The sequence below is a fragment of the Lutjanus erythropterus genome, chromosome 21, assembly GCF_056507025.1.
Source record: "Lutjanus erythropterus isolate fLutEry1 chromosome 21, fLutEry1.hap2, whole genome shotgun sequence".
NCBI classification, from domain to species: Eukaryota; Metazoa; Chordata; class Actinopteri; order Lutjaniformes; family Lutjanidae; genus Lutjanus; species Lutjanus erythropterus.
This window is the reverse complement of record NC_139337.1, coordinates 30,181,655-30,437,666: the sequence shown is the minus strand read 5'-3', so window position 1 is coordinate 30,437,666 and position 256,012 is coordinate 30,181,655. Positions and strand designations below refer to the sequence as shown.

Below are 256,012 nucleotides of genomic sequence, written 5' to 3'. Positions count from 1 at the left end.
GTCAGTTCACGTACAAAAAACCTTCTAAATACTTAATAAACACAAAAACTAATAAAAGATCGAGCAATTGCCCTGCTGAGGGAGAATAAACAGTAGTCAGGGAGTCAGTTTTCATCAAGAATTACACATCTAAGGCCCATATTGACCGGCAAGGCTTTATGGGTTTTTTTCACCAACGCTCCAGGGAACTCTCCCTCTGATTGGCTAATAGGCTACTTATACCCTCCATCGGTTAGGTTTATTATAGAGGCTAGTTTGCATTGATATGAGCACAGGTGCACTTTGAGATTCTGGCTTGCCCTTCGGTGTGTCTGGTCTAAACAGCAGAAGAAAAATACTGTGCATCAAAAAAAGTAACTTCCAGACTTAAAGGTCAGATTTTTGCTGCCGAGTTGAAATGATGCTGCTCCTGTGTGTGTTACAATTGCGCCATGTTACAGTTGCCCAGTCTCCCCTACTTCCTCCATCACTGGAAAACACTGCATTGAACTGTGCTGCTGGATTAATATGATTTATGATGTTTGACAGCTTATTTCAGTAAACTCTTCCTCCTGAGTGATTTAAATCCCTGCAGGTGGAGTTTAATGAGGAGATAAGTGAGCTGAATATTGTACTGATGAGCACCCTATGCCTCTCTTACATCTCTTTAATTTCCTGCCTTTTATCATGTTATTATCCTGCTCGCAAGTAACTCTCATCAACTGTTCCACTTATGTTCAGTGTCATGTGATTCACTGGTAGCTTTTGCCATTTTCCAGAGTTTTTATCACTTTGTTGCATAAAAATAAAACCATTAAAACCTTCATAATGTGAGTTGAGGATCTTTACTCTTTTTAAACGAGTCTTGTTAATCTGCAGCAGGAGCATCAATTTAATGCCACACAGGGAACCATTTTATCTCCTGCAGTCGGTCAGTAAAGCGTCTCTGCTCTCGCTGTGATACTGAGGAGAGCAGCTCAGCATCCTGCAGCTGCATTTATCACTGACAGGGGATGAAACTTTTATGTGCAGAATGGGATCAGGCACTGAGGCTCACACAAGTAATCAATACCTGATCAAATCACCTCTCCGTCCTGCACAGTTTTAACCACATGATTTGGGATTAAGTATCATTATCTCCTAAAGCATTGTAAGTCTGTCAAAATGCCTATTTTTTCATTTTGGAAAGAATAATGAAAATATCTGCAATAGAAGTTGATATTCTTTTGTCATATTATACAAATAACACTGAGCTTACAGGCCTAAACTTATAATAAATGGTTTAACAAACATTATAATGTTTGTTTAAGCAGATAGAAGTATTTATTAAATACCACAGTCATGACATACATTAAATAGAGGAAGTCACTCAGTAGAGTGCAGATCCCTGCCAGGTAGCAGATGGTGAAGCACCTGCTGCAATGCCACCACAACTGCCAGATGCAGCCAGCGGAGATTTGGAAAGTTCTGCAAACATTAACATGACCTCTACATACTTTGTCCTGAGCTGAAATGAGATGATGATGAAGCAGCTGTTGATCACCTGCGGCCCCTAGTGGCCGATTGAGAGGAGTGAGAAGTCAGCTGTCAGTGCTCCTATAAAACAGAGCAGTCAGTAACTAACTCGCACCAGTCAAGTTACAGGAAATATATATCAGTAGGCTTTTATAAAAATATCCTTCAGTCAAATGCAGTAATCCTGGTGTTTCAATTACTTTTTTTTATGTCTTTTTACGCAGCACATTGATCTGGCTTTTTTAAACAATAATGAATAACCTCAGATAGAAGAAATATTTGTTTCCATTTCATTATTTGTGTTTTCCTAAATAATGTACTCAGATTCAGGTCCATCCTTATAATTAAGTTTAGTAGAATAGAAAGTACAGCATTTCTCTCTAAAATGGGGTATAGCAGAAAGATAAAGTAGCAGAAAATTGAAATGATGGAGTAAAAAGTACCACCACACCATAACTTAATGCTCTACTTGTTGGTGATGATGTTTACAATAGATTATGTTCTCCATCTTGTTATTAGAATGAAAAAAACAAAAACAAAACATCAGTGTAATCATTTACAAACCAGCAGAAAAATGTAGGTTGACTACATTACTTGCAGAGTACTCAAATGACTAAAACTTATGAATATACATTTCCGTTATTACCATGACATGTGAAAAAGTAACACTTAAATTAGAAATGTATATGAACCTCCCAGCAGAACAAATGAGTCACACTCTCATACAGTTCATATGTGGAAAGCAAAATGTATTTTCTGAGCATGGTAACATTTAAGAATGAGTTTGCAGAGTTTGTATAAAAAATGTTCCTCACAGTTTCAGTAGGCTTCTCTTTGAAAGAGTGAATGTATATCTCTGTCTCAGGTGCAGAAAAGCTACTATACTGCAACTGTAGAAATACTATGTTGTACAAATCTTTCACTACAGTACATTGGAGTTGTACTTGAGTACAAGTATTTTCTGCAACATGTACTTGAATGTAACTAGTAACTATGGCTGTCAGATAAAAAAAAAAAATGCAATACAAAGTACAACATTTCCCTCTGAGATGTAGTGGAAAATTTAAAAAAGCTGCAAAGTTGCATAAAATTGAAAGTGAAGTATAAGAACGACAAATAGTGCTTAAATGACACGCAAGTCCCGCCCCTTTTCGTTCCGTGTCCCAGTAACAATTGAGCAAACTCAGTCAACTTTCTTCTTTTCTGTTTCCTGTTGAAAATAAAACCACAGTTTGAAGATGGCTAAAAGATGTTGCTGCAAAAATAACATATAGTCACATCACAAGATATGTTGCCTTCAAATTGAACTCAGGAACTCGTGTACTCGACGCCTGAACTTGTAACTTTAAGAAAACTTCCACTTACAAGGTTGTGAATATCTAGATAACTAATCTACATAAACGGTTAGCTAGTTACATCTGATAGCTCCTGGTAGAAAAGACACAACAAAGTGTAGAGTAGCATCTAAACATCACAATAGTTTCTAAAACGCATGTTTTTTTTTAATCAGTATGCTTCCTCTGATAAGATATTTTACACGAGTAATTTAGAAATGTTTTCTTGAGTCGTATTTGTGACTGTACATCTACAGAGTGGGACTTTACGGCATGTCCCTGAACGCAGCAGGTCCTGCAGCCAACCCAAGCAGATGCAACAGACCCTGTTATCTGAAATTATGCATTTGTTCTCTAGGTTAGCTCAACTGTCATTGGAGCACTGAGTGAAAAGGGGCGGGTGCAGGAAGGGACAGATGTACTTGATTGCAGTCACTACTAGAAAAGACAACATATCAGTGGTATAACCGCATTTGCATAAATTTGTGATAAGCATGTTATCAGTCCCTGTGGCTGAGATGTTTCCACATTGAGCAGCTGAAAATGCAAATGAGGTCAGACATTTCAGCAGCCGGTCCAATAATCAGTTTATTAACACACCACAGGCTCGTTATGATGAGTATTCTTCGTGAGCTGAGCAGGAAGAATTATGCTTACTGCTCCTTTAATGTTGCGTAATTCACTTTGACACCTGTGTTGCTGCTCTAGGCTCCAGCTGTGTGTGTGTGGGAGTGTATGAGCGTGTGTTTAATGCGCGTCAGTGTTTGTGCAGTGTGTTCAAACAGATGCCTTCAGGGGTCAGATGGTCTGTGTGTGTGGCTTCATGTGTGTGTTATTGGCTATTAAGACAGAAAGTGTGTTTGAATATGAGGTAACAGAGAGGTGTTACTACCTCTGTGTGACAGCTGCATGTCAGCTGATGTGCCTGTCTGTCTGTCCACCTGTCTGTCTGTCTGTCTGTCTGTCTGCAGGGCAGTAACCAGCACTTCACACACGCTGAGTTCTGCATGCAGCTTTTATGGGAATGAATTTATGAGTATGTGGCTTTTATCTGGTTTGGTCATAATGAAGCTACAGTTACACTATTTGATTAGTAACAGACACATTTTTAGAAGAAAGTCAAATATTAAAATGCTCATGCCGACCGGTTCTGGGCTTATAATACAGTTTTTTACGATTGCTTACACACTAAAATTTAAAATAACACACAGTTAGTGAAACCTGACACTCAAGGAACAGAACCTCAGCCCAGATCTGCACAACTATCAGCACATTTTCAGCCTCACTCTGTTTTGCAAATCACTAAACACACTTTTCTACATTAGACACAGAAATCGAACATGATGTCATTTTTTGGCCTTTCAAAATACCACACCCATAACCAACTGATCAAACACAGCCATCGGGTGTGCAGACACTCAGGTGCTTAACAGTAAACTCACCGATCAGTAAGCACGACAAAAAGTTTGGACATTTTGACAAACGCACAAGTGACGAACAACTTTTCTCTAAAATCTATGCAATGTAGCGTCTACTACTGGTTTTATAGCCTATGAAACTATTTTGAGAATATGTTCTGTTCTGATTTTCAGTACAAAATGCAACTTTGGAAACACACGGATCATAAAAAACTGTATTTGCAGTGGTGGAAGAAATACTCACATCTACACTCAGCATAAGTAAAGGTGCAAATGTGTTACCATCAAGCTTTACTTAAAGTAACAAAAGTAAAAGTACTCGTTATGATTAATGTATATTATATTACTAAACTATCATTACTGATGCATTCATGTGTTCATCACGTCCATGTTGCAGCTGGTAAAGGTGGAGCTGATTTTACAGTTCTTTTGTTTTTTTATAATTGCTTGCACACTAAAATAAAAAATAATACAAAGTTAGTGAAACCTCACACTCGAGAGCAACACTTCAGCCCACATCTGCACAACCATCAGCACATTTTCAGCCTCGTGCTTTTTGCAAAACACTGAACAGTGTATTTCAAAACACTTAGCATATTTCTCTACACTGCCTTTCAAAATACCACAGAATTCAGAGTGAAACAAAGTTGAATGAATGTGATTTATGTAGGAAAATAAACAAATAAAAGTTTGTCCTGATTCTACCCTTCTAAACTTTTTTTTTTTTTAAATTTTCTTAAGCAGTTCAATTCCCAATTATTGCTAATGATGGATGGAAATTATGAGGTCGGGTTGAGGGGTGCAAACTTTTTTCAGCTTCTGAAAAGGAGACATGCCAAATAAAAAGTTTGAGAACCACTGCCCTAAAAATATCTCTAATAAAACAGACTTTTCATTTAAAAAAGTAGAAATGTTTGAGACGTCACTACGGCTGATATCTCCAAACCTCTGCAGCTCGCAACAAAACTATCCAGATGGATAAACAGCTCTACAGGCCAGAGGAAGAGTACGGATTTTTGATTTTAGGGTGAACTGCTGCTTTAATTTCCCTGAATAAGGATCCCTGTTTCCATTCACACATGAGCTCATGCAGGAAATGTTCCTGAACATTACAGGGATGGACTGCGTGTGTGAAAGGGGTTGATTATCACCCTGAATAGTTACTGATTCCCAAAAAGTGCACATTACACAGTAAGAGGCTGTTAAAACTCCCACATTGTTCAGGATATTACATAAGTGAGGATAGACAGAGGATACAGGGGTAACTCTGAAACCTCCTCCCTCCTCCTCCTCCTCCTCCTCCTCCTCCTCCTCTCCCACATAAACACACAGCTCCTGACACATTGATTATGTGGTTCAGCTGATTGCAGCTCTGCAGAGAAAGGAAGATTTGTGTGTTTAACTCTCTCTCTCTCTGTGTGTGTGTGTGTGTGTGTGTGTGTGTGTGTGTGTGTGTGTGTGTGTGTGTGTGTGTGCATATCTGCATGTGTGTGCAAAAACCACAGACTGTTGAGACTCATATATCAAACTGTAGCCATAAATCATTGTATTAATAAAACCTTAAAGTTTTTTAGTGAGTTCACAGTGTTTCTTTCTACATATTTTATAATAAGTGAACTACATGTTTCTGTAGAGGTTTCAGGCCTGGTTTGAAGGAGGAAGGAGCTGATTCTGATCAGCTGGGTCAAGTTAGAGAAAGAAAAACAAGCATATCCGGAAGTAAGGTGATCTGCCCTTCAAAATAAACTTAATTACAATTGTAATTCTTCATTTCTGACCTTTCCAGTCATGATAATGTTTTTGTTTGATTGTATTATTATTGCTAACATGCACTAAAACAAACACGCAGCATCACAAACATAAAATAGTGTTTTAAAAACAGGTTCAAAGAGATACACCTCCTGTCATTGTTGTTCAGGTCTATTTAGTACAGCGGTTTGAATAATGGTTGTTATCGGCTACATTATATGTATATATACAGATTAAAGCCAGAGGACTGTGTAGGAAGGTTCAACAGTTTCCAGGTGATCTGACAGGGCGTCACTCAAACTAATTGATACTTAGTGGCTGGATTAACCTGTTCAGTGGCCCTGGAGCAACACCCACCCACCACTTGCTTTTGTGCCATTTTATTTCATTTTATTTTATTTCTCATATAGATCTCCATATATGCTTCACTGAAGAAAGTGTGTTGGAATGAAAAAAAGAGAAAAATAAATAAATGGATAAAAGATAAATCAGATGTGGACGAGCGGTTATGAATAGGGCTGAACAATTAAATAATTATATCTAAATCGCAATATGGCCAAGTGAAGTATTCAAATCTTTTTTTTCTTTAGAAATGTGTGACAAAACAGAATTCTAATAAAGTATTTTAGTGCTGCAGAGATGCCCTGACCTATAAATGTAATCATCACATCATGATTTTGGTTTTATATATTTTCATGCAAAAATGAAATGCAAAAATTACTATTCTCGCCAAAAATCACAACTGCATTACAACAGCAATATCTATCAAAATAATTATAGTATGATTTTTTTCACATAGTTCAGCCCAAGTCATGATGCAAATTGGATTTCACTTAAAGCTGCTACAAAGAACTCTCATCATTGATGATTTAAGAGCCCCATGTTTACAGAAGTGGTAGTGTTTCCACCTTAATAACCACATAAAGTGCCTCCATATGGCTCGTCTGGTGTAATCCAAGTCTGCTAAAGCCCCAGCACACCAAATTGACTTTAAAAATATTGTTTACACCATGTTTTTAGCCTGAGTCTTCACTGTACATCCTCAGGTTGGAGCCACGTTCACGTGCACGCTGTCCGAACTGGTTGTGACGGTGTGCAAACGGCATGTCGGGACTTTAGACTAAGACCTGGATTATGCCAGACATTTGGGGGTTTTTTTTACATTTGGACACTGCTCACCATTCACTTCCATTGTTTGGGAGATTCTACAACACTGTTTTCCTGTGAAACTCCAGCAGTGTTTTGCAGACTAACAAAATCAATTTGACCTTTTTTAGATAATGATGAATTTTCATTTCTGGGTGAACTATCCCTTTAAAGTTGCTTCAAACTTTGGTTCAGGACAAGATGGCTTCCTATGTGGCACCATGCATCCTGGCCACTCAAAGCTCCATAGCAACAGCATCAACTTAAACAAATAAACAACCACTGAGATTTTATGAGAGTGTGTGAACTCCAATGCAAAGCCAGCGTCTTTCATTTTATTTATACATTCCAAAGTCAGTTCCTGTTACTTTTCACAAAATATTATATGTAAAATGTCAGGTGTAAAATGTGGATGGAGGTGGACGAGATGAACTGAAAATCTGACCTTGACGCTAAAAAGACATTTTATTTTGAAAGTAGTTTTACAGGAAGTCCTGATGTGACTTATTGTTGGTGTGATCATTGTGCGTTGGGTTTGATCTCAGCTCACTGCGCCTCCTCCACTCACTCAAACCAGCAGCTGCTGTCGCTTCAGTTCACATCAGGAGGTAAGAATCACACTTTATTTCACTGTCCACCAGCGCTCCATCCCATAATACTCATTATGTATCAGGGTGTGTGTGTGTGTTTGTGTGAGTGTGTGTGTATTTAACCGGCTCTGTGTTTGGTAAAGTTTGTTGCGGCAGCGCAGGTGCGTAAATGCGTAATTAGTGGTGATTTGCGCGTAAAGTTAGCGCGTCATTACCGATGCAGCGGCGGGGGGCAGCGCGGTGGTGTCGGTGTGGGTGTCTTTTGGCATGTGAAGGCATCCGTCCTCTGCAGTGGTCGGGCTCAGCACAGCAGCCGTGCGCTGGTTGAGCCATGTGTTCGTGCGGAGGTTGGCGAAATTAAAGGGGCTGATCCAACGGAGCCAAACCCTGGCCTGGAGGCAGCCGCGCGGATCGGAACGGGTCAGACCTGCGCGGCGTGTCACCCCCTCCGCCGGCCTGTCACAGCTCGCCTCCTCCTTCCTCACTTCTGCAGAGATCACAGCTAAACTAAACCACTTCCTCCACATCAGCCCGTCCATCACACAGCATCACCACCAGCTCGTCAAACCCATCGTGAGAACTGACAAGAGGACTGACACCACTGTGTCATGACTGTTTTACTGGCTGATATTGTACATTCTTGTCTGAAAACAGCCTCTCTGGCTGGCTGGCTTGTTGCTGTCACACCTGAGTTGTGTCTTACAGGTATAAGAAAATACTGATACACTTCAGTACGGTGATATGATACACTGAAGAAGAGTTCAGGAGTCCCAGGTGACTCACGCAGGAGTATTTAATGAAGCTCGATCCAGGAGAATTCAGATTAGCAAAACACAGGAGGTGTTGTGACTGCCAACCCAGTTCTGAAGGTGAAGGTATTTAACTATCTCCTGACATTCCCTGGAATTCAGCTGCTTTGTATGGACCTGATGTGTCTATTTATATGTGTACAGAATTTCTATTGGGCATAAGTGAAAAACAGGAAGCTGTCCACCTCTTTGCTCTAAGTCACTGGATCTGTCAGTCCTGCTCATGCATTGTGTTCTGCTGTAGCGGGTGGAGACAGTCTGTCTGCCTTGGGACCTCAGGAGAGAGGATCTGGGGGAGGCACTCCTCTGTGGACTGTGGTCGTGTAGAGTGATTAACTGCTGGCGTGCCTGTTCGGGTCAGATGACCTGTGACTGGACCCTTCAGGACTGCGTTGTCACCCATGTAAAGAGAGACTCGGGGAGCCGTCTAAGAGCAAGTGAGGCAAATTCCACAACAAAACCCCCCTTTTATCAACAGATAAGCTCGCATTTGCCTTACTTGTCAATAAGCGTAGTACCCGAGGGAACACGTTCAGAGCTGAGATGAACAAACGTGAACTGATACAATATGTAAGTAACACAATAAGCATCATTTAAAACAAAATCTCAATCATGAAATAATCACTTATTCATCCATATATGTCATATAATAAACCTCGTTCTTCAGTCATATCATCCCGTCCTTGATGCGTTGGTGAATCTTCGACCCCCTTGGTGGCGTGGAATCATTCCTTGTGGACGTTATACCTTTTTATTCTCAGCAGTTGATTATCCCTGTGTTTCAACATCACGTTCTCTCATAAGATAGAAACATAAGAGAAACATTTGGATTCTGTAATACACGTTTTGATCACACACATAGAATTATTATTACATTAGTGTCAAGAATAACTAAGACACACACATACATGCAATAATTCATGGCAGTGGTTCCTGTTTGTGTTGTGTTTAAACCCCTGAAAGCTACAAAGCAGCGTTCGTGCATTTCCTAGCTGCAACTATTATTATTTTGATAATCTTCTCAATTGATCGATGAGTTGTTTGGTCCATGAAATGTCAAAAAAAATGTCGAAAATGTTGATGAGTTTGTCCTCAACTCAAAGATATTCAGTTTACTGTCAGAGATGAGTTAATAAACCAGAAAATATTCACATTTAAGAAGCTGAAAACAGTTTTCTTTTTTCAGTGCTCAAAGCGATTAGTTGACAATTAATTTAATAAACAATTCATAATCAGTTAATCGTGGCAGCTCTGCTCTCAGCTCTCCTTTGTCTTGTCACACTCAACAAACCCGTGTTGCTGCTGAACTTTGGACAGGCTTCACTGTGAGTTTTTTAAAGAATGAAACACTGTTATCACAGTAATTTAGATTTAAAACAAACTTTTCTTGTGGTTTATTTGCTTTGGTTTCATCCCTAATCATCACTGTTCTGATTGAATTACAAAGTAAACCTTTCAGATTGTGTGCATATGGTGGTGTGTTCTTAATGTAGGTGGATAAAACAGCACTACAGGCCAGAGGAAAATATGTATTTTAGTTACACTGTGTGGAAATAAATTCACTGAACGTCCACTTTCCTGCTGGTTGTTCAGACACATTCAGAGTCATTACCTCTACTGTTGTTAGTAATTAACAGACGGCTCAGTTGGTGCCACAAAAATATTTTTTTTTAACCTAATGAATTAATATCATAATGGCTTCAAACTGACGCCTACTGGTCGACAAATACAATTTTCAGTGTGGAGGTTTTTTTTCTTTGGACGTGCCTCAAGTAGGTGGAGGTGGAAAGAAAAGTCTGCCTTTTGATTCTCAAAGGCGAAAACTTATTTTGATCAATCGCATATTCTTCTTTATTATTCCTACACATCTTTTGTTTTGATGATTCAACCAGGAGTTTCATCTGTCGTCGTCTGTGAGAAGATGAAGCAGACTTTCACTTCTCTGACTTCCCTGGAGGTTCTCAATAATTCCTCCTGTTTGTACAGTAACTCTATCATGGTCATGTGTGTCTGCAGAAAGAGCCTTTCTCTGTGTTGTGCTGCAACGCTGTCGCTGTCGACCTGCTGCAAGACACGTGGGGCAACAAGCTGGCTGGTTCTGGGGCATGAAGAGGTTGTTGTAATCATGGTTTAATGTATGCGACGGACAGGAAGTCTGTGGGAAGACGGGGGAAGATTTTTTCAGATTTTCTTTTGTGTGTGAGTGGATGGGCGTGTTTGTCTGCGTGTTGGATGGTGTGTTTTGGTCCGACCTGCTCTTCCAGTGTTTGTGTGCGTAATTTTTTTTTGTCGTCATGAATTGAAAGGGCCAAAGTTGACTCACTCGCTCACTCCCATAGAGACTGACTAATGGTCCGGGTTCAGGTACAAGACTCTGTGTGTTTGATTATATATTCATGTAATGGCTTTTCCAGCAAACAGTCCACAGCATGGGAGTGCTTAATTGACTTTGTGGGTGTGTGCGTGTGTGTGCTCCTTTGCCCAACGCACACGTACACACACAAACACACACTGTTAGGAGAAGCAGAGTTCAAGGGGCAGCGGGCGCGGTGGGAGACGTCCAGCCTGTAATCACTTCTGTCAGCAGTGAAATGTCATCAAACACAGAAACGAACACTGACAAGAAGACACAACAACAACAACAACAACAACAACAACAACACACTGTTATATAATCTGGTGTTGTCCTCGTCTTGCACTCCTGCTGTCTTCCTGCAGCCTTCACGAGGAGAGAGCAGAGGGGAAACAACTCGCCTCGACCATATGATCGTATATTAAACAGGATTTCAACCTTTTTAATTTACAGTCTATGGCTCCAACGCAGGACTCATTTTTGCACATGCACTTGCTGCTTTATATCAACTTGTAGTTCATGCATGATGTGGGGATTTCAGAATGAGTGAAAGTCTGTCTAACCTGCAAATGGCTTGTCATCAACGTAAACTGAAGCGTGTTGTTCTGCTGCTGTATGAGCCGCCTGTCTGCACACTCTGTCTGCCCTTTGCGTATGAAAGCTACGTTATTATTGAAATGTTTATGCAAACAGAAACTGCACAGTGCCGCAGATCTCATTGGTGGCTTTCACAATAAATGTAAATGAAATGATTTGTGCTTTTTGAACATTAATCAGCACATTTTAATTATGATATTACTGATAACCATGATCATGTCAGGGTTCAACATTAATGTTTTTTTCACTTGCCTGGTTGAGCAAGTGGGTCAGAAATCTGCTTGCCCAAAGACAAAGTTTGCTTGCCACTGTGCTAATTGTTTTATTTATTAGAGGTAATCAAACAATAACAAAGACTTAAGTTAATTGTCATGGTTAACCTACGGCTGCAATTTAGTGAAATAATGAAAAATGTTGTTTTGTCAGTCTGAAACCCATCAAGATTCAGTTTGATTATAATAATAAACAAAGAAAAGCTTGAAATTTTCATATTTGAGAGGCTGAAAACAGCATTTTCTACAACTTTGCATGAAAAACAGACACTTGCCTGGTTGGGCAAAAGTGAGTTGCCAGATTTCCTGACATGGTGTTTTAGTTGTCCGGGGTAAGTGGACAGTCTTTATTGTTGAGTCCTGTTGGCACACATCGTCATGTTGAAACAGGAAACACACACTGTTGACACAAAGCTAGAGGAACACGTCTAAAATATTTATCTTCACTGCAACTAAGAAGCCTGAAACAAACCAGGATAAACACACAGGTGGACAGATGTGTCCACATACTTTTGGCCATATAGTTAAAATATGGTGGTGAGTCTGAACGTAGCCTGAAACGTAGATTCTCAGTCCTTGAATTTCATTAAAAACACCTTGAATGTCATTGAAAAATCCTCGGAAGCACAAAATCACAAAATGAAAGAAAAACTTCACAGTTGACGGGTAGAAAGTGGAAAAGTTTGGGACACTGATAATTATTCACTCACCAAAATGCAGTCAGATATTAACTTCATTTTGCAGAACTTCCCCCAGACGGACTACAACTCTGCTGAAATGGAAAATCACAGAGGATGAAAAAGAAGCTTATTTCTCACAGCGGTTCAGCAGCACAAAGTGACTGAGGGTTTAAAGAGATTATTGTGTAACCAAAAGGTCACAGGTTTGATTTTTTTTTTTTTTTCACTGCAGCAGCGTGTCGAGTTGAATTAGCTCTCAGAAACGGGCTGAAGAACCTTCCCGCTGGATAAAAGCTTCACTTCCTCACACTTATCTTCATCACGTCTGGGTGATGAAGTGTCTGCGGTTACATGATGAGCCGCGTTTATTCTCTCGTTTCAGATGCAATCAATTACAGCGTCTGAGTTAAATAAAAGGACGACGTGGTGTCCGTTTACATTAATCACATCCAGTAATCAGAAGGAAGTTTGGACAGTTTATTGAATCCTGAACTCCACCATGAGCAAACAATATTTAAATTAATCAGAAACCTGCGTCCAGCTCTCAAACACACAGTCATTAGTCTGCTGCTGCGTTTTCGACTAAAGCAACAGGTTTACTGCAGCAGATCACCTGCAGCACTTAAAATGATCCACTATCTCCTGGAAATGAGGAAAAGAAACTGAGCTCAACATAAAGAGCAGAAAGAGTGAAAGATGATGAGCCGAAAACTTTTCCATTTGTCACAAAATTACAGATACAAGGAGCGTGTTTTTAAAAAACAGTACAGTAAAACACCATTAAGCTGAACTTTAAAAAGTCAGTCAAGATAATTTTTCAAATTTCCGGTCGACTATTAGCTCTGACTTAACATTCGGACCCATGAAATCTGAGTTCTGACGTTTTAAAATCCTCAGTTCTGTGATTCTGGTCTTGATTATTTTATCACAGGAACTACAGGACTGTACATTAATGCTGCCATCAGTCTGTCGCTGGAAAAAGGAACTATGTATGATGTATGTTCAGAACTGTAGCTTCATATTGTTCATGTGGCATCAAGTGAACTCAATTCAACTTCCTTTCATTAAACACACACACACACACACACACACACACACACACACACACACACACAAACCAGTCCTGGTCCGATTATGTCGTTCAACAAAATCGTGGCACTTTGTAATTCTTCCATATGTTCTGTGTTTCTTTATTTCTTTGGAGCTCACAGGTTTTCTCACAGTTTTGTTTGGTCAAAGGCAACTTGTTCCAGGGAGATTAAAACCACGCTCTGTTCTGAGTGGTCGAAGTAACGTCACCAAAAACGCTCAGGATTACAAAAAATTATAACAAACTATGCTTTATTTGTAAATGAGGGTGTGCGGGGGGCACTCCACCAGGAAGCAAGATCTGAACTTAAAAGGACAGTTCATCCCAAAATCAACAATTCATATTTATTAAATAAATATTTTTCCTCTGGTCTGTAGTGCTTCTTATCCATCTAGATTTTTTTGGTGTGAGCTGCAGAGTTTTGGAGATATCAGCTGTAGAGATGTCTGACTTCTCTACACTATGACACTCAGCTTGTGGTGCTCAAAACGAAAAAAAACCCAACATTTTTCCACATTCTTTCTAGCAGAAAGAAAGTAGTTCAGGTAGATTCTCCTGCAGAAAGAAAGTAGTTCCTACATGAAACTGCTCACAACGAGGTCTGTGTATGATCTGTGTCAAGATATTTAGAAAGAGACACTGGTGTTGAATTTTTCAAATGATTTCTAGATGGACAAACGGCACTACAGGCCAGGGGAAAAATATGCATGTTTCATTTTGGGGTGGACTGTCCCTTTAAACTCACAGCGCACTGATGAATGTAAATGACAAACCTAGAGTTCTCTCCAGTACCTGTGATGTTTGTCTGCTGTGATTGGTGCAGCTTCGTCCAAGTTGCAGAAAAGTTGTGGTGATTCGACAGAATGTGGTGCAGAATTCATGGGGATTGGTTGAATTTGCTGTTGAGATCTGGAAGGACTGCATATTAAACTGATATTTAGAAGACAAATATATACAGTTTTTTTTTGGCATATCTCATCAAATTGTCCAACCTTATATTAGAGAATTTCAGGTGTCTTCCAAAACCATTTTTTTTTTGTGATTGAGATGAGGCGTTTCTGTCCTGACTGGATCATGAATCTGTCAGTGGAACAGAATGTCTAGTGTGAATTGAGCTGCTGTTTGTGTGATGACAAAGGAGCTTCCTCCTGGGGCTTATAGCGGTGATTAGGGATGTTGTGGGAGTGTCAGCTGAATGCCTAAAATGTCTCAGTAAATTGAGCACACACATGCGGCCTGTTGTGCCACTGGTTTGGCCGGTGAAGGCATTTAAAATTGAGTCATGTTGTCGTGGATCAGGTGGAAACGATAATCTGATAAAAAAAAAAAAGAACCTTCCTGCTGCAACTCAACAAGACGAGTATTCACCTCCATGAAGAAAGAGTCGGTGAACCGTCACCAAGAGGGACGGATACGAATCAGACATCTGGGTTACCTGACCAGCCCTGACACACACACACACACACAGACAGAATATTACACACATTTACAGAGTAAGAAAGAGGAAGTGTGTTGCAAACTGACAGTCACATGGTGCTGGGTGTCAGTCTGCATTCATCAAACTGTCCGATGTTGCTAAAAATGACAAGACACAGTCACCAAGCTCTGTCACAGGGACGGATAATGAGACGACAGACCCGCTGGGTAAAGACAGGACTCAACAAAAGGACCGCCCACTTGATTGGGAAAGTGTTGTTGTTGCTCATTGAGATTTCCTGCTTTTCTCCACTTTATATCATATTAAACTTAGTGATGCACAATACTGATAAAAAATAACTTTGATAATTTTACAGTTTTGTATTTTAAAAAGAATCTATAGTTGATGCACACCTGAGGGTTAAAGAGGCTCAGTCACAGATGGATAATTTAATATTTCACAGCTCTGACTGAACCAAATCCAACTCTGTCTTCAAATGTTCTCTAATTTTTTTCAAATTAAGTGCATCAAAAAATGTCACAAACACTTTTGCATTTGGAGAGCATTTTGGCTGATATTATTGGCTGATATGCTGATACTGATGCGGACGGATGTAGCTTGATCGGCTAATTTTGGTTGATTATTTATTGAGCCGTTCTAATATAACTGAACATCTCTGGACAGGCATTGGGGAGGATTTTGGTGCGCTCAGAGACTGTGAGAATAATGTCCTCAGCAACTTTGCCGCTTGTAAAAATTTCAGAAATGTTTAGCTTTTTTTATAGCGGCATGCTAGGCTCGTTGTCACTATGGAAACACATCGACAGCTGCAGGACTGCAGGCGCCAATACGTTGATGTAAGATGCTGAAGGAGCAGTAAGAAGCTTTGTTCCTGCACTGATTGTGATTAATCAGACATTAACTTGAGCAGCAGTTCTGAAGGACAATTTAAACTTTTAGCTGTGTTTTTCTATTTTTGGAGACTTTCTCTTTTTCTTCACTTAGATATCAGAAAATATTGTATTGGAGTTACTGATATGATCTTTAACACCAAATGAAAAAGTTTCTTCTTCAGTATTTCCTCTGCCGTCCTTCTCTCTTCCTTCCCTCGCTCCCCAAAACTGGAAATACAAGGTTTTAGACGAGCAGTGAAAGTACGCTCTACTCTGAATACCTGAGATGTCTGTCTGTCTTTGCTGAGCAAAGGTCGTCTACATTTTTCACTTTATTTCAATTAAAGGATCAGTTCTACAAAACATTATAGAACGTTAGAATTAAATAAGTAATTAACATGATCATTTTCCAAATAAGTCTCTCTTCATGCAGATTTTTGGGGTTTTATTTGTCCAGGTTTTCAGCTCTCTGACTGTGAGATTTCTGCATCCATTTTTTCCTCTTACCTGTAGTAGAATTTATCCATCAAGATAGTTTTGTAATTTATTCTAAACTACAAGGCTGTAAACCAGGAGATGATTATCTCTGAGTGTATCTGATAACACAGTAAATAGTTCGTGCAGTTGAAGAGCTGACCACCAGGTGGCAGTGACACACAGTATCTTTACTGTGGCTGTGTTCAGGTAAGTGTCATCACTCACCTGCCGTCAGAATCAGTTTCTTCTTCGTGTGTTTTTCTCTGAGTCTTGTCGGCGCTGGATTCCTGCCCTCCTGCAGCACGAACACAGTAACAGTCATGAACTGGGATGAAAACCTGTTTGTTCTGGAGGTGAATGACCTCACCAGTTCATTGTTTTACACTGGGAAGTATGGAGACAGGTCAGTCTTAATATTAATGAAAAGGATTCACAAATGTATGTCAGCATTTAGCCTTTATATAAATGATTATTTCTACATTTGGGCTGCAACTAATTATTATTTTCACTATTGACTAATCTGTTGATTATTTAGTTGATTAACTGACAAGTTCTTTGATCCTTAAAATGTCAGAAAATGGTTGAAAGTGTTGAAGGAAGCTCAAGATGACGTCCTCAAGTGTCAGCAAAAAGTTCAAACAAAACAGATCTCACCAAATCCATCTTGGTTCATATTTCCACCGTTTCAACAATCATCAACTCCGGTTTAGTTAAAGTAAACCCTTAATTCAGCTTAGATGTGAGACTATTCTGTGTGTTTGTTCCCGTCACATCTCTCCAGGTCGAACTTGTGGGATCCAGGTTGAAAAATACTGAACTTGGCCTTTGACTCACTTTGTAAAATGTACGTACACGTTTCATTCTACCAGGTGTTCTTTCTGATGTAATCTTATGTACTTTGTAATGTTTGCGTTCATTAACAGTCACCTCACTGGCTTGTTTCTTGCCTTTGGGGTTTTTCTTGTCATGCACTTGAAGTTCTGTATGAAATATTTGTTTTTTGGGGCCTTGCTGCTGATCCATACACAACCAAAACTACTCTGCTGACGACAAAGCTTCTATATTTCAAGAGGCCTCTTTCCCCAGATGGTAAAATATTTCACAGCGCCGTGTGAATTTTCTTTTTTCTCCAGTCTGCAGCTCGTGATGCAGCTCCAGGATAAAGTTCTTTTTAAGATATTACACCAGGATACAGATCTAAAAATGAGCATTTTGTAAACATAAGTCACTTATTTTTGGTGCTAAAACACAGAATATGGCAAACAAAAAACGAAGAGAGAGAAAGAAGCAAGTGAGATGAGGTGTTTGCAATCTGCAGACTCACCACTCACTGGTTCTTAAACTTTATATCGAGTTTCATCATCAGATCTGCATTTGAAATTTTCCAATACTTTGGTTCATGATGAAGAATATCTGCAGACGTAATGACCTTCTCATCAGCCTCAGCTGTACTTTGGGCTTAGTGCTAATTAGCTAAACCGCTAACATGCTAATATTATAACCTAAAATGAACAAAGTTAGCATGATAGCCTACCTTCTAAAAATCAGTCTTTATTAGCGTGTTAGCATGCTGATGTTAGCGTTTAGCTGGAGCCCAGGAGGGTTCATAGTAATAAAATCTTAAATAGATCCTCCCAGGGCTTCAACTAACGATTAATTTCAAAACAAAAAATGTCAGAAAATGATGAAGAATGTCAGTCAGTTTTTCCAAAAGTCCAAGATGACGTCCTCAACTGTCTTGTTTTGTCCACAACACAACTCATAAACAATTATCTGGAGATTCTTCCCTCAAAATAGTCTAGCAGTTTGTGCCTTCAGGTTACATTTTGGTAATTAAGTAAACTGTGCATTAGATTAATTAATCGGGATTATGGCTGCATGATTTGGTTAAAAAAAAAATCATATTCCAATTATTTGACTGAAAATGTGATTGAAAAATGCGATACAATTAGTGGGAATGATCATTTTAGCCTTACAATTTTCATTTTTACTAAAAAAAATTAATGAAATCAGGATGATGTGATATTTATTGACAAGAAACATGTTTTCTTTCATCTGGAGAACAAGATTTATAAGCCAGAGCATCTCTGCAGGACCTCATTTTAATGCTGTTTTCTCACTTTTTTTTTTTCAAAATATTGGTTCTGTGATTGGATATTGCACTTGGCCACATTGTGATTTCGTTTTGATCGCAATTTAATTATGCAGCACTAATTAGCTTCAGTTCATTTGACTTTAAAGTTGTCAGCTTCAATTCACCAGCAGGTTCCTCGACACTCATATGTGAACAAATAATTTCTCCCTAAAGCTTTAATGATGCGTCTGTTACACTTTCAAGAACGGAGATGTGGCCGATCCTTGGTGTAGCACATTAAATCTTTATTTCTGTAGAAACGGCAGAAATAAATCAACATCAGTACTCAGCGTCTGTGCTGTTTCTATATTACTCATTCGGCCTGACGTCTCACTCTACTAGTGGCGGCCTTACTCCAAACACATTACAATTTAAACAAACAGAATGAAATCACAGTCGTTATAAACATGAACCCATCTGTGATGAACTTCCCCTTTTTAACTCTCCATTTGCTTTCAAATGAACTGTTTTTAAACTGTCAGTATTTATTATTGTTTTGTTTACCCCATGTTCACCAAAACATCCATGAATTTACCTACTGACATCATGTTTCCTATATAAACTTGTTTTGAACTAAAATAGTAAAACCTATGTTAATTTCACCATTAAGCTCTTACTTTGAAAACCCACCGGAAACTGCCTACTGCCTCTCCGGTCCGCCACTGACCAGAGCCGTCATGTACGCCACTGACCAGAGCTGACATGTGCGCGGGCTTCGCTACGGCTAGCACCGGTGTCATTAGCCTTAACTTATTCACACACAAATGAACGGTTTTAAATCTTCCCACACTGTCCATTAGCCCACGCTGACTTCCAACTATCACCTCTGTTTGTGATTTTGTTTACCGTTGCGCAGTTTGCACTTTAGAAGACAGTTTCACAGTTCATTTTTAGCATCCTGCGCATTACCCGCCACATTGGACTGCTATTCATTACCATGGGCTCACTCGTTTCCATTCAAAGTTACCTTCACACTCATTACATGTCGCTGTCACAGTCTAAGGCTTTTACACATTGTATTGTTTCCCTAATTCATTCTGGTTATGATTTCTGGGCATCTTACCTGTAGAAACGGCAGACATAAATCAACATCAGTACTCAGCGTCTGTGCTGTTTCTATATTACTCATTCGGCCTAACGTCTCACTCTACTAGTGGCTGCCGTCGCCCCTAGAGACCTCAGGCGCACAGCGCCCTCTGCTGACCCGATATTTCAACCAAGTAAGACATAACCAGACGTGCTAGAAAATGAATGAAATCACACAGAAATATCAATACAATCATTTTTAACGTGTTTTAAAGTCCTTAGCTGTTTCTATTGAGTTTCAATTTTAAATGGGGGGGGCAAGATATTTTAATCCAGTGTTAATGTCTCTGAAACCCCTTTTGATGTTTATAAAACACACAGTGCCACACGTCCATCCTTTGAAAACTTTAAAGTTTTGCTCACAGTTTTGGTTGAAAGCACAGAAAAAACAGACGAGGAGAAATTCAGCAGCGTGAAAATGCAGTTCAGTAACTTGAGGATCTTGATTATTAATTATAGAGAATAAAATACAGAAGTGAAGAGAGGAAATAAGAACACTCAGAGCATGAATGAGTCATTTTAGGAGCAAGTTGTAGTTTGAAGGTAGGAACTACTTTTCTACCAAACTCCATTGAGAAATATTACAATTTAAGTTGAGGTTTAAGTTCAATCATTGTCGCCCATCTTTCCTCTGTCTATGTGTGTGTGTGTGTGTGTGTGTGTGTGTGTGTGTGTGTGTGTGTGTGTATGGCTCAGTGCTCACATGTGGGTGGGAGTCTGAATGCTTCAGTCCTTCTCTGGAATGTCAACAATGAGTCATGTCGGCGCTCTCGTCTCGGGGCGGGGAGCCACTCTGTCTTCCAGTCTCTCTCTCTCTCTCTCTCTCTCACACACACACAGACACACACACACACACACACACAGAAACACACACACACACACACACACACACACACACACTTCTATAAAATTCACACTGGTTGAACTGGTTTACTAAAGCAACATTGACACCCAGAAATATTCAACCTATGTGTCATGAACTTGATTTCATTGTCTGAAAACCGTTTTTTTTTGTGCGTTTCTTCTCGTACTTGCAGCCTTTATAACCTCACACATGCTCACAGGAGAATAAATTTATCCACCACCTTGACTGGTGACCATGTAAACTGCAAAAAAATTAAAAATAAAAAGCTCCTGGTCAGATTCATTTGGTTTTAAATTGAGCTGATATTTTGAAAATCAGTGTTTGTTTCAAGCTAAAATTAGAGTTGGGACTGATCTGATCCACTGAGGCAGTCACTCATCGAACATCAACATGGATCCAGATTCTACAGTCTGGCGTTTTTATAAGTTAAAAATATGTAATATTGCAAAAACTGAGCTAGAACAGTTTTACAAAGACTTCCAGTAGCCCCTCTCTTTATTTTGTCTCCCAGAAACTCCTCAGTGTTGGAGAAAATGTTAATATTTCCTACATTTCTGACAGTTTGGGACTGTTCTAACTCGTGACATTTATAAAAGCAGGTTAACATCTGGAAACAAAAATAAATCAAATACATACTGATCAAGATTAATCAGTATGGTGTCATATATTTGGGTTTTGGACTGTTGGGTGGAGAAAAACGGGCAATTTTAAGATGTTTCTGAAAATGATCTGGAAAATAATCAGCAAAGTATTTGATTGTCACTTTATTATTTTTGCAAACATTCTTTTTTGCTTTCTTGCAGAGAATTGGGTGAGATGATCAATACCACTCTGATGTCTGCAGCCAGTCAGCTTAGCATAGCATAAAGACTGGAAAGGAGTCAGAAACGCATACTTTGTTTTAATTGGTGAGTTTTAATGAGCAGAACTTGTTTCTTCAGACAGAGCCCGGCTGAATGTTCCCTCCTGTTTTAAATGTCTGCTGTCTGTAGCTTCCGATTTATGGTACAGACATGAGAGAGGTGTCAGTCTTCTGAAAGTGCATAAATTTATGTCCCAAAATGATAAATTCTTTTCTAATGATCAAAATATTCTTGTTTTGTTTGAGCAACAGTTGGAAACCCAAATATACTCAGGTTTACTGTCACATGAGGGAAAGAAAAGCTGAAAATCCTTAAATTTTAGAAGCTATAATGAGAGAATGTTTGGTGTTTTTACTTGAAAAATGATTCATCGATTATTAAACCAATTGTAGATCAGTAAGTCAAGAACTGAGACTGAATTGAAAAGTTTGTTGAAGTTTTTTGAAATGGCACAAAGCGCCTTTAACACAGACAGGTGCCTCAAACAGGAAGTCCCCCTCCCTCTCCTCTCATTGGCCGTCTCTGGGCTCCTGAATGCCCCTGAGGCCAATCGCGTCCCCTCCCTCCCCACTGCGTCCCGCCCGCCTGAATCTTCCCCTCCTCTGTCTGCAGCGCTGCTGCACTCCGCTGTCCACCTCCCAGCCTGTCTGTCCGGGCTCCGTGCATGTGTGTGTGTGTGTGTGTGTGTGTGTGTCTGTGTGTGTGAGTGTGTGTGTGTCTTGTAGAGAGTGTGTGAGGGGGTTTAAAGAGCGACGAGAGAAAACGCTGCAGAAGAGGAGAGTCGTTTTGTTGTTTGAGTGAGTTTGTTTCCTGATGGAGAGACAGTTTAGAGAAGTGAGGACATGATGATGATGATGATGATGAAGGGCTTCCCTCAGCCTCCGCGGGCTCAGGTCAGTGGATGTCATCACTGTACACCTGCTGTCTGAAGTGTGTGTGTTTTTGAGTGTGTGTGTGTGTATGAGAGAAAAGGAAAAGGAAATTCATGCTCCTTCTGCTTTTGTATAATACAGAGTTCTCAGCCTGTTGGTGGTTTCCAGTTTCCTTCTGTGTGTGTGTGTGTGTGTGTGTGTGTGTGTGTGTGTGTGTGTGTGTGTGTGTGTGTGTGTGTGTGTGTGTGTGTTTAGTGCCAAATTTTGGTGCCAGAAACTTTTATTTCAATTATCCATCAAATTTATCAATCAGTCTATTAGACTGTAAAAATTGTCGTGCCATTGATCCAAAACCCCAAATATGTCCATTTGTCTGACAGCCTTTTATATCCCGAAAACAAAACGGCCATTGCTCCGAAAATACACACTGTCCCAGCAGTAACACACTAACAGCAGCAGGGAGTGTGTACTATTGGACCAGTGGACCTTCAGAGCGATAGGTGTTGTTTTTTTTCAGTATAACAGTCTCAGGATGGGCGATGTGGCTGAAATCTTCTATCATACTGCGTGTTATTTTATATTTCTGTACCACTACATGTCATGATACCATAATCTTTATGTAAATTCAACTGAGAAACGGTTTTCAGTGTCATCATGGTTTTGTTAAAATGTGCTGAAGTCATTTTTATTGTCAGTGATGGATAGAAGCTCCTGGAACATCCTTCCACGATATTTGCTGCATAATGCAGCATTTGGGCTGCAACCTGTCGCAAAAGTCACAGCTCGGATCACGGTCACAGTTTTGCGTCACGGATCGGAAAATTTTTTGGATCAATAAAAAAAAAAAAAGAAGTGAAAATAAATCCTATATTAATTGCAGACTCTTTTGATAATTGATTAATCAGTTTGAGCTTTTTTTTTTTTTTTTCTAGAAAAAAATAATTTTTTCTGATTTTCTGTTTTGGAGAATTACTGCTCTATAACCTGATGGTTACGTTTAGTCCAAAAAGTTTACGCCTCAACTTTTTCATCTTCAGTGTCTTCAAATGTCTTGTTTTGTCCACAACACAAAGATATTCAGTTTACTGTCAGAGACGAATGAAGAAACCAGAAAATATTCACATTTAAGAAACTGAAATCAGAGAATTTTTACATTTTTTTTCTCAAAAAATTCCTCAAAGTGATTCTCAAAGTAGTTGGCAATCATTAAGTTAATCAAGTAATAATCAATGAGTCAGTTAATCGCTGCAGCTCTTGATGAGATGCACGAGGATAAGTGATATCTGGGTCATATCCATCTTCATCATCGTGCAGGTCTGACTCATGTTTTTGTTATTTGTCACTGTGCAGGTGATCACACTAGTTTTCCCTCTGGGGATTAATAAAGTTATCTGATCTAATTTAGGTAGGAACCACAAACATTCCCACATGTTCTCATCCCAGTTCATCAGGTACCGCCGCCCTCAGCATCTCGTACTGATGCACCGGGTTCCCTTTATGAGACGCTGCCAGAAAGACTTTTAACATGTGGTTCATGTTGTTTAAACAGCTGCAGTCTGGTTAGTTTTAGGAAAAGATTGTGTTTTAGGTTAAAATAAGTACTAAGTTACTTTAAATGAGTCATGTGACATAAGTCAGATGATAAATGTCATGTTATATAACTTGAAACTTAAATAATGTGACTTTATGTTTGACAAACAATACAACATGTATTATTAAAGTCCTGTCATGCTGCAGAGATGCCCTGACCTACAAATCTTGTTCTCCAGATGTAAAAAACATATTTGTTTGATACAGACCCAGACAAATGTCACAACATCAAGATTTTAATATTTTTTGAAATGAAAATGAAAATTGATGCAAAGTGATCATTCCAACTAATTGTGGAACATATTGCAACCATAATATCTGTCAAAACAATTGCAAAAAAAAAAGAAATGTAACCATATCGTGCAGCCTTAGTTTATGTGGAAGTTACTGAAAAGTGCGTTGCTTCTCAGACAAACATGAAAGATGCCTTGTGCATCTGTGTGACACGCAGAGGGGGAGGGTCTACTGGCTCTTTTTACCTGTTCAGTAACTTTAAAGTAATCAATCTCAGGGGATGCTTGTCATTTAGGGCTGAAAAATGTTGAAAAAACAACATGTGATTATGAACTGTGATTATTTTGACTATTATTCTGATTTTCATTGAAAAACATGTTAAAATGATTGTGGTTTTTGCAGGGATCTTTACAATGTGATGTGTTGTCCAGGACGTCTCTGCAGCGCCACAATATTTCATTTAAAATTGTACTTTTACACACATTTTGCCTTTAACAAATATTGCAGTGAGGCATGGTGCGATTTTTTTAAAATAAAATTTCGATTAATCGTTCAGCTGTATTGATAACTGATGACCTGCAGAAGCAGAAGTGGAAAAATTATTAAAATACTTCAATGTGTGGGAGAGAAAATGAGAAGTTACATAAGTTGAAGAAAGGAGGAAGAAACGGGTTTGTGCGTGTGTGTGCCTTATTGCATAGGGTTTTCTTTGAGTGTGAGTGTGAGTGTGAGTGTGCGTGTGTGTGTGTGTGTGTGTGTGTGTGTGTGTGTGTGTGTGTGTGTGTGTGCGCGCGTGCGTGCGTGTGAGGGCTCAACAGCCTGCCACCAGGCTGGCGAGTGATGCAGTTGGCGGGGGGGTAATGTTCCTCACTGTACCCAATTAATGTGAGTGCTCTCTGGGCTGGGAATAATACACACACACACACACACACACACACGCACACACACAAAGCCACCGCCTGCATTAATCATCCTAAAATATATTTTTGTTATTTTCAAGGTTGATAATGAACCTTGAAGCTCAATTTCCTGCTTGTGATTTGAGTCACGTAGATTTAACTCAAATCACGTCGGAAAATGTCCATAAATAGAAGTGATTTATCTCGAATGTGCATTTTAATATCAACAGTGAAACAAATGACCTTCACTAACAGCTATTTGGTCTGTTTTAGGGGACTGTTTTGCTTGTGTGGCACATTTCCTGTGTGATTCAGTTTCAGTGTTTCCATCAAGTAAGCTGTAAAAACCGAGTGTGCCGGAAACGCACAGAGTGAGAGACCAGCCGGTGAACGTAGTGAAGCATTTAGCAGCTAAAGAGGCTGATATTTAACTCAGGAGCTGGTGGAGACCAAAACCAGAGCTAAAGGAGAGTGAATACTGGCCTTCACCGAGAAACAAATCAATGCACCAGTGAAGGAGAAGAAGAAAAAGACTGATGAATGGAAACAATGCAGGTTTCAAACTTAAAAAAAAAAGGAAACTCGTTCAACATTCAGGGATACACACGTTATTGTGTGCATCTATTAGAGGTGCCCTAATAATGGACACAATGAAGAGTGAAATCGATGCACTTAGCCTCTGTTTAGATTTAAAGAACATCTCTGTTGAATAAATTGTAATATAATCATTGCCACACTTTAAAATTAGTCTGCAAAACCTGTTTGAAAACACAGACCTGCTTGTGCAGCCGCCTGTTCACATTTAGATTTATTTACATAATGTTTATTTACCGTGTTGATACTTTCCGTACTTCATTTGTTTGATATTAACAGGGGACGCTCGCTTTGTCCATGAATGCACCGTGAGCCCGCAGGTGTATCTTAGTGTTGTCATCACTGTTATTTCTAGCGTTGTTGTGTTAGGCGTGAGATTTATCTGCCACGTCTGGTTTTAAAGCACTTTGTAACATTAAGTGAAGTGATATATAAATAAAGTTTATTGTGGTTATGTTACCATATGTCTAATGAGATCAACCACAAACATTATCGCTGCGTGATTTAACCTGTAACCGATCATTAACTCACCGTCTGAAGAATATTTCTCCGCCTCTTTCTCTCCATCATCTTCTCCTCTGCTTAAGAAACTTTTAAGCCTGTTAAAGTCCTCGTCCCTCCTCCTCACACTTCTCATCTCAGGAGGTCTTTTAAGGGATAAGATGCTTTGTGGATAACTTTTATCTTTGCCAGGATTTAGTCTTATCTTTAAGAGAAAAATCCTAGAAAACGTTTTCAATTTGCACGAGGAGGCTTTGTCAGTACAAACAGATGTTTACACAGAACACGTGAGTTTTAAGTCCTGTAATTTGCACCTTGAAAGTTATTAAAAAGCTCTTTAACAGGAAGTGGAAAACGGCAGCAGGTTTCAGCCCTTTGACTCTTTTTGTTTTTGACTGTAGTTCAGATGTGGAGAAGAGCATCAGACTGTATTTCTGTGTCTGATTTTTAGTGCTGATAACATTTATTCCCTCACAGACATAAGAGTGTATGAGTTTAACTGAAGCCGTGCTTCTTTCTGCAGAAAGCTGCTGTATGATCTCACTTTTCTCTCCCTGCTTCACTTTTCCTGCTGTTGTTCTTTTATTTTAATTCCCTGCATCACCGGTTCCTCCAGGAGTTAATGTTAAGACGTCTGCGGACACACCTCAGACGCACTTTCGCACACATTTCTCCCTCACACAGTTTCAATACATCATCAGAGGCGCAGAAAGTCAGACAGACACACAGGATCTTAATGTTGACGGTTTGCATACAACAGGTCAGGTACAGTTGGTTTGTGTTTGGATTGTGTAACCAAATATGTTTGGCGTCGTCATGTCAGTGCAGTAAAATACAATAAATTTGCATCTAGTTTGTTTTGATTTGCACTGAGAAGCATTTTGTGGGCGTGAGGTGTTTATTCAGTGGACTGATGGGTCAGGTGTTAGTCAGCTGATGTCATCTGAGATGATGAGGCTACAGCAGATCAGAGAAACACAACCTGCGTGGGTCAGGACCCCCACAAACTCATAAGATCTCTTTTCTACACACTTTGTTTCTTTTCTGTAGAATAATGTAGTTTTAACCCTTTAGCACTTTCAGTTGCAAGGAGGCGTTACTTCATATGGACCTAAAGTTTCCACGACACAACGCCCATGATTAGTGAAAACAGTCTGAAACGTGGACTCGTCAGACCACAGCACACTTTTCCACTTTGCTTCAGTCCATCTCAGATGAGCTCGGGTCCAGAGAAGTCTGCAGTGTTTCTGGATGTTGTTGATATATGTCTTTCTCTTTGCATGGTAGAGTCTTAACTTGCATTTGTAGATGCAGAGACAAACTGTGTTTACTGACAACGGTTTTCCAAAGTGTTGAACCTCACCCCATCCATGTTTGTGGGTATTAAAGGGTGATTTTTGAGCATCCAACAACTTTCAGACTTTTGTTCCTCCTGTGTTGCAGGCATCGAATTCAGAATGAGTCTATATTTACAATAAAACAATAAAGTTTGTCGGTTTTAACTTTAAATATCTTGAAGAAAAGTATTTGCAAATGCAACATCCCATGACAGTCTCTGTGTCATTTCAAAAAAGGGCCATTTTTCCAGAGCTACTGACTATGTAGAGAGTTAAACAATTTGCAATAATTCCTATAATTAAGCCCCTGCTTGCTTCTTACAAAGTTTTGTTGTTAAATTGTGGTTTACTTAATTAGCTTAGTTGTGGTTTTGTAGCTTGGACCACTCTGACAGAGGAATGATGTTAATTTGTGTTTCTAGTACAGAGATGGATGTGTTCAGTTTTGTTTAGCACAGGAAACAGCTGTTATAATGTGAACTAGCTGCCCTTTTAAGTACAATTTCTTCCTTGAATCAAAACTCCTCCCTGCAGTTTTGTGTTCTTGGTTTTAAAAGTGCAGGTTGGGCTTCAGTGTCCTGCTCAAAGGCTCTTCCATGGCTGCTGAAGGTCGTTTCCTCAGAAGTCCACATTAGAAAGTTTTAAAAAACGGTTGTGAGGTGGGAATCATGCATCAGAGGTCGACGTCCTCAGGATAAACTTCTGCTCATCTGACAGCTCGTCTCTGCTCAAACTCAACAACAATGAAGTGAAACTTGAATTATAGAAGGTTCATGTATTAAACATTATTTTACACAGTGAACAGATGTTCAGAGACAGTTGCTCTGCTTCATTTAAAGTGTGATCTCAGATTTGTTTTGTGAGTATTTTTAAATTAAGGCAACTGTTCTGATGTAGCTTCAACACTGGTAAGATATTTTATTTATTTTATTCTAGTTTAGATGTGACTGCAAGTTCAGCAGCAGACAGAAATACAGTCAGACTGAAAAATTGAATGTCACGGATTATTTTCAATATCGATTAATCTGCAGATTAATCAATAATCGTCAGTTGCAGCCCCAGTATTGGTCAACTGTCTAATGCTGAAACATATCATTGTTGTTTTATTATGATTACTTGCCCTACTTTGAATATAACTTTATTTTAAATGAAGTGAAAAGTGCTTCCGTGTATGAAACTTTCAGTCCACCTGTAGCTGCTTGTTTCTGATTGGATGATAGTGCATCATTAACGACAGATGACATGTTTGGCTGCAAACGTCCAGTTGTCTTCATTGTCTCTTTGTGTCTCACCCATACATACGCAGGATTTGTCATCACAGTCATGTTTCTGGGTCAGTTTATGTGAAAATCCCTGCAGTCGATCCTTTTCATTCACGAGCGCAAACGCCAACACCGTTTGACCTGTTTTTTTTTTTTGTTTTTTTTTCCTCTCCACACTCACTTCCATTGAGGAATGTGGTAAAAAGGCCTCTGCTTCCTGTGCTCCTCCTCTGCTAATCCTGCTGTTTGGATTAGTGTCTCGTCTGATGTGATCTGAGGCTGCCAGGAGAGATACAGGGGGAGAAAGAGACGAATAAAAGAGCTGCAGTTTGTCACGATCAAACAGCTGAGGAGGCAGCTGTAATGTTGAGAGTGAAGAGAGAAAGATGAAGAGCTAAAGGACGTCAGGAGAAGAGATTTAAAGGAGCAAAGAAATCCATGAAAACATAAGGAGAGAGCTCAGTGACAGATAGGATACAGTTTTTCGTAATAGTGATGGTTCCAGTGGAGAAGCTCCTGTTTATTCAGTTATTGAGATAACAGCAGTAGTGAACAGAAAATAACTGAGAACTTTAGTCATAAGAAAACCTGTGGAGTTCACAGGCGTTTTTTCATGTTTGGACATATTTTTCAGTTGAAAATATCGTGACAGGATTCATTTTTCACCATTTTCTGACATCTGAAAACAAACAACTATGAATTGATGACTCGGGAAAATGATCAGTGAAAACAATCATCAGTTGCAGCTCAACATGTCACAGTCTACATGATCAGTAATCATCGATATCGGCTGATGTAAATCTCCGCAACTTGCCTCATTAATACTTAAATATTTTCCACATCACTGCTGTGTTATGGCACATTATGCTAAAACAGTCATATTGTGATTATTTTGTCTGAAATTACGATGTGCAAGTGGAAATGATCATTTTTGTATTACAATTTTCGTTTTTACTGAAAAAAAAACTTGAAACCATGATGATATTTGTTGGATTCTGTGATTTGGATATTGCATTTGGCCATATTGCAATTAATTGTGCAGCCCTAAATAATAAAAAATAATAATAATAGACCTTATTTGTCAGTTGCCTGCTCAGAAAAGTACTGGACCTCAAATTCAAAAGAGTTTCTGTGACACATAGATGAATTTTCGTTATTATTATTAATATTTTTGTTGAGCTTTTGTGCTTTGTGTTTTGTTGTGAAATAGCTGAACATTTTCCTTCATTTTTCTCATTCTTTCTTTTTAATTGTAAACCTGGAGTGAGTCTGCTCTACTTCACACCTCAGCTTTCTGGGTAAAAAGCCGCTGGCCTGGAAAGCCGGAGGATTTTCCAGGACCTTCTTTGTTTGTCCTGTGGCACCACTTGGGCCTGGATAAACACAGGGAAATAGGACTGCAGTTTGACTCTTATTTTCAGTTTTAACACTGTCTTCCCTTCCTTACCTGCCCCTCCAGGTGAGCCCCGGGCTCCAGACTGAGTGCTAACCATGCTGCGGCAGTCCGAGCCGACCTCCAGCACCCTGCAGCTGGTCGCCAGCGATATGACCGGCATCATGGAGAAGCTGGACACCCGCGAGCTGGACCTGGAAGATGGAGAGTACGACACGGCCGACTCCAACGCCCCAGGTGTGTGCACGTCGTCTGCGTGGTGTTCGTCCACCATCAGCATGTGTCTGTTATCTGATGTGTTCGTTTTTCTGCAGCGGAGCGTTTGTCCTTCACGGCGGTCTACCACACTGTGGGCTTCAAGGAACCCACGGCCAAAGTCTTCCTGTCCTTGCCGATCACCGCCAAGATCCTGGAGGTGGAGCGCTTCACCTCCGCTCAGGACCGCTTCAACCACACCACGCAGAGGAGCGTCAACAAGGTGCGCGCAGACACACACACCTGTCTGACATTTCACTCTGTACAGTTTGCCTCAGACGAAATGTTGACCTTTTCTTAGTGCCGTCTGGTGGCTCAGAAATCAGTGACGTGTTTAAATCCTCACTAATGTCAAACTGGTTTTAAAATACTGGGCTGGAATCCATTAAAACTCTGGACTGGTTTCTCATTTCATATTATAAGTAATATAATATATATTGACCAGCAAGATGTTGTGCTGTGTAATGGGATTGAAATGGCAAGAAACCAGATTTCTACTTCGCTTGTTTGGACAGGGTGAAGTTTGTCCAAACTTCAATTGTTTGTATATTTTATTGCCTGAAACTGGGTCCGGTTCCAGGAATCACAATCACAGCTGCCAAAAGCTGCTAAAACTCACAAGAGGCTAAAGTTGCCAAGTCAGTAGCAACAAGCACAAAAAGCCATTATGAATCTTACTTTGTTAGTTTTATAATGAAAATAATTTAACAACGAAATGTTTATTATTAATGAGGAAACTTTTGAAAATGTAAAGCATTGAATGTCAGTTTGTAACCTCGTCTCTCTCTCTCTTCAGTCGATGCCGGCGGTGTTTAAGATCGAGTTGAAACACGGTGAGTTTACCTGGCTGGTGAAGAGGAAGGAGAAACACTTCATGGATCTCCACAGAGAGCTGAGGACCTACAAGGCCTTCATGAGGCTGCCGCTGCCGTCACGCAGGTAAACACGTTTCTCACTCTGGGTTTGGGTTTAGTTTGAGCCTCAGAAACTTTGATGTAGGTGATGTGAAGAGGTGGAGACCAAAACTGTTTCAGGTGGTTGGACCAACTAAAGTTCTCAGCTTTTGGTCTTTTCCACCAACATGGAACTGGCCCCGTTCGGGTTCTCACATCTATTTTTGAACCAGATAGCACATTTCCACCCCTCAAACAATTGGTTCTGAACCTCGACAGGTTTTCCTTGGGAACCATTCTGCAACACCCTCTATTGAAGACGTCCTCATTAGCAATGGTTCCACTTTGCACATGTGGAAACACGGGCTGGTCTGCTATATAGCACCAACGTTCCAACAATCTTGAACAGAACCTGTTTAAGAACCAGAGCTAATTTGGTGGAAAAGGGCTTTTTGTCTGAAGCATCTTAAACATGCCTAAACCTTCCAGAAGGTTACTTAAACTACATTAGAAACAAATATTTTGTTCTAGTGTCGCAGTTAATTTTCCTCGCTGGTCCTGGGATTTGAACTGATGATTTCTAAGCTGTTCTTGTCATTTCTCTGCGCAGTCACACAGTGAAGAGGCAGACGGCGGCGAGGAGCGAGGAGAGGCAGATGCCGAACCTCCCCAGAAGCGGAGGAGACGAGCTGGGCAGAGAGGAGCAAGTTTCCAGTCGCAGGGTTCGTCTTTCACCAGAGGAGCCGTCGTTCACCTCCATCTCTCCTCATTTTATTTTTAAATTAAGTGTTCCCGACTGGCTGATATTCTTCTGATGTGTGTTTGTTTCAGAAACAACTGGAAGATTACTTGAACAAGCTGCTCAAGATGCCGATGTACAGGAACTACCATGCAACGGTAAGGAGTCGGGAGGGTTTTCACACATTTTGGAAAACCTTTAAAACCTGGAGATGACAGAATAGATCTGGAAGATTTGAATTTGTAGCAACATGTGGTTTAAAGATTTTGTTTTACATAGAAACACTTGTTTCTCTCTTTCAGATGGAGTTCATTGATGTTAGCCAGCTGTCCTTCATCCACGATCTGGGACCAAAAGGCTTGTAAGAACAACTCACCTGCAAAAATATCACTGAGCTGTGATATTTTAAAGGGATAGTTCAGGTGTTTTGAAGTGGGGTTGTATGTGGTACTTGGTCAGTGTGTTACCTACAGTAAGTGGTGGTCGACATGCCCCCAGTTTGGAGAAGCAGGAGGAGTACCAGTGCAGGAAGCTAAGCGCTACTGCTGCTGCTGTGGACAGGGTCAGCGGCAGTTGGACAGCCTTCTCTGACAGGAAGCTGCTGTTTTCTAAGCCACAATTCACTCCAAAGCCACCGAACTCCACTGACAAAATCAGTAATTTTACCTCACAGAACACAGGAGATGATGGACTACTGCTGCCTCAATTGGTTTGTTAGTTTGTGTTGTTTGTGACTTCACTGATGTCAAACTAACCCTTTAAAACACCAAAGTCACAAAATAACACAAACAAGCTAACAGATCGAGGCAGCGGTGAAATGAGGTAACGAGGTAAAATCACTGATTTTGTCAGTGGAGTCTGGTGGCTTGAGAGAGAATCATATCTGACTTATTTAACTTTGGGTTCCCTTTGGAAAAGGAGGTCTAACAGCAAGGTTCAGCAGTGAAAATATAAATAAATAAAATCTGAACTATCCCTTTAACATTGATTCTTTTACAAAATTATTTACATGAAGAAAGCATTTCTTTCACTTCCTTGATATCCAATAATGTGGAATTCTTGCAACCAATACTACGTAAACAAATCTGAATCAAATTTTAGTTCACCAAACCAGAAAAAAAAAAAGTGCTCTAATATCCGGTGTCTTCATCATGATAGGCGCAGATGAGCAGTATGTTTTGGTAGGAACAGCATCTTTCTTGTCTTTCAGAGAAGGGATGGTGTCGAAGCGATCCGGCGGCCATCGAATCCCCGGAATTAACTGCTGTGGTCGCAGCAAAATGTGCTACCGCTGGTCCAAACGGTCAGTGAACACCGACGGACAGACACACACTGACATTCAAATTATGGCCATGATTCCCACTGGTTGTGTTAACTTTTAGCTAAAAGAGAAGATTCTGCACTTTTCATGTGGATGTCCAGTCAGTTAAAGCAATACGTTTCTCAGTGTTGCAATATTGACCAAGAAGAATTTAGCACATTTTGTACTCAAACTGGATGTAGTTTTTCATTTGATGTTGCACAGAAACTTCCAGGTTCAACTGTGGATTTAAACTCGTCCTTTTCCTAATAACTGGTTTAGATCATCATGCAGTAGTTTTGGTTACAGCCCGTGCTGTGCTCTTTAATGTTCAAACATTACATTTTCTGTCGTTGTTGTGTTTGTGCGCAGCTGGCTGGTGGTGAAGGACTCGTTCCTGCTCTACATGAAGCCGGACTCGGGGGCCATCTCGTTCGTGATGCTGGTCGACAAGGAGTTCAGCATCAAGATGGACTCCAAAGACACGGAGACCAGACACGGCGTCCGCATCGACAGTCTGTCCAGGTGTGTGACACATGCATACTTCATATGAGTAAAGGACCAGTGTGTAGGCTTTAGGCTTTCCCTTCTAACCCCCACTGTTGGTTTATTTGTGTTATTGTGACTTCAGAGTTAGTTTGGATTTACCAAAGTCATGTTAGCTTTGCACTGTTGCAACAATAAGAGTTAAAAGGTGTGTGTGTGTGTGTGTGTGTGTGTGTGTGTGTGTGTGTGCAGGTCATTGGTGCTGAAGTGCAGCAGCTACAGACACGCCCGCTGGTGGGGTCAGGCCATCGAAGGCTTCGTCAAGAAGCATGGCTCGGCCTTCCTCACCGACCACCGCTTCGGATCCTTCGCCAGACAGGAGGAGAACATCCCCACCAAATGGTAACCATGGCAACCAACCGGCACTATCCACCGATGTTTTATCCGCCTTCAAAGTTTTGGCTGATATCAGTTTTCTGAACTTTTGTGGGGTGAAGTGACCCGTTGATAATGTGTGTGCCAAGGAGGGAAACAACAGCCATCAAATTGGTGCAAATTAGGGCCGAGCGCCGGGGCCAGATGTCGGTAAAACAGTCTAGACGAGGCCTCGTCCAGCTTGCAGAGAGTGTGTTTGCTGGTTAGTGTGTGTATCTGTGTGCGAGTGTGTGTGTGTCTCGCTGGAGTAACCCGACACAAAGACAGGGAAAGTGAGCCTCACCTGCTCATCACCTGTCTCCCTGCTGGGCAACACTATACTGTCTGTGAGACAGACTGCGTGAGTGTATATGTGTGTGTGTGTGTGTGTGTGTGTGTGTGTGTGTGTGTGTGTACAGAGCTGAGTGGTCCATTATAAAAAGCATAATGAAAGAACAGAAGATAGACAGATTGAAAAGTGAGAGGGGAAACTGTTTGTCTGGGTAGTTCTTGCTGTCTAAAGGTGTGTGTTCGTGTGTGTGTGTGTGTGTTTAACAGGTATGTGAATGGGAAAACATACATGGAGGACGTGGCTGATGCTCTTGAAGAAGCCAAGGAGGAAATATTCATCACAGACTGGTGGTAAGCATGTGTTTATGTATGTGTGTGTTTTTAAAATATACACTGAACGGAGTAATACTGAAGTGGCTGGAGAGGGTGGAGATTTTCTGTGTGTGTGTGTGTGTGTGTGTGTGTGTGTGTGTGTGTGTGTGTGTGTGTGTGTATCAGAGTGCAGTGAGTGCACTTGGCGGTCACCTCTTGGGGAGGTTTTCTGGTCAAACAGATCAGTTGCAGTCTGCGGCTCAGAATACTGTTACACTAATACACACAGGCACTCACTTCAATACTACATGCAAAGTGTGTGTGTCTGTGTGTGTGTGTGATTTACAGTATCTGCAATACTGGAGGAACTACTGTACTCTTGCAGGGCCCAACAATAAGGATTTCCCGCTTGCACGGGGCAAAATGCCATGTTGGGCAAGTAAATCTGGCAACTCACTTGCTCGACCAGGCAAGGTGTAAAAAATAATTAAACTATTAAACTATCTTTATAACTGATTAATTGTTAAAGTAATTTTTCATGCAAAATTGCAGAAAATGTAGATTTCCTGCTGGCGTTTGTTTATTACTATTATAAACTGAATATGTCTTTGTTTTAGAATGACAAAACAAGAAAGTTAAAGACATCACTGCCACTTTTTTATGACATTTTATAGACGTTTCAGCCCTGGATTAAACTTAAATTTAGTTTTTGTTGTTATTTAATAACAGGTAATACAACAATTTGTACAGGGGCAACTAAATATTGACTTTGGGCAAGTAGATTTCTGACCCGCTTGCATGCCTGGGCAAGTGAAAAACAATAACAATCGTCCCTACGGTGTTTAAGGGCGGGTCAACAGCGCAGTATGCAGTATTAGCACCTTCTTTTTTTTTGGAAATTATGTCCTTTATGGCTAATTTAGTGCAGTAACATTAAGTGTAATGTTATCTGTGGATCTCACCTCACTGACTGGCGGCTGCTGGATGCTAATCAAAGTAAAACAACATTGCAAAGGAATTTCTGCAGTTTGACCATTTCTTTTCCACATGTAGCTGTACAGTTACCTTCAGGGCAGGACTGTCAAATACATTTATATACAGAAGCAACACACACACACACACACACACACACACACGCACACACCACTGTGGAGCAGAAAAAAATTTTAGTTAAAGAGTTGTAAAGTTAAAAGTCCCACAATCAGAGTTGTACTCAGGAATTGGCATCAAACTCTCCTTCTCTCCTCTCCTCTTCAAAAAAGAAAAGGAGAGTTTTAGTTTTAGTGTTGGATGAAAGTTTGGTCTCTAACTTTGGGGACTTTTATGCCTTCAGATAAGTTTATGAAGAAAGGATGTAAATTAGAAAGATAAACAGAGCTGAAAACAACAGGGAGAAGTAGGAAAGGAAAAAGAGGAAAAAACAGTGTCTTTAAGTGATGTGTTACGGTGTGTGTTTCTCCTCAGGTTGAGTCCAGAGATCTTTCTGAAGAGGCCGGTTGTCGAGGGGAACCGATGGCGTCTGGACTGCATACTGAAACGCAAAGCGGTGAGCAGCAAACTGTTTCTTCAGCAGTATGTTTTTTTTTTTTGGCTGAAATTACAAATAGTAATAGACAAAGGGAGGAAAAATGTTATGTGTTACGAAGCTAGCAGGCAGTCCTCCCAAACAGCCATCTGTAAGCTAATAAGCACCTGCAAAGCGCTAGCTAGCTCAGTGGCGCTAACATCGCAGCTCAGCCTCAGAGGACGTCATTAAAGTTAACATCCCCCGCTGTCACAAGCCCGAGCCTCTCATCCATGTGTAGATGCACGCTGCCGTCAGCGTGGTGATACTGTTGGTGTTTGGTGTTTAAAAAGAAAGAAGTCCCTAAATAAAACTGCTCACAAGGTCTGTGGATTATCATGAGCAACCTGGTCGTGATTTTTGCAAAGAAACATTGCTGTTGACTTTTCGAAATCCTTTTTTGGCGTTTTGAGCACCGCAAGCCGAGTGCCATCTTGTTCCATTATACTGGAGAGAAGACAGACAATCTTTATGGCTGATGGAGGGAACACTGACAGATGGTGTGAAATAAGACGATTCTTCCCAAAGTTAAAACTACCTGGAGTTATTTAGCATTGTGTTTGTGTCATTGTTTCCGTAGCAACAAGGAGTGCGGATCTTTGTGATGCTGTATAAAGAGGTGGAGTTAGCTCTGGGCATCAACTCAGGATACAGCAAGAGAACGCTGCTGCACCTCCACCCCAACATCAAGGTGAGTCTGTGATTTAGATTTCCACCTGTTTATCAGACTGGACCTGCGTGTTTTCTTGTCTTAAGTTTGGAATTTGTCTCCAAAGGTGATGCGTCACCCCGACCACGTCTCCTCCGCCGTCTACCTGTGGGCGCATCACGAGAAAATCATCGTCATCGACCAATCGGTGGCCTTCGTCGGTGGGATAGACCTGGCGTATGGTCGCTGGGACGACAGGGAACACCGGCTCACGGACGTTGGGAGTGTTACACTCTCACATTTGGAGCAGGTCTCTTTCTCTCTCTCTCTCTCTCACACACACACACACACACACACACACAGACACACACACACACACACACACAGAGCCGAAGTGACGTTGTTTGTGTCACTTGATCGTTGTCCAACATGTGGTGAGGACACGACACCTGCACCGTCCACCTGCCCTCTGCTTCTCCGTTTCTCTCTAAGTTCTCTGTTTAATTCTTTAATTTCACTTCAGTCAAGAAAATGTTTAAGGTTTAAAACATTTGTAACGTCTCAAAAATCAAATCCAACCAGATTTCTTTACATTTTGAGGAAACAACAGTAAAAAAAAAAATGTTTTCCTAAATATGTTTGGACATGGAAACGATTTTCTTGAGAAACTCAAGTAATTGTTTGTGTTTGAATGTTTGAACTCATCCTTAGGCTGAAGCTGCCTCCTCCAGCATGGCTGCCTCCGCCAACGGGAGCGGCGCCGTTTCCCAGAGCAACGGGAAGGGAATCTTTACCGTGACGGACTCGATGGACCAGCCCAAGCTGAAAGGTCAGGGGAGGATGAAGAGGCACAGGTTCAGCATCAAGAAACACCTGCAGAAACACGGGTTGGCCCAGGCTGACAGCGACAGCGACCTGGAAGACGAAGAGAGTGAGCGCTTCATTTATTTATTAAAACGTTGTATTAAATGTTTGTTGATCATGTGATGGCCCAAAGTAAGTAAAGTAAAATAAGACCTTTTGCTTTTTTTCCCCTTGCACTTAAATGTTTATCATTACTATTTTTTGCACATTGCATCACTAACAGGTAATAATTTGCAGTAGGTGGTTTATTGATGACGATGGTCGCCCTCTGGCAGCCATGTTGGAGCTCTGACTCTATAGGGTTTGGTTAAGACAGCGTTTAGGTGGCAAATTCAATTCATATGAATTTGAACTGTAGTGATCACAGGAGTTGGGGAGCTCCCTAGCTTGCATGTAGCTAATGGAAGCAAATTTTTGCTGTTGTGCATGCAGTATCACCAAAACTCTGAAGTTTAAGTGTAACTTTGGTATTTTTCAACCTGGACTGTCATTTTTCCCCCCATGTTTTTGTGTCTGTGGCCCTGTGTCCACTATTTTCCCAGCTGGAAACGCCAGGATATCTGCTGAAAACAGAGGAGCTGGGAGTGCATGTTGCTCATAGGGATTACACTGCAGCCTGTTTTGCAGTTGACAGCTGCAGATGTCGGTCACTTAGACACAAACACATTGGAAAATAGGGTCCAGGCTGAAGAATACAAGAACAAAACCTTGAGGATGATTTGTCGTTGGAGTTTGTCTGTAGCTTCTGCAGCAGCAGCGATAACCTCAATCTGTGCTGCTGGCTCAGTGTTTGTGGACGCTCTGTTTAGGATGGTCCAACAGCGTCACCAGCCAACACAGTCTGATCCCCAGCAGGCTGGTGGAGCTGAGGACAACCGCTCCTATTGGCCAGTGTCAGGCTGGTGAGTTGGTGGTGGCGGCGGCGAGGCCGGGTCCCGACCCGACCGCTCGCCTCCCGCCTCCCAGTGTGCTTTGCTGTGGTTTTGATCTTGACTGGACAGCCTTTGGTTTGCTGTGTGTGAATCTGAAGCTTTATTCCTCTGATTTCTCAAAGGTCAGTTTAGGAAATATGTCATTTTTGGCATGAACAGGAACTTTGTTGCTTTTGCATTAAAAAAACATGAGCCTGATAATCAGACTGACCTGCTATTGTGGCTTCAACTCAGTATTTGGACTGAAGGACTCATTGTTACACATGTAAGCTGTGTTAGACTTTGAATCACTGATGCATCATATGGAGAAGACATATTGTAAGACAATCAGTGGACTGTATATCCAGTTAAACTATGTGGGCACTAGCTAACTTTACTTGCTTGACCTGAGCAATGACTCGACTTGACTTCCATCAAGGACTTGTCCTGAGTTGCTTGAGTCCCACCAAAGTAACTTGGGACTTGTGTGAGACTTCAATTGCTTCCACCTCTCCTGAAAACTATAGAAGTGATTAAATAAAAAAAGTACACAGATAAAAACAGAGAGGAGACATGAAAATTCTGATCTGTCAGCGTGATGAAAAATATGAACAACAGAAATAGGAAGCAGAGTTCAAATAACTTGAACTGGAGCTGTAGAATCCCACTGAATGCACCACTTGAAAAGTTCAGTTGATCACAGAGAAACCAGTAAAAGAAACTGCCACATGTGGTCCGTCCTTTTATTTTCTCCCTGTTTTAGAAAGTCCTGCACACACATCAGACAGGGCTGATACTGCAGCCTGTAATCACTTTCCTTTTTCATTTATTTTAAACAGACTTTCTGTTATTTCTGTCCTGCAGGCACACGTGTCGTGTCTGCAGTTGAACAGATGCAGAAGGTTTTTATTAGCCAGTTGAGAGCTGCTGTTTGTTTACCAGGCTCGTCTCTGTTTATCCCGCGTGTGTGATAGATGGGAAGTGTCAGACATGAACATGAGTCCACCACTGTAAACAAAAAAACACCACATTACTTCTGTTCTTTTCTTACTTTTCACTCTACAGTCAGTTTATTTCAGTGTATTTCAGGTAAGTAAAAACGATGTGTTTGGTTGGTGTGCATGTCTCTGTATCCTCTCTGCTCTTTATAGAAGGTGTTTTATAAATCTGGACTGTAGTGCCGTCCTCCCTCCAGCTGCTGTTTCATTTCTCTAAAAGTGCTGTCAAAGCATTTTCCAAACACCAGTGCATCACTGTCAAAAACGCTGTGGTACTCTGCTGTACTGTAAACAGATTAGAAGCACAGTGGAGATGCTTCACAGCCTCCATCTTAAACCTGTGGTGTTCACTTTCACATCACAATGCTGGTACGTTAAATATAAATCCAAAGACCATAAGAGCAAAACTACACTGTGTTTTCCTCAAACAAACAAGAGGAATTTGTTGGTGCATTTGTTTGGGACTATTTCCAGCTGCGGATGAATCCAACTGTGGTGTTCCAGTGAGTATTTGTTGCAGCAGGACAGTGTGTGTGTATGTATGTGTGTGTGTGTGTGTGGGATTGATTGATTGACAACAATGGAGCTCTGTGACACTGAGGAATAAGTAGGTTCATTGTTGTGTTTGGTCTTTTTGTGTGATTGGTTGAAAAAGAAAAATAAAGAATCACCAGACTTATTCACTCACTTTATTTACGAGCGTCAGATAACAAGAGAGAAGATGCATTGTAAGGAAGAATTAAACATCTGGCGATCAGGGTGCTGAAGGCCAGGACATGGCATAACTCAACAGACTTTAAGACCAAGCTTAGGTTTGACTTACTATTGACGAAAATACACATATTTACACACAGCAGCTGTAACTTTACTGATTGTTTAAATCCAACGGGGTCAGGTAGGATCTGATATTGATTAAAGTTCACAGTTGCAGTTCACGCACTTAAACTGTTTGGAGTAAAACAGCATCATAAATCCTGACTTCCATGTGATCATTCCTGGGCCACCAGAAAGTCACGCCTCTGCTGCAAAAACTAAAACCAGGACTAAACTCCTCTGGTTAAAAATGGAAAAACTCTTTGGAAGGTTTGTAGTGAATATCTGAATATTTGTGTGTGTTTTAGGAAGCGGCTCAGTGCGTAGTCTACATACAGGAGTTGGAGAGTTGTTTGGAAACACACGGTTCTGGCACGGAAAAGACTACTGCAACTTCGTGCACAAGGACTGGATTCAGCTGGACAAACCCTTCGATGGTGAGAACGCAGTCAAGCTGACAGTTTGCCAGAGAAGTTGCACTAATCGGGAACAATTTATTTAATCTCCTTGTCCTTATCACATTCTTGTTTCTGCTGTTTTTAGATTTCATAGACAGACACACAACTCCCAGGATGCCGTGGCACGACATCGCCTCCGTGGTTCATGGGAAAGCGGCGCGAGATGTGGCGAGACACTTCATCCAGCGGTGGAACTTCACCAAGGTCAGAGGTCGTGCTGCAGAGCGAGGGATTAACGAGAGCCACTGAACAAGATGCTGAAACTGTTCAAAAAAAGATGGATGGTTAATCTGTTTTCTTCTTCTCTCTGTTTCTCTGCCAGCTTGTGAAGCCAAAGTACCGTTCTCTGTCGTTCCCGTGTCTGCTGCCCAAGTCTCACACCACCGCCGGAGAGCAGCGATACCAAGTCCCCAACTGCATCCCCGCCAAAGTACAGGTCAGTACGAGTATGATGTCTTGTACTTTCTTATCATTTACTTTTCTCGTAGACCCCCACAGTCTGACTTAGTGAATGGGTTTATAATGCAATCTGTTCACACTGCTTAGACGACAAAGTTTAGTCAAACATGTCATTTTACATAATAAATCTCTTCGACTGAGTCTGTTTGCTCAAAATGCAATGCTCAAAGAAAGTGGAGCTTCTTTTGATTGATTTTGAAATGGTGTGTCTCGCTGCTAGACGAAGTAAAAATTTGCTGAGAAAACCAAAAATTAAAGTTCTGAATCGTGCCAAGTTTAATACTTCCTTTATAGTTTTCCAAAGATGCAGTTTGATCGATGCCTGCTTGTGTACATCTTGTTTCCTTTTGGTACAAAACCACAAAATGCAGACAAAAGTGTGTGGAAATGATGTGTGACGTACCGTCACACTACAAAACACACATTTGTTTAAAAAAATGTTTAGTGTGAAAGTATTTCTCCTCAGTCATATTTCACTGGTAGGTGATATTTGGTCTTCACCAGTACACAATTTCAACGCATTTAATGTTTCATATAAATGTCATAAATCCCTGGTTTCTCTGCATGTCACCTCCCTTTCTCTCCCTGCTTTTCTGTCAGTCTTCTGCTATGCTGTGAAATACAGCACAAAAAGCAAAGAAACATATTTTAAATCATTAACAAATAAAATGTCATAAATTCAGAACTATATGGGCTGCCAACAAGAAGCCTCCAGGACATCATAACTGTACAAATTCTGTGCATTAATTAAAATTAAGAAGTTGTGCTTATGTGCATCGTGTGTCTCAGGATACTTGTAATGATGATAACCATGATTTATAAAAAAATCAAATATTGATATCATGTTAATAATATCCTTAAATCCAGATGAAATATGGTCTAAATGTGAAAGTTTGATCATCATAGTTGTTTTTTAAACATCTTTTCAGCAGAAAAATGTTCACTGGGATTATTTTCCCAAACTCTGACCCCTGTCTGTCTTCTCTCAGATCCTTCGTTCAGCCTCTGATTGGTCCGCTGGCATCAAATACCACGAGGAGTCCATCCACAACGCCTACGTCCACGCCATCGAGAACAGCCAACACTTCATCTACATAGAGGTACGTGTCTGTGCACCTCACATCAGAGGCTGAAAGCTCCGTCTAACAGCAGAGCAGGTCAACTCGGTCCATCCTGTTCCTCCACACTAATGGAAAATATGCCCTTTCCTCTGTCTGAAAGGTGGCTGCTACAATCGTACGCCAGGAAAAACCTCAAACAGTTCTGCTCCAACAGTTTAACCTCCGCTAAATCAAGTGCAAAAGGTTTGCTAACCTGCAGGTAACCATAGCAACAAGTCGGATGGTGAACCAAACTGTAACCGTGGATTAACAGACCAACGAACATTCAGAAAGTCTGTCTATTTAATGTTGTGACAATCTTCACTCAAGCTTTTGAGGAAAGAGCTTTTAGCAGTGTGAAGACTCAGAGCTGGTGGGTAGTTCAGGGAGACTGGGACTGTGCAGTTTCCTAGTTTCCAGTTTCCTAGCGGCCAGTTCTGCCTGTTTAGGAAGCTTATGATCTTAGAAGCCATTGTGGTAACAGAGGCAGACGTTCATCTGAAGTGCTGTCTAACCCCTGCAGATATATTTTTTTGTCATTTTGTCACTCTTTTGAAATGCAAGCCAACTTTTTGAGTTCTTTCTGCAAAGTGACAGTCATTTACACGCAGGAAACTTACTGTTGGCTTTGTGCAGTTAGAGGAGTAGAGGATTAAAGCATCCCGACTGCTTGAGTTTTTGGCCACATGTATATGTAGAAAACTGTGTTTCTAATGGACTAATGCACTTTTTGCACAGTGCATGTGCTTGACAAAGACTTTGTTAATTAGTGAGTTTGTAGAGGCGCTGGCTGTTTCCAGTCTGTATGCTCAGCCACGCTAATCATCTGCTGATTATCATTTCTAATTGAAACACACATCAATCAATCTTCTCATCTAAAGGGGAACTCCAGTTGATGGCCTCTCCTCAACTACAGCAGCAAATGGCGAGCGATTTCAGAGCGATTTGATGAATGATAGAAACACTGACGGCCTGAGACATGCTGCCGAACAGTCTTTGGCGCTGATGGGGTCTCTGAGGTTCGTTTGGTCCTCGCTGATGTCCTCGGTGACGACCACCAGGATATCACCAAACTGCGCTTTTTATCCATGTAGGTAGTTTTGTTGTGAGTTCCAGAGTTTTTCTAGTAGAAATAAAGTAGCTTCTACATGAAACTGCTCACAACAAAGTCTGTGGATCATCTCGAGTAACTAGGTCATGATTTCTGGAAAGGCACGTTGCTGCTGAGTTTTTAAAATGTATGTTTTTGGCACTTTGAGCAACACAAGCCGAGTGACATTTAGTCTCATTATATTGTAGAGAAGGCAGATGTCTTTATGTCTGATATCTGCAAAACTCTGCAGCTCACACCAAAACTATCTAGATGGATAAACAGAGATGCATTTTTGATTTTGGGCTGAACTGTCCCTTTAATGGAGGTGAAGTAACTGCAAATTAAATTTGTGCATAAACGTCACAACAACAGAAACTACTGAAATTAATAATACACACGAACAGCAGGGCGATAAGTGATTGTGAGATGTTGTTCAGGTCAAACCAGGAGGAAAGAAGAGCGTTTAATGAAAGCTGTTGTTTATTAAAGACGTCTGTTTGTTTGTTTTTTATTTCAGAATCAGTTCTTCATCAGCTGTGCAGACAACAGACACGTGTTCAACAAGATTGGAGACGCGATTGCAGAGCGGATCATCAGAGCATATAGGTAACACACACACACACACACACACACACACACACACAGTATACCAAATATTAAAGTAACACACTGTGTAAACTTTTAGCTGCTGTGTGTATTTACATTTATACCTTGAAATGATTTACAAGAAAAACATACATCATAATCAAACACACACGCACATCATCTTTGTGTGTGTGTGTGTGTGTGTGTGTGTGTGCACTCAGTCTTATCTTGTTCCCAGAAACACACACACAGACAGAGAGTGTGTGTTGACGGATGTGATCCTGTTGCTGTGTGTACATGTACCTCCAGATGACTAATAGACCGACTTGATATCAAAGTCGTGTTTGTGAGGATTTATTTGAATATTTTCCTGGTGAAGGTTCAGACTCTTTGTGTTGTTTTGTTGTCATGGATATAAGAGCTTATCACAGGACACACACATCCTGCACAGAACTCAAGGAAACACAAACACACAAAGCTGACCTGAGTTCTCCTAAAAGCCTCGGTGTATAAACAGTGCAGAGCTGCTGTTTAAATGTTTAAATTTCTCTTGTTTCTCAAGTTGTAATCTGATATCAAACATTTAGTGCTGAAACAAACTTCACTGTGGGGAGTGTTTGTAGACCAAACAGCCCTGCAGAGGGAAAAGGCACTAACTTCATTTTTGTCAGAAATTACCCATTTTCTCTCATTTTTTTTTATTTTGGATTTTGAATTATTTCCATATGTGTGTTATTAACATGATGTCAATATTTATTTATTTTTAAATATCACAGTTCTTGTCAATTAGAGCAGCTGTGATTGATCGATCAGTCGCCAAGTATTGAATCAACACCCAACTATTTTGACAACTGATTAATCTGTTGAAATGTCAAAATTCAGATTCCAGCCTCTTAAAGGACAACAGTCTGTAATGAAAACACCATTTTCTGACATTTTATTGACCAAACAACTCGACTGATCAACAAATTTATCAACGATGAAAATAATCCTTGGTTGCGCCCTGATCATAAATAAATATTGGTAAATCAGGACAGTCATACTGCAGACGTCAGAGAAATGTTTACTTACGTCATCATATTAATAATAACGTCGTCTCTCTGTGTGATTTAAAATATTTCAGGGAGGGTAAAAAGTACAGAGTGTACATAGTGACGCCTCTGCTGCCGGGATTCGAAGGAGACATCAACACCGGAGGAGGCAGCGCCATCCAGGCCGTCATGCACTTCAACTACAGGTGTGTGTGCGTGCGTGCGTGCGTGCGTGCGTGTGTGTCCATGTAATGAGAAATCTGCCACAAACCCATCTGCTGTTTGAGTTTATTTGATGAGGATTGAATCCCGGAAGGAGTCAATGAGAGATTACTGCCACACCTTAACTCTTTAACAACAGGGCTGTAAACCTACACACAGACTGTACGTGTGTGTACGTGTGTGTACGTGTGTGTACGTGTGTGTACGTGTGTGTATGTGTGTGTGTGTGTGTGCATGCCATTCCTTTTGAGGCTGACAGTCATTGTGTCTCCTGCATTCCTGAGTAAACATTCAGCCCTCCTCGTGCAAACACAGTGACACACAAAGACCCGTACTGTGAGGAATGAGGACCTGCTGCTCATTCACCTCTGTCCCTCTGTCCTCTGTCCCCCTGTCCTCTGTCCCTCTGTCCTCTGTCCCTCTGTCCTCTGTCCCCCCGTCCCTCTGTCCCTCCTGCAGGACCATGAACAGAGGAGACCACTCCATCATCTCTCAGCTCAGGAGAGAGAGTAAGTCGACAGCTTTAACCTCGTGTCCACCCTGTTGGACTGTGAGTTTCTGTGGGCGGGACAACAGGGACAGTAGCACTGGTTATGTGAACAGTAGAGCATTAACATAGCTGAAGTTCTTGTAAGTTAAACAATTATACCTTAAATAGTCTTTTATTTATCTCAGCTGATCAGAGCACCGGGTCTTTATTTAAGACTGCAGACTGCAGACACACTCACTAAAGTAAAACTATCATAAGACAAGTATTTAAGTTTAGTATTAACTTACAGTTATCTGTTTAGAAGCAACTGAAAACCATGTTTTTGGTTTACCTTCTCATCCTGCTCCAGTGATGTAAAAATATACTCTATAGTTTGTTACTACAGCGCCACTACGACTGCTCTATATCTGATCCTCCAACCACTGCTGTGTTCGGTTACTGTCATCGTAGAAAATGTTTTTAGAGCAAATTGATTAAAATCTGGACTGAGATCTGCACGACAAGTAAAGTAGCAAAGTAAAGTGAAGTAATAGCAGACCCTAAAGACACACGCACACGATTATTTTTCAATTTATTATTTAGCAAGTGCAGAAGTTAAATAAAAAATCTGACTTATCTGATCAAAAATTGACCACTTTTCTACTTATTCTGATTGGTGGAGTCAGAAAGTGCACCTGAACATTAACACAGGGACTCATTTAAAGTGTTTGTGGTCAGTAAAGGCACCCTGCTGGATAAATAAAGGCTCCATATGTACAACTGGAGAGCAGGCTGGTTGGTATATGAACCGTATGTCGAATCTCTAATATTGAAATCGTTTAAGAAACATTTAATTTAGTCTGTAGTTAAAGTTCAGCAGAATCAAACCAAACCCTGATTCTGCCCCAACCGCAAAAACACAAAACCGCACACACACACACACACACACACACACACACACACACACACACACACACACACACACACACACATAATAGAACAAAACACTGCACATCTGCATTCTGGTTTAGTGTATTTTTAGAGGAGTCGTGTCTTTAATCTTGCTGCTGGTTTTTCATTTGTCACGTCACATTGAGTTTATATCAGTGCCGAGTTAAAACGTCGATGATTTGAATTTCTACCTTCAGGTTCTTTTTTTAGTACGCTGTGAATAAGAGCATGCAGAGACTCCAGAGTCTGATTTCTTATTAAAAATTAAAAAAATGACTGAAACCTATAATTCCAGTCCTCATTGACAGCTGACCCTGATACCAGAAAACTGGTCTCTCTAAGTTTGTAAATGTGTTCGAGGGTCAGACTGCTCCATCTACACAGCATCCGAGGGAAAACCTGAAAAACTACAAATAAAATACAAAAAAATGTTTTAATGATGATAATGAGCTCTAACTGTCATTTGTTATGTCCTGAATATGATTTAATGAACTGAAAACTTTGGAAAACACCTTCTAACAGAAAGCTGTGCCTCTGACTGGTTGCTTCTTGTTCCCAGTGGGAGACCAGTGGATGAACTACATCTCCATCGCTGGTCTGAGGACTCACGCCGAGCTCGAGGGGAAGCTGGTCACGGAGCTCATCTACGTCCACAGCAAGATGCTCATCGCCGACGACAACACCGTCATAATCGGTGAAACACGCTTTTCGCGCCCCCTTCACTGACTCCCCAGCGTGTCAGACACTCTGATCACACCAGACGTTTAGCTGATTGTTAATGCGGCAGCTTGAATTTCTCCATTACAGGATTAAAAAGATGACAGATGTAATGAAATATTCCCCTGACACGAGACTGAACATGTATAATAGAGGAGAGAGAAACAGGAGCTGCACAGAGAGATGGAGGCGTGCTTTATGTTAGAGGGGGTACAGGAGACGAGAAATATTTAAAAAACCTGAAAATGTTATAAACTAAACTCAGCGTGGGTCTGTGGTGAGGTTTGGAATCAGTTTCTTCTGCAGCTGCACGTCCTAAAAATATACAGTGTGTTTTAACAGGATGGTGAAGTCCTGCAGATAAAAGCAGCCACCAGATGTCAGATGGTTCACTGCTGGTTAAAGGGACAGTTCAGAGTTTTTTAAGTGAGTTTGTATGAGGTACTTACCCACAGTCAGTGTATTACCTGACAGACACAATGAAAAGTGCAGTCTAAAAAAGAAAGACCCCAAATTATGTCTTCTAACTGTAATCAACACTTCTAAACGTTTTTTTACCTTAAAAATCAGAGGTTTTACAATAACATTAAACTGCATTTTGAATGTGTTTCAGTTTTTTGTCCGGGACCCAGGATTTTAAATATTTAACAGATCTCTTAAAATGGTTTTTTTTGTCAGTGTTTTTTTCCCTCAGTACTCCTCTGCAAATCTGTGTGTTCAGTCAACCTTCAGACTGTAATCAGGTGTTGTGGCGCCCTCTGCTGGTCGACTCTGTGCTCTGACTCGTCTCGTTCCTTTGTGTCTCTGCAGGTTCTGCCAACATCAACGACCGGAGCATGCTGGGAAAGAGGGACAGCGAGGTGGCGGTGATCGTTGAGGACTCGGAGTTGGTGACGTCGGTGATGGACGGGCAGGAGTACCAGGCTGGAAAATACGCCCTGCAGCTCCGCCTCGAGTGCTTCAAGTACTGAAACATCCTCAATCCTGCTTTATTTTCTATCTAGTGCATCTTTTTTAACTAATTTGTTATAAACAGCATTTCACGAAGTTTCTTCTGACTCAACAACTCACAAAACTAAAATGCAATATTTCTGCATTAAAATGTCTAAAACACTAGATGCAAGGTATGTATTTTTGTTGAGTTGTGTACTTATGTTATACCAAATATTTCCAACAATGTTAAAACCCAAAGAAATCTGTCATTTATTTAAGGCAACCGTGTGTTTCTTGCTAACTGCTAATTGCTATGACTTACGGGAAAATGAGGGAAATATTGGTTACATCAGAGAGTGAGGAAGGAAGTCGGCCAATGTGACTGAACGTAATGTTAATAAAACTTTAATATTACTTCTTCCATGACTGTGATTTCTGCCTGAGTCATGTCAGATAGATTCTCATCAGCTGTGGTGATTGTTCAGCAATGAAAACAACAAATCCCATGATCCCGCAGCACTTCAAGACATCATCAAAATATGTCTTTTGTTATTGTTTCAATGTGAAAGAGATTCCAGCGGCAGATGTTTACTGTATATAAAGGTCGATCCAGTGGGTCACAAGATAAACTTCTTTATTCTTTCAGTAAATTTCATCATGCTGTCTTGTTGCCAAACATTGCAGCTTGGGATTTCCTGCAGCTTTTAGCATAACTTCCCTTTTTTCTGGTGCCTTTAGTGTTTCTTCATGCCTCTCATCCTCCTCCTGCTCGGTGTTTTCTCTCTCAGGACCATTCTGGGCGCTCACACAGATCCCTCCATCGACGTGTTAGATCCCATCAGTGACCAGTTCTACAAGGAGGTCTGGATGGCCACCTCCGCTCGCAACGCCACCATCTACCAGAAGGTGAGTCTGACAGTACATCTCGCACACTCCTAAACTGTTGCAGGGCTGCATTTCAGGATTTATTCCTGTGTTACATCAGACTTTTATCAGCTTTATCACTATAAAAACAATAGGAAACATGGGTAAACTTAGGTTTAACTGGGCAATAATCTTAATTCAGTGATTGATTAAGGTAGATGCAACTTTAAATATGCAGAGGTAATGAGGCATCTCATTTTGTTTGTGCTTCCCCATGCATTCCTAATGTATAAAATCAATAATGAAAGTAGTTGATGCTGACCTGGCCTGTAGTGAAAGTATACAGTACTTGAATTGAGGACTGCTAATGTTTTAAATTATCTGTTAGTCACTGAGAAATATATAGATATAGACTGAGGGTATGTTCATGGATAAAAGTGTCATAAATGGAAACTAAGCCGGTACAGAAATTAAACTCGCCTGTTTTCTCTTCTTCAGGTTTTCCGTTGTCTGCCGTCCAGCGACGTCCGCAACATCCTGGAGCTGGAGGGCTACCTGGCCAAGCCGGGCCTGGACAAGGAGGACCTGGCCCGGGCTCAGGAGGAGCTGAAGAAGATCCGTGGCTTCCTGGTCCAGTTTCCTCTGCAGTTCCTGTGCGAGCAGAACCTGCTGCCTCCCATCGGCTCCAGGGAGGCCATGGTGCCCATGGAGGTGTGGACCTGAGACAGAGGGGACTCTGCGGTGCATTCATGTGTTCACACACAGCATATGGAAGGTTTACAGGTTGATAGAGGCCACGCTGGGGCCATTTTGGAAGGAAACAGCTGCTTAGTGTCTTTAATATCAAGGCTTGAAAAATCTGCTGCAGTTTTAGTCTTTATCAAAGTATTTTTATAGCTACAAAAACACAGCAACAATATCCAATCATCTGTCTTGTGGGTTCAGTCACATATCATGGTGTCTTCTTTGCTCTGAATAGAGCCTCCCATGCAAACTGTTTTCTCACCTACAGTGGTTCCCAATCCCTGGTCTGCTGACTCTTACTGGCCTATTGAACATGTGCTGCAGGGCTGTTTGGTAGCTGTTAGCAGTTAGCTCATTACTTTAACAACATGTAAAACTATCTTTCCATTAGGAAACTCCATAAACACCCTTAGTACTCTCGATCTCAGTCTGACCATGTTCACTGGGAGAAGCCTGGTTCCTTAAATTACTATTGCTAGTACTTTTTATAGCGTAGCAGCTAACATTAGCTTTACCATAGCAGGCTCCAGAGCACTAAAAGGAGCGTTTTGCTTTAAGGCAAACTATGCAGGATTTTCTCAAGAACACAATGCATAGACTCACACAGAAACATATATAAGAGGTGCATTTCCAACCTGTCTGATCATCTGACTGCTTTGTTTGCTTGTTTTTTACATGTGGATCTATTTTTAGCGATGTCGCCACATACCAAGATTGCACCCCAATAGGACCACTAGTTTGAGAATCAAAAACAAACCCCACCATAGTTTCCTTTAAGACTGAAACCAGGCCTTAAAATGTCATATTCACTGCCTGAAGTAGCAGCATTAGCAGCCAAAAGGACTTCCAAAATGGCGTCAGCTGTGGTTGTGAACAAAGTCTCTGTACCAGCAGTGCTAGTGAATGCACATGAATGACGTTCCACTTGCTTAAATAACACACAAACACATGCAGACACAGTATGATTGGAAGAGACTTCCAGAACTGATGTGCACACATACTGTTGTACACTGTTGATTTAAACACATGCAAACACACACACACACACACACACACATGCATACAAACATGGAGATCAGTCGACCAGCAGACAGAGCGTTGAACTCTTACAGTGCCTGACAACCCGGGCCTCATGTTTACACGACAAAGAAAAGAAAAGAAAATGGAAGTGATCAACTGTGAGGCCTGTCGCGCCCCCTCACCACTGAGCTATTACTCTATAATCTCCGCTCCTTCATTCTCTGACAACACTATGCAACGTCCAGGGCCGGCAAACGCAGCTCCGACTGCTCTGTGTGGAGAAAGAAGACACTAACAGACACTTTGATGAAGAAGACAGCGGCGTGGAGGACGAAATGAAGAGCCAGGCGGAGCTGTGAGACGTCTCCAGCTGTTTTTCTAAAACTTGTGTCTCATGTCTCTGAAGTCCTGCTTTTAATATTTATGTCAAAACGGGAAATCACAAGTGCCAAAGGTGACAGACTGTAGCCTGGTGTTAATACAGAACATACAGTACATTCATTTACATTCCTCATACTGTGGATTCTACATTAAGCCTTAAGTGACCTGGTCTTTGTAGTTCCTTTGGGAGCGCTTTTTAATCATTTCTTTGAAGTTTTCTGGAAACAAACTTTATTGACCCTTCATAAGTCCCGCCCCTTTTTGCTCCGTGCTCCAATAACAGTTGAGCAAGCTTGATACCTCATCAACTTTCTCCTTTAATGTTTCCTGTACATCGATATCCTGTGTGCTAGAGTCTGTTTTGAAAAGAAAACAAAGATATTCAACGTGGTTCAAATGCTCACAAAAACATAGCTAATCTACATCACTCGTTAGCTAGCTTGTTACATGGTCCTGTCTAGAAGGGAACCCTTGATGTGGGAAATGCCTGGAAGATTTGTTTTTTTGTATTTATGTTTTTTAATGTGACAACGCTATGGTTAAAATCTGGGTGGGTTTAGGAATAGAAAACACTTGGTTAGTGTCGGGGAAAGTTCATGGTTTGGGCTAAAATGATCACTCTCACAAGAACTGTAGCAAGTCTGGTGTTCCCCTCTAAATACAGCCACATCTGATAGCTAATATTAGCCAAACTATAGCTAACTAGCTAGCTTATCTGCACCAACTGTTAGCTAACTAGTTACATCTGATGGTCATGTCTAGTGGGGAACCACTGGTTGAAATGGTTTGGGTTGTCTTTCGTGGGTCTGGTGTTCCTGTCTAGATACGACCACATCTGCTAACTAATGGTAGCAAAACCATAGCTATGCACCTAGCTAATCTACATCAGATTCATAGCTTTATTGTACAATTTGTACAAAGTAATGATGTTTTGTAATGCATCAAAGCTGTGGTTAAGATCTGTGTAGGCTTAGGGACAAAAACACTTGATTAGCGTTAGGAAAATATCATGGTCTGTAAGCTAATGTTAGCAAAACTCAGGTACAGTAAACAAGAAAGAACAAATCTGGCTGAGGTTCCACCAGGTACTAAGCTTGCTCAACTGTTATTGGAGCAAAGAGCAAAAATGGGCGAGACTTAGGAGGGGTGAAAATTAAGTGTGAACAAGTAATTATCCTTTCCAGGAAACTGCAAGGAAGTTATGAACTTAAATAAAGCGCTATTGTGTTTTTTTGTGAACTACATAACCCACAGATTCATGCATGATGAGCTCATTATAATGCTGTGTTTCATTTAATGTCAGAATGTGGAAATTCTTAAGCAACATTAGCATCTTTAGCATCACAACTCAAGTGAACCCTGGTGGATATCAAATCTGATGGTCTCAAACAATCATCGCTTCCAGTGTTTTGGAATGGTGTTCTAGCTCCATTTTTGGTCTCCACCATCTCCTTAGGGAAATATCTGACTCTTTAGCTAATAAACGCTCCATTTTCTTCAAAAGCCAGTCACTATCTGTGCCTGTTTGGCATTTGGAGCTGAGCAGGTTGTGCACAGTGGGCTTTTATTCTGAAAAGACTGACTGAAACAGTAAAAGTGCTGTAAAAAAGAGCTAAAGGATGGCTAAAAAAAAAAGCTCCGTAGTGCATAAGATAACTGCAGAGCTGGTGATAACGCTCTGTAGGTTCATCATTTCAAGCAACATCTTTCATAATATGCATGGTCATTTAGTTTATTGTTTTAAAAAAAGAGATTATCTAACAGATTGGCTGGAAACACAACTCCTAATTTGCTTCGTAACCGCTGGGTGTGGAAATAAGCAGCTGTTTGTTAACAAATTCACAGCATCAACATGAAAGATCATAATATGTCAGTTTTGTATTTACAGTTTGTTTCTGCTGTAAACAGCTGTAAGGAAAGATCTAATTCAAGTTTAATGTTTATTTAAAAAGTTAGAAACAGTACTGTGTGGCCTTCACATCACAGTTGTCTTGGAATTTCCAATTTCCTGATATTTCTGGAACGCAGCATCATTACTCCTCAGTGTCTTCCTCGTTGGTGTGTAAGTGATCTGCATGATGCTGTTCTGTGCTGTAAAGTTTTACTAATTTAAAGAGAAAAAAAACATGAGATGAAACTCCAGCATGACAGCAGCTCGTTGCCATTAAACATTACAGGTAAAAGCATGAACCCTGCAAGCTGAATGGTTAAAGCCTTTAAAGCCACGGACATTATTACTGATGCTAAACAGTGTGCCTGTCTACAAGCTGTGTGTCTGCCAGATACACCTGAAACTTCTCTAATGTTGTTATTGATGGAAAATGGGACCTTAAATGTGCTCTTCTTTTTAATCTTCCTCTCTACCTCCCCATGTTTCTACCTCCTGCTCCAGTGCATGTTTTTTTTTTTTTTATCTTTGTGATGGATTCAGATTCATGCAGCCGCCCCCAAAATAAAGCCATGTGACGGCAACGAAACATTTAAAAACCTTTCTTCCCACAGAGATATAACATCATCAGCAGTGATATTAATTTGAATGAAAATGCTTTGAAAATATTGTCAGTGCATCCAAAATAACTGGATTTAAGTTAAAAAATAATTGTTTCTAGTGGGAACACAGATATACTGTGCACATGGATTCATTCCAGGCCTTGAAACCTTCAACAGTGGCCTCCTCTTCCTCATACCTGGGCTGCAGAGGTTGAGAAACAATGCCCTGTGCTTTTTCTCTTTCTGGCTTTAATCACTGTGTCTCTATGAAAATGCACTATTTGCACAGACTGTTGTTTTTTTGTGGCAACCCCTTAAAGTGATCTGCAGTACCACGTCATGTGTCGCTTAATTGTGAAATGATGGAATAAATAAACTATGTATTAATAAGTCATTAAAAAGGATCTGGTCTTCATGACTTCATGACTTAACCATCGTTTTTTTCTCACAAAATGTGTTTGTCAGTCTTGTGTCATCTGGAAGTGTTTTAATCAGGACTTTGCTGCAGGTATATTCGCTACATTGATCTATCAGCATCTGAGCGACTGATGGGAAAAATAATTTCACATTAAGTTCGGCAAACATTTTATACCTAATATTCACTGGCATTTTAAATTAATTTGGCTCAGTTTTTCTGACTTTGTGAGATACTTTTTCATGTAAAAACAAAAATCTCCTCTGGGCCTGAAAGAGGCATCTCATTAATGTCACAAAATGATCTCATAAATACAGAAAAACTGATGTTTTTATGCATGAAAAATTATGTCAATTTGAAAAAACCAGGAGGATTCTTGGTGTGAGGCTTCACCTCTGACCACCTTACAGCAAATAAAACCGGACGCTTGTGTGCTTTGCTGAAGCGAGCATATGATTAAAAATAAAATAAACTTTTATATTCAGCATCTTTGCACAAAACTGCTTTTTCAAATGTCTCAGATCCACCACAAGATAAAAGTCACCACAGGAATATTTCAGACACAGTTCATCTGCATCTTCATCACACCTCTGACTGCCATCATCATCGCTCCTTCTTCTTCTATGATCAGTGAATATTTTCTCTGTAGTCTCCGTCGCTCTTTGCACACATTCTATCACACTGCTGTCACGGAAATGAAAAACACATCCCTGACGAAGAACAAAACAACTCTGTCCTCAGAAAACCTCAAATCCCTCACTCCTGCACTTCTCCTTTGTGCCACTGGATGGCGCCACAGAAACATAAACTGGATCTCACACTGCCAAAAGTCTATGGACACCCCAGACTACTGATATCCTTTATAGTGCTTATGGTCTGCGTCTTTGTCAGTGCTGCTGCAGACTGATATTCTAGAGAAGAGTTCTTTCAGCTTCGTGCCAACAGTTTGTGTTTGTCTCTTTCCTGTTTCAACATGACACAGCTCCAGTGCATGAAGCCAGCTCCATGATTTATTTGCTTACTCGGTTTGGTGTGGAAGATCTTGACTGGTTTGCACAGAGCTCTGAGCTCCACTCTGTCAAAAAACAGAAGAGTGGAGGCTGTTAGGGAAGCTGACTAAACCTCATTTTACTAACATCCAAGGACAAAATAGTGAGCCTGCATTTACGGGACTGTTAAGCCTCAGATCTCTTTGCTCACATAACTTTCTTTGTCTTCCCCATCAGCTTCATCTGATATTTGAATATGTTACTGGGAGATCTGTGAAAGCAACATATAATCTTATTTTACGATAGATGAGATAGTTAGATATTAGATAGATAGCTTGTGTTTTGCTAACATCAGATATCAGATGTTGTCTAGGAGTCTAGGACACAGGGTATCTAAGTACAGGAAACAGGAAAGGAGGAAGCTTTCCTGGGTGCCAAGCTTTCTCAACTGTTATTGGAGCACTTACTTTGCGTTTACTTTGGTCCGCCATGTTTCTGTGTATATGACATCAGTGACTCACAAAATTGTGTACCAACATTTTCAACATCTTTAAGAGCTGTAGGTCCAACTTAAAATTTACCAAAACCACATGAATTCAGAATTAATAAATCACAAGTCTGACTCAGTTTCTTGCAATTTTGACTGATTATCTCTTAATTTTGTTTCAGCGAGACTATTTCTGACTTGTGATGTGTTAAAATTTCAGGTTTTCTTTTTCCCAGCAGGAGTGAGCTTTTACTTTTATATTTTTGTAAGCAGCCATGGCAGCAAAGCAATAACACTGTACAATCATAAGTGTCCTGATTATTAACATAATTAGGATTACGGTTGCGAATTAATGCTTGGTAATTATGCAGGATTCACTTAAGCCCTTCTTAAGTACAGTTTGCTCTAACAGATTTCAGTCTATGAAAACAGACATGAACCTCAGGGCAGATTATGGGTGTGTCCTGCAGGTGAGTCAAAAGTTGCTGGCAGATGTCCTCTAATAATCTCAGGTGTTGAAAACCTGTCAGCAGCTGCAGGGAGCAGTGACAGCAGGGTGTGTGAGATCATAACTGCATGTGCTTTCAAGCCTGTGTTTACAAATCTGCCCCTGCACGCTCTGAAACCTCGACATGTCGACCGATTCACTGATTCGTAAAACCTACCTTTGGCCTGGAAAACTGGCTCTGCTGACAGGGAGTTTTCCCGCTAAAACAGGAGCCTCTGATGAACATTTTGAATCCCATCTTAAGATAGGACGTATATTACAGAAGCATCTTAGCTTCCCAAAAATCTTAAATGAACTTTTCTGAATTGAGGACAACTGTATAATTGTTTAACCTTTCCACCTGTAGTCTGTCCACCAGTTGTGTTCGCTTACAGCACCATAGGTTCGTAAGAACACCGTAAATGGTATTAACTTCTGTGTACACGTTCGTATCGGCATCCAACTTCACATGTTCATTAAAGGCCTGAACATATGACATGACTTTTGTCCACGCCCTTTAAACTTGAAAAATTGGTACACACACGTATCACACCCAGACGCACAACCATAGGCTAAACTCATCAGAAATGCTGCTATCTCAGCCCCGTTTATCTCCTGAATTAGCATTATTCTGAATTTAGTGTTTATTGTTATTTCTGTACCTGTTACCTTCCTATATTTTATATTTTCATACAAAATAAGACATTAATATTGTGTCTTACTGTGTCTCATTTCAGGCTGCCTCGATTAAAAAATACAGCACCAACTTGAGAAACTGTTGAAAGATATTTATTATCTGCAGCAGATGGAATATTTTTTCATCCAGATGGTTAAAAGTCTTTTGGGGGTTCAGGAAACACCTTCAGAACAGCTGGAAGCTTTGCTAAACAACCTTCTGTGTGCTTCAAAGATATTAGCCATTTAAGAGATATTTTTAGGACTCTGACTGGAACACAGGCTGGAACGGAGGACATGAATGTTACCTTAAAGGGACAGTTCAGATTATTTGAAGTGAGGTTTTATGATGTCCACGGTCAGTGTTTTACCTGCAGTAGATGGATGTTGGCGCGCCACCAGTTTGGGGAAGGAGTAGTTGAAGTGTAAACTATATTTAGAATATTTTCACCTCCTTACCTTGCTGTCAGACAGCTTTCTGACAGGAAACTGCTGTTATATAAGGCAAATATAAATCTTTCTTCAACCATGCAAACACTATTGTGCATGTTCAGTGGGCCATATAACCAGGAAGTAAACGTGGAAGCTAGAAAATGTTTTTGGCTCATGCACCAGGTGCGCAACTCTTACTGGACTGAATGGACGCCATCTTTGCATTCATTCTCTAGTTCCTTGTAATATATCAATGGTAGATATTTCAGAATTAATTTACACTTTCCCAATTGTATCATGTAACAATTTCAAACGGAAAAATTAGTTAGGAAGTAGTTGAATGCTAACATTAGCTACAGTAGCTTATGGGTTAGCTGGAGGTGTGGGCTGATGTCAGAAAATCATGATGTCACTTACGCAACTTCTTGGTGTGTAGCCTTTTTAATTACATCACATATCTTTGCAGTATTGTACTTTAACAGTTTTACGACAAAAGGTGACTTAATCGACTTGTAAAATAATCTTTTAATTGAACAAACATTGCATAATTTGTTGCACAATTCAAACGGGATCAAAAATTTATTTTTCTCTCACTACTGACTGCAGTTCATATTTTTTTAAAGTTAGGTCTCATAGTGGTCTGACTTTGCCTCTGAATATAGATAATAGTTTATCTTTTATTAACTTAATTAACTTAATTACATTAATCTACATCTATTTTGATAATTGGTAAATCGAGTCATTTTTTGAAATAAAAAATATCTTTTTTTTCCTGATTTCAGTTTCTAAATAGAGAATATTGGTTGGTTTCTTCACTCATCTCTGACAGTAAACTGAATATCTTTCAGTTGTAAACAAAACAATAAATTTGTCATCTTGGACTTTGATCAACATTTTTCACCATTTTATGACATTTTATGGATCAAACAACTAATCAGTTAGTGGAAAAATTAGTGCCAGATTTGATCAGTAGTTGAAAAATTGTTCCAATAATAGTTTTTCAATTGACAAAATTGTGAAAGGATCAATTTTCACCGTTTTCTGATATTTCATGATCGATTAATTAAGAAAATAACCTAAAAACAAAATATCAAACAATTTTATATGCATTTTATATTGAGGTAATCCCAAAAGTAATGGAAAGGAATCAAGTTACATTACTTTAATATTGTGATACTTGCATGTTTAAAGTAACCCTCCCAGCCCTGAATATGACTAATAATCTAAATCCTGCAGAATATGAATGGGATTTTCACTTCCGTTTCAGTTTTACACACTGTGATAAGTGGCCTACCTCACACAACCCCACATCAAAAAACCCGAACTATGCCTTTAAGTGGACTGGTGTGACATGAAGTCATAAATGAAAAATGTCCCATGTGGATGTTTTACGGGACATTTTGGCAAAAAACACTGAGGTCCACGGACTGTGACCTGCAGCTCTGAGTCTTGATTGATCACCACTTAGTTTTGTCCTTAATGAGCTGCCATACAGGAGTAGACAGCTGTGTGAATTTGCCTACCACACTGAAGGTGTGTGTGTGTGTGTGTGTATGACATTGTGGGCGTCTCTGTCTGTAGCGCAGCCTCCTCACAGGCCACTCCCGGGAAGCGCGCTGCTGTTCCGCCTCACAGACGGACTGACTGACGGACGGACGCACGGACGGACGGAGTGTGTCCTCTCTTCGGCTGCTGTCTGTCCTCTCCGTCTCTCGGTGTGTGTGTCTCTGCTCGTCCGGTCCAGGCTCGGGGTGGAGGTGGAGGAGGCATGTAGCAGCGGATCCACGGTGGAGCGGAGCAGCATGTAGCAGCAGCACCTGGAGCGCCGCGCCGCGCACATCGCCTCCTCCTCCGTCTCTGCTCTCCTCTCCTGTCCTCTCCTCTCCTGGAGCGGTCACTTCTCCTCACGGGGAGGAAAGCGTCGCCTCCCTCGCACGGATTTTCGGGGATTTGTTTCGGGGTGGGTGGGGGGATTTATTTGTTTTATTTTTTTTTTTAGAGGAGTGTTTTGTGTGTGTGTTCCTCCCCGCCGCTCTGCACCTCTCGGTCGATGGTCGTTGAGGAAGCTTCCATCTTGAGTCCCGTTCACATCGAGAGCACCATGGCGAGCGACTCCCCTGCGCGGAGTCTGGACGAGATAGACCTGTCTGCACTACGGGTAAATAACGTCCCCCTTACGGCTCTGTGCACGCGCATGAGCTGCCTGTGTGTGTGTGTGTGCGTGCGTGCGTGCGCGAGTGTGTGAGCACCTGTCCACCCCCCCTTCTCCTCTCCTCTCCTCTCCTCTCCTCTCCTCTCCGCGTCTCCCTGCGCCTTCATCTGGCTCTGGTGGTGTGCGTGCGCGTGCATGTGTGTGCATGTGTGTGCATGTGTGTGTGGGCTGTAGTGATTGAGGACATCAGGTCGGTTAACACTCCTGTTGTTTGTTGTCTTGTTGATGTTTTTTTCTTAATAATTGGGACGTGATGTGATGAGGCCCTGAGCTGCTGCTGCTGCTGCTGCTGTGCGCGTGCGTGCGCCATCACCGCGCGCGTGCGTCAGACACTGGCATAATAGAGGCCGCTGTCTGTCTGTACTATGTGGGGCAGATGTTAAGCTGCCTGCTCACTGACAGATTCACAGCACACACACACACTGACAGACACACACACACACACACACACACACAGGCTACAGATGCACGCACGCACGCACACACACACACACACACACACACACACCGTGAATAAAGCGATGATAACCGCAACAGGAGCGAGTTCCGCCATTTCGTGATGTTGTGGCGACAGCAGCATTGCATCGCACTGTGGCTGTTTGTGGGGATGCGCGCGCGCACGTGCGCGAGGGTAGGAGCTGTGCAGAGGGAGACAGTGCAGGAATGTGTGTGTGTGTGTTAACGTGTGTGTTAGTGTGTGTGAAGGAACACAGTGATAATACATTCAGAGAAATATCAACTCAGAGTGTCTTTTGGATCAAAGGTGCTCGAGATGAACTGCAGAACTACACGTGTGTGACGTGTGTGTGTGTGTGTGTGTGTGTGTATGTGTGTGTGTGTGTGTGTGAGGCCTTGGGTTGAGACAGTTACTTTAAACGTATTACAGTTACTAATTAATTACCTGCTAACAGTCAGCTGTCAGTAATTAAAACCAGTCATAATAAAACAAAAATAATGTAACTTTCTGTTACTTTTGGGCAGTGGTGGAAAGAGTACTGAAAATCTGTACTCAAGTACAAGTTCTGTTACATTGCTTTAGTATTACTCAACAAGTAAAACTACTGGTGTTAGAAATATACTTAAGTAAAATTACAAAGTATTTGTCTCCAAAACTACTCAGAGGTTTAGTTTTTAACAGGTGATGTTTAATGCCCCCTTTGTTCTGCTCAGTGCTCACAGACACCTTCCCAAACAAGGGCTGCAAATGTTGTGCTTTTTCCTTAAATATTCATGAATATACTTTTGATTGGTTAATTGATCGGTTAATGATCAATCATCATCATCCTTACTCCAAAGGTGTGCTGCTGCAGGGTTTAGTTTTGTCTTTCCTTTGCATGTCGCTGTTTCATTGATCCATTTGTGATCAGATCGCCTGATTGGCTACTAAAATGCAGATTAAAGTAAAGTATTTAACCCAATTGATTAATAAATTACAACATTTTTTTACTACTCTGAGTGTTTTCTTACTTTTAGACTTGTATAAATTAAAATTTCACTTTAAACCACAGGGAACATCTCTAGTAGTAGTAGTTGTAGCAGTATTGACAGGTTAGCTTAGCTTGCTAACTTGATATCTGTATAGCTAACATTAACCGTTTTTCTGTGAAGCTTAAGTCAGTGGTTGTTATATGTAGCGGCCATTATCGGTTGTTCTGCGTTTGCGGTTGGTCTTACGTGTAAATTTGTCTTTAATTTAGATGTTGAGTTGTTGGATGATGACAGCATTTTCACAGCTGATGGAGTAACTGTCACTGTACTGTGATGCTGTTCCTCTTTTCTGATTTAAAGACAAAACAGTGATGCAATTTCCACCCAGTGAATCATTTTTCAGTAGATAGTGAATTGGGAACTGTAGCTTAGCTGGTTTTAATGTGTGAACTGTGCACGGTGGTATTGTTCTTTACGTTAAAATTTATTTTACAATTGTAATCCTACTAATAATCCACAATTTTTTTGTACACAATTGTCCTGGAATACAGTTACTATCTGTATCCTAATTACATAATCCCATAACATGTAATCTGTTACTCTCTGAGGCCTCTGTGATATTCTGCACAGCTCCTGTCTCTGCTCTCCACCTTTCTCCTGCTGCTTATGCAACACATTTGTACCTGCAGAGCAACTATCAAGTCTGGACATGATCGACCGCGTGGGACTGCATGTCTGTGTGTGTGTGTGTGTGTGTGTGTGTGTGTGTGTGTGTTACATGGAGACACACACTGACAGAGAGACAGACAGACAGACAGAAGGATCAGAATAGATTCTTGTAAAAAAAAATGAGAATCCTCGCTCTCTCCCTTAGTGGCATGACGACTAGAAAATTAGGTCACCCAGGACGGAGCAGAGAGAGCTGGGGGGAAACATTTCAACGTGACGTAAAGCCTGTCGCAGGCACGCACACACACGCACACACACACACACACACACACACACACACACACACACACACACACACACACACACACACACACTTCCTGTTTCTGCAGCACATCAGCTCCCAGATGATCTCCTTTGATGGGCTCCTCATGCAGTTTGACCCATCTTCACCTTCCTTATTTACCTCCTCCTCTTCTTGCCGTATCTCCCATCATCCTCCACACTGACACAGAGTCTGCTCTGCTGTACAACATGCCAGAGACAAGGTCATGTTCCTCTGATAGCTCTGGTCAGGGACAGTTTCAGCAGCTGTTAGAGAGTCTTGACAGAGCTACACGGAGGTCATGTCCTTCATATTCTTTGTTAACATTATTCAGACAAAATGCAATTCATTCAAGAAGGAAAACCCGTTTATTTCAAACCTTTGTTTCTAGTTTCGTCCACGAGTTTTGGTCCCAGCTTTCCTGCTCAGATGTTGGTATGTGGCGACATCTCCAGAACAGTCCAGGTCGGGTCAGGAACACGAGCCGTGAAACGATCAGACAGCTTGTAAACAAAATAACCGTCACATTATTCAAACCGCTGATGTGGAAATGTCGGATGACATGTCGAAAGAACAAGCTGTTTTCTGGCATAACCCTGCCCTCAACACCCAAAATGTCTGTTAGAATCATCTGCTGCATACAAAAACTACTGCAGCAGCAGAAAAGATGAATCACAAACTCAGAAATTATTTTTTTCTCTTCCAAATAAGTACAAAAAAAAAACTTGTTGCTGTCACCAGAAAATGACACCATCAAGGATTTGCGTAAGAGCCTAAAAACCTCTGATTCTTATGACTGTTGCAGATAATAAAACATTGACTCAGTTCATTGAGACATACATGCATGACTTTTGCGCGGGGGACTGTTATGATTCATGGAAGCAACGATGATCGATCAGATTTGCGGAAAAGTTGCGGTGATCGGACAAAATTGCAAGGTCGTGCAGAACTGACAGGGATTGGTTGAATTTGTGTTACGTGTTGCAAATGTGACATCACAACTTCCTGGAGGGACTGCTGCACTCACACAGTCTCATTGTCATGTTTTTGAGTCCAGACTTGTGTATTTGTGTGTCTGCTAGCAAGTCACAGGTGGCCTTTTGTTACATTTGCATCAGATCCTGCCATCCCCTTTTCTTCTTTGTTGGTGTTTTTCTCCTGTGTGTGGTCCTACAGTTTGTGAGGGATGTATCGGGCACGTGCAGGTGTGTGTGTTTGTAGTTGTGTGTCTGTGTTTGTGTGTGTGCACATGAGGCGCGGTCTTCCAGGATCAGATGCGCTTCTGTTTGACCTTGAGTGAAAAAGAACACTGCTTTTTAAGCTAATCCCCTTCAGGAGGCTCCACTGTAATAGTCCATAACGCTTTCCTGGGGCCTACTGTACACACACACACACACACACACACACACACACACACACACACACACACACACACACGAATACCAAACACACACAGGTATGCTTAAAGATCTAGATCTGTGTTTTGGGAGGTTTATTGAATTTTAATCAGCTGGCAGATAAGATTATCTGCTGTGTGTTTGTGTGTGGCTGCGTGTGTGTGTTTTACCTGTATGTGTGTGTGTGAATTCACCTGCTAGCCTTCACCCGTCCACTGTTATCTTGTGTCTGGGTTTCTGCGGTCATTGTCAGTGGTCACACTCTGAATTATACTCCGTTTACAGATGTTAATGTCAGATTTTGAGACTCAAACTCAACACACTTTAACTTTGTGCAGGTACAGACAAAAGACATATCCTGTTTTGTGTGCCTCTGACTTTGTGTTTTTCTTTTCGCTGCGGTATCATAAGAGATATGGAGTAAAGGTGTTCTGTTCAGGATGGGGGACGATTATTTCTCTGCTTACCGAGCAGCCTTGATGACACACTGGTGATGGACACACAATCGGTGTTGAATTCAGACATGTGGTGCGTTGTGTGTTTTTATATTTAATTAGGTAATAAGAGGTGGGAAAATGTCCTCACCATGTGGAAGGACAGAACATGATAAACATTCATGTAACCGCTGAAAACAAGTCTAATGTTATCATTATTATTTTAATTGTGGTGGAAAGACGCGATAATTTGGTAGCAGATGTTGAAAAATGGTACATTTTAGTGTTTTACAGATATTAACACCGGGAAAATCTCGTCACCATAGATACTGATTATTGACATTATTTGTTTTTAGTGATATTAATGTTTATATGACGAGAAATAGTTTGAAGTTTTGAGAAATATTTGCCTTCATACTGAGGTTCAGTATCTGCTTTCTAACTATGAAACTACAGCCAGCAGCTGGGTAGCTTAGCTTAGCTTGCAGACAGGAAACAGGAAACCGCTTGCCTGGCTGTGCAAGGGTAAAAAATGTCAACTTTCCAGCACATCTAAAGCCAAAACAAAACTGTTAATACGCTTAATGTTTCCCTTTTAGCAGCCTTTAACAGAAAAGTCCAGACACTGAAAAAAGTTCAAGTTGAATTTTAGTGAAATAAAGGTCAGGGTGACAGCACCAGCATTTTTATTTTCCCTGCACAAATCATATTAACTTAACTTTGTTTCAGTCTAACCTGTCGATTCCAATATATTATTATATTAAGATCTCGTAAGATCTCATAGGAAATGTGATTTCATGTGGAAGCAGACTGGAGACTGGCGCGGTCCAACAGTTTGCTGAAGTAAAACTTTGCAGTGAGAAAAACAGAAGTAGAAGTTTAACGAGTCCGGATGAGGAAATGTTTGAGGAGACGCATCAACACAGGTTGTTTATTCTTCAGTGAGAACAGGAGGTGAGATTTTAACTGTCAGTCTGTGAACAGCAGTCTGCTGCTGGCTAACATTAGCATGAAGAGCTGAAAGTTCACCGTTGTTCAGTAACACCATCAGCTGCTCCGTCTCCTTGTAGACTGACTGTCTTCTGTTTATCTTGTTCTTGGATTCTGTTGCTGACACCGACTTCATGTGTCTGAGTGTGTTTGGCTGTGGTGAATGCTGTTGTGGCCGTGATGTCACTGTCTGTGTCGCTGCACACTTGACGTGACCATCGTGCGCAGCCTGTGTGTGAATATGACCGGTACAAAATTGGATATGTGACACTGACTGGCTGTTCACCGGTCAGCGCCGGTCACACTGGTCCCGGTCTCTCACCTGCCAATCAGTGCATCCCTGGTCAATATGACTCAGACTACAAATGCCAACCAGAACGCCTCTGATACAGGGTTGAACGATTTTGAAAAAACATTTTATTCCGATTATTTTGACTGATATTGCAATTGCAACATTAAAAGGGATGCTAAATTTTACATCATTATTCTCATTTTCGTTTTAAACATATTATGGTGTGATTTCTGCAAGGAACTGTACCAAACAGAGATGTTTTCTTAAGTCTGTAAAACATGATGTGCAGGACATTTCTGCAGCACGATGATGTTTCATTTAAAATGGTAGTTTGACACACGATTGCGACTTTGATCAGATTTCAAGAGTCTGAATTTGTGTGCAGAAATCTGTTTATAGAGATAAAGGTAATGTAAGCTAACCAGCTGCTGGCTTCATATTTACAGAACAGACATGAGTGGTGTGAATTTTCTCATCTAACTCTCAGCTCGATGGCAAAGAAACCTCTTTCCCAAAATGTCAAGCTTTAACTTTAATGACACCATTTCTCCTGAAGCAGTTTTAGCTTAGTAAGAGAACTGCACTTGTTTAGGCCTGCAGAGACTAACTTTGGATGTAATGTTGAATTTGAGGAGTCATCTCTACATGAAATGATCTTCTCTTTCATGGTGCCGCCCTGTTGTCGGAGTGTACAGTCTGTGTCATGCATACAGTCACATAAAGCCGATTATAAACCGGTCTGGATGGTTTCTGTCAGAATCTGGAGGCTGTAAACTCGCAGGTTACCCACTGAAGGAATAAATACAGTGTGGTGACACAGAGAGGCTTTTCACAGGATAAAACCACAGGTATGCAGAGCTCAGTCAACCTTTCAGTGTGTCTGTGTGTGAAGGTCAAATTCCACAAAGAAATTCCAACATTCGTCTTGCGTCCAGTTTAGTCCAGTTCACGTTCTCCTGACTAACTTTGTCTTTTTGTTCTCCTCCTTCTCCTCATTCATCTCTGTCTCTCTGTCTGTCTCTCTGTTTCTCAGGACCCAGCTGGTATCTTTGAGCTGGTTGAACTGGTTGGAAATGGCACCTATGGGCAGGTCTATAAGGTAAGACTTCATAATCCACGAGTGTGACGCTGCCACGTGTTTGTGTGAAGCTTCCCTCTGTGAACACTGTGCAAAAACAAACGACATTCACATCACATACTGTGTTAGAGCTGCAACAGTTGATCACGATTAAACCCTTGAGATGTGAAAGGATTCTCAGTAGAACCCTCGGGATGGGTTCCAGACAAAACCCTTGGAATATAAATGGGTTCTTGGTAGAACCGCCAGGATATGCTCTAGATAAAACCCTCGGAATATTAGAGGGTTCTTGTTAGAACGCCTTGGGTAGGTTCTTGTTAGCATCCCCAGAGAGGGCTCTGAGTGGAACCATTACACCATAGAAGGGTTCTCTGCAGAACCTCTCATAGGAGGTTCTGGGTGTATTAATTGATAATTAATTGATTGTCTAGAATTGGCAGTAATTGCACCTCGTTTGACATTGTTTTGTCTGGTAGAGCTGTTCATTGGATAAGGAAACGTATAAAAACATAATTTTTGCTGATAATAGTGGAGTAACATCTGATTTAATGCAATAAAGAGGAGAAATAATTATTTTGTATATAAATATGTTATTTATCAAAAGTGAAAAAGCTTGAAAAAGCATCTTGAACCTGCTTTAAAAGAGCTTGAATTTGACTTTGACTTTGGTAAAGGTGGACGGATGACACGATGGACATTTCAGGGATCAGATGCTGTGTTTTGGCTTGTAGTTTGTGATCACAGTGTCCGCTGCTCATAGCATGTTTGATAAAAGGTGATCTGGGAATTTGTGGCTCAGTAGGAAGTGTCTTCATCCTCTCCTCCTCTTCCTCATCCTCCTCCTCCTCCTCTGACTCCAACATGAGCTCAAAGAAACAACACAATTTCATTTTGAGCAAATCTGAAGTTACTCCTGACTTTGTCCTTTGTTAGGCAGCAGCGGAAGACGCCCACACACTCTGTAACAACACAGCAGAGAGGCTGTGTGTGTGTGTGTGTGTGTGTGTGTGTGTGTGTGTGTGCTCTCTCACAGTAATTAACACACTCTCACATGTCTGCTGATACACACACAGAGACACACAGAGCCTCGACACGTTCGCTGTGGCTGCTGGATGTTCTGTTTTATTGATCTGCTGTTTCAACAAGGTGACGCCTCCCTCGGTAAAATGATTGATAGAACAAGATGAGCCCAAACTGTGATCGATCACAAAGCATGGTGGGTAAATTAAGACCTCGCATTATAAAATAATAACACACACTGAAAGAAGCATCACCTCATAAAAAATACACTCCCATCCAGAATCTAAGTGGGCAGATTAATACCTGAAGCATCAGTTTTATTTCATCAAACAGAAGGAAACCTGGTTGCTCTGATCTTCAGACATTAGATTTTTGCTTTTCTGCTGCTGTTGTGTGTTTGCAAGCAGCATCACCTTATCAATTAAGAAAACACACACACACACACACACAAACACACACACGCAGTTTCCACGGTAAGAAAATTTTCCCACAGGTTAATAATGTCATGACAACACCGGTGTTATAGATTACACCGAACAATTTCTAAGAAAAAACATTAATCAGTGATGCTCAGTGTCTGTAAAGTTAGTGCGTGATCTTTACATCTTCCCCTTAAGCTCTTAGAAATAAGGGTTCCAAAGGGGCTCTTTCTGAAGGGCTGAAGTTTTACCCAGAACCACTTGCTTCTGAAGAATCTTTTTTCAAGCACAGGGTTCCTTAAGGGTTCTTTGGAAGACTAAGTTTCCATTAAGAACCCTTTTTGGATGAAAGAGTTCTACAAGGATTGTTGAAATCCTGAAATTGGCAGAGCTCCCTGGGTGGATTCTAGATAAAACCCTTGGAATATGAAAGGGTTCTTGGTATCATAGAATATAAAAAGGTTCTTTGTGTAACTCCTGAGGTGTGTTCTAGCTAAAACCCTTGGAATATAAAAGGGTTCTTGGTCGAACTCCCTGTGTGGGTTCCAGATGAAATCCCTGAAATTTAAATGGGTTCTCAGTAGAACTCCTTGGGTGGGTTCCAGTTAAAATCCTTGGAATATAAAAAGGTTCTTGGTATAACTCCCCGGGTGGGTTCTAGATAAAACCCTTGGAATATGAGAGAGTTCTTGTTCAAACTCCCTGGGTGGGTTCTTGTTAGAACCCTTACAAGGTGGAAAGGTTCTGGATAGGATCCTGGGAGAGGGCTCTGGGTGGAACCATTACACCATACAAGGGTTCTCTGTAGAACCTCTCACAGATGGTTTGGGGTATAACTCTTCATGTTTGTTTCTACGTAGAACTCTCTGAAAGGGGTTGAAGTGGAACCTCTGTTGGAACCCCAAAAAGGGGACAAGCTGAAGAACCCTTTATGGTTCTAATTACCATCTTTATTTCAGAGTTGAAGACGTTGATGTCTGAAGGTGAACTGGTTCATTTTTCTGTCAGTGAAGTGAACTTTGAATGAGCTCTTGTAAAGTGTGAACTTGTACGACACTGATGGAACCCTGAGAACTTAATACCGGCTTAAGAGAGAAAGTACTCACTGCTTTGCTTTGCAGACGTTTACAGGCACCCGAGTTAATCTTCTACTTTCAAAACACGGCTGCACCACGAGGAGGAGAACCGTGCACCGTAACACACAGTACAAGTAATATGAAACAGACGCCGGTGCAAAAGAGAGCTACTCTAGGAGGATTTTGGACTCTCAAATAAAAATAAATTGTAATAATTATTAATATATATAATCAGGATATCGTATAAAGACTCCACAACCCTGGGATGAGACCTGCAGCTTAGGAAATACAATTCTAGACAGCAAAAAGACTCAAAAGACAGAAATCTGTAAAATGATTATAGATTTTCCAGATATTTGCATGTCTGCAGACATGCTGTGCACTCAATCAAAGACTCTCCAGGCTCAGATAGAAATTAACTGGAATTAATTAATTGTAAGTGTCTCCATTTTGCCTATAATTAGTGCCAAATTACATCATTTTTTTCTAGGAAACTTCATCAGAAATTTGCAATTACATGTCAGCTGCTTCCTAGGAAAATTTTATGAAGCTGTGGGAGTCGTAAAAGAAAGAATTAGCCGATATCCTCCTCTGAAATAAAGGCGAGGGAAAGTAAAATATGGATCATCCAAAATGGAAATAGTCACGTTAAGTATTTAATATGCTAAGTTACTTTCCAGCTCTGACTGTGGCTCTTTTTTTTTTTCATTCATCCTCCCTGCCAACATGGTTTTTCTCCCCTCGGGCCGCTGACTCCGCCCCTCCTGGCTCCCACTTTGAGGAATCTTCACAGATACAGACAGTCAGCAGCAGGAGACAAGAAATATCTGAATGATGGTGAAGACTGTCAGCATTAAAGCGTGAAAAATATACTTAAAGTTTACCTTTTACTGCAGCTGTTGATCATTTCAGGGGGTTATATTAAATTAATCAAACCTGTGATGTTTTTCCCACACTTGTTTTATCTTACCTCATAGTTCAGGTGTGTGAAAAATCAGATACAAGCTTTGACCAATGAGGATGCAGCGTTAACTGGCTGGGACTTTTTACTGGACTTGATTAATCAGCGTTTACAAAGTGGAGTTTATTGAATTTGAAGCATTGATTGAAACACAGAGAGGCTCCTGCAACCTGCGGGTTTTGTCTCTGAACATCTGTCTCATTGTGTCCCACTGCGGTGGTGTCACTGTTAATCAGAACTAGTTTATAACTGACACTTTGCTAAGCCCCACCTCCGAACAGCAACTGTCCAATCATAGCTTCGCAACCATGAATAGGGCTGTCAAGCTTTCCATTTCTGTGCAGGTTGAAGGTGTGGAGGAGGCTCAGAGTCGGTGGATGTGGGCTGATGCAGAATCAAAGTGGGCCGACAGTGATGTGTCTCTCTCTGGCTCGCTGTCTCAGGTCTAAACCGGGTTAGCTTAGCTCTTATCCCGGCTGTCTCATCCAGCTGGGTGACCCGTCTCAAGGTCTGCACCAGTCGAGTCCCTGCGCTTCCTTTTTTCACATTAATGAGTGTATTTCTGTCATCTATCGTGTAGATATACCTGCATATTTCATCATCCGACCAGTGCTTGCTGAGATGTAAGCTAGCTTTAGCCTCAATCTTTTAGCATTAATGTTCTATCGTACACAGCTGTTAGCTAACTTTTGACATTTGAAACATTTGAAACAATTCCTGACTCTGACTGCTTGAAACTAGGACTGATGCTTGAAGGAATTTCCCCTGCAGTGACTTAAATGACAGTGTTATCTGTGGATCTCACCTCACTTTATGATCTAAGCAAGCTAGCTGCTGGGTGCTAGTAGTTGCTAGTAGTAGACCCATTTTCTGTTGATGATGTTTTTTAATGGATTTGTACACAGAACAGCCGCTAACATTAGCGGGTCTCTAAATGAGAATTCATGCAAAGGAAGGATTAACAAACCTAACAACAGACATAAAACATTTTATTAGGCTAAACAAGTTAACTATATTTGGTACTGAAGTAATATTATTTTAATATTGTGATACTTGGATTAGGTTACTGACATTTTCTAACAGGTAAAAATAGTAAAAATAGTACTGAAATACATTTTTAAAGTAATCCTCCCTACTGCTTCTGTTTCCATCCACTTGAATCATGACAGCGGCGGGTCAGGAGCTGGTATGTTGCCTCTCTCAGTCTGTTTCTGTCTCCGTCTCGATGTGTTGGGGCTTGTGTTCAGGTGAAGTATGCGAGGCTTGTCTGAACGCGGGACCTGAGGTGTGTTTTTACGCCTCAGGCTGCCTCCAAAGGATATTCTGCCCTCTTTCTATCTCCAGTCCTCCTCCTCCTCCTCACCTGCCACCTCCCTCTGTTCTCGCTCTGTCGCTATCTTTATCTCTCTCTGCCTGCCTGCATGTGTGGACTCAGGTGGGGTTTTAACACAGCTTCCTCATGCCATAATCTCTCTCTCTCTCTCTCTCTCACACACACACACACACACACTCTTACACACACACCCTGGGAGCTCTGTGTCACCTTTGGGAGATTGTTTGGCCGGCCGTCAGTGTCGGAGGAAGACAGATAGTAAAACAAAGCGCCTCTCTGAAGCGGTATCTCTTCCTCTCATCTCTGCTGTTTTATCTGCGTCGACTGTTATTGCTTCATCGTGGCGGATCGCTGCCGTTTGTCCTGCAGAGACGGCAACAGTTCACACACTTAACCTGAGGACCAAGGAGCAGATTTACTGAGTTATCTCGCTCTGAATAACTTTACTGAGTAAATCCCAAAATCAACAGAACATGTGGAAAGCCTTGGTCCTGGTGATCGAGATCACTTTTGTTTATTTCCTTGGGACCCAGTTTTTTGAAAAGTGTTTTTAATTCAGTTTTTAATGCAGTGCTGCCTGAGGGGTCAAAGGTCACAGACAGTCAGTGTCGGTTTTCTCTGGATTCTCTGATTTTTCTAATGATATTATGGATTGTAGATGATGAAATGTCTCTCCAAACTTTTTTGGAACTGGGGTTGTGCAAGGATCATGCTGAATTGAACACAGAATTTTAAACTTGATGTATGGATGTTTTTCGATGAAATGCATCTTGGGATATATTCTAATGCACTTCTTTATCTTTTGTACCGATGATTTAACCAGGAGAGATTCATGTTGATCTGAACTGTAGACGTGCTCCAGCTGAGTCACGTAATATTTTTTATGAAGCAATCCTGTTCGTCCACCTTATGGAGAGTTTGAGCTGTTTGGAGATTCAGACTACCAAAGATCTGACAGGCTGAATAATTCTTTTATCTCGCAAATGAAAAAACTGTTAAATGCTCATGATGACTCAGCTGATGATTATAGTGTCCCATTTGGCAGCTGATGATGTTTAGTCATGGTTAAGCATAGGCAAGGTTTCTTGTTGTCGCTTGATGTATTGATGTTTTATGTATTTCATTGTGTACCTTTGTGTTCCTGCGTCGCTGTGTGTTCTATGTTTGGTCTGGCCATTTGATTAAACAAGATGGGCAGGAAAACTACGTATAATGTTTTTTATTTCTGTGCATTTCCATGACTAAACGGCAGCAGATTTGTCAGAGAAATATAAATAAAATATGGAATAGAAAAACACTTTATTGTTTACTATTTGCATGCAAATGACAGAAATTTGTATTTGCTCACATGTGCAGAAAAAAAGGCAGGTACATTAAAAACACAACATATCACATCCAAACAAAAAACGTTAAAATACATTTGCATATAGGCACAATAGAAGCTGCATTGAAAAGAGCAGCAGGTGGTTGATGGTGAGGACTGAGCTGAGGTTACAAACAGTAAATCGATTTAAAGTGCTGTGTGCCGAGGCAGTAGGCTGGCTTCAAAAAGTGCCTGTCCTGATTAAGATATTTTATGGCAACAGGAATAAATGATTTTCTGTAGGTAGAGTTTGGAGGTTGACCTTTTTTTCTTTCTGTATATATTTTACTGATGCAAAAGTATAAATACAGAGTGAGGTGACTGAGAGTAAGTCAACTAGTCCAACAGGAAGAAGACACCTGGAAAGCAGGTAAAATTGAGACACAGTTTATTAATTGGTAATGTTAAACCTCAATGGAAACAATACTGTGCGTATCAAGAGCCATTTGAGGCTGTAAATCAAAGTCTACAATCTCTAAATCGTATTTTAAATGCTGGTGAAATGTGTGGAACTTTGAGGCGTGTAATACGAACAGTGTGCATGAACCTATAAAACATGACAGCAAGTCACTAAATGCTTCACCTCAGGAACCACTGTGTCTGCAGGTCAGTCACTTTAGGCTTGTTCAAAATGATCTGCAGGAAAAAACTGCAGTCAGGTCAGACAATTTCCAGCTGACTTAAGAGAATATACAGGAAATGACACTAGCATCCTGTTAGATCACCTGTAGGTTGCCTGTAGTTTGCAGACTGTGTTATTGATCCTGATTGAAGCTACAATAGATGAGATCCTGCTGCTGTCACATTATCCTCTGTTCTGCTGTCTGCCTTGTAAAGCACTTTGTAACTGTTTGTTTGATAAGTCATATAAATAAACTTTATTATTATCATCAGACACAAAATATATGCTTCTTGACAGATTAAAAAGTTCGCAACATAAGACTAATACATCTAAAGTTAAATATTACAAATCAGGTTTTTGTACTAGATGTGGTGTTTGCTGTGAAAATTAAGAGCCAATCAGAGTCAGTGGCCACCTTGGTCATGTGAGATTATCGTTGCATGATGTGAGAGCAAGTCGGGATCAAGTCAGACACAAATCTAACCAGCATGCACTGCACGCATCCCTGCTCTGCTTGCAGGTTAATGTCTTTGTCTGTGGTTAATGTGGTCACATGTTGCTCCAGTTGAGTGGTTACACATCAGTTTATTCTGTCACAGCCTACATTCAACTTTATTTTCATTTTCTATGTCAAAAAACTGTCAAACCGCGCTGGTTTTTACGAGCTGTCATCTGTCTGACTTTGCTGAGGCAGAAGTTAACTGGCAGTGCGCATGAATAAAATATTAACTGACTAGTCCCTCTGGTGCGGACTAGAGAGGATGGTGACGTTTAATCGTGCAGTCAACTCATCGCTCACATCTCTAGTCGAGAGACATCTGATGAGTGTTGACCAATCATAAATCAAGCTTTAGATCGTCTTTGATCCTCACACTCCTCAACTTATCTCCTACCTGCTCTTCATAGAGCTGCTGCTGCTGCATCATGACTGACTGAGAGACACTGACAGACTGACAGACAAAGAGAGGGAGTGAGTGATGAAAAAAAAAAGATGAGAGACGGTCAGAAAGATGCAAAGAAGAGAACAAGAGACTTTCCGTACTCTGAGGTGGTTTCAGCCTGTCAGATACATTCAGTGTCTGATGCAACACTGAGTAACCAACACGCTCTGTGTGTGTGTGTGTGTGTGTGTGTGTGTGTGTGTGTGTGTGTGTGCGTGTGTGTGTGTGTGTGTGAATCTGAGCAACTCACATGTGCAAGTGACCCACAGTGTGAAATATCATGGCCTCCTAACACACACACTCATGCACAAACATGCACGCAAACACACACAAACACACACACAGCCATCACTTTGCCTCTTCCAACCCCCCGTTCTTTGCCCTCACTAAACAACCTGCCAGCCCTGTTGCTAGGTTACCATGAGGAGATGGTGTGTGTGTGTGTGTGTGTGTGTGTGTGTGTGTGATGGGGTGGTGGGATGATGGTGAGGTGGATGAATTTCCACTTTCTCGCTTTAACAGCTGTGATGCAGGGAGCAGTTTAGAGGAGGAGAAGTTCGACTCTGTTGGATTTCAAACACTTCAACAGGTACGGCTTCATCCTCCAGTGCGGTGGTTCCCAACCTCAGGGTCGGGGTCCCTCCAAGGGGTCACGAAGATAAATACAAGGGGCTGCAAGTTAGGAAAGAGGAAGTCTTTGCTTTTTGCTTTTTTGGTAAAAAAAACAACAATTAAACGCATCATTTTTTTTCCAGCCATCTCACGTCTGTCTCTTCTGTGTTGAGAGTACAGATCAGGCACAGCGGGTAAAAATAAAGTTTATGAGCTGAAGCACAAGTGAGCATTTCAATGGTCCTGGAAGCAGGAGTTTAGTTTGTGTGGCGTTGGAGGATGTGCGGGAAACTTCAGCTATGTGATGTGCAGTTTGATGTGTATTTGAGAGCAGCGTGGATAAAGGTTTGTCAAAAACGTGATGTGCTTAAAATTACAGAACAAGTTAATTACAAGAAAAGAGTTTCAGAGTTATAAGATACTTTTCTTTATGAGACAAAAAGTCGTATGATATGGAAGTTGTAACATTATTGACCTATAATCTTCATTTTATCTTTTATCTTTCTGAAAGTCAGTCACTGTAAGGGGGGGTATAATAATTCTTCTTTACTTTTTTCTGTTTTCTTTTTACTATGAGGAAAGTTTCAGGGAATAAAAGAAATGATGCAGGTTTTGAGCAGCCAGTGCAGTGATGAATATCCTCGTCTCTGATGTTTTTACCAGCACACGTCACCACAGCGAGCGGCTCATGGAAAAAAAGCAGGACTGTGAACCGAACAAGAATTCCAGAGATCTTAATTTGGAGCGTTTTAGTTCAAGCGTGGCCAAATAATTTCCTGTCGCTGCAGAAATACTTTTTCCAAGAGCTTTGAGACCGAGAAACCAAAAAGGAGCTGTGTGTCAGAGTGATTCTTGAACACAGAATCTGTGATTTGGCTGCAGATCAACACAGATGGGAAACAGTTATCTAATAATTATCTCATTAACTGGAACTATGGAACCGTCAGCAACAAACGTGTCCAGCTGTAATTTGGTTTTTAGCCCGTTTAATGAATGTTTGCATGTCGAGCCAGCTGCCATCATCAGGATACAGCAATTTACGAAGAAGATCAATCAGATATGATCAGTGGGTTGGTTTGATGCATAAACAGGGGAACAGAATAAACATTCACACTTACCTGTACTTGACTTTTGATATTTTACATATGAGGGTTGCACATTGTCAGTTCTCTCCTCAATTAATCAATTGTAAAGAAATAAATTGCACAGTCAATCATTGTCTTCCAGGATTTCTGGAGGAAAATCTGAATTAAAGGAGTGCAGGATTTTCCAAAGTCACCAGAATCTGTCCGATTCATCACTGAGATCATAAATCAGTTTCTCCAGAGGCAGACGAGCAGATTTCTGTGAGAACCACATGTCAGCCACCTGTGGAGCCGACCGCTGCAGCGAGACACGCTTATTAGTCAAAAATAAAAGAATTATTAACAGAGATTTGGTGTCTTTATCAAAGAAACTGTCTGAATGATGGTTCAGCAGATAAAGTGACGAACAGTTTACAGTTAATCTCCTGGGTTACAGAACAAATCTCTTTTAAAATACCTGGATGTGATAACATGAACAGAACAGATGGAAAAAAGTACCTTTGTGTATTTTACATTTAAAACAGAGATTTGAGCTGTTGGGGAACATTTTCTGGAGGCTTGCATGATTGATTTAATGTGGATCGGTACTCAGTTACACTGATGTCATTTGAGAACTTAACTCGCACCTTTATTATGATTTTATTTTCACACTCTTCTCCTACTTTGTGCTGCAACTGAACAACAATGTTCATCACATAAATGCACACACCTGATTCTCTGGAGATGTAAACACACACACACACACACACACACACACACACACACACACACACACACACAGACACCTTAAGTGATGGAATTGAATTAATTGTTGACTGAACTAAAATTTTCTCTTTGTGTCTTTCAGGGTCGCCATGTCAAAACAGGCCAGCTTGCTGCTATTAAGGTCATGGACGTCACAGGAGTAAGTGACACACACACACACACACACACACACACACACACACGCACACACACTCTCACAGTTTGGGACGGAGCGCACAGCGTCTGTCTTGAGGGCGTCTGAGCAGCAGTTTGTCCTCACTGGACTTCATCTGATTTCCTCCAGGAGTCTCTTTCTATTTTTACATTTCAGTGAACACAGAATGTTTGTTTTATCATCGTGTTGACTCTGTGTGTGTGTGTGTGTGTGTGTGTTGTGTGTTTTAGGATGAGGAGGAGGAGATTAAAGCAGAGATCAACATGTTAAAGAAGTACAGCCACCACAGGAACATCGCTACCTATTATGGAGCCTTCATCAAGAAGAACCCTCCAGGAATGGACGACCAGCTCTGGGTACGTTCGCTCGTGTCTGCAGTTTTATTTTAGCTTGAACACACCCCCTTCATATATTCAACAAATGACCATACACTCCCAGTTTTTCACTATTCTCACATATTTTCATATATTTCCGACACTGTCAGACCTGTATAAGCCCTACTGTTTCTGCACAGACAACAACGCAGCTGCGCTAAATGTGTTTTCATGAGTGAAAGAAAGCTGCTGGCACCTGCTGTATGGCTGTTTTCTCTCCTCAGTGAGTGAAAGTCGTGTCTAGAAGAGAACCATTGATTTGCAAAACTCTCACGAGATTTTGTTAAGGTCAGGGAAAGATCACAGAGAAACACTAAGAGAAAGAAAGAAAATTTCAGAGGTCATGGACAGAAGAATTAGCATTTCGCACGTAAAGTTTTCATGGAAAGAAGCATGTTGGTAAAATATTAATTTTTTGTGTAATCAAATTTGAAATTGGACCAGATGAGGCTAAATGGTGTGGTGCCATTCCAGCTAGGACGTGTCAGTTACAGGTCAGTGTTTTAGGGCAGAACAGTTAATCAGAATGTATTCAAACTGCAGGAGGCACAAAATGTGTGTCAAATTATTTAAGACTTCAGAAAACATCTATTCTTGCAAAAACACCATAATTTTATGTTTAAAATGAAAATGAGGACAATGATGTATAAATTAGCTTTCCTTCTAATATCACAAATCATATTGCAGGTGCAATATCAGTCAAAATAATCACTATTAGATATTTTTTCCAGATCGTTCAGTCCTACTCTGTTTGCCCAAAAATGTGTACTCATTATTTTGTTATCTAAAAGTCACCAGAATGCAGGAAACAAATTCTATGACGCTCAATTTTTTGAGGTCTCGAGGTTGGTGAGTCTGTGAATGACTCATGTTTCATTCACGCACGACTTGGACCAAACTAATGTCCATTTCTGTCTCGATCACTACTGTGGCTCTGTGAATTTTGTAACAGCTGAATTTCTGCAAACAGCAGAGAGTTGATTTCTGTTTATTTTTTCAGTAATACAGTTCATTAGTTTGAGGACTAATCGACTAACAAAACAACTATTTTCCCTCAGTTCGACGCAGCGCTGCAGTGTTTCTAATGACGCTCCTCGCTTTCATATGAGCTAAGAACTGGAGGAAAACCTGTGTTTTGATGTGTTCAGTACAGAGTTTTCTTTTTTTCTACCAAACTACTCCTGATCCATTTGTTTTGTTTAGTGTTAGCAGCAGCCGTCAGTGCAACAGCATGTGATCTGTCTGTGGGAAAAACCTGAAGGGCTAAAGTGGACGTATAAACCTGTGATAATCCGTACAGAAACATTGTTTGTTTGTGTGTTTGTGTGCAGCTGGTGATGGAGTTCTGCGGGGCCGGATCGGTGACAGATCTGATCAAAAACACCAAAGGGAACTCTCTGAAGGAGGAGTGGATCGCCTACATCTGCAGAGAGATCCTCAGGGTGAGACGCCAGACTTCACCTCTGGTTATGTGTCTGCATGAAAACATCTGTCTTAAAAAAAATACAAGTTTGGTGGAACACTTTTACCGGGAAACAATTACAATATGAGGGAACCCCATAAGGTTCCCTGAGGAACTCCATATTTTGATATTCTGTATTATTTCAGATATTTTTTGTTTTTTTCTGCTGCAGGTTGCTCTCAATATAATTTATCTCCCATAGTTTTACAGCAAATACAAGGAACTGTCATATTTTGTTGATGTTGGAGCCCCCTGTGGACAAAAGCAGTAGTGTTTCCTCCATAATAACCACAAAATATAATAAATTATCTCAATAATAATCTCCTCCTTCATTATTTTGAACTGGCTAAAGGTCTACTCAATTTAACTAAAATATAAACAGACTTTTTCCTTCTCAGTGGCTGCCATTAAGAATAATTAAATAGAAATAAAACTTAATTAATGTACATCAATAATAAAGTGAGACTGTTTATAACAAGTTTAAAACTCCTTGTAGTAGCGTTAATAAAAAACTCATGATACAGATATACATATTTGTTATTTAAAGGAGCTATTGTAAAGATTTATTATTATTGATTCTAAATTTTACTGTTACATGTTCATCATATTAAACACATAACATCTTAGTTAATGAATAAGCAGTAATATCTAGTTAACAATTTATTCTGATATTATAAAACAAAGAAAAATGACAACTTGAAAAATTCCAGTATTAAATAATATTTTTTGTTTAAATTTTGTTCTTCCTGTTAACGTAAAGTGCTTCTGCTTTTTTTCTTTAATAAAGTAAAATAAAAGTCATGCAGCCATGACCAGCATGTGCAAAAAAGTGGCATGAAGGAATGAATACATGACAGGAAGCTCCCAGTCCAGTCTGCCTGCAGACGTACAGAGAACGTTCTCCTGAAGAAAGGAGGACAGCAGCAAACCTTTTTTTTTTTTTCCTTTTTTCTCTCAGAGTTTGACCTTCATGTGTTTGTGTGTCTCCAGGGTCTGACCCACCTCCACCAGCACAAGGTCATCCACAGAGATATCAAGGGCCAGAACGTGCTGCTGACGGAGAACGCAGAGGTTAAACTAGGTGAGAGGAGAAACACACACACACACACACACACACACACACACACACACAAACTGTCATCTTGTGTAATGTCTGCTGGTGCTGAACAAACCGGTCGCAGCTAAAAATACTGTTTGATGATCGTAAATAAGATATTTTCACAAAGAAAAGGAGTGGAGTCAGTGGATCAGTGTCTGTGTAGAGTAGAGATGATAATAATTGATCAATAAGTGATCAAGAATCAAGAATTTAAAGATCTGAAATATAACAGATTATTTTTATGAGCATGTTATCTGATATAGGAGTATATGTATTTAATATGTTTCATAATGCTGTCAGAGAAAATGCAATATGTTACTGTGGAAATTGTTTTTTTTTTAATAACAATGAAACAGTTAATTGGTTGTTAATTTTTCTAATGATCGATTAATGAAAGTGCTTACATTCTGCAACCTGAGTGTAGAGTAAAGCCTCACACTGCTTTTGTGATACTCTCACCAGAATAACTGCAGGAAGAGCGTAAGGTTTCAGAATAATATCCCCTCAAATGTCCCTATATTACAGCAGTTATGATAAAATGATGTTTCAGTCCTTCCTGTCCACCCGGCGTCTGCAGCTCTGTGCACGCTCACGTCTCAGCTGTGTCTCACGGGCATAATTCTGGTCTATTTTTTGCCCAATGCTCAGTTAAAAAGCCGCTGAATAAATATAGTTGTCCAGAGGCATCAAAGCAGTGGAGCAAACGGAGCAAATCCATCTCCATTGTTCAGTTAAGGGGGAGCAAAGTTGTGGTTTTGCTTCCTGAAAATAATACAAAATAATGCATTATGCACCCTTGTTGAGCCGGAACACGTCATTGAAAAACTGCATGTGCATTTCAGCAACAGAAGTAGAGTTCTCCTCCAGTCATCCAGACGAGTTATCAAACTGCAAAGGTTGAATTAAACATTTTATCAGCTCCAAAATCACCAAAATCTCTGTTTGTTGAGTGAATGATACTTCAGAATCGATATTCCAGTGGTCGATATAAGTTGTTCAAAATTCTGACAGGATCATGACGGTTTCAGAGTAACCGGCGGCGTCTGCTGCTGCAAGCTCTTAAATGTGTTGACTGGACTGAGGACGCGATCAGAACTGCTCGTGTTTGCAGCGGCCCACTGACAAGCTGTTGTGGTCCGTCGTACTTCTGTTGCCAAAATGCACACGCAGCTTTCTCATTGTTAACAAACTGTAAAAGGGTCCATACAGCCACTTTGTTTATGATTAATTGTTTTCTAGAGCACAAAATTATTTGCAGGATCACCAAGTTCAAAAATTTTGCTCTTGAAAGTTCAGCAGATCGATGCGTTTTACTTTAAAATGTACAAATCAAAAGTAGGTCCTGCATGAAGCTGCTCACAACAAGGTCTGTGGATTATCTTAAGTAAAGTAATGAATACTTTGTACTTCTACACCAGTACTTTTACTTGTACTTGAGTATAGATTTTCAGCACTCTTTCCACCACTGTATATAACTCTGTGCGTGTGTGTGTGTGTGTGTGTGTGTGTGTGTGTGTGTGTGTGTGTGTGTGTGTGTGTGTGTGTGTGTGTGTTTGCAGTGGACTTTGGTGTCAGCGCTCAGCTGGATCGTACAGTGGGGCGGAGGAACACGTTTATTGGGACGCCGTACTGGATGGCCCCGGAGGTTATCGCCTGTGATGAGAACCCCGACGCCACGTATGACTTCAAGGTACGCCTGATGTGTGTGTGTGTGTGTGTGTGTGTGTGTGTGTGTGAATCTACATGCTGCTCGACTGCCTTCAGTGCCGGTATCATACAGTACAGTATGTACACACACTGTTTCCTTCATCTCACTGCCAGTTGATGCTGGAACGCTCGACTCATCTGAGGATGTTTTCTGGGAATGAAAACGGTACATCATGAACTGTTCTGTGATTCTTCTTCTTCTTTTCTCGACAATACAACCTCAGACGTGCTGTTTGAGGGCTGCCTGTGTGCAGCCACGCCATCAAAACAATGAACCAAAACAGGCTAGACGCTGCGAACATCAGACCAGCACATATCAGAGAGAGAAAACTAATTCAATCAATGATTAAATTAATTGACAACTAGACAACAAGTCAAAACTCAGATTTCACCTTCTTAAATGTTAATATTTTCTGTTTTATGTGAAAGTAAACTGAATATATTAGGATTGTGAGTAAGACAAGACATTTGAGGACGTCGTTTTAGGTTTTTGGAAACATTTTTCACCATTTTCTGACATTTTAAAGAAACAACTATTAATTGATTAATTTAGAAAATAATCAACCGATTAATCGGCTATGGAAATAATGGTTAGTTGCAGCTCTAATTCAAGCTCTGACTGGACAAACCACTGACCTCAGGCCTGTGTGAAGTCTTCTCAGCAGTGTGACTCCTGCACTCTCTGCTGTGTGTGTGTGTGTGTGTGTGTGTGTGTAGTAATGGGGACAGGATGGATCCCTGTGGCGAGCCTGTGGAGGACGAGCATGGCGCCGTTAAGACACCATTAACTCTCACCCTCTGGGGCTTTTTACGTGTCAAGAAACCCTCAGTTCATCTCACAAGATCAACATCAACCTCAAATAGCAGTTTGTTAGCAGATAAATGGTGTTAGAATCAGAAAATATTGATAAAAAAGTTACAAAGATCTACAATAGCAGCAGTGGCAGATGGGTAATTTATCTGTCTGTATTTTTATCACTTAACAAGTACAGAAAAACATGATGTGTGAAGTCGGTAACACGTTTTTAGGATGTGAAAGTTTTCAGTTTTCTCCCTGTGTGTGTCTCTGCAGAGTGATCTGTGGTCGCTCGGTATCACAGCCATAGAGATGGCAGAGGGAGCACCACGTAAGTGTGAAACATCCGACTCACTAAACCAGCACGAGTGGACACGAAGGACACTTTGTCTCCCAGTTTAACATCCAAATACATCTCTGTTTTCTCCTTTTCCTTGTCTCATTCTTGCCTCATGTTTCATTTCCTTTCCTTTGCTCCTTTCCTCTTCTCTTGTCTCATCTCTTCATGTGTCCTTTCCCTTTCTCATCATTTCCTTTCCTCTCCCTGTCTGATTATGTCTCCTTTTGTTTAATTTCTTTACCCTTGTTTCCTCTCCTTTCTTCTTGTCTACTCTCCTTTTCTGTATTTCGTTCCCTTATCTTGTCTCCTGTCCCCTGGTTCTCTTTCTTATCCTCCGTTTCCTCTCCTCTCCTCTCCTCTCCTCTCCTCTCCTCTCCTCTCCTCTCCTCTCCTCTCCTCTCCTCTCCTCTCCTCTCCTCTCCTCTTTCTTCTCCGTCTCCTCCTCAGCTCTGTGTGACATGCACCCAATGAGAGCGCTCTTCCTCATCCCCAGAAATCCTGCCCCCAGACTCAAGTCAAAGAAGTGGTGAGTCACTAAAACACACACACACACACACACACACACACACACACACACACACACACACACACACACACACACAGATATTTCCTCTGCACCTGCTCTGTGGTTATTATGCAGTGTCAGCGTCACATCAGGCTTCCTCTCGTCCTCATTATGGTCCACATGCAGCAGTAATCTGATTTCAAACGCAACCCCACACATGTTCTTTGTAAAGGTGCAGTTTAAAGTGGTGTTAAATGAAGTACTAATCCATACAGCTTACCCAACTCATTTAGAAACTTTTCAGACCCTCTTGGCGACTTTATTTCCAAGTTTAGAGACTTATTTTGCAAACAGCGCAGCGGCCTCTTCCTCTCCCTCTCTTGTGCCGTGGTGGCAGGCAGGATGACAGCCGTGCGTAGAAGGGAACCCCAGACCTGTGAAAGATCACGCGAGAGCGAACATTTAACCTGAAATATGATCTCATGAGAGTTTTGCAAGTGAAGGCTTCCCTTCTACACACGACCCAGGAGGACACAGCTCGCTGCAGGAGGGGGAGTTCTGAAATTTACTCTGGACTGAAACTTTTCAAAGTGCGAGTTACCTCTTATATGGGTTAAAGTGTTCTCTTCTCCAACACAAGCTTTATGCAAATAACTGATGATGTCATTAATAAGCAAATTATGTCATCACATGGGTGTTTGACGTCAGATATCATTTGCTTACTTTTAAAGAATAACCCTATTTTAACATGGCATGTGTACCTTTAAAAGTTTTAAAGTTTCTAAAAAGTTTGAATATGATTTTGGTTACAGGTGGAGCACACTTTAAACTTTAAGTCTTTTAGTCTGGTATTAAATTATTCTTTAAAATCATCAAATCAGCCACATGTCTCACTTGCCTGTGTGTGTGTGTGTGTGTGCGTGCAGGTCGAAGAAGTTCCAGTCCTTCATAGAGAGCTGTCTGGTGAAGAGTCACAGTCAGAGACCGAGCACGGAGCAGCTCCTCAAACACCCGTTCATCAGGGACCTCCCCAACGAGCGGCAGGTCCGCATCCAGCTGAAGGACCACATCGACCGCACCAAGAAGAGGAGGGGGGAGAGGGGTGAGGAAGCCCTGCACCCACACTCACTGACTCACCTCACAGCTGCAAACAGCTGCATGAAGGCTCAGCTCTTTTAAAAATGTATGAATGCTAACATGAAGTGTGTGTTTCCATCAGATGAGACAGAATATGAGTACAGTGGGAGTGAAGAGGAGGATGAAGAGAGGGACATCGGAGAACCCAGGTACTATTACTATTTAATGGAAATGAAGATTACAGAGTGTTATTACATATATACATATATATACATATATATATAACATATAACGATATATATAAAATTAGATAACCTTGATTACATTGTTAATAAATAAAGAGTCCTAATCCTCCTCTAGTTCCATCATCAACATTCCCGGGGAGTCCACTCTGAGGCGGGACTTCCTGCGTCTCCAACTGGCCAATAAGGAGCGGTCGGAGCTGATCCGGCGTCAGCAGCTGGAGCAGCAGCAGAACGAGGAACACAAGCGCCAACTACTGGCTGAGAGACAGAAACGCATCGAGGAGCAGAAAGAGCAGAGGAGGCGGCTGGAGGAGGTAGTTTACTGTTTTATTCGTCCACCAGCACTGTTTTTATTGAGCCAATGAGGTAAAATATGTTCAAGCATAAGGTTGTGAGCATCAGATGGAAGGAAATCTGAAAATAGATGAGTAAACATGTAAAGTTGCTCAGCAGTTGCATACATGATATAAGGTTCATGCTAACAGACTGAGGCTAAAGCTAGCTTACGTTCCAGCAAACATTGTTTGGATGCAGTGGTAATGTAAGTGTGGCTGGGGCTAACATTACTGCAGCTAGAGAGCTAGCATTAGTTAGCCAGACATGCTAATGTTTGTAGCCTACATTGGAGTAATTAAAGACAAAGTTTAATTCATGTGTGCTCTTGTATTTTTCTTTTTGAAACTGTCCAGACTCATGACACACCGAGTATCGCTGGTCTCAGAGAGATCAGTGAGAAATGCGAAGCTTGACAGGCCTGCGTCACCATAGTTACAGCTGATAATCTTTGACTGGACAGGTGCTGTTTGCAGGAGGGGCTGAGCGAAGGGTCAGTTGCATCTTGTGGACATGTAGTGTTAAGCTCAAACAGTTACCTCAAATAAAGTATATCAGCGCTGTAAAGTTTGCAGCATAATCGGTGCATAGAAATGAGTCTTAAATGATTTATAAAGATAAAAGACAGCTGAAAAGAGCAGATGACTCCTGATGGAGACAGAGAGACGACACCTTCTGCATCACACGTGATAATTGAGAATGACTGTGTGCCTGTTTTAGCCCGTGGCTGTTTTCACCTTTTACAAAACATCTCAGCTTTGATTATAAAATGACTTGTCTTCATGCAAAACCCACCACACCTGTGATGTTAGCACTTATCCAAATGCCAGGGAAACACACCTGATGTGCACACAAACACACACACACACTGAGTGGAAAGCGTTGTTGTGTTAAAAAAAAAAAAAAAAATCTCCTCCACCCACAGCAACAGCGTCGGGAGCGAGAGATTAGGAAGCAGCAGGAGCGAGAGCAGAGGAGGAGGTACGAAGAGATGGAGCAGCTCCGCCGGGAGGAGGAGAGGAGGCACGCAGAGAGAGAACAGGTAGGAGAACACCTGACCCACAGACGTTACATCACAGGTGTCATCCAGAGGGGCGTGGCTTCCTAACTCCTGAAAACTCACCGCTCAGCTTTCTGATGTAACCTCTGCAGTTCACTCACATTCATATAAGTTACTCCTTCTTCTCCCTTTGTATGAGAGGTGATACGATATATAGATATACTCACTATCAAATATATATACTTTAGACAATATTTAAAAATTTTAAAATTACTGGCTAATTTAATCCTCTCAGACAAACAATTTGAGGCAGAAAAAAACCTCCTCATATGTGCAACCAGTGATGAAGGACAGAAAATAGACAAGGGCTCACATGCTTTTATTTTGGGCTTGTGACCCCTTAAAATGAAGGAACAACTACAATCCATCCTGTTCAATCTTGTCTACAAGTGACCAGAGAATTTTGCTTCTCATTTTATTTGGTTTGAGTCTTTTAAAGTTTGGAGAAATTAAACTATCCAAAGATCAGAAAGAAAACCCACATAATTCTGTGGACCCCAGTCTTACAGTATGACTTACAGGTGTTATGTGTCACTAATTAAATAATTAACATTTAAATATTCTTAAACTACTTTTCTTCTGCACACCCTGTCAAATAAAGTGTTACCACAAACATTAACTACAGTAAAACTAAAGCTCCTGAATGTTGCCATTATTTCAAATGTCAAAAGAAAGGACAAATATGTGCTGAGTTTTTAGTGAAAGTGAAAGTTAAAAACTTTTAAAGTAATTGGTGCCGCGTGGATCGTGATTCTTAAACACAGTTAAAGTTTCTGGTGCAGTCTGATTCAGTGTTCTTACAGTTATAAAGAGAGAAATGGAGAAGTATGTGTCGAATCTCCCACAGATGCAGTATTAGAGTGTAACAGAGGAGACGGGAGGATTTGCGAGTGACTGCATGACTAATAGTGAACTTTTCCTGCAGAGCCGCGATCCCTGAACGCTCTACTTTTCAGACATAAATCTCCACCTTCTTCCTCAGCTGATGTCACACTGATCTTCAGCGTCCTCCCTCCAATAATAAGCACGTCTTCCTCTTCTACTAATTACAGCCTCCTGCTGCTTCTCTCTTTTTATCTCTCCTCGTCTATTTCTGACTAAATCCCTGCTTTCACACCTCTTCAATAAATCTACTTTTCTCTCTGTCCTCCTCTTTCATTTCCTCCTATTTCCTGCTCTGCCGATGTCACTGGTTGCCTGGGCTCCGATTTGCTTCTCGCCTGCCTCGGTGCTCTCTGATTGGTTGCGTCTCTCGCTTGGCTCCCGGGTGCTGATTGGTTAGGAGTATATCCGTAGACAGCTGGAGGAGGAGCAGAGGCAGCTGGAGATCCTGCAGCAGCAGCTCCTGCAGGAGCAGGCCTTACTGCTGGTAACATCACACACACATGAACACACACACACACACACAGAAAAAGTTCTTGTTCTTAAGACGACAATGACAAAAGTTTCCATGACGACAGCTCAGAGGTTGGTAGCCATGGAAACAGCTCGGGTACCAGGACTTGGACGACGGGGCGAAGGCTGGTTCCACGTCAGTTTGTCATTTACACGCAGAAAATTGTGACGTGGCGAAAACGGTCGATACTCGATCAACACTGAGAGAAGACAGAATCGCACGTCAGCTCCAGAGAAAAGTTAAAAAACATCAAATCAATAAATACACACAGAGGGATTTTCAGAATAAAGTAAAAGATGCTGAATATTTCAGTCCAGAGACTTTCTATCTTGGGACAAAGTACAAAAATACGGGTTGAGATGGCGCCGTGAGATGACTCTTCCACAGAGATGTCTGCCTTCTCTCCGATATAATGGGACTAGACGGTGCTCAAATCACCAAAAAAATACATTTAAAAAGCTCAAAACCACCGTCTCTCTCCAGAAATCATGATCTGGTTACTTAAGATAATCTACAGACTTTGCTGTGAGCAGTTTCCTGAAAGAACTATTGTAGTTTTACTGAACTACACCCGACAATCGCATCACTATGCAGAAGGAAGAGTGCATCTACTCATGGATGAAAGGCTGCAGGACGGCATTAATGTTTGTAGTGCACGCTGTCACAAGCACGAGCCTTCTCACAGCAAGGTCTGTGGATCGTCTTCAGTAACCAGGTCACGATTTCTACAAAGACACATTACTGTTGAGTCTCTCAGATGTATTTTTTGCTGCTTTGAGCGCCACAATAAGTCGTTTTTTAACAAGGAGTCCAGCTCTATCCAGCTGGGTTTCACCAGCAGCCTGTTTCTGAAAGGACACACACACACACACACACGCACACACACACACACACACGTCGGGCACTGCAGACTTTCACACACGGCTCAGAAAAATGTCCTCTGACCTGATGACACGGTGTGAGAAACATGCACAGACAGTTTCAAACTGAGCTTCCAGGCGGATCGGTTGATGGCATTTGTCAAGTTTTACACCAAAATGTAAAACTTGTCATAATATTTAATATAAACAAAACATCTCCCTCCAAAGTAATACATCAAACATTAGATTGATATATGGAGTTTAACACCAGTTATAAGTTTTTATCTACTATTAGATGACCTGTCATTTTTGCCTGCTATCAATATGATAAATCCTCCTGTCAAACCGCCGCCTGGACAAGGTGCTTTCCTCAGTAATTGATTTTTCCTGTCATGACTTCATCAATTAATTATGATTTAAATGCAGGTTCTGCACCACTGATTCAGAGCAGAGTGAATCCTGCATTAAAGAGCTGCAGAAACAACAAGCCTTTCATCAGTCTGGTTACATTTTAGTGTCTAATAACAGTTTAAATCACATTTTAATGTTATATTACTGAGGTAACCAGTGAATGCTAATTATTTATGGTTGAATATTGCCCAAAATTCTGTTTTGGCTTCCTTAAAAGGAGTCAGTCTGGATCAATACATAGATTCAATGTTCAACGATCCAATATTATTGATGTAAAGCGAGATTATCAATCTATGTTGTCATATTTAAGATGTGCCTTTATTTTGAAATTTCCATGCCATGTCTGTGTCACAAATGTCTGAGAGTTCAGTCAAAAAAATGCTGAATCATAATTTAGTTGCATTTTGTGAGTTGACATACATGTAACTGATCGAGTTAAATGGACATAAGATATTGTATATTGATCGCAGACCCCTGAATTGAATTCAGTTTTTCTCCTGCTGACCTGCTGTTTCTCCTCTGTTGTGTTTGACGTGCAGGAGTACAAGAGGAAGCAGATCGAGGAGCAGCGGCAGGCCGAGCGGCTGCAGAGGCAGCTGCAGCAGGAGCGAGCGTACCTGGTGTCGCTGCAGCAGCAGCAGCAGGAGCCGCCGCGGCCACCGCAGGACAAGAAGCAGCTGTACCACTACAAAGACCAGGCGCCCGGCAGCAACGACAAGCCCGCCTGGGCCAAAGAGGTAACCTGCACGACCTGAGGCACACACACACACTCACTTTTTTACTTCATTACACACAAAAACTTATTTTCCTAAAACAAGTACACTATTTCAAAACTTAGCAATTTGTTTCAGGTGATTTCTGCCATATAGAGTTATTTTTTTCTTGATTCCAGCATAGTAATGTCTCGTTTCAGGAAAATTATGCATCTAGGATATTCTTTAGATGGACTGAAACTGATGTGTGTTATACATGTTTAAACAAGTTAAAATAAATTCATTTTACATGTCAGCCACCTCAGTTTAAGTGCACACTATTATACTTTTCGTACAGGAAACTGCCGTTATATAAGCCAGATATCGCTGTCTCCACACCAACCAAACTCCACTGGCAAAACTGGTCATTTTTACCTCACAGAACACAGGAGTTGTTGGACTACTGCTGCGTCCACTGGTCAGTTAGTGTGTGTTATTGTGTGACTTCAGTGTTTCAAAGGGTTAGTTCAGACTCACAGAAGTCACACAATAATGCAAACAAACTAACAGATCAAGGCAGCAACTGACCTGAAGCTCCCGTGATCTGAGTGGTAAAATGGGTGACTTTGTCTGTGGAGTTTGGTGGTTTTGGAGAAAGTGATATTTGGCTCATATAACAGCAGTTTCCAGTTAAAAAAGTCTGTCTGACAGCAAAGTGATGAAAATATTCTAAGTATAGCATACACTTAGATTGATATAGATTTTTTTACTGTAGTAACACACTGACTATGAATAAGTACCTCGTACAACCACACTTCAAATAATCTGAACTGTCCCTTTAAGAGTCTTAAATGAAGATAAAACTTAAAAATACAAATGTAAATGTGTTTTTTTTAAAAAATCACTTTAAATCACAATTCATGTACAGAAACACAAAATACACCAGTTCAATACAACATTTTCCTCTTTTTTTTCTTTTTAAAGAGATTTTATTGTTTACAGACTGGTTAAGAAATGAGCGGTGTGTAGTGTGAGTACGTTGGGGTTTTTTTTCTACCAAGGACACACACACACACACACACACACACACACACACACACACACACACACACAAACACACACACTGTGGTCCAGAGGCAGCTCTGCTAACATGTAAATGTGTGTGTGTGTGTGCACAGACACTCAGGTGAAGCTCTGCAGACGGAGACAGTCGGCAGGTCTGCATGTGAGAACAGGCCTCCGCCCACAGAGCAGCTCACACTTAACAACACACTCGAGCACAAACAGCTGTTCAGCCACAATGACAGAGCTGAGTCGGCTGTAAAGAGGCAGTTTTCATTCATTAGAACACCAACACGCCCTGATTATCTGGTCGAATCTCCCTGCAGGTTAACAATGTGTTTGTTTATGTTGTCTTTGTGGAGTTTTCTGTCCTCCAGGTATCATCTGAACTGTACCTGCAGGAGACTCTGTCTCACCTGTGATGATGCTTCAGAATGACTGTTTTCTGATTCTTTTAGGTGCAACAACAGGACAACAGTGCTGTGAAAGTTTAACGTTTGTCAAATGTAGAGTTTCAAAATTTAATTTTTCATTTTTTAAGAGTAATGCAGAAAGATTTCAGTGACCCTTGTGTGATCATAAATGATCTGATGGCCTCTGCTCATCAATAATAATAATAATAATTTTGTTTGTTTAAATAATAAATTCAGAATTTAAATGTCAGCATTAAATTAAACTTAAAAGTAGCTTTTATTAATTCAAATTATGGATCTTGGCAGTGCATTTTGGAATGAAACTCTTGTAGGTCTTATTTGCTGTTCAGTGTTGTGTTGGACAGATTGTCTTGTAGGAGAAACTCTGGGGCAGGATTGTCCCTTCTGGGCTACTGTAGAAACATGGTGCTGCAACATGGTGGCCTCTCTGAATATTATATTCCATTTCTGCCAATAAATCTCCCTAATTCTTAGACACAGGACCTTTAATCATAAAATGTGGCTCATTTCTGTGGCCTGAATTTAATAGTGAATGCAAAAACATAACTGTAAAAAACTGATTAAATTAGTCTAAATTAGGCTTAGGTGGATCAGTGAGCCTCCAATATGGCTGCCAGGGTGTGACATCACCTGTAAGTCCTCAGAAACACCTGTCCACCTGTCCTCTGTCACGCTGTCTTCATGTTCACGTGTCTGCACTCACCTTGCTCTCCAGGTGATGCGTCGAGCTCAGAGCAACTCACCTCGCATCCCGCCCAAGAAATATCATTCGTTCAGGGAGACGCGAGACATCAACCTGGACAACCTGCTCTTGCTCCCCGGGTACAAACCCCGCCGCCCCCCCTCCTACCCCGCCCACGTCAGCCCCTCCAGGGAGCACCTCCACGTGCCTCGAATCCGTGTCACCTGTGTCCCTGAACGCGCCCCCAACTCCTCTCGGCCAGTGATGCGCCGGAGCCCCGGCAGGAGCCCCGGCAGGAGCCCCGGCAGGAGCTCAGGCAGGAGCCCCGACTCGAGGGGCCGGAGCCCCGGGCGCCGGGTCAGTCGGAGGATGAACAGAGTCTTTACTCCTCATCCTCGCCCTCTTCTTCCTGATCCTCCTGCAGTCTGTGCAGGCTGACTCACTAACCCCGACCTCCTCTTAAATCAGTTTTATTTCTCTAACCAGGCCGACTGTCACGCTGTAACTCTGGGCTGGCTGCACAGACGATAACGTGGACTCCTCTGTTTTTTTTATTTCTCACCCCTTCAGCTCACGATTTCTCACGGGGATGTTTTGATTAATTTCCTCTTTGATTGTTGCTGTCACTGCTTCCAGAACCGACACTAACTCCCACTTCTTCTTGTGTAATAACACTGAATCATTTTCTCTTATTCTAAGTAGAACAAGAGGCTCTATGAGGCTTTATGTTAGCATTCACTGTGCTAAATGCTAACGTCAGCATGCTTGAGAACATTTGATAATTACCAAAAACTATGTGGAAAGTATGGAAGCCCATTTCCACCAATGTGATGAAAAATAAAACCCTGTAAGTCATTAGAATGAGAAACTTTCTCAAAGCAATGATTTGGTATTTCAGAAACTTTTGACAACCCAAGTCTGTCCGGCTGGACTTTCCTCCGACGTTGGTGCAAAATAACAACAGAGACAAATCACTTCAGCAGTCAGCAGAGTGCTGCTGGAAATAAACATCCCGTCTCTTCTTCTTCTCTTTTAATCTTCGTCATGTTTCCTCCTCCACACTTTAATCCTCTCTGAAGTCTCTTGATGTTTGACCTTCACTTTCCATTTTGCAGGTTACTGACACGCTCTGGCTGTTGCAGGTTGATCTGGATCCTCCTTCACCTTTTTACTGCAGTGGCTCTCAATCTGCTGCTCTTATTACCATCATTATAAAACAAAACATATGTAAAAACAATCCTTTCCTGTAAAGTTAAGAATATTTACTGGGAACAGTTCACCCTAAAATTAAAAATACACATCCTTCTTCACCTGTAATGCTGTTTATCCATCTAAAGATGTCTGTCTTCATTCTAATAAAATAGAATGAGATGGCATCTGGTGCCAAAAAATACATTTTAAATTCAACAATAATATACTGAAGATAATTCACAGACTTTAATGTGACCACTTTCATGTAGGAACTACTTTCTTTCAACCAAACTACACCTGCCAGTCGTATCACCGTGCTAGCGAGCTCTGTGGTGCTGATGTTAGTCGGCTTGCATTTTTACATCCCGAGCTGTCACAAGTTCGTGCCTCTCATCTGTGAGTAGATGCACGCTTCCCTCTGTGCCGTGATGCGGCTCACAGGCGTAGTTCAAAGATATTTTTCTTTTGATGCTTTGAGCACCGCAAGCTGAGCGCCATCCACTTCCATTCAAGGTTATTGTAGTTAATTAAAACTAAAACTAGGTTATCTGAAATAAAAATAAACACTAGACTGTAGAACAAAATGAAAACTAACTGAAAGACATTTGTATTTAAAAATTAAGTCAAATGAAAAATTATTGGATACATGAAGAAAGGCTGCAGACCTGAGGGCTCTATCTATCAAAGATGGATGATTTAATTTTCCAAAAACTGAACCAAATCTGACATCACCATGACAACAAAAACATCTCTTCATTTATTTGTTCTAGTAAAGTTCATCAAAAACTTCACAGACATACTTTCTTCTTTTTTATTATCTAAAGTAGAAAAACAGCCCATGTTCTGTCTTTGTAGTTTATAGTTTTTTTTATAGTAAAATTCTGGAAATCTGTATCACTTTGCAAAGTTATTAATCAAAAATAAATGCTTCTGTGATTCAGGGACTCCAAATACAGGTGAGGAAAATGAGATAATATCTTTAAAAAAAAAAAAAACTAATATATTTTTGTCTTTGGGGTGAACTGTCCCTTTAATCCTGGTTTGTTTGAACCAGCAGGATGTCAGTGAACATCAGTTTGTTCCAAACAGGCTGAGAGCTGCTGGGTTTTTGCACGTTGTGGTGTGACGGGATCAAACATGATAACAAGCTCTGATTTTAACAACTCAGACTAACATCTTCATTTACTGACCAGGATTCTCTAAAAATCCCAGACTGTTATTTATTTGTCCTCACTGTGATGTTGAATGTGTGTTGTTTTTAAACTCTGAACCGTTCGTGGAGGTTTAAACTCTCATGTCGTCTTAAATGTGAAGTCACACCGGTGTGTGTTTTGTCTAAAGTAGACGTGAGCGTAGAAAATGCAGGTCAGTCCTCCATATCTGAACTCTGCTCTGCTCTTCTTATCACCATAAATTAAGGTCGTACGCAGCACACACACACATGTGAACACACACACACACACACACACACACACACACACACACACACACACACACACACACACACACACACACACATACACATTTAGGGCAGCTCTCCAGGCCTGCCCTCTGGTGGCAGCTGGTGGACTGATGTAGGGCAGCTGTAGCTATATCAGTCTGTCTCCCCTGTGGACACACACACACACACACACACACACACACACACACACACACACACACTTGGTGCAGATAGGTCTACCCTCACCTCAGCCTCCCAGGATTTCCCTCCAAGCTTCAGAGGAAGAAATATTTCCATCTCACACAGACACAATGTTCCTCTCTAAAAACAGATGACCAGAAAAAAACCTGACCCCTCCGTCAGAAACCGACCGTAGGCGTCACATCAGGTGACGTCTGCAGATAACTGAAGCTCAGCGCCGAAATGTGCCGCTGCTTTTATAAATTATTGACTGCAGCTGTGAAGCTCTCACTCAATGGCTCCAACACGTGTAACCATGGAGACCTTTACTACAAAAGACCAACTATTGAGACCACCTTTTCAACTGTCAGCAGCACTTTAATTAAAATTTCCTTTGACTCCGTCGTCTTAGTTTAAAATCCTTTTGATTGAAAAACATTCATCCATTTTCATTTTATTAATAAACACAGCTGTAAATATGCCAGAAGTAGCAGAATTTTATATTTCATCATTAGTTCCTGGACAGACGTCACAGAATATTCCTAAAAAATGTAATGTAAGAAAATAAAAACATAGTTTAGAGTTTTTCTGCTGCCTGATGTTATCACACGTTTGATCTGCAGGTCAAAAGGATGAAGACATCTTGATTAAAACTGACATATAATTTTTCTCTGCAGTGTTTTCAGGTGCAGGTGGGCTGCCCTGCTTTGGCCTGAAACAAACATTACTTCTGCTAAAATTATGAAAATGAACACACTTGATCAAATGAGAATAAAGATTAAAGAGCAGAGGTTTTATTTCACACAGAAAATACCACATATTTAATCAGTGAGGCTGAATTCAGTCAGGATTCCATTATTTCATGTACATTATAATCTAATATACGTGGTTATCTTAGACAGTAAAGAATTAAATCTGTCTTAGACATTTTAATTTTAATCCAACATCTGGATAAACTGACGTCACCGATGCCACGCCCACAGCCGAGCAGTTTGTACTAAATAAAAACTAAATCACACACTTCACTGCATGCTGTGAGTGACTGCGGTCTGATGTGTGTGTGTGTGTGTGTGTGTGTGTGTGTGTGTGTGTCAGGTGGAGGAGCATTATAAGATGAACAGACAGACTTCTCCTGCGTTGCAGCATAAAGTCTCAAACCGGATCTCGGACCCATCGCTGCCGCCACGCTCTGAGTCCTTCAGCAGCGGAGGCATCCAGCAGGCCCGGACCCCGCCCATGCACCGCTCCGTCGAACCACAGGTGTGTATCCTACATTTTTTACATATGTGTGTGTGTGAGAGAGAGTGTGTGTGTGTGACACAAACTTAAATCCCTCAGGGTGCGATCACAACGTGGAGTTTGGTTTCTGTGGTGGAAGTTGTATTTATTAGCAGGACTGATTTTTTTTTTTTTTTGGCATCCAGATTATGTAATCCCATTAAATGTAATCTGATACTCCCCAAGCCTGTTTATTGGTTATCAAATAACAACAAAGACTTAAGTCAGTCGTTATGTTTCATCTCAGGATGCAGCGTCCATAAAATATGAAAATAGTGAAAAATGTCCATCCTAGTTTCTACAGGATGTCTTTAAATGTCACGTTTTGTCTCGTTTCATTTTATTTTAATATTATAATTAAATAATGAGTCTGAAAATAGCATTTTTTGCATGAAAAATTAATTAAGTGATTAATCAAAATATTTAAGTAGTTTAATTCTTCCGTTCTGTTAAAAACACACACAGTCGCTCTTGACGTGTATTTTCAGTGTTTTTAGAGGAAATTCTGCTGTTGTCACCTGGAAAAAGAACCGAACCTCAGGAGCAAAACTCCAGTTTTTGAACATGACTTGCGTGAACGTACCCTGAGGGACACATCTCTCTCCCTCTCCTTCTTCCTCACCTCCTCTCTCTCTCTTTCTCCTCCTCATCACTTCTCCTGCATCATTTCCTTCTCTGCTCTTCCTCCTGACCTGCATCACTCATCCTGATTGCGTTGTGTGAGCCCAAATCCTGATCCTGCTCTTCCTCCTCAAATCCTGCCTGTTTCCTGCTTGTGTGTGTGTGTGTGTGTGTGTGTGTGTGTGTGTGTGTGTGTGTGTGTGTGCGCGCGCAGATGGCCCACCTGGTGCAGGTGAAGAGTCACGGTCTGTCAGGCTCACAGTCTCTGTACGACCCTCACGGCGTGTCCTCTTCCTCCTCGGCGTCGCCCTCCCCCTCCCGGCCTCCCATGCCCCGGCAGAACTCCGACCCCACCTCCGACACCCCTCCTCCCCCGCCCCTCTCCCGCCTGGCACCCCCCCTCGACAAGTTGGACCGCAGCTCCTGGCTGCGGCAGGACGACGACATGCCCCCCAAGGTCTCTGCATGCCACGACCCATGTGTTTTTGTCCCCGTGTGTGTGTGTGTGTGTGTGCATGAGTGTTAACTCTTGTGGCTGGAAGCTTTTCTTTGCCTAAATTCTGTTTTCTTGTCTGTGTGACGTTTAGTGTCTGTGTCTGTCGGGAGTTTCTCCTCATAGCTGATGTTTTTTGTGTCATCTTTTACCGGTGATGTGCTGTTACCTGATCTAAAGGGCCGTGTCCTTAAAAGTGAAAACCCACAGCTGGGAGCACATGAGAGCGCTTTGGTTGCTATGATAAAGAATATCTGCAAAAGTATCTGTTGCAAGTACTTTATTTTGCAGATATTTTGTGTTATCAACAAATACTGAATGTAAAAATGTCAGCAGCAGGTAGAGGAAGAAAGGAAGCCTGAAGAACGTAAGGAGAGAGGACGGACCTGTCGCACAAAAAGTTCCTCGAAACGTTATTTGTCATGTTGATGTTGTGATATTCTGGGGATCTCATCTGCTGCAGACATCAGTGCTCACAGACAGCAGTATTCATTTATCCTCCATTGTTGCTGTTGTTCAGCACTGGTACATGTAGGATGTCAGGGATGTAACTTTACCAAACACTCAACATATGATAATACTACAATAAAAACGTCACATTACAATATTCATCACAAATAAACAAAGAACAATGATGACTTGAAAAAAGCCCTTTATTAAATAATGACTGATTTGTACAGCAATTTTTTTAACAATATGCTTTTTATTGAGCAATTAAATTCCACATACATTCAATTTGTGCATGCAAGGCACATTTTGATGACCATTACAGTTGTGCTTGTCATTAGGAAATTAAATAACTACTACTACTAACTAAAAAGTGATCAGATTGTTTGTGTCGGTGAAACTGCACTAATTTTATCATGTTTCTGTCTCCTGTCTGTGATATGAAACCATTTTAAACTGTCAGTGAGCTTCACTGTCAAACAGGGAGTACCTACTGATAAAGTCTGTGTCTGACGTAAGAACATGTTGGAGGTTCTCCTGATCCAGACGGTTCTGTTGTTTTGTGTCTCAGGTTCCTCAGAGGACGACCTCCATCTCTCCTGCTCTGGTGAGGAAACACTCTCCTGGAAACGGACCTGGCCTCGGACCTCGCGCTGGAGCTCACCTCATACGGGCCAGGTACACACACACACACGCGCGCGCACACACACACACACACACACACACACACACACACACACGGCTCTGATGTGGAGTTGTGGAAACGTAGGTGTGACGTGTTTTATTTTTTTTAAGTTCAGAGCAGGAATTCCAACAGTTTCCTGCATGAATGAGACAGTGCTGTGTTTGTGTTGCCGTAGCAACCCCGACCTGCGGAGGACCGATGTTTCCATGGAGACGCCCCTGAAGAGGACGAGCAGCGGCAGCTCCTCCAGCTCCAGCACCCCGAGCTCGCAGGGAGGCTCCAACGAACGAGGTGCGCACGCCGTCCCTAACCGTTACTTTACATTTATTTAGCAAATAAAAACCTCTGTAGGAACAAACTAGATGTCATCAAACGTTTCCAATTCTGTCCTTAATTTTCCCCCAAATATCTTCACTTTCCAAAAAACTTTTACTTTCCCAAAATGTCTCCTTTCCTGAAAGATTGATATCCTCAACTTTCAAAAATAACTGATTTATCTGCACAATAAAACTGCTGCAGAAACACAGAAACAAAAGAAACAAGAAAATTGTGCAGGTGATACTAAAAAAAAAAATATCCAGGAGACTTATTGAAGGAATGCAAAAGTCATGTGATCCACGAAAGTAAGCAAACAAGCAACTGCAGAATAAGAAACAAATATAAAGTAAGCAACATAAAACAAGAAAAACCATAAAATAAATTAATTGGAAAATGGGGAAAATAATTTCAGAAATTGGAATATACTTTTCAACAATTGTCCCATTTTCCAAAAATGTTTTCAGTTACCTGGAAAATGTCGTCTCTCCTCATCATGTGTGTGTGTTGTTGTGTGTTTAGGTAATTCAGCCATTAAGACTGAGGGCTCGACAGTTTCTTCCCACGAGACCAAAGATGACGGCAGAGAGGTGACACGACCCAGCAGGCCTGCAGTGAGTACACACACACACACACACACACACACACACACACACACACGCACGATGGATCATTAAAGATCACAGACAACCAACTGTGACTCACACACACAAATATGTGTGTATTCAAACACCATGTACAATCAAATATACAGTAGAGCAGTGATGGAACATTCACTCATGTACTGTACTTTTAAGGTACTTGTACAACTGTACTTGATTTCTTTCCATATAATGATAGTTTACTTACTTGAGCTAAACTGGTTCTCCTCTCTGTACGTTCGAGAAGTAACTTTAAAACACATCACTCCTTTCAGCCAGCAGCCAACACGGTCGCGTGTCACTGCTGGATATAGATTGAGAAGCAGGAGTGAGGATAGATCTATTTTTTAACCCCAAAAGTTTGAAACATAATCTCTGAGCTCTCTTCCTGCCAGTAAAGGAGTCGGCATCAGAGCCTCCAGGGTTCCCAGGCTCTCAGCCACTTGGCCCTGTGCCTCAGCTCCGCCCCAGTCATCTCCGCAATACTCAATACTCAGCAAAAATCCCGCGATATACTCAAATTTTTCAAGCTGAGTACTTTTAGTTCCCATGAACCTGCAAATGATGCAAGTTTTGAATGTTTGCATCTTTATGTTAACTTTGTAATCTACTCACATCTACTCACTGTTATAAAACATTTCTGCACAGTTGTATTGGTGCTTCCATCACTGCAGACACACACACACACACACACACACACACACACACACACACACGAGTCTGACAGAGCGACTCTTCTGTCTGAACTAACCACGCTGCTGTTCATTTTCACTCTCTCCTCTCATCCTCTCTTCCATCCCTCCTCTCATCGTCCTTCAGAGCTATAAGAGAGCTGTAGACGAGGTCAGTGACATTTCTCCTCCTTCACCTTTCTCTCCCTGTCTCACCCCATCTCTCACACTTCTCGGTGAAATCTCTCTCTCCTTCCCTGCACCCACCTGTCCACTGTTCACTGAGTCTGCGATTGATCTTTTTCACATCTTGAAAAGTTTGGTTTCTTTAAGTCGATAGCTGTTGCCGTTTCATTATTTTTTTATTTCAGGGAGATCACTATGTTAACACAGTGGGTCATTCGTGCTTGTACTGTAGGGAGACGCCACCGCAGCAATGGCGGCTTGTTTACCCTCGGCAGAGCTAACCAGTCTTCTCACAGATCGGCTCGGTTCAAAACTCCTTGTGGTAGCTGTAAATTTTGTTTTGACGCTATTATTGTGACAAATCTGACCAAATTTACAGGACAGAACAAAACAATTGACACCAACCAGGAAACATGAAATCTCTGCCCCGACGTCGAAAATTTGCTGCTAGATTATTTTTCAAGATTCATAAATGGGCACTGGAAATAACTGCAACATTACCGTCATTCGCAAATCAGTGATTACACCTATTAAAGGGATAGTTCGCCCAAAAATGAAAATTCAGTCAGGTCGGGTTTAGTCTTTTAGTCCACAAAACACGGCCGGAGTTTCACAGGAAGTCAGCAGTGAATGGTGACACAAAACAAAAAAGTGCCACAGACTTCCACCTGCACCCTCACCCATGTCTCCCCTCTGCTCTCTCTGATTGGATGATGGTCTTCAGGGATGAAGCTGTTATCGATGAGTTATCAGTGACTGTAGGAGACATGTCTTCCTCTTCATCTCTCTGTTGTTGATCCACTTTAGATGTCTCTGCTCTCATGTTTCATCTCCACGCTCTCTCTCTCTCTCTCTCTCATTCGATCTCTTCTCTTCTCATCAGGAGGAGTTGGTAAGATAACCCCGCCCCCCTCCTCCCCTTCCCCGCTCCCCCCACTTCCTGTCTCTTATCCTCTCACATGCTCAGCCCCTTTTTTCCTGCACACAGTGAGATGCCACAGAAGCTGAGTTTAAAGGCACGAATCCCAAGAACTTTAACCTTTGGCCCTCCTGCACGGAGAAATGATGGATCTGTATTCTGACCTTCCTCTTCCTCCTCCTCTTCCTCCTGCACTGTCCTGCTGCTCGCTGCCCTCCCCACAGAGAAAACTCAGTAATATGGCTGGAACAGAAATGAACCTTACTAACAGCTTGCAGTTGCATTGTGCCACAAATAGTAAGTCAGGAACCCCCACATAATAAAGGCCTTATTCAATATATCACTTATATACACATTTAAGATTTTTAGGTCAACTCTTAGATTATTCCAGACACACCTCCATCCTTCTAAAGTTGATTCTATTTCAAATTTTCCTTTCATTGCACAAATTTTGGAGCTTTAATTAGCTCCATAAGTGCAGTCAGGCGTGGAGTGGCCGGTTGGACGGATTGCTTCTTCCATTTAGATTTTAATCAAAAACATGCTTCCAGACAGGACAAAAGCAGCCTGAGAGCTCTGGATCTGACCTGCTGAAACCTGAATGGCTCTTTTATGGTTCTGTCTCTGCAGAGCGCACCGTGGCGAGACAATAAACTGTCTGACAGCATCAGCTGCAATTGTACTATAATGTAAATTGCTTTCAAAAGTAAATTACTTTTTCCTAATCAACACTTTACTCAGCTAATTAAACACTTTGTGTGCTGTGAGATATTGATCAAAATTTTAATGAAATGTCAGTCTTATATCCCACCAGAGAGTTGGGATCTCAGAGTAACACATCCTTCAACCAGCTCTTTTTTACAGCAGAGACAAAATTAGATATTTATACTGTAAATAGCTTCCAAACGTAGATACATCTATGTAATGAATACATTTCCCTGATGTTAAAGGGACAATTCAGACTCAATTCAGACTGCAGTTTGGCAGGAAAGTATATTTTAGACACCTGAAAAAAAATCAGTATAACCGTACACTCTATTTAGAATATTTTCACCACTTTACCTTGCTGTCACATAGTCTTTAACAACCTTAAACTGCTGTTTTAAAAGCCAAATATCACTCTGTCCAAAGCAACCAGACTCCATTGACAAAATCAGTAATTTTACCTCACAGGATGTAGGAGTTGCTGGTCTGCTGCTGCCTCGATGTGTTGGATTGTTTGTGTTTTTGTGTGGCTTCTGTTTTAAAAAGTTAGTTTGGGTTCACTAAAGTCACACAATAACACAAACAAACTTACCAATCAAGGCAGCAGTAGACCAGCAACCCCCTGTGTTTTCTGACGTAAAGCAAGTGATTTTCTCTATGGAGTTTGGTTTGTTTGGAGAAAGTGATATTTGGCTTTTATAAAGACTTTTTCCTAAAATACATTTGCTGCTGACCCTGCAGATTTCTGCAGAAGAAACCAATGCAAAACTTTACAGGTCTTTATAAATAAAACCTGTAATGACACCTGTATTGTAGAAAAAACAGTCACGTATATTTACTGCATGAATGCAAGTAACACAAACATTTAAAATCATGTCACCTGTGGTCATTAGAGATCACTCCTCCCAACTGACTCAGAGTGAAAATCCTCTCCACCACTTTGAACTTTTCCTCACACAGTAAAACCAAAAACCATCAGCCTCGGTTTGTGACACCGGTGGTTTGTCTTTTTTGTCCTCCAGGACCTGACGGCTCTGGCCAAAGAGCTGAGAGAGCTGCGACAGGGGGAGGAGACCAGCCGCCCGCCTGTCAAAGTGACCGACTACTCGTCGTCCAGTGAGGACTCTCACAGCAGCGAGGATGAGGAGGGAGAGGGCGGAGCTAATGACGGGACAGTGGCTGTCAGTGATATACCGCGCATCATGTGAGTATATTCTTCTCACCCTGTTTAAAAGGACAAGGACATGATCCCTCACTGGCTTCCCACACTCATACACATACACTCAGGGCCACTTTATTAGGAACACCTGTACAGCGTAATGTGATCTTCCGCTTAAACCATCTTTCAGCTCTGCTATAACATTTTTATGACGTCACATTAGTAACTGAAACTTAGAATGAATGTCACACACAGTTTTCTTATTCTTCCTACTGATGCCTCAAATCTTATTGTCTGTATCCACTTTTGTTTTCTTAAATGTTCAGTTTCAGTTCAACCGCTTATAAACACTTCTGGTTCTGATTCTTCACCGTTTTGGTCGTGTATCTCACCATTCTTTAGTTTAGAAAACCTTTCTTCAAACATTTTGCGTCATGTAAGAAGCCTCTTGGATAATAATGTAAGGACCAAGAGAAAGATATTTAAACAATTATTGCATAAAAACTGAATAAAGTTCAAATTTTGGCTCCTCTCTTTCAGGCCAGCTGCAAGTCAAGGCACCAACGAGTCCTTTGGCATGATGGGAGGTCACAACGACGCCCACGATGACTCGTATGGGAACAGCTCCCAGGACAGCACCCTGATGATGCGTGAGGTGAGTTCTGACCTCTGACCTCTGGAGACTGAAGCCTCGCTGACTCCACACAAACTGACGCTCATTCACCAGCTCTGCATGCCTGCCTGTTTCCTGGTTTTGTTCTGGGTTTGTGTGTGAGAGTGAATAACACACAGTGAGCGTGGAGGGTCGGTGTGTGTTTAGAGTTATACTTTTTAAAATACACTCAAAGTAAGCCTAAAATCTGAGTATATCTCTTTCAATTTCCACTTTTATCTTGATAAAACTTCAGTCTGACTGGGTAAAGTTTCTGGACTTCAGGCTGATGTTGGTTGGATGTTAGGAGTTGTTGTAGCATTTCTCCAAAACTCTGCAACTCACACCAACACACAACAGGCTAGAGGAAAAATACGTATTTTTGATTTTGGGGTGAAAAATTGATAAGCTTTTCCACCCAAACATGAAACATATGTACACACTGAATACACATTTAAGGAGTTTTGTTAGAATTAAAATGTTTTAACAGCTCAAAATACCAAAAAATAAACAGAATATACTGACTTTAGGCCGCTTTAATGCAGAACAGAACAGCCTCACTGCTGGCTTGCAAAAAGATACTGGTGTCAGTAGACTGTTAGTGTGTGTGTGCTCTATGTTGTGTGTGTGTGTGTGTATGAAATACAGATGTGATAACGTGTGAAGAAGTATTTTCTCCAGTTGAAAGCCTCCCACCCGCCCCTGTCGTCACACCGGCACACAGCAGCGTTCAGCTTCCTCCCCTCCGTCACCTGACCTGTCAGTCACAGCCTCGCTGCACAGTAGCCCGCCCCTCTTTCTCTTTTTCCAGAAACATAGGGAACGGAGGCGGAGCTCTGCTGCCAGCAACGGTTTCCCCGGCAACGCTAATCTGTTCCCTGGCAACGCCAATCTCCCCGATTTGGTGCAACAAAGCACCTCCCCCCTGGTCTCCCCTGGTGACGCCTCTGGGGCCCAAGTAGGTGGAGCAGCACCCGACTGTTGGCCCCTGAAACCCCCCATCCCCCCACACCTGATCCTGACAGAGCAGCACCCTGTGACCCGTTCACCCTGATCACCCCGTCACACCCCGTCACACCCCACCTGCACACGAACCTGCCACCAACCAGCTGTTTGCTCCTTTATCAGGGTGGGAAATTACCAGCAGCCACCAAACAAACACCAGCTAACTGAAACTAACATCTTTCTATCCTGACAACTAAAACATATTATGATATATAAAATATATATTTAGTGAGTTTTGGGGTCAAAATAGGGGCAGTAATTGCGCTTAAAAAAAAAGTTACATAGCGCTTTACTAAAACACAAGAGAAATTATAGATAAAAATTCATATGGAAGTGCAGTTTTAATGACAAGCAAAGAATTTGTCATTAAAAACATTAAAAACAAACAACAGAGGAATAATCGCTTCTGAAAAAGAGAGATTTCAAAGAAGAAACAGAGCTAGTCTGTCTGATCTCCTCCTGTACTATATGTAATATATTAAAGGGACAGTTCAGCATTTTTTGAAGTGTGGTTCTATGAGGTTAGGGTTTGGCAAGTATAAGCGTACGCTATATTAAGAATATTTTCGCAACTTTACCTTGTTGTCAGACAGACTTTTCTGACAGGAATTATGCTGTTTCACTACTCATTAATCACTAAAACAATTAATAAAGTATGGTAATGTTATCATTACCATTTATCATCCAGTTGAAGAGTCATTTTGCTGCTCGGCAGAGCTGCGTCTGGTTTTTACCTCAGCGCATCACAAAGGAACAGGGTTTGTAGGAAATGAGATTCTCAGCATGAAAATCAGAGATGACAACATGTGGCACCTTTAATTTCCTGCCCTGTTCTACTTAGATCTGTCCTGCTTTGGCTCCAGTGTTTTCCCCGCAGATGGAACAAACTGGATTTCTTCCCTCCCTGCTCCACTCGTTTGAGCCCCGCTCTTTCTCCCTCCCCCTCGCTCCGTTTTCCAGCCTCTGATCCAGAAAGTGTCCTCCGCCCTCAGCGCATGATGCGGAGAACTGACAGAATAAAGGAAACACTGAGAGCTGAGTGAAAGTGTCGGTCCCGATGGATGTGGAATAATGTGAGATGAAGCCAAAGAGAGTTTCTCAAGACATGAGAAGTCAATAAAGAAACAGAGAGCTGTTGGATGTCATGCAGAACAAAGAGCGTTCAGATGTTTTCATGACTCACCGTGACCACAAAGCCTTCACTGAACACACTGTGTTTCCTTTATTTTAACAGTCATCTGTTTCATTCCCAAATCTAACAAACCATCAGACGAACATGTGACTGACTGTTTCCTGTGTGTCTGTGATCTGCAGTACGGGGGAAGTGGCGGAGGCTCCAAGGCTTCCTTCACGCCGTTCGTTGATCCGAGGGTGTACGGGACGTCCCCGACCGACGACGATGACAACATCTCTGCCTCAGGTGCGTTTCCTCTCTGAGCGTGACATCACTGGGTTGTACCTGGTGGCTGGGACCCTTAAAAGGGGTCACAAGACAAAAGTCCGTTGCTCCAAAGACCCATTGCTCTGAAGAGACACCCTCTCCCTGCAGTTGTCAGTTCAGTGATCGGTCCTTTCCATGGTGCCTCTTACTAGTCTCTCTCCAGCCTCACACACCTTAAAACTATATTCCAAGTGATTTTTATGTTTTCCAGTTAAAATAAGAATAACAATGTAAGAATTATCATTACTGTAATATGGCAAATCATATCAAAATTGCAATATCAGGCAAAATAAAAATAAAAAATCTGAATTATTCAGCCATACCACAGATAAAAATGAGGTCATCTATATTAAAGAAGTTAAAGCACTCATAACACTTTGGGTACAGTGAGTAAAATCATCAGATAATGTGTTTTTTTTTCTGCTGTGCTGCAGCGATGTTTGCTGACGAGCTGCTGAAACAGGAGCAGGAGCAGGCGAGGCTCAACGAGGCCAGGAAGATCTCCGTGGTCAACGTCAACCCGACCAATATCAGACCACACAGCGACACGCCTGAGATCCGCAAGTACAAGAAACGCTTCAACTCTGAGATCCTCTGTGCAGCTCTATGGGGTGAGACAGTCAACGAAACTCCTTCACAACAATAACATGAATCGTGTGCGACTACACGGGCAGTAAAACCAGACATTTGTGTGTCTGTGCAGGCGTGAATCTGCTGGTGGGGACGGAGAACGGCCTGATGCTGCTGGATCGAAGCGGTCAAGGCAAAGTTTACAATCTGATCAATCGACGGCGCTTCCAACAGATGGACGTCCTGGAGGGACTCAACGTCCTGGTCACCATATCAGGTGGGTATGACTCTCAAAACCCTGCGCCCCGATTACAGGGACAGCAAACACAGAGGGCTGGTGATGGCTGGTGATAATACCAGCATCATCTGTCAGCATCTAAAATCTTCTTTTACCTCAAGACTGTGGTCTTAAGACCTGCAAGGGGTCAGTACTTTGGATAGAAATGCAGCTTTTGAGTGTGGCACGTCCTAACATCGATAAAACCCAATTTTAGCATAAACCAGCCATATCGCTCCCTGGAGAAGACTGCAAGAGGCAGCTGAATTCTCCAAACCTCGGTTTTCCTCAGCTGTCTTTGTTGATCTCTCATTCCAGTCTTTCTTATTGTTTGGTCACCAGTGTTTCCTGTTTCCCTTGGTTACAATTGTCTCTTTAATTTTCAAGTCCCTGCTGTTTGAGAGTACAAATAGAAAACAAAACAAGACGTTGAACATGACGGAGGTGCCTCTATTTTTGTCAGATCTTTGTGTTGCTGCCTTCACAATAAAAGCCTTCACTGATAACATTTGAATGTCTGAGATTCAGGTGATGACAACAAAGAAACGCAGCTCACATCAGACGAGTGTCGCCGATGCCTGAAATGTAAAACCTGCACATAAAAACATCCCTGCACATGGATATTATTTTTCTGACTTATTTTTCTTCTTATTTTCTTTCGTAACCAGGGAAGAAGAACAAGCTGCGTGTTTACTACCTGTCCTGGCTGAGGAACAGGATATTACACAACGACCCTGAAGTGGAGAAGAAACAGGGTTGGATCACCGTTGGGGAGCTGGAGGGCTGCGTGCACTACAAAGTCGGTACGAAAACTCAGCTTCCTGTGCTGTGAGGACACGAACCTGTTAACACACCACGTTATGGGGACGCACTTGCAATATGGAGACCTGGGGGGGGTTGAGGTTCGGATCGGGCATTAAGCTTTGATTTCCTCTTAAAATAAACTATTATTGAATTGAAAGTTTACAAAGCAACAAGGGCACGCATTAGGAGTGAGGAAAAATCAATTCTGTTAAGTATTGTGATCAATTTTTAAAAGCCTGAGTTGTGTGTGCTAAATTAACCACTGCTTGGTCTGTTAGCTTGATGCTAATGCATAAAGGGAAATACCATTAACCTGCTAACGGAAATTAGCATCACACTCGTGGGAATATTATTAAACGGTTAATTTTGCTTCCTAATGGGTTTTTAAAAAATGCAATTTTCTATTACATTTATTATTGTTATACCATTTTTATTCCTTCTGTTGATTATGTTTTATTTACCAGGGGTTTTGAAAGGACACTTTTAATTTCATATGTGTATTTTCTTATGGCACTGGCTTGCAGGAACAGATTGGAGTTTACTTCAAAAAGTATTTATTTGCCACTTTTATGTGCAGTTGATGCATCAAGAACTGACATGTGATGTGCATTGTTTTTGGAACTATAAATCATCAAAAACAAACAACTTGCAATAAATTGAAATTTTGAATTGCAATGCACATTGAATCTGCACCCCAGTGTTGTGATAGTATCGAATTAGGAGATGTGCTTATCATCCCAGCCCAGTATATGTGCTTTTTAACCGCAGTTTAAGCAGAGTTTGATATATATCACTATATTATTGCTACATATCTGACTGTTTTCACGCTGCTCTGCTCTGCTCCTGCAGTGAAGTATGAGAGGATTAAGTTTTTGGTGATTGCTCTGAAGAACTCGGTGGAGATCTACGCCTGGGCGCCTAAACCTTACCACAAGTTCATGGCCTTCAAGGTAAGATGTGTCAGAATGTGCTTCAGGTGTTTTTGAGAATATCAGAGTTAAAAAAGACAGAAGCAGATCAGCAGTATTATGTTGACTTATTTTTATTAATTCATTCTTTATATATAGAGGAGACAGACTTAGGGAGATACAGGATTTCTTTTCATGAAAGGGGCCTGGCAAAGAAAAAACAATGTCAGACAAGAAAATGTATACTTGATTCTGCAAAATTCTTAAAAGAAGTGAATTGGGTTTGGAAACACGTTGACAGAACCTCTCCATGCTGTAGATTTTTTGAGACTTTCAGGACTAAATAATGGACAAACAACACTTCATAAGATGGGGATTTTTGCAGAGAAACTAAGACATTGCCTCCATTATGAGCACTTTTCCTTTTGATACTTGAGTGTATGACTTTTACCTGTAAAAAAAGTGTTTTTAAATTGTCTTATTATAACTTTTACTTTTTTGAAATTTGAATACTTTGCCTGTCCACCTTTTGGTCTGTAGAAAATACTAATTTGTTGGCAGTAATTTACCTTGTATTAAGTGGTTGTGTAATTATTTGCAGACTGAAATAAATTTTAATTCTCTGTAGATTTGACTGATGTTTGAATCATAAATGGCCCACTGGTGATTCATTTACTTTTATTTTTTGTGGTTTCTGTGGATGTACAGTATGTTGGTTTAAGTTGCATTTAGCCAGTTTTAACTAGTTTTTCTTTGTTGATCGTGACTCAGGTATTTAATCAGTCCCTCTCTCTTCTTCTGTGTCTGTCAGTCGTTCACTGACCTGCAGCATCGCCCCCAGCTGGTGGACCTGACTGTGGAGGAGGGACAGAGGTTAAAGGTCATCTACGGCTCCAGTGTTGGCTTCCATGTCATCGACGTGGACTCTGGAAACCCCTACGACATCTACATCCCCTCACATGTTAGTCTGTGTGTGTGTGTGTTTCTGTGTGTGTGTAACATTAATTGCATTTTCATGTTTACAAACTGTGTATTTTAATGAATGACAGAGTGAGAGAATGAGAGACTGAGTGAATGAGCGTGTTAGTGTGTGAAAACATGAACTAATGAACGTGTGACTGATCGCAAAAGAGAGCAAATGATAGAGTCAACTTATCAATCTGTAATAGTGCATGTGAATGAATGAATGAATGAAGGTTAATGAGTAAATCAGTGAACAAGAATTCACAGATTTATTCATCCAAGTAACAAGTGAGTTTTTAAATACACGAATGAGTGAGTGAACAGGGGAACAGCTTAGTAAATGAGAGAGTGAATAATGAGTTAGTGAGTAAGTGGGCCAATTAAGTAATTGAATGAAGAGTTTAGTTTGCAAGTGAGTGAATACATAAATGAGTGACTAAATGAAGGAATACTTGTGTTAATAAATGAATGAATGAGTTACTGAGTGAGTGAATGAATAATTAATGAGTCAGTAAGTCGATTAACGAGTGAATGAATGAATGAGTGAGTGGTGGAGTGGGTGAATCAGCGTCCTCCTCTAACCCTGGTCTGGTTACAGTAAGAGATGGACGGGGGAAGGAGACGGTAACCACGGCAACCGCCTCACATTGCTTTTGGCAGTCATGAATCACGCTGTGCTCATGTCTGTTTCCATGGCGATTGCGTGGCTGAGGAGCGGGAGACTCCATTGTTGCAGCAGTTTCTTCTCTCTCAGGGTGGGGAAGGGGAGTTTGGAGGGGGCAGTGGGGGGCAGTGGTCCAGACCTCACCCCCCACCCTCTCCTGTAGGCTCACGGCAGCTCCTAATCCCCTGCCCCCACCCCCTCCAACCCCCCCTCCCTCCCGTGTGTCGCCCCGGCAGATTCAGGGTCAGGTGACCCCGCACGCCATTGTGGTGCTGCCCAAGACGGACGGCATGGAGATGCTGCTGTGCTACGAGGACGAGGGCGTCTACGTCAACACCTACGGACGCATCACCAAAGACGTGGTGCTGCAGTGGGGCGAGATGCCCACCTCCGTCGGTACGTCAACCAATCAGCTCGCTTCTCCCTGACCCCTGACCTCTGACCTCTATAAGCGGTGTCAGCAGATCATCTTTCACCCTCACTACTATCTACCACTCCTCTTCCGTTCAAAGCAACACTCCTCTATCTCCTCCTGCCTTTTGCTTTCAGTCACACCTTTAAATAAGAAGCCCAGACTGGAGTCTCACCTGTTTCATTCACTCATTAAAGGGATACTACGCAATTTTTTTGGGTTGAAATCTGTCAGGTTAAGTGATGAAAACATACAGCGCACAGCACAGAACCAAAATCATCCTTGTCAAACTGACAGCTCCATTTCCTTATGCTAAGATTTGACTGTTTGTTCCTTTTTTATTCAGTGTCACACTGCACCCCTACGTATGAGCATCGTGATTTATCTGTGCTCCATGCTGCGTTGGGAATTTATACCTGAACTACATGCAGGAGGCACACTTCTAACTTCTTCTAACCGTGTGGAAATCTCATTATGCTGACTGTACAAGAAGGCCCAAATAATGAAGAATTTGTTGTAGACAGTGTTTCACAAAGTTTATGAAGTTTCTCCTCATTCAGCAACTCTCAAAATAGCATCTGCTGAGAGCCCAAGCACGTAATTTGTGTTACAGTGAGCCAAATGATGTGCTGTGTTCAGGGTGTCGGTCGAGTAAGCGGTCCTTCAGCGTGGCCCAGGACACATTGCGTTCACACTGCTTAGAGAACACGGTCAGATGCTGTCCAGACCACCTCCGAATGTGGTCTGAGAAATCGGGTCTCGGTGTGTCTTGCGGGCGTTCACACCTTTACCTTAGAGCTGCCCGCTTGTGATTGGATCAGCCACAACACATGTGAATACCAGATATAAACAGGACCTACGTTGAATGATATTACTTGATAACAACCAGGCAGGGATCAGCTCACAGTTTATGGAATACTTGAAAGTCTAAAGTTGGGTCTCAATTTGCTGTCTCACATCGAGGATGGCCATCGTGTCCTTACCGGAAATGCTAATCGCTGCTTCTTCTTCTTGGTGGGACGAACTGAAGCCAGGTGGTATTTGCCCTCTATTTCTCGGGAGGTTAAAAACATGCCATAATCTCAGGCCCTCCCGCCTCCTGCTGGCTGAAAACACACCACTATGTTTATTTATATTTGATTCGCTGGATCAAATCTTTCCAAACTTAACTACATAAACATATCAGTGACTTCAAGTGATAGTTACTGATAAAAATACTTGCATCACTAATATCTTTATAAGTCGGTGTCCTCTGTGGCCCCTGCAGCCACTGTGGCTGCTTCCCGGGCCGCCATGTTCACAGGTTTGGTAGCTCCGCCTCTTCTGCCGCATAGACAAGATGGCGACCGTGTTGACAGCGTTCCACAGTCAACTTTTTGTCCATACAGCATCCAGGTGCTCGTAGTGCACTTTGTTTTGCTGTAATTGTCGACGTGAACACACTCAAAACAGGAAGTGTAAGTAAAGAAGGCGGCGAGTTGAGACACAGCTCAAATAATGAAATGTCAGCCAGTATTAATTCTTTAATATGGTTGTTCCAATACTAATATAATATATTTTTGATTTTTGGCTATTTAATAATTGCGACTAAGATATGTCTACAGCCAAACTCACTGCTGTAATTCTCATTATAAGGAAAACCAAACTGTTAGAATCAACTGGACAAAGAGAAGGGATGGTTTTGGTGTCAGTGTTCTCATCATTTAACAGGCGAGTTGACCGAAGAATAACAACCCAAAAACTGAATGTATCTCTTTAATGTCAAGTGTTGAACATCCATGTACTGCATGAGTTGACAACAACACGTCTCACAGAGCATTACCTCTCCCCTCTACCCCACCACGATCTCCATATAGACACACACTCCTTTTTTTATATACAGTATAACTTTGCGTTTTTGTTTCCTATGCACTGGGGGGAAATGCTTGTGCGTTGTTTGTCTTCTGTGTTGAGTTCTGTCCTCTTGTTCTGTGTGACTGTTAACTGTTGAAATATTTCAAAAAGGAGTTTCTCATCCATTCTTACTTTCATCCTTGATTGCGTGAACTCTAAAACAGCTGAAACCAAAGTCAGATCAAAGATTTGCCTGAGATCATAGCAGAGTGTAGTGCATCTAAATCAGTCTATTATTTATTAGTACACTCAGTCAGACCACATGAAGAAGAAACTCGAGCATATCAAGGATGGATCTTGGATCTTATGATCCGAGTCGATCAGAGTCTCTGTGTTTTTCCATGCGGCCTTCACTCTCTGATTCTCAGATGTCGGTGTACAGTATCCTGATTGATTAAACATGTATGTTTCGACTGACTGCGTCTGTGTCCTGCAGCACTGCTGATCGTATGTGTTCTCTGTGTGGACATCATCTCCTGTTAACATGTTTTGTGTGTATTTTACTGTCAGACCAGAGTTTCTCACAGCCAAGCCCGGCCTCAGCCCCCGCCCAGACAAAACATTAAACCTGCATCATCGCCGTCGTCGTCGTGTTTTATTCCGCACCGTGAAGCACCTGGTCAGTCCTCTTTCTCACCAAAAAAACTGGACTTTATTTCTGTGTTTGCAGAGGGCAGACGTCCGATGACCATTTGCCACAGTTAAGTCGTTGCTTGGCAAGGTATTGTTATTTGCATTTCTGTGCTTACCAGCCATATAGCGCCAAAACAAGATGGCCTCCACCACTGGTTTTCATCGAGCTGAACTGACCCTTCCTAAGTCCCGCCCCTTTTTGCTCTGTGCTCTGCTAACAGTTGAGCCATATTTTACCGAGCAGAACCTCACCTTTCTCCTTTTCTCTGGTTAGATATATGCTAATTTTCCAACTGGCCATCGTCAGCCCAGCAACTAGTGATTGGCGATATTGCTGTGGGACCTGTAGAAGAAACATATATCCTAGTCACATGTTAAGTAAGCTAATGTTAGCAGAATGCAAGCTAACTAGCTTGCAAACTATTAGATTTACTAGCTAACTAGTGTGGAGGTTTCACTGCCTTGTGATTGTCTGTGGATTTCTAAATGCAGAATAGCTTTTTGAACAGTGGGATGAACTGCCGCTAACAAACCTGCGACCATTACATTTTTTTCAAGGACACGCCTTACCGGACACGACGCTGTCCACCTGCTCCCTCATCCTGGTAGACACGACTCCTACATGTCACCGCCCCATAAGACGAGCTGCCCTAAAGACTTTGGATTGGTTCTGCAGTGCACTTGTTTGTTTTTTTTTTAACTCTGCAGTTGTTTCACCAAGTTTTAACAATGAAAGCTGAAAGATTGACTGAATGAAGCGTTTAGAAACTGACCTGTGAGTTGATCCTAACATTAGCTATCAGATGCATTTAGCTAGCCAATGATTGATGTGGATTACCTGGCTCGTTAGCTAGCATTTTTTGACAGCTAAGTAGCTAGCTAATGAATGATGCAGATTAACCAGCTTGATGGAATGTGCGCAAAAGGGGCGGGACTTAAGATGGGTCAGTTGGTCATTAATTGCTCATGATAACCAATCATTTTTTACTTTGAACCAGTGAACCACTGGAAGGATTTTATTGAGAAATAACAACAGAAAAGTCAGCTGTACTCATCAGTGACGCTGTTCGATAAACTGTTACGGGCGCGCGACTTTATCTAATGCAAAGTTCAGAACAAACAGCATCAGTCAATGTTACTTAAAAAAAAACAATCCACTTAAATCAAATACTGACATCAAACCAGTCAACATCAGTGGAAACCCAGCCAGGAGCCTGTTGCGCTGTCCTGCTCTGTCTGCTGTTTTGACAGCGTCTTCCACAACGTCAAGCTTCTTCACATGAAGAGCTCGGAGGTCCCGATTGTTCTGATCAGAAACTGCTGCAATAATCTCCTCCCGGAGGTGAGGCAGAGGAGGCCTCCATGTGTGACTGGCTTGGGTGTGAGACTGGTGCTGAGTCTTCTCCTGTCCAATCCCCCTCTGTGTGTGTGTTTCTTTGCATGTGTGTGCGCGCGTGTGTGTGTATACCCTCTCCTCTCTCCGCAGCCTACATCCACTCCAACCAGATCATGGGCTGGGGAGAGAAGGCCATTGAGATCCGCTCCGTGGAGACGGGACACCTCGACGGAGTTTTCATGCACAAGCGAGCTCAGCGACTGAAGTTCCTGTCAGAGAGGAACGACAAGGTGAGTCTGAGAACATCTGGGCATCTGTATGTCTCAGTGTTTCTCTTTGTCTCTCAAGACATTTCAGAACTAGCATATGCTCCAAGATTTAATGGGTTCCACCTAGTTTCATGAAAGTTGGGCCTGTAGTTTTTCTACAATCCTGCAGACAAGAAGACAAACAAACGACGCAGAAAATATGAGGTCCGTGATGGAGGCAGTGAGCCATAAACTTCAGGGATTTCCCTACCACTGAAAACAGCCATGTTGATGTTTTTAATTTTGCTGTTCTTCCATCATACTTCCCTTTTTTAACTAAGTAACGCAATTTAGAAATTGCAGAAAAAATTGGGATTTTAAATAAAAGTCCTGTAATAGTCTTAAACTGAAGTCTGTGCTGAAATAAGCAGGTGTGTGATAAACAGATGTGAGACAGGTGTTGAGTCTGACGCTGTCGTCCGGTTCCTGCAGGTCTTCTTCGCCTCGGTGCGTTCTGGAGGCAGCAGTCAAGTCTTCTTCATGACCCTCAACAGAAGCTCCATGATGAACTGGTAACACCGTTCCTTCGACCCACAACCCTCCTCTTCTTCACTCTGAACATCGCCCGACGTCAGGAGAGAGGGACGGAGGGACGACAGGAGGACAGCGTGTGCGTGTGTGTGCGTGTGTGTACAATGTGTGTGTGTTAGTGGAGGAAAACAACGAGCTGCTGAAGGGGACGATTGAGCAACTGGAGTTAAAACCACAGGAGTGTGTCCCCCACATAGACACCCTCCAGCTACAGGGGGCGCTGCAGGTGGTGTCGCTGCCCGCTGGGCAGAGATGACTCCTCACACTGAGAGTGGACGATGTCTTAGCCTCCCTGTGGACTGCTCGACTGGGCTGATGGTTGTTCCTGAGAGTTTTGATCCGGACTTTAAAGGACACTGACATCATGCCGAGTAGCCTTTGACCTCCCCGTGTGATTGGATGGGGAGCTGTAGAGAAGTTCTCTGTGTAGCACATTAATGATTCCTGACAGGGTGTTCACACTGCGAGTACCATGCGTCCCTCTGCTCTGCCTGTTGGTAGTAATGCAGCGAATCAGACATCATAACTGCTGACTGTTGATGTAGCATCAATAGAAGAACACAACTTGAGCTTGACATTGACCCAAACAGATGATGCAATGGTTTTTGACAGGCCACTCAGTACATCCACACTAATCCGGCTAAAGTTTTTCCCAACAACACGGCCTCAATGTCCACACTAAGCCTCTTGAAAACAAAGTGGATAATTCATTAAATGCTAACCAAAATGTTTTAACGAGGACGAGCGAGAATGAGCATTTTGAAAACACCAGAAACTGCCATGGACAGTTTGGCAGTAAAGCTGAAGCCAGTATTATATTTTTCATGTGTGCGAGAGTTAGCTAGAATCTGCGTGACGTAAAGGTCGTCATCAGAGGGTGTACACGTAGGCTTTGCGTGGACATCCACGTAACCCCAGTTAGTGGCACTGTGTCCACTACGCCGATCTTGTTGACGCCAATCTACTGCAATAACAAGGAAGTAGAATAAAACAGAACTAATGTCCGTCTGTGATGTTTGCAGCTGTCCGTCTACCCGTCCGTTTGAAAGTCTTATCCAGTCCTAAGAGACATCTGCTGATCGTGTGTTTGCTGTGATCGTTGTCGAGAAGTCGAGTAAAGTCCTCTTTGCGACGTGTGATGTCAGATTTCCCAAGATGAAAGTTGACAATCGTGAGACAGATGTGGTGAAATCTTTGTTGATCTTTGTCCAAGATCTCACAGTTTCCACCAACACCAAACGTCGCCTAATATGCAGTGAATTTCAAACATGGTTGTTGTTGCACAGTGTGTAGGCAGGGATCTTTACAAAAACAACCTAATGTGACAGACATTCTCACTCCCATTGTGTCAAGTCAAGTCGGTCAGTGCCCCTGTGCTTCAGACTATGAGGCTGTAGGTGAATCTCTAGCTTCATTTTTGGAGGCGCCTCTCTGGCATTATATTTTGATGTTCCACCAAAGTCAGGTGACGTAGTATAAAGAGTGAGACAGTCCACGTATGTTACATTATGTGGCGTAAACCTAGCCAAGAGGTTTTTATGCCTTTATTTTGAAAGCCTGACCTGACGCTGCAGATTTATTATTGCTAACTTGACCATTCAGACACACACGTTAGTTTTAAGCACAGGGCCACTGACCAAACTGTCTTATTTGATGAGTTGGAGATGAGAACGTGTTGAATGTGGACACGTCATTTCTTGACTTCTCTAAATCAACCGGCTAAGTGTGGACAATCAGCCTTCAGCCACTCTGAGCCTCTGGCCAGATGTTAAATTCAGATTATATACAGTATGATGGTTGTTAGCGTTATCATCACCTCTGGTAGCGATGCGACTTGTCATCTGTTTACTAGACAAACATCTTGTAGCAAACACGTGTTGTTTCCCTGATCGTTCCTCTGTATGACGTGTTGCTCACAGTGTGAACACTCGCTCTGAGTGCTGCTGCTGCTCAAACACCTTCTACTGTGTCTCTGTTCCCTGTCAGGAGAGAAAAATACTACAAAAACAAGCAGTGAGCGTCACAGGGGAATGAGGGATTTGTCATTGAGGATGCTGCACAGTTTGTCTCAGCTACTGTGGCTACTTTGTCCTGGTACATCTCTGGCAGGGGAAGGAAGGTTGTAGATATTGTAATATTGCTGCAACAGCAACACAGTAACAGAATCTTCACATCGTTTCTCACATGAAGAACTTGGCGTAGCGTAGTTGCCAACTTCTGGAAGTTTCTACTTATGCTGCCCTTTGTTCTCTCCACCTTTTTTCTGTCCCTGCTGTTCTGTGTACACCGCACCTGTGTAAATACTCACTTTGATGTTACGGACAGACTCAGCAGAACAGGTGAGAAGCCGAAGAAAAAAAAATAACAACCGTCTCGCTTTTTTTTTGTCTGTCCGTTCTGTAGTTTCTCTCAGATGGGGGGTTTTTATCTGACCAATGAGCCGAGCGAAGACTTACACACAAGTTTGGTTTGGGTTAACACTCCGAGTTTACTCTTTTTCTCCATCAGTGTTTATTTAGTTGTGCGTTTTGCATGGTGGCATACATGTTTTACCTGTCGTCACTTGTTCTGAGTCGCAAGTTTAAGGCAATACACTGACTGGACGGTGAGACTCAAACTCTCAACAGGAGCCCTGAAGCATTTTCCTCACAACTCTGAGCTGTAAAGCAAAATCTGGGCTTTTATCTCATGAGAAGGGTCGGATAAGTCAAGATTGTACACTGGATAATTAAACATTTACCATTACGTTTATATTTTAGGCATTTTTGTTGGTGCTCACACCCAGAGCAGAGCTTATAAAGAGCGAGCAGGATCACTTTTTTTGCAGGGTTGGCTGTGATGTTTGTGGGATTGTGCGACAGAGGAAAGTGGTTCATCTTTTACTTGATATTTCTTTTATTGTTCATTGAGCTTAAGGGATGTGATAGATGGGTGTAAGCGATGCCGCTAAAAGGCCAGCTGAAGCCTTTTACATGAGCAGGATGTTAGCGTTAATCAACACCCTGTGAATAAAGGTCAGGAGGCAGGGTCAGTTGGAGAAATCATAGATAAAAAAAAGATATATATACTGTAAGAATTTTCGTTATGATGATATCTTACTGATCATTTTAGAGAAAGACAAAAAAATAATGTTCACTTATTAAAGCTTAGTAGTCTTTCTACAGAATAGAGAACATAGCTATAAGAATTTCTAAAAAAAATACAATGTTTTTATTGTGGTATTATTTGTATTTGTATTTCAATTTTTGTACGTATCAAGACTGTGAACGTATGTACGGCTGTCAGCCTGTGAGTGTGTGTGTGCGTGTGTGTGTGTGTTTGAGCGTGTAGGTGAGCAGGTGTGTGCACAGGTGTGTGACATGCATGTGAGTGTATGTTTTCACCTTGTCTGAATCACTGGAATCAGTCGAAAGACGACCTCAATCTGGTAACACACATCTGTGATGTTGGAAATTCTACAATAAATGTCCTCTCCTTGTACAGCAACGCCGTCTGCTCTGCTCTCGTTCTTCTTACACCTGGTGTGTGTCACAAAGTACAGTCTCGTTGATGGAAATTCTCAGCTGTGAAGAAAACAAATCCTGGACACTGTTGATGCCTTGTACTCATGAATAAAATGAAAATGCTGTGGACAAGATCAATAACAAAGCATAGTTTTGACAATCAATATCAGTGTATGAGGTATTTGGAATATTGTGAGCCACATTACCTTGCTGACAGACAGCCTTTTCTGATGGGAAACTAACATTATATGAGCCAAATATCACTTTCACAACACCAACCAAACTCCATAGGCAAAATCAGTAATTTTACCTCTAAGAACACAGGAGTTGCAGGTCTACAGCTGCTGTAGAAAAGTGTTTTTATTATTTTATTTCTTGTTATTGGAATGAGGGGTTCAGGTTTTTAGCCTTTTTTGCAACTCATCCCAGTGACTGAGAGCAGCAAACTGAAACGAGAAGGGAGGTGCAGACCAGGATATAAAGGCTCCATATGAAATTTTTTCTTTGGTCTTGGGTGGATTAGTATGAGGTCAATATTATGGAAGCCCATTTCCACCAATTTGATGAAAAAAAGGAAAGATCCTATAAGTAATTACAATTGGAAACTTTTGTAAAAGTAATGAGTTAGAATCTCAAAATAACAGGAGTAAAGTATAAAGGATGTGTAGGATGTCACAAAGGATGTATAAAGGAAAAACACGAGTAAACACAGTATGTCACTACATCTACAAATGCAAGTTAAGACCATGAGGTCCAAAGACCTTCTTGAATTTAAATCTATGTAACATTTGTATGTATCAGAATTTACATATTCTGCATTTAAGATGTATAAGAATAATAATAAAAAAAATACAATAGGCCCACAAGTCAGCATTTCATTCATTTATATAAAACTAAATGAAGTTATTTTTACATTTTAAATTATCAAGTGAACTTTAAAACGGCAATTATAAAACTTTTTAAACAGCAGCAACAAAATCTTACACAAACCACTGGGAACAACTGGTTAATACTCCTGACTGTATAAAAGGTATCTTTGTATATTTATATTTTATACAGCACTTCATAAATTGTAATGGTGGTGGTGGGAGGTGCACCAACTCTTCTTGGGACCCAAAAAAGATATCTCTTGCTTCCCCCCATACCTCACCATGTTTAACCTTTAAAAAAATATTTACTACATCATGTTTAAGCCATACAATCATCTTTACAGTATAGGTAGGACTGTACAATTTGACAAAAACAAAAACAACACAAAAACAGAAAAGGACAAAATGTACACTATATACACTGGATACCATTTAACAAACAATAAAGATATTGAACAATGTTTCAATATAGTGTTTAATTTCTATTTTGAATTTCAGACTATTCTATATGAGTTCCTTTTGATAACTAATGTAAACCTATGTGGCGCCTCCTACTATGAAAACATCTGTTGTAGTCTATTTGCATTTTTGAATGTAGTATTTCCAAATAAAATTCAAATTCAAAGAAGCTTTTTTGGCATGACCATTACAAAATACAGTATTGCTAAAGCACATTCAAAATACACAAATAAAATATAAGCAATAAGCAATAAAACATAAGGTTACAAATAACATTTAAGTGCAACACTAACAGGAAACTGAAAATATTGAATAACTTTATAAAGACGTTCAAATAAACTTTTTTAACAATAAATTCTTACCATAAAAATGTAATGTATTTTCTTCTAACTGAACAACTAAAGCAGCCCTAAAGAAGTATTCTACATCTAACCAAGCTAATTTTTCTGATGTGACGGGTTGCCATGTTTGACTGTGTCAGACCTGGCATCCCTTTCTGCCGGGCACCAACCGGAACACATAAACGCCCCCCCTCCCTTCTTCCTCTACGGATGCTGCAGTGAAGTTGGCCGCGCCTGCGCACTCTCGGTCCTCTTTTTCTTGGAAGGTAAGTGTGGCATGGCGCGTGTTTCTGCCTTGGGGGGATAAACGGAGGACTTAACGGGTTTTTAAGTGCACTAATATCGGATTCACAGGTACTAAAGTAGCTGTGTGTTGTTTTGAGAGGCTGGGGAAGTAGTTGTTGAATTTCTGTGTGAATGTGGACGGTGGCAGGGCAGGGTGTGGGTGTCCATGTTTCAGCTAACATTAACGATACCAGGTTGAATCAAAGGGACATGCGGCCTTCGGCGGCGCGGTCGGTGGAAGTCGCTTGTCATTCTCTGCGCTAAAATCTGCTTTAACGGTACGCGTTCAGAATCCGCCGTCTACCTGTCATCTGCCGTTTTTATCTTAACAATAAATATATATCGGCCCGCACAGCAGCTGCTGTCGACCGAGCGTCAATCCCTGCTTTTATTTGGACGGAGCTGAATGGAGGCTAGCGTGACTAGCCGCTTTTAGCATCGCGTTAGCTAACAGTCGGATAACGGTACTCGCTCTCTGTGTAGCAACAGCGAATGTTGACCAGTTAATAAACTGCTTGGCACCAAATGCTCACCATCAGAGTGCCATTAAATTTAATACAGGTTGTGTAAACCAAAAATATGAGACAACGTGAGCTAATGTTGGCGCATGTAGCGGTATTGTTAGTTGGCTTTGTACCGTTAGATGGTAAACTCCAGGCCAGCTAATGCTAACTTACAGCTGCACTCGCTAATGTTTCTGTTAGGTTATTAAAATTAACTAAGGATTTGACGTTTTATGTTAAAATCAGGGTTAGATGTTAATTAGCCTATACTAGTTTCGAGGTGGTGTGTAGTTCAGGTAAAGTTACTGTTTGCTGACACTAAAACTTGGTAGAACGTTGTAGAACTGGGAACCCTTCATTTGCGAAGCTCTCGCGAGAACACTAAAAAATTGTTTCTCAACTGCGCATGTTGTATTAACTAATCGTATTTTCTAGTGTGACATCGCTGTTGGTAAGATCGGCTTTGAGTTAGAGACAAAGGAAAAAAGCACCCAATTAGTGAAAGATCATGCTTTGGAATAAAATGATCACTCTCGCGAGATTTTTCGCGGTCCTGGGGTTCCCTTCTATAGTGGCGCAGTCGTCCGCCCTCGTGTTGAGCCGAGCTAGTTGTCCGTGCTTCCACATTTCGGTGTCGCTGTATGTTCTGAGGTTGACGTTAATTACCCAGCGCAGATCATGAGGATGCCACTTTTTCTGAAATCTCGCGATATCGAGAGCTCGAACCGCATTGTGGGGCCCTGAAAAGGCTGCAGTGCTCACGAGTAAACCAGGGACATTAAAATGTTGTTTAATCCGCTGGGAATTGGAAACGGCGTTATTGTCAAGTTGGCTTTAACATACAGGGAATTTACCTTGGTGTTGTGGTGCATATTAGACTAACTAAAAAAGAAAACTAGTATTACAAAAGTCAAGTGATAGATGTAAAATAGAAATTAGTCCACAAAGAAAGTAGAGTAACAATTACTTGCCAGCTGTTTTTTAGATTGATGCTGATTTCAGCTCCTTTTGAAGCAAAAATGTTAAAAATTTGTTGGTTCTGTTTGTAAATATCAGGATTTGTCATTTATGAAAATTGAGTCTTGGGGTTTTGGATTGTTTGAGTGTTTTTCACTTTTGATGAATCTTAACTAATCGGCAGGCTAATCAATCATGAAAATCAGTGTTAATTGTAGCCAATTTTATTTATGCCATTAAGTGATGGCCTTTAAACTCATCAAACCAAAACACAAAATTCACTATGTTTTAATGGCAGAAGATGAGAAGGTGATGTTTTAAGTGGAATTATTTGATTCTGTCACTGGTTTGACTATAAATAGATTAAATTACTTCTGTGGTAGCTGTCATGTAAAGGGCTCAAAATTGCTGATCCTTAAAGTAAAATTAAAAGATAAAGACTTAAAATTCTGATTTTCTTAATTGTTAACTATAATGAAAAGGACAAAATTAACAGTGTTCTCAGTGCTTTCCCACTGCGTCTGTGGTGTTTACCTCCAAGACTACCAGTTTCTATTGTAGCTGAAATCTTAAAACAGCTCAGATAGTTTTAACTGGTTCAGTAAACTACTAAAACCGTGAACTGTATGTTTGTAGCAAAGCAAGAATAACTCAGACAGTATATGGTGTTTTGTTGGAATAATTTCAGTTATGGATTTAGTAATATTGAAAAGCATTATGTTTAAATATCAAGATGAGGCATTAGGGTTAAATCGCGTCATGGCTGTATTTTGGATGTATCAGTTAATTGATCATTAATCAGAGTGCAGCTAATTAAATATTTTCTGTGTTTGATAATGAGGTAAATAATGTGTAAATGTGTTTTGCAGCGCCCCTGACCCATCGCACCATGGCAGATCCCGATCTTGACTTCCAGACTGGCGAGTCTGGTGCCTCCGCCACCTACCCCATGCAGTGCTCTGCTCTGCGTAAGAACGGCTATGTGGTGCTGAAGGGACGTCCCTGCAAAATTGTGGAGATGTCCACTTCCAAGACCGGCAAGCACGGACACGCCAAGGTAAAATTATCCTGAAATGTGCACTTCAGTATAGGAGAAAGATGGTAGAGTCTTGCTCCCAGGTAGTCAGATACTGATATTTTTGGTCATGACAATCAATTATCTAACTGATCTGTGATTGGCCAGTCTTCTGTCATAGGATGGCTTTTCCAAAGTCTGAAAACAGAACCAAGAGGAGGAGAAGTCTAGTTTTTTCTCAGATCTCTCGAATGACATTATGCTTTAAGGTTATTATGAAACTTTTGCCTAATGACAACAAAATTAAACTGCCTACCTCAGCTTTAAAACCATGTCTATGTAGCATTTCAGCCTGACAGCAGCATTAAGATGACAGTGCAACATTTTAAATGAAGTTTTGAAAGAAAAAAAAAAACTCAAACCAGGATGTGACCAGAGACTCAGCTTGGGGTTGAGGATCTCAGATTTCAGACTAGTCTGATCCAAGCTGCCTGAGGTGTTTAGTAATGCATCGTCTCCTTATCTTTTTCTTCAAACACCAGGGTGCTGCCACATGTACTTTGACCTTGTGAGACTTGGCCACAATACATGTAAACATGAACATTCTGGGTGTGCATTTTAAAAGTCAATTAGTGGTTTTAAAAAATAAGAATTTATTTGTAATATGAACAGCTGTTAAATGAGTGGAGTGATACTTTGAACGTTGTGGATGTAAAGAAATATGCAATACAAGACACAGTAGTGTAGCCACCAGTGCAGAAAGTTTCAATCAAATTATGGATTTGGAGAAGGGTAATAGTTTAGATGTGACGATAACGACAGAGTCTGGAAATGTCTGGTTCAGGTTCTTTTAAAAGTGCTACTGTTACTTTTAAAAAGCTGTATGAACCCTGATACTGGCATCCTAGATTGGGGTGCAAAACATTTTCATGTGTTTTGTCATGAATCAGTCTGTCCAGGGACTCCAGCTGAAAAATGGCTTGTTTGCCAACTTGAGCACATTTATAGGATTGTGTATTAAGGTGCACTCTCCCTGTTTTTAACTTTGGAATCAACATGTTTTCAATGTAACTCCTAGACAAATTATGGCCCCAACTTTTTTTAAGGGGATATTTTGATGGGGGTTTACAGTTTTGCCCTTTATCTCCACAGATTTGCTCCGAAACGCTTAAAACCACTGTTTGATAAACGACATTGTCTTCTGCAGGTTAACCTGGTTGGTATCGACATCTTCACCAACAAGAAGCATGAAGATATGTGCCCCTCCACCCACAACATGGATGTTCCCTCCATCAAGAGGATAGACTACCAGGTACGAAGCTCCAAACGCAGTTTATCACACAAGTGTCACTGCAGCAGTTAAACCAAAGAATGCAATTAGAAAGGACATGTGGCTGCTGTCTTCTGTCTGCTTTTATTAACTGAGTGTCAGCCGTTAGGTTGGATCTAACATCATTTACATCATGGAGAAATGTGCCACTTAATCTGTTCATGGGTACATTTTAGAATCAGTGTTTGAGATCAAACATCCATAATAAACTGGAACATTTTCTAATATCAGCTTAGAGTACAATGATTGTTGTGATCAGGTTTTCCCTTCTCCAACTTAGGGCTTCAGTATTGATTAATCTGTTGCTCATTTTCTTGATTAATCACTAAGTTGTTATTAAAATGTCAGTGGTAAAATGTTGCTCATTGTTTCCCAAAGCTGAATGTGAGGAGCTGTAAATAGATCTAGACACTTTTCTTCTTTAAAAATGACTTGACAATTAATCAACTGTCAAAGTCATATGCAATTAATTTAATTAAACTATCGATTAATCAACTTATTGTTGCGGCTCAGAACATCATCTTCCAATGTGAAAATAAAACCACAGTACTTATGACTAGTTAGCAATTTAAGCATAAGCAAATTAACATGGAATATGCCAGTTTTAGTCATTTTACTGTTATCCGAGTTTGACCAAACCAGGCTATGTTGCTCGTGCACTTACCTGAGTTTTAAGGACAGAACTGGTTTGAGGTTGAAGGCTGGAGAACTGGACCTACAATCATTGGCCTGAGTTATGAATGTGGTCAACAGGGTTTTGTTGCAGTGAATATAGCCACTGACTATTTCCTGATGTGTTCTCTTGTTCCCAGTTGGTCAACATCAATGAAAACTACATGTCCTTGATGAGTGACAACGGTGACATCAGGGAGGACCTGCGTGTCCCTGACAGCGAAGTCGGCAAGGAGATCGAGGCAAAGTTTGAAGCCGGTGATGAATTCATGGTAAGTGTAAAATCTCTGGAAACTTTAATTGAATGCAAAGTCACTGCACAAATATGACGACATTATTGAGGCTGTTTAGGAAGGTCTTAAATGTTTACTGGATGCTGTAATCATGGTCTAAAATTTACCAGCTCCACCTAAATTTGGATCAAGCATCAGCTATAAAGTTAAGGAGGCATCAGTCTAACCTACATGAGGAAATTGACGACTATCTGTCGGCTAAATGAAAAAAATCCATGTATAAACAATAAAACAGAACTACAACAATAAAACAGCCATCTAAATGAATTTAAGAATAGGAATTGTGAATTCTTCCTTGATAGTGGCTCATTTCATACTGGCTAATGATCAATATCATTAAGGACAGATTTTTCATACTTAAATGTACTTGGACCAACTCAACTGGTTGTCAGTTTTCCTTACTGAAAAATTTGAACAGACTGTCAGTATTCTTACATGCATTTGATCAGTTTTGTTGTACTTTTTCTCCTTAAATGGTGGCAGTAAGTCTTGGATTTGATATGCTGATACATATAGACACTCTGTTAATGGATCTGTCTAATTCCTGGGCGGTAAGCATTTTGAATCATGTTTTATGTGTTTGGAGACGCCCGACACCAGAAAGTGAAACATGTAAATGACGACAAGGCAAATTTTTGACCCCGTTGGCTGCAGTGAGAACACGAAACCATCTTTTAGATGAAGCACAAATGTGTCTTACATGTGTTTATAATTTTTGTTTTCACACAGGTCAGGATTCAGATTTGGATCAGAGCAGAAAGATGTCATGAGGGGGGGGGGGTAAAAATGTGAGGAGTGTGACCTGCATGTGTAAAGTTTCAGATGATTGACTCGAACATGTTGTCTGCTCTCGCAGGTCACCGTGATTTCTGCCATGGGGGAGGAATGTGCTGTCGCTACCAAGGTCTTGGCCAACAAATAGGGAGACGGACTTTGCTGCCCAGGCAACAAGCACCACCCACAACCAGTCTCTTGCATTCTCATTGGTTCTGTCACCAAAGCGTCGGCCTTCACAGACAACCTCAATCATTCTGTTGTGATTTCTCTCATCATTGATCTTTAGTTTTTTTCTCCCCTTTTCGTTTCTCTTTTCCATTGCTGTTGGGAAGTTCCACCGCAGCTCGCTGCGTGGTCCTCTGCCTGATCGCTGAGGTTTTGTTTGGTAACAATCTACTTTATATAAAACAAGTTCAAAAATAATGATCAGTTGCTCATTCCTGCTTATTTTTGCCTTCAAAGTGTTGGTTTTGCCACTCACATTCCTGAATGTTTAAATAACAACGGGATTCAGCTTTTGTATGATTATTTTTTTATATTCTTGAATATAGCAGGTCTAAAGCCTTTTAGAGGGAGGGGAAGGGGACAGTTTAAGTTGTTAAAGCAGTGGGAGGGAGGGAGGGTAGCCCCTGTAGATACTAAATTGTGGTTTAGGTTGTCCTTCTAGCAGCCATACAGCTTTCCAGCATGGCCTTTGCTCTGGTTCCTGAGTGGATTGGGCGCGACAAGGTCCGTTTTTCTCCTAAACCGCTGGGAATGGTGGTGGCTAGCACTTATGAGCACTTGAGGTCCACCCCAGCATGTCAAAGCTCTAAAACCAAGAAAAGAGAAGTGTTTTTTTTTCTTTCCCCCCAAGAACAACAGAAACAAACTTCAGTGATTTACCCTCGTGATGCCAGTCTCTTGTCTGTGTAGAAGTTTGAGGGGCGTGAGGGTCCTATGCGCTCACACCTCTTATCCACCGGGGCAGTCGAGGGTTCACCCCGCTGCCCCGGTCATCCCCCAATACAAAAGGAGTGTTCTATCTTGTTTTGAGAGGCATGAGTGTGTAGCGGTGTGGGCCTCCGAAATGTGGGAGGCGGTTTGCAGTGAGGCGTGTGTTTCTTTTGAGGGACTCGATCGAGTTGGGGAGGGTGGTAGAGTTGCAAACTTTTTGTTCACTCGAGGCCTTTGTCACCTGACTGGAGATGGCAAAAATAAAACGATGAAACAAATGGACAAAAACTGCAAACTTTTGTCTGGTTTTCTGTCTCTGTGCCCCTGAATCTGATAAGTCAGGATATTAAAAGTGATGGAGTTCATTCAGTTGTCACTGAAGCACAGTGGTGGACATGAAGGTGCTCAAAATGTATTCATTTTATAGCTGACATGCTCAAACTGTTTGGGAGGATGTGAGGTTGAAGCTGCAACACTTGGTCAGTCAGAAGGAAAATAGTTCCCCACTAACTTAATCATTTCAGTAATTTTTCAAGTGAAAATGTCAACATTTTCTGGTTCCAGCTTCCTACATGTGAGGATTTGTGGCTTTTCATTTTATGACGGTAAATGAGGCAATTTGAAGATTTCACTTTGAGTTCTGTGGAATTTTGTGCCAATTTTCTACCAGAAACTGTAGAAGATCAGTTTTCTAACCTTTATGGGGTTTTTGCAGGTCCATGATCCAGTAATCAAAATTTTAGGCCTTTAAAAGCCTCATGATTTTGACAAGTCTTAAAAAGCTCAAAATCTGCAACTTAAATCTCTTAAAATTTGTTTGTGGGAAATGTGTCTCGCTCATGTTCCAGTAACAACAAAACAAACATCGACTCGGTAACCACAAATGGGAACTTGCTTGACTTTGCCAGTATGGACCTGAAATAAATCTTAAATTTAAAACTTTTGATCATCAAAACAACTTAACTCGTTGAGCCCCTGCTTTGAACCTCTTACTACTTAAAAGTCAAATTCTCTGATTTTAGATGTTTACATTATGTAAGGTGTTCAGAATATTGTACAAAGTGCTGACTTGTTGAAGAAAATCTGAGGTATTTGAGGGTAGTAATTCAAATTATTGTCAGTGTTCAAGGCCTCTTACAACAGCAGATCTACACAACACATCTCTACAAACAGCACACATCTGAAAATGTGGAAAACGCCAAAGGAAGTGTAAGCAACCAACCACACAATTAATGCTTTAAGTGACCCAGGTGATGACAACAAGGGGAGTCCATGAAAACAACTGGAGTGATTCGGCTTGAAGTTGAGACGAACAGCTGGTAAAATTTTTGATATTTGATTAGTGTGAGAATAAAGGAATTTGCAGTTGCATTTACAGTAACAATGTAAGATGTGATGATAAAGGCTTTGAGTCTGATTTTTAGTTTATGTGCCTTGAAAATGCTTGAATTTTACTTTAAAGCTGTATAAACTAACATTTAATATATAAAAAGTTTTGATCAGAAGAAAAATTAAAACAAATTGACTCAATATCAAACTCAAGGTACAATAAAATGATAAAAAGTTCACAATGCAATATCAAAAACAAAAGTGACAAAGAAAACTTAATACATTCGATGTGCGTAGCATTTTTTCCTGTATACAAATAAGTTTTTCCTTTTGACTTTTAAGTGCTTCTGCTTTCTCTCTTTAGTAAAATACAAGTAACAAACCATGATCAAGCATGTGCAAAAACACCACTTTTTTAATGCACAACATTATATGTAACATGTAATATCACAGTAAGTGTTAGTCTGCTACAGATTGAGACATTGAATTGAGATATTTAACTTATTACATCCTTAATGTATTCTGACAGCCTGGAAACAATCAGACTGATTGCACAAACAACAAAAAATCATGAATCACTTACGTCTGAAAATGCATGACAGCTATTTAGAAGAAGGCAAGATAAAGCTAAAGGCAACAGAAATCTGTTTGAAACCAGTCAGCGACAGTAGAAATACAAACTTGACCACTGAAAAGAAAAAAATCAAGCCTGTACATCCACTATTCCAGGACAGTATATCTTGGTGTTTTTTTTTCCTGAGCTGCAGAATATTTTGTGGTGTATCTGTATTTGAAGTCATTTGAAGCAGCAGATAAAGACAGTTCAGTTAGAGACACACCCTGTCTGAGTGTCTCTGATGCTGAAGTGATGATGAGCAATCACCCCTGCGTGTCTGCACCCTGAAGCCACACATGGAAAGAAGGATGCATGCTTTTCTTCCCCTTTCTGTCTCCCCATATGACCAGTCATGGCTTCTCTGACTCATCAGGATGGATTTTTATTTTCTCTCTGTAAACTCACATGAATGCAGCTGAGCTGAATGGACCGGGCAGGTCTGAGGCCCGGGGCAGAGCAGGGATGATGTATGTGTGTGTGAGGAGGTTGTCAATGATTGACCAGGCTCAGCAGGTTTATTATCAGGGTGTGTATGGGCTGCATTTGACCTTTGGACTTCAAACATCGGACAGACAGCTGCTGAAACAACTGCCAAACTTCAAATGTTAAGTTTTTCACATGAAACTTGATGAATTTACATGTAACTGTCGGCACTGCCGGTCAGGCAAATAAAATAAATCCAACATAAAAATTAACAGTCAGGTAGGAGTTCAAAGCCTCCATACTTAGCGTTAATCGAGCCATTTCCCTGTGGTTTCATTATGTGGAAATGTTTACTTCGGTCGTGTCTCGAAGGTAACCCCAGGCCCGCGAAATATCTCGCGAGATTGAGCATTTTAATCCAAAACCATGACCTTTCCTGAACCCTAAATGGGATTTTTCTGTCCCTAAACTTACCCAGATTTTAATTAAAGTCTCGATACATTAAAAATCTTGGTTATTTTATGCAAAATGACAATTAAAAAAAATCTTATACCAATCTCGCGAGATCTTTTCTAAACGTCCATTTTTTTTCTGCTGCCATAGCTCTGGGTTCACCATATTTGGTAAGGGCGCTCCACGCGGCACGAAGCACGTCACCTCTGCGTCACCTCCGGTTCTCTCTTTCCTGTCCGATCTCTCAACATGGCGCCGGTGAGTCCCAGCAGCTCCTCTCGAAGTTACTCCTTTCATTGTTAATTTAATGTCCTTTTCACTTATTCGAGTTTTTATCTACTAAACCAAAGTAAAGCTTTAATAGTACACACCTGCGTGAAACCATGAGTGGTTTTATAAGGAAGAAAACCAGGAAGCTAGCAGAATTAGCATCAGCTAACGTCAAACTTAACGTTAGAGAACACGTGTCCCATTCATTAGTCCATGAGAGGGAGCCGAACTCCATAGAATAAATCGTGTTTTATCGTATATCAACAGTTTTCCTTAACTTAACTGGTAAACTTGGTGTGTTCTGTCAGTCTACGTGTAGTCTAAGGTCCACTAGTCAGTTCGGCGTAACTTTTAAAATTAGTTTTCTCAATAGCCATCATAAATTAGAAGGCAAACTGCCAGTGTCAGCACCTACTCTCAATTTAAGAAAAAACGCTAAAGTTAACACTGTTAGAGCTACAAATGCTTATTTCATTATGAAAAACATCTCTTTATATTAGCCACTTCTCTATTACTATAGTGTTTTATTTTAACTTATAGGCTGAATCTAATCTGTATATGTGTTGTGTGCAGCATATTTTCTGGGTGTTATTGTTTAATACATGTTATTATAGTTTTCATTCTGTTCTATTCTGGTTTTAATTATCTGTTTATATGTGAGTAGCATGAAGGTACTAAAATTAATTTTGGTGTGCAACAGTGTGTTGTATAATAAGTGATACTTTGATATTAGAACTGACAAATCACTCCTACTCTGTTTTAGTACTAGTATGTTATTACAGGTAAATGAAAAAGTGAGAAATGTATTCTAAAATTTATTTTCTACGTTTCTTTTAAGACCTTTTTATGGCTCAGGGACTTGAATAATGAACCTACTGCCTAATTGTCTTCAGTAGTGACAGTATGTTAATAGAGTAGTTGTTTAACAAAATATTTGTAATTTCTCATTGTACTTTGAGAGTACATGGCACACAAGGTTTTTTTTTTTTTTTTTACAAGCTTTTATGAAGAGAAACTAGTCATCAAAAAGCAGTAGAACATTAAATGAGACAAGAGATAATGGTGAGAATGAAGAAGAAGCCATGAGGAAAAGTTGTTTGATTGCAGATTTCTTAAGGACACGGGTGTGAAAGATTTATTTTGTAATGAAGAATATATTGCATTAACATACAATGTTTTGGTGGAGAAAAGATGTCTGATTCTCACAATGTCCATATATTTGTCGCCTGTAAAAAATAAACGTATGTCTGGCAATAGTAAAGTGAGAACTTTAACTCTTGTGAACAGTAACAACAAAGCTTAACAGTGACTTTAAGCATGAACAGAAGAATCAGATCTGTTCTGGTGTTAACACATGACGTTTTCTGATCCTGGCACCTTTTTTTTTGAACCTCACAGATCAAACAGAAGAGGCCAGCTGTTGGCAAGAAGGCCAAAAAGGGAGCTTCATGGAAGTTCACCTTGGACCTGACCCACCCTGTGGAGGATGGGATCCTGGACTCGGCAAACTTTGTAAGTCCTGCTGCAAACATTACTCTTCTTGTTAAACTTTTAAAATATTAGAAACTTTGGTTAGGGAACTGGGTAAAAATCAAGTTAAACTTGGAAACACCATAACCTTAAAATCAAATAATGAAGGGGTTAATTTAGCGATCTTTGCAAGCAGCTAACCCTGTGTTTGGACTAGGGCTCCCTTCCCTAGCTCCTAATCTACTAGGGTTATCTTCCCTAGTGCGTCACTGTGCTCTGTCCAACAGGAAACCTTCCTCAAAGAGAGGATAAAGGTCAACGGAAAGACGGGGAATCTGGGTAACATCGTCCAGGTCGGCCGCATGAAGAACAAGATCAACGTCACGTCTGAGAAGCAGTTCTCTAAAAGGTGAGATGAGATGTCCTGCAGCACCTGAGATTCAGGGGAACATTTACAGAACTGACCATCTTATATAGAAGCAAAAAATACACTTGTGTCGCCTATGTCGGAAATGTACAGATTATTACAAAGAATAAAACATTTTATTGCTCTTAAAGTCTTAACATCCCCCACCTCCTCCTCTAGGTATCTGAAGTACCTAACGAAGAAGTACCTGAAGAAGAACAACCTCCGTGACTGGCTGAGAGTTGTGGCGTCTGACAAGGAGACGTACGAGCTGCGGTACTTCCAGATCAGCCAGGACGACGAGGAGTCGGAGGCGGACGAGTAAACAGCTGTTTGTGTGTCAGCAGCTGGAGCAGAGCAGGAGAATAAATGTGGAAAAGGAACTTTTCTGTCTTGTGTTTTTATTGTGTTGTGGTCAAAAATTAAGACAGCTGTGCTAAAAGGAAGCGCAATTCAAACTGTTTTTAATGCTGGTATGTGGTTTATAGGACTGCATCTAATGATGATTCTTATCAGTTAATCTATTGATCATTTTCACAGTTAATCAGTTGTTAACAGATTAGTGGTTTGGTCCGTAAAATGTCAGAAAATCGTGAAAAATGCTGACCACTTTTTTCCAAAGTCAAACTAAAGAAACCAGAGATCAATGCCGTAATCGTGTGGATGATTTTATTGGACCTTAAAGGTATAATCCACCTGGTACGATCATAATACTGTCTCACAGGCTGCGGAGGTTCATATCGAACGGTTGCTGATTCTGTTCCATGTGCCTGAACACGGCTGTGAAGCAGTGCAGTAGATTCACACTGGGTGGTGCTGCAGACGGTGTTAACAGACTGGTATGTTGAGTTTCAGTCAGACCAAACTGATGCAGCTCAATATGAGAACTGTGAAAAGTTCAACTCCAGTCACATTCAGTAGTAACAAAACAAAAAGTAACAAAAATACTCATACCATGATGTGTAAGTGTAGCAATTATAAGGAAAAGTCATTTATTTAAAATCTTAGGTATAAGTACATAATTATTAGCATTAAAATGTACTAAAAGTATCATAAATGTAAGTATTTATGAGTAAGAACTTGTCACAGGGTTTGTACAGGTGCTGGAAATCCTTATAAACCCTTGAATCTGGAGGAGAAATGTGTTTTCAAGGTTTGAAAAGTGCTTGGATTTTAGAGAAAATGCTTGAAACTGCAACTGCATGACTTTGGTAAAAACTCGCTCTGTAACCGAATGTTTTGCAGTTTAGATGAAGAAAAAAAAAAGTAGTCAGATTTTGTTCCAGTCAGGCTGTAGGATGTAAAGTCTACATAGAGTCAGGTGACGTGTACTGAAACGAGAAACTTTGTTTTCCTTTGATTTGTCAGACTCTTTTAGCATGAAACATAATTTTGTTTGTTTATTGCACAATAATATGTGATTACCTGTAATGAAGAGGTGAAATAATCAGTTTTGGTTTATGTGAAGATGGATGACCGGTTGTGTGCTGGAAAAGCTTGAAAAGTGCTTAAATTTGACTTTGGAAAAGGTGTAGAAACCCTGTTATTACTTACAACAAGACTTCAACTTAAACCATAATAAAGACATAAATCTTGTGACATAAATATGTTAAACAAGCTCACAGAAATGGAGTTTGGATCTAAAAACATCCAGTCTCTTTGTTGTGACCTGCTGAGGGACTACAGATGTGAATTAGCTTTAAGCTTTATTCCCATTTTTGGGGAGTTTTTTGAGAAGTCTTCAGAAAAGATTTCCCACAGATCCCATGAGTCTGAGCCATCACAGTGCCTCGTGGGAGTTCTAGGTGTTGACAAGATAATAAGCGTTATATGTCATGAGGTTCCCAATACATTAACAAAACACTGAAGAACAACACCCAAAGACTTTTTGCCACTTCTTAACATCGTCCACAGTTCAGACAGGCGTGATGAGACACTCCTGTCCTGCGTGAATCGCTTGAGGCTGCAAACGAAAACCTTTATTCCCTTAAACAGAAAAGGATGTTTTGCTTTGTGTGTGTGTGTGTGTGTCTGGATTCACTCCCATCTGCTCATCTGTAACGTATAAAACACGTAGCCTCAGGAATGCGTCCACCTTCAGCTGCTCTGCAGTCAACAGCGGCTGCTGGCGTCTCAAATCTTTATCCACATTTATTGGATTTTATAACATACAGACACGCTTACTGTTGAGTTTACAGTTTACATTCATATTCCAAATGTAAAAAGTATACGCAACAAATCATTAAATGTAGGAAAAGATAAAGAAATACAGTAAAAAGTGGAAGTGCAGAGCATGAAAATGATGTTTTAGAGTTCTTCCACAAATGAACCTTACAGTCTTTAGATTTAATTTGCACAGCTGCATCCTGTTGCTGTCAGATGAAAATCTCTAATTTGGGAGTATTACCTCTTTTGTATCTGGTTTTGTGTTGCCCTTCAAAACTCCACTTGGCAAACTGTAGAGGAAAAAAAATGAGTATCATGAAAGTGAAAAGTTTCTATGAATCTGAGAGGTTTTCATGTGTCTCCAGCAGAGTTTCAACATCCAACTGCTGATTTGTTTTTTTCAGGTATTTTCCAGATCACAACATCTGTATGTTTGGCTTTAACTCTTCAAAACCACCGAAACATTCATTTCCAGAGGGTGGCTCTTCAAAATTTTCATTTTTGGGTGAATTATCACAAGAAACAAGAAACTTTCTGATCCATTGGTTGGCTGATAAACAACCAATCAGAAAATCCAAGACTGTTCCCAGCAGCCTACTGTAAATACAGCATGACAGCTTCCCAGAGAGGAGATCAATAATGCAGCAGAAAACACTGGTCCAAGTTCTGAGGGCCGGTCCTGACACAGGTGCTGGATCTGATTATCAGACCAAGGATCAGAGCCTCAGCATCATACCTGGCAGTCCTACAGACCAGCTCACGTTTAGTTTCAGAGTGAACCGACACTCTGCTCAGGCCGACCAGTAAGGATTCACTGTTTCACCCAAAACTGTCCTGCTATAAACCAACCAACAGCTGGTGTGGACAGTATGAGAGTGTCCTGTTTCTCCTGATATAGACCATCATGTTACCACGTCTGCAGGTAACGCTGTAATCGGACTCTGTGTATCAGATTACCAGCTGATAACAACAATACATACATACAGCCATCTACCATACAGGGTGTACACCCAGCTTTAGTTTGTGTTTCAGTGTGCAGAAGATTGATCCACCAGCTTTAATGTGTTTGACTGCAGCAGAAATATTGAAATCTGAGCATGTTGGATGGATAAAATAACATCAGAAGACACACGCACACACACACACACACACACACACACACACACACACACACACACAAACAAATTTGATTAGTCTGTTTCTTTGTGCACCTTCAGCCTGTGAAAACAGTTGTGTAACGTCTTCTGCGGTTCTGGAGGACCTTCGTCAAGTCAGAGAAAATAACCCAGATGATGTCATGGTGATGTCATCGGGGTTATCTCGACTTGGAGAGGGAAGTAACAGAAGGTCTGCGCTACAAACGGGAGGCGTGAAGTTTGAGAAACATGGCTGTTTGTGAGTCGGGGAGGGTCTGATGAAAAGTGCTTGAATTGCGTTCTGGGAACTGTAGTATTCAGTGTTGTTGGATTGTGATCCATGCTAGGGACAAACGTCAGGATATACTGGATTCTGCTTCTTTGATTTCAATCATTGTTGAACTCCATCCTCGGATGAAGACATGGTTGAAAGCTCCAGTAAAAGAGCCTGTAAATGGACCTTGAGTTGGGACTCATATGAACTTATTTTAGCTGCATATTAAGATTCATATTAACTTTATATTAACTATTAACTATGGCGCAAAAACTTCTCCTGCAGGATGAAAGTTGGAAAACTGAGACAACTTTCCATTACATACCTGGTTCCCAACACACACACACACACACACACACACACACACACACACACACACACACATACACACACACACATCTGGTCAGTTCCCAGCTCTGCTTACAAAGAGTAAAGAAACGTCACCATTGGCAACTGCAGCACAAAGTTAAGTCTCTCTCTTTCTCTCTCTCTCTCTCTCTCTCTCTCACACACACACACACACACACACACACACACACTGCTCAGTCTCAGGTGTTCAATAATGTATCAGCCTGATCACATGGTGTCAGGTCTGAATGATTAACGCTGCCGTCTCCTCTCGTCACTATTTCCTGCAGGTGTGCAGAAGACGTGGACTCCAACCGAACGTCTCCTCAGGAAAACACACAACCAGTGAGTGTCTTACCTGTCTGCTCTGCTCAGGTGTGCGTCTGTGAACTGCATGTTGGGTATTTTTTATTGACGTGTCGATGACAGGAAACTGTCTGTGTTCTTTACTCTCTTAAACATGGACAGTTTAAGATACAATGGACACAGACATGTAAAAGGCCCCTCACCTCTCCTTTATGAAAGAGCACCCAGACTGAGACACAGTGTCTCTTTGTAGTTGTTTTGTGCTACTTTGTAGGTGTTTTGCATCTCTTTGTGGTAGATCTGTGTCTTTTTGTAGTCATTTTGCGTCTCTTTGTGGTAGTTTTGAGTCTCTTTATAGTTGTTTTGTGTCTCTTTGCTGTAGTTTTGTTGCTCCTCATAGTTTTTTTGTCTTTGTGGTAGTTTTGTGTCTCTTTGTAGTCATATGATTGACTTTGGTGAAGAAATGTTAATTGTTGATCCGAGTTGTTTCAGTTAAGGTGGTTTTGTTTAAAGTATGAAGCAGTATTTTCAGATCTGTAGTTGAAGTTGTCTCAGGTCTGGATGCGGTTCAGTTTTAGCTTCAACAGTTGAACCTTTCCGTTGTGAAAGTAGATCCTTGGTCTTCATTAATGTTTCAGAGAGGGAGTCTCGCTCTAGTGAGTGAAGAGAACAGCTGATCGTATCCCATCATCACCTGCAGGCTCACATCATCAGTGTTTGATATCCTCAAACAAGTACAACAGTAAAAATCCTGCTTTTACATTAATGCATGTCCATCTTTGTTTTTCACAGAGTCCCTGCCCTCCATTTGGATCTGTGATTCTTGAAGAACTAACTGAAGAAAGAGGACAGCTGACCATGAGAGTGAAAGAATGATAGAGGGACTGACAGAGAAAAGGTAGAAGGAGTCACAATCACGCTCACATTAACAGGTAATAAACAGGTGCAGTGATGGCGGCGTGGTTTAGCCGGTTGTCGTTGGGCGATGCCTGGTACAACATGTACTCTCGCCTCCTGCGGACCAAACCTGTGGGCTCCATGGCTCACGGCTCCGACGACCTCACCGAGCTCGCGGAGGGGTCGGCGGTCGGGCTCGCCAAGGTCCTGACCACCGTGGACCTGGTGTCACTCGGGGTGGGAAGCTGCGTCGGCACGGGGATGTACGTGGTCGCCGGGCTGGTTGCCAAGGCGATGGCTGGACCTGGAGTCATCCTGTCCTTTATCATTGCCGCGGTGGCATCCATACTGTCAGGTGAGACAACATGAGTCCACACATTCCTTACTCAACTAGAAGTACTGATACTTGAGTAAAAAATGACTCTGGTAAAAGTAGAAGTACTGATTTAACTTCGTGACTCAGGTAAAAGTGAAAAAGTTCAGGCTCTGAAAAGTAAAAAGTCGTCCTCTGGAGGACATGTCTACCAGCTGTTTCACGTCCCTCTGCATCCCATACTGATGCACTTTAGTTTCTGTAGGAGACATTTCTGTCAGCCATTTTAACACGTGGCTAACCTGTTGTATCATTGAACCGTGTATGTGTGTATTTTTGTCTTCAGGTGTGTGCTACGCAGAGTTTGGTGTACGGGTCCCCAAGACCACCGGCTCGGCCTACACCTACAGCTACGTGACGGTCGGGGAGTTTGTGGCGTTCTTCATTGGCTGGAACCTGATCCTGGAGTATCTGATTGGCACAGCGGCAGGGGCGTCGGCGCTCAGCAGCATGTTCGACTCGCTGGCCAATCACAGCATCAGTAACTACATGATAACACACCTGGGCACGCTCAGAGGACTCGGTCAGTACGATCAGTACGTGTGTCCTTTTTTTTTAGCACATTAAAGAGTACTTTTTAGGGGAAGAATCCCCTGTTTTGTCAATAAAGTTGTAATATTTTGAGAAAATAGTCAAAAATGACAACAATAAAGCCAGAATTTAATGAAAAAGGTTAATAATTTTTGGAGTATATGAAAGTTAGAGCTTGATGTTCGTCTAGAATAAAATTTGAGTTTGCTAAAATACTTGGAATGACAATGCTAACATTTAGCATGCATAATGTTTACGGTGTTCTTAGTATAGCATGTTAGTATGTTAACATTTGCTAACTAGCACTAAACACAAAGTAGAGCTGAGGCTGACAGGCTTGTCATTAGTTTTAATTATGATTTTAGTCATAAATCAAAGTAATAGACAAATTAAAAAGTTGACCAGATGATGGCGCTAGAGGGGAAATTAAGGTCCAGTTGAAGTCTCATTTCGAGAGCACTGGGCATGTCAGGAAGAGCGCCAGGCTTTGAAGCCAATTTGATATAGTGGTCAAACCGTATAATGACAACTTCTCGTCATGCTCTGCAGCCCACAAAAGCTTTTTCCCATAAGCTTACATTGATGGGAAGCCTTTCCTGTCATAATGATCCTTTCTCACACAAACACGTGCTTGTTCTTGTCCTCATATTGATGAAATATTTTTTATCTAAATGCTTCTGTGTCTCTGTTTGTCTCAGGTAAGGGTGAAGACACGTACCCTGACCTGCTGGCCCTGTTCATCGCCCTGCTGGTCACAGTAGTCATTGCTCTCGGCGTGCGAAACTCGGTGGGCTTCAACAACGTCCTCAACGTGGTCAACCTGGTGGTCTGGGTTTTCATGATCATCGCCGGACTCTTCTTCATCTCCGCCAGCAACTGGGGGAGCGGGAAGTTCCTGCCCTACGGCTGGTCAGGGGTGAGATGTTGAACCACTGTGGCTGCACATGTTTAAATCAAATCCCCAAACTGACAGGCAAAGAAATAACTGTGATCTGTTGTTGCCGATCAGGTGATGCAAGGTGCAGCGACCTGCTTCTACGCCTTCATCGGCTTCGACATCATCGCAACGACAGGAGAGGAAGCGAAAAACCCAAACACCTCCATCCCGTACGCCATCACAGCCTCGCTGGTCACTTGCCTCACTGCCTATGTGTCGGTCAGTACACAGTGATGTTAATGTGTGTGTTTGTAACTTCAAGGAAGTCAGTAACAAAATCCAAATATACCTGGGCTGAACTCAAGAGACGAGACCACCACAGCTTAGAGTAGGTGAATGGATTAAACCAGGAGCCTTAACGTTGGACAGTGATATCCCCCCACCTGTCCTCTCTCCAGGTGAGTGTGATCCTGACTCTCATGGTTCCCTACAACCTGATCGACGGCTCGGCTCCTCTCATGGAGATGTTTGCTGTGCACGGCTTCCTGTGGGGGAAATACACGGTGGCTGTGGGCTCCATCGCCGGACTCACCGTCTCTCTGTTAGGCTCTTTGTTCCCCATGCCCCGAGTCATCTACGCCATGGCCCGGGATGGGCTGCTGTTCAGGTGAGGAGACACACAAACACACACAGGTACAGGGTGAGGGCTCTGAATAATGACGAATGTCTCTGCAGGTTCTTGTCACACGTGTCTGCGCTCACACACACTCCCACGGTGGCGTGCGTGGTGTCGGGGAGCTTCGCCGCCATCCTCGCCCTGCTGGTGAGCCTCAGAGACCTGATCGAGATGATGTCCATCGGCACCCTGCTGGCCTACACTCTGGTCAGTGTGTGTGTGCTCTTACTGCGCTACCAGCCCGACGAGCAGACTGACACACATCAGTTTGACTCCGGGGAGGATGTGGACGTCCTGAAGCACCAGGACGACGGTGCTATCCCAACCAAAGATGACCAGATGCTGATTGGAGGTTCAGACGGCGATGGATCATCGTCCTACCACGCTGGTGGGACTGAAGGAGAGGGTGACGACTCTGATTTCCACACGGGCCATGCCTCCCTGCTGAAAAGGCTTCTGGGAGGTCATTACTACACCCTGCGGGTGCGACTGGGGATGCCTGATGCTTTGGCCCGTCCCACCCCTGCCACTGGCCGCATAGTGACCCGCTGCACCCTCCTCTTCTTCCTCACGTCCTTCTTCCTTTGGTCCACTGTTATATTTGGTGTTGAGCAGGGGACAGGTGCTGGGGCGGTGTTTTCAGGCCTCATGGCCACACTGATGGCGGGCTCCTTGGTCAAGCTTTTAATTTTGATCATACAGCAGCCGGAGAGTGGGAGGAGACTGCCCTACATGGCGCCCTGTGTGCCCTTCATCCCTGCGGCGGCCATTTTGGTCAACAGCTACCTCATGCTTAAACTGTCTCCACTCACCTGGGCCAGGTTCACTGTGTGGTGCCTCATAGGTGAGAAGAAATATTCTTCAGTTGGGGCATAGGACCTTGGGAACATAGGACCCTAGGAACATAGGACCTTAGGAACATAGGACTCTGGGGACATAGGACCTTGGGAACATAGGACTCTAGGAACATAGGAGTGACTCTGATTTATTTACTGACTGGTGCTAATGTGGCTAAAAAGGTATAAATGAGATGTTAACACATGGTTTGTATTAAGCAATGATAACAAGAAAATGTAAACTAGATAAAGAAAGTAGAAAAATGGATGTAGTTCTAGATGACAGATCTTCCTCTTTCAGTTTGTTGAGTTACAGCAGAGAGAAAAACATACTGTACATCCAGACTTTGATCTCTGTTAGATCTGCAGTCGGCTGGCAGATAATGAAGTCAGGGAAGAGTTTATAACCCTCTCCAGCTGGACAGTTTCTCAGCCTGACACCTCTACCTGCGGTTCTCCTCACTGACGTTTTTTATTTAACCGTTACCATCTGTCCATCCTCAGGTCTGTTGATCTACAGTTGTTACGGAGTGTGGCACAGCACGCTGGAGCTGAACGCCCGGGAGGAGCAGGCACACGCCAGCTCCTACCAGCGCTATGACGACCACCTCGATGACACCTTCTCCCCCGACGACAACTTTTACCCCCAAGAACAGGACGACAGACCCTACCAGGGCTGGTCGGCCCCAGAGGAGAGGGGATACAACTACCAGCAGAACAACCAGTACCAGCAGGAGAACCAGTATGACGACCAGGATGTAGAGCAGCATCAAAGCCAGTATGAGGATAGTGGTGACCAGTATGGATACCAGTCTGGACCAGGAAGCCAGTATACAAGCAGGTCCAGAGGAAGAACCAATCATGGCTTTGATGGGGGTGAAGAAGACGACTGATTAAAGGACGTTTCCCGTTCCTCCAAACTGAAAAGATCTGAAATTATGACAGAATGAGGAAAATTTTGACAGTGCCTTCCACATGAGACACTAAATCAAATCATCTCCAACACGGTCAAAGTCATATCACACTTTAATATTTACCAGTGAACCCCTCCCTCTGTCTGCTCAGAGTGAAAACCTGGATATCACTGGAGGAGGTAGGGGAGTGGACGCACTGCACACCTCCCACTACAGATGTTTTACTGAATGAGGGCTGCAGCAGCTGCAGAAGCCTCCGTAAATTCTGGTGTCTGTACCCACCTTTTTTTTTCACATACCAACAGCCTGACAGTAACAGCGAATCTCCACCAACATCTGTGCTGCATCCTGGTTCTCACCTTCATCCTGAATTTTCATGTTTGTACGAGACACAGTGGTGCAAGACCAAACTTCCCTCTGGAAAATGGGAGATTTTGTGTTTCCCTCCCCCCAAACTTTGAAACACCACTCTTTGAATTAAAGGCTGGGACAGTTATGGGCTGTGTCTAGCAAAGTGTTTTTTTTTTTTCCAAGCTGAAAACACCAAGCACTTTTCTGAAAATACCCACCTGGGAGCGTATGAGAATGCTTTGGAGACGTAGTGTTTTCACGCTTTGGTTGATGCGGACTATCGGTAGAAGTAACTGTTAATTTACGTGTTGCAGGTACCTAGTTTTGCAGATAGTTTTGTATTTATCACCAAACACTGAATGTAAAAATGTCAGCAAAGGTAGGCTACCTGCTCTGGATGAAGGGAATGCTGAACTGAAGCACGTCAGGACAGAAGACGGCACGCCGGTCTGTGTGGGTTCATGAGACTTTGTGGTCGACGAAGCATCTCGGTGAGTACCATCACTTGGTTCAAGAGCTGAGGGTGGACAGAGATGGTATTTGTCCTGTCCCACCTCCACTGTGATTGGACAGCTGGGTAAAAAGTGACAGTGACAAGCGCAGTGCTTTACCCAAAGTTGAGCATTTTTCAACTCTTGGCGACCAGAAAAAAAAACAAAAAGGCCAAACGTGCAGAGCAGAACAGATGCTCAGTGCCTCGTCACACTACTGTTGTTTGTAGAAAGTACACTGGCCTCAGGAAAAACACTTTAGTGGACACAGCCCTTTGGACTGCGTTCAGACCGACATTAACCCCTTCTGTTTACCTCACAGTCCTCGACCCAGGAAATAAAATTCAGAGTTATAAAATCCTGTATATTATTATAACCCTGTTTGTAGTGTTCTGGCATCCGATAAGTCTTTGACTTCACAGATCTGTTACTGGACATCCTGGATCTTATTTTGTTGTCCTATTGATAACTGAAATAACACGCCCAGTGCATCCATTTATGAATGGATTAAAAGTAAATGACGCCCTGGGTGCAGGTGCTTTGTACGAGACTGACAGCAGTTCTGTTATGCAGGACAGGCTATACAAAAATCTGGAGATAGAAACTTTGTCTTTGGTTGACTTGAAACCTCAGTGGGTGGAACCGGAGACTCGTTAGCAGGTTGCAAACTTTAGCTAAAACTCAAATTTCTCAATCGACCATCAGTCTGAAGAACAAACCCGTCTGTTGGTTTTTACTGACATCACTGGCTCCTGTGGCTGTTCATAATATTTCTGAATGTCTTTATGAAGTGACTCTGAAGCCCTGAAAGTTACTTTTGTGTTAGTTTTTCTTGTTTGAGTGAAAGGTTTTACAGTGACAGAGTGTTTGTTCTATTTATGGTCTGCAGCTACAATCTGTTAATGTGTTGCAGGAATTAATTTATTCAGACTCTTAATTATTTAAAAACTTTTATTATTTGTAGCACCGGACAAAAATACAATACAGATACACAGCTGATACATATCGATTATACTGTGAATATGAAGTCTAAAATTGCAAAAAAAAAAAAAGAAAAGAAAAAGTTATTGGTACATAAAACAACATATTTGCGTGGGATTAAATGAGAGCAGGTAATCTCAGTCTTTGTTCAACAACAATGACAAGGAATTCTTATTAACTCAGGTAATATTTTGGAAATGTGTTCATGCTATTTAAAGTATAAAAGAACATTAAAGTCAAAAGGTAATAAAATGACAGATGCTTATCAATACACAAAGGCAACAGTTTGCTATTTTCAGGCCAAGTAAAGACAAACTGAGTAGCTTCATTAATATAGAGCTCGTTCACTAACTAAAAAAGCACATTTAAGAATGTACACCATTTATTCTATTCTGCATGACTCGGGCTGAGTATCATTTAAAAACCTATGGTACCAGTATCAGTAAACTTAAAGTGATTCCTGCAATAATTGGACGCCACAGGTAGAATTTCAACACGTTGAACTGCAAACTCCATCGAATACACCACACTGTCATGGTTTGAGGTTTTAGTTTTTTTACGGTTTTACTGTGAAGCTACTGTCTTCCCTCTTGTTTCTGTTGAGTTACTTCATGTTTGGGTTTTTGTTTCAATTACAGATTAGTTTCACCTGTCCCTGATTTCTCTCCCTGTGTTTTTAGTCTGCACGTTTCCCTCCATTCTTTTCCAGTTCATATTTGTCTCCATGTCAAGCATCCTAGCCATCTTTTAGTGTGTTTTGGATATCTGTTTAATTTCTGGACTTTTTGCTAATTTATTGGACCTTTAATTTCCTACCTGCCCCCTTTGGATCTTGTTTTGCTTTTGGATTGTTTATTTATTTGTCTGCTTGACTACCTGCAACCCTTCTGTTGGATTTGTTGCAATAAATACACAGGAAGACTAATCAGGGACAGATGAAACTAATCAGAAATCAAAAAAGGTGGGGGGAAAAAAGACAAAGACAGGAAGTAAAGCAACAGAGACAAAAGGGAAAACAAGAACTTCAAAATAAAATTTGAAAAAAAATGTAAGCAAACACACAAACAAAGACACACGCTTGGCTTTCACAACACCACAGATTGCTATTGCTGTTTTATGACTGCAAACACCGTGAATTTGCAGCAAAGGTTGGTAAAGTTTGTTTAACATGAGGCAAACATCTGTCACAGATGTGTTTTGCTTTGATTCTATTTATTTAAATAGAATTAAGAAGCCTGGGAACCAGACAAATCTGCAAGCTCATGTTTTATTTCCTGTGGCAGATGCATCTCATTGACCTTCCGTTCAAACAGATCCCATCCATCCTGGATCTCGTCGTTTGTTCCTGACTGTTTATTGAAGTTGCTCTGATTGGTTGTAGATGTTTCCAATCCATCTGCCTCCAGAGGTATTTTGGTCTTTGCCCATTGATAATGACCCTGGGAAATAAAACATGACCTGAGAGATTCCAGATTAATTCACATTTATGAATTGGTCTGGCAGCAATACAACATCTGATCAACTACAGTTTTGACATGCTTGAGTCAACCAATGACATTATTTCTGAAGCTGTTGTCACTGTTTGGGGTTTTTAGTCGTTACCTGTTTTATTTTGTAGTTCTTCGCTTCAGTCTTGTTTCTGTGACTTTACTTCCTGTACTTGACCTTTTCTCGCCCTTTTTGATCACCATTTGTTTCACCTGTGTCTGATTAGTTCCTTGTCTATTTAGTCCTTGTGTTTCTCTGCTCCTCTGTCACTTCTTTGTCCCCCTTTTGTGGCATTTTGTGTTTCAGCTCTGTTTCTTTGGTTTGATTTTGTATTTGTACCTCATCCTTGTTGGATTTGTTTTGTTTCTGGATTTGACCTGCAACTCTAAACTTTAAGACTGTTGAACATTCCTTTTCTTTAATAAATTTTGTTGAACTAGTAAAGCTCTATCCAGTCTGCATTTTTGGCTCCACAGTGGTCAGTTCCTACTGTTGCATGTGTCAAACTAAAAGAGATGATGAACCCAAAATCCACCAAGGGCAAATGAACAGAAAATGCATAAAAACAAATCTGAAGTCGAACAAAAGGGCGACGACGAGCAAACACACAGAGAAACACAAGGACTAAACAGACAAGAAACTAATCAGACACAGGTGAGACAAATGGTGATCAAAGAGGGCAGGAAAAGGACAAAGACAGGAAGTAAAGTCACAGAAATAAGAACTACAAAATAAAGCAGGAAAATTGCTGCCTTTGTGCAAGACCCCAGAACCCTACATGGTCACATATTCTAAATCATCCTCAAAGTTGTGTCAGCTAAATGTAAAAAGAAAAGCACAGAGATTGACTATGATGATCTACAGTCTCTGAAATGAGGGACAGAGAACCACATCTTCACACTCGTGCGCTCTTGGCGTGGTTGGCGGGCGGGTCCAGAGGCATGGCGGTGCCCCCCTGTCTGGAGTAGTAGAAGCTGTTCTCCCTTCTCGGGGTCCCGGGGTCGGTGCTATGGCAACACAAGATTATAACGCCGCCCAGGAGACAGAGACCGGAGCCGACCCAACCGGCGTACAGGGAGAAACCAAACGACATCAGACCCTCGTCTTGGTGAGCGCCGATGGGGAACCAGACGGTCGATATGGCGCCGCACACAGCTGGAACAGAGTTAAGACAGAGGAGACGGCCATTTTTAAAGGCAAAGATGAAAAAATAAGGGAAAATTTGAATATCTGCATACAGATTCAGCATCTAAAGTGCTGGTTGCATGAGTATGAGTTTGGATCTGTCTGGCTGTCTGTCCCTGAGGCTGTTGACAGGAACTACCTGTCTCTTCCCACAGGAAGACAGTCAGTCTGACAGATGAACCCGGTCAGGATGAGGCCCAGACTGACAGACCGTGACCCTCCTTCCAGCCCTCCTCCCCTCTGAAACAGCTGGGAAAGGCCCGAGGACTTTCCAAAACTCCTGTCCTACCTGAAAAATCATCCAATGTCTTAATTTCACGTGTTATCACAACATGCTTTTGTGCTTTTTATGTGTCATTCCATTTAGTCTGCACTGACTGTCAAATGTAAAGACGGTGGGTCATTTTATGCACAAATATCATGAAGAAGAAAATGTTAAGTGATGCAGAATGAAGAGCAGAAAGTCCAACAAACAGGACTTTCACACAGGAAACCACAGTTTGTGTCCCTTGTAAAACCAAAAGTCAGCGTTGACTAATTTTAGCTTTATACTTTACGTAACGTGCTTAACTTACCTCACATATATACATAACTTATCTAAGCAAGAAACTTAAAACTTTAAAGCAACCTGTGATTATTTTACGTCATCCGTGACAAAGATTCCCATGATGGTAAAGGTCACCTGAATATTGTTACCATGTCTCAAACTCACAAAATCCATCAAGACTAAACAGTGTCAAAGCACATGTGACAGGCCTAAAATGTGTAAACACAGCACGCGATCCAGTCCAAGTGAGACTTGCTGCAGGTTGGTTTCAGCCCCTGAATCTCAGTGTCCCACAGAGTTTAATATACCCAGACAGCGCCAATTTCTGTCTGTGGCCAACGATGGTATTGCATCACAAAACATCCCCTGCAGACCCAAAGGGATTTTATGATGATGAGACACCCCGAACTGCAAATAAAGCCAACTGTTTTTCTTTCTGATTTTATACATTTCAAGGGTGTCTTTCTGATTCTACCACCAGGGGGTGCCACAGACAGAAATGTTCAATTTCTACTCACTGTGGGTTTATGGCTTTTATTCATGGATAATTAAGCCTTGACCTCTGCTCTGTAAAATGCACTGTAACCTAATAACGGTCTCATGAAATTATTGATTAAAAACTGTAAATCTTCAATTGATATTATTAAAATATTTGCTAATAAACACAAACTACCTGGACCATTTATACTTTAGGTTGCTTCATTGGTAAAAAAAAAAAAATCTTCTGTTGTTGTAGTCTCCAGAACTTGTCCATAATTTTGCAAGTTTGCATCTATCAACAGGTATGAGTGTGTTTATGTGTGTGTTTGTTGGGAGGTCTCCTCACCCATGAGGATGAAGAGGACCCCTCCCACGCGGGCGCGGCGCTGCTTGATGGCGGCGGTGTCGTTCTGCAGCCTGACGCAGGGCATCGACATGAGCACCAGCAGCATCCCAGGGAGGCCGAGCAGACAGGCGCAGATCATCAGAGCGCGAGACGTCTGGACGTAGGCTGAGAGACAGACAGACAGAGAGACGTTTCATAACTGAAGCATGTGTTTGCTACTATGATAGACATTTATAGCCAGGAATGTGCGCACACACACACACACACACACACACACACACACACACACACACACACACATAGTGGAGGAAGCATTCAGATCCTTTTCTTTAGTAAAATACTCGCTCCACATTGTTGCACAATGAAAAACTAATTTCCTACAGTAAATTCAAGTTTGGGGGGGTTGGGGTCAGACATGCATGATTCCAGTTTATCCCTCCCTCGCCCTCCTCCTCTCTCTCTCCCACCTGGCAGACTGAGGATCTGGTTCAGGGCCACGCAGTGGTACAGCGCCGGGGAGATGACGCACTCGGCCCACAGTCCCCGGGAGCCCAGCTCGTCCATGCGGACGCACGTGGCCACCGTGTAGTCGCAGGTCCGGACCCAGTCGTTGGTGGCCGTGGCGACGATGATACCGACCCAGCCCGCACAGCTCGCTGCGCTGCCGGTGAGCTGCCTGCACATGTGCGCCATGGAGCCGCCGTGCGTTTTTACGCGCTCAAAAAAAAATCAAATTGTCTCAAAAATTATGGTTTACGAAACTGATTACAATATTAAAATATCTCCCTGTTTTCCTTCTGTAGTTGTAAGAAGCAAAAAGTCGTCTTTATTGTTCCAGAAACTGAAAAATTACTATTTTTTTAGCAGGTGTCTGGGAAAGGATTCAAAACGCAGTTAACGGTTTTATCCTTCTCTTCTCAGTTGATAAAAGATGAAAAGTTGAACTGTGTCACCCCAAAAGATCTCTTCAGTCCTCACCTTTTTCCCAAAATGTAATTAAAATCAGTATTTTACATCCAAATCTTATTTAAAAAATGTAGAAATTAAAAAATCATCCTGCTGTGTCCCGTTAGTGTGCCGCGAGCTGATCCTGCAGAAAAATGCCTAGAATAAGATTTATCCTCGGGTGTGGTGAAAAACAGACCCTTCAGTCCAAACTTTGAGCCAATCAGAGCGCATGTGAGACCCTAACCTAAACCAGATATGAAGAGACAGACAGAAAACCTGACTCCATGAGGGAAGCAGCAGATACAGACTGACCTGGAGTATTTGGCTCTAATCTGAGGATCTGGATTTCGGAAGGAATTTTGTGACATGAATTCAAATCAGTTTGTGGTTTATAAAACACAGATTTGTCTTCATGTTATCACTCACCTGTCTCACTGTGGCCCTCTGCTGGTGACTCCTCCATCTTCATGTTCAGTAAAAGGCTGTTTCTGCAACTGCGGCCAGTTTTTAAATTTTGGATTTCTGTTAGAATTTGTACAAGTAAAGCACAGATACCTGAAGACTTTACTTAAGTACAGTAATGACGTATTTTACTTGTCACCTCTGATTTTTCATCTAAATGTCCCACACATCTATGTCCTCACTGCAACGCTGAGCAAGTGATGCAAACCATGAGAAAATAAACATGTTCTAGATTAAAAATTAAGTTAATAAAGGTTGATTTTTTTTAATTTTGGAAAGTCAAAGATGTCTGCAGTTGCAGAAACACCCCCCCCCCCCAAAAAAAAAGCCTTCAGACCTCTTCATCTCATCCGAAACAGTCAGATAAACCAATCACTTTGATTAATTATTCATTTATTAAATAATTTCGAGCAGGATACCATAAAAATGTGACGATTAAAGACACCAGTCTCTACCCTGATAGTGACTTCTTTTTTTAATCCACAGACATGTTTTTTTGTCCAGAATATAGTGATATAAAACATTAAACTTTCATTAATCACTTACAAAGTCTACGTATCATCATCATTATTATGTTTTTTTTCTTTTACACACACCGGTTATGTTAGCTACGGGATAGATTTGTCATTGACGTCACGTTCTAAAAAAACTAAATAGACAAATTTTATATATTAAATGTTCAAAATCCTTCATGAAATAGCTTCAAATTTACACTCTCCAGCGGCATGTAAAATGTACACAAAGTTACAAAAATCCCCCCTGGTCTCCTGCTACAGTCAGAGGGCCCAAAACGGATGAAATTTCTTCTGGACTCTGGTGTCTCCATCTGTTCCCGTCTCCTAAGGCCACACCTCGATTTATAATCTCATAAATTACCACGAATCTCTTTTTGTGACTTTGTTCTGTCATCCTTGGTGTCAGCTTTTTGTTTTTTCTTTCTCTTCTCTTCCATTTCTCGGTTTTTCCCACGTCTTTATTGCCTGTTTTCCTTCAACGTCGCGTCCTTACTTTCTCTTTTTTTTTCTTTTGTAATTTGTCAGTTTGTTTTTCTCTCACTGGTTTTTCAGCGAGTTGATGTGAGCGCAGATCTTGAGAGCCGGCCCCAGTTTGATGTTCATGCTGGTCATCAGGTGGTCCTCGGTGAGCAGCAGCAGGGCCTGGCCGTCGATCTCCTGCAGCCGGAACGCCTCCGCCACGTCGCTGCAGCCTGAAACACGACAGGCAGGGTTAAAGATGAGTTCTGGACTAAAACAGGTTTTGAAAACAGCTGCCCATCTTCTAAACTGATTATTCTGGTCAGGGTCACATGACGGGTTTGAGGAGGAACCTTTCCCACTTCAACATCATGATAATAACTGATAACAAGATCCAAAACACCTCTGTGCGAGTCATGCATTTTCCTCTGAGCACCAGAGGGTGTAAAATATAGGCTGAGGCTGGCCGATAATCACAGGTGCTGCCGCTTGACCCTTCACAAACCATTTCAGACTGGTTTAAAGACATGCAAACAAGGCAGGGTGTGTTTTCTCCTATAGCAGAATGTGTATGCATGGAACCGGATCTTTCTTCGGCGCTGAGTGCTGTGGAGAGAGAGATGGTTAATGCCATAATGGAGAGAAGGCAGACATCTCCAGAACTCTGTGACTCACACCACGAAAAAATCTAGTAGGGAAATATGTATTTTTGATTCTGTAAAGAACGGTCACTTTAAGGAAACCTGAGATCATAGCACCATTTTGCTCCTTAACAAAACAATAGGCGTTTGCTTTTGGCCCGTGGCCCACCATTCAGTCACAGTTTAGGCCCTCCACGGTAAAAAGTGTGGGCTCCCCTGATCTGAGAGAAAGAACTTTGTTTATTTTATTTTACTTTCCTTCATGGGTTGGAAAAAAAAACACCTGAATGCTGATTACACAACTGACTGGCACACAATGGAAAAAGAAAGCTGCACTTCTCGGCTTGGAGCAAGAACCACATTCCAAGATGGCACCTGATTCATTCCTATGAACCATGGGCGTTGGCGGTTTCTGGCCCTTGGAGCGCGCTCACTTGAGTCCTTCTATGGCTACGCCGGTTGAGATCACGAGGACTGAGGTTTGAGAGAGCTTTGAAGTGGAACATAGAGATGTAGTACCTGGTCAGATCGCCATGGTACGAGGCTGATTTAAGAAAATGATGTTAGTTGTGAATAAATAACTAAAAATCTGCAGAGGGAGACGTAAGATCTCCTGCTGTGATGTTGCTCAAATTAAATCAGGATATTTTTTCAGCCTCCATCCACTCGAGTTTGCTTCTCCAGCTGTTGACTGCCATCTACTGTAGGTAATACACTGACTGTGGATAAGTACCTCATACAACCACACTTTAAATAATCCAAACTATCCCTTTAAACCTCCTGCAGTTTTAACAATAAAAGCATCTGAACTTGCAGATATTTACAGATTTCAGTTTGGGAATAAACACCCACTGTGTTTTCTTTTCCTTCCAGATGTTTCACAGTGATGTCACTCGCTCTGTCATTTGGTGGTTAAAAGTATGCACGTTACTTCACCCAGCGGTTCATTTTTGCGAAACACTTAATTGGATGAAGCCCCCCCGTCATCTGCTGACGATTAAGACACTTGGGTGTTTTTATAAATCAAACTGACAGTTCTGACAGATGCTGCCAGTTCCAAGGAAGCTGACTGGCGTCCAAGAAGACGCTCCACATGTGGGACATCAGTCTACTCCTGTGTGGAACAGTGAAGGTTTACCTGGCAGCGTGTGTATGAAGGCAGTCACTTCCTCCACACTCCACTGCGAGGGGGCCGGTTTGAACGTGGTCGTGGGTGTAGAGGTGGTCAGGGCGGGCGCGGACGCCCTCCTCGCTCTCCGTGCTGCCCGACGCTCCATCCTGGCTGCCATGGCAACGGCAGGATCCTCCTCCCCGCCGTCATCATCCTCCTCCTCTCCTCCTCCCTCCATGTCCTCCTCCTCCTCCTCCTCTTCTGCCGCCGCCACCTTCTCCTTCCCCTCCTTCTCTCTCCGCCCGGCGCTCCAGAGGTCGCGAGGCTGCAGGGAGAAAATCATGGAGAGATGTCAGTTAATAAGACAAGTGAGTGCGTCCTTTATTACTTTAATACTCCAGGATCAGGCTTCATAAAGTGGTCGCTTTTTTAAAAAATGTAATACATTTATTATCAATAAAACAATGTCAGTAAAAGTATCTAATAAATAAAATGATCAATGCTGATCGGTCGACACAGTGATTCATTATTAAATTAATCTGCATCACTGCTGCTTGAATGTGAATTTCAGGTCCAGTATTGACACAGAGTCTATTAAATAGGGTGGAAATTAGACTAAATATGCCACTATTATCATTATTCTAGTGTACCTTATGATTGAATAAAATATTGAAATATTAAAGAGATGATTAATGATATTTATTTTAGGTCAATTGATTGTTATATAACTGAATAATATAATAATTGCTAGATTATTTGTTTAAAAACTAATTGTTAGATGCTGCTCTAGTCAAAGATTCAGTACTCTGTGACCCCCCCCCCCAAAAAAAAATGAGAATAAAAGAAAATGTTTGACCCGTTGACAAGGTTAACCACCTGTTACAAAGCCTTTCTGACAGGCAGCTTTCTTGCAGAAAGCCCTGAAGGCTAACTTCTCCCATGTGAAAAGTTTAACATATTGCCCAACTCTACTTAAGGATTAATTGACACTGAAAATAATTTACTCCGCTCCGGTCATTAGTGTAGTTTTGATCTGGTGGTGAGTTCACTGCCCCTACCAGTCGCAGTAACAGAGGTTTCCCAGGAACTGACTCCGCCCTGTTCAGAGCTGGGCGGGGCCTCTCTGACCGACTGCCTGCACTCAGAGCCCGCAGACGCTTTGTCAGACGAACGTTAAACCTGCCAGAGAAAGAGAGGACGGACAGAGTGAGACAGAGTGAGGGAGAAACGGTGTGTTTTACTTGCTCTGCTGCTCTGATTCACACTCGTATCTGTTTTTAACACCTGTGTGTGAGTCTCTACATCAGCCACACACCACATCCTGTCAGCAGTGCTGCTGTCACAGCAACACCCGCCTCCCCCCGAAACGCTGCTGCACTTCAGAAACAAAGTCTCCAGGTCGCACAGTAACAGAGCTGCTTTTGTTTTTTTTTGAGCCAATGAAATCAGGTCTCACCCGCGTGCACAGGAAGTGGAGCAGAAGCGTTTGGACCGCATGAAGTTGTGTGCGTGGCCTCTCTTCCCACAGAACTGGCAGTGCAGCACCGTCCTGTCCCTGTGGGCCGACCCTGTGTGTGTGTGCGAGACAAACACACTCATGGTCAACTGAATTTTATTTGGTCTAAAAATACACAAACTGGAGCTGCAACACAGAGAAACATGTTCATGACTCTTTGTCAAACAGATCGACCAGTGAGACCATTTCAAGTCCATTCTTGATAACATACAAAAGTGTCATGTTGTTCCTTATTAAGAAGACTGGAGCTGCGACTAATGATTATTTTCATCAGTTATTTTCTTAATGAATGGTCTGATCAACCATTAGGGGTCACTGAAGCCTCACTTAGGGTCATGAGGCCTTCTTGAGTTAAACTGATAAAAGTAAGAAAACTTTTAAAATAAATCTACAGTAGTCCTATATTTCAGCAAATTATTAATTTCTCTGAAGAAAGCAAATGAAATTGTTATCTTTAAAGTTTACAGGTAAGGACGTGAACATCAGCTATTTTCAGAGAGCGCCACAATCTGAGAGAAGGCAGACATCTCGATGGCCGATAAGAGGGAAACATATATGATTTTAGGGTGAACTGTCCCTTTTTTAATGCTTTTTGGCTTGAAAATGTCCATTAATGGTCACACTGGCCCTCAATGATCATAGGAACATTTTTGAGATTTCTTGCTCATTATTTAAAATGACAAATAACGCTCTGAGTTAAAGGGACAGTTCAAATCAAAAATACATATTTTTATCCTGCTCATAGAGCTGTTTATCTGTCTAGATTTTTTGAAATGTGAGTTGTAGACTTTTGGAGATATTTGCAGTAGAGATGTAAATGGAACCAGTCCTGTGGTGCTCAAAGCAGCAAAAAAGTATTTTATCCAGAAACCATGACCTGGCTGCTCAAGACCACAGACTTTCTTATGATCAGTTTCTGCAGTAGAACCTACATTAAAACTGTTCACAACGAAGTCACACTGGTTTTTAATTTTTCAGATGTATTTTTTTGGTACTTTCAGCACCACAAGCTGAGTGCAATTTAGTCCCATTATATTAGAGAGAAGGCAAACATCTCTACAGCTGATATTTCCAAAACTCTGCAACTTCAGGCCAGAGGATACATGTGTAGTTTTGATTTTGGGGGTGAACTGTTCCTTTAAGTGAGAGTAAGTTAGTTTAGGGTTTATGTGTGTGAGCGATCGTCTCTTTCTAAACATATGTGCTGGTCGTGCAGATCATAAACATGTAGCTGTCTCACTGTTCCCGGGGTCGTCTGTGTCTCCCGCCTCGTCCTGCTCTGAGTCAGTGGAGTGCTCAGCTTGTGTTATCGTAGGCAACGTATCAGGCAACGCTGCTTTCCCATTGGTCCCGTTCACTTCCTGTGTTTTGGTCACCTGCTCTGGAACCAGCAGGGACGATCGGTTCACCTGCAAGATGAAAAGGTACGTTAAGAAACCATCTGTGGCCGTCATGCTAAAACCTGACATAGTCTGTAAGCCTCACCATCTGTGTGTGTGTGTGTGTGTGTGTGTGTGTGTGTGTGTGTGAGGGCTGCATCATGAATATTAAAATTCAAATCACGCCCAGGGTTTCTGCACAACATCTACACAAAAATTTTATTTTTCTTTATTGGATCAGAGAAAATTGTTTGATTGCTGCAAACGTAATTTGATTTTCTTGTTTTATATTGTTTTTCATTCTTATTTTTGTATGTTTTGGTGGTGCAGGAGCCTAAAACCTAAAAAAAGAGAACCCAGTTTCTGTGATTTTTTCTGGTCTCCAGTCATCTGTGTCATGTAAAATAAATACTCTGTGTGTGTGTGTGTGTGTGTGTGTCCGTACAGGAAACGGTTGGAGCCCCTCCTGGATGACGAATCCCTCCACCAGGTGCGTCAGAACCTGCCGTCCCTCAGGCCATGCCCTCGGCTCCCAGGGGCTGCTCAGCGATTGGCCAAAGCTCTCGGTCTCGTCTTCCGATTGGCCGAGGGGCTCCGTCTCGGTTTCGGCCTCGGCCGGGTGCTGCGACTCCCCCGCGGCCGTTTTGTCGACCTTTTCTGCGTCGTGCTGCGGCAGGCTGAGGTCGGTCGGGTGAGCGGTCTGAGCGGGGAGGAGGGGAGGAGGGTTTTCTGCCGAGGGGGTGATGAAGGGCGAGGACGGGGGAGACTGAGAGGAGAGGCTGGACAGCGCTGGGAGGAACAAAGACAGGGATCAGAGTTAGAGGAGTTAGATCAGTAAGTCGGGACAGATATACACTCGTCCACATACTTTTGGCCTGGTGTTGTTCTTTTTTTTCTAATGAAGGTATGTCATCTGTATTGGCTGATAAACAGAAATGGGAAGTAACTGAGTACAAATACTTAGTTACTATACTTAACTAGACTTTCCAGGTATCTGTGCTTTACTTGAGTGTTTATTTTTACTTTTAGAAGACTGTCCTGTCCTGTGAAAATGACTGGTTTGTGTTGTGTGTAAAACGAGCCCTCGGACTCGGTCTACAGGTGTGTGGTTGAAGGTACCTGATTGGTTGTCAGATTGCGTTGACATGTTCTCACAGAAGTCCTCCTGACTGACCGGCTGAGTCTCTGGTAGCCTCTGACTTTGGACAGACACCTCCGGGACTGGAGCTGGAGCTGGAGCTGGAGCTGGGACTGTTACTGGGACTGAAGCTGGGGGGGTTTGGACCAGGACTGGGGCTGTGATGAGACCCAGGATGGGCTTTGGTTCCACGCTGGAGTCTTTAACGGTGTCCGGCACGGGGATTGGATCTGTGTTCTGGTACTGATGGAGAACCTGACTGCTCAGGTTCTCAGACTGGTCCATGGCGGTCTCTCCCTGCTCTTCCTCCTCCATCTTTTTCTCCTCTCCTGTCTCTGCCCTCTCTCTGTCGCTCTGTCCCTCCTCCGTCACCTCCATTTGTTCTTCTTCTCTGACTGTCTCGACCTCCTGCTCCTTCTGACTGATGAGGACTTCCTCCTTCTCAGCAGGAAGTCTCTGTCTCTCCTCCTTCACTTTGTCTCTTTGGTCGTCTTTCTCCACCTTCATGTCTTTGCCGACACTCCCCTCCTCTCTGACTCCCTGTCTCACCCCTCGTCCTCTGTCCCGCTGCTCCTCGCCCTCCTTCGCGTCTCCTTTCTGTGTCACAGTTTGCGTTTGAGGACCAGCCTGACTCGGAGGGGACGCTGGACTCAGGAGAGACGGAGGCGAGGGCATCGGAGAGGTGGTTTTTGGCAATGTGGGGTTCAGAGGAAGAGGAAGCACGTCTTCGCTGCTCGACGTCCTCTTTGATTGGCTGGACAGTTCAGGCGACTCCACAACTGGTGGCGCCGGCTGCGCGGCGTGGGCGTACGTGCCAGATTGTGGCTGGCGTCCCGAAGAGAGGGCGATGATCTGCAGCTGCCTCGCCGCAGAGGGCGATCGCTCAAAATGGGAGGGGACAGACATGGGGTTGGTCACAGATAAGGAGCTGTGCTGGGATTGGCTGGGCCCGAGCATAGTTTGAGTTAACGGACAGCTCTTCAGCCCGGCCAGCGGCCTGCTGACGGCGGAGGCGTGGCTGGCGGGAGCAGCAGCGATTGGTTGGAGGGTTGAGGTTTGTCTTGGCGACGCCGCTCTGTGACCGTTTGGAGAGTGAAGTCTGGGTCTCAGAGGGACGGCTCGAACTGGAGAGTAAAGAGCTGCAAGAAGACGAGGAAAGGGAGAGGAAGAGGATGAAAGACATGTTAAAGGAACAGTTCGCCCAAAAATTAAAAATGCACATTTTATCTCTGGTCCATAGTGTTATTTATCCATCTAGAGTGTTCTCAAAGCTCCAAAAATCTGAAGAACTCGACTGCAATGTCTCTTTACAGAAAATTAATTTTGATTTTGAGTCGAAGTCTCCCTTTAAAAAGTGACGAAACACAGAATTCAAGCAGCAGATGGTCTCCAGGTGACCAGAAAAAAGTTGCTGGTTTAAAATCCTGGAAGTTTCAGTCATATTGATCATTGAGAGATTAAAAATCAGATCCGATAACTGCCAACCTGTTGTGAGGTGATTTTTATACACTATAAAAACTAAAAAGCTGAGGAAATTCAAAAGTTCAAGACAACAGACTGCAATAGATTTTGAAGTTTTGAGCCCAGATAGAGATGATAACAACTAATCGATAATTGATTAATCAGGCATTAAGAATGTGATTGATCCTGTAAAATTAAATCGACCTATTATCAAATAAACAAATTAAACTTTGATTCAAGGGTTGTTTGGTATATACAACATTTTAAAGATTTTTTTAAGTATGACTAATCGATTAATTGATTGTTTTTTTGTTTGTTTGTTTTTTACCAATGATTGATTAAGGAAAGAACAACCCTCAGTCCAACTCAAACTCTTAAGTTTTGAAAAGGTTTTACCAACTACTGATCTTTTGTTGAGATAATTTACTTTTCTTCTTTAGATAAACTTAAAGCTTTGAATGTCAGAAACTCAAAACATTACATTTTAAAAATATCGCATGAATTAACTGAAGTGAAAGTAAATGTTACCAATTGACCAATTTTTATTTTTTTTTATTTGTTTCTAAAACTCACATTCAAATTTATCTAAAGAAGAAAAGTAAATTATCTCAACTAAAGATTATAAGCAAAACTTTTTAAAGTTTATTTCCCCTGTTTCTGTGGCTCAATAAGATTATGGCTAATTGCTGCACAAGCTGACAAACCAATTATCACTCAGAACGCTGCACAACACAAATACCCCGGTGAATATATGTATTTATAGAGGGCGAGGGGATCAGGTTACCTGAGGAAGACCTCACTGGAGAAACCTGTATCTGTTCATGTGTAGCTTCATTAGTATTTTCTGCTTTGATAAAACTGCAACTCAAGAATTATCTACCTTAATAACTGGTGGCTCGTCCCTACAAGAGTCTAATTTCCACTGTAGGAAAGAAAAGGCGTCTCCATCACTACAGAGAATCCTGTTTTTGTTTTGTTTTACAGTTTTAGTTTGATTGAACTGAAATCTTTCTATAAACACTCTTCTAACTGTTGAGCATCTTTAAGATGAGAGAAGAGAGAGGTTGATTAAAAATAATAATAATAATAATAATAATACTCTCATATACAGCAGGTTTTAGTAGACTTTTGTTGCCTCAGGTTGCAGCCTGAATTGTATATTTCTGGGGTGGAATAATAAGAATTATTCTTAACTTTAATATATTAAAATAGTTTCTCATCAGAGAAGACTGTCTGGATGCAAGATAAAGTGGTAAAATTATTCTGAGTTTGAATAAAGGTGGATATAAAACCTAAATAAATCCCACAGTGAAGAGCACAGTCTCACACCATCATCACACACTGTTTCCGTCTGGGACCTACTTGGAGGAGGGACGGAGAGGTGGCGGCTGGGTGTGGTCGGGCTTTCTGTTGCCGTGGTGCTGGGCTGCGGTCGCGGCCTGAGGGGGGGGAAGAGGGGGGCGTGAGGGCGGGAGAGGGGAGGCGGGGCTGAGGAGGGGGGCTTGAGGCGGAGGGACGGGGGGATGGTGAGGGCCCCGGGGGGAGGGGGCCTCAGGGTGAGACTCTGGAGCTGGAGGGGAGAGGGGAGACAGACAGAAAGATGTTTGGTTAGATCTCATTCGAACACGTCCTTTTAACTCCAGGCTTTTCTGCTTTGATTCAAGAAGTTTAAGAATTGACCGCTGGCTAAGCCCCTCCCTCAAACAGTGACTGTCCAATGATAGCATAGCAACCGTAACTTGTCAAGCTTTGGATTTCTCTGCATGTTGAAGTGTTTTGCATGAAGAAAGATCCAGTTATAAAGAGTCTGCAGGGTTTCGTCTTGTTTTCTTAGTGTCCCCAACGCCAAAACCAAAGAGAAGACGTGCAGGGACCTGAGTGTTGATCTGCTCCAGTGTGAGCTGAAATCATTAGCATGTCCGCCAAAGTTCCAGAAGAGTTTAACGTTAACAGCTCTGTCCTAGTTTTGGATTTGGGAAGGTTTACACAAACACAAAAAACAGGTAATGGACAGGAGAAACAGTTTGCTGTCAGTGGCAGTGCATTAGCTTAATTAGGCGGCTATAGCTGATAAGTCTGCTAGCTAAAAGTTGTCAGCTAGCAAAATCTACAGTCTCTGCGTAGAAATGAGAAGCTGTTTGTCTGAAATCAACAGCCCAGTGTTTCTAAAACATTTAAAAACTTAAATGGCAAATGTTGGCAAGTGCTAACATCATAAACTGTTTCCCCTGTTTCCAGTCTTTGTGCTAAGCTATGCTAAATGGCTGAAAGCTATAGCTTCATATTTAACAGACATCTGAGATTGGTGTCAATCTTCTTATCCAGCCCATTTCTCCACTAGAATACGAATAAGTGTATCCTTCTGGCTGACTTTTTACAGCAAAGGTTCAATGTTTTAGGACATTACGTTAGCTTAATTAGCTCGTTAATTACAGCTGATAAAGTCTGCTCGTGACACAGCTAGCAAAATTCACTTGACTAAAATTGAGAAGCTGTTTCTGCTTGAAATGGAGCGCCACTTGTTTCTAAAATAAGAATTTCTCTGGTAAATGTTTGAATGTTTTCATTGTAAACTGCTGTGCGAGAATTGAAAGCTTGACAGTCATGCACCGGCAGCTAAGAAGGCGGAGCTTAGTTAACGGTCAATTGAAAATCATGCAGGCACACAGGAAAAGTCAGATTTGCTCGGCTGCTCACCTGAGCGGAGGCGGGGTTAGAGGAAGGGGGAGAAGAGGAGGAGGAGGAGGAGGAGGGGGAGGAAGAGGAGGACAAGGCAGGTCGCATAGCAGACGTAAGAATCAGCTGCAAGAAGAAAAGGAAAAGGAGAATAAACAGAGGAGGAAATGAAAAGAGGAGAGCAAGGATTAAAGCACAGAATCTAATACTGAAGCGCTGAAAATGAATATGTTTTTATGTAGGTTTGTGTCATGTGTAAACAGAGTAATGTTCCTTTTCTTAAATTGCTCAGACTTCTTTTCCTGGTGTTTATTTTTTTATAGTTAACTTGATCATTGGAGGGTTAAACTTTTTTTTTAACTACAAAGATGGGCCATTTTTTAAAAAAACCGGGGGCAGAAATTAAGAGTATACTTCTTACACTTCTCCAGACACCACCACATCACTGAATACACAATATTTACCATGAAATGATAAAACATTTGCAGGATATCATGGTGACTGTTGCATCAACATTCCTGGGTGTACTAGTTCTTTTTTTTTTTTTTTTTTTTGGGCAAAGCTGCAAATTAGTAACAAGAAGTTTTAAATTTTTCCATCAATGTTTCACTAGTTTGTCAGATATTAAAATCACTGGATTAGACAAAAAAGAGACGTTCCTCTCTGGCTGTTTTAGTCACTCTTATTTCTACGCTTCAGTTACCAGATATTTTATTTATTGTTGATTTTTTTAGCTTAGCTTTGTGAGATACGAAACTGTATTTTCTAACACTTATTTTTCACATCATTACACCAGTGTTTTAGATCATTTTCAAAGTGGTGCATCTCAAAATGTCTATCCTGATGCATAGTACATTTAAAGTTCCTACATAATAAGAACTTATTATATTATTATACAGTGATATACGACTGCCAGTGTCTGTTCAGGAGTTTCTGATCTGTTGCTCAAACGCTGAGTAGTAGAGGCATCCAGAGTCTGTATTTCCTACATAACCTGAATGCATCATCAGTCTGACCTTCACACTCTCTGCTGCTATCTCATTTTAATACTGGTCATCTTCTCTGCTGCTCCACTCCCTGTGCTATACGTTAACACATGTAGTTATCTATGTAAATGTGTGTGTGTGTGTGTGTGTGTGTGTGTGTGTGTGTGTGTGTGTGTGTGTCTATGTTTACCATCTGAGCTCTAAGCAGCACCTGGTCTTGGCCAGACCCTTTGAGACCTTTCCCCAGGAGCAGTGTCTGCTGGGATACCCTCTGCCTGACAGGGGAGAGGCTCTGATTGGCTCGCACAAGACCAGGTGTGCCCACAGGATGAGCCTGTGATACCTGGAGAGGAGGGGAGGGGAGGAGGGGAGGAGGGGAGGAGGGGAGGAGGGGAGGAGGGGAGAGGAGAGGAGAGGAGAGGAGGCAAATCAGGAAGAGCTTTAGAGCAAAAACATCCTCTTGTCATATTAATACATTTCCTAGAAAAACAAGACAGTAGTGTTTGTTGTATTTAAAGGGTGAAAACCAAAAGAGTTAACATTTTAAAAAGTTTTTAAAAGTAAAATGGAACAAAATCATATTAATGGTATTGTGAAGTGCAACCCCAACCCCGGTGTACTGTAAACATAAATAAAAACAGAATGCAATGATTTGCAAAAACTTTTCAACCTATAATCAGTTGAATGCAGCACAAAGACAAGATATTTCATGTTCAAAGTGACAAACCTTTTATTTTTTTGTAACTATACACTCGTTCTGAACTTGAAAAGTTTATGCAAATCATTGCCTTCTGTTTTTATTTTACACATCTGAACTATTTTGGAATTATTTAATATTTACATTTTTTCAACAAAAGTTCTCTGTGTCATCAAAGCTCATTTGATTTTCAGCGCCTGCAGCCTGTTTGGAGATCATTTTCATAACAGCAAAAATTCATGGTCCTCCACCGTGATTGGCTGGCAGTGTTTCTGACCCCGCCTTCCACATATCTGAGATAGCATCTAGGCAAAGTGGGGTAATTCCACATTTACATGTCCCATTTGATTACAAGCAGTATGTAAATGCAAGCAGGTACAAACTGGTTCAAAAACTTTAAAAACTTTGTTACTGACTCATTTTTTTTATTCACCAAATATAATCAGCTCTCTTTATCTCATCAGGGTGGTGACTGAAGCATTTTCCAGCTTCCTTATATACAGTCCACATAAACAGTCATGTGATGTATAAATCACCATAAATACAAAACAGATTAAGGGTGATGGGTGGAGGAAACAAGAATTAACTGATGAAAATGCATTTGAATGGAAAAATATAGGAGTAAATATTAAATATTAAGTGATTTGATTCATTTAATTGATTAAAACAGTCATGATACGACAAAAAATTAGGCAATTTTTCATCATTTTCCCATCTTACATTCGTTATTCACAAGACAAAATATTGGAAACTGGAAAACAATCAAATGTATATGAATTAAAAAGAAAAGATAAACTGTCAATCGATGTCATGACCTTCGTTGACAGTTTAATTGTAGTTGTGTTGTTCATTTACCTTTTACTGCAAGCAATTTTTGTGACTTCCTGTCCAAAATATCTATCAAGAACCTCGCCCAGTGACTAACTGATCCCAGAGATTTGGGCTCTCAACTTGCAGGCGTCTCGTGAGCTTTTATCTTGACACGGCGGCGGTGTCAAATCAAGAGAGGGAAGTGATGCGAATCCATATTTACCTCTCTATTTTTCAATTCTCACGCAAAAATATAAATTACCATAAAAACAAAACATACAATATTCTAACCTACTTTCCAAAATGCTCTTTACCTAATATAATCTTTCAACATTTTCATCAGTTGATAAAAAGGTTGAATCTCCATATTTCAACACAAAGCAGCTCTTTTTCAACCAAACCGTACACTCAAATCTCTTCAAGAGCTGCAACGATTAGTCGATTAATCAGTCAGTCAATTGAAAGAAAATTAATTGCCAATATTTTGATAATGCATTAATCTTAAACCTTTGCTGGTTCCCGCATCTTAAATATGAGTTTTTGCTGCTTTTCTTCAGATTTTTTTTGACATTTTATAGACTAAATGATTAATCAGTTAATCAATTCATGAAAATAATTGTTAGTTGCAGCCCTGATCTACCATCCAAAGTTCTCTATAGGTGACTTCCTCTAACTAAAGCTCCTATTGTTCCCACTGAAACCAAAACAGTGAATGGACCAGCACTGATGCTCACGCTGGTCTGCACCTCGGTGTGTGTGTGCAGCTCTGAAAGTCAGAAACCCCCCTGTAGGTTTGAAAGATGTCTCTGAAAATCAACTTTATCTGGAGCATCAGATACTCACTTTGGTTCAATATTTGGTGCTCAAAACATAGATTTTCACTGGAGTATTTCTGAAGCGATAAAAAGTACCTGTTTCTATCTTACTTAGAACTTAAACAACGTCTCTGGCAGTAAAAATGATCAAACCAGAGACGAGACAATTTCCATAACGGCCCTCTCTTTAAACAGATAAAACACCTGTACATCTCTGTGTGTGTGTGTGTGTGTGTGTGTGTGTATCTACTCTATGTGGCTGGAGTGTTTTCACAGCTCAGGTGTACTGTACGCTTACTCACAAAGCAAACAAAGACAGACATGTGCTACTTCAAGCTAAGGATGTGAAATGTCCTCAGATGAAAGCAAACAGAGGAAACTGTAACCCCGAACAGTCAGACGCACACAAACACTGACCCAGACAACACAACTCACATGACATACAATATTTCATTATAATATGCAGATCACTTAAATTTATGTAACTGTAATTTTAATATTATCACTGTAGGCTTAATTCAAAATGGACAAAAACAAAATGAAGCTTTCCAAACACAAGTTGGTTTGTCTCTCCATTATTCCAACAATCACCAGCTCTGGTTTGGTTGTAATAAACCTTTAATTCACCACATTAGATGCAAAAATATCAGGAGAGGAGCGAGAAGGTGGTCGGATATCAGAGAAGAAGCAGGAGACCCAGAATATTTTCACATCTAACTCTGTGAACTCAGGGTTTATTTCAACCAAACCAAAGCTGGTGATTGTTGGAGCAGCGGAAAGATAAACCGAGATGTTTTATTTTGTTTCTGTTGAGACTGAATGAAGATGAGGATGTTAAAATTACCCTCTTGGCAAAAGGGAGTCTGGTTAGTTTGCCAAGAGCAATAAAATATCTATTTCTGGTTAAACAAAGTGCATCTTACTTAATAATCAGTGATTTTAAGAGGTGATGGCAGGTGGACTGTCACCTTTCAACAGAGCCAGGCTAGCCAGTTTAGCTTCCAGTGTTTATGCTAAGCTAGGCTAACAGCTGCTGGTTGATTTGAATCTCAAATGTCAAACTATTCCTTTAAAGTGATGTGTGGATGTCAGTGCGTCTGGTGTGTGAGTGTTTGTGTGTGTGTGTGTGTGTGTGTGTGTGTGTGTGTTACCTGTCTGCCAGGTGGACTGGCTGGTGTGTGAAACGGCGTGATTGGTGTGGAGGTCGGCGTAGAAACAGGCCTTGTGTTCCCATTGGTCAGGCTGGTGGAGGTCTTGGTTGATATGGTGGAGCTGCTGGGCGTCGCAGAAGAAGAAGAAGATGAAGAAGAGGGTAGGGGTGAAGTGGTGCTGGCTACAAGAGGAGAAGAAGAAGAGGAGGAAGAGGAAGATGGAGGGAGAAGGGAGGAGGAGGTGGAGGTTTGTGTGGTAGGAGATGTTTTGGAGGCGCCTGTCGGGGAGGGGAGGATCGGGCGAGAGTATGTGCGGAGGGCGGGGGTTGCAGTGGAGGTGAGTTTTGGGGGAGCGGGGACAAGGATGTGGGGAGACGGAGCGCCGGCTGCTGCCGCCGCCAGCTTCGGGGCGTGGGTCGCGCTGACAGAGGGAGCTGGGGTGAGAGGGGGAGGAGGGGAAGAGGTGGTGGGCGTCAGTGTGGGCGCGGGGGAGTCCAGCAGCATGGGGTTGGGGGTGAGCCGAGGGGGGTTGGGGGTTGTCGGGGTGGTGGGGTCGGGCGTGGCGGTGGAAGTCTGAGGGCTGGTTCCATTGGTGGCCTCTCCGTGTTCTGATTGGCTCGGTCGAACCAGCTCCCTGTCCATCCTTCAACACTGTAGCACACTGAAACAGAGAGATAACACATCAGATCAATGCATTCTGATATAAGTTATTTTAATCAAATGATCAGTTATTACATTAATCGCGTTTTGAGTTATTTTTTAAGTCCAAATTCTCCAATTTCAGCTTCTTAAAATAACAAGGCTACGCTTCCTGTCCCATATGTCACGGGGTGTCCATTCATGAAAAAGGCATCAAAGACTAAAACAAAGAAGTTTATTAGTTTGGAGATTGAAGTACTGCAAAGTCTGTAATTTTAATAACGTGGAATAAAGTGACCTGTTAAAGCCAAACAACAGGAAAACTAAGCGCTAAAGAAGAAATGGTTCAACATGAAAATGGCTTCAAAAAGAAAACGACTCCCCACAGAAAGGTGAATGATGACTGCAACGGGAGGACGGGGTCAAGGGGACGTCTCCATCGTGGATACAGAGGACAGAATACTGTATGTGCCATAATAAGTGATGTTGCACTGTCAGGCGTTGAAACAGAGGATGTTATGTCGGATTTTCAAACTCAGAATAAGACAGATAACAGACTGCACGACTCCTCCAGCAGGTCTAAAACCACTCATAAACTCTGTTTGTGCCTCAGAGAATTATGAAAAATATGAGAAAACTGGCGAATGCAGCCGTCAGTCCTTCTGCATGACAATCTCATTTTGCTGCAATAAAAATGAACAGAGTGTAAACTTTGTTCTTATTTGATACAACAGATGTTGACAATGTTTCCTGTTGGGAACATAGTCTGCAGCTGAGAAAAGGAAATTAATCAAGTTGCTTTCTTAAATACTCCATTCTGATTGGTCAATTACAGCAGTCTAATGTCTAACAGACTGTTGCTATGGACACAGTACTGACGGAAAAATAAAACTGTAAAACACGTGGACGTTTGGACCTATTTTTCAACGATTATTTTCATTACTGATCAATCCGTTGATCGTTTTCTCCATTAATCAGTTAGGTGTTTTGTACAAAAATTTGGTGAAAAACGTTGATCAGTCCAAGATGACGTCCTCACATGTCTTGTTTTGTCCACAAACCTCAAAGATTTTCAGTTTACTGTCAGAGAGGAGGAAAGAATGAGAAAATATTCACGTTTAAGAAGCTGAAATCAGAGAATTTGGACTCAACTAACTGATGATTAATTCAATGGTCAATTAATAATCAATTCATTGATTTATTGTTGCTTTCAACTCATAAACATTGAGCCAAAGAAACAGCTCAATAAAACCAAAAACACTTTTTTTTCCCCCATTCCTCATTATTATGGTACGGTGTTGCTTTCAGGTGACACACACTTAAATTTACACTAAAAAGTTATTTCTTGAAAATTTCTTCAGATCTGTTTTTTTTTTAATTAACATCATAGAGGGTTAAATAAACCAACCAGCATCCCAGGATCCTCAGGTAACTAAAACAACTATTGTCTGAAAGTTGGTCCACGCCCGAGGACAAAATCCACACTCTGAACATAAAACCAACTTTGGTATTTTGTGTGCAGTTTTGCTGGACAGTGATGGATTGAATGTGTTGCTGTTTGTTTTGAGGACATGATAATGAGACGGATCCGTCCTCTGAACCATTCATCACGGCTGTCACTGACGCTGCCTTCACTGGCTGTGTGGAGAAACGCTCTGCACACCGACTGACACACGATACCGTCACTATCAACTTCAGACGTGTGTTTTGGATTTGAGCCATGGCACCAGTTCATATGATCTGCCACTGCAAAGACAACAGAAAAATCATCCTACAGGGACTCAGAGTGCGACTGTGGAGCTTATTACTGAGTTTATAATGATGGTGGACTCCTTCTGTAACTCCTGGTGTCACTACAGTCATCAGAGAAGTTTGATTTGTCACTGAAAGTCGAGTTTGTAGTATTTTTCTCTCCTAGAATTACCTGCAGCTATAAGTCAACAATAAGGCTGCATTATTTTCATAACTGGTTTCGCAATTAATTAATTTATTTATTATTAGTTGGTCTACAAAATGGTGAAAAATGTTGATCAGTGTTTCCCAAAGTCCAGGATGACGTCCTCAAACATCTTGTTTTGCCCACAGACCAAATCTATTCAGTTTACTGTCTAGACTAAGAAACTAACCTGACCATTTTTTAGTAAAAAATTACTCAAACCAATGAATGAATTTAATAATCGATTATTTGATTAATCGTTGCAGCCCTAGACAACAACAGTCCTCAATAAACACTCAAAAACAACTAAACAACAACAACAAAAGACAAAGATGGGGGAACACTAAACGTTCCTGGTGTTTGTCTTTTAAAATCACCTTTTCTGCAGGGATCATGCATCAGGACGTTTATGACTGCACACTCAAAGACTGGTCACGGTGATGAAAGTTTGGTCTGATCTTAAACTGGAGCGTCCGCAGATTAATTCCACATCTGATATGTTATGGTCCACTAACGTCAGACACAATACGACATGAATAAATAACCTTTTTGTTAGCTTTGCTGCGTTTAGCAAGGCTGCCATATTGGAGCATTCAAGGACAAGAGCGTTCACTGACAGATGCAGACTTCACTACAAAATCGACTGTAACTCACTTAATTCTGAACCAATTTTCATTAAATTTGTTTTGTTATAAATACGAGGAATTGAACATGATACTGGTTTGAATTAAATTCGGTTACAGCAGTTGATCTAATCAGCTCTGTGACAAAACATGAACCCTCTGAACAGAAACAGCTTCCACTGGGACATGCAGCTCTGACCTTTGAACAGGCAACACCAAGTGTAAATTATTTAGAGCTTCAGTTTTTGCAAGTTTCTCCAAAAATGTTGATTCTTATATCTATTATACTTTTGTAAAGCTGCCTGGTTGCTTGTAATGTTTTAAATAAATAATACAGCATGTCAAAATAAATAAACTGTTCTAAATAAATAAAATGTTCTTCATAAATGGACTTATCTTAACTTTGAGAGGAACCACAGAGATCCCAGTGGAGCTCCAGGAGGTATGATGACCACAAAGAGACACAAAACAACTACAAAAAAAAGACAAAAACTACTACAACATGATGATGATGATGATGATGACAGCAAAAAAAGGTGCAAAATAATTACAAGGAGATGTAAAGTAAAAAGTGCCAGAACAACCACAACATCTGTGAGTCTTGCTCTGATGTCCAGAGACGGTCAGTGCCCTGTGGTCCACTGTCTCATAACCCGTCCATGAGTCTTAGAGACTTTCACTTATTTTTGCAATTAACTGATTGTGGTCTGGTTCGTCTATGAGATGACAACAAACGCAAGTTTCCAAAGCGCGCGGCCTCATCTTCAAACGTCTAGTTTTGCCTGACCAGCAAATTCTTCATCAGTATCTTCTACATCCTCTATTAAAACCTTCTTCTACTGATAACAGAGTAAAAACTTCCATGATCAATGAATCATTGATCATCACAGTACATGTGTCACAGATTATGAAACAGACTGCTGCCTATAAAACTAACAAATAAAAACCATCTGCATTATGTTCTCTTAAAAATATCAGGCCTATAATATTGATTGGGCTTTACATAAAGATCATTATTATTATTATTATTATTATTATTATTATTATTATTATCATTAATAATGTTTACTATCACAGAAGACGGAGAAAATCAGAATATCTTCACGTTTGACAAGAAGAATCAGTATTTTTTTTTTTTTGCTTAAAAATGCTGATCATTAGCAAAATTGTGCCATTTTTTCTGTGCACCATTAAACAAATTAATTGATCATGTATAAATATGAATTTTGTCCAGCCATAATCAGCAGAAAAGGAGCTGTGGGGACCCCCTGCAGAATGAGGAGGATCCTCATGTCACTACAGTGTAACCTGTTTGAAGTTAGCTCACAGTTTAGCTGTCACATGTGGATTTGAGTCCACATGTGGATTTAGGTGCACATCTGGGCCCAAATCTTATCAAAAAGGAGGTCTGTGGTTCAAAGAGGGGCTCAGTCTGCAGCCTGAACTCAGCTACATTCACGCAACATCACCACGCAAGCAGGTGCCACTCCACGCACGGCGGCCAGATGCTGCTGACATCTGGCCCGCAGCTTGTGAACTGAACTGACAGTCTGAGTTTATTGTTGAAGGCGGTGACACTGTGAGCCACAGAGCATGTCGGTGACAGTTAGGCCAGAGATCATGCATGTGACTATCAAAAAAAAAAAAAAAAGATGGAGACAGGCCTTCTCAGTGGAGGAGAAGTCTCACGATAATAACATTTGGGGACACTGTCATGTCCACGTTGTGCGGTCACCTACCCCCTGTTATCGGCGTCGTCCTGCAGCTTATTCCCGGTGTCTTCCATCCGACAGCGGCTGCATGTTTATAAAGTCTGCTGCTGTTATCTGATGAGCGGCTCTGGGCTGTTGTAGCAGGGTCGACAGGCTCAAATGGGCGTGTGTGAAGCCTCACTTCCTCGTCTGACAGCGCAGGAGCTGTGCTGAAGTGCGCGTCACCCTCCCCGAGACAATAATCTCACCCCCAGCCTCACCTATATGATGATCTGCCGTTAGCTGCCGCGCACGGGCACAAAACGCAAAGTTACAATGCACGGCGGGCCCGTTTATGATGTGTGCATGGGCTTGTGTGTGTCGCACTTTGATTAGATTTCATCACATCCCGGGGCTGTTCCCGCGGTGCAGTCCGTGAATCCAGCGTCCGCGCACGGCTACGTCGCCCGCCGTTCTCCGGTGGACCACCACCGTCACACCTGCCGGGTCTGCGGTGGGAATGAGCCCGGCGCGGGGCCACCGTGTAGCGGCTGCGAGGGGCCTGGTTAGTCCGCTGGTGGAGAAATGCAATGGAAGGCAGTTTTCATATGAGGGCAGAGGAGAGACAGCACCACTCAGAGCTCAGGAGGACCGAAAATACTCTGAAATATACAACCAGGCTGCAGCATGCACACTGCACACTGTCACACCACGCAGCAATAACACAATACTGCTGTTTTACTATGAAACTGTGGTGGAGGAAGAACATAGATCATTAAAACTTTACTAAAGAGGTAGGAAATCTGTACTCAAGACACTGCTAAAATATTACTCAATTACAAGTAAAAGTACTGGTGTTAGGAAAATACTACAAGTACTTGTCTCAGCTACTACTGCTCAGACTCTTCAGTCTGAAATACTCCAAACTTGATCATAGTCAATCAATTATCAGTTTTCCTTAACCGATAGCTAATCTCATCTCATTTTAAATTTTAGTTTCTGCACAAATAGCAACAAATAGCTCCTGGTTGCAGTTTTAATTGGAAGATTCTTTAGGAAGATTAATCAATTAATGGTTAATCATTTAACATCCTTACTCCCTAAGCCTGTGCTGCTGCAAGGTTTAGGTGTTTTTTTTTTTTGTTTTTTTTTCAATTTGTCCTTGTTTTCATTGGTCTGTTTGAGATCAGATCACCTGATTGGCTACTAAAATGAAAGGTGTGGATTTTAATTCAAATACTCAGTACTCAACTATGATTTTGAAAGTTACTAAGGAGAGCATATGGCATAATAAATAGTCAAGTATACAAGTAAAAGTACAGACTTGAAAATCTACTCAGTACAAATACGCCAAAAAAAATAAATAAAATAAAATAAACTACTTAATTACAGTAACTTGAGTATTTGTAATTAGTTACTTCCACCTCTGAAAATCACCAATAGTCTGTTACAAGTAAAAGTCTTAGTGCAAAGTATAAAAGTGTCAGCTTCAAAATATAAGATGTATATAGAGGATTTAACGATCACAATGATAGTACACAATATAATATTAATTATGATGTTCAAACACAAACACAAAAAATGTAAAAATTAAAAAGATCAGCTTGAAGAGGTTTATTTAACTATAATGACCTGCTCACTGGATATTATATTATTTATTATTAAAAATCAATAACTCAACATTAAATATTAATTTAAAAATACTTTTATGGATTTAAAAATGATTTTGCTGTTCATGGCTGTGACCTGAATCTCATCATTCAGAATATTGATGGCACTCAGGATGAAGGACTTCTTATTTTCAGTCGAGGCTCTACAGCGCCCCCCGCAGCTCAAAGTCTCAACCTGTCTGAGGGGAGGATGGGAGCTGCTCTCCGCCGGGATGCTCCTCATCTTCTTCCTCTTCCTCTCTGTGAAAAGTCGAGTCGAAGGCTTTTGGGGGTTTGATGATTATTTTGTTTTCCACGGACACAAACCTGGAAAGTTTATTCTTAGAGTTTGACAGGAAGGTGAAATATGGGCAGAAAACTGAAAGAACAATTTGAAATAAAATGTATTAGTCTGGAACAAATCCCTTCTCATTATCATAATTTAGGTTTATTTATTTATTGTAGTGTTTTTATATTTTTCACTCTATCGTTATAGAATAGTAAGTCTAGTTTATTTTTGTGTATTTGCTTTACTAAAACAAAACAAACAAAAGTTATATAGTAATATAAATATAAATAGTAATAGTTTTGTCTGTATTATAAACTCTCCCAGTGTGTGTGTGTGTGTGTGTGTGTGTGTGTGTGGTCATGTGACCTGTGTGGAGTCGCGTGTCAGTAATCGGATGAGCGTCTGTCATTGGACGGACAGCAGACTGGACTTGGCTCTGTGCGCCTCTGACAACAAATACTCTGCCGCGTCACTGACGTTAATCTGCAGCTGCGTCAAACACAACACGCACAGTCAGGACCACACCGGAAACCGGGCGACCCTACCTTCACAATAAGGTGTAGAGCTGCAAATACAAAGTTTTCAGGAGGAGGACAAGTATTTCCTGTAGGGTGAGCTTCTGCAGAGGCTCCATGATATTATATTATCATGATACTTCAGTCATAATACAGTATTGTTATAATTGTTAACATTCTCCAATATGTTGAAGGTTACAATACCACACATTTCTATTTATTATATTTATTTAAATCTTTTCAGCTGCAAGGAAAACTTGTATCAACATCTGTTTCATCTAATGAGGTGAAATTTTCAGTCTGTTCGTCTCACTTCAGTCATTTTTACTGTATCGATACAATATTCATGCAACTATTCAGTGTCAATTTGTTCCTGTAAGTTTGCACAGTATTTATATGGTTGCTCTTATGATTAGCACCATACCGTTGAAAAGTTTTTAGATGCGCAGTATAAATGTGCTTGTGGTAAAATAAATAAATTAACAAATAAACAAACAAAGCAATGCAAAAATAAAGTGATAGAAAGCAGAAATAGTAGAATAACAGAGCAGACAGTAAATACTTTTTAAAAAGCATAAAAACTTCCAGTGACACATTAGGGTTGCAACTGACAATTACTTTTGATTATTTCGTCTAAAATATTAAAAAACAGTAGAATGAATAAATAATTTTAAAAAAAGATAGCATGTATGGTGCCATTTGCAAACAGTTTGTTTTGTTTGAGGAACTCAAATGTGTTCATTTAATTATAAAAGAAAAAGATGAAAAATTAATCTCCTAAAGCCAATTTATGGGCTATTTTGATTGGCTAACCTTACCATGTATTTTATATTGTTGTTTTTTCCCTTTTTAAAAAGGGTCATTAAATTTTCGACTTTTATTTTGAAAGCTTGGGGCAGAAGTCCCATCCTGATGTATGTGGCTTGACACCTAAGTTGCTAGGGTGAACGCTCCATAGCAACGAGCCACTGAAAGGAAAAGTTGAGATTTAAATTTTTTCTAATTTAATAGAAGAGTGATCAGAAGATGACGCGTCTCTTCTGTAAACTGAGACCGGAAACAGGAGCGTCACCTTGAAATAAAAATGCCAGCAACTAAAGTTATTAAACCAAAACCAGTCGAGGCTTCAAGGAAAACCCTCGAGAAAACCAAACCGGTGCAGGTGAGAACGCAGAGTGAGCTCCCGGTGCCCGCCGTGCGTAAAAGCCGCGCGTCGAGCTGTTCGAGGTGTCCGCAGCGGGACAGGAGCGAGAGGAGCACCGGAGCGCAGCAGCGCACAGCCGCCAAACCGAGCTGTGAGAGGAGGGCCAGGTCCAGCTCCACCGCTCCAAAAACGACCGCAAACTGGACCAGAACCGATCCAACCAACTCCGTGCAACATGCTGCTGCTGTCAGTCCAAAATGTCGAGAGGTGAGCGCCTGTCCGGGGCAGAAGGAGCCGCGGAGTGTCCGGGGTGAGACTAAACGAGCGAGTCAGAGGTGAGTTCAGAGACCAGGTGAAAACAGGTGTCTGTGGTTACTGTTTCCTCATCTGCTTTAGGTGTTACTGATGTGCAACATGAGATCTTTTTATGTTCCGTATGCTCTAAAAGCTGCTCAGTTCAGATTTTCTATTGTCATAAAACTCTGGTGAAAACTGAATATTATATTTGTTACCTTAAAAAAGTACAAATATATTATTAAAAAAAAAGAATTCAGTAAAAATGCCAGAATTGGCTTTTCAAAATTCTCTTGTTTCATCTTTGGGAGGAAAAATATACATTTTGCATTTTAAGAATGAAGTCAAAATGTTGAGAATAAAGTTTAAATGCTTTATGCAAAATGCAAAATGCAAAAGAAAAAGAAAACTAAACAAAAAGGGGGGAAAAAATCCTCCTTTGAGTCCTTTCTTTATTTTTCCTGATTCTTATACTGAACGTTTGACTTTATTCTCAACTTTTCTGCTTTATTTTAAACATTTAGACTTTTCAACTTTAGTCTTGACATTTTGACTTTATTCTAGAATTTTCAACTTTATTCTTGACATTTCAACTTTATTTTCAACATATCGACATTTTCAGCTTTACTCTGAAGGTTTACACTTTCTTCTTGACATTTTGACTTTATTGTCATCTTTTCCACTTTATTCACAACATTTCAACTCTATTCTCGATTTTTGAAATTCTCTCTCATGATTTTAACTTTATTCCCAACTTTTCGGCTTTATTCCTGTCATTCTTTTACTCCTGAGTTTTCCACTTTATTTTTCACATTTTTATTTTATTCTTGAGTTTCCACTTACTCTCTGTGTTTCACCTCTTCAACTTTATTTTCAACTTTTCGATTGTATTTTGAGTATTTTGTCTTTATTCTTGACTGTTTGATGTTGTTGTGACATTTAGATTTTTTTGTCTAGACATTTTGACTTTATTCTCAACATTTTGATTTTTTTTTTTTCTGGACATTTAGATTCCACCTTCCTCTCGACATTTAAAGTTTATTCTTGAAATAAATAGATTTACTCATAGAGTTGTGTAACGTTATATAAAGGTGGACTTTTCAGCACATTGAACCCCTGAATTGTAATAATATTCAGTTTCTCTTTACAGATTATTTTCATGGCATTCCTGCTTCTTTAGTTCAGAGTGCAAAGAGACAAAAATAAAACAGATCTTTTCGTCTGACCTCAGCACCTTTAGCACTGTCTCTCAGTGTGTGTGTGCAGGTCAGTGTCTGCAGGTGAAAACTTTGGGGAGGATCTTGCTTTAAAAGGCAGGTTTGCTGTCCTGAAGTATCCGTCTTCCTGCTGCTGTCCGTGGCCATCTGTTACCGTGGATTAATCCTACATGCTTTACCTCCCACTGTCATGACAGACCTGCAGGTGAACTGCTGCACGTCAGCCTAAACATCCAGAGACAACACACGATTTGTTTGACTATTTGAGGTTTACCTCAACCAGGAGTCACGTGTACTGTGGTTACTGTGTCATCTTTTCTGTCTCCAACCCAAATCTGATGTGGCCCAGGATGAAACTGAGTGTCAGTAATTGAGCCAAAGCAGCCTGATATTATTTTTTTTTCTACATAACTTCAGACAACACCACGCACTACATACATACAATACATGAAACAGACAGTAAAATTCTAGTCTTGGTTCAGACCGGGAGTCTGCAGCCTGAGAGAGCCGGAGCTGAATGCAGGTCTTTTGCAACTACACATGTCACTTTTTTAAACATTTTAATTTTCATTTATTATTGCTGTAGACCTTTAAGTTATTCCTAGGACAGAGATATACTTGCTTTTAACTATGCGTTCACGTATGCAAGACATCTGCCTCCTGTATCCTGCATCCATTTGGAGCGTCGATTGTGCACGTCCTCAGAAATGAGCAGAAAGTTTTGAGGACAACTATGTCCATCTCTACGACGTATTGTTGCCGCTACACAGTGACAAACATGCCTGCCACAACAGCTGGCAACAGATAAATTCAGTTTTGAAAGTCAACTTCAAAACATGTCGAAATAAATGGAAACAGGCTCGACGAATGAGTGCATATTCACTGTTAACACCCCACAAACCTGGAACTCCTTTTCTTCTTTCTTTTGTTTTGTACAGGCGGTTTACGGTCTGAGTTCTCTGTTGTGCCCTCTAGTGGTGTTTTGCAGTAACACGTATAGACAAACGGCCCTGTTGTGAACAGTTCCCTTCACTACGCAGCAGGTTGTCTACGCGACATCTAAGCCTCATTATCTGCATGTTCACTGAGATTCTGTTAAAGGACCCGTGTGTAGGATTTAGTGACATCTAGTGGTGAGCTTGCAGATCGTAAACACCTGGTCTCACCCTCCCCTTCCAAGTGTAAGAGAAACTATGGTAGCTGCAAAACACGCGCCAAAGGCTGCAGAGTCAGTCTTTGGATTGTCTGCTCTGGACCACTGTTGACACTTGATGGGGCAACATATAGCAGATGATTTTCAGGTGATTATACACCAATGAAAACATACTTATTAATATTATGTTCCATTTCTGTCAGTAGATCCCCATAAATCTTACACACTGGACCTTTGAGATCTGAAGGGTAGAAATGTCACAAGAGAATTACAAAAAAAAAGAAAAGAAAGAAAAGAATAAATAAAATAATACACTACATTTCCCTTTAATTACTTTAAGGATGCAGGTTAGTTTGAGCGTGTTTTTCTGTTTCAGTTTCAAAGCTTTCACTGTCATTCCCCCGAACCCAAAGAAGAGGAGAGAGATCCAGAGAAGTGAGTCCACATGTTTCATCTGTGGTGTGTCCATCAAGTAAGATCTATATCACTGCTTTCTGTGCTGGGTTAATTGTGATGTGTTGTGTGATTGGTTGAGCAGAGGCGGAGGCGGAGCTCGCTGCTTTAGAGGAGCTTCGGCTGAGCAGAGCAATGGCTTATGTTTCCATCAACCCCAGCAGTGTTGGTGAGACGCACAGACACACAAAGAAAGATTTTTCATGTTTAATATGTTTATAATTATATTAACCTCACTGTGTGTGTGTGTGTGTGTGTGTGTGTGTGTGTGTGTGTGTGTGTGTGTGTGTGTGTGTGAGAACAGGTGGCTGTATGAGTCTGGAGGAAGTACGGTCGAAGCAGCAGCAGGAAATGATGCAGGCAAAGAGGAAACAGAAACCGGTTTGACAACTTATAACTCATTAACTTTAATTTTTTATATTTCAGGCATGTAACTGAGTTTAAAAAACATTTTACTAATGTCACATCAAGCATTTTAACATTTATTTTGACCACATATAATTATATAATATAATAATAATAATTAATTAAGTTATTTTATAACAGCTGTGCTGATTCTATTCTGACAAATCAGTACAAGTGAAGGTGAATCAGATCCAGACTGCAGTGCATGCTTAACAGACACTACAAAGAGTTCAAATATACACACATAAGTTTTATAATCATAAAACCATTATAACCTCCTGGAGAAATCAAAATAAAGGGTAATTTAATTAGTTAATTTTGACTCATTTCCCATTTTTACATCATTAGCAAACTTAAAGGGACAATTAAATCCAAAAATCATAAAATACATATTCTTCTGTCTACCTGCAGTGATATTTAGTTGTCTTGATTGTTCTGCAAATAATACTCAAGTAAAGTACAAGAACCTCAAATGTGTATTTAAGTACAGATGTACTTAGTTACATTCCACTGCTGAAAAAAAAAAATGCAGCACCTTTATGTGTGTTTATGTGAATTTGTGCACATGCATTCATTCAGTTTAGACTTTTACACCAGAATAATTCACAGTGTGTGTTTCAGATGAAGACGCAGGTGATGGAGCAAACGTCTGTCCTGAACAGCTGAGTGTCTCCTCGTCCTCCCGTCACAGCTGGCAGCTCAACTCCTCACTGTGGCTGCTGAACACATGCTTTCAAACTAGATTCAGATCATGCATTTAAATACACAGTTTTAAACTGGTTAGAAAAATGTACTCATTAAATTATTTACATACAGAGCAGGACGCTGCTTTGGTTTCATGCAGCACTGATACTTGTATATAATTGTTTAGTATGTCATGTGTTGTATATTTTACAATGTGAATGTCATGTACAAATCATACAGTTTAAAGGGTTAGTTGACCCAGATTACAAAAAAGAGTATTTTCTCACGTCACACTAGGAATATCTAGACGTGGATTATTCCCAAACTGGCAACCCAAACGCTTTTCTTCTTCATATTTGGTCTGGTCTAGAAACATTACAAAGAACACTTAATTAGGCCATTACTCAAGTCTTATAAAGCCTTACTAGAAAGTGGTAACAACACTTGACTTAAACACTGATTTCAAGACTTATTTGTGTACTTTTTGCAGATAGATTTATCTTAAGTTGTTTTGAGATGTTTGTCTTAAAGATTTCCATTTCTGCTGCTGCCCCACTACAGGCTGGAGTTTATGAATTTTGCTTGTTTTCAGTGGGAAGTCACACTCACAAAACTGCACTGGATAATCTATAGAACACACAACTAATGAAGAAATAATCTATAAAAAGTGTCATGTTAAGCATTTTACTTTTATTTGACATTTTACATTTTAGAAACATCACTATAAACTGGATCTCAGGGACATAAAAACGGTCATATTCAGATCAGCTCCATTATTTTCTTTGTGATTTTTGTTTCTTGTTTCAACAATAAAGCATTTGATTCATGCTAGAAGTCTGATACTATATGTCTGGTTGGAGTCTTCTGCAGTTGTTGATGAGGCTCATGGGTAATGTAGTATTTAGCACTATTTTATAACACACTACCCCTGATTTGCTAGGAACACTCTGCAGTGATGGAAAATGTATTGAGGTATTTTACTTAAGTAAAAGGAACTATAATACAATAAAAGATAAAAAAAAAAAAAAACTTTGATACAAACAAAAGTCTTGCAAACCAATTTATATTTCTATAAATATATTACATATATATATATTTAAATTATGAATATTATCAGCAAAATGTGCTTTAACCTTCATATGTCAACCATGCGGTTTTTGACTGGTTTGATTGTTTATCAAGCATAAAGTATTTTACCCTTATTTTGATATTTAAGACCAAATTATTTTATAGTAATACATAATTATAATATTTCTGACCTAATTTACACAAAATTATAAAGAAAAAATAGAAAAAATAATTATTTTGACTGTAGTTAAGATCAGGGGAACACATGTTGATGGACTATGTCAAAGTTTACTCTGGATACTTTTGAAAATATTGTAATGGAAGCACAAAAGCAGAGAATGAAGTATATATTATCATCCAGTTCTGTGTTACATCTCTATAAACAACTCATTACCACAAGTTGTAAACTTCTTTTTGGAATTATGGTCAATGTGCCTCATTTAAATGAGATTCTACCACTAATATTGCGGTAAAATAAGCAGCATTAATGTGTTATTTTGGATTATCATAGACTCGTACGTATCAACTATTAGTCAGGATTTTCCAAAGGATTTTTACATCAGCGGCTTGAAGTATCAAAGTACTCACTGTGCAACATGTAAGCAGAGTTTTAATATTTTAGCAGACTGCTGAATAACTAATTTGCCTCATTTGATGCACTGTTGGGTGTTTTAATTCATTATATAACAATACCTCTTACTTCATAAAGTCATTATAGGTTTTTTAAATCTCCATCTGCAAAATAAACAGCTGTCAGATCAAAGTAGAGAGGTTAAACAATAAAGCTGCAGAAAGTTAAAATACCCAACAAAAATACAAGGACCTCAGTAAATTAAGTTTCTTTTCACCGTTGCAAATTAATTGTTATAGCCATAGCAACATTATGACAAATTATTACAGACTTGCTATGAACACGGTTGTGATCACAGACTCTGGATGAGCAATAAAATAATAACATTTTAGAAATAAATATATACAATTTATTAAAATTATATTTTTCTAAAAACAAATACAGAGATTATATATTTTTTATACATTTTAATTTTATCTACATTTTGATTTTAATACATTTAATTCGTTGTCGTCGGTGTCTTTCTGTCATCCACCAACAGAGGTCGTTATCTGCCTGTTTCAGAGGCAGTGAAGGTGCACAGGGTGGGATAGTGATGATGACCACACAGCATATTGTATAAATGATGACTGACTTATATTTTGAGGACATTTGGTCCCGTCAAGGAGCAAGACATCATAAAAAAACAAAGATTAATATTATAATCAGAGCACAGACCTTAAAACACCTCAACAGTGAGATAAGGTCACAGTCAGGCATCATGAACCTCTGGACTGAAGCAGGAAAATATCTGTTTTCATCCGGATGATTCTACTATAACATCGTCAGTTTTTACCTAAAACACGTCCAGAGATTAAAGGGCAGGAAGATAAATGTCAGCATCGTGCGTCTGTCTCGGCCATGCATAATTAAAGTGTCATATTAGGTGACTGAAACAAACAACTGCGCATGCGTGAGAGATATTGCAATATCTGTAGTTGAAGCAGCTGTAATTGTTTTGTGCAGCCATGATTGTAGTCCAACTGAGACGCCATTCTGTGACGCTGATGCTGCCTTCAGGGAACCCCCGTCAGCTCAGATGTTTCAACGGCGAGCACTGAGGGGGTGAGATTATGTATGTAATGCTGTTATTTAATAAATCAATCAGCATACAATCATTTACATGAAGCAACGTATTAAGTATAGCTGGAAATTTGAGTAGAAAGTGTTTTGTAGAGGGATGTGCTTTTTTTTCCCGCTGAAGTTGTCCCTTGATGGGTCTTTAAATCATTTTTTTTTAAATGATTGATACATATAATCCTAACAAGGTTAAGAAAGTTCATTTAAATAATATATATATTTGTAATTTCCACTTTGCAAACTCTGGTGACTGTCTATATTTGTGTTCCCTGCATGCAAGAAAACTGTCATTTAGAAATTGCTTTATAAATTTGTGTTGTAATATGACAGTCTAGTATAGAATACCAAAAAAAAACAATCAAAAAAACCCCCAAACAACCCAATCATTGTTATTTTTTAATATTACTTACAAAATCCTATAATATATATTGCCTGTTTCGTTTTTCTTTTTTCTGTTCTGTTGTGTGTTCTGTGTTTTAGTATATAAAGAAAAAAAAGTGAGGCAAAACGTTAAACGTGCAAAGGATTCATTTTCCGATTCACGGCGTATTGTCAGAGTAGACACTACGTAGAGTTTCTCCCCAGTGGAGGGTTAAAACGTTTCCACTTGCTTGTGCGTGTGTACTTTTTGTAGTAATTCCCATATTTCCGACAGGACCTGAAGGAGGCATGATTCGGTGGCTGCTGAGCTGATCTTTGTGCGAACGAAGCAGAGCGGTCGCAGTTAGCAACGGACAGCAAACACACACAGGGAGACGAAAGACGGCAGAGGAGACAGCTTCTGGGCCCGAAAATTCACACATACAACGATTAGACGGTGACAGCGACGGCCTTAAAATGGTAAGAAGACGCTTCAGAATTGTGGACGTCAGCCTCTGGCGCTATTTTCTTATGACAATCAATGTAGCCAAGAGCTAGCTGGCTAATGCTAACGGTTAGCTAGCGAAGTGTTTTCCTGACTCATTATTGAGCAGCCCGAGAAGCTAGGCTGCCATTTTACTCCAACAACACAGGCAGCTCGTCTGTCCTGGCTGCCGTAGTTAGCTCGACCGAGACTACATCGGTCTTAAATATGTTCCAAACGTTACATCTTTATTTAAACGAATTATAAATACGGTCCAAATAGAGGTTGATTTAAAGCCAGTCCACTCAGCGCCAGGCAGCCAAGCTACCGTTACTGACAAGCTAACAGGCTAATCGAGCTTGAGAAGCTAATGAGAGCTAGCAGCAGTGTTGCGTAGTCTGATACCATTCGCAGCTCAGCTTAGGATAATCTCAACAAATATGTTCAAAAGCGGTTAATGAATAACTTTATCACATTTTGTGGGATGATTACAGTGTCCTGTCACTCAGCCGACGCTGTTACAGATCGGCCCTGTGCCGCTGTGGAGTGAAGGATAGTGATTTGAACCTGACACAGGACTCCCACTCTCCGGGAATACCTGGAAAAGACATGGTCTGTGCCACCTCCATGGTCTGGAGATGTTTGGAAAATAGGAAAAAGGAGGGCAAGGCTCAGAATGAATGATCAGGACTTCTGATATAGGAAATGTTGTTTGATGCTGACTGTATCTTTGTCATTGATTTTAATGGGATTCAGACACAGTCTGGCATACCTGCTCGTTAATCTTAAATCCACGTCTCTTACCTTTTCGTCAAGGAAGTTTGTAAATGGTTAACATTAATGGGACAGTCACGGAAAAGTTGTAAAGTGTCGTAGTGACCAAAATTAGCACCATCCACTAGCCAAATGCTTGTCAAATATGTAAGCAGTTGGTAGATTTGCCTCTCTTGTCAGTCAAGAAAACATTGTTAATCCATTGAGTGGCTAGTAAATTTTGAATATTCTCTGGTTACCTGGCCTGTGGACTAGGGTTAGGGAATTGTGTTTTTGTGACTGTAGGCACTTTAGGCTGTCTATATAGATTGCGGGTCCTAATCCAGGGGGTTTGCAATGTTGAACCATGTTTCTAGGGTAGTCCAGAGGGGACAAACGTGGGGAGGGGTCTAGATGTGGTCTTGTATGTTTTTGTGGCCAGGATAGTTTCTCCTACATGCTTGGAAGGCAAGTTTGTTGGAAACTGCTATTTCACTGCTAGGTGCCACTAAATCTTACAAATTAACATCAACATCAAAGTTGAATAGTCAAAACATTTAATTCCATGAATGCCTTTATGGTAGATGTGATTGTTTTGAAGTTGACACAGGTCTCCCACTCTGAGAATACTGGGAAAGACCTCTGATCTTTGCCACTTCCTAGACCTGGGGATGTTTGGAAAATATGGAAAAAAGAATTTGAATGATCAGATCCCTCATATTGTTGGGTGCCAAGTGTGTCTTTATTCTTGATTTTAATGGAAAACAAACACTATTGACCTCCCTGCTTGTTTCTTAAATTTACATGTATAACTTTTTCATTAGGGACGTTTGTAAATGGTTAACATCGATGGGGCAGTCATGGAAAACTTGTGGAGTCTTCGTAAGGTGCAGGAACCCTACAATTACATCAAATAATGTTTTCTCTTCAGTAGTTTTCAAGCCAGTTGTTTTCTGTAAGTTATCCTGTCTTTGCTTTGAGTTGCAGTACTTATTTTCTCATCAACATTGGCTTATATAAATATACATTTTTGGAAGATCTGCTCCCACACTCAAAGGAGTACAGTGCTCTACATGTAGACTGAAAAAAAACAGTACTATGGCTATCACAATTCTCCAAATCCACGATTGAGCATCACTCTGGAATTTAAGGTCACAATTTGATTCGATTTTCTGATGTGAACTTTTTCACTGATGACTGTGCCATTGTTATATTAAGGCTTGATTCGTAAAGATCAACATATCATTGGATTTATGCCCTGTTGACTCTCATTTACATTTTCAAGTTCTAATGTGTAAGCTATGTTGTGTTATCTTTTAAATTGTTTTTTTTTTTCCTTCAGACATGCGCTGGATGCCACAAATAGGCAGGGATAAGAGAAAAAAAATAGTGGGAGAATCACAGATTCTGCCTTTTTGATTTGATAATTGATTTAATTTAATTTAATTTAATTTTGAAATTGTGACAGTCTCACCAAGTAGTTAAGAAACTTATGCATTCAAACTATACCAGCATTCGATCCTTTTCGTACCCTAAATATAGGAAAAAAAATGGATATCTGTTAAGTCTTTCTTGCAGCCAATCACCACAAGTGTTCTCTGATTTAATGTGATGTGCAATTGGCCCACTACCACTGCAGCTACAACCCATACAGTCTGTGGTGTGGTGAAGGCTGCTGTTGGTCGGACATTTTATATTTTGAGTTTTTTAGAAAGCTTTTTAGGCCAAAACAGGATATGTTAAATGGATATGATTTATGTAGGCAAAATAAACAAACAAGACTTTACTAATGCTACCATGTTGACCTTTATTTCACTGAAATTAAACTTTTGTTGCCTTCTTGCATGAAGAAGTTTGGGAACTACTCGTTTAGATAATAGCAACCTTTATTTGTGCACTGTTTTATCAGTTGAAACACTGTTGTTGTTGTTGAATAACAAACAGACAAACAGAAACTTGACAGAAATACCTACTTAAGTTCAGAGGATTAAAAGAAACATAAGAGAGTTTACAGTTGTTTTCTGACACCATCAGCTGCTCAGTCTCCTTGTAGACAGTCTGTCTTTTCTTTATCCTGTTCTTGGAATCTATCGCTAATGCCGACTTCATGCAAGCCTTTGTGTGTGTGTGTGGCTGTGACCAGCACTGTTATGGCTGTGAAGTTTTTGATCATGTTGTTGCGTGCATTGCGCAGAGCATTCGTGTGGATATGACTGGTACAGAATCGGATATGTGATGCTGACCGGCCAGTCACTGGTCAGGGCTGGTCATGTTGAAAACCAGCTGGTTCAGGTCTCTGGTCAGGCAATTGGTGCGTCCCTATACAGTAGTGTAAAACAATCATTGTAGACCTGTATGATGTCAATTTTAAGGTGATTTAGCCTAACACGGATACTATCTTGATTGAACGGTCCATTCTATAATAAAACTGGTAATTAGAGGGAAATTAATTAGTTCTTTTCATGGTCTTTACTGGGCCTAAACGTGAATTGTCTGTTAGCTTGCGCCCCATCCAGTTTTTCTATGTGGTCATGTCAGCTGAATTTTTAAGTTAGGTGGCTGCAGTTTTCCTCCAGCATTTATAATGAGTGAAGAGGTTTAATTGGACATGTGTAGACATGTTTCCTCCCCTCACAGTCAGCGTGTTTGTGGGAGAGTCTGTATGTGTTTGTATAGAACAGAGGGTGGGTGTATGGTCATATTCAGATTTGTAAAGAACCTCCAATGTAGCATGATAATATTGCATGTATACCGTGAGAAAACAGCTGCGTACTTAACCATCTCTACATTCATGGTTATTCAGAGGCTTATGCCCAGTGGCAACGGAAAAAAAGCTCATATCCTCACTTACATCTGCTCTGTCACATCTTATGGGATTTCAGTTTTAGGAGAAGCATGTTATCAGTTATATAACAGAGAAACACAGACTGAACTGCTAGTTGTTTTTCTTGACAGTTTTATTAGATAATTCAATCCTTTATTGATTCCCCTGAGGGGTAATTCTGGTGTTATTAGTGTTGTGGAGATGCTAGGTGTGTTAAATTCAAAGAATTCTTGTCTTGCGGCTTTGAGAAGAATGTTCCACTTGAATATTTAATGTAATAGTAAATATCTATTTAGGGTGTCTTCCTCAGTGATGTTTATACTGCATGGAACACATGTTGCACCTGAAATGCCCTTTCACAAGAGTTCCCTCTCACATGCCGAGTTTAGCAGACTGATGCTCTCTCTCCTCAACAACATGTTGGTATGCACAGCTGAAATCAGTTTGCAGCACTATTGGCAAATCAGCAGTATGTAAACATGCTGGTGTCATTAGAAACAATGTGCTTGTTGATAATGTATTTAAAACATGGAATGGAATCATTTTGCTCCTGACAAAATTGAGATTTAAATTTTTGTCAGTCATGATCAGGTGGTTCTACCTCCTTCTTTACCCAGCCTGACCCATCCAGGTCTGTCTGCTTAATATGTACAAGGTGCTGTGAAGTGACGGTGCTGAGGGCAGTGATTGTAAAGTCAATCCAAACGGGCTGTGAGTCTGTGCTTGGCTGCTCTTCTGACTGCTGAGCAGAGCAACAGAAATCAAAAGCTGCTTACGCTAATGAAATGTCCTCCCTCACTGCCTAACCCAGCACATGATCGGTTTGCGTACACACACACATACACACACGCACACACACACACTTTACAAGCATGTCGATGTTCAAGAAGTGGTCATCACTGTGATTCAGATTCAGCTGAAGCTTTATTGCTCCTCATGACTCACCCTCAGAGTTTGATGTTTGTGTTTTGGTCACCAAAACGCATGATATATAAGCTCTGCCACTAGGGGTCTCTGTCATATTAAAACAATAACAAACATACATAGACATAGTTTGTGATGACAACGTGAAGTAGCCTGGCATCATGGGAGTTGTTGTCTTCATTTTTAAATAACTACCGTTGCAGATGACTCGGGCAGAAGTCATGTTAAGGTAATGAATGAAAGTTTTATTCACTCTTGAGTTGAGAGCTGCAATGATTAATCTGTTATTTTTCATGCATTTGTTGGCTCCAGCTTCTTAAAAGAGAGGATTTTCTGTTTTTCCTTGTCAGTTAGGATAGTAAATGAATAGTCTTTGGGTTTTGGACGGTGGGTCAAACAAAAGAAACAATTAAGATGTTTACTTTTTTTACAATTTTTTCACATTTCATTATCTACACAATAATCGGATAATGGTGAAAATAAATGTCTGAGTATACATATTATAGTTTTAAGGAAGGAGCTCAAATCCTAAAATCAAAGTAATAGATGTGTTTCTTTGGTCTGGCTCTGTGCTCTGTGAAAACACAGAAGTGATGGCAGGTTCTTACGTTTGTATTTTGCTGTGGTTTGCATTGTTTGTGTTTTAAATGTAGGGTATTAGGTTGTTGAGTCTGGCCAGGACACACGGTGACCAGGGTAATCAGATTTACCAGGCTGAGCTTTTTTTCCCACGAGCACCGCTCTCCCTCTCGTTCTTCCTCTTAGTCTCTCTCTCCACCACTCCCTGCATCCTTCCCGTTCAACAAATCTCTCTCTCACACTCGACTCTGAGGCAGACACGCTCTGGTTCCTGAGTTGTGGTAATACCTACTGCACTACAAGGACAGTAAAGACGTGCTCAGTGTGGGAGAGTAGAAACCACCAACCGAATGCAGGTGAGGTTTGTCTGCCAGACACTTGGACAGTTAAACACTCGTCAACTAGAAGTCATAATATGAAAATCTACAGGGATTTTGGATTCTTGATGCTGTGTGGACAGCAGATAGCAGGGTAAGAACTTGATTTGTCGGCCATTTTATTTAAATGTAGAGAAATGGGCAAGTCAGCAGTTTGTTAGAGAAAGATTTATTTTAATTAGTTTGCTCCTGCTGGAAACCAGCAACAGGTTTTAGACAACAGGATTGCATTCTGGTTTCCTCTCTGTCCCCAGTTAGTCTTTTCCATCCCCCATTGAGAGTGTTTTTAATAATACTGGTTTTCATTTGTTTGGTGGTGACAGTAATTTTTTAGTGCTTCAGGATATATAATCAGTCATGTCTAGAATTTATTCCTCCTCCTGCAATGCAGTATAAAAAAACAATGATATGATAAAAAAAAATGATCATGTTGACGGTGATGTTCTCAGGGGACATTACTCACAATTAAAAAACAAAACAAAATTAAAACTGGTGAAATTTAATTAGGTGTGCTTGGAGATGCACAAATCCAACTTTTTTCTTTCTGGTACTGATTCTGATTACTCTGGGAACCAGACGAATCTGCAGGCTCATGTTTTATTTGCTCTGGCAAATACATCTGGCTCCCTTCCCTATCAGACAAATTTCCACTCATCCTGGCCAATCACAACTGTTCATCTAATATGGGCAAGTTTTGATTCGATGACTGTACAGTCTTATTGGCTGTTGAGGCATTTTCATAAACAACCAAGTTGTATGCCACTGATGTGGAACAGTTTCTAACTTACAGTCAAGCCTGCTTCTACCAAATACCAATCCAGTATCAGTTCCCTTTTCTTTCTTGATTTAAACTTTATATACTCTGTGGCTGAGAAGTCATTTTAATGTAGCTTAAGGTCAGGAAATACTGTGGTGTGACTGAATGTAACTCCTTGTGGAAAAACAGAATTGTATGATGTTGACAGTGAAACTGTATTAAGTACCCAGTCCTCATAGGCTGTAACCAGTGATTATTTTTATTATTGTTTGATCTGCTGTTTATGTTCTAAATTTTAACCTAACATAACTTCTTTTATTTGACCAAGACCTGTAAATGACCAGTGTGTAGGATTCAGGGGGATCTAGTAGTGAACTTACAGCTTGTAAACATGTTGTCTCACTTTTCCCCTCCAAGCACCAGTGTTCGGTTTGTCTGTTTGTACATTTTTTGAATCTGGAACTTGTGAATGTTTAGCATTTTTGTTTGGCAATTGAAATGATCCAGTTATCAGTTGCTGATTCTGTCTCCACACTTCACCTAAATTGTTTCAGCATTTGTACTTGTGATCTTGATTATTTTGAAGTCTACAGGGGAAAGGAGATATTATACTGCTTCTCTTGGTTAAGTGACAGTCACAAATATAAACAGATCCAGTAGACTGTCAGAAGCACTTGTTGACAGACACATTTCGGTTTGTTGGTCCTTAAAAAAACCAAGTTCCTTGAAACGAGTTGCGACCTTTGAACTTTGCTGCCTTCCTGCCGCGTGTGAAGGAGGAACGTGGCGACCATGGCACGACCCGGCACGGGATTCCTGTTTCACAACAAACTTTCTAGAAACTGTTGCTATTCAACAAGCTGTCTATACCCTGTTACTCCTGGTCACATAGCAGTGGAACTGATTATAGGTCAGATACTGTAGCGACACACATCCAATACCTTCTGGTGTGGGAATCTGAAATCTGATCCCAGTGCTGCTGTGAAGGGCACCTTTCTTTACCACCAGTGAATAGAAGCACAAGAGACGGAGAGAATGGACGCTCTACCTTCTGTGGTTGAATGGCTACCCGGAGGTATTGTCTGCCCTAGTTGCCATGGTAACTGCGGGAGCACCTCAGGTAGGGCTGCTTTTCTGAGTTTAAAGAGGATCTGCTGGAGAGGAGCGGAGGCTGGAACAGGTCTAGAGTCTGGGCCGAGCTGTGTGGGCTAGCTACCGACAGACCCAGCGCTGCATCCAGCCACCATCTTAATCCTGTATGAGCCCATGCTGTTGAGGTTAGGATAGTAAGTGAACACCTTAGATCACTGGAAATCAGTAGTTAGAAGTCTTTGTTAAGTGTTTCTAAAAGTTTCTTCCATTCTATTAATTTTTACCTCAATATTCTGTTGGTATCTAAAATGATATTCGTGTTTACCAATTGTAAATGCACGATTTTAAATCATGACAACCTTAAGAGTCAAATTCACATTTCAAATGTGTAATAATATCATCTAGGTTTACAGCTAAAGATTTTCATTATCAATCAATCTTTTGAATATTTTTTCAGTTATTGAGTAGTGTCGCCTGAAATGTCTTATTTTGTCTACATCCAAAGATATTCAGCTTACTGACATAGAACATTAAAGAAACTAAAAAATATTTTCATTTAAGAAGATGAAATCAGAGAATTTTGACACGTTTTATAAAAAAAAGTATAGAAAATGATAAATTGATTATCAAACTATTTGGACATTCATTTAATAGTCAATAATCAATTAATTGTTGCAGCTGTATTATCATCAATTAATGATGTGTAATGTGAAAACAAAAACATAAGTCAGTGTCAACACAGACAAGTCAGTAAGCATGATAACATTACCCTTTTCTCTCTTAATTCGAGAAGGCGTTTATGTGAGACTTTACACAGCTCTGCCCACCAGTTGCTTACACCCTGCCTCAATGTTTTCAGCTGTTAAAAGGGATAGTTTGTGATTATTTGAAGTGTGGTTGTATGAGGTACTTGTGCTTAGTCAGCATGTTACCGACAGTAGATGGCGGTCGACACACCCCCAAGTTTGGAGAAGCAGCAGGAGTACTGGTGTAGGAAGCTAAGCAATGTACTGCTGTGAACCGGGTTAACATTCATATTTTAGACCCCTTAAAAATTATTCATCAGTTATTAGTTTATTATTATTTATTAATATTTGTATGCCCTGTTTAGAATATTTTCACTGCTTTACCTTTCTATCAGACAGGTGGGATCTGAGTTTGAGAGTTGCTTTCCCATTGTGCTGAGAATGACATGCAGCATCTGCACGTTTCACTTCAAAGACTCACAAGTTGTAATGACATTTGGTAATCTGGCTGTGGTCATATCTGATTGGAGCATTTGTCAGCTCCTGAGTGTTGCTGCAGGTTCAGCAGAAATGTGGTTTTGGATGGTTATATCACAGTGGCAGCAGGCTGCAGCTGCAGTGTTGTGGTCAGTCTCTGGGAGCAGGGGCTGGGATGAGATTGGGTGTGGAAAAGACGACAGATTTTGATGACTGATGAAGGCTGAATGCAAGTCCTGATGTGCCAGCTTACTGCTGGGTCGAGGCTTTTCATCTGCTTCTTGTGGATCATCTTTCCCATAGGGTTGCCTAGAGAACTAAAATTACAAAATACACTGTAGTATCTGAATTGAAAAATTGCACTGCACAAGAGTTTTTCTACAACTGGTACTAAAATTTTGGAAGAAAGTATTCCAGTATTTTGGAAGAAAATGAATATAGACAATTATTGTTTCTGTCGAAGGAAAACAGGAAGGTGTGCTGGCAAATTAGGTCTTCTGCTGAAACAAAGTTTACATAAAATTACTCGCCGGCTATTAATAATTGGTGAATCATTCAGGCCAAAGTCATTTAGCAACCAAACATGGCAAAACGTTCACTGGTTCCAGCTTTTCAAATGTGAGTATTTGTCGTGTTTCAAAGGGAATATATTTGGGTTTTGGACTGTTGGTCAAACAAAATAAGCAATTAGAGGAGCTCACCTTGGGGTCTTGGAAATTACTATGCAGTTATACATCAGCTTAATAATTAAAATAAATGTTCAAAAAATGTAATACAGTAACCTGTGGTTCTGTATGATGTGCTGCCTTGAACTACTGAACTTGATGTATTGAGGTGCATGTTGTTTATGCTTTGCAGTGTAATTTTCCATCCAGCTCCTTTATGTTTTTCATTTATGTTCACCTGGTTGTTTGACATTTTAGGATGTCATATTGGTCTTTGGGAAACACTGACATTTGTATGCCAAACAAGTAAATGATTAACCAAGAAAAATAATTGACAGATTAATCGACTGTAAAAATAACCTTTAGTTGCAGGCCAATTAGAAATAATTTCTGTGCAGTAATGAAATTCTTAACAATATTATAAACTTGCTGAAAAATGAAATTGCTGGGTTTGTGTACATTTGTCTGAATATGCCATATGAATATCCAGATATAATTAGGTGTCATAAGCAACTTGCCCAAAAAAACATTTTTTTGTCTTTAATTAAAGACCCAAATTTCAGTTTCTTTTCTCCCACGTCCTTACAAGCAGCAGCATGTTTGTAACTGCCACATCACTGACGCTGCTCAGACGTCAAGTGTTCATTCATTGTCAGGCGGCAGCGGCGAGCACTTGTCAACAGGGGCAGGAAGTAAGCAGAGCAGGTCAATCAGCTTCCTCCCCTCCTCCACTAACAGACTGTTGCACTTGGGTCACGTCCTGAGTCCCTGGCCCTAATAGCTGTGAATGGCCAGTGACGGGCAGCACTGCATGCCTGGTCCTTCTAAATATAGCAGCACTGCCTACATGTACACAGCAGTTTCTACCCATACACCCTCCTTTTAGTCTCTCTGATTCTCTTAGGCTGTATTTACACAGTGAGGCCGAAGCTCTCTGTTTTTCTTCTTTGAATGACTATGCTCAGATGTTCTGCGACATCAGCAACAACAACAACGTTGTACAGTTTGGTACCTGCGTATATTTGAGTATTGTGTAAGCCATTAAATAGTACTTTAATTTAATTTAATTTAATTTAACTAGTTTAATTAGCATTTTTTCTTACCCTTTTTGTTTTCATGCTGAGGTATCAAAATCATTGCAGTTGCCATTTGCTTGTGTGGCAGTATTGACTGATGATACTTTGGTTTTTTAACTTCATATTGTTTGTTTTGTCTTTCCAACAGTCCAAAACCTAATGGCATTTAGTTTAAAATGAAGGAAAACTGAGTAGGACTGCAGCTAACAGCTATTTTCATAATTTATTAATCGTTTTTTTTAGGCAATAGTTTTTTGCCTTAAAATGTCAGAAAATTGTGGAAATTGTTGAATAGTGTTTCCCAAAACCCAAGATGATGTCCTCAAATGTCTTGGTTTGTCCACAATTTGAATATATTCAGACTTTTTTCTTTAAAAATTACAGATTGATTATCAAAATAGTTGGTGATTAATTTAATAATCAATTCATTTTCATTTATGATACTAAATGAGTCTTGGGGCTTTGAACAAAAGAAGTGATTTGAACTGACATCACTTTGGGCTCTGGGAAATTGTGATGAACATTTTTCACAATTTTTTGACATTTTACAGACAAAACAATTAACTGTGAAATTAATTTGCAGATTAATGAAAATGGTCATTAGTTGCAGCGCTGTTAACTAGCTCGATGGCTGAGGGAGGAGAGAAGAGTGAGGAAGATGTGGTTGACAATGAGCTTGTGATGAAAGAATTATTTATAAATTCATTTAATTAAAATTTAATTATTTATTATTTAGAATTATTTTGGATTTAGGAGAGACAACGTGTTAGAAGCACAGTTACTGTGTAAAACATGCCAAACAGTTGTGACAACTTCCAGAGGAAACAAATTAATATACACACTTACATATTTGTTTATTTCTTACAAGGCATATAGTCATATTGAAATATTGAACAACATTATTGCATATCGCAGGTTTTCTTCAAATTGTGCAGGGCTAATTCCCACTCAAGTTGCATGCTGGTCCTCTCTGTTATTTGATGTGTGCACTGAATCCATGCAGGGCAGTTTGTAAATGATATGTCTTATGTTTTAATGAGGCTATTAAGTAACATGTGGGTCACGTGAAGGGATTTCTTTCATGTTAAACAAAACCATAAAGCCTAATACAGAATTTCCACATGCAAAACTTTCAAACAGCAATTAATTTTCTGCATTGTTCTATTTCATTTCATGCCAAAGAGAAACCTAAGAAACTGAGTATAGCATTTAGTTGACTTACCCTGAGCAGTGTTTGGTAATGTGCTTTAGGCTGTTATTTCTGTCTCATAATTTAATAAGATCATTGGTAGACTGTTACACAGTTGAATCAGTACACACACTGATCCCTCACTGTCTGTCTGCTACTTAATTTAGAACAGATTGAAAATATTCACTCACATATTAAAGAGTTTTTTTTTTCTTTCTGTTAATCAGTGTCCAAAACGTCTAATGGCTTCCAGTCTGCTTCAGATTAGCAAACAATAAAACCTGAAAAAGTCCAAGGGGGTGAAAACTTTTTATTGGCACCGATTGTACAAATAATCTGCACAGATATTCCTGTCTGGTGTGAAAAGTCTTTTAGTGTTTCTGTTCAGTTCTCTCTGTTTCCTATGTTCTTCTTTCTCTGTGGCTTGAAATGTTGATGCAGCAAACTCTGGCGTTCATTTACCTTCTCCTCCTGTCCTGACAGTGGGGATGAAATTACAGCTTTACGTCTCTCAATTAGCCTTAATGATGTGGCCTCCTTGGACCGTCATCGGTGCCACTGTTGAACCGGCTGCATTTACTCTTGTGATAATGTTGCAGTCTTGACCTAACCTCATGTTCAATAGGGGCAAGGGAGAGATTGTTTCACACAATAATCACAATCTTGCCATCATTGATTCTGAATTGATTCAGAAACAGTGCACCCCATCACCTAACATGAGTGGAGTGGAGCAAATTGCAGCAGTAACAAAGGAAAGCAGCAGACAAACTCACACTACTAAGCTTTACAAAACTCCCTGCCAGCTCTGGTCTGGTTAACAAAATAAATCTATGCAGGTTCATTTATGCCTGTACAGTCTTTTGGATAACAGTGGCTTTCCCCAGTATTAATGTTGCCATAAAGGGGCTGTTCTCTGCTACTGAAGATATAACTTTAATAACAACACAGCGGAGGGCTCCGCTTTCATCAACATTACAGTTGAAGTGTCTTTTAGCAACATGATAAAACACTATGCACTACTTAAAGGTTTAGATGAGGCTTTTGGACAAATACTTGAAAGTAAAAATTTACTCATACAGACGTAAAATGAACTTTGTAGGTGAGTGGGACTGGGCGCTGTCTTGACTGGTGCAGGAAATCAGGTAGGCGTTGAAGTGGACTAATCTGTTATTAGCTGAGTGACGTCAGGGTCTGGTCAGTACTGTGTCTACAGGGATCAGAGCCAGGTGTCAGCAGATGAATCCATATAACCTACCTGGCTAACTACTAACCAAGGTGGTCAAAAGTATTGATAAAGTTTTTCAGTATCACGGTTAAAACAATACAATATCTGTTGATTATATCACTGAAAAAGGTATTGAGTATATATTATATTTTTTAGTGTTGCAACTAATGATTATTTTCATAATGATGAATCTGTTGATCATTTTCTCATGGTTGTTTGGTTCATAAAATGTCAAAAATGCTGATCACTCTTTCCCGAAGCCCAAGATGATGTCCTTAAATGTCTTGTTTTGTCCACAACTCAAAGACATTAATTCAAAAATATTAAGTTTACTGTCATACAGGACTAAAAAAAACAGAAAGTATTCACATTTGAGAAGCTGAAATTGGAGAATTGAATGTCTCAAAATAGTTGGTCAGTTATCAGAATAGCTGTCAGTTAATATAAGTAATAGTTGACAACTAATTGATTTATCGACTAATCGCTGCTGCTCTAATAGTAGTATTATATTGAAGTTTTAAATTCTGGTATCTTGACAGCTTTTCAACTGCCAAGGACACCAAGACTTTTCTGATTGATTTTTGTGTCTGCGATTTGTAATGAATCTTCAGAATCACCAGTCTTCTCTTCATATTTTTATATTTTTATGTAGCTTGTGTCCTGGAAGTAAAAAAACTAAATCAAAGATCTGAGATTTTAATCACAATGTAATTTTTTCTTTACCTTATTTTCTTTGCAGGTCATCTGGTGAGGAGCGCCAAAGCTTTTAGGTGGAGGAGTGGCAGACAGCGCCACCCAGGCGTGCAGTGGGACTGCATCCCGTCTCACAACTGACAACCAGCTCCCTGAAGCGCCGCTGCTGCCGCCAGATGGACTGCGCACTCTGAGAACAGAGTGAGTCAGGACAGAAATCAACCGAGGAGAGGAGCCGGAGGGCCAGTGCTCACCGGAGCAGGAAAGGGAGGGCATTGTTTGGTGAGGAGAGGACAAGGGGCTCCACGATGTCGTCAAACAGGACCCAGAACCCCCACGGACTGAAACAGATAGGCCTGGACCAGATATGGGACGACCTGCGGGCTGGCATCCAGCAGGTGTACACACGGCAAAGCATGGCCAAGTCACGCTACATGGAACTCTACACGTATCCTGCGAGCTCAGGGAAGATTGAGCCAGGGAGGCTGTGATGAAAGGGATTTGGATTTATTGAAAATTTCTCATAATTAGTTGATTTCACAAAATTATATTTTGTCGACCGCCATCTGCTGTAGGTAATACACTATGAAAAAGTACTTTATCCAAGCCCACTTCAAATAATCCAGTTATCACTTTTAAAGTTTTGAATGATTACATTTTTACTAATATGCCTCTAAAGTTGAAAATATTACTTGATCTATCCATCATCTTGTAGTCTTAGTCACTCAAATTTAATTGGCAACCATATTGTTCAAGTCATGCAGTAATTTTAAAGCACTGGTTCTAACTTCACAAATGTCTTTTATGAGAGTGAAGTGAATATGTTTGGGTTTTGGATTATTGATCAGACAAAAGATGCTATTTGAATTTTGTCAGCATTAGGGGTGTAACAGTATTTAAAATTCATAGTTTGGTATGTGCCTCTGTGGCAGGGTTATGGTTTGGTTTTAAAAAAAGGAGAGAATGTAACAGTTAATATTGGGGGAAAAAAGTAAAATCTGTGGTGAGAGGCTGTTGGACATGTGGGGAGAAAGACTCACCTTCAGTCTGTTTTTCTTTCTTGGTCAGTCAACACATTCAGGTGATGCAGTTGTAAACAGTGTTTGCAAGTGTTTCCACTAGGGATGCTCCTGACAACTAATTTCCCTGTTGACTAAACACAAATTTGAATTTAGACTAGTCGACTTGTCTACTAGTAAGAAAACACTCGTTAAAGCAGTTAAAATTGAGCACAATTTATTACTTGATAATGTTAAACACGGTCCGTAACAATACTGTGTGTATTAAGATACATTTGAAGCTGTTAATCACAGTCTTCATTTACCAAATCGTATTTCACATGCTACTGAAATGTATGCCACTTTGTGCTGTGCAATGCTGAGATTGCATGTTAACCTAGAAAACATGACAACAACTCACTAAATGCTTCACCTTTTCAGACCAAAAGGGATCACAGTGTCTGTGCATGAACAACATCGTTTACCTGGAGCTGACATCAGCTGACAGCCTGGTTAATGTCCACGTCTGTTCTGAATGTGATTACACATTGCTCCAATTGATTGGTTATATACCAGTTTATTCTGGCACAGCCTACATTCAACCTTTTCATTTTCTACCGTTACATCCTCAGTCAGCATATTTTATTTAGCATATTTTGCTATTTTCTGACATTTTATAGACCAAATAATTTTTTTTCTCAATTAACTGAATGACATACACGTCTAATCTTCTTAGAATAACATATAAACAATATATATATATATATTTTTGTCTACTAGCAGATTCATGTTTAGAGTTAGCCTTCCTCCGACTCATCTGTTTTTTTTACATTACCTTCAGTGATGGTTACCTTACAGTGACAAATATTTACCAGAATTATGCCAGCTGATTCATCAGTAGCCACCCTCGCTGTGTGTTGTTTTGTGCTCAGTGGCACTGGCTTGCTACTTCCTTCTTTCTAAAACCAGATCCTGTTTTATAGCTGTTTGCCCAGGTAATGAGTTGCAACAAAAGAACACCCAGCAGCAGGCCAGAGATCTGAGAGCAGGAAACACACAGTTGCTTCAAAATGTCATCTTATGCTTTACTTAATTACTAATCCACTTAACAAATTGTATGTCAGATGATGTATATTTTTTCAAAAATACTTCAGCTACAGTCAGTGGTTAACCAGGCTTACCTAATCACTCTTTAATCATGCAAACATGAAATACACAGTGCACTGTGAAGTACAAAGAGATGATTTTCTCTGAGGGCACATTTTGTTGTTTGACAACCTCACTTCCTCTCCCACACCTCAAGGATGTCATCACTTTCCAGAAATGCACTGAGCCACATAAGCTCAGCACTGTAATCCTATCCTGTCAGGCAGAGAGAACAGCACTAATTTAAACTATTACAAGCTATAAACTGTGAATTGCATATTTGTTTTTCAGACCTTTTTGGACCAAGTCTGCATCACTGATCACCAGTTATAGTAAACTTTGTTGAAGTTCTGTATAAAAAGAAAAAGAAGTACACGCCTCAAATAGTTTGTCATTACATTATAAGTAGCCACATGTGAGGAACACAAGGATCATGTTTTCAGTTTCTAAGGTTCACTGTTAAGTTTGATCGAACGTGTAGTGTCTCTGTGTTTATTCCTTAACCCTTCCCTCAGACATGTATATAACTATTGTACCAGCGTCCACCAGTCCAGCCAGGGCAGGGGCTCTGTGCCTCCAGCCAAGCCCTCCAAAAAGTCCACCACTCCAGGTGGGGCTCAGTTTGTAGGCCTGGAGCTCTACAAGCGCCTCAAAGAGTTCCTGAAGAACTATTTGACCAGCCTGCTTAAAGTGAGTCCACACACTTCAGAAGACTTCATCACAGGGATGTTTGAACTTAACACATTACATCATTTTTAGACCATCACAGACATAAGCTCTACATTTTACCAATATCCTCTCCCTGTTGTCCTTCTATTCCCTGCTCTCTGGTTTTCACTCTAGGATGGCGAGGATCTAATGGATGAGTGTGTGTTGAAGTTTTACACCCAGCAGTGGGAGGATTACCGTTTCTCTAGTAAGGTCCTCAACGGGATCTGTGCCTACCTCAACCGCCACTGGGTCAGACGAGAGTGTGATGAGGGACGCAAGGGAATCTATGAGATCTACTCGGTACGTCTGATATCTGCATGGACTTCGGGTTTGCTGTCATCACTTCACAGATGTCACAGTAGAGGTTAGGTGAATATTAAAGGTGTGGTGGATCTGTGAAATGTATTTTTGGGGGTTATACCCAGAATCTTGAGTAAAGAATACCTCCCCCAAAAAAAACTTTTAACAGGAAAAGACTGTAAGAAACTTCCCAGTGTGGACAGATGTGTTATAGATGTCACATGTACAGAACAGAGCAATAAAAACACAGTATGCAGAATCTGATGACTGTGTGTAAAGAATGTGGATCTAGGAAGACGTGAACTACCAACATTTACTGTTTCCTTTCTTGAGGACAAACATGCCAGCATGTTTGACTAAGAAATATCACACCATACCTTATGAAGTGTTACATAATGGGAAAGGATTAGCTTATTAACATTACAGGTCTGATCTGTCAAAATGCTGGGTGTGTTATCTGTCCATTATCCAATGAGCTACCTCCCAGGATGTGTGAGATATTTATCTGTCTCCTGCAAATTATTCATGATTATGTAAACACAAAATACAGAAAATTACCTGGTAGATGGATTTTCAAATTAAGAGTCTTCTGTATTGTGGATTGCATGACTCTGAGAGCTTTTTGTGATCTGAATCATCAGAAATACTCCATGCTTCATGTTTGTGTTCATACACCATTAAGATTTCTGGATTAAAAATGTTTTAGGGGAGCAGAAAGACGCCTTTGTGATTTCGAGTTTTGACTGGTGTCCTGCCCCAGTGAAGAGTTCAAAGGCCCTGAAATCCACCATACAAGACCTTGAAAGTCCTTAGAAATTGATTTTAATTTTAATTTGATGTCCAAATACTCTGGATCATACTGAACAAAAGGAATGAATATGAGTAACAAACATGCAGTCTTGACCTTTTGTTAACCTTTTTTGTCTTGTCCCCTTTCCTGCACTGTCGTCTCCTCCCAGCTGGCACTTGTGACCTGGCGGGAGTGTTTATTCCGACCCCTCAACAAACAGGTGTGTTAAATTTCTTTTTATAGAAGTGCGGTGAGAAATAACAAAGTGGCACAAACTCAGTGATGTTGAAGAAATGCAGACAGTTAGCAATATTCAGTGTTATTTTATTTTTGTCGATTTATTTATTATATGTTTTTTTTATTCTTATTACATCAACCTTCTTTTGTCATTGCACAAAAAATAATAACCTCTGTTTTTCAGGTAACAAACGCTGTGCTGAAGCTGATAGAGCGAGAGAGGAATGGCGAGACCATTAACACCAGACTGATCAGCGGGGTGGTCCAGTCTTATGGTAGGTCAATAAGTACAGTGGAAAAATAAATGCCAATGCCAAATAATTCTCGGCAGACAGTAGATAGAAAAAGCAGAAAGAAATAAATGTTTAAGTTCTCACAGGGAGCCAAAGCCTGGTTACATAAAAAACACCGCAAAGGTTTCCCTTAAATGTTCATCTAAGGATGCCTCAAAAAAAGAGATGCACAAAATCACCAAAAGCTTAGCTTATGTGTTGCTGGAAGGTCCTCAGAAAATTTTCAAAAAGGTCTTAAAAAGTCTTGGATTAACCTTGGAGAACCTTAGGGAACCGTGGATTGAAGAGGAGGAGATACTATAACACATTTTTCAGGACAGAAAAACCCACTGGACACTGTGAGCACTGTCGAACTTGTTGGAGTAAAGTTATAGATCTGACTGTCAGCACCAGCAATGAAATCACAGAAATGACTCCAGTAATATCTGCTCCTGTGTCTCACCTGTCCCCCTCCCTCTGTAGTTGAGCTGGGTCTGAACGAGGAGGACGCCTTCGCCAAAGGGCCCACGCTGTCCGTGTACAAAGAGTACTTTGAATGTCAGTTCCTCACTGACACAGAACGTTTCTACACACGCGAGAGCACAGAGTTCCTGCAGCAGAACCCCGTCACCGAGTACATGAAGAAGGTAGACGGTCTTTCCACTTTAACTGCACACAGCTATGAATGAATGAATGAATGAATGAATGAATGAATGAATGAATGAATGAATGAGTGGATTCAACAGGTTCATGAAAGAGTTACTTGTTTTGTTGCTCTTAAAGTTGTGTCCTCTGGGTAACATTTAAACAGTGATAATGACTCTGTTTTTGTGTGTGTGTGTGTGTGTGTGTGTGTGTGTGTGTGTGTGTGTGTGTGTGTGTGTGTGTGTGTGTGTGTGTGTGTGTGTTTGCTCAGGCGGAGGCCCGTCTGCTGGAGGAACAGCGGCGTGTGCAGGTTTACCTCCATGAATCCACCCAGGACGAGCTGGCCAGGAAGTGTGAGCAGGTCCTCATAGAGAAACACCTGGAGATCTTCCACACCGAGTTCCAGAACCTTCTGGACGCCGACAAGAATGAAGGTAAAAACTGTGATTTTATTTTAGTGTTTGTATTGTCACATTTTATACCGTGTCCACTGACCCTGCAAGATTTCATGGAGCTCAGATTAACTGAACAGAAACATCACAGACCCCTCAAAAATGATTTACACACATTTAAAGAAGGTGAATCTTCCAACTTGTGGGTAGAAATGAAGCCAGTGACACAAAATCCCTATAAACCAAAGCTCATGTCATTTTACTTCCTTCACCGCAGCGAAGCGTGCTGCTGCCAACTTAAAATCAAAGATGCCAAAGAACTATTTTCAGTGAATATTTTGACCAGAGAGATTTAAATGTGTGATTTTGTGGTATAAAAAAAGCGGTAATTAGTCATGTGTACTTGGTAGCTTTTTGCTAGTAATGAAGAATAAAAATTTTGTGCAATATTGATGTTTGGATCAGGGAGATCCTAAAATATACTTAATTATAAATTCTTACTGAAGAAGAAAAATCCTCGGAACTCAGATAATGAAGGAGTCGTGTGAGCTTCTTTTTAACAGCAGATTCTTGCTTAACGAAGGCACAACATTTTTGATGTCGACTGCAGTTCTCACCTCCGCTGAACACCGCTGTCGCTCTGTGTCTCTTCTTAGACCTCGGCCGGATGTACAACCTGGTGTCACGGATCACAGACGGTCTGGGTGAACTGAAGAAACTTCTAGAGACTCACATCCACAACCAGGGCCTGGCCGCCATCGAGAAGTGTGGAGAGGCCGCGCTCAACGTACGAACCACCTTTTCACCTCAGACAACAAACGGCACTAGTTTACTTTAATGAGTAATGAGAAGGTCCTGCTCCAAACCTTCCTCAGTGTTCATTTGTTTTCAGTTAACAATACGAACAGGAGACACGGGAGACAAACGTTAGCATTTTTGTGCATTCAAACAGCAGAGAGAGCAGCTGAAGGAAGACAGTGAAGCAGCAGTTGTCAAGGTGAACCAGTACCAGACTGATCACTGTCCTCTCTCACCAGAGGGACAGGGATTTTTTTTACTAGAGATCAATTTCAATTTTTAGTGTCAGTGTGAGATCTGTCAGGAGAAAGCTGCTCTTGAACCGTCAAGAATTTGGGCTGCAAGTAGGGAGGTCCGAGTCGTAAAAGTGTGAAGTCACATTTGTTTTAATGAAGAAAAAGGCAGGGAATTCATACCTGTGTGTTTCTTCCAGGACCCTAAAGTGTACGTCCAGACCACCCTGGACGTCCATAAGAAGTACAACGCCTTGGTCATGTCTGCCTTCAACAATGACGCCGGCTTCGTTGCTGCACTCGACAAGGTCAGTAATCCCACTAAACTCTACAGGAGAGGAGCGAAACATCGGTCCATGAGACACCATACAAGTGAAAAACTTCTCAGGTGTGATTCTAACGTGGGCTGGTCCGTCTTTTCACAGGCATGTGGTCGATTCATCAACAACAACGCCGTCACCAGGATGGCTCAGTCCTCCAGCAAGTCACCCGAGCTGCTGGCCAGATACTGCGACTCTTTACTGAAGAAGAGGTGGGTGATGTGTCGAGCGTGCACACGAAATATTAATGTGACTGCAGTTCTTAAGCTGTCATTAACATTTCTGGGCTTGTTATTGAAATTTTATTTTCTAAATCTAGCAGCCAAGTATTTCTAAATAGTCGTCCACAAAACTTGAATCATAACTCAGAACTGTAATTTAAAGGGGTTTTGAATTTTGCTCTACAGTTATGTTGGAAAAATATCAAATTCTTGGCTGTTGAATCTTATAACAGGCCAATGATTAGATTATTTTATTAAATATAGACGTCATTTCTGTCAGATGGTAAAGAAAAGAGCTGACAAAATGTCACGTTGTCATGTGACAGCGTAGTCATCGTGAGCAGTCATTTTATTTTTAAAGTGTCTCTTAATGTTAATCAAAATACACAGTCGACATGTTATGGTTGAGACACATCTAATAGAAATATTATTTAATGATTTGATCAAAAAATACAAAGCTTATCTATGTTTGAGCAGTTTTCCTGCCTTTAAACCAGGAGGTGAGACAGGGGTCCTTAGCGTTTAGCTAACTCTTTTTATGCCTGATTAAATCTGAGACACAACTTTAAAGAGCCAACACTTCAATAAAAAGTCAATTCTGAAACAAAGGTGATTATTACAGCACATTTTTATATATCTATCAGTAGGTATTGTTAATTTTAGATTTTTTTTAAACATTTTTAAATTGTTTAAAGTATTTAATTCTTATCTGTGACGAGGATGTTTTCTGGCACAGAGAAAGTGCTAATTTCAAGAGCAATAATGAACAAACCATCAAGCATCGACATGGACAGGAAAATCTAAAAGTGCTTAGAATAATACAAAGTTTGAACATCTGAGCAAACGTAATGTAAGGAGACACTGAGTCAACATTTTATTTATAAACTGCTGTTACTGTGATTAAGAATGGACTGTCTCGCTCAGTAACGGGGACACTATCTGTCACACACACTGCAGCTCTTGGCTGTTTTCTCTGGACTGTAAGTTCTGTATGGGGATTATTCTGAGCCGTCCTCACCACCTGAGACAAACATCAGCTCTGTTTTTAGGACCGGCGTCTCACAGTGCTTTTGATATTTTCAAAAAATGTCAAATGAATGCATCTTAATTTTGCAGAAACCCTGCAGTGTACCTTTTTGAAGGAGATTTTCATTTTACGTGTTTGATTAAGACCATGTTCCACCCAATCAGTGAGTCCCTCCTCAGAAGACTCCAGCTGTGCTTCTACTCCACTGTCGTCATAATCTGTCTGCTTTTTCTTCAGCTCTAAAAACCCAGAGGAGGCAGAACTGGAGGACACGCTGAACCAAGTGGTGAGTTACTTTGACCTGTGTGTTTTTTTATCAATGTTGAAGCCGCAGTTACACTGGTAAGGTACCTCTGCACCACTGACCCAGTTACTAATGTGTTACCTCTTATAGGCAGTAGATTGATTTGATTTCATATCAGAGAATATTAAGTTTTAGATCTGGGACAATGATATTCTCAGTGAAATTGTATTTTGTCACCATTTTGTCTTGATATATATATACTTTTTGTGTTTCCTCTTCCAGATGGTTGTGTTCAAGTACATCGAGGACAAAGATGTTTTCCAGAAGTTTTATGCTAAGATGTTGGCCAAACGTCTGGTCCACCAGAACAGCGCCAGTGACGACGCAGAGGCCAGCATGATCTCCAAACTGAAGGTATGACTCACTCCAGCCGGCGCTCCTTCACATGCTGACAAACTGCAGAGAGCTCATTCAGTCTGTCGGAAGATAAACATCCGCAACAACACACAACTGAAAAACAGACCGAAATCCTCAGACTGAACCTGGTTCTGTTCTTGTTCTCATGCAGCAAGCGTGTGGCTTCGAGTACACGTCCAAACTGCAGCGAATGTTCCAGGACATCGGAGTCAGTAAAGACCTGAACGAACAGTTCAAGAAACACCTGACCAACTCTGAGCCTCTGGACTGTAAGTAAACATTAAATGTACAAGGAATTCTGTTTTTTTACTTCATATTCAAAGTTAAAGTTTGGGATCTTGCTTCAGTGTTTGCACTCATATGTCTCAGAGCGGATCTCACTTTAAATTCACCAAACATTCTGCTGAACTCTGCTGTATCGAAACACATGAAACCCACATGTTTGAAGAGAAACTGATCTTCCTCTCTTTGTGTTTATCCTCCAGTGGACTTCAGTATCCAGGTTCTCAGTTCTGGCTCTTGGCCTTTCCAGCAGTCCTGCACCTTCGCTCTGCCTTCTGAGGTAAGACAGATTGATTTTTCGACCCAGTGATCGCTGTGAAGAGTCGGTTTATGACCCCATCTGAAAGATCAAAATCCATCACATGATTTGCTCTGGGAGAAAAATGATTGTTTATAGCTGTAACTTTGTTCAGACCTGTGTGAGTAAATGCTGACCTGCTGCAGCAGCTACAAATGATTGTTGATACATAGTTGAACTTTCTTCAGTAGACAGAAGAAAGGCTGCAGTTTGTGAATTTTGGAGTTCTCTGGCAGCTCACTTGGTAGAGCGCCGTCCCCATTAGCTGAGGCTTCTGTCCTGGTTTGATTCTGATCTGCTGCCTATAATAATATATAATAATATGAAACTTGTGGCCTTTAAAGGCCACAGAGTTGTCAGCTTTATTCTCCAGGAGGACTCTGAGTTATATTTGACTCGTCTTTTAGCTGGAGACCTCACTCCCCTGGACCTCAGTTTGAGAAGCCCTGCTCTGAACTCTCCTCTCTCTCTCTCTTTGTGTGCAGCTGGAGCGAAGCTATCAGCGCTTCACAGCGTTTTACGCCAGCAGACACAGCGGCAGGAAGCTGACCTGGCTCTATCACCTGTCCAAAGGAGAACTGGTCACCAACTGCTTCAAGAACAGGTACAGAGAGTTTTTAATGTTAGAGGGAGCTGAGGGGGTGTGATGTCATTAGAGCATCATACCAACGATGATACAGACTGAAGGGTCTGTTCTCGCTTCATCATGTGCTTTTATTCTCTGTATTAATCATAAAGCTCTCCTGCTAACTTCACCTTTTCATCAGTTCATTAGTTTCTTAGGATCTCTGTTAGTTGTCACCATGACATCATTAACTCTTCCAGGCGTCCAATCAGAGGGAGCTTTAGACTTTGTTGTCATTTGACAGACGAGGTCATAAATATAATCCGAGGCGGTAAAAGAAATCCTGATCAGATGATTGTTTACTTTTGATGTTCACAGTGTTGTCAGAAAAATACTGTGTTTTCTTGTCATTTAAGACATTCCTGAAGAAGATCAGAGGACTGGATTGTAATCTGTATTCTACAGTAAGACAAGAGAGATTTCTGAACATTTGAAAAACATCAGTGCGAATCTGGCAGATTTGTTTTGAGTGAATTTTTATAAAATCTTAACTGCGAATAACCAGATGACTGAACAGTAGTCTGAAGTGTGACAAAACCAAAGCTGCAGGGTTCAGAGTGCTTGATGTTACATTGACTTGACTTCTGTCCATTTTATAAATGTCAAAATAATGAAATCAAAGTCTTTAGTTGCTGTTCTCTTCTTCTTCTTATGAGTCACGTTCTGTCAGATACTTGTACTGGTGAGCAGCTGTGAGGAACAGGCCGTGCAGTTTGAGTCCGTTTCATGCTGAACCTCTTGTTGTTGTTGTTTACAGGTACACACTGCAGGCCTCCACCTTCCAGATGGCCATCCTGCTGCAGTACAACACAGAGGACAGTTACACCGTCCAGCAGCTCACCGACAGCACACAGATCAAAACTGTGAGCACATTTCAACTGACACTCACTCTAATGAAGTGTAACATTACATCTTTTTTAATTAGTAGAAAAGTTTTCTTCCTCTGCTCACTGACATTTGTTTATTTTCAGGACATTCTGGTTCAAGTTCTTCAGATTTTGTTAAAATCAAAGCTGCTGGTGAGTAAAACAAACTGTCTGGTTCAGTCTTTTCCTTCTTCCAGTCACACAGGAGTCACTTCAGGGTTTAAGCTTTGTGTTGAACTCACCGTCCCCTTTCTGACAGTCGCCCCTTTACGTTAATCACATGGTCTCATGTCTCCTTCAGGACGCTGCTCATTTGACCAGAGTAATAATCTGAACCAGAGAGAATATATTTAATCTGACAAATGATTAGATCAAGAATTGACACGGTTATTAAGCATGAATATTTTCATGGTCGAACGGATTATCTCAGGTCTGTAGTGTGAAAAAGACCTGAAACTCCTGACATTTTTTAAACTTCTCATCCTGAACACTAGAGGGCGCCACATAACATGTTTAATGTGTTTATAGGCTGAGAATTCTTTTATTTTTATTCCCAGTGATGGATAACTTTAATGAAACAAACTCTCCTCACACTTCTGTGAAAAATGTTTGTCATCCAGCAGCAATAATCATAAAATCACACATTTCCAACATTTCACTGTTTGTGAACAGTTGATTAAGTTTTGATAAAGTCCGATCACTCACATCAGCTCTCCCTGATGTCTCTGTCTGTCAGGTCATGGAGGACGAGAACGCCAACGTGGACGAGATGGACTTCAAACCCGACACCGTCATCAAACTTTTCCTCGGATACAAAAAGTGAGAAACTTGCTTGTTGAGCAGAAACGCAAAGATTCCTCACAGATGTCTTGATGCAGTCCTGATGCTGCTGGACGTTCAGTTGAGTTCACTTTACTGATTTGTTTGTTTTTTTTTTTGCACCGCAGTAAGAAGCTGAGGGTGAACATCAACGTCCCGATGAAGACGGAGCAGAAACAGGAGCAGGAGACGACTCACAAGAACATCGAGGAGGATCGAAAGCTCCTCATTCAGGTGACTGTTCACACTTCAACTCACTTTAAACAAAGTCTTGAACGTTTGAAAAATTCTTACTTTTAGCTGCTTTAGGAACACGCTTTAATGTTTCCTCGACACAATCAATCATGTAAACTATGAATCCTTTAATATTTGAAATGAAACATCATATTTGTCCTCTGTTGATCCCGGACTCTAGAAATGAGCAAACTTATTATCTTATGATTATTTTCATTGTGGATTAATTTATCAAATTCTTGATCAATCAAGAAATTGTTGGTTCTTAAAAATGTCCCAAGACGACGTCCTCAAACGTCTTGTTTTGTCCACAACCCAGAGACATTTAGTTTACCGTCATAAAAGATTAAAGAAAACAGAAAATATTCACATTTCAGAAGCTGAAATTAAAAATGTGACACTTTTTTTCCTGAAAAATGACTCAAAACAATTGATTATCAGAACAGTGCGCACTTCATTTAATAGTTGTAAACAAGTGGATTAATCAACTAATTGTTGCAGCTTTAAATTTGGTCACTTCACTGTTGGAAATCATCTAGTGTGTAAAATAACACCAAACCTTTAGGTTTCAGTGTGTTGAGTTCATATTGAGTGTGTGTGTGTGTGTCTGCAGGCTGCCATAGTGAGGATCATGAAGATGAGGAAGGTCCTGAAGCACCAGCAGCTTCTGGCTGAAGTCCTGAACCAGCTGTCGTCCCGATTCAAACCCAGAGTCCCCGTCATTAAGGTAACACACACACACACACACGTTCTAGGACTGGTTCTATGAGCCTGATATCTTCTTCCTGTGAGCCACAGAGCTCCATTTAAAAACTACATTCAGCAGCTGTTTAAACAATGAAATGTTTGTGAGACACAGACTGAACACCATGTTGGTTTTGGTCTTTTAATGAGATTTATTGGCAAAAAGAAAAGTTGTAGAATATTTCCAGATGTGAAACTAAAATAACATCAGTTGGATGTTGTGTTTCTCTGGTCTCATGTTTGCGTTTTGTCTCCCTCTTGTGGACAGAAATGCATCGACATCCTGATAGAGAAGGAGTACCTGGAGCGAGTGGATGGCGAGAAGGACACCTACAGCTACCTGGCCTGAACGCCGCCTCCCTCCCTCCCGCCCGCCGGCTCTCCTCAGTTTTATTTTTATTTGTTATCTTCTTCATTTTTTTTTTTTTTTTAATTTTATGTCTGAGTAATAAAGTGAGGATCCCTCTGAGCGGCGGACATGTTGTGAGTGTGTCGCTGACCATGTGACCTGATATGACAACCAACCACCAACCTGAGGAGAGGGGACGAGGGTGTGAACTTTCTGCTCTCCCTTCAGCGATGAAGGAACAAAACCCCCTCCAGTTGAGACTGGGAAACCCCGTCTACACGCTCGCCTGTCCCGTCCCATCTGTAGGACTCAAACACACACACACACATACATACACTTCCTTGTTGTCATATTGTAAATAACAACCACAGACTGTAAGAGGAAAAAACAAACCCTACTCCCTTCTTTACATAGCGCAAACGTAATGAATTAGCCTACAGCCAATCAGAGGAGAGCCGCATCCAAAGGTTTCTGCATGCTACTGCCTACCTGCACCACAGTGACCACGAAAAAGATTAAAAAGTTAAAATAAAAGTCGAGTCACTGGGCAGCCGACGCAGTCCACCGTACGACGACACGAAATCGACGCCGGTCCTGTAATTAAAGTCTGCGACTGAACCGGAGGAGGAGGAGGTGGTGAGTTTAGAGCCGCCATGACGCTTCTTTATCTGCTGAAGTTGTCTCTGTTTTGGTTTGAGGTCGGTTGGGTTCATGCAGGAGGCCTGTTTCATTACTGAACGGTGGACATTTGTATAGTGTGGTTCATTTTCTAAATGTGTGATAAATAAAAACAAGGAAAGATTTCTCTAACGCTAGACTCCCCTGAGACTCTGTTTCACACCGGAGACACTAACATGACCTGCTGGTTTTCAGACGCTCCCCACCAAACATGAGGGTGGACATTTAAACACAGTAATCTGTTTTATCTTCAAGACTAGAGTGTAGCAAACAGAGATGCTTGACAATATCAGATATGCTGATTTCTCCACACTGCTGCCAATTTAACAGCCTCTGGTGAGAAAAAGCTTCACTGGGTGGAAACTTAGCCACTTTTTGTCTTTAAATCAGTCAATCAAAGCTGCAAGGATTAATTAATCCGCAATTTTTAAAAACTGATTAATCATTTTGAGCCAGCCAACGAGATGTAAGAAAACAACTAATCTATTAATTATGAAAATAATCGCTGGATGCACACCATCAGGCTTAGCAATTCCACCATATTTTATACTGAGGTAAACTAAAAGTAACAAAGTAATCAAGTTACATCACTTTGATATTGCAATGCTTGGATTACATTACTGACATTTAACAGGTAATTAGTAACTGTACTGGAATTTAAAGTAACCCACCCAACCCTGGTGAGACTGAAGGGTCATCCACACCAACGACTAACTATAAAATAAAGTTTTGAAATTGTTCTGAGTGAAGTGGATGAAGACGTTCACACCACAACTATAAAGATCCAGAATCCTCCATCCAGAACAAACTTTAGATTTATTATAGTTAGTGTGTGTTTGTGTCTGGACGGCCCTTTAGTTTACACTTTTCTTTCCCGTCTGATCGTGGCAGATATATTCAGTCATTAAAGGGACAGTTCAGATTATTTGACGTGTGGTTGTATGAGATCCGTGGTCAGTGTGTTACCTACAGTAGATGGCGGTCGACATGGCCTCAGTTTGGAGAAGCAGCACGAGTACTGGGGTAGGAAGCAAAGTGTATTTGATGGTTACAAAAAGTTCACTAAAGATTACTTTGAACACTTTACTTTGCTGTCAGACAGACATTTCTAAAGGGAAGCTGCTGTCATATCAGTCAAATGTCACTCTCTCCAAACCAACCAAACCCCATAGTTAAAATCAGGAATTTTACCTTGCATCATGGGAGTTGCCGGTCACCTGCTGCCTCGATCTGTTCATTTGTCTGCATTATTGTGTGGCTTCAATGTTTGTTTGGATTCACCAAAGTCAGACAATAATGCAAACAAACTTAGCAGATACAGACAACAGCAGACCAGAAACTCCCGTGTTCTGTGAGGTAAAACTGCTGATTTTGTCAGTGGAGTTTGGTTGGTCTGAAGAGAGTGATATTTAGCTTATATACCAGCGGTTTCCCATCAGAAAAGGCCGTCTGACAGCAAAGTAAAACTGTGACAATACTGTAAATATAGTACACACTCAAACTGATCACCTGTATTACACTGGTCCTCCTGCTGCTTCTCCAGCATGTTGACCACCATCTACTGCAGGTAACACACTGACACTTCAGATAATCCAAACTGTCCCGCTGAGCATAAACACGCCAGTTTCTGAACGAGCAGATGAAGAATTCAAAGTTGAAACTGAAGGTTAGAAAGTTTGATAAGTTTTAGTCTACATGGATCAAACAAATATAAAAAAGAAGCACTTTTGAACTTGAAGAGCTGTTCCTACTCACCTCAGAGTTAGTCCTGTTAAAACCACAATTATTGTTAGTTAAAATTAAAAACAAAGAGGAGGAAAAAAAACAACCATTTATAATATTTTAATCTGCATCACTTTGAACAACAAAATCCCTGTAAACATTACAAAATCAGCACCTGTGTCATCGGAGGAAAAAGTGGTCCTGGTTTGACAAGAAGAAGAAGAAGAGAGAAGTTAACGCAGGCCGACGATAAATAACCTGCAGGTCAGACTGCAGTCAGGGCCGGGTAACACTGCACCAGAGTCTCTGCTGTTTTTAGAATCGGATCATGTCCAATTTAGACATTTAAGACGCCTTTTTGTCCACATTAACTGATGTTCAAACACTTTCAGAAAGACGCAGACGCCTCAGACGTCTGTTTTGTTTCTGATCGGCTCTTGTTTTTGTTACCCAGCCCTCCAATCACAGACACACACAACCGCAAACCTTTAACAGTCGCTGGTTCTCGATCATCCGTCTGAGTTTTCAACATCAGTGACTAAAGAAACTCCCCAGAAGCTGATCGATCAGCTGCTGTCGAGTTTGTCTGGGATGGAAACGAGTTCAGAATCACCGGTTCACATCGTCTTTAAACGCATCAACACTGTGAGGAAATCGGGAACACAGAGGCTCATTTCAATCAGCAGTAAAGGTTTGTGATCTTAAAGGAAAACTTGGATATTTTCCAGCCTGGACTCCAACTTTTCTTACTCACAATTAGGACAATCCCACATTTTTTACTTAATACAGGGATTTTTTTCTTTTACTGGGGAAAATCGGGTTAAAAATAATAATCAAATTCGAAAGAAACAAAATAAAACTCACCAAAACCGTCTCAGTTTGTCTTTTCCCTGTTCCAACAACTACAACCTCAGGAGAGGAGCGAGAGGCTGTCAGACATCAGAGAAGAAAGAGAGCGAGGAGAAACTGTGTGTAGAGCCAGAATATTTTCACATCTGACTCTGTGAGGTTTAATTCAACAAAACCAGAGCTGATGATTGTTGGAGCAGTGGGAAGAGAAACCAAGACGCTTTTGGTGAGTTTGGATAAAGCGTGTAAATGGAGTCTGGATGGCGGTTTTAACAAGAGCGATAAATCTGCTGTTTTGGATTAAATAAAAAAAGGATCTCACTCGTTAACAAAAAGGTCCATCTCTGTACGGATCGTTTCCACAACGCTGTCAGACACTGAGGCTGCCTCTGCACAGACAAACTTTGATGAAACTAACTTGTAAATGAATTTAATGGTGTAAAGCTCCTTGCAACACACCTGAAACATGTCAGAGCTGTTTTCTAAAATACAATCATATCAAGAGCTATTTTTTTAAATTAATTTTCCTTCAATCAGAGGACAAATACACTCACTGGAGGCTTCATTAGATAAAGCTCCTTGAATAGAGAGTAAAATCATTCACTGGTCTCTTTTGAGTAGCCAGTGAAGTCATGTTTTCTCCTCCAGCGTATCAATAAGCATTAATACACTGATGGCTCCCATTATGAAAGAAAACTGGCTGGCCAATATCAGAAGAAAAAAATAATACATGATTTAAAAAAAAAAAAATAGAAAATGATACAAAATAACATACAAAGCTGCAAATGTAGTTAGAATGACACTTCGAACAATAATTATTTTAAAAGTGACCAATCTAGCGAGATCATTTTAGTAGAATTAACTGTTAAATTGTTGCAGGAGACTTTGACTGTCAAGTTGCATGAAATGATGCAACCTGTGACTAGTTTCACCGTGTAAAGGCAGCCTTAGAATAACAACCTGAGCAGCAACACAAGCACTTTTAGTCGACAAAAGGTCATCAAAAGTTGTTGTCGTCAACAGACACTTAAACAAAACATGAGAGAGCAGAGTCCAGGTTGAAAAATAACAAAGTTACCCTTAAAATTTTATACTTAAAAAAAAAGAGTTCCTACACATTTCTGTTTGAAATATCCACCAGACTGTAGTCAGAGCGTTTGTTACTTTCATGCATGTTAAAGTCACCAATCACTCAGATCAATGTTAAAATCTCTTCCCCTAAAACTTTTCCCGATTTGGAAAATTTCCGGGGTCGATCTTCCAAACAGTTGTGTAGGAACCCTGTGAGTGAAGCACCAGGTTTCAGGTTTCAGAGCCCCTGAACTCTTTGATCCATCAACTACAGACATCACAGCAGCATGAGACGTCCCTCCGTCTGTCTCTGTGAAGTGTGTAATAAATTACAGGTACAGGTAAAGTCAGAAGGTGGAGCTCAAACGGGAGCATCTCCTCAGCAGGAGGGTCGAGAAAGAAAAAATAAAAACAAGACAAAAAAAAGACGAGGCTGGTATTGCTTCAAGTGGGCCAGACGCCGGGCCGACAGTCTGTGGTATTTTTCTAAGCACCAGAATTCACATCAGAAAAGATAGAAGAGTCAAAGTGTGATTGTTGGTACGTTATTAAAAGGCTTATTTAACAAGAGGAACTCTCCGAAAAACTATTTAAGATTATAGGATACTGATTGGACATCACGTGGAGGAGGCAGTACAGTCGTCAGAGCACCAGACAGACGAGAGGAGGAAGAGGAGGAGGAGGACAGAGTCAGAGAGGGGGTCCTCTGTGGGGACTCTAAAAACGTCTTCATCATGCAGAAAGTCTAAAAGTCAGACACTTGATCTACAGACAGGACTGGTGAGTGTTCTGTTCAGGACTCAAGGCACAGCAGAGAGTGTGGGGGGGGCGGGGACACGGCAGGGTCAACATCTACAGACACCTCAGGAGGACGAGTTCATTCAGAGAAAAACTGTTTCCCATCTCGCTCGTATGGAGTCCTGAGTCTGACAGCGTGAAGAAAACAAGATCCTGTAAGACGTTATAACAAGAAACTACTGACTCATGATGTTCTGATACTGAGTCGTTAGTTTAATGAGAATCTATTTCAAAATAAGGAAAAACTTTCTCAGAATGACTTAAGATATTAAATAATTATTCTGAAAGATTTTCTCATTATTTTTAGATAATTTCTCATTATTTTTAGATAATTTCTCATTATTTTTATAAATCATTTTGTTAAAGCTCCTCATTATTGACATAATTCAGTCATTATTTTGAGATTATAACTTGTTATTTTGCGGTGCTCATTATAATGACTCACAGGATCTTTTTTTCATCACGTTGGCACAAACGGGCTTCCGTACTTCTCACCGTGCTCGACTCGTTCTCGCGTCTCTTTGTCCACACAGTTCAGCAGCTTTTAGACAGACAGGAGAAACTGAGCAGCTGCTCGCCTGAACTGTTCAAAGACGATTTGATTAATCAACTGTCTGTTATTAGAAGTTATACTAAGAGGAAAAATGCAAAACTGTGATTCATTCTCATGACTGTAAACTGAATTTCTTCAGACCTCTGAAGCATCAAAATAACTGATCAATAAGTAATAATGAATAATAGAAATAGTTGCAGCTCAAGTTCACTTTGCTCGATTAGATTTCATCAACTCTTAATCAAGAGAAGGATTGATAATTCAGTAGGTAGATAAATCAGTAGGAGCGGGCGACGTGGATAAAAAGTTATTTTACACACTGAGATCTCGAACTACGGGAAAAAAAAAACTGTTGAGAAACTTGAGCTCTTTAAATTGGAAACTGAGTCTGAAGCAAAGAAAAACATTTTCCACGATGTATTGAAATGTTCCCATTACACCTGAATCTCTTCTTTTTTTTTTGAGGTTCAACTTTTCACAATTCTTACAAGAATTTAGATCTAAAAAAAAGTCAACGAATCGATCCTTCGAATTGCAGAAAATTAACCGGCAACAATTTTAGTAACTGATTATTTGGCTGTGGTTGATTATTGAAGCAAGAATCCGAATATTCTCTAGTTTCAGCTTCTCTGTTGTGAAGATTTGCTGCTTTTTACATCATTTTACACTTGAAGGCATCACATTCACCTCTCACTAAAAATTCAAAAAAGATTAACTGATATATTTACCCTTTAGCTAAAAACCTGACCTGAACAGACAAGTTGAGGGATTATTGAACCAAACTCCAGTGTGAACTCTGTTGACGTTTCAGTCCAGTAAAAGTCTAAAACTGCTCCAGCTCAGGCCAGATCAAAAAGAAACTGAACCAAACTGGGAGCAGAGATCAGTGGATGAGTCGGAGTCGAGCACGGTGCTGCTGGGAGAACGTTAGCAGACGACAGGAGCGACAGCAGAGCGTCAGAGAACATGAATGAAAACCTTCATCGGTATCAGAGTGGTGGTTTTGGTTGAGTTTGGTAAAAAGCAGCGCTGCTCACTGAGGAGAGCAGCTGGAGTTCACGACAGGAAACTGAAACTCCACGCCGACACAGGAACACGTTCAGAGTGTTTGTGTGTCGCTCGGCTGCTGTCGAGTTTCCTGTGGCGGTGAAGTAGTGCTGGTTCTGTGTGTTCACATTAGCACCTGAAGAAGAGGCAGCGTCACAAAGCAGCGTCGACTCCACCCCCAAAAACACAGAGGCAGCTTCTCGCCTCTGAACATGGCGGCGACCCGTGTCCATCAAAGAGTTTGAGGCCTGATGACGTGTGTGCTGAATGAACTGAAATGATAAAACTGGATTTTTTTCAGTAGGCCCTGAATTCATCATGAGGTCTCCAAAATAAAAGCCTGACTGGAACCATTTCTAATTTACTTTTTCCATCTCAATTAATCAGCAGCTAATTTAATAATTTATTCTTATTTTCAAGCAAAAATACCAGAAATTCTCTGGTTTAAGCTTCTCAAATGTCAAAGTCCAGCACTTGTTTTTAAATTTTCCCTCACTTGTCATCATCATAAACTTTAGACTAAACGCATTTTTTCCAGACAATTTGTCCAATACTTTGAAATCAGTTTAAGCAAAAGGAGAAAGAATAAAAGAAAACTCCCCAAAAACCTACAAGTTTCAGAGGCTGAACTTAAGTTTTCTGTCCAGAAAGGAGAGTCTGGAGACAATCAGCAACAAATCTGATAAATTAAAAATGCCACAACATTCTCTGGTTCCAGCTTCAATAAGTGGATTTCCTGCTTCTCTCTATTTCATATCGCTGCACTAAATATTTTTGGTTTTGAACTGTTGGTCAGACGAAACACGTGAGAATATGTGCTCGGCATTTTTCAAATTAACTGACGAAAATAACTTCTTCTAAAGCCTTTTTGACTTTTACAAATACGTTTCAGTAACACGTGTATGTGGCCTGTTTTCACTCAGTTTTAACAGTCAGACGATCGTCCACCTTCTGAATCTCTGCATCTAACAATTTCCTTCATTAGTGATCAACATGAGTGTTTTCATGTTTTAGTGAAACTTCCAAAAATTACGACGCTGTAGGGCCAGTGTAGGTAAACTGTATTGATCATTTGATTACAAGGTTTTTTAATGTAAATCTGTGACTTAAATCTCAGAATGTCAGTTACTTTACACAAATTTAAGATTTTATAATCTCAGAAAATAGTTTTTTCCCTGTAATGTGAGTCCTGAGAGAATATTTGGGTTTTTTTTCTTGTAAATGTGAGATTTTATTGTAATTCTACCACTTTATTTATTATTTAGAACATGACTCTTTTTTTCTTGCCATTTTGACTTTATAATCCCAGAGAATATATATTTATATCCAAGTCAACAGTAAGACAGTGTAAAAACAAACGTCTTCATCTGTTTTGTTTTGGCGACCAACAGCCCAGAACCTAAAAATATTCAGTTTATGACAATATATAGGACAGAGAAACACAGAAAATACAGTGATTGAAAATGACCAGAATTGTTGCTGATAAACTAAACTGGCAAACTTCTTTCAGCTCAAATGTATTTTAATAAGAACGAGCGCAGACTGTCTCACTGTGTCTTTCTAAAAGTGTGTTGGATGTGGTGTGACGCTGCTGTGTGAACGCCCTCCTGGTTTACAGACAGACAGTGATCTGGCACTCTGAGGAGTGTGAGGCTGGTTCAGTTCACACTGTAGAAAACACACAACACCTGTGGCACGCAGTACAAAGTCCAGAGTCCAGTCGGTTGTGTGAAAGCGGCTGGTGGAGGATTTTGGTCCCTGAAGCTTGAACTGAAAAGCAGACAAGAAGTCGCGGGGTTTGTCTCCTCTCACCACAGAAACACTTATCGTTTAGATATTTTTTTTTTTAAAAAGACACAAAGTCAGTTTGTCGGTGATCTGCACCTTCAGCTGAGGGAAGATTTATGAATCCGAGACTCCCGCCTCGACAGAAGAGGAAGATTTGTTGACAGAAGAAAAATGAGAAACAGATATGAAAAGCATTTAAAAAAAAAACAAAAAAAAAACACAGCATCAAAATTCGGCTTCAAATATTCCCAGTTTTCCTGAAGCTTTCTAACATTTTGACGAGTCGTCTGGATTTCCTGAAGTGAAGGTGTGTTTGTGTTTGAGTGTAAGGCCTTTGTGTCGTTGATCCACAGGAGGTAGAAGTCTGAGTCAGGCGATCTCCATCTCCCGCTCGATCCCGACGTACTTCAGAGCGTCAGCCTGGCTGTACCTGCACCGCACACACACAGAACACACACACACGCAGAACACACACACACGCAGAACACAGAAACAGTGAGTCCAGGATGTTTGAGTGTTTGCTCTGAATCAGGTAATAACAGTGCAGCTCTGACTGAACTCTCTCCAGTTTTTAGATTTATTGTTGCCTGAAATTACCTGAAAATAAACACTCTGCTGAATTAAATGTTGGGAATTAACATCCAGATATTTCCTGGGAATTCAGATCAAAGCTGAACCTGGTTTTTAACCTGCCTGTTTCCTGACTGAAAACTATCCTGTGTGTCAAAGAGCTAAAGCTTAAAATCCTGTTATTACAGTAACTGAATCAGCTTTAAGTCCAGCTGTCTGTTAAAATACAGTCGATTCAACAAGTGGACTCAGACTTCCAGGTTGTAAATAGAGCTGTAGTAACTGAAAGATTTAATCAGCAACTACTTTGGTAATTCAGTTAATAATTTCAGTCATTTTTCAAGCAAAAATACCAGAAATGAATTAATTCATTTTCCTCCATCTGATCTTCTTGTCAATAAATCACACATCAAACCGAGGGTGTTACTGACCTGTAGTCAAAGAAGAGTTCCTCTCCTGTCTGGATGGCTCGCTTAGCAAAGATTCCTATCCTGTGATCCCCGTTCACCATCATCACTGCAGAGAACAGAGGCAGCAACATCTGTATAACATCCATGTGTTCATACATACAGTGTGTCGCATGAAGCTCATGCATGCTGGTTTTTCCAGTAACGTCTTCTTACCTTTTGCATAGCAGTTGGGGTTGACAGAATGGTTGGCAAAGCGGATCTTGTTGCCTTTCCTCGTGGCATCGACAACAAAATCTGTAGAGACACGTCACACATATTCACGTTTTCTTTTTCGTGGTATTAAGTCATCACGAATTATCACTTTGATAAAGTCAAAGTCGACATTTGAAAGCGTGACGAACATCAGACCTGAGAGCTCGCTGTTAAACACAGTGATCAGGCTGCGAATCTGTGTGTGTGTGTTTTACCGTTGTTGAGGTTGAAGAGGAAGCTGCACATGTATTTGTCATAGACTTTCCCTCTGCGATCTGCTTCATCCTGAGAGATAATCTGCAAAGACGGAGATCGATCGAATTACACATTTTCCCCCACAACACATCTATATTTTTTTTTATTTCATTTGTTCCTTAGCTGTACCAGAGTTTGCTACAAGCTAATTTTTAATCTGTAGTCCCTGGGAAGGAAACAGAGATTATCTTCTCTGCTAAAAAAAACCACTATTATATAAAAACAATTATGGGACAGAATATATTCATGATACAACAGCTTTAGCATCTCACAACATTAAGACACCACAACAATAAAACCACAGCATCAAGATACAAGATTTCCTGTTACAGTTGTAACAGTAAAATCTACAGTTGTGCATTTTTATATATCTGTACAGATGAACTCAGACTCTCAGTGCTTTAAGATTATCTAAACTATCCAGGCCAGTCGACCTTTCACATCTCTTTGTCCCATCAGAGAACACAGACGGTGAAGTCCTACCTCTCCACAGTACTCAGAGATGAACTCGTTCTTCTGGACCGGCTCTTTGATGAAGATGCCCCAACCGGCCACGTCAGATGGAGCCAGCAGCAGATGCTGAATGACAGAGAAAAAGATTTAGAAACATCAGAACGTGCTCTTTGGGTTTCTAAAATCCAGGCACTAAGAGACTGGGTGTTACCTTCTTGGCACCTCTCTGAATGGAGCAGTTCTTGCAGGACACGTTCTTGCTGTCCCAGTGGTCTGCAGCGCCGCAGGTCAGGCACAGGTCGGGGTCACACTCCCTCACTGCCAGGTAGCAGGGACACTGCTTGGTGTTACACTGAGCTTTGCATCGACAACCTGGGAAACGGTTCTGACCTGCAGCCACGCAGCAGCAGAGACAGAGGAAATATAAACGAGCAAAATCAATTTAATTTCTGATCAATCACTGCAGAAATCAAGCTGCACCAGTCAAGAGGAGTGTGTGTTCTTACACTCAGAGCTGCACTGGCAAAACTTCTCGCAGAAGTTTTGAGCGGTGACGCAGGGGCATGAGGAGTCACAGGGCTGCCGCGGGTGGTCACATGGCTGGTAATTATACACATGATTGGACGAGCCATCTGTGACAGGTTAGAAGAGATGCAGAGGTTAAAATGGAGCGTCAGTGACACAATAAGCTTGACTGCATGGAGAAAAAAAAATAAAAAATGAGGTGACGGCAGGCTGGAGGATAACTATGTAATTTCCAATGAAGACACACACTAAATGCCACAATATAAAATGTGTTTTCCATTTAAAAGCACACAGTTTTATTACATGAAACAAAGAAGTGCATATTAACAGATTCTGTGTGGACAGAAAGAGTCTGATTTTATTCAATGTGACACCGTAGTAAGATGCTAACATTCAGTTAGGAACTGGTTTCAGAGGATGAATCCTCGTGTTTTTCTCGCACCAACAGGTCAAATTTTCCATTTATCACACTGAGATTCAAAGTTAATTCAATCCAGTTCATCTCAGATCTGATTTAATTGGATACTTTGGAGATTTTTTATTGTAAATAAATTAAAGTGTTGTTAGTAATGATCCATATCTGACATATAACGAGTTTACAGCCACACTGTTTTTTTTACCAGTAAACTTTTAGTTTTGTTTTTCCATATGTTTTAAATCCAAACGTGTCAAATATGACCAAAATTCTTCCTCATATTTGTTTCCTTCAGTTAACGGCTGTGCTGAGGTGACCTCTGACCTTTCTTCAGCTGGATCTTCCTGCAGTGAGTGGCCCACAGTCTGTGTTTCCTCTTCTTCTTTCTTGGCGGCGTGTCCTCGTCTTCAGTAGGAGCCCGAGCGATGATGCTCGACTCCTTGACCCTGAACTCATAAACCTGCAGGACAACACACCAGTTTAGACTCTGCGTCCCTCAGGAACATTCATTTTGTTTTTACTTTTAGTTTAAGACATTAGATTGCAGTGCAGCATGTTTTTAGTTTTAAGAGAAACTGAATCAGTTTGGCAGTTGATTTTTACTGACAACTCTAAGAACTGAACGATGCTGGACTGAAAAATTCCTACTAAATGTATACTCTTTATTTATTTCCATTTAAAACAACATGTGAGAAAATACTGTCTAAGCACTAAAACTAATAATAATGGATGATGACCAGACGTCACTGTGGACTCACCTGTCTGCAGGTCTTGGTGCCGATGAGCCGTGCGATGGCACAAAAGTTGTCATAATATGTGCCAATGAGAACTCTAAAGAGCGAAGCTTCGGCCCCGCTCCACTCCACCGCTTCAGCCTCACCCGTCAGCTTCATCTTTACTGGAGTCTGACACCGAGAGTTCCCCTCTGCACACACAACATGACAGGAGTTTTCCAATAACCCTTTGGTCAAATCACAGTTGTAGTCCCTGAGTTTCTCCAAGGAACCAGATACTAAATTGCTGCTATGAGGGTTCTAGGTTCCAAAGGTTCAGGAGTTTTGGGGGAAGGATTTACATGATAGAATTCAATATTTTTAGTAATACTAATAAAGTAAAATTCTTTACCATAAATGAATGAATGCACATGGAATGATAACCATCATTTTTCATGATGGTACACCATGAAACATCAGAGTCACACAGCCATTAACACAAAACAAAGAAACAACAGAAGCACCCTCTGTTATTCTCTGTGTGAGTGTGTGTGTTTTTTCAGAGTCTACAGTTCTGCAAAAACCTATAAAAACAACTTCCCCCCCCCCCCGAGATTTGTTTTTGGTTGAAAACCGTGGACAAAAAACAACTCTGAGAACTTAAAATGTAGCCTTTAAAAAAACAGTCACTGAAGTTGGGTTAGAAAAGGGTTTTTCCAAGGAAACCTACAGGGATTTACCAAAGAGGAACCTAAATTTAACAGCAGCTTCTTTATTACTTTTTATATAACAAATGAGAGGCTGTACCAGAGCTGCTGGTGTTCTCGTCCTTCTTGTCCTCGTCGTCTTTGTCGTTGTCGCGCTCGTCTTCTTTGCTGCCCTCGCGGTCGCTGTCCGTGTCTTTGGTCTCCGAGGAAACGGTGGGGGTGCTGGGCCGGCTGTTGCTGTTTGGCAATCGTCCGCGGCGACGGCCCACCGAGCGTTTGGAGGGCGTCTTTGCCCGCTCTGCGACCACGCCTGCGGGATACTCACTCACCATCCCATCCTGAGTAACAGCATGACAACAGTGATACGTGAGATAACCTGCTGGTGATGTAACAGTTCAAACTGATGTTTTTTCTTCCAGTGTTGTCTAACAAACAAAGAAGTGAACAATTAACACTTCTGTGATTTTAAATGATTTTTTAAGAAGTTTCATCATTTAATCTGAGGATTTGTTGGCTCACCTGTACCAGGTACATGTAGCAGTCGATGCCACAGGGTTTACTGTCGACCAGGTTCTCCAGGTTCTTGCGCTTATAGGTGTTTGGAGTTGCATGGAAAGCTAAAGGAGGCGACATGAGATGGAAAACATGAAGATCATCAGATGAGTTTCAGTATTTGATCTCAACAACTAGGAGCTCTTATTTAACAAATATATGTTCCTAGCTGCCTGTTAAATGCACTGATGCAGTGGTAGACCAACAACTCCAGTGTTCTGCAAGGTAAAATTATTGTTTTTGTCAATGGAGTCTGGTGGCAAAATAGTGAGTGATTGAATTTCAGTTTCCTGTGAACAAATCTGTCTGACAGGAATGTAAAGCAGTGAAAATATTCTAAATATAGCATAACATTTACACAGATATTGATGTTTAAAGGTGTCTGAAATAGATTTGCTGTTGATCCTGTCCACAGCAGAACATTGCTTAGCTTCCTACACTGATACTCCTGCTGTTTCTCCAAACTGAGAGCGCGTCCATCTGCTGTACCTCAAACAATTACACTTCATTCACTTTCATGCTCCGTGACTGTCTGAGGAGTGTTTGTACTAACGGTGAAGGAAGCAGTCGTATTTGAAGCAGCGTCTGCAGAACAGAGTGTGGAAGGAGTGCAGGCTCTGTTCTCGCTGCACGGAGCGAGCGTTCGGGCCGTCGATGTTCGGCGTGCACTCAGGAGGCAGCGCGCCGGGCAGCTGCTGCTCCGTCAACTCCTTGTACCTGACAGACACACAAACAGAAATCAAAGCTGATTGCAGTCAAGAAATAAAGTAAAAAAAGAGATTGATCCACTATCTTCGCACCTGTGTGGTTCTTCAGAGAAATGCATGTACATTTGCGCTGCGTATTATCGGATCGTATGTTGAATAGATGGTTGTAGTGTCACAATTTTTTTAAGGTCACGATTTGATTTTTTTTGCCACTGCAATGATGCAACTGTTAAAACTACTGAATTGTGATTTGTGAAGCCTTCATCATCACATCAAAATCATAACTATAAATGCAACTGCAAACAGCAATAAATGTATATTTTCTCTTAGTTTACTTTACCAGCTGATCATATGAACTTTGATTGTTTATTATTTTCAGAGTCAGGGATCAACAGAGGACTTATTTATTTATCAATGACAAATGAGGATAGAATCATTTCATTTCAAGTATTAATTTTTTTTCGTTTACTTGAGTGATTGTGTTGCTCAAACACCAGATCATGTCAAAAACCAAGCACTTTTCATTGAGAATATTCAACGTTTTCAACGTATTTTCTAAACTTTTCAAACTTTGTTCAAACCCTGAAATTTAAAGTGAATTAAATCTAAGTTTACTGAGACTGTGCTCCGATTTTCTGACCAAAGTTGCACTTGGGGTTAAATACTGATATGTCAAAAAACACTAAGAAAACAAAAACCATATAACCAGCCAACATCAATTTACAGCATTACTGGAAATTATTGTCATCATGGATAACAACGTAAACACAAAAAATAAAATATGTTTTAAGAAAATTAAAGAGTTATTTTTTGCTCTGTATGCATAAGTTAGTTTTGTTCTCTGTTATTGTCACACAACACTAACACACCTCACACACACACACACTCACACACACACACTGACACAGACAAACAAGCCCACTAACTTCTCTTTGAGCTCCTCGGTGGAGCCCTTGTCGGGGAACATGGAGGAGATGGCTTCAAAGATCTTGTCAGAGGGAAACTTCTTGGTGCTGTCATTGCTGGTTCGGCCTGGAGACGACACACAACACGCTTTCCATCAGGGCACAGAACTCACTTCACTTGGCGGGGTTGTTACTGTAGCTTTGGGACAAACCGGCTTCACTTTTACAGCAGTTGTCAAACAAAAGTCAAAACTTTTCTTGGTCTTGAGAAGTGACTTACACATATAAATACACGTAACAAACACACACATAACTGGAGCCTGTTGGCGTGTTCACAGTCAAAACATGATGACTGCACGCCGTCACCATGGTTACATGAATGTATGATGGTGTCTCTGTGATGGACTTACTCTCATTGTTTATGAGCCCATCCTTGTGGGGGTTGTCAGAATGCTCCTTGTTGTCGCACAGCTCCATCTTGTCTACCTTGAAGTCGTGTTCTTCCTCCTCCTCATCATCCTCGTTGTCACTGTACTGAGCCAGAGCGCTGACCAGCTCCACGAATATCTCATCGTTGATGAAGCCGCACTCTGCAAAACACAAGACGTGCACCAAATGTCTTTACTGTGGATAAAAGCATGCGTTTCCTGTTAAATTGTGTCTGTAGTGGTGGAACTTACAGTGAAAAGAAGCCAAAAATACAGACACAGTAAGTATTTGTTGCTTTTAAGCTGATGAAATACAAAGTCATCCTGCAAATATAAGGAAGTGTGTTTTCCTGTCAGATTACTTTACACTGACACCACAATTCTACTGTTTACTACAGCTGAAAATTATTATTGTCACAACTAATCGATTAATCATTTAAAAAAAAAAGTAAAAAAAAAAGTCAAAAGTTGAAAAATGCTCACCACAATTTCCCAGAGCCCAAACTAACACTTTCAAATTGATTTTTTTTTGTCAAACCAAGAGTCAAAAACCCAGAGACTCTTATTTTACCATCATAATTCACAAAGAAAAGCACATTTAAGAAACTGGAACCAGCAAGGCAGATAAGGCACGATAGGGCAGATAAAATGATCACTAAAATGTTTGTGAAAACTTTCCAGGCTTGTAACGTCCTGACCCATACTATAATAATCAGCAGATTTCAGCTGACTGATTAATCCATTACTCAAACTGGACTTCCTGAGTCACTTCTGATCTCCTCACAAGCCCTTTAGCCCTGCTGGAAAACAGGGCAACTGGAAGAACATATCAGCTGTCAGTGATTTGCTGAGTTTGTTTTTTTTTTTTTGATTTTTTTGGGTGATATTCTTTATTTATTTTGCTAATTTAATGGTGCTGCTCAGCAACAGACTCTTGTTTGATGAGCTGACCCAGCAGCACAAAGAGGCCAGCAACAACAGAGAGAGGCAGTGGGGAAAAACAGTCTTTATTTTGTTTATTCATTGAACTGAAAATGTTAAGGCAGCTTGTGAGACGCTCGCACACTAATCCCAGCTGAAGCCTTTAGATTGTGCACAATTCAGCAATCAACGGTTGTTGGGCTGATGGTGGCAAGATGGAAAAGTTTTACATATCGCTCAACCCAAATGGACAACATGCACACCGTGACACCATCTTGCTTTTTTTTTTTTAAAACAGTGCTATTTTCTGTGTGAATACCTGCTAAGATATTTTCATACTTTGTTCCTTAAACCATGAAGACAACAAACAAGAAGCTCTCATAATAATAATATATAACAAATAATATTTAACAAAGCAACAGGCGATGTTTAGCCCTACTAATCTCTGTGTGTCCACTGATCCTCACCTCTGTCTCCGTGGACTTTTCCGTCATAATTCTTGATGAGCTCTTCTATGAAAGTACCATCCTGGTCCAGGATCTCGTCTCCCATGTAGGGGATGTTATGGAGCACCGTCTCATCCTCCACCTGGCGCAAAACATTACAGACAGACACTGATGCCATTATTTCAGTTCTACAACTAGACACAAAGATACTCTAAAGTACATGTCACACTGCGATTTCTACTGCATGCTCATACACACCATGAAGTTCTGCTGCAGCGGTGACCACGAGTACATGACCGGGACTGAGGCCACGGCGTTGAGAGTCTTCAGGGGAATGACCTGCCGGGGGAACTCAGAGAAACCGCTGTCCACTGTGCACTGCACAGGACAGCAGGGAAAAGGTATGTCAGAACATGTTCTCTAGAGCTTCACAGAGACCTTCATTACAGTGTGCTGAGAACAACACTAATCTGCTGACCTCTCGGGTGCCTCTTAAGGAGCCGACAGACGTCATGATGTGAACCGGCTGGATTCGCCTGGTCTTCCACTCCTGGTTCAAAATGTCAGTTCGCTCCATGATTTTCTGACGGTTGGTGTTAAACATACTCTGGAGGAGTTACAAGAAATCTAAATCAATCACTAAGACCAAAAGACAAGAAACATATCAGCCAAAATGTGCCATCATTTCACAGGATGCTCCCATCTGACTGTTCACGCTACCTACCGATGTAAAAACACTGACTGAAAAAATGTTGCAACAAGTAAGTAAGTGATAAAAACATTATTTTACTGCCATCATGTGTGATTTTTGATGTGTAGAAACAGGTTTCCACAAGCACCGTCTGCCAGCCAGACTGCAGATTAAATACCACCTCTTCTCCATCTGGACAATTTTACACCACTTCAGGTACTTTTATATAGTCATTTTTCATAAATCTAGTCAGTCTACGTAACTCTTAACGTGTTCAGAGTGATTTCTGACCACCTAAACAGGAGGCGTAATACATGTGAACAAAACATCACAAGGACAAAGCGTTGCTGACGTAAAGAGGAAATGAGATTGCGAGCAATGCTGGCATGCAAACTTGATATTTCCTGTTGCCTCCATTTATGATTTAAGACCTCTAGAAAGAGAACTGAGTCGGGAAATTATTGTCAAATCTCCATATTAGTAATTGTCACTTGCAGTAGCTCAGGTTAGTTTGGTTTTACAAAAAGTTAGAGGCCGGTCTAAATGAAAAATCAAGGTCAAGAATGAACTTTGAACCTGAGCTTTTAAACCAACATGGACGAAAAGTAGAACGTTAAAAAAGTAATGATAATCTACTGAGTGGCTCCAACATTCACTAGCCATTTGGCCAGTGCACAAAAGAAGTGGATTTTGCACCATTTGACCCTCATTTAATTCTTTATTTATTTATTATGTCAGAGCTAGCAAAGCTGTTAGCAGAGTTTGTGTTTATGCATATTAATGTATAGCCCAATGTGTGTAACCAGTCAAAAATATTTGAAGAACATTCACAGTTGAATGCTGTAGATGAATGTTTGTCATCCATCAGCCTGTTTTAATAGCAGTCTGAGAGCTGCCTTCTGTGAATATCTGCTTCGTGTGAAGGTCTGTGTGTGGACAAACCTTGACCTCATCAGCCCGTCTGAAGCGTTTGAGCTGCCGAAGCCGCATGTACTCAGACTTCACCCTCCTCTTCCAGCAGGCGGGACCCTTCTCCGAGCGCTTCCCTGTGAGCACCATGATCGACCTGCGGCCACAGAGGGGGAAGAAGAAGGTCACTACACACCGAAAGACTTCACATTTCATATTTTCACTCTTTGCTCGGTCACATGAGGAAACCAACATCATGACCACATGAAGGCCTGTTTTTGATTAGCTCCAGTTCCAGCAGCCTTTCATGTATTCATCGCTTCCACATTTGAGACTTTTGCATTGATAATTATCTTCCACCCGCTGATATAAGCCTGCCCCCACAATCAATATACTGTCAGGAATAGATCTGTAACCCACTTCACAAAGACCAAAGCTATTTGTCAATCTAAACAAAAGCGGCCTGTGATTAAATATCCAGTCACTGGTTGTGTACGAGAACGCCAAAACAGAAATACTATATAGAAAATATTAAATGCACCTCTTTTTGCATTATATTATAAAAAAGCAGGTAAATATGGTATATGGTCAAGCTGCATCTTTCATCGGTTTTACAGACTTCAGAAGAAAAAAACTGTGGTTTAAATCTGTGACTAGAATGAAATAAACAATACTTGAGTGTCAAATACTTCTAACACACATCTCATTACTCTGGGTATGAAAATTAACCTAAAACTGAGTAAATGATAGTAATTGTGGAATCTTTTAGACAGCATCCAGGGGCTTTTGTTACCATTTTATTTCTAAATTCATTCTGGTTGATTTTGGGCTTTTCTTTGCCAATGTTTTTGAAAATGTTTAATAGCCAGAATTAATTATAATATTTCCTATTCTCTGTGTTCATGTCCTCTTGTTTTATTCTCATTTTATCTGCCTTGTCTGGTTTGATCTCTTTTTGTAAAGCACTTTGTAACATTACGAAGAAAAGTGCTATATAAATAAAGTTTATTATAGTCATTAATAGTATATTATTTAATCTTTTGCAAAGCCTGGAAATCAACAGTTTTCGATTAGGGGACTTTTTCAAACTTAATCAATGATAAGGACAGGAAAGCCTCAACTGACCACTGAATATTTTCTAATTACATTTTTAAGTACTCATGCAGGTACAGAGCAATGTCAGCAGTCACCTTGTTAAAAAAACAGCATGATAATCAGACTCAACTACCAGTATATTTTCTTTTTGTTTTCTACTTGATTTGCAGGGGGAAAAAACAAAAATCTGGGCTGTGATTCAAATGTCTGGAACCAGGCTGGCTAAAAGACTCACTGCAACAATATAAAAAACAGCTTCTATTGAGTTCACGTGTCAACATCCAACATGATTAAAATGCAGGTGACGGGATTTTTCTGCCCCCTTTGACATTTATGTGGGGGAAGTCGAACAGGAAATGTGTTCACTTTTTTGTTCTTTGATAACTTGTTGTGTGAATTACAACAGTTGCCTGTTCACATGTACAACAAGATCCCTCTGCCACCCCGGTAGTCTCAGCGCGAGTCGCTGCTTTCCAGCCCGGCTGGTCTGACTGAAATCTCACACTTTCGGTTAGACATGTCAGACGGCCCTCATGGAGACATGCTGGTAAGCCATGTGTCAGGTTGTAAGAAATGTGGAGGACTGCAGCAGCGGTATGACACATTTTGCCATACTTGATCTTCAAACCACAGACTGAGTTGAGATAACAAGCAGCCAAGTATGCAAATAAAAACTGAGCGTTTCAGTAAATCTCTGCCAAGACAAATATACTTTACTCGCAATACCCAGGTTATTGTGCATCCTTTCTGATAATTAGATCTTATAATACACTCAGTTACCAGTTTGAGATGTATCAACATATAGTCTACCCTCACTTGGGTTGGGTATCTTTAGGATTTTATTGATAAAGCTTATCAATAGCCTATTTGTTGATACTGTTATGGATACTGCTTGCATAATTTGGTGAGACAAAGTCTTAAAAAGATAAGAAAAGCTTAATTATTACAGAGATAGACTAATATTTTTAGGTACTGGCCCCACTGGCCACCAAGCATGTAAATTTGGTGGCCAAAATGTATACTTGTGTACAAAAAAATAAAGAAAAGGCAATTTAACCCAACTTAACACTTAACACTAGGGGTGGATAAAAAAAAATCTATTCTTAGATGTGGTTCTCTCTTCAAAGGACATAAAAGTAAATAATTTGTTAGACCGGGATGAACATTCTTTACAGCTAAACCAATTGGACGGTGAAACATAATGTATGAATATATGAGCTGTATTGAAAATCTAAGCGAGGCTTAGACTTGACTTTTGATGAGGATGGCAGAGCATGAGAAACTGCAGATGGATACAATCCAACTGGTTCTCCAAGGCTTACAGGCTTAAAATTTGAATGCATCAATAATCGTTTTATAAATCACACTGTAGCCTTCTGAATCTAATCACAGGGTGCAGCCTTCCTTAACTGTGGCACTTGTGTTTCTGACCAAAAACGAGCTTGACCTCTTGGCTAGTTGAAGAAAGCTGGCACACACCCACATCCTTAGATGTGACAGATTCTTGACACTTAAACTCGTTTCCATTCACGCAGAAATTTTAGTTACCATTACATGTCTTTCATAGTCCACCTTTTTCTGTAAGGACCATGTCAGCAGTTTCACTTGGCTAATCCCAGATCTTTAGTAGCCCTGACATATCAGTAGCTTGCCAATGATGAGGTCTGTTCACTATTTTTCGCAGAATGTTGAACTAAAAAGTCTGAAAGATTTGTTGAACTGTACTATTCTGTTGGTAAAGACTCGTAGTATGGGGATAAATCTTGTTGGCTACAAAGGGCCACCTACATGGAATATTCGGTGGCCACAGAGCAACTTTTTGTGGCCATAAGTCATGATTCATGTCAAACCCTGTATTATAACTTTTTTGCTGAAATAACAAGTTAAATTACTTAAGTTACTGCATTTACAGTTATAGATCAACTTTATTGTCCCATATACGATCATTCAGAGTACAACGTACAGCAAGATTCAGTGTCTGCATCTAACTATTCCTCACATCACAAGCAGAGTGCAGCCACCATGCAGCACCAGGGGACCCACTCTTATGTGTTTTTAATGATGAGACCAGAGTACATAGCGGAACCCCACACACGCACACACAAACTCCATACAGAAAGGCCCAGAACCGGGATTTGAGCCCACGATCTACTTGCTGTGAGGCAAAAGAGCCAACTGCTGTGCTGCAGTTCCATCAAATGTGGGAAGTGAGCCCACACTTTTGAATGTTTTTGTCCCTGTCAGCTGTCTATGCAACTTTAGCAGCAGTATTGTTTGTCCAAAAGCTTATCAATATTTTGATACTGGCCAGTCAAGAACTGGTCCCAGCTTAGTACTAGTTCTCAAAACCCATTCCCAACCTTCACTGCCATGAATAGTGTGCAGATAATATCAGAACCACCTGTGTGACATGAATGTATCAGCACTTAAGTCGACTCTATTCTTCCAGTTCATGTGTTTTTAGTGTGAGTCAAGTGGCTAAACATCACACCCATAAGACGTGTAGACAAGCAATGACAGGGTGAATTTTTTTACATCAGAGAAACAGACAGTAGATCTTTTAGTTTTTCTCAGCATCCAAGATGTGACAGTTTTTCAAATGACACTCATTGGTGCTGATATTAATACCTGATGTGTTAATCACCTTTTTTAAGTTCAATAAACGCCGTGGTTTTAAGAAAACCCTCCACACAGGTCCTTCTTCTCTGTCTCTCACTTGTCATCTAACTATGCACTTATAAAAATGAACAGCAACGTCCCGAAAACGGCTAAACTGGGAAACAACGTGAGTAAGAAGCAGCAGCCTGGACGGCCACTAGGTGAGCTAGCTACAAAGAACAAGGAGCATCAAGCTAACGATAGCTTCAGCCAAGTTTGTATACCGTCAAACTGTGTTCCCCCTCACATACAAACCGTTTCTCCAGGGTTCAATATACTAAAGCCGCAGTTTACACTCAGTCATTAAGAGTTTCTTGCCAACTACAACGATGAGAAAGTTGGGGGATCAATTCTGCCAGGGATACAAATTTTGGCACGACACCCGGCGAGCTAGCTAACAGTTGGTTAGTTAACAAAGATTGAAGCATCCACAAAGCATGAAGAGCAGACCTGCTGGAAATACCGACAGCAGCACTGACAGCTTCTCCTACCTGCACAGGAGGCTCAGTCCTCATTCACCGGGGTGATTCAGGATCGATATGACAAACACGGGTAAACTCGTCCTTTGTGTTGGGGATTAGCTGGCTCCGTGTTCCGACTAGCTTGTAACGTTAGCTCGGCAGCTAGCTTAGCAGTTAGCTCAGGAGGAGGGAGCGACTCACTTTGCGCGACACCGGCTTTACGTACCCAGAGTCGGGAAACAAAAACAAGCTGCCTTTTCTCCACTGAAGGCCTGGCCTTAGCACTTAAAACACCGTGTTTATAGGTGGATGAATCACGTCGTTTAATTTCACCCTGCCGATAAACAATTTGTCCAATTTCAATGTTTCCGCCTCAGCACAGCTACGGTTCAAACTGCTCACCGTCGAGTGTAGAAAGGAACCCTTGATTTGCGGAACTCTCGCGAGATTTGTTCGCGTTGTTTCTGGATTGTGCACGTCGTAGTAATTAATCGTGTTTTATTATGTGACAACGCTGTGGTAAAGATCTGCGAAAACTAAAAAAGTACAGAAGTAATTAAACAAACAAACAAACAAACAAATAAATAAATAAATGTAGAGATAAATAATCAAATACATGTATAAATACATTTTAGTTATGAAAAAGGCTGTAACTGTATTTTTACATTTATTTCTTTATGTATTTATGCATTTCTACTTGGGATGTTATGTTATTATGTTATGTTAGGATTAATCATTAACTGATTAATCGCCATTAAGAATTTAACCAGCTAGAAATGTATTAACTCATAATTAATCATCGACAGTCTAGAAGTGGCAGTTATTAAATTAAATAAATTGATATTGTTTTGTTTGGCAGAGCGATTGGCTGAATTGGAAAACTTCAAATTAAAAAAAGGGAAAATATGTGTTTTGTTTCCTATTAATTATCAATGATTAATCATTGATTGTTGTCAACTATCTGTTGAAAAATGCACAAAACTACACTTTCTACATTTCTTTATTTTGATTCTGGGGCGGCGGTACCTTTAACAGTACAGCTATATGACTTCTTCATTTATTTATACATAACTACAGTAATGTATCACTATATTTAGTTCAATTCAGATTATAATTAGATCCGATCACTGCAACCAGTCCAGCTTTAGGACTGAGGTAGGACCACCTTTCTTATTAACATCAGACACAGAAATGAATACACAAATAAATGTAGATATGCAGAAACAAATATATGAATACCTGTAGAAATCTGTAAATAAATAAGTAAATATAGATAATAAATTAATTACAGAAATTGCCTTTTTTTTATCACCAAAAAGTAATATTTTAAGTAATTATATATTTTTCCCTATCTTTATTTATTTATTCTGACGTCATTTTTGTAATTGTAAAGATCTGTGTAGGTTTAAAGACATAAAACACTTGGTCAAAGTTAAAGAAAGATGGTTTGGGATTGAAATTATCACTCTCGCGAGCTCTTTCGCGGGTCTGGGGTTCCCATCTAGACAAGACTGTCTCGCACTCACCGCCCACTACGGCTGCAGCAGATTCAAGAGGCGCCAAACGTTTGGGCCAATCACAGAAGCCGACGTTAAAGCTTCTCAGTGTGGTGTCCCGCGATAGGTCGGGTCGTATCATGGCGCCAGCCAATGAGACTGAGAGTAACGCTGGGGGGGCTGAAACGGGGACATGTGGACAGGTTCCCTTTGTTCTCTCATATGTCAACGGAATAAAAACATATAACAGGTCGTTTTACAGCTAAATTATCAACGGACGCAATTTATTTTTATTTCCCAACAGTGTCAGTGCCGCCTGTCAGTTGTCACATTCATGTCAGCGAGCAAAAAACGTTTCATAAAGATAATGCCGGCTGACATGAAGTCAGAGATATCGTCCAGCTGCAGGTGAGAGCAGGAGTACAGGTGTCCGCTCTGGTCTGAGCAGCCATGTTCGTTAGTAAATGATAAACAGCGTCAGTTTGTCCAGAAATTCACACAAAGGATGAAAACCAGGCAAGTTTACTAAATGAGATTCAGTGGCCGAAACCAGCAAGGGCAAGGGTCGGCAAGTTTATTAAGCCACGCCCCTTCTAAACAGCCATTGGCTGACAGCTCGACATCGTCTTAATGCTGCGTTCAAGGTAATTGGAAACATAAGTCCTCAGAAAGTTCAACTTTAAAACGGACTAGAGCCAAACATAAGAAAACACGGGGAGTAAAATTCATTTCAAGAATACAGTTATTTCGACATTTCAATTTTATTCTCAAAATGTAAAATTAAAAAAAAAACTTCATCTTCTGATTGATTTTTTAAGGCTGCCACTAAAAATCATTTTAAACACTGATTAATCTGCTGATTATTTTCTCACTTAAATAGCTGGTTGGTATATAAAATTTCACAGAATGATGAAAATGTCTATGTTGGTGGTTATGGTTTACAGTTATATAGGACTCAAGAAAAGTGTTCAAACTGATTAATCAATATTCAAAATAGTTGGCAATTAAATAAATAATCAATTAATAATCAGTTAGTCAAATAATCATTGCAGCGCTAGGTTTTTTTTTTCTCATTCCTGGCACTAATGCTGAAAACTTGATTTTATTCACAACTTTTTGACTTTATTATAAAGATATAAAATGGTAATAAAAATTTAAATTACAGTCTTGTGTTTGCTTCAGCCAACCAGTTAAGATGCGGCTTACATCTACATCTGCCTAAACTCATTTAAATGTATTGAAGACTCTGAAGGAATTTAATGAAGGTCATTATTCATCTTTGAGTCCAAATGGTTGTCTGAAGAAATTCTCTTAAGGTATTGTTGAGATAGTTCACGAGAATGGGACGGTCATGAGGTCATTTGTGCTCAGCTTGTTAGGTAGTAAAACACCCACCATGGCAAAGAAAAAAAAAGTTAAGTGTCCCATGACAATATTGAGTTTTATTTTGGGGGGGTAGCGCACTAACATGGCAAAAGTCATGATGTATTTATGGTGAAATACTTCCAGTTCTTGGTTTAAATTAAAATGATTTATTATGCGACAACAACAAACACCACACATCTGTAATAAAGAACATGCAGGGAACTATTTAAGCATTTAAAGGAACATAGAGGCCAAATAATATTCTTGCATATAAGTCAGCCAGTATGGCACTGCATTGTGTTTTATACACTGGAAAGACACTGTAGAGGGAACTTCATCTCATTTTCTGCATTAGAGGGAACACCAGAGGGCACTTTACCATGTTTTATCTACTGTAAGTGCATCCAAAAGAACACAGGACATCAGGGAATAACTCTCATAATGATATTAATGATATGATATCGAGACACTTCCTTCTTTTTTAGTTTCAGCTGAGGAAGTTGTTTGATACAGTCAGCGTTACAGAAAAGCCACTAAATGGACCTTGTGATGAGATTGTTTTGTGGAAATTTTGTCAGCCAGCAGATGGCTCTGTACTTCCTCAAAGTTTCCCCTCATGTTCAGTCTCTACAAACAGATCGGGGAGATTCCCCCGAAGCACATGAACTATTTTACATCAACACCTCATCAACAGGAAACCCAGTTTGACTAATCAGCTGCACTCTGCTCTCTTTAGATCTTATAGTTTATACCCATTTATACTGAGCGTTTAATCACAAACAAGTAAAACATTTTTAAGAATGGGCGATTGTGTTCAACATCTTGAACTGTGTGCATCACTTGTTCATTGAGCTTCAGATCAGCCCGAGATGTTCACAGAGGAAGGGGTCGAGCTCACAGAGAAACTCAATCATCTCTGAACTGGCAGCTTCACCTTTCTTCCTCACTGTGTCGAGGACAAAACGAGCTTTGTCTCTGTGGTTTTGGACCTCGTCCGCTGACTCCCTCTCAGAATCAGTCAGCACCGTTTTCTCGAGCAGTTTGTCCAGCAGAGTTTTGAGAACAGGTCCTGATATCCCATCGATGAAGCTGCTCCGTATGTCCAACAGTCTGTTGTTTGGAGGGAGATTCAGAGCGCTCGGCCCACAGGACCTTTTTACTGCTGTGGACGAAAGACAGACTCGTCTTTCCCAGACGCTCTTGGAGCTTTTGTTTTCCCTCAAAAACAGTTTAATGTGTTTCATGATTTTTTCTAAAATCACCTGGAATGATGGGAAGTAGTTGTCGTAGTTGTCACAGTCAAATTCTGCTTCAGTCGGTTGAACTAGAACTGAGTCGTCTTCAGGACAGGTGGACAGAGTGTATTCCTGCTTTGGACGCAGTTTACAGTGAGACGATGTCTCGATGTAGATCTCATCTCCAACTAACTTCTTCCTGGTGCGCACCACATCCCGGAGCACGATGTTCACTGGTAGCAACAACACATTGGCGAGAGATTCAGGATCAGGATCAGCTGGAGGCCTGTAGAACAGCAGAACCAGCGCTCGGACCGGGTCAGGTGGTGAGTCTTCATCCTTCACGTTACCAAAACCAGAAAAGCCTGTGATGTTTATGATGACATGAGTTTCTGTTATCTTCTGAGGGACGATAAACTCGATGCTCTCATCGTTCACATGAGCCACTGACAAGAATTCACATCCACCTGTGGAGCGGATCTCACAGTGTGGGAGATGAAGCTGACACACAGACTGCTGCAGACACTTGATGTCAAACAGGGGTCCTGCAGGCTGCTTGTGATGTTGGGCCAGTAGCCTCCTGTCCCAGGGGACGGTCCTGTAAACCACGTCCCCTTCTGCCTCCATGTGGAACACCAGGCCTGTCACACTGCACTGGTACAGACCTGGACAGGAGCACTGGAACCTGTAGGTTTCATCGTCTTCATCAACACTGATCTCAGGTGTGAAATCCTCAAAGCTGCTTTTTAACAGGTCAGGTAAGCTCTGTGATCGTGTGAAGGTCTTGTTCTCTGGACAGGTTGTTTGACTCAGTGAGGGAACACTGTGAGAACGAGACAAACCACTGGAGTCTCTTTCAGTCCAACCAGGATTTGAGGAGGACAGTTGGAGGTGAGAATGGGTTGACTGGTTGTTTGTGACTGAGTAGTTCACAGCTGTATCACTTGTCTCCATTTCCATCAGGACATCATCCTCTTGTGCTCCGCTTCCCTCAGTGCAGACAGTTGAGTCCTGGGGGACCACAGGCCTGTCATGTGGACAAGGAGGGCTAAAAAAAGTTGGCGCTGTGGACTGAGAGCAGGTCGGCATACTGAAAGTAGAACTGGAACTATCAAAGCTGGGGCCACCATCATCTGTGTCTTTTCTGTCTGGAGGATGTAAGGTCTGTCCTTGTGTTTGTGAAGGAGTGGTAGGAAAATAACCTCCACCTCCACAAGATGCAGCTCTCAACACTGATGTGGTGTCTTCATCATATCCACTCATCCAATCCATCCTGGCTCTCTTTCCATAAAGTGCAATATCGTCTGAATCATCATCATCATCACTGCTGGAGAGGTGAAGGCTGGATGGACCAGCTGTTGAAAGTGGCAGAAATTTTCTGGTGTCGTACACATCGTCGTACATGTCTTCTGAGATGTTACAATAATCACGTTCACTTGGGGCACCATCCCAGCTCTCAGGTGTAAACTCCTCAAAGCTGCTTTTTAGCAGCATGTCAGGTAAGCTCTGTGATCGTTTGAAGGTCTTGTTCTTTGCAGAGAATGTTTGACTCAGTGAGGGAACGCTGTGAGAACGAGGCAGACAGCTGGAGTCTCGTTTACTAGAACCAGGACCTGAGGACATCTGGAGGTGAGGACGGGTCGGCTGGGCGTTTGTGGCTGAGTATTTCTCAGCTGTAACAACTGCCTCCACGTTTACCAGGACATCCCTGACATGTCTTGACTTAGATAGAGCCCTCAGAGACATAAACTCATATTTATCCTGTACTTGGCTTCCTTCAGTGGCAGGTGAGTACAGGTGGACTCGATTCCTGATTCGTCCACCTTGAGGCTGAAGAACCGAGTTGCTTACAGGTGAATCTCTGGCGCTCCCTAATCTGCCACGTCTTCGAGGATATACAACCTCAAAGTCTGGTGTTGGTGTTGGACGTAAAAGACAAGATTTCTCCTTCTTAAATCCAAATTTAAGACCTTGCTTAAAGGGTCTGCGTACAGGTGAAGGTGCAGATTTCTTTATGTGATCTCTTCTCTTATGGGATAGGGCTGAATAATAGTCTTCCGAGAGTTTGGAGTGAGATGTGCTAGACTCTTCCTCAGACTCAGCATGATGGCGAATGGATGGAGAACTGTCTCTGCAAATCCTGGACAGAGCCCTCCAGATCGCTCTGGCTGCTCTGCTGAAACATGATCCATCTCTGTCTGGTCTTCCTTGTCTCACAGCGGACGCCATTTTGCTGCGTTCTTCAGTGTTACAATCAGAGTCAGTGGAGCTGAATGAACGACAGAAACAGGTGGACAACCAAGCTCTCGTCTTGTGTTTTCTGTCTTGTTTTGGCTCTGTTCGTCACTTCCAGCTGAAATTATTTTCTTTTTCTCTCAGAAACTTTGAATATCTTTGAATCCTGGTTTATTTGTCTCCTTTGTGTTTCTCCTGCTCCCACACCCTGGAATAAAATGACAAAAAATAAAATTTCCTTCAAATACATCAGTTCATTTTTTCAACAAAATACAGATATATAACTCCAAATTATAATATTTTACTAGTATACAGAACATATTCAGTAAATAAAATAAGAAAAGTAATAACAAAATTAGTTACTTATCCATTAGGATTATAAAATCTACTGGATCTCAAATTTGTAAAAAGACTAATAAAAAGCATAAAGTGGGACATTAAAAAAAACAACAAAAAACAATGTATAGACTCATCACTTATGACTCCAGAGGTGTGTCATGGTGTCTGTATCTGCAGAGAACCTCTACTCTGTGTTTTATCATCATTTTGCTGCTCAGGAAGTTTTATCAACCCAAAATGTTGATATGTGGTGGAAATGAAACAATTAACAACCTTTCTGATGTGTTTATGAACAGCTCGGACAAATCCAACCGATTCTACCTTTAACCAGAGGATGTAAGAAAATATTCAACATGTCTTTTCATATGATTTTATAGCAGCCTGGACACTAACCTTTTTTTTAGATAAGAAGTAAAAACATTATTTTTACAGCAGTAAGTTGACTACATTTCCCATCAACACTGACTGAAGATCCACATGAAACATTCCAAATTGTCTTTTTAGGTTCATTTAAACAATAAAAACTGAAAATAACACAAACAACAGACTGATAGTCCAGTGAGAAAAGGCAAAACAGATAAGAGGAAGCTACACAACTGACATTATACTTACCAATGAGAAGAAGAGGAAATGTATTTGTGTCAGAGAAGGTGAAGCTGAACATCACATTTCATAAAAGTTAAACAGTTAAAACAGTGTTTTCTTGCTGGCTCAGCCTTTTTATTTGTGGCCACGTAAACACACTTCTTATAGTCTTTGTTTCCACCAAACTCATAAACACACCTGTAAGTAGACGTCGTAGTTATTCATTAATATGTTAATGCATCAGTTTAGTCTCTGACTTACCAGTGAGCTGCACAGGATGACTTCTGTCCTCAAACATCGACGGAAAAAATAAATATACATGTAATACCAGAGATGGTCGGCCAACTTGTGGTTTTCAACCTCAGTCTTTTTCTTCTTCCTCCTCTTTTTGTTCACAACAACAAAGTGTAACAGGATGGATTTGAACAAGAAGTTATTTTATTTTTTCATCTCACCATTAAAGAAATAAACACCTGCAGCCTAATTTTACTGTAATGTTTCTATATAACAACGTCTCTGTGTGGTTTTCTGAGGTAAATTCCATTTTATACTCTGATGATGTTTGTGTTCATATCTGTCTGTTGTTAGAGCTCCTCCAACTGCAATTTATAAAACTACACAACTAATATATACTACTAATATATAAATATTATTACTTCAATCAATCTCCAATCATTACTTAAAAAACAACTTATTTAAATGATTATAAATTAAAAATGAATTAGAAAAGACCTCCTTTCCTTCGGTGTTAAGTGAGAACATTAGAAATATTTGCATCAAATGTCCAGTAGATGGTGATATTTTATCAGTTATAGAAGTTTATTGTTTGGTTGAAGGCGACAGTGTCGAACCCTGAATAAATAAGTTCAGTTCTTGAGTTAAAATTTAGAAGACAGAAGGAAAATATTTAGAAACATTTAGGATTAAAAACAATTACTGAAACAAAACTGACTCATATGTCAACAAAAACCTGGTGGTTTGATGTAAAATATGTTTGGAGAGAGCAGGAGACACATTTTTGTGAGAAACAAAGTTTTCATAAACTTTTTCATTTACATATTAAGCAGAAAACTGTCATACTTAAAATATAAGGCCATGTTTGTATTTTTTAAGTTTTCAGACTGGTTATTTTGAACCTTTATGTAACAGGTGGGAGAAATTAAGCAAACCACATTTCAGTTTACATTAACAGCTCTGCATAATCCAGTTATTTCTGTGTCAGACGTTCTGGTGAAAAGACGTCAGCACTTTCACAACATGAAGGACGACATTTCTCTCTGGTCCACTACGCCTCTAAACCTGAACATGTACTGATTCATGAGGTCTGCTGGAGCAGATGAAGTCCTGAGGAGTCGAGGATCAATATTTCAATCACTGAGTCTGACAGGATCTGTGTGATGGAACTACAACAAACTACAGAGACACTGGATTTACAGCACAACTGTGTTTTATTGATAAATGTGATCACAGTTTACAAAGATGAACAAAATGACAGAGATGAAGCTCTTGAATCAGTAAAGAAATACACTTGATTTATTTGACAAAATCCATCTGCTGATTTCAAACAAACATATCATGAAAATATATAAATCTACAGTTAAATGCTGCTGATTAAGAAGCAAAGAAAGAGGAAAATCACAATGAAATTCAGGACTAAATAATCAATCAGTTTAAGTTACTGATCAGCTTCACAGTGTGGCCTATGTTCTTCTCATATTTAAGAAGCGCCATCCACCTTTAGTTTTTGCATCTGATCTCTGCTTTATATCTGTTTTTATATCTTCAATAGAACAGATAGAACAGATATCTGTTGTTCTTAACATCTTGACTGTCTCCATCAGCTCTTTCACTTGATGTGACTCTGAGTCTCTGTTCTCAAAAACAACACACCTGTTGTCACACTTTTCAACTATTTTCTTGAGTTCAGGTTGGCAGGAACGTAAAAATTCCTCCAAGCTCATTCCTGCATGCTTCAGGTCGTCCCCACGAGTAAACAGGATGACCGTTTGTTTGTGAGCGTTGCTACCAAAAGCTTTTTCCAGCTTTGTCAGTATGTCTCTCTCACCATCTGTAAACCTGCTAACATGCATCACAAGTAAATACACACAAGGTCCTGACTGACAGAGATCTCTGCACTTTGTCAGATGTTCGATCTTCACTGATGCATCAATGTCATCATCAAAGATGTCTGGAGTGTCAATGACACGAACATGTGTCCCCTCTATCTCAGTTTCTGCCTCTTGGCACACCAGGGTGACTGGTTTTGAACTGACTCTTGAATCAAAGCGTGTCTTTCTCAGGATCGTGTTTCCACTGGCACTCTTTCCAGACCCGGTCAGTCCCAGCAGAACCAGGTTCACTGTAGTGCCAGAGTACTTTCCTGCAAAGATGCAGAACAAGAAGAACTTTACAATGATCTGTTTTAAATCCAAGTATCTGCTTTTTTCTCTTGAAAAAAGAAACATGATCATTCATATTTAGAAATGCACACAAAACTACTACACTAACAAATAAAAGGTTTTGTAAACTGCTGTAAAACCTTGTAGTTCTGTTTGACTGAATCACCTTTCACTTCTTCACTAAACATCAAACACTTCAGTGGTTATTATGAGAGAGATCGTGGTTTACCTGTCATCCCCTCTGGAGTCTGTGGTGCTGACATATCTGGCTCGGGTTTGTCATCAAACCTATAATGTCGAGACAGAAACATATAAACTCACCAACATGTTTGATCACTTTCAGTTCATCTAAGGTGTAATATTAGATGATCACAACAGTTTCCCACTAAACTAAATTGACTGAATATTGTTCATTTATGCCATAAAAGAGAATTTGTCCCAGATATTTCTTTTGTTCATGAAGTTAAGTTCATTTCTAAACATACGTTTCCTCAGTCACCTTTACCTTTTGTTGGTTGGACTCGGGCGTCTCTCCTCAGCCAGTTTGCTCAGGTCACTGATAACCTGCTCGAAGGTGGAGCATCTGAATGGATAATCTGTGCGTCCTCTGTGTCTGACTGGTGGCACAACTATAAACTCATCAGTGGGTTTTCCAGTTTTCCTTGCTAAGTGGTCTATCTGCTGCCACACCTTATCTCCTGAAAATCCATCCTCTACCACCAACAGACACATGTCATGCTGTTGATTTATATCAAGAACTTTTCTTACATCATCATACTGTGTGTACGAGTCTGGTGTACATATGAACTTATATGTTTCATTTTCATATATCTCAGGTTCTCTCCGAACATTTCTTTTTGATAGTTGAGTCAAATCTTTCCCTGTGATGTTGGTTATCAGGGCTTTCTTCAAAGAATCTCCATTTCCCAGGACAACGACTGAAATCTTGTTTCCTTAAAAAACAACAATCATAGTTTTTACATGACATACAATAAAAGAATGCTATACATGGTTACATTTCATCTTAATTCTTTTTTTGCTTAGCGCATTAAAGACAAACATCCTTCATAGAAAATTATTACTTCACAACTTACTGTCAGACATGGTCCCTGGATGCAGTGCAGCAAACTGCAGACGAGCTGTGTGGCATCTGTAGAACGTGCCGCCTGTTTTATAGGAAGCTGTTACGTAAATATTATGGGGCGTGTCAGCATCAACGTCTTTAAAAAATGCCTCAGTGTTAATCTTTGTCATCTTTGTAGAGACTTCGGTGCTGCGAGAAGATGGCTTCAGTTTCTGCTGGTAAGACTCAGTTTTTGGTTTTATCCACTGCATGTATTAATTGTCTGCTTTAAAATCACATTGTTTTTATATTAACTCAAGATCAAACACAAATTATTAATTATATTGCAGGTCGTGATTTGAGAATTGTGATGATTGGAAAAACCGGTGTGGGCAAGAGTGCTGTTGGAAACACCATTCTGGGGAAGAAACACTTCAAATCTTGCCCCAGTTCAAATTCAGTGACTGAGACCTGTGACAAAGGTGAGACACGCTGTGGTAACAGAGAAGTCAGTGTGGTCGACACACCAGGGATCCTGGACACTAAGATAAGTGAAAAATTCCTCATAAAAGAAATTGTGAAATGTGTCCAAGCGTCATGTCCTGGTCCCCATGTGTTCCTGCTGGTCCTCCAACTCGGTCGATTCACCCCTGAAGAGAAGAAATCAGTAGAAGCCCTGCAAAAGCTGTTTGGTCCAAAAGCCAACCAGTTCATGATCGTGCTGTTCACCCGTGGTGGAGAACTTGGAGACACGACCATACAACAGTATGTACGTGAGGGCAGTGCGGAGCTTCGACAAGTCATCCAAAGCTGTGGAAGCAGGTTCCACGTCTTTGAAAACACCAGTAAAGACAGAAGTCAAGTAGAGGAGCTGATCAGGAAGATCGACGACATGGTGGCTGCAAACGGGGGGATGTGCTACACAAATGAAATGTATAAAGAGGTGGAGGAAAAGGGAATAGACTTTTCTGGGCTGTATGACTTCATTGGTACACTGGGCAAATATGTCGCAGATTTTCTGAGTTTTCTTAGAAAAGTTTAAATCAAGCTTAGCGTAAGTTCAGTCAGGCAGACTATCACTACACCTCATTCATTCACAGCTCTCTCTCTCACACGTGGTCTGGTCTGTCACAATTTAATTGTATGCTGTTTAATTTTCATTTACTGGTGTAACATATGCCTTGAAAAAGTACCTTGAAGCTTTAGTCTGTATAATGAAGTTAAAATAAAAAAAAATCTGTTACAGAAACTGAAAAAACTCTGTTTGTGTTATTGCAGTATGAACCCAGATATACAACTGATTATTGTTGTTGTTTATTGTCAAATAAACTGCTTGCGGACACAGTTCATTTGTATTTAACTGTGTGGTTTATTAACTCCACAATAACTTCATAACAACACTGTGACATGTGCTCTGCTTACAGTAAGTACTCTCAACCAGATTTGCTTACTCTTATTTAATCTAGCTCTCTGATTGGTTACATGGCATGTCAGTCTACATGCATTATCCAATCCCTTTACACTGGTACTATGATTTACAGTGGCAAAGGGTAATGAAAAGTTAGAGCCTCCATATTTAATCCGGTCTACGTACAGATATGAATCTGTATGCAGACAACAGAAAAGCCTGTGTCAGAGTAGTGAAAAGTGCCAATAAGTTAAGACAGGCTCAGCAGCCATATTTGTTAAGTTTACATCTGACGGGACAAAACTGAAGATAAAAAAAATCAGGTTGAAGATTTATATGTATTATCAGGGACCAAAATTAGCACCAGACAAATGCTGAAAAAATATGCAAGTGGCTGTTAGATGTAAAACATGGATCAAACAGAAGTTTACTTATAGACCTATAACAGTCCAACAGGTGTTCAATCTGACTGTTCATTTTCAGACATCCATTTTAGGGTTACATTTAATCACAAAATGATGTTCATTGATTATTCTTATACAGGCGGATTTGATTTAAGCATTGATTACTACATTGTACTACATGTACAGTAAATATTTTAGTGTAGGTGAATGCTGGATGAGGATGAATCTGATATATCAGGGACTTGTGTCTCTATCCTGACACTGATGACAGATCAATCATAAAAGCACTCATGTTAAAGACAGTTCTTGCATAACAAACTAATATTTAATCTGCATTTAAATGTTTCTAAAGACGTAAACTTCTGCAAATCCATTTGATCTTGTCTGTGCTTTGATATCAACGATATGAGTGAGGAAATGAGACAGTGTGTTAGACAGCTCCTTCAAGCTCCACAGAGGAAGAGGAGTCAGAAGGTCAGAGGTTGTAACCTGTGAGCGAGCAGGTTAGGCTCACAGTCATATGATGATATTAGACAGTGAAGGATAAAAATGTGTCCATGATCTGCCATTACAGAGAGATGGTTGAATCATGCTGCAGTGCATACACGCGATGCATCCAGAGTTTTTTTTTTTCTCAGCCTAATTACACTATTTTCATGTTTTCTCTTGAGATACGCGGATAAACCAAACACAGGAAACCACTGTGCCTTGGATTTCTTCAGCTCCACCCTTATTTCATGATCTGGAAGCTGTGGATAAGAATGAAATCACCACTGAAGAGTTTATTCTCACGCACCCTGGAGTGCACCCTGCCCACTTCTCTGTCTCCACACACACACACACACACACACACACACGCACGCACGCACGCACACACACACAGCAAAGTCAGTGCACAGCAGAGCAGATATGTCGCAGGTGGAGACAGTGGCATTAAACAGGTGAACTAAGTCCAAGATTACTCGACAACATCTGCACTTGATATTGTAAGTAAGTGCAATAAAACCCTCGCGAGTAAAAAGCCAATATTTTATCAACACACCTGATCAGCGAGCATCAACATGTAATCATATGAAGAGCAATATTTTAATCTGCTCTGCCTGCAGTCTGACATCCATCACTGCTGTTTCACACAAGTGCAGCACGCTGGATCAACCAGTAGTGAATTAAAACAAGCCAAAATGTAACCTGTCTGTATTTTGTCAAACTGTTAGTCGTTGTGAAGAAGACAAACAGCCCCTCCTCTCTCTGCAGGCAGAGAATCACCTCAGCACCAGAGAACAGGATGAAGATACTGACTGATGTCTGTGTTCTTTATTCTTTATAAACTTAACTCCACGTTGTGATGTCACTAAAGCAACATTTTAGACTTGATTCTAGTGAGATATTGACTTTATACAGTAACTTTGCTGCTGTAAACAGCAGTTTACAGTTGCCACTCCATTTATAGTTAATTATAAAAATATTTGATTCACAAAGATTAAAATCTGTGTGAGCAAATTTAAGAGCAAAGTTTCTAAGGAAACAATTTAAAGGAATTTTGGGATTTCAGCATCTACAGTCTAGAGACACCTGGTGAAATCTCTGCACACAAGCGGACAGATTGAAAACCAGTATTGAATGCCTGTGACCAGGGCGGTGAGATATGATGATATTAGACAGTGAAGGATAAAAATGTGTCCATGATCTGCCATTACAGAGAGATGGTTGAATCATGCTGCAGTGCACGTTCTAGCCGTTTCTAGGCTCATACACGCGATGCATCCAGAGTTTTTTTTTTTTTTTCTCAGCCTAATTACACTATTTTCATGTTTTCTCTTGAGATACGCGGATAATCCAAACACAGGAAACCACTGTGCCTTGGATTTCTTCAGCTCCACCCTTATTTCATGATCTGGAAGCCGTGGATAAGAATGAAATCACCACTGAAGAGTTTATTCTCACGCACCTTGGAGTGCACCCTGCCCACTTCTCTGTCTCCTCACACACACACACACACACACACACACACACACACACACACACACACACACACACACACACACACACACCTTTCACATTACAGCCTGATGCATCAGATACATGAGTGAATCGTTAGACCCCTACCATCTAGTAAAATCACTGATTAAGTAAAGTAACTCTTCATGACTCAGAATAAATTCTGTTTTCTTATTTGTTAAAGGCTTGTGTCTGTGTGTTTTTGTGGATTTCCACTTACTGGTGGAAACCCTTTTGTTTCAAGGCTGAGAAATTAAGAGTATATTCAGAGTTGGTCTTTCACAGCTGAACTGTGGTATTTGTCAGCACATGGCGTGAAGGAAAATGATCCATGAGTTCAGTGATTAGCTGTTTTCTGAGACTTTGGTCAAGAGGGCGGTGAGCAGGGAATGAAGCTCTACATCTGTGGTTGGATCGACTTTATTTAATTTTTTTAAAATATACATTCCTTCTAAGTTTGATGCCTGCAACATGTTCCTGAAAAGGTGTGACAGGAGCCTGTGTTTGCTGTGTTTGTGAAGTGACGACTTCAGGTGCTCAACAGTGTGGAGTCTCTGTTGTGGTGTTTTGTAAAGATTAGATATCTTGGTCCAACATATGAACTGGCTGAAAAATACATATCTGCACTTTTCTGACAGTGATAGAGGATGGTGTTGATCCTTCGTCTGTGTTCATGTTCAGTAGAGACGTAAAGCTTTATGGGAGGACGTGATCAGATTGTAATGACTTGCATCATTTAATGTGAGTGAAGTTTGAACACACAGCTTATATACTGTCAAAAGTACACTGATATTCCATCTAATCAGTTTTTATAGTTTAACAATTAAGGTCCTCTCCCCCTCTCTCTCTGTCTCTCTGTCTGAACAAGGGGAAACAAAAATCCTGGCGCTGTCTAATTATTCTTTTCTAAACTAAAATACAACAATATTTCTTTTCTTTTTTTCCTTTTGGTTTCCTTTTGCTTTTTTTCCTTTTGATGAACCACAGTGTTTGTCCACTAGATGATGATGTCTTATGAGTTATTGTGCAGTTTACTCCAGAATAAACTTAAACTAATTCCTGAGTCAGAATAGAGCAGAGACAAGTAAAATAAAAAGTTAAGTTTGGAGAAGCTCGGATTTTGATACAAAACCAACATATACATCAACAAAAACTTGGGTTAAAACATCATGGGACACGTTGTGCTATATTAAAAAAATGTTGAGACCAGGTTCACTCTAAACGAGACGTTCTGAGAGTATTTTAGTCAGTGGGGGTATTGAAAAGTGAACCATGAAGTATCTGATAAGGTCTCTTTTATAACATTTTAAATTGGTCAATTTGATATTAAGCAAACCATGCCACACTTCACAATTTATGGGGAAACAAGTTAGCTCTTTCACAACATTAAGGACATTGTCCCCTTGTCTTTAATGCATCTAAATCTGGAAATGTAATAATAATAATAATAATAATAATAATGATAATATAGAGCACCTTTAAAAACCAGTAAATGTACCTTTTCATACTGTGTGTATCTGTGCAGGTGAAGCCCTGAGAAGTATTCAGTGACTGAATCTGTGTGGTGGAATTATCAAAGATCACAGAGACACTGGGTTTACAACACAACTGGGTTTTATTGGTAAATGTAACGTTTATGTCATCACAGATTATAGTGGTTAAAGAGAAAGAGACGGGGCTCGGACACAAGTAAAGAGACACGTTGGGTTTATTTGACAAAAATCCATCCTATGAACATTTATAAATCTCTCGCAAAAAAGAGGAAAATCAAAATGAAATTAAGAGCTGAAAAACCAACCAGTTCAAGACACTGAATCATTTCCAAACATTTGTATGGCAGGTCCCTCCAATCGATGGCAAGGACCCCCCCAGGTCCCCCCTAAAAAACCTAATGACAGTATAACTTTTATTTTATTTATTTATTTTTGCATTTCTCACATCCTCCCTCCGCTTTGCTGATGAGCCTCCTGGCACCTCTTTGTGACTCCCACTTTAAAAATCATTGGTGAAGACGAAGAAATCCCATCCCAGTTATTTACTGATCTAGTTTGATACATCCACACTTACTTTTTCTGTTGTTCTTCTAACATCCTCTCCACTGTCTCCATCAGCTCTTCAACTTGATGTGACTCTGAGTCTCTGTTCTCAAAAACAACACACCTGTTGTCACACTTTTCAACTACTTTCTTGAGATCAGGTTGGCAGGAACGTAAAAATTCCTCCAAGCTCATTCCTGCATGCTTCAGGTCGTCCGCACGAGTAAACAGGATGACCGTTTGTTTGTGAGCGTTGCTACCAAAAGCTTTTTCCAGCTTTGTCAGTATGTCTCTCTCACCAACTGTAAACCTGCTAACATGCATCACAAGTAAATACACACAAGGTTCTGACTGACAGAGATCTCTGCACTTTTTCACATGTTTATCTTTAACTGATGAATCGATCTCATCATTAAAGATGTCTGGAGTATCAATGACACGAACATGTGTCCCCTCTATCTCAGTTTCTGCCTCTTTGCACTCTGTGGTGACTGGTTTTGAACTGACTCTTGACTCAAAGCGTGTCTTTCCCAGGATCGTGTTTCCACTTGCACTCTTTCCAGACCCGGACATTCCCAGCAGAACCAGGTTCACTGTAGTGACACCATGCTTTCCTGCATTGATGTAAAAAAAGAAGAACTTTACAATAATCTATTTTCATGAATCCAAGCAGCCAGTTTTTTTGAAAATGAAGTGTAATTAAAGTGTGACATAAAACACACACAAAACCACAACATGCAACTACACATTTTGAAATAATTCAGAACCATCTTAAAAACACATTTCTCACTTTTCAGACTCTTCTTGGGGCCTCCTCGCTCTTTGGTATTTCTGCCACCTGAATAAAAAGGCCAAATGAAAGGTTTTGTAAGTTTGCAATAAAACTAATGTGTTTGAATTAATCACCAGCATTCATTAAACACCACACATTTGGTTGCAGGTTGGTGAGATGCTGCTGGCTTACATCTCTTCTCCATTAGAGTGTTTGGTGTTGACTTTTCTGACTCAGGAGGGTGAGCATACCTGTGAAGCAGAGGTACAACAATATTAGACATTTTTACTTTTTGCTGCAACATTTTCCCATGGTGTAGAAACTGAATGGGTAAGAATCTGTGTGTTTATTCTAACGGTATCAGAATTATAAACTCTTCTGCAGGTTTTCCAGTTGTATTGTGAAACTTTTCTATCTGCTGCCACACCTCTTCTGCTGAAAGTCCATCCTCTACCACCGACAAAAACAGACCAGGGTGTCGATTAAAAGCAGATAGTTCTCTTGTGTCCACATATCCTGTGAACAAGTCTGGTGTACATGCTAACTTATATATATAATTTTCATATATGCCAGTATTTTTCAGAACACGTATTTTGGACAGTTGAGCTGAATTTTTCCCTAGGATGTTGGTTACTAGGACTTTCTTCATAGAAACTCCATTTCCCAGGACAACGACTGAAATCTTATCTGTAAAAAACAACAAACATAATGTAATTTTTACCCAGTAAATACAATTTAAGAAATCCTATACATGGTTGCATTTTCCTTTGATTTCCCAAAATAAGCTTCCTTTATTTCTTACTGATGAAAAGCAAAAAGAACATTAAAACAAACATGACTGTCAGAAAATTATTTCTAAACTTACTGATTCATGGTCCCTGGATGCAGTGCAGCAAACTACAGACAAATCGTGTGGCGTCTGCAGAATGTGCTGCTCTCTGCCTGTTTTATATGGAGCTGCTGTGCAAATATTATGGGGTGTGTCACCTGAGTAACACGTATCTTAACATTCATCTTTGTCATCCTTGAAGATACAACAAGGTTGAGAGAAGATTGTTTCAGGTCCTTTTTTTATCTACTATTTGTTTAATTAACTTTCTTTAAAATCTGTCCCAGTTTGGTCACACTCACTATCTGTATATTCCAGTCAGCTAAACTATGAGAGGAAATCACTGAAACAGTAACAAGAAAATACAATAGAGCTCATGACAACCTGCACAAAAACTGCACAAGCTCAACAATAACTGCTCTCAAACACGTACTGCTCTACTTCTGAGACACATCACAAGAAAGGAACGTATCAACAGATCAGTCTCACACGCACTCATAACTAATAGAAAACTGTTAAAATGTAAATGGCGTCTTATCATTATAAATTCCCACCATGACATTTTTGATGAAGGACTTTTAGAAGTAAAAGCCTGAGGAACTCAAACATCGAATGTCCAGTAGATGGTGATATTTCATCAGTTTTAGTTCAGTTTACTGGTGAAAGTGACTGTACAAGAATCCACAAGTTTGGTTCCGGTGTCAAAATATCGACAGAAGAAGAAGAAAAAAGATATGATGGAAGAAAATTTTAGGATTTTAAACAGTTACTGACACATGAACATCTGATAAGTGATATCATGATTACTCTACTGGTGTGTCCTCCTCCAACTTGCTGTAATAATGTATAATCTAACTGTATAATAGTGTTCTGTTTGTGCACTTCTAGGTTGTGTAAAAAGTCATAGAAAAGTTTTGAAATGTTGTTCATGAAAATGTTCAGGAATGAAGGGCATCTCGATTTGACTTAATGATTTTAGGGCCATGATTCAGTCCAGTTCTTCTACTTTAACATTTTTCAGCACTGACAGCTATACTATTGTTAGGCCTCTATTTTAGTCCAGAATGGATGCTGCGGATCCCACGGATGTCTATTAATTCTGTTTAGACTGGTGTCTACAGGCTATTGTTTTTTTCCTCTCATCAGTAATATAATATATATATTTTACAGGTTTTATAAAAGGTGTAAAGCTTCCATAGTTTCTTCCATAGTCTTGTATTTTTCTTCTTTGAACATGTGCCAGAGGCTGCAAGCAGGCAGGGATGGAGAGAAGATGATGAAAACTGGAAGCTCACTTCAATTCTTTATCGATTAAATATGGAAATTATGAAACCCTGATCCATGTATCATTTTCTTTGCACACAGATGGTTGAATGAGGACAAACACACACAGGGTTAAACTACACCAGAGCTGTTAGCTGTGATTGAGCAGCTTTGGAGGAACACAAAGGACCTTTAAAGGGTGTTGGTGTAATGGCTCATGGGTACTTAGACCATCAGGGGACCTGGACCTGGACACTGTCTGGAGATCGTATGAGAAAACAGTTTCTGTAAACTCTTATTTATGACTTCTGTTGTCTGTATTTTTCTCTCATCAGCTGGGAGTCATAATAAAGGAGTTTGTGTTGAGAAGATCAGCTCCTCCTCCTCTCCTTCTGCTCCTCCTCTACCTGGACTTGATTCTTTCATTCAGATATTCTGAACACAAACCGCCTCTACAGATCAGTTCTGGTTATGACAACATCACCATACATCAATACATTTCACTGGATGTTTCTGTTGTGCGTTGTGTTGCAGCTCCACCCTGTGGAACAATTCAGTAGTGCAGTTAATCTCCACATATTTCTGAAGAACAGTGGACATTTTAACCCACATGTCAAACTCTGCTTATTATCACCAATACAAGCAATAAAGTTTCTCAACTGACTGTAAATAATATGTAGATTTTTGTGGAAATCGGCAACTGATTATTTAATATTCCATTTTGTATATGATGTTTGATTAAAAGAACTGTTTAACATTAAGAGTTTAGACTTTATATTCATTAATCATATCTACAAAATGTTCTGTATGGAGGACCACATGTGTTGTTTTAGCCACAGCTGACATCTGGACAGCTAAAAACAAGTACAGTAAAATTAATGATTAATAAGTAAAAAAAACCAAAACAAAACAACTAATGACTTGATGTTTTAGATGCTGCATCTGTCACACATGGGAGGTTCACTTTCACACTTATTCTGGCTGTGTCCAGAAGCTGATCATTTCTGGTGTGACATATGAATTGAGAAATGGTACATCGATGTGTGCATGTGTGTGTGTGCACACACTGCATGCCACCCCTGTCTAAATCACTTCCCCTCTTGGGCCATGACTGTCAAAAAAGTCTTTAAACGCCTCTTGTACAACATATGAGTCCTGCTGTTGTATCTTTATTCTGTGCTCATCCTGCCTTATTCTGACAATCCTCCACCCACTGCTGTGTAGTTTTTCTGTGTGTTTTGTATTTGTTCATTCTTCCATACCCTTGACTTTAGTGGTGGAAGCGACAGTCTCCTGTTAAACCAGTATTGTCATAAACTTGCATATGTGGACTAATCTTTGAAGCTCTGTGAATCACCTGTCTTTCTTTTTGTCTCTTTATGCGATCGGACTGGATGCTTCATGTCTGTTGTGTGTTTATTTGTTTTATTGTGAAAAAGTTACAATTAAAAAAAAGAAAAAATCCAAAACAAAAGAGAGAAAACCCATATGCACAGTCTCTACGGATCATCACATTAACAGCAGCCCAGCTGTTACTCTGTAGGACAGACGTACATTAGGAAAACGGCAGCGCCCTCCTCTTCCTCCTCCTCCTCCTCCTCTTCCTCAGTTTTGGTCTGTCATGCGCAACAGTGAAAGGAAGTGAGTAAACCTGATTAAAAGTTGTCTTTTGAAGCTCTGTGAGCTTCTCGGCGCTCAAAGCTAATTTCTCCTGTGATAAAACTACGGTACATTATCCAGCTTTTTAAGGGATAATATTGGCGTAAAGTTGAGTGATGAAGGCAGGAAATGTTTGGTAGAATATTTGGATTAGCGTCGTTATGAGACAGGAGAGGAGGAATAGGAAGAGGAAGAGGCGACGGACCAGACTTATTCACAGTTTGGAAACTTATATTTAACTAAAGGTAAGTGTTACAACATTTTCTTTATTGTGTAGATAAATACTGGAGCTGATGATGACTTGTCATTTGAGTCTTTGTCATGATTTGGTTATATGAAATATAACCTGACATGATACAAACCTTATCCGGATTCTTTCACTTTAACTTGATAAAACAAAGGCTTTAACTGGGTTTGTATTCAGTGTCTTTAGTTTCACATAAAGTGAATTATGTAATCATCGAGTCAACAGGAATATTATCCAGCTCCTCCCTGAACACTCTGTCCTTAAAGACACATCTGTCCTGTCGTCAGTTTGTTCCTACAAATCCAACAAAGTGGTATTAAGGCAGATAATAATAATTATTAAATATTATTTTTAATTAATATTATTTTCCTTTTCTTTTTTAAACAGTGCTTTATTAAAATTCCTCTGGCAATTTAATTTTAAGGATGAACATATTCGGTTCATCTGTTTTCTAGATAAATTCCACTATTTATTTATTTTTAATATTATTGTGTGAAACAGTCACGAACCAGGACCATGGCCAGTCCTCCACAGCACCAAAGTACCGGGTACTCGTTACCCAACATGCTGGATTTAGACCCCCTGGTCCAGAAGGTGCAGGACGTCCAGGACGTCCGACAAAAGATGCAGCAGCTGCAAGAGAGGAAGAACAACGAGGCTTTACAAGGTGAGAGACAAACCAAAGATGGACTGATCACAGAGATTCTCTTCCTGGAACTGGAGTGAGTTATTTTAGTTTCTCCTTTTCCAGAGAAATTCACGCTTTCATTTGTTTTCAGTTTGGTTTCATGAGATTTTTCGACTCTTTCCTGTGGTTTTTAGTTGTTATCTTTTTACTTCCTTCAGTTATTTCTTATTTTTAATGACCAGTTTAACTTACAATTTAGCTCAGTTTGGGCAAATAAACTGTATTAATAAACAACACTGGGCATGCTCAGTTCCACAGCTGAAATGAGTCATCCTTTTTTTTTTTTTTTTTTTTTTTGCTTATTTGCTTTATTTTTGCTTATTTAAGTGTTAATAGTAGCATAATAAACATGTTTATTGATACTGGACTCAGCATATGATGTTATTTGTTGTTTGCACAGGGTCGAGCCAACTGAATGAACTGGATCCCACAAAGTCAAAAGTCCAGAAACTCCAGACCGACATCCAGCAGCTGGAGGACAAAATGAAAGAACTGGCGGAGGTGAGCTTGACAGTGGTTTATGTTGCGAGCGCCAACATTATTAGCACTTTAGAGTGAAATTAGTTCTTGTTTCATATAAATTTTAGAAGAAAATTGTGTCATCCATCAGACAGCAGCTGATTTTTCCAAGAGGACAGCTGCTCTGAGGACAGAGCTTCATTCTGTTAAATTATATTTTTTTGATTTTACTTGCCACACTTAGGTAGATGCTCAGTGAGTACTGTATGTATCTTGTTTATTTTATGGATCAATCCTGATTCCTGTATTATGTGATCAGTCTAAACTAGTGTTGAAACAGTTGGTGATTTTATCAATCAAACAATGGACAGATGTAATTGCACAGGTAGCTGGTATTACCTGCTGAGTATTGCTGCTTGTCGCACTTCCTCTGGTGCTCATGGGTCAGCTGCAGGGACCACCAGTCCTCAGTGTTTCGCTCCTTTAAGGACCATCCACACACCAAGCAGCATGGATCTTCTCCCAACCCTAGTCCTCCCCTTCGTGCCTTGACCCTGCTGATGAGTTCTTGACAGTACAGCGTACCTGTCGCTCAGTCAACCTGAGCTTGGGCTTCCCAGTTCCAGTCAGTAGGGATCTTGGTTTTTTGTGTCCGTCACTGACTGATGTCCAGGCAAAATGAATGATTGGTAGACAACACCTTAACATTTGGGGATTTCAGAAGGGCATTTTATTCATTCATTTATAGACTAGAAATAAAAGAATGTAAAGATAAATCATGTGGTTTAATGTTAGTTCAAAACAACTTGTTTGTTATGTGAAACTCTCTGTTTTAGTGTGCTTTTGTTTGTTTGAAAGTATGTGATATTTATGTGTTTTCAATATTGATTGACATGCAGATGCATCCATATGTGTCAGTGTAATGTTATTTGGATGCTGATTGTTGTAGACGCGTGTCCAGCTGCTGAATGAAAGCACAGACTGTCTTGACCAGTGTCAGTCCCGATGGATCAGCAGGCTGAAGGAGTGGAGGTGGGAGCAGCAAAAGGCTGCCATTGGACATCCCTTTGATGACGACCTCAACCCCCTGCAGTCCTGGTGAGGTGCACCCAACTCCATGTGTTCCCCTTTGCACTGACTGTCTCTGTGTTGTATTTCTCTTATCCCGTCTGCATTACCTAATTAACCATTACACATAAGCAAGACAACCATCGACACTTTCTTATCTTTAAGTGCTGTTCTGTAGGATTGATTTATCACCTTTAAAGGGCAAATCCATAGCAATACTCTGTTACTGCTTTACACTGTTTCAAAGAAGACTCAAACATGTTGCACCTCTGTAGTCAAGACCTGGATGACTTGAAGCAGAGATGCTCACAAGTCATTATTTGTAAGTCCAAGTCGAGCATGAGCAGTCTATCATCAGCTGCTTGTCATCTGGCTTATCATCTCTTTTATCTATTAGCACACAGTATCATCACTGACTAGCTGTTTTGTGTGTAATACTTTAAACAAGACATTGCCCTGCAGTTTGACATTATGCAGAGCCATTGCTTCATGCGTCATGATGAATCACAGAATCTCATATATGCCCAGTCGAGGAGCAGAGTAGAATATTTAACTTTCTGCATGAGGAGGTGAAGGCTTGGAGCAAATAAAGCTTTCTGTAGTGTGGAGACTGAAGTTAAGCACCGTGACAGTGCAGTGAAGAGCAGAGCGTGGAAAAAAGGCAGCTTTCTGTGTGCTGACAGGCAGGAGGCACCGTGCAAAACCAAATCACCCGATATCAATCACACAGTCCTCCATCATTCCTCCATGCAAAACCAGGATGATGAAGTTATTTGACAGTCAATGCAAAGCAGCACTCTCTGCAGACAGGTGTGACAAACAAGCAAAACCTCACTTATCTTTTCAGAATATTTAAGTAAGCTCATACTAGATAGCTGATGCTGAGCTTAACATGTTTGCTAATCATCCGTAGACACTAAGATCAACTTTCACATTCACTTATAAAATGACTGATAAAGTTTGATGAGGATGGACCTCATCAAACTTTATCAGGCACCTGAGACTTGCGTCTTTTATTCATTAGTTGTTCCTTTGTTTGGGCTGTGTTGTTCACCATGATGTCTGTAGCTGCAAACGCCTGATGCATTGGTTATGTATGATGATAAAGGAGGGAATGACATTCATCTCATGATTTCATTAATGTGCATGTCAAATCACAAGTCTGTGTATGTATTAAACCTATAATATACAACATTTAAACATTAAAATGTCAAAAATGCTAGCTAAATGCTAATATTATATAATTTCTTAAGTTGTGTACCTAAATTATCCCAAATGTTTTATTCATCTTCTAGTGCCACCATGACTTTAAATCTGTGCTTTAGTCTGAAATGTCTCAACGATACAACCAACCATTCTCTGTTTAAGTTTTTAAATAGAATACTTCAGTCATATTCTTTGATAAACACATCATATTGCATAACATTATAAATGAGTACATAAACTTTTATATTTTACTGGTTTTGGGTATTTGTGCATTTCATTTTGTCTTTGATATTTTGTCTGTTAGGTGTGAGCAGCTGTTTGAGGTGAACAAAAATCTGAGAGAGGAATTGCAGCTGGTTGGAGAACCAATGCCAGAGCTCCAGGACAGGCTGGAGAAACTTCTGAAGGTTCTGGTTCAAAGGTAGCACTCTGACATTGTTTTCTTCTCTGTGCAGAAAGTACATTTAATTAACAATGAATTCTCTCTCTCCCTCACTCACAAAGCGGGGCTCAAGACAAACTTTCCACTGTGTCAGTTGGTTACACCAGCACATGATTTGATCAAACTGTCCCCTCCCTTTATATTAATCTATCACCTTGCACCTGCAGAGTTGAGAGTATTGGTGGCGCTTGGGACAAAGGACTCCTTAAATACATTTTTGGTGCCAAAGGAACTCTGTAGCGGCTCCCAGAGCTTAAAGTCTCAAACTGGCTGCAGAGAGGATGAGAACATTCTGAGAGGATGCTCCTCACCTTCTTCCTCGTCCTCTCTGTGAAAAGTTGGTTCAAAGTCTTCTGGGGTTTTTTATGTATTAAACATATAAAAATATATAGTTAAATAATTTGATATTACAATAACATACTTACTTAAACTAACATGAATGAAATTTACTTTATCATTACTTTTAATGAAATTCATGAATTAATGCTCAGCTATGCTGCTACCCCGAGTTATAGCTGGTTCCCAGTTCATCAGAAAGGGTAGGCTGACAATATCCAGAGGTCCAGTTAGTGAACATTTCCTCAAGCAAAGGTCAGGAGCATCAAAATCTCTCACCTATATTGGAACTTGCAGTGGCACGTCACATTTCAGTTCTTAATATTGACCACAGTCTCCATATATGCAACATTTTGATCTGCCTGTAGGAGAATGAACATATTAAGAGTCTATCACTTCTTGATTAAAAAGTCTTTTCTGTCATCTACTTTTCTCTTTTCAGAGCACACCATGTGAAATTACTTTTCTCTGACTCGTTTATTTCTCTAACATAATGCACAGATTTGATTGGCTGAGCAGCATCACATGAGATGGTTTATAACAAATGCAATTGGTCTGTAAGTTTCCTGGGACTCTAAACCAGAGCTGTAAAGGTGTGAAAAGCTGCGCTGCTTAAAATAGAAACGCTCCATCAAAATGTTTCTCCCAGATTGGGCCACATGGTCAACACTTTCAGAAAATGGTTGCATATACAAGCATTTTGGTCTCAGTCTAGAGCCCTGCAAAGAGCAATATAATGACTTATTTACTTTTATATATTAGGTGAAGCATGTTTCCTCAGTCATGTAACTGTTGTCTCTTTAAGCTCTCTTGTAGTGGACAAACAGCCCCGTCAGGTCATTAAGACCTCCTCAAAGTTCTCCACAAGTGTGCGATGTCTGCTGGGCATGAAGGTGATGTCAGTGATGCTCGAGGTGAAAATCATTAATGAACTACAGGCCAGAGACCTGGACAGTGTTCACAGGTGAGTCACACTTTAGCACAACACAGAGGACTGTTCACTGTCAGAGAGGATGGACTTTTTTCTTTTTTTTTTAGGAGCAGAAGTAACGTCAGCCTCAGTGATTTAACTAACATTAGCTAGCTAGCAAAGTTAAGGTTAAGTTACTTAGCTGTTAAGCTAATGTTAGCTAAGCATTAGGTAATTATGTTAATATTAGCCTTACTGACTTACTGTTCTTTGTACAACTGGAAGTTGGAACAAAGTTTGAAGTTGCTGCATCTCTGTCTGTAATTTTTGACCTGCATGTTTTGCAGGTTAGTTTTTTGTTGACCACTTCAGGGTTTCTGTATGTGAATGAAACAACCTTTGCATTATTTTCTCCAACTGGAGCTCAGTAATGGAACATCAGTTCTTCGTGGTTCTCTCCTGCAACGTGATTGGATTGTTTCAAACAAAGTGGATCAGTGGAATTAAACTTGTTGGGGATGAATAGTGTTTATGTTTGTTGATTCAGGAAATTAAGGGAAATGTGACAATGTTTTGTTTAAGATCTGGGAAGGTTTAGAGGAGAGGGACCTGGCTGCAGACCTCCACCTCCACGGGTGACAGGAAACACGTGACCTCCACAGCGGTCTTGTCCCTTCACTTGGGAAAAAACAAAAATAAGCGTCTTTCGCTGTGGAGGTCACGTGTTTCCTGTCACCCGTGGAGGTGGAGGTCTGCAGCCAGGTACTCGTGGTTTAGAGACACTTTCACACTCTTGAACGATCAAATGAAACACATAAATCAAATCAAATGAAAATAATAAAGGCTAAACTTCAAAATTTGTTACTGCTACAAAATGGTACTTCCTGTATTTATGGTTATGTTCCCTGCAGTGATGCTGCTGGAGAACTTATTAACAACACAGCCATCCTAGATTCTGACACAGCCAGCAGGAGCAGACGTGCCACCTTCAGGAATATGG

The 256,012-nt window shown here is 40.7% G+C and overlaps 15 protein-coding genes across 26 annotated transcripts in view; 9 read left to right on the top strand and 6 right to left on the bottom strand.

Annotated features, from left to right (window-relative positions):
- Positions 1-30,044: 30,044 nt before the first annotated feature.
- pld1b (phospholipase D1b) lies at positions 30,045-51,297 on the top strand. Its single transcript, XM_084746907.1, has 25 exons — positions 30,045-30,186; positions 30,264-30,427; positions 31,001-31,143; positions 31,708-31,819; positions 31,929-31,994; positions 32,139-32,197; positions 33,047-33,139; positions 33,509-33,661; positions 33,875-34,024; positions 34,595-34,678; positions 36,104-36,185; positions 36,784-36,894; positions 36,980-37,162; positions 37,564-37,783; positions 40,747-40,875; positions 40,982-41,100; positions 41,219-41,332; positions 42,345-42,455; positions 44,066-44,154; positions 45,257-45,370; positions 45,846-45,895; positions 47,366-47,500; positions 48,334-48,487; positions 49,245-49,362; positions 49,819-51,297. Exons 1-25 carry the CDS (start codon positions 30,048-30,050, stop codon positions 50,041-50,043), a joined length of 3,117 nt encoding a protein of 1,038 aa, XP_084603033.1. The 5' UTR covers positions 30,045-30,047; the 3' UTR covers positions 50,044-51,297.
- Positions 51,298-59,032: 7,735 nt separating this feature from the next.
- Positions 59,033-115,009, top strand: tnikb (TRAF2 and NCK interacting kinase b). Of its 10 annotated transcripts, none has more exons than XM_084747744.1 (33): positions 59,033-59,598; positions 66,218-66,283; positions 76,542-76,598; positions 76,844-76,969; positions 78,319-78,429; positions 79,440-79,530; positions 81,108-81,238; positions 82,328-82,382; positions 82,839-82,917; positions 83,823-83,998; positions 84,116-84,182; positions 84,334-84,532; positions 85,477-85,593; positions 86,894-86,980; positions 88,818-89,015; positions 91,182-91,505; positions 95,104-95,220; positions 96,074-96,316; positions 97,371-97,477; positions 97,660-97,775; positions 98,322-98,413; positions 101,944-102,125; positions 102,621-102,735; positions 103,544-103,690; positions 105,052-105,157; positions 105,613-105,789; positions 105,882-106,025; positions 106,694-106,828; positions 107,679-107,779; positions 108,549-108,698; positions 109,601-109,760; positions 113,789-113,928; positions 114,379-115,009. In XM_084747744.1, exons 1-33 carry the CDS (start codon positions 59,491-59,493, stop codon positions 114,460-114,462), a joined length of 4,308 nt encoding a protein of 1,435 aa, XP_084603870.1. In that variant the 5' UTR covers positions 59,033-59,490; the 3' UTR covers positions 114,463-115,009. The 10 variants fall into 10 exon arrangements, with proteins under 10 accessions (XP_084603870.1, XP_084603869.1, XP_084603871.1 ...); XM_084747743.1 differs by having other exon boundaries at positions 95,056-95,220; XM_084747745.1 differs by lacking the exon at positions 86,894-86,980 and having other exon boundaries at positions 95,056-95,220.
- A 4,781-nt stretch (positions 115,010-119,790) lies between these two features.
- eif5a (eukaryotic translation initiation factor 5A) lies at positions 119,791-126,712 on the top strand. Of its 2 annotated transcripts, none has more exons than XM_084746934.1 (5): positions 119,791-119,915; positions 122,264-122,451; positions 123,617-123,721; positions 124,552-124,683; positions 125,561-126,712. In XM_084746934.1, the coding sequence occupies exons 2-5, from the start codon at positions 122,284-122,286 to the stop codon at positions 125,624-125,626; spliced, it is 471 nt and encodes a 156-aa protein (XP_084603060.1). In that variant the 5' UTR covers positions 119,791-119,915; positions 122,264-122,283; the 3' UTR covers positions 125,627-126,712. The 2 variants fall into 2 exon arrangements, with proteins under 2 accessions (XP_084603060.1, XP_084603059.1); XM_084746933.1 differs by having other exon boundaries at positions 119,896-120,003.
- A 2,699-nt stretch (positions 126,713-129,411) lies between these two features.
- Positions 129,412-131,767, top strand: rpl22l1 (ribosomal protein L22-like 1). The gene is made up of 4 exons (XM_084747520.1): positions 129,412-129,496; positions 130,907-131,020; positions 131,266-131,387; positions 131,565-131,767. The coding sequence occupies exons 1-4, from the start codon at positions 129,488-129,490 to the stop codon at positions 131,707-131,709; spliced, it is 390 nt and encodes a 129-aa protein (XP_084603646.1). The 5' UTR covers positions 129,412-129,487; the 3' UTR covers positions 131,710-131,767.
- Positions 131,768-136,412: 4,645 nt separating this feature from the next.
- Positions 136,413-142,049, top strand: slc7a14b (solute carrier family 7 member 14b). The gene is made up of 7 exons (XM_084747081.1): positions 136,413-136,866; positions 137,171-137,407; positions 138,114-138,331; positions 138,425-138,571; positions 138,751-138,959; positions 139,028-139,812; positions 140,309-142,049. Exons 1-7 carry the CDS (start codon positions 136,566-136,568, stop codon positions 140,695-140,697), a joined length of 2,286 nt encoding a protein of 761 aa, XP_084603207.1. The 5' UTR covers positions 136,413-136,565; the 3' UTR covers positions 140,698-142,049.
- A 2,116-nt stretch (positions 142,050-144,165) lies between these two features.
- cldn11b (claudin 11b) lies at positions 144,166-147,985 on the bottom strand. The gene is made up of 3 exons (XM_084747079.1): positions 147,055-147,985; positions 146,588-146,752; positions 144,166-145,184 (listed from the first exon to the last, which is right to left on the bottom strand). Exons 1-3 carry the CDS (start codon positions 147,278-147,280, stop codon positions 144,925-144,927), a joined length of 651 nt encoding a protein of 216 aa, XP_084603205.1. The 5' UTR covers positions 147,281-147,985; the 3' UTR covers positions 144,166-144,924.
- Positions 147,986-148,373: 388 nt separating this feature from the next.
- On the bottom strand, positions 148,374-168,957 carry phc3b (polyhomeotic homolog 3b). 2 transcript variants are annotated; one of them, XM_084746980.1, is made up of 12 exons: positions 168,290-168,957; positions 163,353-164,013; positions 160,070-160,222; positions 158,915-159,019; positions 157,580-157,787; positions 154,738-155,895; positions 154,064-154,407; positions 153,480-153,648; positions 152,180-152,291; positions 151,782-151,902; positions 150,751-151,048; positions 148,374-149,204 (listed from the first exon to the last, which is right to left on the bottom strand). In XM_084746980.1, the coding sequence occupies exons 2-12, from the start codon at positions 163,992-163,994 to the stop codon at positions 149,050-149,052; spliced, it is 3,465 nt and encodes a 1,154-aa protein (XP_084603106.1). In that variant the 5' UTR covers positions 163,995-164,013; positions 168,290-168,957; the 3' UTR covers positions 148,374-149,049. The 2 variants fall into 2 exon arrangements, with proteins under 2 accessions (XP_084603106.1, XP_084603105.1); XM_084746979.1 differs by lacking the exon at positions 158,915-159,019 and having other exon boundaries at positions 168,290-168,953.
- Positions 168,958-170,006: 1,049 nt separating this feature from the next.
- Positions 170,007-176,570, top strand: LOC146307837 (uncharacterized). Its single transcript, XM_084746977.1, has 5 exons — positions 170,007-172,173; positions 174,879-174,937; positions 175,041-175,124; positions 175,260-175,336; positions 175,982-176,570. Exons 1-5 carry the CDS (start codon positions 171,779-171,781, stop codon positions 176,024-176,026), a joined length of 660 nt encoding a protein of 219 aa, XP_084603103.1. The 5' UTR covers positions 170,007-171,778; the 3' UTR covers positions 176,027-176,570.
- Positions 176,571-179,485: 2,915 nt separating this feature from the next.
- Positions 179,486-206,801, top strand: LOC146307836 (cullin-1). The gene is made up of 22 exons (XM_084746872.1): positions 179,486-179,642; positions 193,070-193,471; positions 195,683-195,857; positions 196,011-196,178; positions 197,138-197,188; positions 197,390-197,480; positions 197,961-198,124; positions 198,394-198,556; positions 199,171-199,301; positions 199,746-199,853; positions 199,971-200,077; positions 201,351-201,399; positions 201,640-201,771; positions 201,926-202,043; positions 202,260-202,336; positions 202,840-202,958; positions 203,737-203,842; positions 203,951-203,998; positions 204,582-204,664; positions 204,793-204,898; positions 205,512-205,625; positions 205,911-206,801. Exons 2-22 carry the CDS (start codon positions 193,332-193,334, stop codon positions 205,989-205,991), a joined length of 2,331 nt encoding a protein of 776 aa, XP_084602998.1. The 5' UTR covers positions 179,486-179,642; positions 193,070-193,331; the 3' UTR covers positions 205,992-206,801.
- Positions 206,802-214,705: 7,904 nt separating this feature from the next.
- ezh2 (enhancer of zeste 2 polycomb repressive complex 2 subunit) lies at positions 214,706-228,983 on the bottom strand. Its single transcript, XM_084747451.1, has 19 exons — positions 228,601-228,983; positions 224,390-224,513; positions 223,235-223,363; positions 223,015-223,134; positions 222,778-222,898; positions 221,372-221,551; positions 220,983-221,088; positions 219,903-220,066; positions 219,317-219,414; positions 218,898-219,135; positions 218,136-218,302; positions 217,702-217,837; positions 216,944-217,069; positions 216,649-216,827; positions 216,468-216,563; positions 215,945-216,026; positions 215,691-215,771; positions 215,499-215,583; positions 214,706-214,927 (listed from the first exon to the last, which is right to left on the bottom strand). Exons 2-19 carry the CDS (start codon positions 224,504-224,506, stop codon positions 214,867-214,869), a joined length of 2,286 nt encoding a protein of 761 aa, XP_084603577.1. The 5' UTR covers positions 224,507-224,513; positions 228,601-228,983; the 3' UTR covers positions 214,706-214,866.
- Positions 228,984-231,684: 2,701 nt separating this feature from the next.
- LOC146307834 (uncharacterized) lies at positions 231,685-234,895 on the bottom strand. The gene has a single exon (XM_084710413.1). The coding sequence runs from the start codon at positions 234,893-234,895 to the stop codon at positions 232,286-232,288; it is 2,610 nt and encodes an 869-aa protein (XP_084566539.1). The 3' UTR covers positions 231,685-232,285.
- Positions 234,896-237,291: 2,396 nt separating this feature from the next.
- Positions 237,292-239,347, bottom strand: LOC146307833 (GTPase IMAP family member 7-like). Its single transcript, XM_084747686.1, has 4 exons — positions 239,319-239,347; positions 238,730-239,177; positions 238,454-238,512; positions 237,292-238,205 (listed from the first exon to the last, which is right to left on the bottom strand). Exons 1-4 carry the CDS (start codon positions 239,326-239,328, stop codon positions 237,526-237,528), a joined length of 1,197 nt encoding a protein of 398 aa, XP_084603812.1. The 5' UTR covers positions 239,329-239,347; the 3' UTR covers positions 237,292-237,525.
- A 113-nt stretch (positions 239,348-239,460) lies between these two features.
- On the top strand, positions 239,461-240,622 carry LOC146307832 (GTPase IMAP family member 7-like). The gene is made up of 2 exons (XM_084747687.1): positions 239,461-239,526; positions 239,638-240,622. Exons 1-2 carry the CDS (start codon positions 239,508-239,510, stop codon positions 240,327-240,329), a joined length of 711 nt encoding a protein of 236 aa, XP_084603813.1. The 5' UTR covers positions 239,461-239,507; the 3' UTR covers positions 240,330-240,622.
- A 4,332-nt stretch (positions 240,623-244,954) lies between these two features.
- LOC146307831 (GTPase IMAP family member 7-like) lies at positions 244,955-245,882 on the bottom strand. Its single transcript, XM_084710412.1, has 2 exons — positions 245,876-245,882; positions 244,955-245,747 (listed from the first exon to the last, which is right to left on the bottom strand). The coding sequence occupies exons 1-2, from the start codon at positions 245,880-245,882 to the stop codon at positions 245,161-245,163; spliced, it is 594 nt and encodes a 197-aa protein (XP_084566538.1). The 3' UTR covers positions 244,955-245,160.
- Positions 245,883-249,611: 3,729 nt separating this feature from the next.
- The window catches only part of LOC146307830 (signal transducer and activator of transcription 5B-like), a 12,667-nt gene continuing 6,266 nt past the window's right edge, over positions 249,612-256,012 (top strand). The window contains exons 1-7 of the mRNA XM_084747295.1: positions 249,612-249,901; positions 250,420-250,570; positions 250,992-251,092; positions 252,000-252,148; positions 253,629-253,745; positions 254,908-255,066; positions 255,924-256,011. Coding sequence (XP_084603421.1) covers positions 250,420-250,570; positions 250,992-251,092; positions 252,000-252,148; positions 253,629-253,745; positions 254,908-255,066; positions 255,924-256,011 — 765 coding nt within the window. The 5' untranslated portion in view covers positions 249,612-249,901. The remainder of the gene's footprint in view (positions 249,902-250,419; positions 250,571-250,991; positions 251,093-251,999; positions 252,149-253,628; positions 253,746-254,907; positions 255,067-255,923; position 256,012) is intronic.

What these genes read in the sequence shown, in the direction of transcription:
- pld1b (XM_084746907.1), top strand. Translation starts at nt 30,048, where the DNA reads ATGCTGCGGCAGTCCGAGCCGACCTCCAGCACCCTGCAGCTGGTCGCC. An exon ending in ACAGGAACTACCATGCAACG is followed by an intron (nt 31,995 to 32,138) that starts GTAAGGAGTCGG and finishes TCTCTCTTTCAG; the next exon opens with ATGGAGTTCATTGATGTTAG. An exon ending in CGGATCATCAGAGCATATAG is followed by an intron (nt 44,155 to 45,256) that starts GTAACACACACA and finishes AAAATATTTCAG; the next exon opens with GGAGGGTAAAAAGTACAGAG.
- tnikb (XM_084747743.1), top strand. Translation starts at nt 59,491, where the DNA reads ATGGTCGTTGAGGAAGCTTCCATCTTGAGTCCCGTTCACATCGAGAGC. An exon ending in GGCACGCAGAGAGAGAACAG is followed by an intron (nt 85,594 to 86,893) that starts GTAGGAGAACAC and finishes CTGATTGGTTAG; the next exon opens with GAGTATATCCGTAGACAGCT. An exon ending in TGACAACATCTCTGCCTCAG is followed by an intron (nt 105,158 to 105,612) that starts GTGCGTTTCCTC and finishes GCTGTGCTGCAG; the next exon opens with CGATGTTTGCTGACGAGCTG.
- eif5a (XM_084746934.1), top strand. Translation starts at nt 122,284, where the DNA reads ATGGCAGATCCCGATCTTGACTTCCAGACTGGCGAGTCTGGTGCCTCC. An exon ending in TCAAGAGGATAGACTACCAG is followed by an intron (nt 123,722 to 124,551) that starts GTACGAAGCTCC and finishes TCTTGTTCCCAG; the next exon opens with TTGGTCAACATCAATGAAAA. An exon ending in AAGCCGGTGATGAATTCATG is followed by an intron (nt 124,684 to 125,560) that starts GTAAGTGTAAAA and finishes CTGCTCTCGCAG; the next exon opens with GTCACCGTGATTTCTGCCAT.
- rpl22l1 (XM_084747520.1), top strand. An exon ending in TCCTGGACTCGGCAAACTTT is followed by an intron (nt 131,021 to 131,265) that starts GTAAGTCCTGCT and finishes TCTGTCCAACAG; the next exon opens with GAAACCTTCCTCAAAGAGAG. An exon ending in GAGAAGCAGTTCTCTAAAAG is followed by an intron (nt 131,388 to 131,564) that starts GTGAGATGAGAT and finishes CTCCTCCTCTAG; the next exon opens with GTATCTGAAGTACCTAACGA.
- slc7a14b (XM_084747081.1), top strand. Translation starts at nt 136,566, where the DNA reads ATGGCGGCGTGGTTTAGCCGGTTGTCGTTGGGCGATGCCTGGTACAAC. An exon ending in GGTGGCATCCATACTGTCAG is followed by an intron (nt 136,867 to 137,170) that starts GTGAGACAACAT and finishes TTTTGTCTTCAG; the next exon opens with GTGTGTGCTACGCAGAGTTT. An exon ending in GCCTCACTGCCTATGTGTCG is followed by an intron (nt 138,572 to 138,750) that starts GTCAGTACACAG and finishes TCCTCTCTCCAG; the next exon opens with GTGAGTGTGATCCTGACTCT.
- cldn11b (XM_084747079.1), bottom strand. Translation starts at nt 147,280, where the DNA reads ATGGCGCACATGTGCAGGCAGCTCACCGGCAGCGCAGCGAGCTGTGCG. An exon ending in CCAGATCCTCAGTCTGCCAG is followed by an intron (nt 146,753 to 147,054) that starts GTGGGAGAGAGA and finishes TCTGTCTCTCAG; the next exon opens with CCTACGTCCAGACGTCTCGC. An exon ending in GGTCCTCTTCATCCTCATGG is followed by an intron (nt 145,185 to 146,587) that starts GTGAGGAGACCT and finishes ACTCTGTTCCAG; the next exon opens with CTGTGTGCGGCGCCATATCG.
- phc3b (XM_084746980.1), bottom strand. Translation starts at nt 163,994, where the DNA reads ATGGACAGGGAGCTGGTTCGACCGAGCCAATCAGAACACGGAGAGGCC. An exon ending in CCAGTCCACCTGGCAGACAG is followed by an intron (nt 160,223 to 163,352) that starts GTAACACACACA and finishes CCTCCTCTCCAG; the next exon opens with GTATCACAGGCTCATCCTGT. An exon ending in TGCTGCTTAGAGCTCAGATG is followed by an intron (nt 159,020 to 160,069) that starts GTAAACATAGAC and finishes TTCTTCTTGCAG; the next exon opens with CTGATTCTTACGTCTGCTAT.
- LOC146307837 (XM_084746977.1), top strand. Translation starts at nt 171,779, where the DNA reads ATGCCAGCAACTAAAGTTATTAAACCAAAACCAGTCGAGGCTTCAAGG. An exon ending in ACTAAACGAGCGAGTCAGAG is followed by an intron (nt 172,174 to 174,878) that starts GTGAGTTCAGAG and finishes TTTCTGTTTCAG; the next exon opens with TTTCAAAGCTTTCACTGTCA. An exon ending in CAAAGAGGAAACAGAAACCG is followed by an intron (nt 175,337 to 175,981) that starts GTTTGACAACTT and finishes TGTGTGTTTCAG; the next exon opens with ATGAAGACGCAGGTGATGGA.
- LOC146307836 (XM_084746872.1), top strand. Translation starts at nt 193,332, where the DNA reads ATGTCGTCAAACAGGACCCAGAACCCCCACGGACTGAAACAGATAGGC. An exon ending in CAACTCTGAGCCTCTGGACT is followed by an intron (nt 202,044 to 202,259) that starts GTAAGTAAACAT and finishes TTTATCCTCCAG; the next exon opens with TGGACTTCAGTATCCAGGTT. An exon ending in CCAGAGTCCCCGTCATTAAG is followed by an intron (nt 205,626 to 205,910) that starts GTAACACACACA and finishes TCTTGTGGACAG; the next exon opens with AAATGCATCGACATCCTGAT.
- ezh2 (XM_084747451.1), bottom strand. Translation starts at nt 224,506, where the DNA reads ATGGTGCTCACAGGGAAGCGCTCGGAGAAGGGTCCCGCCTGCTGGAAG. An exon ending in TTGCCAGTGCAGCTCTGAGT is followed by an intron (nt 216,828 to 216,943) that starts GTAAGAACACAC and finishes GCGTGGCTGCAG; the next exon opens with GTCAGAACCGTTTCCCAGGT. An exon ending in TTCAGAGAGGTGCCAAGAAG is followed by an intron (nt 216,564 to 216,648) that starts GTAACACCCAGT and finishes TCTGTCATTCAG; the next exon opens with CATCTGCTGCTGGCTCCATC.
- LOC146307834 (XM_084710413.1), bottom strand. Translation starts at nt 234,895, where the DNA reads ATGGCGTCCGCTGTGAGACAAGGAAGACCAGACAGAGATGGATCATGT.
- LOC146307833 (XM_084747686.1), bottom strand. An exon ending in CCGAGTCCAACCAACAAAAG is followed by an intron (nt 238,513 to 238,729) that starts GTAAAGGTGACT and finishes TCGACATTATAG; the next exon opens with GTTTGATGACAAACCCGAGC. An exon ending in GACTCCAGAGGGGATGACAG is followed by an intron (nt 238,206 to 238,453) that starts GTAAACCACGAT and finishes GCATCTTTGCAG; the next exon opens with GAAAGTACTCTGGCACTACA.